General features: G+C 35.4%; 3 protein-coding genes across 30 annotated transcripts; 1 reads left to right on the top strand and 2 right to left on the bottom strand.

The window, feature by feature from the left end:
• Nucleotides 1–14706: 14706 nt before the first annotated feature.
• DCAF16 (DDB1 and CUL4 associated factor 16) lies at nt 14707–27599 on the bottom strand. 4 transcript variants are annotated; one of them, XM_079920936.1, is made up of 2 exons: nt 27511–27599; nt 14707–18169 (listed from the first exon to the last, which is right to left on the bottom strand). In XM_079920936.1, exon 2 carries the CDS (start codon nt 17542–17544, stop codon nt 16894–16896), a length of 651 nt encoding a protein of 216 aa, XP_079777062.1. In that variant the 5' UTR covers nt 17545–18169; nt 27511–27599; the 3' UTR covers nt 14707–16893. The 4 variants fall into 4 exon arrangements, with proteins under 4 accessions (XP_079777062.1, XP_079777061.1, XP_079777059.1 ...); XM_079920935.1 differs by having other exon boundaries at nt 14707–18184; nt 27511–27583; XM_079920933.1 differs by lacking the exon at nt 27511–27599 and adding an exon at nt 27137–27311.
• On the top strand, nt 27444–75319 carry NCAPG (non-SMC condensin I complex subunit G). Its single transcript, XM_079920932.1, has 21 exons — nt 27444–27701; nt 28743–28946; nt 29459–29687; nt 31448–31593; nt 38987–39071; nt 40078–40270; nt 40764–40913; nt 44691–44831; nt 45420–45543; nt 46740–46829; nt 47157–47336; nt 50014–50124; nt 52556–52675; nt 58435–58662; nt 66280–66461; nt 66736–66910; nt 69388–69549; nt 69775–69913; nt 70281–70364; nt 72596–72671; nt 73598–75319. Exons 1-21 carry the CDS (start codon nt 27591–27593, stop codon nt 73695–73697), a joined length of 3030 nt encoding a protein of 1009 aa, XP_079777058.1. The 5' UTR covers nt 27444–27590; the 3' UTR covers nt 73698–75319.
• Nucleotides 75320–75804: 485 nt separating this feature from the next.
• Nucleotides 75805–242839, bottom strand: LCORL (ligand dependent nuclear receptor corepressor like). 25 transcript variants are annotated; one of them, XM_079920925.1, is made up of 10 exons: nt 242739–242839; nt 192061–192126; nt 187226–187423; nt 183220–183336; nt 182699–182761; nt 180162–180241; nt 179138–179267; nt 131430–131681; nt 107078–107171; nt 92989–99131 (listed from the first exon to the last, which is right to left on the bottom strand). In XM_079920925.1, exons 6-10 carry the CDS (start codon nt 180207–180209, stop codon nt 94298–94300), a joined length of 5358 nt encoding a protein of 1785 aa, XP_079777051.1. In that variant the 5' UTR covers nt 180210–180241; nt 182699–182761; nt 183220–183336; nt 187226–187423; nt 192061–192126; nt 242739–242839; the 3' UTR covers nt 92989–94297. The 25 variants fall into 25 exon arrangements, with proteins under 25 accessions (XP_079777043.1, XP_079777042.1, XP_079777039.1 ...); XM_079920927.1 differs by lacking the exon at nt 242739–242839 and adding an exon at nt 242289–242362 and having other exon boundaries at nt 187344–187423; XM_079920910.1 differs by lacking the exons at nt 183220–183336; nt 242739–242839 and adding exons at nt 181937–182044; nt 242289–242362.
• Nucleotides 242840–243793: the final 954 nt, after the last annotated feature.

Genomic DNA, 243793 nt, shown 5'->3' on the forward strand with positions numbered 1-243793 from the left:
AGGCAATTACAAGTAGCAGAGTTGTGTCTGAAACAGAGATATTCCTATTCTAAATTCCTTACTTTCACCCCAATACATTATACTTCATAGGCATAGCCAACCTGGGTTTTGGTTCCTAGTTTATCCTCTTAGGTTCCCTCTCCAGGACAACTACCCCCTCCCCCAATTCAATTAGAAAACAGAATGCCTGAATCAGAATCACTGCCAGGATGTTGATGTAGACTCTTGGTCCTATCCTAGATTCCATAAGTCAAAATCTCTGGAGGTGAGGATCCAGAATCCACATTTTAAACGAGCGTCCTACTTAATTCCAAATTTAGAGTATTTTCTGCAGGGTCTTAATATATAATACATTTTACAGGAATTCAACCACTTTGTAAACTAGAAGAAAATTAGCCTTTTTGATTCAGAACTTTATCAAAAGTTGTTCTCCTCTGTGGAAAATCACATCATCAGTGGCTTTGTGGCTCATATTTGGTTGCTGATACAACACACTTGTATTGTAACTGCCACGTTCACGGTGAGTCTGCCAGTATGTGGAAGCGTCTGAGTACTACATTATGTCATAAAGTTAATCAAGCCAGAGCATTTCCATACTGAAATGATTTAATTATAATTGCTTTCCTTTTATTTCTCCTTTCTATTACTGTCAAGAAATTATACTGAGTTTTAAAATGTGTTTACTAATTTAAAAAATTATCTATGAATTTCAAGATAATACCATGAACATTATAGAAAAGGTGATATTGGGTGTGAACAGGATTGAGAACCACTGCTCTTGATGATCTTATACACACTAAAGTTTAGTAATACTGCTTTCTAACTCCAAGTTTTAGTTATTTAATTATGATCTTATTAAGTCTGGGGGCCAAAACATTTTCCAGTTGGATATATTATACTTGCAACTTTATAGTGGCAGACAGTGGGGAAAGCAGATTCCCTTATCAGGCTTTGCTGGACTGCAGTTACTATAATCAAGGTACCACAAGCTGGCCTGTCTTGCAAAGAGTCCTTTGCAGTTTGCTGGGGTTTTCTAGCACCGTGACTAGTAGGTCTTTTCACACTATCAGGAATGAAATAGAGGGCAGAAGAGGACTATGTGCTTTGTCTAATACAGGGCATTTATTAGCCCACTAATGTGGTCTTGGAATTATGCCATGCTCTTTGCACATGGTCTCACCCCCACTAAAGCACTTATTATTCTCATTCTACAGACTAGAAAATTGAAGCTAAGGGAGGCTAAACACCCAATTTTACACAGCTAGTAAATGGATCTGAGTCTATCCAACTTCAAAGGCTGTTCTTCCCAGAGCACAGTGCTGGCAATCCGAAACTTTTTAAAACTACAATTTGTTTTTTCTTTAGATTATAAACATATAAGCTTCTTTTAGTTACCCCTCTCCTCAATCTCACCTGTAATAATACAAAATATGGGTATAAGAAGAAAGCAAAAATTACCCCAAGTCCCACACTCAAAGAAAATTGCTGTTAATATTTTGAAGATTCTTCTAGACATCTCTCTGAAAACACCCAGAAAATGTTAAGTACATATATGTATTTTAAAATAAATGAGATACTGTAATAATGTTTTTGAACCCTATTCACTCAATCTTATTTTCCCTTTGCCAATAACAATCTACATTCCCATTTTAAACAGCCAGTATTCCATTATATACAATATATTTACCCCACCCATTATTGAACAATTCTTTTATTTTTTTATATTTTAAGCAAAATGCTTCATATATGTTTATAATGTTTGCTGTATTATGAGAATATTCAATTCTGTTCTAAAGGACAGGAAAACCAAAAAGGATATATGAAACTTATGTTGGATAGAATTCTTAAAATGTGTTAAGTACAGAGTATACTGTAAGACAGGATAAAGACAGAATGGAATATATGTAAAAAGGAGGGAACGAACAAGAGTGTTACTAATAGGTGGAAAAAGATGGAAAGACCAAAGATGTAAGGTAAAGATAATGCCACCTTCAGGCTGACAGCTGTATCATCCCTAAAATGCCATTTGTTGTTGACACTCATTCTGGCCCCGTGAATGTCCTGCCCCAGAAACACAGATAAAAAACATGGCTCTCAGCAGGCCGTTATCCAGGCATACGTGCCTTTGCACATTTCTAACAGAGCAAGCACGTATTGACTCTAGGTATCCTCCACCTGCTGAGCCCCTCTTTCAATTTCAACTGTGGTTCTCAAAACTGAACGTTCAGGGCTTCCCTGGTGGCGCAGTGGTTGAGAGTCCGCCTGCCAATGCAGGGGACACGGGTTTGTGCCCCGGTCCGGGAGGATCCCACATGCCGCGGAGCCATGGCCGCTGAGCCTGCGCGTCCGGAGCCTGTGCTCCGCAACGGGAGAGGCTACAACAGTGAGAGGCCCGCGTACCACAAAAAACAAAACAGAACAAAACCCTGCACGTTCAGAAGTCAAGGCTGCTGCAGCAGACAAGACAACAACACTGCATACCCCAGGATTCTGGCAATGTGGTCCTCCACCTCCCTGGCACCCTATCCTAAATGTCTTAACCTTCACTATACTTTCCAATTGACTTCTGTTTAAAAGTGATTCAGTAAACCATGGGATTTGAGCATCTTAATTTGGGCTGTAAGGATTTGCTGTCCATGACATCTGGGATAGTCTGTCTGGTAGTGTATTTGGAGATTACCATTGCATCAGGAAAACTTCCTACATGACATTATACACGGATCTTTGCACAGATGTGCAAGTATTTCCATAGGAGTAAATCCTAGAATAAACTGGTTTCAAAGAGTATGCAAATTTTAAATCTTTATATATTCTATACTGTTCTGGAATAGTTATTCCAAATTATACTCATTAATAGTGCTCAAAAATGTGTGTTTTCCCATGCTTGTGATCTTGAAATATCTTCCAATTTAAAAGGGGAAGAGCGTCTCCCCTACACCATTTGTTTGATTACTAGTAGGGCTGTTAAAACACCTTTCCACAAATTGATCAGTCATTGGAATTAAACTTTTTGTGCACTCTTTTTGTCTGGCTGTCTTCTATATGTTGAAGTAACTTTCTAGACCCAAGATAGGGCTGCTACTGTGTAGGGTGCCATGTCAGCAAACCAACACCTACATAATTTGTGTGTCCCTGTAATGCTCTGTGCGACCAGAAACACAGTATATCCAGTCAGCCAATCCCCAAACACCAAGCCAGCTCTGGGCTCTCTACTTAGTTTCTTCTTACTCTAAACAAGGTTGACTAGGTGACCCCAGCCAATCAGATATTTTCTATTTTTCTCTTCCTTGTTCTTTATTCTTTATCCTATAAAAGTTTCCTGCCTTCCACCCCATTTTATTCTACTTCATAAAGTGCTAAAGTTTGTATCACCAAAATTGTCTTTAATCATTTTTTAAAACTTATTACAAGATCTTTCTTTGCAGGGGCTTTGAGCACTTTACTTATCATACATATTGCAAACATTTCCCCCAGTTAGCAATTTACGTTTCTTATGCTCTATGAATATCTTGAATTTTTACATAGGTAAATCTGTTTATCTTTTCTCATATTTTGGAATAAAATGTTTGGTGGCAAAATTTTAGCCAGATTATATTAAATATTGATATGATCACCATGAGTGCCACAAATTGTTTTGGAAGTAGCTAGTGGGCAATGAGTCTAGTAATGCGAGCATAGGTAGTCATTTTTCTCATCTTCATACCTGAAAATCCTGCTAGTGGTAACAGAGGTGTGAAGCACAGGGATAAAAGAAGAGTTGAGTACATGGGCTAAGAGCAGTTAATCGCACAAGTAGTCTTTCCAATACCTGAAACGTTTAACAGCCAGTTTGCAAAGTACATTTGACTTCACCTTAAACAGGCAGAAAGTGAATCTGGCCACTCAATACTGCTGCCTTTCTGGTCTTTTTCTAGAGTTCAAAGGTAAATAAACAATAGAACTCTCCAAAACTTGAAAAAGGAATGGAACTGATGCTTTTAAATTCTCTTTATTACACAGCAGTAGAGTGCTCTCTACTTAATGGAAACGAAAAAGTTTTTTAACTGAATTAAGTAGTGGTAATAGAATGACCTATGGTTCAATTTTTCAACCTAGCCAAGTCGTTTTTCAATTTCCCTTTCCAGAATTGACCACTGTTTTTGTTTGTTTTGTTTTGTTTTTGTTTTTTAAGGTCATCTGGTGTCTCTGCAATACAAATCCAAGTATCACCTAGAATATGTACATGGATTTAGAATTTCTCAAATTTTGGTAAACATAAAAATTATCATGAGCTCGATAAAAATGAATAATTCTGACTCCTTCATCAGAAATTTTGATTCAGGTCTGAGTAAGGCATTTTAAACAATCACTTCAGTGATGCTGTTGTGGATGGTACCAGACCCCAGTTTGAGAATTGCTTTAATGTCTCAAATAAGCCTTAACAGTTCCCTCTATGTCGTCCTGCTTTATTACGTCCTCCTCATCCTTTCTCCTATTCACATCCTATCAGCCTTCATGTCTCAGCTCAGGTAGCACTCTGAGGGAGCCCTGACCTGACTACTCCAGTCAGAGGTGCTCTCCCTGAGCTCTCATGGCACTTAGTATACAGCAGACGTCTCTAAACTTTGATTCAGCAACTGATCAGAAGAAACTTTTTGAGCATGCATTCCAATAATGTACTTCTTGACCTATGATTGTACTGTACTAATATTTTATATACACTGTAAAATATACCCAAAAGAGAAAGTTAACAGATGAATTAAAGAAAATATGACAAATTATTGTTAATTTGACAAAAATTTTGGTATATATTATTAATATATTGTGACATAGTATTTTAGATGAAGCAATTTAATTGAATATGCTTCAACATTTTAAAAAATATTGATTTATCATTTTAGGATATTGTGATTCAGAGGTCTAATTCTAAGTTCAGTTTATTTCAACATTGATTTTAATAGCTGCTATAATTGAAAACATATGAAACTTCACAGGTTCAAGGGATGGATATCATTAAAGTTACTTACTAAATTATGGTTATCAATTTTGCAATCCCATACACCAATTTTCATAAAGGATTTTGCTCAAATTTTGTTGAAATTCAGTAAAGTTATATCTTCCTTGATACCAATCAATTCTCACAAGCTAATCATAAAATGTTGCATTTCTATATGTATTTTTAAATAGGTAATTATTCATATGGTACAATATTCAAGAGTAAAAAACTGAAATGACTTCATTCCACCTCTGTTTCTAGTCACTGGTTCCACTCCTGCAGAAGCAACAAATTCTATTCCTACATGAGCATAAAAAGCATGTGTATATTTAATTTTCTGACACATTTTACACTTACTACCATACTGAATGAGGAAGGATGTGGTTTTCCTACACCATATCCCTTCCACATTCCTCAGTCTTCTTTTATCAGAATTCCAATAGTAATCACTTAATATGATAACAATGTAAATATGGTTCATGGGCCAAAGTGTGCTCAAAATTACTCCTACTTTCTTACACAATCCTTCTTTGTCTTCTTTTTTAATTCGCTAACTGCTAGGGATAGATTTAAGTGTGTGTTGGTTTCAGTATTCAGCAAAAACCTGCTCTTAGGCTTTGGCCTTGCCCTTTGGGAGGCTGAAGAGATGACTACCTCTTTCACTATCATTTCTGGCAACTCTGAAATTGTACCAGATCAATGATAATGGTTCTTTTTTCCAGATGAACATCACACCTATTCAGATTAACAACATCTGTATTATTAACAAGGCAAGTATATTAGTTACGGTAATGTTAATTGCTAAAATAAACAAACCCTACATTTCAGTAGCTTAACACAGTACAGTTTATTTTTTTGCTCACATGAAAGTCTGAGTTACTTGTCTTTGGACCCCCTTCCTATCTAAAGTGAATCAGCAGTTGGCTATTTCTATCTGTGCTCCAAGATCCTCCAGGACCACATAGTCATCTGCATCCAGCCAGTAAAAGGCAAAAAGAATATAGAGAAGGTATATCCACTTCTAAAATACCTTGGGGCCTGGACTTGACATACCAACTCTGTAGTCATTGGCAAAAACTGATTATAGGCGAGAACTGACTGAGATATAAGGGGGTCTGGAAATATAATTCCTGGCTGGGTAGCAATTTCTCATAAGAACTCTACACTCTGAAAAGGGGAGCACACAATATGATGGACACAGAATTATCTATTACAAATAATTCAGACTTACTGTTAATATCTGAATATATATTTTCTAGTACAGGTAAACATTTGGGATATAAATTGAAGTGAAAAATCACACTGAAATGTAAGCTCCATGAAGGCAGAAATTTTTGTCTTTTTTGTTGACTGCTAAAGCCCTAGGGCTTAGAATACTACTTGGCACTCTGTAGGTGCTCAGTAAATATTTGCTGAATGACCAACTGAATGAATGTATTTTATGCACTGAAATTCTATTAATCAGGTCAAATATTATGTGTATGTATTGCAAAAGTAAAGTGCTGCAAATAATTGATTTGAAAACTGTTAATTTTATGTACAGAAACAGATATTGAGAACATTCTGGTAGCTGAATAATGGAAACAGATGAACACGAACATTAGACTAGATAACGTCTAGAAGAATACCTTAAATGTATAAAAACATTTAAATAACAGCGCAAGGCAGAATAATAGATTCAATTGTTTATAATTCCAATAGCTGTAGAATTGGTATACGAAAATTCAAAATTTTAAACAAAGAACTAGTATTAGATTTTAGTTAATTTATACCATTTAGATAATTAATTTTCAAGAAAAAGTCCAATTTGGGAATTCTTCAGTCTTTTGAGGATAACTGAAAAATGGAATGTCAACTCTCCTACCTCAGATTTCATGAAGAGGACAAACTCCAAAGATATATAAACCACATCTATGATAAATGACCTTTAACCTGGATAAAATAAATGTAAAGGTTACCGAAAAATAAAAAGAAGATAGTAATAGAGAAAAATGAGATACCTAAAGTATTGTTTTCAGTCATTAAATTTCAAAATGTCAGTTGTAATAAGAATATTTTAATAAAGACAATTCCTCTTCTACCTCATATCATATACAAAATTAACTTGAGATGGATCACAGACTTAAATGTGAAAGCTAAAACTATAAGGCTTCAAAAAAAACACAACATAGAAGAATATCTTCATAACATTCAGGTTGGCAAAGATTTGTTAGAGCACTAACAATAATAGAAAAATAACCTGATAAACTGGATTTTATAAAAATTTAAAACTTCCACTCATAACATACCATTAAGAAAGTAAAAATAAAAGGCATAGACTGGTAGAAGATACTTGTAACACACATACATATATCTGACAAACAACCTTGTATACTAAATACGTAAAGAACACATCATTAAGAAAAAGATAGCATAATTTACAAGTGGGCAAAAGACTTGAAAAAGTACTTTCAAAAGAGGTATCTGAAAGGACAATAAGCATATGAAAAGGTACTCAATATTGCAAATCATGGAAACGTAAATTAAAGCCACGATGAGATACTACTATACAATAACAGAATCGGTAAAATTAGGGACTGACAATAACAAGTGTTTGTAAGGATGTGAAGCAACTGGAATTTTCATACATTGCTAGTGAGAATGTAAAATGATACAAACACTTTGGAAAGTGTTTGGCAGTTTTACTCTATGACACAGCAGTCTGGCTCATTCCCTAAAGGAATGAGTGCCTACAGCCACAAAAAACACAGAAGAATGTTTAATTGCAGCTTTATTTGTAATAGCCGCAAACTGTAAAGAACTCAAATGCCATCTAACAGGTAAATGAATAAAAGAATTATGGCATATTCATACAATGGGATAGTCTACAGCAATTTAAAAAACTGAATCATGGATACGTGCAAACTCCTGGATGAATCGCAGATATTATGTTGATGAAAGAAGCCAAGTGTAAAACAATACATACTGGATGAGTTCATTCACATAAAGTTGAGAACAAGCAAAATTAATCAATCTTTAGAAGAGATGAGTGGTTATTTCTGGGGGAGGTATAAACAGGGAAAAGGGCACTAGGGAATCAGAAATTTTTTATACTTTAATCTGAGTGTATACATCTTAATATGAGTATGCATTATGTGAAAAATCAAGTACACTTAATGATTATTGCACTTTATGTATTTTAGTGTAGGTATGATTATCCCTTACTTAAAAAAAGAAAAAGAAAAAAAAAAAAGGCACATGGACAAATTGTCCTGGCAAGGTTCACTCAATAGATTGGATGACAGAGAAAAAACCACATCACCACACATAATTATTTGTAGTTAGATCAAAATTTATTAAGTTATATAATATTAATATAAACAAAGTATAGGGAAAAAACCTCAATCATAATACATAGAAAAAAAATCTAAAGCATTATATGGGAATAACTATATCCTGATAGCAAAAACAGTACAGAAGATGAAAATACGAAATTTCAGAATATTATTTGTAAAGAAGTAAATAACTCCTTATGCTTTTGAGTCTACAGAGGCTAAAATTTAAACAAAAAGCTGGTTGAAATGATTGCTATGTATTATGCATCATTTCTTTAAAAAAATTTGATATTTGCTTAAGCAAGGGGCATTTTACAAAACAAGTCACTGAACACAAGTTTTTCTGAAAAAGTCTTCCGCAGTGCACATCTTATTGAAGGTGAGCACCTATTGCAATTGTGGTGTATGATGCCTGAATGAGCAATCTAATCGCTGACAATACTAGTTTTCCTATATTTTTAATGTCAAACTTCTAAAATCTGACTACTGAAATTGTAATAGAATGATTACATTTTAAAAAATAAAATTTGCAGATATATTTTTGTGACACAGAGACACTCATCCAAAAATTTGTATTTGGTGTACTTTGAATTGCTTCATTTTATCATTATTCTAGTTACCCTTGTACTTATCTTTAAATTTTTTTCCCTTGTCCCAACATCTGTTGCATTTTTTACACGTTCCATGTACTCACACACTTTGTTCTAAGTTTCCCAGAGACCTGCTTCCTGAGATCCCCACTCTACTTACTTGACACAGCAGTCATCGTGGGACTTTCTTTCATGGCATTCCTTTGTGAGATCGTATATTTTCAGGATCTCATGTCTTCTTACTTAGATTACTCCTTTGTTTTGGTGAAGCACATCCTCCAGTAGCCTCCTAAAAAAGGGTACATGGTAGGATAAAATTTTGAGACTGTGCTAGCCTAACCTTTATTTTAGCCCCATACTTGATTGGACTGTCTATATTCTAGAGAGAATACTAGACTGGAAATCATTTTTCCTCTTAGATTTGAAGACCTTGCTTTCCTAGTTTTCTGCCATCTTCTAGTGTTGCTACCAAGGAGTCAAAATGCCATTCTGAAAACATCCTTTTATGTAACCCTTGTTTTCCCCTTGTGGAAACTTTTAGGATCTTTAACCCTGGCATCCTGAAATATCATCATATGCCTTTGTGTGTGTGCGTGTGCGTGTCCGTGTGTGTGTGTTTTAATTCATTGTACTGTGCACTCAGTGGATCCTTCTAATTTAGGAGCCAGATGTCTTACATTTTTGGGAGATGTTCTTTAATTTTTTATCCTCACCTCCTTTCTCTGTTCTCTCATGTTGGAGATCTTATTAATCAGATGTTGCATCCCATTCTGATCTTCTTTCTTTTTTCTTTGCTATTTTTCACCTCTGCTTTTTTGTTCTAATTTCTGAAATTTCTTCAGCTTATCTCCCAACACATCTATTTCATATTTAGTTTTGGCTCTCCTATTTTTCCAATATTCTTATTATTTACTGATTGTTCATCTTTTATAGCACCCTATTCTTAATTTTCATGGGTGTAATATATTCTATGTTTCTGAAAATATCATAGCATCTTTGAGAGCTTTATGTTTTCTGCCTCATTTTCAGTTTTTTTTTGTTTTAGGTACTTTTAATTGTTTTGGTCTTCATCTTTCATTGTTGAACGTATCTTCAAATATCTAGTGATCCTTGGCTATCAGCTTATCATGACTTCAAGGGACTGAAAGCCACGTATGAATGAGCAGGGCTGTGAACTCTGGGTTTCACTGTAACAAATAGTCAAGTGGCAAACTGTTTTTTAAATTGTCCATCTTTTTAGATGGGCTGGTCAGGGCTGGGGATAAGCCCAGCTACCAGATTCTGTAGTGAGGTGGTGAAAGGGCACTGAAGGATTATAATGTTCAGAATACTCACCTTCTCTCAATCATCCTGTTTTCAGAATAGCACCTCACTACCACCACCATTCTCCCTGCCCCAGGCCCCAGTTCTGATCCATTTGGTTCAATTTCTCCAGAGAATAAGCCTCTAGCCTTCTGCTAGAAAAAGGGAAAGCTGCCTGGCTACAAAGGGAGAACAAAAATAAACTTTCAAATAATTCCCTTATTTTCAACTTTGCTCCTCAACTTCACCTCCCAGGGTACCTTGTGCCCCCAAATCCTTGACTCTTTGGGGGGTTCTGGAAGGAAAAGATAGGTGTTCCAAATTTGTGGACCTTTTCTGCAATGAAGAGTGGCTGTGAGAACTGTGCTACCTATCAAGTATTAAAAAAAAAAAAAAGAAAGTAGTGCTACCAAATGTAAAATAGTGGGAAGCAGCTGCATAGCACAGGGAGATCAGCTCAGTGCTTTGTGTCCATCTAGAGGGGTGGGATAGGGAGGGTGGGAGGGAGGCGCACGAGGGAGGGGATATGGCGATATATGTATACATATAGCTGATTCACTTTGTTATACAGCAGAAACTAACACAACATTGTAAAACAATTATACTCCAATAAAGATGTTAGAAAAAAACAACAAAAAAGAACAAAAACAAAACAAAAAAAGATGTTAAAAAGAAAAAAGTAGTGCACTTAATCTTTCCCTTCATGGTAAAAGAGAAAGTAACTTTAAAATACACACAAACGAAAAACAACAAACCCCCAAACTACCTATTACTGAGACATCATTTTGAAAATTTGTACGTCTGGAAATGTTTTAATGGCTATGTGATAATTTTAGCCAAAGACAATGTGTCTCCTATAACAGCGCTCATATCTCAATTGACCTTCCTCTTTTATCTCTTAACAACAGTTCTAATCTTGGGTCAACTATGTGTTAGCCTCTCTCTTCCTGCATCAAGTATTCGCAGATAAAAGTACAACACATAATGGAAAGAACCAGAGTGTTCCCTGGGAACAACTACAGGACTACAATCCAAATTTAATCAGTGTTACTCACACATTCATAGGGTTGCCAGATAAAATATGGGATGCCAGATAAATTTGAATTTCAAATAATTAATTATTTTTCCTCGAATAAGTATGGCCCCTATTTCATTGTTTATCTGAAATTCAAATTTACTTGGGCATCCTGTATTTTTGCTAAGTCTGGCAATCCAACACATTTACTTAAACAGTATATCATAAGTAGAAAGTGACCAACATAGAAAAACTGGGTTTAAAGAAGGAAACTGGGATCTGGACCAAAGCTATTCAAGCCACCGGGCAAGTCTACATTACTACCAGGCAGGTAGCCATGGGCAACCCCATATGCACCCACTTTGCAATGTACAATGCCTTGGCTGTGGCCAAAATTAATGCTTTCAATTACTATAGGAACTTGGATTCTCTAGGTAGTGTGGTCAGCCCCTTGTGTCACCAGAGCTGTGCCACTCTATCAAGCCATTTTGGTTGCTCAGGGTTCAATCATAAAGGCAATCTAGGGTCTTTTTTGATGGATGATGGCCATACTCTTGGACAGTTCCAATTATTTGTGCACCTCCCAAACAAAGTTGCCCCAACCAGACCTAGATAATACACACACAGCAAGGTATCAGTTGATGTATTGGAGTGTCAGGTCTCATAAGCTGACACCATGGATTGAAGGGGAGCATTAAGCATGGGTTTAGTAGTTAACCCAAATATAATAATTTCCCCCCAATAAAATATTACTAGCTCCTTCATTTATAAGCTGTAATATTTTAAGACTGTTTCATCTGGTTTCTGTTGATATCTAGTTTGATACCATACCAGCTCAGTTTCTGTGTATACTAGGAACTCAGTTACAATCTTGTTAGGCTGGCTGGTATCCTGTCTCCTAGGTGAATACTGGTTATGTTCTACGCTAGGAAATACAGCATAACTTTCCAAATGATTTCAGGAATTTTCATATCATGTTTCAGGGTCATCTATTTCTTCCCAGATAAACTACCCAAATTCCAGACTACTTACTGTTTTATGCTCCAACCCTAAGCTCTCACTAACATTTTTTTGAGCTTGAATTGTTTATTGTTCACTGTACAGTGTTATATACATTATCATGTCTTAAGTGGGTTATTAATAGACTCAAATATTTAAATACTTTGTATTGAATTGGACAAGTCACTTAATTTTTCTCATCTTCAGATTCCTCACCTCTGGAAATTATCTTAAAGTATCTTTCATAGTGTCATTTCAACAGGTGCTATAAGATTAAAAAAGAAAATAGATGAACATTAGTTATGACTTTGGTAAATACTGCCCAGCTGTGGAAGGTCATTTCCAGGTTTATAATGAGCTGCTGTCAATGAGAAATAAGCAATGATCAACCACATGCAGCAGCTGCAGGGGATGAGGGGAGAGGTTCCTCACAAAGGTCTATGCTCAATATGTAGGAAAAAAAAAAGAGGCAAAAGCCACAGTATTCAGGTCTTAGAAGAAGGTAGAGGACTGGCTTTCACCAATGCCCCGCTTCTGCCTCAGTTTCAATGTTCGTTGCTTATAGGCTTGTTCTCTGATTCAACCCAAGCCCTGAAAGTGGTCCTTGAGATGGGGTAAGATATTTTTGCATTTATACATAATATTAAGGGTTTTTTTGTTTTTAACCTGAGTGAAGATGTGAGTTGAAAGGATTTTTACACTGTGCCACAAAAGTTTATTTTTGAATATTTCTTTTTAGAAATTAACAAAATTCTCTTGGAATTAAATGGATTACATTTTATGTCACGTGTGGGCTGGAATAAAAGTGATTTAAATTTCTATTTAAAACTAATGGGCTGCTCCAAAAATATTGAATTCTCTAACAATGGAGCCAAAAGTAGAAAATCATTTATTATGTAAGAGAATCTATGTTTTCAGTAAGAAAACAACCCAAGTGACTTCTAAAGTCCTAATTGCTTTAAGCAATTGAATAAAAGTTAATTCAGGATTGACATTTTAAATGAAACATGTATATTCCTAGTACATTTGATACGGTTCTTCATTGGAGGCTACATTTTAAACTGACCACAGTTTAGAAGCAACTCTAGTACTGTCTGCCTGCTACATTGTTATTTTAAATCATTATTTTAAAATCAAGTATTCTTTTTCCATACCTTATTGAGAAGGGCTGGTCATAGCTCTTACAGCTAAGAGGAGCTGGGTAGATCAGATCACTGTGATACCTTTACCCTCTCCCTTTCCTTAGTCTCATATCCAAAAATTGTATAGTATATAATCCCACTGCTGCCACCAATAGAAAGAGATTAGAAGATTACATACAAGGATCACACTTAAACATGTAGCCATTAACTAAATTTTGTTCAAAACTGGCAAAGATACACCACAGAGATTTTCCTTTTGATGACAGCAAGTAGACACAGAAGAAATACCTGGTGGTTGGTGTCAGTTAGTGTAGCTCCTTCAATTTTCCTCAGTCCAATGGATACCACTCATTAGTAGAACTTATGTGCCAGCAGCTTGTATAAAGTTGTCTCATGAAGTCTGAGTAGTTATCCAGACTTTCTGGGCTTTTATACATACCCCAGCCAAATGAGCATAACACTTCTGGTCCTGATCTTTGTGTGCTACTGCCTTGTGAATTTAGTATATACAATTTAAATCTGTGTATAAAATACCTATTTATTTTATGTATTCCCTTAGCTGACTACCTCTTGTGGGGTTTAATTGTTGGAGTGTGCTCTCCATCTGAATTCCCACTACACTTTGATGACTGTCTCATTTTCAAATATTTAATGGCCAGTGTAAGGAGTAAGCTTATATTCTGTGACCCTAGCTCACAGTAAATGAGCATCAGTGGCCAAAAGCCTTGGGGTAATTCACATTGGTTCAATATATTTTAAAACTGATTTCTTATGTATATCATCTGATTTAATTTTACACTCCCAGTGAGTGTCTGGATTATAGTAGGCACTCCATAATGTTATTAAATGACTAAATTTCTATTTAGAACTAATGGGCTGCTCCAAAAGATATTGAATTCTCTAACAATGCAGCCAAAAGTAGAAAATCATTTATTATGTAAGAGAATCTATGTTTTCAGTAAGAAAACAACCCAAGTGACTTCTAAAGTCCTAACTGCTTTAAGAATCTACTCTAATATCAAAACACTGTTTTCACCATAGAGAAAATGTTTTAGATGGATAGTTGTGATTGGAGTCTCAGCAAAATAATTCCCTAAAGGTGACCTAACATCTGCCCTCCTCCTGCCATGTCTAGATTTCTTCTGTTAGGAAGCTGATGGGCTTAAAAAAACATGTTTATGGTCTTCTGGGCTCAATGTATCTGGACTGCTTCAACAAAAAGAGACTATCTGCACCAAGACAGAATAATACCTTTAAATAACATTGATGTCTGTTGGTTTAGAAATTCTGTTTCCTTACTCTTTTGATAAATATTTCTATAAATAGGGAATAAATTCATCCTTCTTTATCCTAATTATGGGGACTGCATTTAACCAAAGGCCCATGGAGGGAGAGTGTGAAAGTGGTAAATTCACCCCTAACCCCACACCATGGCGCACAAAAAGAAGTAAAGGCTTAAGGCTTATTTAGGTACCTATCAATCATTTTGTGCAACCTGGAATTACTTATATACAAACAAATGGGTTCAAATCTGGGTCTTGACTGCATATCTGACACTTTCCTCTTCAAGTATGTTTCTTTTCTAGAGCTGCCAAGTCACCTCCTATCAGATACACTGTATCTCTATGGACTCTATTCAGCACTTGGTGAATGTTGAATATGCCTTAAGCAAAGCAGAATCTATTTCATTTGTGAAGAATAAATGACCATACTCTGTTCAGCATGTACAAAGCTGTTGGTTTATTCAGCTGGGAAGCTGGGGAAAGGCTTCCTTTGGGAATGAACAGCAAAAATGTGTTCATGAACAAGGCACTTTTACACACACACACACACACACACACACACACATAGGAACATATTATGGTTACATAAACATCAACAGATTTTAATTTTTAGACCCCTCTACCTCTTCCCACCTTCCCCTAAAAAAAAAAAAAAGAAAAAAAAAGAAACAAAGAAAGAAAGAAACAGGTTTTTGTAACATTTTAAAAACCAACTTCATAGAACATCTACATAGGAACAGTTACTGATACATTCAGTTACACTAACATTATATGGTTTCAGTTCAGTAACAAATTTTCCATTAACAAGTATTTTTTTCTACCTACTATAATTCCCTCCTTTTTCCTTAAGAGGAGACAACTAAGGTTCAGCAGAAACTACTCATTAGGTTATAAACATTCTCCTCTCTCCTTAAAGTTGCTATACATTTATAGAATTTGTGATTCCATTAATGCTTCAATTTTTTGATGCCACACTGTATACAGCACTTAATTATGGAGAACAGGAAAAAGCAAAACTAAAATAAGGAGAGATATATATCTTTAACAATCTGTTTTCTGATTCCCTTTAGATGCCCAGTCAACCAGGATCACACAAAGGTTTCACTCTTTATTGTAGGTGTGTGAAAAGACTTACTGGTCTCATGCATTTTATGTATGTTGATTTCTACGTTTTGACTTATCTAAATAAACACAGCAAGATTCATTTACAAGGGTACATATGCTTTCTATTCAGCCAGAAAAAAAAATCTAAAGCTAGATGTAGAAAAACAATGATGCTAAAAAACTCTTCAACTTCAGACTGTATTAGGCTGAGAATTTCTGCAGTAAAGTTCCTGAAAAGTTTGCAATGGACATGGAAAGTGCATGAAGTACTGCTCCAGGGAACATCATACAGATGAAATACTTTAATCCACTAACATAAATGCTCTCTTAATTTTTTCCCATTGGTCTTTGGAATGGGTTTTATTTGCTCTTGACTAAAGTCTGGATGCCAAGATGCAGGAAATATATTGCCTACGGAACAGGAGTCTGTTTAATCCCCAGGTATGATCTTATAAGCCACTTTAGCTAGAGACTGCCTGGTGGGAGCCTATAAAATGTTTATGCTGTAACTGCAGGTTCCATAATAGGTTTGGAGCAGTGTAGGCTACTACTACACTACTGCACTCCCTCCCCCCAAAACAGGAACTCCTAAAGGGTGCCATATATAGGTCTACCAATATAAAAAGAGGGAGATAAATCCATATTCCCACCATTTTCTTTTATCTAGTTATTCAATTTAACTCAGCTACCTCCCTAGAAATGAGTATCAGAGAAAAGTATGCTCAGAAAGGTGTTACTGGGAGTAGCTAACTTACCGCTTTCCACAATGGCTACTCTGAAGGTTGGGTAACAAATGGGGTAGTGGCCTCCTTTTCCTTCCCATTAATAATTAGGTATCTAGTTAAGTCCATTAGACAGGCAGAGTAAACTGCGGGGAGAACTAAGTGTGGAGAATAGTCAACTTATCTCTTGTAATAAGGTCCCTTTTGACTAATTCTCTACTGAAGTTCTCATTTTAACCACAGGGTCTTTCAAAGTGAATGCTCACAATGCACATCTTCTGTACTGGAGTTACAGGACTCTTGGGTATTATATTCAGTACTTGATCGTATTTTGGCATATCAGCACAGTTTGGTTGAGATGTTTGTTAGTTCCTCAACTGTGGGCTGTGTAACTGTATTCCTTTCTCAACTGGCAACACGAGAGATATGAGAAGGAATGGTGGATCTTTATAGTGATGCAGTTAGGAGTTTGTTAACTGCCTTTTGGAAGTCAGTGTAGGAGTAAGTAGTGTTGATGGGTTCAGTGCGGGTTGTTTCCTTAACTGTTTTAGTTAACCAGCCACAGCAACAACCAGAAACACATGAATTAGGAATTTGTTTTAGGTACTCGGGTATGGGAGTGGCTCTACTCAATGTTCGGCTCAACTGTTTGGTGGCAAATTGCAGTGCCCCATTTAGAGTGGCATGATCTCTAGAAAGCCGGCTGGGACTCATAAGGGGCTTTTGAAAAGGTGGGACTCCACAAGAAGCTAGAGGAGGCCATTCAGGAATTGGTTCCAGTTTGGGTACACAATGGGAGCAATGGGAGAGTCTTAGTCCTATCTCTCGTAGTATATGGACTGGTGTGCTAGCATCCAAGAGTTTAGCATGATACAACCAGGAATTAGGATTTAAAGGTTTCCAAGTTGTAGAATATTTTAAAAGGCACTTAACCTGCCAGGCAAGACTCTCAAGAGGTGTTAGGTTGGGCACCACAGGGTCCTCTTCTTCAGAGGAATCCCACTCTTCCCCAGAACTCTCATTTAGGTAGTTAGCATTTTCTTCTTCCTCACTTTCTGATTCTGATAAGGGGTCAGGAGAGGGATTTCTAGGACCCATTAGAATAGAACAACAGTATAGAAAAAAAGGTAACAGAAAAAGGTAACAATCTAAGCCAGTAAAACACTAACACTGGCAAATAGAAGCAGAAGATGAGAAATCCTTTCAATAGGATTCATTTGTCTGTTTCTCAGTCTGTTACACACACACAGTATGCCTCTGGCTCGCACCACTGTGCAGTTCTTCAAGATTATGTTGTATATTCTTCACTTACAAAGAAGACAGCTCAGTTCTCAGGACCAGTTCAGTGTGTAAAATTTAGTCACTTACCAGTGGCACAGGTCAGAGTCTCTCCTTCAAATCCTGGCTACCCAAGAAGAGAAGGGGTCCTCATCTAGGCAAGCTGATTTTCTTAGCATGGTCTCAACTGGTTGTGAAATTATGAAGAGACACTTTGTGTACTCTTTTTTGCTGGCAGAGATATTATATCTATTTCATAATAAAAAGAAACTCAGTGGTCGCCTTCTTTATCCGCTGGTGCAGCAACTTTTGCGCAGAGAGATGGTGGGACGAGGTGTCAAGGATCTGTCTGGTGTGCACGGATCTGATGTTTTCCATAGGTGGTGCAAATGTCCTTGGAAACTGGTGACTTAGTTGTTGGACTATCTGGAAAGGTAGCCTTAACCTGTGAATGAGAAGACTAGAGACATGATATTAAAGCCTGAAAGCACTGGGTAACATTATTATCCATCTAACTTCATAGACTATCCAAGCACATGGTGTTGAGCAAGAAGCCTTATCAGCTTTCCCATCTCTAGCACATAAGTTTAGGCAGAGTTTCCTACTGGGAATGGATCCTACCAAGACAAAATTGGGAAGAAGAGCATGGGGCCACTTTAATCTTTTGTTGGTACATATCTGGGCTAGTTTGTTTTTTATCATGCAGTTCTAGCCCAGGAAATTACTTCTGCAAGAGCAGATCCCTTATGCTCCAAACTCCAAATAGGGAGCTATAAAAGATATCTTTTTTATCTTTAGAGGTGCTTGTTGGGATTAGTTCTAGGGGACCTGTGCTGGTTGTAGAGCTGGTTGTAGAACTCTTGCTGGGACCCCAGAGGTTGTGGTCCTATGACCATACTCTACAGATAATGAGGGAAGATGGCAGGTATAAATCTTAATATAGCAGGAGTTAAAATGAATATAAACAGCTTAAATTGACAATTGAAAGGCAGACACTCAGACTGGATCAACCAAACAAAACAAGATTTAACAATATACTGCTAACAAAAGATATTTTAAAGCAAAAAGAACCAAAAAAGGTCAAAGCTAAAAATATGAAAAAATATATATCAGGTAACTGTGGACCAGAATAAAGCTGGGACAGCAATCTTAATATCCAACAAAAAATATTTCAAGGCAAAAAAATATAAGGGACAAAGATTGATGATAATACTAGTAAAAGGAAAACAATGAAAGTGATACACTCATCATAAACATCTATGACCCTAAAAGAACATCCTCAAAATTTCTCTAGTAACAACTAATAGAACTGACAGGGGAATATAAGCAGGGATACAAACATTCTGAAAAAGTTAAAATATTAATATACTTTAGGTATTATATTATTTAAGTATACAAAACTCTATACCAAACAGAACAGATATTAAGTACACACATATACACACACACACACACACAAATAGTTCATGCATTAGGTTATAAAGTATAACTAGATTCCAAAGGGTCAATTTCATTTAGACTAAATTCTCTAACCATAATGCAATAAAAGTAGATATTAAAGGTTAGTTAAAAGTAATCCTGTTAGGAAACTAAATAGCTCATGAATCAATAAAATGGAAATCATAAAAGATATTAGATATAAAACTGAATAATAATATAACCTCACAAGCAAACATTTGTGGGGTATGGCCAAACCAGTACCTAGAAGAAATTTATAGCTTTAAATACATTGATGAGGAAACAAGGAAGTTTAAATACGCACAAGTTAAGCATTCAATTCAAGACAATCTAAAAGCGCAACAGCAAAATAAGCAGAAAGGAAATAATAAAGGCAGCAATTAAATAGTATATAAAAGAATAATAGAGTGATAAAACTGAAAGACGGTTTTCTGAAAATATGAATAAGAAAAACAAAACTGGTGAGAGTTATCAGGAAAGAGATTTTAAAATACCCCCCCAAAATTAAAAACATAATATATGCTAAAAAGTGAAAACCTAGATAAAATGGCTAAATTCTAGAAGAATATAAAATACTAAAATTTGTACAGGAAGAAATAGATAACTTGAATAAAACAGACCAGTATTAAAGAAACTCAAAAGGTAACAACCTATTAAAAACACCAGGTGCAAATGGTTTTATAAGAGAGTTCCACTAAACTTCCAAGGAAATTAATACATATTTTATATAAATTGTTCCAGAAAAAAGAAAAATAGCATAAAACTCCTTTTATGAGGATAATAAAATATTAATTCCAAATCTAGAGATGAAGCAAATAAGAAAGGCTCATTTCACTTGCAAAAATTTCAAATATTACCTAACAAAATGTAATAGTGTATTAAAGAAAAAAAGAATGTCACAATCATATAGCGCTTATCATAGGAAAGCAAGAATATCTCAACTTCATAAAATTTATAAATATAAGTCACTACAGCAATAAATTAGATAATTTTATTAACTATGGATATTTAACCGTTCTTGGTTCTTGATCAACACCTATTTATGTTTTAAAAAACAAAATGCTCTTACCAAACTAGGAAGAGAAAGTTACTTTCTCAACAAGGTAAAAATTATCTATGAAAAACTTTCAACAAATATCCTAAATGAGAAACTTCAGATATATTCCCTTTAAAAATGAAATTAGGGAATTCCCTGGTGGCGCAGTCGTTAGGAATCCGCCTCTCAATGCAAGGGACAAGGGTTCTACCTGTGGTCCAGGAAGATCCCACATGCCGCGGAGCAACTTAGCCCGTGCGCCATGACAACTGAGCCTGAGCTCTAGAGCCCGCGCGCCTAGAGCCCGTGCTCCACAAGGAAGAATAGCCCCCGTTCGCCACAACTAGAGAAAGCCTGAGTGCAGCAACAAAGACCCAACGCAGCCAAAAATAAATTAATTAAAAAAAAGAAATTAGATAAGGATGATAAGGACTGATATTGTATAACAAAGTACCAGTGTAACAAAGTACCAAAGTCCTAATCAATGTTTTTTTTAAAAAAGGTGTGAGAACTGGAAAAAAGATATAAAACTACTAATTTACAGATGATATGGTCATCTAACATTAAAAAAAGCCTAACTTATAAACTATTAGAGCTAATAAAAGAGTTCAACAAAGTTCCTGGATCTGAGATTAACCTATGACTATTCAGTAATTTATTTATATAGCACTTAAAATTTTCCAGGTACTATTCTAGGAACTGCACAAATGTTAACTCATTTAAAATTCTCCTAACAATCCTATAAGATAGGTACTTTTATTGACCCCATTTTATACATGAGGCTTAAGCTACCTGTCCAGGGTCATATATCTACTAAGTGATAGAATCAGGATTTGACCCCAGGCACTCTTAACACCAGCAATACTAACCATGAAATGTATTACATACATCACTTGCACAATAGGGGCAAAATACAAAACCTATAAAGGGTTTAAGAACTAATCAATAATATGCGAGACCTCTATGAAGAAGACTGTAAAATTCTAATGAAGGACATAGATGATTTAAAATAGACAGACATTCCATGCTCTTGGATGGAACAATGAATATTATAAAGGACTTTTTTCCAAATTAATTTATACAATTCCAATATGTTAAGAATAAAATTCCACATATAGCTAAACAAACTATTTAAGCAGAAGAGTAAAGTAAATATCATGGCCTACAAGATATTAACACATATTATTACACATGTTACAGAAGCCACAGAAATTAAAGTAGGGTGGTTAGTATAAGAACAAATAGTCCAATGGAACAAAGCTCAGAAATAGAGCCACATAAGACTTAAGAATGTAGTATACAGTAAAGTTGGCACATAAATCAAGGGGGAATGAATGCATTTAGTATGTAGTAATACTGGTAAAAACTGGCTCATTACATGAAGAAAAATAAAACTGTACACCTATATAATGCCACATACAAAGGAGGACTCATGACAGGTTAAAGACCTAAATGAGAATTGTAAAACTATATAGTTAAGAGAATATAATGCAGGAGAATATCTTTGTGACTTAGGGCCAGAGAAGCACTTCTTAAAAAAACATAACGCACAAGACCAAAATACGATGAATTCAATCACATCAAAATTAGTATTTTTGGATTGAACTAAACACATCAAGAACAAAGTTAACTACAAATCAACAACAACCAAAAAGGTAGCAGTCTCAATAAAGAAATGGACAAAGGACAAAAATATCCAATTTACAGAAGAGAAAATCCACAGGCCATTAACTATATGATGAGTAAATAGATATCACACTATTCTATTATTTTTGGTAAAAATTAGAAAGCTGGAAAAAGCCAAGTGTTCGTGAGGGGACTAAAGGAACTCCCTTAGAAACCTGCACTACTGGTGGGATTACAGACTGGGGTAACCTTTCTGAAGAGCAATCTGGCAGCACTACTTAGTCAAACTATTTGCACAACTCATGATGTAGGAATTCCACTCTTGGGTATATATAGCAGAGAAATTCTCCATAAGACCAACATGTACTCTGGGGAGTCATCTTTGATGGTAAAGAAATAGAAGCATTCCAGGCTTCCATCACTGGGGGAGTGGATAGGTTAACGTGTTAAAAGCACATTAGAAGTATACATAGCAACATGGATGGACTAAAGGCATAGGTCTGAACGAAAAAAGCAAAACCAAAATATCAAGATCCCACTCATGCCATCATGTAGCAATGATTTCCAAAATGAAAGTTAGTAAACATCTCTAGTTTCAAATACACAATGAAGTGGATATGGTCTGGCTTCGTGTCGGTACTATTCCTCTAAAAAACATTTCTCTGACTTCTACTCATTCTTTATCTAATTTAGTTCTCTGCAGTGTCCGGCACATATTAGGGGCTTAGCAAATTTTTTGGAAAAATTAATGAGAGAATGATGAAGGCCTGCTGTAAGTAACTATACAAGCATGTTTCACTTTTATTCTAGGGAGACAAAAATTCCTAAATTATATTCAGGTGATTTGGTAGTATGTTGTACAAAGACAAATGAAACAATTTTTTTAAACAAGATCAACAAAGATAATGCTACTAAAGCAATATAAAGGTCACTGCTTATAACTTCATCTTTAAGAACATGAGTGCAAATACTTTTAAAAGTTTATAATATTATTACCTACTTCAATCTGAAAACAAAAGGAAAATTTAAAACATACCGTAAGTATTTTATTGAGACAGGTGTTAACTTTTTTAAAAAACTAATTAATTATTTATTTATTTATTTTTGGCTGTGTTGGGTCTTTGTTGCTGCACCCGGGCTTTCTTTAGTGTGGCGAGTGGGAGCTACCCTTCGTTGCGGTGCATGGGCTTCTCATTGTGGTGGCTTCTCTTGTTGCGGAGCACGGGGTCAGTAGTTGTGCCTCCCGGGCTCTAGAGCACAGGCTCAGTAGTTGTGGCGCACGGGCTAGTTGCTCCGCGGCATGTGTGATCTTCCCGGACCAGGGCTCGAACCTGTGTCCCCTGCATTGGCAGGCGGATTCTTAACCACTGCACCACCAGAGAAGTCCCCAGGGGTTAGCTTTTAATTCTTCTGTCCTCTTATATTTTTACTATTTTCATTTCAACCAGATTCCATTTGCATGATTATTGATTGGCTATACTTCAGTAATTATGTTGCTCAAAGCATTCTTTAAAAGGCTCACCCTACTTTTTTTTGTTAAGCAAAAATAAAACAAAGTTTCTTTGAAGGCATATGTAAATTCTAGAGTGAACCCATCACTGTTACCTCTTTACATTCCATGAGTAATACCCTCATATCAAAAGTGAATTAACCACTTACTCTGTACACTCCCATGCATAATTTACTTTGAAAGAACCATTTTTCTGTAATTTCAGAACTAAATAGCCTTACCATACGAATTAGTTAGTTTGCTTAGTTTAGTTGCTACAGTGTGTTCTTTTCCCTATAGCATTTAGAGAAAAAGTCAAGACACAGGTAACCTAAAGGCAGTGAGTTTAAGCTTAATATAGCATCTTTTTTTTTTACCAGTTTTATCGAGGTATAATTAACAAATTACATATATTTAACATGTACAATGTGATGCTTTGATATACGTATTCACTGTGAAATGGTTACACAATCAAGCTAATTAACATACCCATCACCTCAGTTACTATATATTTTTTTTTGCATGTGATGATAACACTCGAGATCTATTCTCAGCAAATTTCAAGTATACATGATCAACTATAGTCATTATGATGTACATCAGGTCTCCAGAAAGTCTGTATGCTTTGATATCTATTTCCTCCACCCGCTAGCCACTGATAACTCCCATTCTACTCTTTATTTCTATGAGTTCAACTTTTTAAGATTCCACATATAAGTGGGATCATACAGTATTTGTCTTTCTGTGTCTCGTTTATTTCACATGGCAGAATGTCCTCCAGGTTGACCCATGTTGTTGTAAGTTGCAGGATTTCCTTCTTTTTAAAGACTTAATTGTGTATGTATATAAATGTCACATCTTCTTTATTCATTCATTCATTGATGGACACTTAGATTATTTCCATATCTTGGTTACTGTGAATAATGCTGCAATAAACATGGGAATGCAGATGTATCTTTGAGATAGTAATTTTATCCTTTGAATATATACCAAGAAGGGGGATTGCTGGATCATATGATAGCTCTATTTTTACTTTTTTGAGGAACCTCCATATTGTTTCCCACCAGTGTGTATAAGGGTCCTAATCCTCACCAACACTTGTTATCTTCTGACTTTTAGATAACAGCCATCCTGACAGGTGTGAAGTGATACCTTATTGTGGTTGTGATTTGCATTTCCCTGATGATAAGTGATGTTGAGCTCCTTTTCATATACATGTTGGCCATTTGTAGGTGTTCTCTGGAAAAATGTCTATTCAGGTCCTTTGCTCATTTTTAAAGCAGGTTATTATTAATTTTTTTGCTACTGAATTATATGAGTCCTTATATATTTTTGATATTAACATCTTACAGGATATATGGCTTGAAAATATTTTCTTCCATTCCAAAGGCTGCCATTTTTGTAATCTAGTATCTTTTTTTTTTAACTTTTCAGATAATGTTCCAAAAATACTGAACAAAAACATGTTATTAATCCCCCCTGCCCAAGCTGGTCAAAATATACTTAGGCTGACCTCTGGTGGCCAGATGCCTCATCCCTCAGTAATGACAAAATGGTATGAAGTCACCTCTCATTTGTGGGTAACCAAATAAAATATGGTAAATGAAATAATATTGTTAGAAATTTCACAGTTAAACAAAGCAACAAAGGTAGCAGGCACCCAAAGCATAAGGAGAGCTGAGCAATTAAAGGCCACAAAATAAGAAAAATTTCTCCAAATATTAGTTTGTTCTAACTTTTAGTTCAGCAGTTGATTTTACATGAAAAACAAATGGTATATTCAGTGGTTCCCAAAGTAAGAATAGTTATACACTAATACTGTAGTCACTAGCCCCATGTTTATTGAGCAGTTTGAAATGTAGCTAGTGTAAAATAATTCCCAATTCCAAAGACTTAATAGGAAAAAAAAGAATGTAAATTAACTCATCAATATAATTTATGTTGAGTACATGTTGAAATGATACTTTGGATATAGCTGGTTAAAAAATTAATGCCCGTTCTAGGTTTCTTTCACCACAGCTGTCTAGGTATTCTACATTTTAGCTATAGTGAGATTATAAATGTTATCGACTATATTCCATGCACTCTTAAACCTCTGCTTTCCCTCTAGCTGATTAACCTAAAATACCCACCCCTCTTGCCTTTTCAGAAATTAGACATTTTGATAATTTTGAAATTATGGGCAACCCAATATTTACTATTACTGCTACCATATTTACTATTTTAACTAGCATTTGAATACCTGCAATGTTTCAGGAATTAGGACTATGAAGAGAATAGATGAATAAATTATGGCATGCTCATACAATAGAATTCTAGAGCAACCTATATGTACCTCAGTTTCCTCTTCTTAAAAAGACGGAAAGAATTTACAAGGGTTGTGCCTAAGGATTAAATGAAGTAAAGTGCTTAGAACAGTGTCTTGGCATATAAGGTGATGAAATAAAATTCATACTTTATGGCAAGACAAGAAAAATTTAAACGTAAAATTTTTCTCTGCCTGTTTTGGGCCTCCTCCCTCCCCTTTAGTGTGTGTTGTGTATCTGCACTAACCAAACCTCCTTAGGAGATAACCTTCCTTAATCTTGTAAGGAGTCAAGATGACCCATGACCTACTACTCTCTTTGTAACTATAGATCTGGATTGTGTAAACTGTCAATAATACGTCATTTGACGTATAACCCTTTGTCTCAAAAACATATATTACTGGGCTTCCCTGGTGGCGCAGTGGTTGAGAGTCCGCCTGCCGATGCAGGGGACACGGGTTCGTGCCCCGGTCCGGGAAGATCCCACATGCCGCGGAGCGGTTGGGCCCGTAAGCCATGGCCGCTGAGCCTGCGCGTCCGGCACCTGTGCTCCACAACGGGAGAGGCCACAACAGTGAGAGGCCCGCGTACCGCAAAAAACAAAAAAAAAACAAAAAAAACCCCATATATTACTGTGCTTAAGACCTCAAAAGGGCAGGACAGTCCTGAGCTTCCTGAAAGATTGTCTCACAGGTTATAACCCTCAGATTGGCTTGAATAAAATTCTCCATTTCTTTCCTAGATCAACCATTGGTTAATTTTTCCTCGACAATGGGTCCAAAAGGTGTTGTTATGGTTATGAAAATATCAATATGAATAAACCTCAAAAATAATACTGAGTGAAAAAAGCAAGTTGCATACATAGGATCATTCATATAATGTTAGAACATGAAAACAATACAAGATACTTATTCAGAGATTTATTCAGATATCATTAATACATAAAAATTAACAGTAAATTCAGAAAATCCATTGCTGCTAGGGAGGAAAGGTAGTCCAACAGGAAAAAAGGCGTACAGGCTGCTTTGTAATCTATTTCTTTAGATGTTAATAATTGTCTCAAATAATTCCATTAAAGAACAGTTTAAATAAAGACTTAGTTCCTGCCGGAAGGCACTCCAAATTTCTTTATCTTACCATTACCCTAAACTCTTTTTCCATTCTGTGTTGAAAACACTGCCGTTATGCACCTCTGTAAACAGGCCTCGAAAGCCGGTACATCTAGAACAAGCTGTACCTAAATTAACCCGTGCCTCTCTTCCCATACTGCCTTACACGTTTGCAGACTCTCCACCAGACGCGGACCTAAGGCTTAAAAATACTGCGGCCCGCCTCCATCTGGAGACCTCGGAACATCCTCCCTTCCAGTAGAAATCAGGCCGCCGCCCAGCACTCCCGCACGCCCTAGCTCTCCCTTCTTGACGGATCTCCGAACGAATCCCTCCTCCCCTTCAGCGGGGGCAGGGATTCGTCCCCTCAGCAGATTCCCTTTCTCACCCAAGAAGGATCCGTTCTTCTTCCTCGCCTCACTCCCAGCCTCAAGACACGACTAAGCCTGGCGCCACCAGCTCTGATCCAACAGTCACTCCGCCGTAAGGCTCGCACTCCGGTGGATACCACTTCCGGGGGCGCCAACTCCTCCTCCTCTTAGAAACGCCACTTCCCACTCGGAAAACGGTTTAAAAGACCCTAAGCGCAAGCGCCCCATCGGTGGGGTTGAAGGGGGTGGTCCCATCTCTTCCCACTCTCGCCGCTCTAAACTCTCGCGATAGTCTCGCGTATTTCCTTCTCCCGCGGGAGTTATTTGAACGCTCTGGCGGTTACCACGCCCTCGGCTGTCGGCCGCCTGCAGACTGGAGAGTGAAGCGTACCTGTGGAGTCCCTGACCGTGGTCAGTCGGTCAGCTGAAGCCGAGCGCTGACAGGCTTCGTCACGACAGGGTCCCGGCGCCATGGGGGCGGAGAAGAGGCTGCTGCCGATTAAGGAGGCCTTCCAGCTGGCGCAGCAGCCGCACCAGAACCAGGCGAAGCTGGTGGTGGCGCTGAGCCGCACCTACCACTCGGTAAGCGATGCGGCCCGCGGCACCGGGCCCCCACCCCTCCCTTCCCCGGCTCGGCCTGGCCTCTCCCGGGGGCTTCCCGCGACCTTCCCAACTCCGCGCATCAAGACTCCAACCTCCTTAACTTTCACGACCTGGTTCGGAGAGGCACACCCTCCCCTCCCCCCCGCCTCTTCCCAGCGGCCTCCGGCGCGGACCGTTAATCCTCTGGCGGTGAACTTGGAGAAGAGTTTGCGCGTACCGTGGCGACCGGGCATCTAGTGTAGGGCCGCAGCGTGGATCCTGAACGCGGTGTTGTCCCTCAGATCACCGCCCACATTTAATTACGTAAACCTCGCCCCACTGTTAAATTGTATCAAATCACCAATTAGCAAATTAATCGTTAGGACTTGGCTCTTCTTAGTCATGTAAATACTGTTTGTTTCGTTTTTAAATGAAACCTCAAGAAGAATAGGACCATGAATTTACTGTTTGTTTCGTTTTTAAATGAAACCTCAAGAAGAATAGGACCATGAATTTACTGTTTGTTTCGTTTTTAAATGAAACCTCAAGAAGAATAGGACCATGAATTTCGGGAGAATAAATTATCTTGAGGTCCGAGAAAAATTGTAAGTCAGTATAGGGCTTGAGGATATGAGGTAGGATGTGAGTTATATCAAAAGGAAATTGCTGTGTAATATTAAGGGTAATACGGTAAAATGCAAAAGCTGTGGTTGATTTTGGGTTGTTCATGAAGAAGCAGATTTTTACTAAACTGGTACCAAGGCATCATATTGAGAATTCAAGGGTGTTAAAAAAAAAAAATCAGAGGAGTCCTTTCACTGTCAAAATTCATGTTTGTTTTCTTCCTGGGAGAAATAAATTTCTCTGGAGAGAAATTAGTGCAAATTTATTTCCCCTTTGATGGTTTGGATAATTGAGAGTTTACTAAATAATGATTTTAGTTTGTTTGCGTTAGGGCTGGTGTTTTCAGTGTCTTAGAGTAATGTTGAGAAAAAAGGATTTTATCCCTGCAGTTTGTGAAGGGTTTCTTTTCTCTTGCAGGTGGATGACAAAACAGGTTTTTATGAGGAGTTTGTTAATTACCTTAAATATGCTATGGTGGTCTATAAACGAGAACCAGCTGTGGAGAGGATAATAGAATTTGCAGCAAAGTTTGTTACTTCATTTCACCAATCAGATATGGAAGATGATGAAGAAGAGGAAGATGGTGGCATTTTAAATTATTTGTTTACTTTTCTATTAAAGGTATACGAAAACTAGAATTTCGAGGGAATATTGTAGAAAATTTTACTATTTTAAATGGGCCATGGGAGTTTGTATATCTTAGAGAATGAATATCTGGTAATTGAGAAAATGTCTGAACGAATCTGCCTTTTATAGGAAATATTAGAACTGTCATTAAGATTAAAAAGTGAACTTTTAAAAACTCCAGCATGAAATTTTTAATGACCATTCTAAACCAGTTCTTACATACATTTGTTTGAAATGGGTTCTCTAGTTCAGAAGTAAAGAGTTCCTCCGAAGAGGAATATGCTCTTGTAATTTAGCAGATACTTTAGACTGTGTATTTTGAGATTTTTATGTTATGTAATGTGTATTTAGCATGTATATATGGATCAAGGTAGCATTATAGTTTTTCTGCAAGGAATGAATTATTGCTATAAATTCTTGAATTCTAAACATAGAATTCAAATGGTATGTCATTATTTAGTAATGGTATGTGACTTGGAATAAATTTTGTTTTGTTTCTGTTTTAGTCTCATGAAGCAAACAGCAATGCAGTTAGATTTAGAGTGTGCCAGCTCATAAACAAGCTCTTGGGAAATATGCCAGAAAATGCCCAGATTGATGATGATTTGTTTGATAAAATTAATGAAGCCATGCTTATTAGATTGAAAGATAAAATTCCAAATGTAAGGATACAGGCAGTTCTTGCTCTTTCACGCCTTCAGGATCCCAAAGATGATGAATGCCTGGTGGTTAATGGTATGTATAGCTCCTTAAATCCTTTTTCAGTTTCACTGACTTTGTTAAATTCTCAGCAGATGAATTTTCTTATTATGAAATATTATGGAAGAGCATAGTTTATATACACACACACACATACATGTATGTAAAAATATATGATTAAAAAAAAATACCCAAGTAGCCACCATCCAACCTAAAAATAAATAGAGCATCATCAATACCTCTGAAGCCTATCTTACGTCCCTTTCTAGTTATATTACTCTCCCTCTGAATTAACGAATATCTTGAATTTTGGGTTCCCTTTTGTTTGTTTGTTTAAACAGTTAACCACATGTATATACTTCTAAATAATGTTTAAGTTTTGCGTATCATTTTGTATGTTTTGTGGATCATACTATATTTTTCTGTGCTCTCAACATTATTTCTCATTGTAACATTCATCCATGTTGATACATTACTGATACACGGTTCTATTGTATGAATGTAAGACAATTTTATTATTTCTATTATTGATGGACCTTCTAGTTGTTTCCAGTTATTTTCCTCTTAAAATACAGTGTCGTTGCTATGAACTTTCTTACACAGTACATGGCTTCTGGTGCACAGTTTTTCTAGGATATGTACCTAAGGGTGGACTTGTTGGGATATGTGCATTCAGCTTTATTAGATGAGGTACAAGTGTTCTACAAAACATTTATCAATTTATATTTCCAATAACAGTGCATAAACTTGTTCATTGAGCCATATCCTCTCTAGTGTTTGGTACTGTCAGATTTTTAAATTTTTGTTAATCAGGTTGTGTGTATCATATGTCATTGTTATGCATCTTTTCATATATTTAGCAGCCAATTTTGTTTCTTCTGTATAATGCCTATTAACGTGTTCTCATTTTTCTATTGGTTTGTCTTATTAATTGGAGTTCTTTATATATTCTGAAGGGAAATCCTTGGGTTATATGAATTGTTAGATCTTCCTGCTTTCGATGGATTATTTCACTGTCTTCACTATGTCTTTTTTGGGGCAGAAATTCCTAATGTCAGAATTACCAGTCTCTTCCTGTATGATTTGCACTTTCTTTTATTTAAGAAATCTTTCTCTACCTCTGGGCTCATAAAGATAGTCATATTCCAGTTTTCCATATATGCCTAGGTTTATTTTGGGAACTCTTCTGGTTTGTTTTTCTCTTTGTCCCTGTTACTACCTTTATAATTTTGATAACTGGTGGTAGTTGGTATTTTTTGGTGTTAAATGAGGGGCATAATAATATGTGAAACATATATGTTTAGTAGTCAACATATACTTGATTATAAAGCATGGGAAAATCTGAGAAATAGAGGTGAATAAATATTTAAATACAGGAAATGAGTTTTGTTCAATGATAAGATCAGAAGTTATTTCTTTTTAGGATTCATTAAAAATCAAAATACTGCGCTCTTTATAAAGCCATATCCGTTTAAAATAAACTGGCTTCCATCCTAGACTTGTTTCTAAATCTTAAAGAGTAGCAAAGACATAATCTGAATGATGGATTTTCCATGATCTTTAGGGTTATTTATTTTCAGTTTTAGCCTTCCTGCCTAGTCCATTGACTAATTTCTAATTCTGTCCTTTTTAAGGGATGTTGGCAGAAAAAAATCTTCAGCTAAAATTAAATGTGTAAGACTAAAAAATGATTTTTATCATTTTAAAGATTAAATATCAAAATGTGGGTTATCTATGACTATGGCTAACTAAATAATATGTTGTTAGCGTACTAAAATGTATTGCTCTATTTTTAGCATATGCTACTTTGATTGAAAATGATTCAAATCCAGAAGTTAGGCGGGCAGTGTTATCATGTATTGCGCCATCAGCAAAGACTTTGCCAAAAATTGTAGGGCGCACCAAGGATGTGAAAGAGGCTGTCAGAAAGCTGGCTTATCAGGTAAATAAGTCCAATATCTTATATAGACATGTTCTTAAAAGACAAGAAGCTGTATTCTTAAAATACTTTTTTTTTTAACATCTTTATTGGAGTATAATTGCTTGACAATGGTGTGTTAGTTTCTGCTTTATAACGAAGTGAATCAGTTATACATATACATATGTTCCCATATCTCTTCCCTCATGGGTCTCCCTCCCTCCCACCCTCCCTATCCCACCCCTCTAGGTGGTCACAAAGCACCGAGTTGATCTCCCTGTGCTATGCGGCTGCTTCCCACTAGCTATCTATTTTACATTTGGTAGTGTATATATGTCCATGCCACTCTCTCGCTTTGTCACAGCTTACCCTTCCCCATCCCCATATCCTCAAGTCCATTCTCTAGTAGGTCTGTGTCTTTATTCCTCTCTTACCCCTAGGTTCTTCATGACATTTTCTTTTTCTTAAGTTCCATATATATATGTCAACATACGGTTATCTGTCTTTCTCCCTCTGACTTACTTCACTCTGTATGACAGACTCTGTGTCCATCCACCTCATTACAAATCACTCAATTCCATTTCTTTTTATGGCTGAGTAATATTCCATTGTATACATGTGCCACATCATCTTTGTGCATACATCCGATAATGGACACTTAGGTTGTTTCCATCTCCTGGCTGTTGTAAGTAGAGCTGCAATGAACATTTTGGTACATGACTCTTTTTGAATTATGGTTTTCTCAGGGTATATGCCCAGTAGTGGGATTGCTGGGTCATATGGTAGTTCTATTTGTAGTTTTTTAAGAAACCTCCATACTGTTCTCCACAGTGGCTGTACCAATTCACATTCCCACCAGCAGTGCAAGAGGGTTCCTTTTTCTCCACACCCTCTCCAGCATTTATTGTTTCTAGATTTTTTGATGATGGCCATTCTGACTGGTGTGAGATGATATCTCATTGTAGTTTTGATTTGCATTTCTCTAATGATTAATGATGTTGAGCATTCTTTCATGTGTTTGTTGGCAGTCTGTATATCTTCTTTGGAGAAATGTCTATTTAGGTTTTCCGCCCATTTTTGGATTGGGTTGTTTGTTTTTTTGTTATTGAGCAGCATGAGCTGCTTGTAAATTTTGGAGATTAATCCTTTGTCAGTTGCTTCATTTGCAAATATTTTCTCCCATTCTGAGGGTTGTCTTTTCATCTTGTTTACGGTTTCCTTTGCTGTGCAAAAGCTTTGAAGTTTCATTAGGTCCCATTTGTTTATTTTTGTTTTTATTTCCATTTCCTAGGAGGTGGGTCAAAAAGGATCTTGCTGTGATTTATGTCATAGAGTGTTCTGCCTATGTTTTCCTCTAAGAGTTTTATAGTGTATTGCCTTACATTTAGGTCTTTAATCCATTTTGAGCTTATTTTTGTGTATGGTGTTAGGGAGTGTTCTAATCTCATACTTTTACGTGTACCTGTCCATTTTTCCCAGCACCACTTATTGAAGAGGCTGTCCTTTCTCCACTGTACATTCCTGCCTTCTTTATCAAAGACAAGGTGACCATATGTGTGTGGGTTTATTTCTGGGCTTTCTATCCTGTTACATTGATCTATATTTCTGTTTCTGTGCCAGTACCATACTGTCTTGATTACTGTAGCTTTGTAGTATAGTCTGAAGTCAGGGAGCCTGATTTCTCCAGATCCGTTTCTCGTTCTCAAGATTGCTTTGGCTATTCGGGGTCTTTTGTGTTTCCATACAAATTGTGAAATTTTTTTGTTCTAGTTCTGTGAAAAATGCCAGTGGTAATTTGATAGGGACTGCATTGAATCTGTAGATTGCTTTGGGTAGTAGAGTCATTTTCACAATGTTGGTTCTTCCAATCCAAGAACATGGTATATCTCTCCATCTATTTGTATCATCTTTAATTTCTTTCAACAGTGTCTTTTAATTTTCTGCATACAGGTCTTTTGTCTCCTTAGGTAGGTTTACTCCTAGGTATTTTATTCTTTTTGTTGCAATGGTAAATGGGGTGTTTTCTTGATTTCACTTTCAGATTTTTCATCATTAGTGTATAGGAATGCCAGAGATTTCTGTGAATTAATTTTGTATCCTGCTACATTACCAAATTCATTGATTAGTTCTAGTAGTTTTCTGGTAGCATCTTTAGGATTCTCTATGTATAGTATCATGTCCTCTGCAAACAGTGACAGCTTTACTTCTTCTTTTCCGATTTGGATTCCTTTTATTTCCTTTTCTTCTCTCATTGCTGTGGCTAAAACTTCCAAAACTATGTTGAATAAGAGCGGTGAGAAGGGCAACCTTGTCTTGTTCCTGATCTTAGTGGAAATGCTTTCAGTTTTTCACCATTGAGGACGATGTTGGCTGTTGGTTTGTCATATATGGCCTTTATTATGTTGAGGAAAATTCCCTCTATGCCTACTTTCTGCAGGGTTTTTATCATAAATGGGTGTTGAATTTTGTTGAAAGCTTTCTCTGCATCTATTGAGATGATCCTATGGTTTTTCTCCTTCAGTTTGTTAATATGGTGTATCACATTGATTGATCTGCGTATACTGAAGAATCCTTGCATTCCTGGAATAAACCCCACTTGATCATGGTGTATGATCCTTCTAATGTGCTGTTGGATTCTGTTTGCTAGTATTTTGTTGAGGATTTCTGCATCTATGTTCATCAGTGATATTGGCCTGTAGTTTTCTTTCTTTGTGACATCCTTGTCCGGTTTTGGTATCAGGGTGATGGTGGCCTTGTAGAATGAGTTTGGGAGTGTTCCTCCCTCTGCTATATTTTGGAAGAGTTTGAGAAGGATAGGTGTTAGCTCTCCTCTAAATGTTTGATAGAATTCGCCTGTGAAGCCATCTGGTCCTGGACTTTATAGTTTGTTGGAAGATTTTTAATCACACTTTCAATTTCAGTGCTTGTGATTGGTCTGTTCATATTTTCTATTTCTTCCTGGTTCAGTCTTGGAGGTTGTGCATTTCTAAGAATTTGTCTATTTCTTCCAGGTTGTCCATTTTATTGGCATAGAGTTGCTTGTAGTAATGTCTTATGATCTTTTATATTTCTGCAGTGTAAGTTTTACTTCTCCTTTTTCATTCCTAATTCTATTGATTTGAGTCTTCTCCCCTTTTTTCTTGATGAGTCTGGCTAATGGTTTATCAATTTTGTTTGTCTTCCCAAAGAACCGGCTTTTAGTTTTATTGATCTTTGTTATCGTTTCCTTCATTTCTTTTTCATTTATTTCTGATCTGATCTTTATGATTTCTTTCCTTCTGCTAACTTTGGGGTTTTTTTGTTCTTCTTTCTCTAGTTGCTTTAGGTGCAAGGTTAGGTTGTTTATTCGAGATGTTTCCTGTTTCTTATGTATTGCTATAAATTTCCCTCTTAGAACTGCTTTTGCTGCATCCCATAGGTTTTGAGTCATCATGTCTCCATTGTCATTTGTTTCTAGGTATTTTTTGATTTCCTCTTTGATTTCTTCAGTGATCACTTCGTTATTAAGTAGTGTATTGTTGAGCCTCCATGTGTTTATATTTTTTACAGATCTTTTCCTGTAATTGATATCTAGTCTCATAGCATTGTGGTTGGAAAAGATACTTGATACAATTTCAATTTTCTTACATTTACCAAGGCTTGATTTGTGACCCAAGATATGATCTATCCTGGAGAATGTTCCATGAGCACTTGAGAAAAATGTGTATTCTGTTGTTTTTGGATGGAATGTCCTATAAATTATCAATTAAGTCCATTTGTTTAATGTATCATTTAAAGGTTGTGTTTCCTTATTTATTTTCATTTTGGGTGATCTGTCCATTGGTGAAAGTGGGGTGTTAAAGTCCCCTACTATGATTGTGTTACTGTCGATTTCCTCTTTTATGGCTGTTAGTATTTGCCTTATGCATGGAGGTGCTCCTATGTTGGGTGCATAAATATTTACAATTGTTATATTTTCTTCTTGGATTGCTCCCTTGATCATTATGTAGCGTCCTTCTTTGTCTCTTCTAATAGTCTTTATTTTAAAGTCTATTTTGTCTGATATGAGAATTGCTACTCCAGCTTTCTTCTGATTTCCATTTGCATGGAGTACCTTTCTCCATTCCCTCACTTTCAGTCTGTATGTGTCCATAGGTCTGAAGTGGGTCTCTTGTAGACAGCATATATATGGGTCTTGTTTTTGTATCCATTCAGCCAGTCTGTGTCTTTTGGTGGGAGCATTTAATCCATTTACATTTAAGGTAATTAACGATATGTATGTTCCTGTTCTTATTTTCTTAATTGTTTTGGGTTTGTTATTGTAGGTCTTTTCCTTCTCTTGTGTTTCTTGCCTAGAGAAGGTCCTTTAGCATTTGTTGTAAAGCTGGTTTGGCGGTGCTGAACTCTGTCAGCTTTTGCTTGTCTGTAAAGGTTTTAATTTCTCCATCAAATCTGAGTGAGATCCTTGCTGGTTAGAGTAATCTTGGTTGTAGGTTTTTCTCTTTCATCACTTTAAATATGTCTTGCCAGTCCCTTCTGGCTTGCAGAGTTTCTGCTGTAAGATCAGCTCTTAACCTTACAGGGATTCCCTTGTGTGTTATTTGTTGTTTTTCCCTTGCTGCTTTTAATATGTTTTCTTTGTATTTTATTTTTGACAGTTTGATTAATTTGTGTCTTGGCGTGTTTCTCCTTGGATTTACCCTGTATGGGACTCTCTGTGCTTCCTGGACTTGACTATTTCCTTTCCCATATTAGGGAAGTTTTCAACTATAATCTCTTCAAATATTTTCTCGTCCCTTTCTTTTTCTCTTCTTCTGCTGGAACCCCTGTGATTTGAATGTTGGTGCGTTTAATATTGTCCCAGAGGTCTCTGAGACTGTCCTCAGTTCTTTTCATTCTTTTTTCTCTATTCTGCTCTGCAGTAGTTATTTCCACTGTTTTATCTTCCTGGTCACTTATCCGTTCTTCTGCCTCAGTTTTTCTGCTATTGATCCCTTCTAGAGTATTTTTAATTTCATTTATTGTGTTGTTCATCGTTGCTTGTTTCATCTTTAGTTCTTCTACGTCCTTGTTAAATGTTTCTTGCATTTTCTCTATTCCATTTCCAAGATTTTGGATCATCTTTACTATCATTATTCTGAATTCTTTTTCAGGTAGACTGCCTATTTCCTCTTCATTTGTTAGGTCTGGTGGGTTTTTATCTTACTCCTTCATCTGCTGTGTGTTTTTCTGTATTCTCATTTTGCTTATCTTACTGTGTTTGGGGTCTCCTTTTTGCAGGCTGCAGGTTCATAGTTCCCGTTGTTTTTGGTGTCTGTCCCCAGTGGCTGAAGTTGGTTCAGTGGGTTTTGTAGGCTTCCTGGTGGAGGGGACTAGTGCCTGTGTTCTGGTGAATGAGGCTGGATCTTGTCTTTCTGGTGGGCAGGTCCACGTCTGGTGGTGTGTTTTGGGGTGTCTGTGGACTTCTTATGATTTTAGGCAGCCTCTCTGCTAATGGGTGGGGTTGTGTTCCTGTCTTGCTAGTTGTTTGGCATAGGGTGTCCAGCACTGTAGCTTGCTGGTCTTTGAGTGAAGCTGGGTGTTGGTGTTGAGATGGAGATCCCTGGGAGATTTTCGCCATTTGATATTACGTGGAGCTGGGAGGTCTCTTGTGGACCAGTGTCCTGAAGTTGGCTCTCCCACCTCAGAGGCACAGCACTGACTCCTGGCTGCAGCACCAAGAGCCTTTCATCCACACAGCTCAGAATAAAAGGGAGAAAAAGTAGAAAGAAAGAAAGAGGATAAAAGAAAATAAAATAAAGTAAGATAAAATAAAATAAAGCTATTAAAATAAATAATTATTAAGAAAAAAATTTTTAAAAAGGAAAAAAAAAACGGACTGATAGAACCATAGGATAAATGGTGAAAGCAAAGCTATACAGACAAAATCTCACACAGAAGCATACACATACACACTCACAAAAAGAGGAAAAGGGGAAAAAATAATAAATCTTGGCCTCAAAGGCCACCTCCTCAATTTGGGATGATTCGTTGTCTATTCAGGTATTCCACAGATGCAGGGTACATCAAGTTGATTGTGGAGATTTAATCCCTGCTCCTGAGGGTGCTGGGAGAGATTTACCTTTCTCTTTGTTTGCACAGCTCCCAGGGCTCAGCTGTGGATTTGGCCCCGCCTCTCCATGTAGGTCGCTGGAGGGCGTCTGTTCTTCGCTCAGACAGGGGTTAAAGGAGCTGCTGATTCGGGGGCTCTGGCTCACTCAGGCCGGGGGGAGGGATCGGTATGGAGTGCGGGGCGAGCCTGCGGCGGCAGAGGCCAGCGTGACGTTGCACCAGCCTGAGGCGCGCCGTGCGTTCTCTCGGGGAAGTTGTCCCTGGATCACGGAACCCTGGTAGTGGCGGGCTGCACAGGCTCCCCGGAAGGGAAGGGAGGGTTGTATAGTGACCTGTGCTCGCACACAGGCTTCTTGGTGGCGGCAGCAGCAGCCGCCTTAGCATCTCATGCCCATCTCTGGGGTCCGCGTTGTTAGCCGCGGCTCGCGCCCATCTCTGGCGCTCCTTTAAGCAGCATTCTTAATCCCCTCTCCCCGCGTACCAGGAAGCGAAGAGGGAAGAAAAAGTCTCTTGCCTCTTCGGCAGGTCCAGACTTTTCCCCGGACTCCCTTCCGGTTAGCCGTGGTGCACTAACCCCTGCAGGCTGCGTTCACGCCGCCAACCCCAGTCCTCTCCCTGCGCTCCGACCGAAGTCCTAGTCTCAGCTCCCAGCCCTGGCCCCGGCGGGTGAGCAGACAAGACTCTTGGGCTAGTGAGTGCCGGTGAACACCGATCCTCTGTTCGGGAGTCTCTCCACTTTGCCCTCCGCACCCCTGTTGCTGTGCTCTCCTCCGTGGCTCCGAAGTTTCCCCCCTCCGCCACCCGCCGTCTCCGCCCGCAAAGGGGCTTCTTAGTGTGTGGAAGACTTTCCTCCTTCACAGCTCCCTCCCACTGATGCAGGTCCCGTCCCTATCCTTTTGTCTCTGTTTATTTTTTCTTTTGCTCTCCCCAGATACGTGGGGGAGTTTCTTGCCTTTTGGGAGGTCTGAGGTCTTCTGCCAGCGTTCAGTAGATGTTCTGTAGGAGTTGTTCCACGTGTAGATGTATTTCTGATGTATCTGTGGGGAAGTAGGTGATCTCTGCGTCTTACTCTTCCACCATCTTCCCTGCCGTAATCCCTCTTAAAATACTTTTAAAAAATATTTGGCACATAATAATTCAATTGAGATTTTTATGGACGGAGAGTGTAGATAATTTAGGTAGAATCTTATTGCATTAATGTGTTACCAGATATTAATTTTTTTGGAAATTCTGGATAATTTTCTTAGGTGAAGGAGATATTACTAGTTATAAAATACATAAATTATATTGAGTTTAATGGCCATTTTTTTATTATCATCTCTTTAAGGTTTTAGCTGAAAAGGTTCACATGAGAGCTATGTCCATTGCTCAGAGAGTAATGCTCCTTCAACAAGGTCTTAATGACAGATCAGGTAAGTTAGATATCATTATAGACAAAACAGTAGATTTTGAGGTTAGATTTAAAAGGTTTAGGAGAGTGTCCTAAATTAGGTCAGGTAAGCCTATCATTCCCACAGCCTGTCAAAGTTTATCTACGTGTATTGTATAGAATACATTTTCTAGGGTTAAAGGTCTTGGTACTTAGAAGTAGCAGTTTGTTTTAATTTTTCTGTGTTTTATGTGTGGAGAAACTAAAGCTTAAGGCTATAAAAATAACATCAGAAGTAGGGCAGGATCTCTTTTTCACCCCTTTCGCTTCCTTTAAAAAAAATGCTGTCTTATCCCTTTTGTGTATATCCTCCTATGAATGTGTTCTGTGTATCCGAAACAATTAGAAATGGTCAGACCAGTATAATTTTTCTAGTCCCCCCCACCTTTTCTCTTTGTTACAGCTGGAGAATCAACTTATAGCAATGATTTGAAGAATGATATATTTTAAATTTCCAAACCCCATGAGAAGGTTAAGATGGCTTAATTTTGCTGTAGCAAGAAAACATGAGTTTGAAGGACTAATGACTAGGATGACTTTAAAAACTAAGAATAAGGTTTTTCAATCATATGCCTGTATGATTCACTACTGCACATATCAATCATGTAATAAATGGATGAAGTCAGGCAACAAGTAAAATAATAGGTATTATATATAGTCTAGATTAGTACCTGAAGCCCAGTGAACTCAGGGGAGAAGGAATGCAAAAATATTTTTGTAGGCCGTGGTAGTGGTTGTATATTTGGTTCTGACCTATTCCATTTTCATATGAAAGTGAGCATCACAGTGACTTTTCACTTTTTACAATATCATTGTACTTTTAAGTTTTTCTTTAGTATGCGTTGTTTTGCCTCTGTCTGGTCCCATTTTTCTAGTAAATGTCGACTTAGTTAACATTGATCTGATAAGAGTTAATTAAAACAGACAAAATATAGGAAATGGAAGCTAGAGGGAGACTTTGTTCACCTGTGTTTCAAATGACTTAACAGATGCTGTGAAACAAGCAGTGCAGAAGCATCTTCTCCAAGGCTGGTTACGTTTCACTGAAGGAAGTATATTAGAGTTGCTTCATCGGTTAGATGTGGAAAATTCTTCTGAAGTGGCAGTCTCTGTTCTCAATGCCTTATTTTCAGTGACTCCTCTTAATGAACTGGCAGAAATCTGTAAAAATAATGATGGCAGGTATGTAAAGTATTCATTATTTGAAATATGATACGGATGAACCTCTGCAATTAAAATTAGTCCTCTTCTGCATTACTTAAGATTGTATCAGTACTTTTTATCTACATGTCTTTTCTTTAGTCTGGTGGATGTCTTTTTTCCCTTTTTTTCCTCCTTGTGTTAGAACTCACTACTTTATCATAGACTACTTTAGCTGCGTTTTTTGTTTTGTTTTGTTACTTTGATTTTTGCATTAGCTTTGATTGTTTGTTTTGTTACTTTGATTTTTGCATTGGAAAGTCCAACAGCATGGATCCCTATTGTGTTTGCTCATTTGATTTTCTTTTTTTCTCTTTTGGTTTAAATATTTTCATTCTCTTTTGTGTGGATAAGTTAATGACTCTGCAGTTAAAATGATGGTGGTTATAAATCAAGTCTGCTTATTCCCACTTTTCTACTCAGTTCATATTTTTACTGGATATTAAGATATATTCTGTCTCCCTTTTAAATGAAGGAAATTGATTCCAGCAGATACATTAACTCCTGAAATTGCTTTGTATTGGCGTGTCCTTTGTGAATATTTGAGATCAAAAGGAGATGAAGGTGAAGAATTTTTAGAGCAGATTTTGCCAGAGCCTGTAGTATATGCTGAGTATTTACTAAGGTAAAATTGTTTTCTTTGGTTTGGGATGTACTTGTGTTGTACTTGTGTTGTTGTGTGTATTAACTTTCCAGCCCCCTCCCTCAAAGCAATGCTTGATTGAGAATAAGTTGAAAACCATTTTTTTGGACAGGCAAGGATAAATAGGTATACACATTGAGTCTTTCTAAAGAATATCCTGTGCTGGTCAGTATACTGAAAGACCAAAGTCAATATGTTTTGGGACATTTCCTTAAAACTGGTAAGATGTGATGAAGAACATTTCTCCATAAAGTTGATGATGATGTGTTGCTCTTTGAAATTGGTTGGCAAACTTTTTCTAAGTGCCAGACGGTAAATATTTTAGAGTCTGTGGACCATGCTCTGTCCCAACGACTCAGTTCTGCTGTGGTACTGCAAGAGCAGCCACAGAAAATATGTAATGAATAAGTGTGATTGTTTTCTGATAAATCTTTCATCAACTTTTATGGACACTAAAATTTGAATTTCATATAATTTTTACACATATATTTACATATATATATATATCATTTAAAGATGTAAAAATCTTAGCTTGCAGGCTGTACAAAAACAAGCAGCAGGCTCTCTCTGGTGCATGGGCCATAGTTTTCCAACTGACAGGGTGGACCTCTGGCCAGTTTTAGTATTAATTAAAACTGTTACGGTTTGGCTTTTGTTTTTTAAAAAGTTTTTTCAAAATATCTTTTTCTTAAATTATTTGAATTACTCTAGTTTCTACTTGGTTCACTTTAAAATTATACAAATAGGGTTTCCCTGGTGGCGCAGTGGTTGAGAGTCCGCCTGCCGATGCAGGGGACGTGGGTTCATGCCCCGGTCCGGGAAGATCCCACATGCTGTGGAGCGGCTGGGCCTGTGAGCCATGGCCGCTGAGCCTGCGCATCCGGAGCCTGTGCACCGCAACAGGAGAGGCCACAACAGTGAGAGGCCCGCGTACCGCAAAATTATACAAGTAAAATTGTACAAGTAAAACATGAATGCATTTTTGTCAAAATTCAAATACAGAAGTATACAGAATAAAAGTGCGGTATTTCCTCTTACTCCTAATTCCTCAATCCCATTAATCTCCTTAGAGTTAACATCTAAACAATTTGGGGTATACACTTTAAACCCTCTTTCTCTACATTCACATACACATATACTAAGTGCATGGTTTTTAAAAATATAACACATTATACATATTTTTGGTTTTTTTCAACTACTATCTGAGATCATTATATTGGTACATATCAGTACAAATCTATCACAATCTTAATAACAGCCTATCACTCCATAGTACGGTGGTAATGTTTAATTTACTTTTCTACTGATGGACATTTAGGGTGTTTTCAGTTTTCACTGATGAAGGTGTTTTAAATTTTCTTTACATTTTTATGTATGTTTGGGATTTTGTAGGGTTGATTCCCAGAAGTGGAATTGCTGGGCCAAAGGTTATATATTTTTTCAATAGATATTGGTGTGTAGATTTTTAACTTCATGATTTTGATGCAGTTTTTAAAAAGCTTTACATATAATATGGATTATGGGCCTGAATTCTCTTGGTGTGAAATATAGTGTCCTGCTTTTGTGTATAATGGCCCCACATATAAGTTAGGGAGCGAAGCTAAGAACGTATTTGAATTTTGTATGCAAAACATTGAATCCATAAATATCTTAAATGTGAGCCAATATGGAGACTTACAGCTTGAGCTCATAGTAACATGAAAAACGTGGGAATCTACTTAGAGTTTTAAGGGTAATTATTTCAGGCTTTAATACTTAACTGGAGTATTCATTATAATGGTGTTTGGGCCATGTTGAAATGTACCCAAAAGGAATGAATTTTGATGCAATGCTTAATAATATATGTTTATATAAAAGTAATAAGTGCTCATAGAAGATTGAAAAAATATAAGAAAATATGAGGAAATGTTAAATATTATATTTAAATAACAGAGGGTGAGCATCTCAAAGACTGGTTCACAGATTGATTAATTCTTAGTTACTGAAAATTGACATGTAAAGAGCTTGGTTCCTCTAACTTTAAGAGGTCAGGGATTCTTATATTTCCTTTGTCACTTAATCTGTGAGTTTTGAAATAAGTTACTTGGATCAACTTGTTTTTTTCACATATAAAAAGGAAAACTTTAAAGATCATATTTAATTATTGAAAGAATACTTAAGAAATAGGATGATTTTCTTTTTGGAGCAGTGTCACTAGATAGGATTCGTTTTCTCAAGAACAGAGACAAAATTAAATGGAAAAATTGTTTCTTGATAATCTCAAGTGTATTCTCAGACATTTTGTAGCAGGAAGAGTTAGTGACTCAGAATGCTGATACAAAATGATTTCCTGTTAATTGAGGTGTTCACATAAAGAGAGAAATTGGGGATGTTAAATGAGGCCTATCAAATTTGAGTAAGAAAAAGGGACACTAATAGAATTTTAAGAAATCTACCTTAAATTCTTAGAGAGTTTAAAAAAAGACTTTCTTGAGTGGTCTCTTCATTATAATGACTACCTTTAAAAATGGTTGGAAAGAGACGATTTCATGGTAATTAAAATTGGTAGGTCGATTTTAAGTTGTATTTATGCAGTTCAGGATTTGTAATTATTAATGAAACAACTACTCTTTAGGTATTTTTAAAAATAAATTCAAAGTCTTGATACTATGCATTGTGCTAAAGCTGGGATGGAGAAGTAGGAGGGATTCAAAGGTGAGTGAAGGTTTCTTAGCTTGTCAGAAATCAGTAACTCTACTGATTTATTGATTTTGATAATTATCAGTTTTGTAGCTTTAGTTTCCTGCTAGAATCCAAAGGGTGGCTGATGGCCTTGAAGGTCCTAGTATCATTGCCAGAGATTTATGAGCTTTTATTTACTCTTGGCTGTCATTTTATGAGTCAGTTCATTTATTCATCATTATTCTGCAGTGTTTATAACTTGATTTTTGTTGACAATTTAAAATGACATTTTTCATCAGGATTATCATTTCATATATTACTTCCAACCTAAAGGCACCTAGTTGTATAGGTTTAAACTCTTAATTCTACTTAAACTCTTAATTCTGTTTTTAAGTAGCTATTTTTGTTCCACACAAAAAAGGAGACCTTCTGGTAGACTCTTGAATGTTATCTAGGTGAGGGTTGTAAAAGGCTTTACTTTGGGCAGTGATAGTAAAAATAAAAGGGTAGTTGACGGTGCTTGCTTAGTAGCACCTACACTAAAATAAGAACAATATAGAGATTAGTAGGGCCCCTAAGCAATGGTACTACAAATTCATGAAGCTATCTATATTTTTCTGATTTTTTCAAAAAGGTCGTTGTATTCATGCATTACTTATGTAATTACTATTTCTACTACTATACTTTTAAACAAAATAATGGTTAATTAAGGATGACGAGGGAAGACTAGCTCTTTCTGAATAATTGGATTTTGGAGACGGGATTTAGAACTTTATAATTGAGAATACTAGTGACATTGAAATAGTTATTTTGAGAGATACAAATATGTACCTTTTGAAAATTTCCCATAGGAAATTTGAATCTTTAATGAAAATATATTTTCCAAATTCTTTTGAATCAAGCCAGTAAGTTCACAGAAGTTCATGACAGTAACACAGGAAGTTACTCTGTAGATCTGGATTAGTATAACATGGTATAAATATCCATATATTTGGACTGATATGAGCAGAAAATGACCTTTTCTGACTTAATGGGGAGCTGTTTAATGTTTAATGTTTCTAAACAGATTCTACATCTTATTAATTGTGCTTGTTTTAGTTATATTCAGAGCATTCCGGTTGTTAATGAAGAACAGAGAGGTGATTTTTCTTATATTGGCAATTTGATGACAAAAGAGTTTATAGGTCAACAATTGATTCTAATTATCAAGTTTTTGGATACCAATGAAGAAGGAGGAAGGTACATTTAAATGTAAACCCTTGTTCTTATTTGCGCTTCTAATTTTATGTGTTGAAATGTAGTCTTGTTACAATATGATTAAATATATTTAACCTAGCTCCCTAAAGTGTTATATGAAGTGTTCTCTTTCCTCTTATATAATATATATGGAGTATGTAAGAGGAAATATATTTATATACTGTCTCTCTCCTAATTTCTCTCTCTATGAATATATGTATATATGGAAATATAAGTTTCTAATTCAGTTCCTTGAGAATAAATCAATAAAATTGCAGGTTTTTGCTTAAAAATTTCTATTAGTATTACTAGTCCTCTCTAATAAATACTGTCTAAAAGATTTGATTCAAATATGGTATTTTGTCATTTCATCATGTTGATTTATGAAAGATTATAGGGCCATTTATAAATTTTTTTCAGAACGTGAATTTTGGTCTAAAGTCTGTACATATATTTTTGTACCTATAGTGATAAATATAAAAAAGAAGACAAATTAAGCCTGTAATTAAGTCTGCAGAATAGGTGAAACGTTAGAGATATAATGTGTTTCTACTCTTGTACTGAAATTAAAATAGTTCTTTTTGAATGCAGGAAACGACTGCTGGCTATCTTACAGGAGATTCTTACTCTACCCACCACCCCAATATCCCTAATTTCTTTTCTTGTTGAGAGACTGCTCCACATTATTATAGATGATAATAAGAGAACACAGATTGTAAGTAATTTTCTTCATTCTTGATAAAAATAAAAGATTTTGGTCAATAACATTGAGGGCTGTCTTATTCTCTTTTCAGTACTTTTGGCTTTAATTGCTTTTGTTTTAGTTTTGTCTCTTTATCAAGTCTTTAAACTTCTTAAAACCAAATCTCTCTCACACACATTTTAAAAAATATCTCCTTTCTTTTACCATACCTATCATTGTGTTGAATCAGTTTGAAATGGAGCAGGTTAGGGAAGAGGTGACATATAGGCATTGGTTGCTAGAAGGTTTGAGGGCCGACTGAATTTATACATACCTGGGTTCAAATCCCCTCGGACGCTTTCTCGATTTGTGGCTTTGCCTGAGTTATTTAATTTAGAATTTTTACCTGTCTGCAAAATAAGAATAACAATGAAATTTATCTTTCATTGTTCAATGAAGCAATGTTCATAAAGTGCTTGGTAAATACAGAAATAAATATTATCTATTATTTTACTATATTCAAGTGTTATTTTCTCTGGGGTAGCCCAAAAAGAGAGGCCTGTATCGTTGATTTTCATAAAATCGTATAGTCTTGGAGTTGCGAGTTAATTCAAAGGTTGTCTTTTCCACTCCTTCCTTATATAGATATACATAACATAAATTCTTTCTACAACATCCCCAGTTAGTGGTTATCCAGCACCTGCTTAAGGTACCTTCCTTTGGGATGCAGCTTTTTCCTGAATTGGCCAACTCCAATGCCTAGTGGCTCTGAAAGAAAAGTGTTTAATCTGCTGTCATTATTTATGCCTTGTATACCCAAAGGAAGAATAAAAGAGTATTCTAATTTTTTATATTCCACTTCCATTGGAGCTGAACAAGGGAGGGAGTTGAGGATTTTAGGCAGAAAATTTTAGTTTTATGGTGCCTAAGATTAGATGCTCTTTTCATTTTTTCTGTTTTAAAGCACTATATGAAAGAGAATTTATCTTCAGTGTCTATGTGCCTATTTACCTTCCCATAATCTTAAGGGTTTTTAGTCAGATGTATTGTTTGGTCATTTTTTTTCTAAAATTGTCTAGCAAATAGAATGTGTGCCATTTTTGCTTGTATATTTTGCTCTATTTTTCAAGAGATTGTGGATACAGTTTGGAGTTTTGTATAACAGTTCGATGTCATTTTCTGATATATAACATATATTAAAGCATGTATTCTGAATTATAACTTATCAGGTTACAGAAATTATCTCAGAGATTCGGGCACCCATTGTTACTGTTGGTGTTAATAATGATCCAGCTGATGCAAGAAAGAAGGAACTCAAGGTAACTGTCTTCTAAATTAAAGAAATGCTTGAGTATATTGTAATTGCACAAGTCTTTTATTTCTTCTTGTACATTTTCAAAATTGCACAAAGTCAAATTATTGGTTAACTATTAAACTATATAAGAGTATCTAAAATGTTATCAGATTATGTCAGTCTGAAAGATTTGCCAATCTCTGTTTCAGGAAGACTACCACTTTTTCTGTATGTACCTGACTGCTTAACTTCTAGATGGTTGAAATGGTTTTAAATAATACTCTTCAGTTTGCTACAGATTTCACATTAATAGTTTTTGTTTGGTGTTTACACAATTTATATCTTTTCTTAGATGGCTGAAATAAAAGTTAAACTTATTGAGGCAAAAGCAGCTTTGGAAAATTGCATTAACTTACAGGATTTTAATCAAGCATCAGAATTAAAAGAAGAAGTAAAAGCGTTAGAAGATGCCAAAATAAACCTATTGAAAGAGACAGAGCAACTTGAAATTAAAGAAGTCCACATAGAGAAGGTATAGATACATTTTTCATATTAAATTTCAGCTACTGTTAATCATCTCAACTAAACCTTGTTTTCTTAACTCAGCTGCTGGAATATATTCACTTAGGAGGGATTTTTTTTTTTTTTTTTGTGGTACGCGGGCCTCTCACCATTGTGGCCTCTCCCGTTGCGGAGCACAGGCTCCAGACGCACAGGCTCAGCGGCCATGGCTCACAGGGCCCAGCTGCTCCGCGGCATGTGGGACCTTCCCAGACCGGGGCACGAACCCGTGTCCCCTGCATCAGCAGGAGGACTTTCAACCGCTGCACCACCAGGGAAGCCCTAGGAGGGATTTTTAACAATACCATGAACTAATACAAAAATAATATTTTTCCGCCTGTTCCTTTCTATTTTGAACTTCGAAAGGCTTTAATGAACTTTAATTATTGTAGCTAAGACTTTATTTGATTTGCTCCCTTGTCATGCTAATCCCTAGAATCTGAAGTCTTTCTTCCTTGCCAAGGAAACCTGCTTTCCAGTGGTTTCCTTCTCTTTGTTTTGTTCTGTTTTGTTTGTCTTGAATGGTTTAGAAAAGGAAAATGCATCTTTCTCTTATTTGTGGAAGACTCATGACCTTTCCACTGCTAGGAAAAGAATTTCTATAGTAACAGTGCAATTATACACATATTTTTTTAAAGTTTAATTACTCTTTTGTTTTTAGAAAAAGCTAAGTAACTTTGTTATTTTAAATGAAATACTGTATAAAATAGATAACTAATAAGAACCTGCTGTAAAGCACAGGGAACTCTACTCAATACCCTGTAATGGCCTATATGGGAAAAGAATCTTAAAAAAAAAAAAAAAGAGTGGATATATGTATATGTATAACTGATTCACTTTGCTGTGCACCTGAAACTAACAACATTGTAAACCAACTATACTCCAATAAAAATTTTTAAAAAAAGAAATACTAAACATATATCTAATAACATTTAAAGCTTCGTTTCAGCAGTCTTTTTTAATTAACTTAGTTGTATTTGATACATGAATATTATTTTAATGTAAGGTAAAATGGTATCAATTACTATAATATTTGCTATTAACTTTAATTCAGGAGGTCTTTTAGGATCTTGCCTTTTGTAGTAAACATCATTTATTACTGTAGTTTTGGTTTGGGAAGTGCTGATTATTCTTATAAAGAGAATGCTGGATAGGGAAGAGTTTACTATACAGGAGAGTTTTGTAAGTTATGTTATGTCCTTGAGCTCTGCAGCCATAGATATCCCTGCTCTAACACCCTACCTTCCCAGTGGGTATGCCTGAATTTTATTTTCATAGCTAAGTAGCTTATTTCTTTTGTTTGACCAAGTCAATGGATCGTTATAGGCTCTTAAATTTGAGGAGCAAATTTAAAGTGAAAAATGAAAATATAAACTGAAAAATGATATAAACTGCAGGTCTGAATTAGGAAAATTTTAACTAGGGTGATCTATCATGGTTATTATTATCTGTTTAACTTTACCTGCTTTGACCATTTATCTGTTCACTTGTCCTATTTTAAGGGTTATAAATCTATTACAGTATAATTACAGTATAGTATAATAAATGCTATGTTCAGGTAAGTATAGGGGTTTTATGGAGAGGGTGGTATTGGCTTCCCCAAAAGAAATGTTTCAGCTTGAGATTTGAATAAAAATAATATAAGCAAGTAGTTACAGGATCCTTTTTTTGTGGTATTCACAAGTATAAATTCATTTGATTCTCATTATGACCTAATGGAATTGGTACAATTATCCTTACTTTATAGAAGGCAAGTAACTTGCCTGAAGTTATACAGATAGTAAATGGTAGAGGCAGGATTCAAACCCAGGCAAGTGGCTTTGATTGTGCTTTTAATGCACTCTGTGTCATCTCTCCTCAGTGAGTTGTTAAGGGAATGTTATAGGCAGATGGAATGACGTGTGTGAAGGCCTAGAAGTTAAAGAGTGCCTGTTGTGTTTAAAAACTTCAGGTCCACATGACTAAAGAATTGAGGTGGAGAGATAAGAGATAAATCTGGGGGGAAGAAATTAAGGGCCAATTCATGTAAGGCCTTGTATAAACAATATTTTAAAAATTGTCCCTTACCCAAAGATCATGGTGAACCACTAAAGATGAGATTTATGTCTTATAAAGATCACTGTTACTCAGGAAATGAATTGCAGGCAGGCATACTAGTTTGAAGACTGTTAACAGTAATGTAGGATTGAGATGAGTGCAGTCTGAACAAGATAATGATGGTGGATATGGAAAGAAGTGATGGATTTGAGAAGTATTTAAGAATTAGTAACAAGGAGAAGAGTGAGTCAAGAATGTATCCTAGGTCTTTTGGTTTGGACAGCTGGGTAGATGGCAGTGAAATTTATGGAGGTAGCACAGGAGGAGGAATTTGGGTAATGATTGGTTAGTTCCCTTTTGGCCATTTTGAGTTTGGGAAGCCTGTGGACCATACAAGAGGAAATGTCTTATGGCAGTTTTATATATGAATCTGAAACTTAGAAAATAGTTGAACCAGCTTATAAATGGTAAGTTTTGTGACTGGATAAGGTTGTGCAGGAAGTGTGTATAGAGACAACATATCTTGGACAAAAAGCCTCGAGAAAGTAAACATTTAAGGGATGGGCAGAATATATTTTTACTAATGCTGAATATTTTGTGTTTCATTTTAGAATGATGCTGAAACACTACAGAAGTGTCTTATTTTGTGCTATGAACTGTTGAAACAGATGTGCACTTCAACAGGTATAGGTGCAACCATGAATGGCATCATTGAATCTTTGGTATGTTGGTGCACTTTGAGGCTTTATTTTAGCTCGCGCCTTCATCATTTTATAAGTAATATGTTCCTTGGGGTTCAAAAGAATGAAAAGACGATTTTAAACATCTGATAAATATAAATGGTAAAAAAGAAAAAATAATACAGTGGCTGCTTCATATTGTGAGGATTAGATTAAGATAATGCATGTAAATGACCTGGTATATAAGTTATAATTATTCCTTTAGAAAATTTGAAAAAATTATTTTATGCTGGAAAGAGATGCAGAATATCTTCATTTTTTGAATAGTAAGAGGAAATACTGAGGTATATAAGGAATATTTAAGTACCAGAATCTTGCTGTGTAGAAAGACTGAGAAGGTTACATTGTAAGCCCTGTGAAGGGAATTTGTTTATTATTATATATTTAAGGACTTTACTAAAGTAACCCTTCATAGGTAATCTCCATTTTACTGACCAGAGGGATATAAATACCTCAAGCCTTTAGAACCACGTTGTCTGACAGAAATATAATGCAAACCACATGTAACTTTAAATTTTCTAGTAGCCACATTTAAAAATTAAAAAGAAATGTGAAATTAATTCTAATATACATTAATTTAAATATATTTTAATATATTTAACCCAGTATACCCCAAATATTATAATTTCATCATTTAATCAATATTTTATTGCGATATTTTACATTCTATTCTTCATACTAAGTCTTAAAGCACAATCTCAATCTGGACTAGTCATATTTCAAGTGTTCAGTAGCCACATGTGGTTAATGGCGACAGTATTAGACATGCAGCTTTAGAGTATTCTTTTTAATAGTGCTACTTATCCAAAGCAAATTTTGAATGTATCCAAACTCTTCCAGGATTCTCCCCAAATTGTTTTTACTTGGGATTAGTGAAAAACAGCCAATGAATGTGATCTAAAATCTAGTTCCTTGGATTGTCATGAGTTTCTAAATGTAGTAAAGAAAACCAATTATTGTTTATAACAGTCCAGAGCTGATTAAAACTAGATCTGTTAAACCGTTAGAATTTAGTTTTATTTTTAACAAAGCAGATATCTAGTGAAAAGTGATACTGTTAAAGTTCTGCTTGTATACTTTATGTCTGGTTCTATTGCAAGAGAATGATAAATGATGGTATAATTAATTGCACAATTGAAGTAGTAAATATGAAGACTTACATATATATGTGGGGAAACACTATTGAGGGAAGAAAGAACACAAAATTGAATGGTCATAATGATTTTAAGTATATAAAAACAATCTTCTAAAGATTGAAAGAGACTATAGAGGGATGTAAATGAGTAAGGTATTTAAATATAGGAGTTATAATATTTTAATGAAATTACTGTGCTTTAAATAAAAATCATATATTAAGTGAACAAATATTTATTGAACATCTATACACCCAGTGCTGGGGATAGAGTGCACATGGTGTACAGAACACATATAGACTGCCCTTTTTGGATCTTCCGGTCAAGTGAGGGGGGGCATCAATCAAATAAACAAGTGAAAGCTTATGCCATTGATAGTTGCTATGAAGAAGAGCTTTATGGTCATATGTGAATTTATGATAATGAGATTTCATCTATTTATGGAAGGTGACCTTGAGGTGATGTTTGAGTTAGACGTTAACTATGTGACAAAGAGGGAAGAATGATCTAGACCTACTCTCTTCAGTATGGTAGCCACCAGCCACATGTGGATATTAAAAACCTGTGGCTATTAAATCTAGTCCAAATATATATATATATTTATACATATTTATAAATGTAAAACTACATTGGGTTTCAAACACTTAGTACAGACAACAGAGATTATCTCAATTTTTTATAACATGAAAAAAGCCACAGCTAAAAAACAAATCTCAATTTTTTAACATTGATTACATGTTGTATTGATAATATTTTGTCTATATTGAGTAAAATAAAATGTATTAAAATTAGTTTCATCTTTTTCTTTTCACTTTAATGTGGCTACTAAAAAAATTTTAAATGACATACTTGGCTTGCATTATATTTCTAGTGGACAGCACTGAATGGGAGGCGTTGAAATCAGCTCAATTGAATAAACAGAGAGCAAGAGATAGCATGGTATAAGGTGATATTGGGAAAGACTACAGAATGAGGTGTATCATATATTATGTTAAGGGGTTTTATCTTTTCTATGAGCATTGGGAAGCAATTGAGTCAGTTTCGGCAGGTGGAGGGAAGGTATCTCATGATCAGACTATATTTTGCTCTGACTGTATTCTTCTGTTTTACTGATTTAATATTTACCTTTTTTTAAACCAAAAGTTGACTTTTTTGGGTTAATAGACTACATGGAAATGAAGTAGGTCTGCAAAATCATACAGAAATTTGCATTTTTTAAAATATACTATTGTAAATTTCTTATCCTAGTCAAAATTATTTTAATTTCTAATTCATTTTAGATTCTTCCTGGAATAATAAGTGTTCATCCTACAGTAAGAAATCTGGCTGTTTTGTGCTTGGGATGCTGTGGACTACAGAATCAGGACTTTGCAAGTAAACACTTTGTATTACTATTGCAGGTAGGATTTATCTTGTGATTAAAATCTTGATTATACTTCTTGAGATAAATACTCAATCTGTGGTGATTTTGCTAGTGTTATTAAGTTTAATTGATTCCAGGGCTTGATGATGATGATTATGGATGACTTTTAAGGGCTCAGTTTTTATGTTTTGATTTTTTTGTTATTAAAACTTTTTTGTAGAAGAAAGATGAAATGTCAATTATTTAAGGTATTTAAAAAATTAATCATATAGCAAATATTTATTGAGTGTATATTATATGCCCAACATTATTATAGACTTTAGAAAACAATAAGATAGGTAATGAAAAACATAAAAGTTGCTGTCCTAATGGAGCTTACATTTTAGAAGAGGAAATACACAATGAAAAATAAACAATATGTAGTATGTCAGATGGAAAAAAATAAAGCAGAGAAGGGGAATGAGGACTGGAAATAGGGAAAAGGAGCAGTTTGGTTTAGAAAGACCTCACTAATAAGTCAAAATTTGGGCTGTTACCAGAGGGAAGTGAGAATGAACTTTGTAGATCTGGGTAAGAGGTTTCCAAAGAGAGGGAAGAGCAGGGGAAGGGGTCCATCAGTAGGACTCTGCTTCACATATTAAAGGAGCGGGAGCTCATATGGCTAGGCCAGATTGAGCAAAGAGGAGAATAGTAGGAGAAATGATTTGCAGGCAGCTGGTCATCCATGTCTTCTAGGGATTTCTAGTCTGTAAAGATGTAGCCTTCACAGTGAATGAGATGGGAAAGAATTGGTAGTTTTTATTTTCTTTTTTTTAAAAAAATTTATCTATTTATTTGGTTGTGTCGGGTCTTAGTAGCGGCATGTGGGATCTTTTGTTGTGGCATGGGCTCTTCATTGCAGCATGCAGCCTTCTCTCTAGTTGTGGTGTGCGGGCGTTGGAGCACACGGGCTCTCTAATTGTGGCCTGAGGGCTCTAGAACACAAGGGCTTAGTTGCCCCGTGGCATGTGGGATCTTAGTTCCCCAACCAGGGATCAAACCTGCATCCCCTGCATTGGAAGGTGGATTCTTAACCACTAGACCACCAGGGAAGTCCCAGAATTGGAAGATTTTGAGTAGGGGATTTTTATGCTGTGACTGGATATAGTGTTGGTTAGACCATGGGTTGGTTGGCAAACCTTTTTTCTAAAGGTCTAGAGAGTAAATATTGTAGACTTTGCAGGCCATATGGTCTGTCTCAACTGCTGCTTTGCTGTGGTAGTATGAAAGCATCCATAGATGATACATAATTGAATAAGCGTAGTTGTAGATCAGTAAAACTTGTATTTATGGACACTGATACTTAAATTTCTTATAATTTTAGCATATAATGAGATATTTTTTAACCATTGAAAAATGTACAATTATTCCTAACTTGGAGGCTGTATAAAAACAGGCAACAAACTGGCCCATGAGTCATAGTTTGCAGATCCCTTATAGTAACTATAGGGATACAGTATGGAAGGAAGGATACTCATAAGGAAGCTATTGCAATAATCCAGGAAAGAGGTGATGATGACCTGGACCAGTGTTGTGATTACTGGGGTCATGAGAAGTGATGGTAATTTAAGTTTGAAGACAATGTCTATAGAATTTGCTGATAAATTTGATGTGGCGTGTGAGAGAAAGAAGTGGAAGAAAACAGGATTTTGGCCAGAATAACTGGAAAGATGGAATTGCCCTTTCCTGTGATGGGGAAAACAGAATAACAGGTTTTACGGCAGATAGGTGAGGTAAGGAGTTCAGTTTTGGACATGGTAAGTTTGAAGTTTGAGGTACAAGTGGATATACTGAATAGGCATTTTTAAGTGGGTTTGGAGATAGGAGAGAGGCCCAGGCTGGGGAGAGGAATCTGGAAGTCTTTATTCTATAATAGTATCCAATGCCTAGAAACTGGATGTTACCTGACAAATGAGTATAGTTGGAGAGGAGATCTCAACTTTATAGTTCCCTAGGCCTCAGGTAACATTTAAGGTAAGAGAGATGAAAAGGAACCAGTAAAGACCAAGGTGAAGTAGATAGTTAGGGGAGAGTGTGATGTCCTAGAAGGCAAGTGAAGATGGTATTTTAGAGAGGCCAGGGTGACCTAACTGTCTAATGCTGGTGACAGGTTAATAAGGATTCATTGTTGACCATTTTTGGCAAGTAAGGAAGTGTTTGGTGACTTTCATGTGCCCTAGTTTATGCACAGGGCAAAGCCTGTTGGAGTGGTCCAAAGAGAATTATGGGAGAGGAATTGGAGACAGCCAGTGTATACTACTCTTTCAAGATTTTATTTTGTTAGGAGTAATGGAGAAATGGAGTGGTAGCAAGAGAGGATATGGGGTAAAAAGAGTTTTTGGTTTGGTTTGAATTATTTGAGGATGGAGAAAATTACAGCCTGTTTGAATCCTAATGAGAATGACCCATTTGAAAGGAAAAAAACAATATAGGGAAGAGAGGGCAGTTGCTAGAGTGCTACTGAGTAGACAAGAGGGGATTAAGTCTAGTGTATCAGTAGAATGCATTTGACTTTTTAACTCCTTTGGACATGTTTTTAACATTTTTGGGCCTAGTTTTATTTGGAAAATATACTTCCCTCCACCTCCCCCTGTAAAAAGACAGTGTGATTCATGTAGCCTCTTGGTGTTGTCAAACGTAATGGGATAAAAAAGCTGCAAGGAATTTTAGTGCAAATTGCTTGCCAACAGGTGAATGGGAGTGCTTTGCATGTTCAACATGAAAATAACACATGACAACATGGATTATCATTTTTATGAAGATTATATTAAAAGACTCAACCAATAGTTGAATTTTCCCCCAACATAAAATCCTTATCTTGAAGCATCCTTTAATGTTGCATATGACATTGCCAAGAAAAAGAAAACATACAATTAGGGAGAAATTGGGGAAGTCATGTGTTCTGGAAATGGTCAAACTGTTTGTGACTTGTATCAAAGGAAGAAAATTAAAACCATACTTTTGTCAAAAGGCAGTCCTCAGAAATTTCATTTTGTTGTAATTTCCTTTTTTGGAGTACTTGACATCTAATCAGTTCATTTAATGTGCAAGGATTAAATTCCTGACAGTGCTTTGTTTATATTTATCATCGCATGCTTGTTATCAGAGAAAAATTTCTATTATTGTGAGATCCTTTTGGAAACTTAGAATGTCAAGTATTATCTTTAAAATGGTGTACAGTTTCTTTTCAAAGAAACTGGAAGAAAAATCTTGGTACTTTGTCCGGATGAATCATTTATAGTGCTTGGCCATACATCTGGTTTTGCTCCAGGATGAATGAATGAATCTCCCTGTGTTATACAAAGTCATTACTATTTATATCAGCAGGTACTGGCATGAGTGATTCTGGTAGTAATTCTAAAGGGAGTCTTGTTTACTATTTTGAAATCTATTGGCTTTATAGGTGCCCAGGAAATAAAATACTACATTTTCAAAGAGGTTTTGCTAAGAAATTAAACCAGTAAGTTCTCTATTTCAATTTCCTGGTTTTCTAGAGGATGGGTCATTAAATGCTAGATTGACCCCTGGTCATTACTTTTTATTTAAGTGGAAGAAAAATCTTACTAGAAAATTTGATAGTGAAGGGTTCATTTATGTCTAGCTTATTAAGTATAGCGCTTTTTACTCTACAAATGAGGTAAAATGTTCATTAAGATGCCCTATATACCATTATGAGTACTTCTGAAAAATTGTATTGAGAAGTTGTTGTTTTCAAGTAGAGGAGATTAGAGTTAGACAACTATATAAAATTTCTAGTACTGCAGCAAAAGAAATACCATAGAACTCTTTCCAAAGACACATAAATTCACTTGACTTTTAAAGATGAAATGTGGATTTGATCCTTTTAATTTTTGCTGACATAACATCAATAATAAGTGTTCTGGTCATTTCAGACAGAAGAAATTAATATGAATTTAATGCTTACAAGTGTCCTGGAGCATTAGGAAGCTATTTAATACTAACTCATACCCCATTTGACGGAGCTATAGGAGCCTTGATACTGTTTGCTCCTATATAATTTTCTGTAGTGAAAAAGAATTGTCAAAATCAAGTTCATGTGAAAAATAAATGAATGTTTCTTATCAAGACCATTCCATAATTTTACCTTAATTTCAAATCAAAACAGTTAATAGCAGCCTTGTCATAGAATTAAAATTTTTAAAAATGAAAGTTTAGGGGCTTTCCTGGTGGCACAGTGGTTGAGAGTCCGCCTGCCGATGCAGGGGACACGGGTTTGTGCCCTGGTCTGGGAAGATCCCACATGCCGCGAAGCGGTTAGGCCCGTGAGCCATGGCCGCTGAGCCTGCGCGTCCGGAGCCTGTGCTCCACAACGGGAGAGGCCACAACAGTGAGAGGCCCGCGTACCACAAAAAAAAAAAAAAAATGTGAATGATACCAGATACAAATGCAGTAAAATAAATTGTTTGTGGAATTTTGCCTATATTTTGACTGTTATTTTGAGGTGGGCTCTTATTAGGTCCTCAAAGGGGTTCGCAATCAAAAGAATTTAACCACTGAGTAGATTCAATTATTTATCTTTATAAAGGTATTTTCAGAGCTATCATTGGAAGATTTTAGATTAAGAGAAAAGAGCAGTATTTTGGGGGAGTAAGAAATCAGTTTTTTTTTTAAATCAAGTTTTAGTAATAGAAATTGACTTAAGAAATATATCCACACTTGTTAGAAAGGCAGGAGAGGGAAATTATTTCATTTAGAAATCTTAAATAAATATCCAATATTGAGAGCTATTGCTAGCCAGTGAGGGACTGAGAAGGACAAGGAAAACCAAGATGCTGTTGAGAGTAGCATGTTTAGAATTTGTAGTGAATAGTCATGACAGTACATTCTTATAAATAAGCATTTGGCTTTGGCAGATTTGCAAGTCTTGCCATAAGAAAGTATGTAATAGATGTGTCTTGAAATTTCCTTCAAAGTTTTGTAATTTTGAGCCATTTTTCTCGATTCATTCATTTGACCAACTTGTGGGTGATTTTTCTTCATTCTATGGGCTAAGCTGTATAGCCAAGTAGCTTATCAGTGACCAAAATTTAAGTGTATTAAAAAATATAGTAAATCTTTTCATAGTAGAAATATTCAGCTCTATTTTTTTCATGGCTTTGAAATTTGGTATGTAAGAATTTGGTTTTCTTAAGTCAGGATAGATTCATACAAGCTGCTGGGTTTTATGGATTCAGGATAGACTCATAGAAACTGTTGGGTTTTATGGTTCACTTTCTTTTGTAAAGAAGTCCAGTTCAATGAAAACTGAATTCACTATTAATGAAATCTGAATTTATTGAGCTAATAAGAAAAATTTCTTTAATGAAACTTGATAACCTAGAAGAGTACTGATGTTCCAATGAATGCTTTTCATTGGTTAGAATGTAATGTTTTTATCTTGATAGATGGCCCCAAACAATTGCAATATATTGAACAGTTTTTCTAGATCTTAAAAAAATAATAAAATCATAGTTAAACATATACTTTTTTGTATATAAAAGGAACAAATAATATAATTCAGCTTGACTTCAGGGATTTTTTTTGACTGAAGACAGAATTTTTCTGAAGGAAATATAAAAGTGTCATGGTCTAAATAAAAAAAATAACTAAAATAAACTTCTAAGTTTTAAAAAATATTTATGTAGACTTGACACTGTTGTTGCAGTTCGATTAATAATAAGATATATGTTAATTTTATGTAGCATAAACAATAAAAATATACCTAATTTGCTTTTGGTGGGGCATGTTTCGATTTAGGTTTTGCAAATTGATGATGTGACAATAAAAATAAGTGCTTTAAAGGCAATCTTTGACCAACTGATGGCATTTGGATTTCAACCATTTAAAACGAAAAAAATCAAAGCTATTCAAAGTGAAGGTGCAGAAGTAAACACTAATGAAGAGCAAGAGTCAAAAGAATCTGAAGAAGAGGCTGATACAGCCAAGAATGTTCTAAAACTACTTTCTGATTTTTTAGATAGCGAGGTAAGAAATAATCATAGCCCTATTATTGTGAAAGGTAATTGTCAGCATATATATGTTTATCCTCTTTGTAGTTTTTAGGCTGAAGTTTAAACTTGGCTAACATTTTTTTTAAATTTGCCTTTTGAATATTATAATTAAATCCTACTTTCACTTCTAATATATCTAATTTCTCACTATCAAATTACATTGTGTAGAGAATTGAAGTGTAAACAAAAATGAAATGACTGTTGGGGGGGGTTATTTTTTCATCTTTTTTCTCTGTCTTTGTGATCTGTGACTTACAAGTTTCCCCCCCAAGGGTCTTAAGAAATAATTTAAAATAATCTTACATTGGGTGGGTAGAAGTTCTAAGATATGATATGGGATTAGATCTCTTTCCTTAGGGTACTCATGAACTACATTTTTATAGCATATGTAAACATTTAAATTATAAAATTTTTATTTTTTTTGTTGAGGTGAAATTGACATTACATTAACAATTTTAGAGTGAACAATTCATTGACATTTAGTACATTAAAAATATAGTGTAACCACTGCCTCTGATTTTTAAAACATTTTCATTATCCCAAAAGGAAACTACCCATTAAGCAGTTGCTCCCTATTTCCCCTACCACCAGCCCCTAACAACTACCAATTTGCATTTTGTCTCTATGGATGTAACTCTTCTGGATATTTCCTATAAATGGAATCAGAAAATATGTGGCTTTGTGTCTGCTTTCTTTCACTTAGCTTGTTTTCAAGACTGTTGTGGCTTATATCACAAGCCTTCTTATGGCAGAATAATATTCCATTTTATGTATATACCAGAATTTGTTTAGCCATTCATCCATTGAAAGATATTTGGGCTGTTTCCACCTTTTGGCTATTGTGAATAGTGCTGCTATGAAGATGTATTTGTCTGAGTAGCTATTTTCAATTCTTTGGGGTATATTTCTAGAAGTGGGGTTACTAGGTCATATATTAATCCTTTTTTGTTGTTTTTAGGATTTTACCCCTGATCCCTATCCCAACTAGTTAATTAATACATCCTCACATATTTATCTTTTTTTTTTTTGAGTGAGAACATTTAAGTTCTCTCAGCAAATTTCAGTAATACAGTAGTGTTATCAGCTAGTCACCATGTTTTACATTTGGTGTCTAGAACTTATTCTTTTTTTTCTTTTCTTTTTTTTTTTTTAGGTATAATAGAACTGATAGTATACCCTTTTCCATATTTCACCCACCCACCAGTCTGTGGCAACCATTTTTTCTACTCTGTTTCTATGAGTTTGACTTTTAAAAAGATTCTGCATATGTCATATCATGCAGTATTTGTCTGTCTTTGTCAGGCTGTTTCACTTAGCATAATGTTCTCAGGGTCTACCCCTGTTGTTGCAAATGGCAGGATTTCCTTCCTTTTATGGCTGAATAATATTGCACTATATATCTCACATCTTCTTTATTCATTCATTGATTGATACGTGGGTTGTTTCCATATCTTAGCTCTTGTAAATAATGCTACAATGAACATGGGCATGCAGATATCTCTTTGAGATTCTATTTTCATTTCCTTTGGATATATACCCCCAAATTGGATTGTGTTTTTAATTTTTTGAGGAACTTCATTCTGCCTTCCAAAATGACTGTACCAGTTTACATTCCCACCAACACTGCACTAAGGTTCCCTTTTCTCCACATCCTTACCAACACTTCTCGTGTCTTTTTGATAAAGCCATTCTAACAGTGTGAGGTGATATCTCATTGTAGTATTGATTTGCGTTTCCCTGATGATTAGTGATATTGAGCAGCTTTTCATGTATCTGTCAGCCATTTGTATGTCTTCTTTGGAAAAATGTTTATCAATTCCTCTGACCATTTTTTAATCAAATTATTTGCTTTTTGCTATTGTGTTATATGAATTCTTTATATATAATTTTGGATATTAATCCCTTATCAGATATATAATTTGCAAATATTTTCTCCCATTCCATAGGTTGCTTTTTCATTTTGTTGATAGTTTCCTTTGCTGTGCAGAAGGTTTTCAGTTTGATATAGTCCCATGTGTTTATTTTTGCTTTTGTTACCTATGTTAAGGAGCTTACTATCCTGTTTTTTGTAGGCGTTTCATGATTTCATGTGGTAATTTCTTTAACTTTTTGAGGACTTGCCAAACTGTTTTCCATAGCAGCTGAACCATTTTACATTCCCACCAACAAACACTTGTTATTTTAAAATAATTTTGTTTTATTAATAAGAAAAAATTGTTAGTAAAAATTTTAGCCATCTTGTTTTGAATTGCCTTTCCCTAATAACTAATGATGAGTATCTACATGTGCTTTTTGGCTATTTGTATACCTTGTTTGGAGAAATATGTATTCAAACCCTTGCTCATTTTTAAATTGGGGTGTCCTTCGGAATTCTTTATATATTCTGGGTAGTAGATCCTTATCAGATAACTGATATGCAAATATTTTCTCCTATAGGTTGTCTTTTCAGTTTGTTAATAATGTCCTTAGATTTTTAAAAAGTTTTAAATTTTGGTGAAGACTAATTTATCTTTCCTTTTGCTGCTTGTGCTTTTGGTGTTATCTCTAAGAATACATTGCCAAATCAAAAGTCATGAAAATTTATCTCTGTTTTCTTCTAAAAGCTTTACTCCTTTAGCTTTTAATTTAGGTGGATTGGTGCATTTTCAGCTAATATTTGTACATGGTGTGAGGTAGAGGTCCAACTTCATTGGTTTGCCTGTGGACATCCAGTTGTCTGAGCACCGTTAGTTGAAGAGACTATTCTTTTCCTATTGAATTGTTTTAGCACCATTGTGGAGGGTGAGAGAATCAATTGATCATAGGAATATGGGTTTATTTCTAGACTCTCAATTCTTTTCCATTGTTTGTGTCCACCCTTGTGCCATTACCTGACTGTTTTGATTCATGTAACTTCATAGTAAGTTTTGAAATCAGGAAGTTGAGTTTTCCAACTTTGGTTCTTTATTTTCAGTATTGTCTTGGCTATTTGGGGTATCTTGCAGTTCCTTATGAATTTGAGGATTGGCTTTTCCATTTCTGGAAAAAAGTCTATTGGAATTTTGATAGGGATTGCATTGAATATGTAGATTGCATTGGGCAGTATTGCCATCTTAATGTTATGTTTTCCAGTCCATGAACTAGAATATCTTTACATTTATTTAGGTCATTTTTAATTTCTTTCAGAAATGGTATATAGTTTTCAGGGTACATGTTTTTTACTTCCTTGATTAAATTTATTCCTATATATTTTATTTTGGTTGCTATTGTAAATGGAATTGTTTTCTTAATTTCCTTTTTTGGATTGTTCATTCTTGTTGTATAGAAACTCAGCTGTTTTGTGTGTGGATTTGATTTCATATCCTGCAACTTGGCTGCATTCATTTGTTAGCTCTTGTACAATAGTTTCCTTGTGTGTGTGTGTGTGTGTGTGTGTGTGTGTATTCTTTGGGATTTTTTCTATAAGACCAAGTCATCTGTGAAGAGACAGTTTTAATTCTTCCTTTGCAATTTGAATGTCTTTTATTTGTTTTTCTTGCCTAATTTCTCTGGCTAGAACTTGCTGTACAATCTTGAATAGCAGTGGTTAAAGCAGGCATCCTTGTCTTGTTTCTGATCTTAGGGGGAAAGTTTTCAGTCTTTAACCATTGAGTATGATGTAGATTCTTCATAAATGCCCTTTTTTATTTTGAAGAAGTTATCTTCTGGTTTTTTTTTCCAGTCATAAAAGCATGTTTAATTTTGTCAAATGGTTTTTCTACATCAATTGAAATGATTATGTGATTTTTTTCTTTTTTTTTTTTTTGCCGTACGCAGGCCTCTCACTGTTGTGGCCTCTCCCTGTTGTGGCCTCTCCCGTTGTGGAGCACAGGCTCCGGATGTGCAGGCTCAGCGGCCATGTCTCACAGGCCTAGCCGCTCCGTGGCATGTGGGATCTTCCCAGACCGGGGCACGAACCTGTGTCCCCTGCATTGGCAGGCGGACTCTCAACCACTGTGCCACCAGGGAAGCCCATGATTTTTTTTTTTAATTGCTATGGTACATTACATTGCTTGATTTTCTTATGTTGAACCACCCTTGCATTCCTTGGATAAATCCCAGTTGGTTATGGTGTATAATCTTTTTAATATGTTGTTGGATTCCATTTGCTAGTAATTTATTAAAGATTTTTACATCTGTATTCATAAGGGAAATTGGTCTGTAGTTTCCTTGTATTGGTCTTTGTCTGCCTTTGGCATCAGTGTAATACTGACCTCATAAACTGAGATAGGAGTTGTTTTCTCCTCTTCTATTGTTTTCGAAGACTTTGAGAAAGATTGGTGTCAAGTCTTCTTTAAATATTTGGTAGAATTTACTGGTGAACACATCTGGTCTTGGACTTTTCTTTTGGAGAGGTTTCTGATTTCCTTATCCAATCTGTTTATTGTTATAGGTCTGTTCAGATTTTCTATTTCTTCTTGAGTCTATTTTTGTAATTTGTGTGTTTCTAGGAACTGGTTCATTTCATCTAGGTTGTTTAATTTGTTGGTATTCAGTTCTTATTATTCGTTTATAATCCTTTTTATTTCTGTAAGGTCAGTTGTAATGTTGCTGCTTTTATTTCTGATTTTAGTTGTTTGCATCGTCTTTTTTTCTTTGTTAGTCTAACTCAAGGTTTTTCAATTGTGTTCATCTTTTCAAAGAACCAACTTCTGGTTTCATTGATTCTCTCCGGCCCACCCCCGATTTTCTATCTCTTTTTTAGTTCTTTAAAGTGTAAAGTTATTGATTTGAGATTTTTTTTTTTAAATGTAGGCATTTACTGCTATAAATTTCCCTCTGAACACTGTTTTTGATGCACACCATAAGTTTTTGTTTGTTGCATTTTCATTTTTATTCATCTAATTATTTTCTTTTTTTTTTTTTTGGCTGCTTTGGGTCTTTGTTATTGTGCTCAGGCTTTCTCTAGCTGCAGCGAGCGGGGGCTACTCTTCGTTGTGGTACGCGGGCTTCTCATTGTGGTGTCTTCTCTTGTTGCAAGCTCGGGCTCTAGGCACGCATGCTTCAGTAGTTGTAGCTTGCAGGCTCAGTAGTTGTGGCCTATGGGCTCTAGAGTGCAGGCTCAGTAGTTGTGGCACACAGGCTTAGTTGCTCTGTGGCATGTGGGATCTTCCCAGACCAGGGCTCGAACCCATGTCCCCAGCATTGACAGGCGGATTCTTAACCATTGCACCACCAGGGAAGCCCCCATCTAATTATTTTCTAATTTCCATTTTGATGACTTCTTTGACCTTTGGTGTGTAAGAAGAGTGTATTGTTTAATTTACAGACTTGTGAATTTTACAGTTTTCGTCTCTTGTTGCTTTTCAGGTGTATTCCATTGTAGTTGGAGAAGATATTTTGTATAATGTCATTCTTTATGAATTTATTAAGACTTGTTTTGGGCCTAATATAGCCTCTGTTCTTGAGAATGTTCCATGTGCACCTGAAGAATGTGTAGTCTGCTATTTTGGGGTGGAGTGTTCTATATGTTTGGTAGTTCTAGTTTGTTTATGGTGGTGTTCAAGTCCTCTATTTCCTTATTGGTCTGTCTAGTTGTTCTATCTATTACAGAAAGTGGAGTATTGAAGTCTTCAGTTATTATTATAGAGCTGTCTATTTCTCCCTGCAATTCTGTCAGTGTATGTTCATATATTTTGGGGCTCTGTTGTTTGTTGTGTATATGTTTATAATTATCTCTTTGATGGATTGACCTTTTTTTAAATCAATATTTAATGTCTTTTGTATATTGTAACAGTTTTTTACTTCACATTTGGACTGCAGAATAGTGGAAATAAGTCCTTCCTTATCAGTATTTTCTTTTTTCTTTATTGGAGTATAATTGTATCAGTATTTTCTTAAATTTTGAGTTATTAGCCAAGTGATAGACTAACTTCTCATTGGCAGTTGTCCAGTGCTGTGGGCTTGCTGACATTGCATAGATGGAAAACTGTTGCACATGAAAACTGTTTGACAGTAGATGAATGGTTTTTGTTTTTTTAAATAGTGCAGGTACTTTAATCTTCTTTTGGCTAAACTAGATTCTGTGGCTTTGATTTTATTTTTGTCATAAACACTAAAAAATCTTGACTTCCTTGACTGTCCTCTGGACCATAAATAATAGTTTTTCACATGCTTTAAAGACTTGCAGTCCTTATACTCCAATAAAGATGTTAAAAAAAAAAAAAAAAAGACTTGCAGTCTTGTCCCAATTAAAATTCCCATATTAGAAATTTTTAAAAAGACAGAGGGCATGCAGCCTTTGGAGTTGGAGACTTAAAGATTTGTGTTCTGGTAATGTCTGTGAATCTTCAATAAGGTATTTACTGTCTCTGTCCTGTTTCCTTATCTTTAAAATGGAAATAATGATGCCTATTCAGTGGGATAATTCTTTAATTTAGTCAACAAATATTTGAGAGCTATTTATGTGCCAGTCATTATATGCTCTTGAGAGTACAATGCTGAGTGGAACAAAGTCTCTGCTCTCATGGTTGTTGTGAGCCCTAAATGAGTTTGTATGTGGAAAGCACATGCCAGTACCCTGGCACTTATTAATCTTATCAACCTCTACATTTTTCTTCTTATTTTTGAGTTTTGAAAAATTTCTGAAGTAGTTCTTGTATCTGCTCATTCCTCTGTTTTTCCTCCTGTCCCCTCTAGTTTAGACTTGTCTTTCATTCCCAGATTATGGCCTGTCTAGATAATTTTTCTGAAATCTCATTCAAATCTTATCTCCCTACCCTTTCAAAAATCTTCAACCATATTTCTTTACCTAATTTTCGAGGTCTCTCTAATCTGATCACTGAGCAAACTTACTTTCCATCAATAATAATAATCACTGACATTTGTTGAGGATATACTGTGTAGATAGCACTCCTTAGAGCTTTACATGTATTATTTCTTTGTGTTTTTTGATAAGTAGTTTTATTATCCCTTTTTTTTTGTATATGGAAAAAGTGAGGCACAAAGAAATTAAGTAATATGCACAGGATCAGATCATGCAGCTAGGAAGTGTCAGAGGCTTGAATTTAATTCAGGCTCAATAACCAATATTTTTAATTACTACTCTTTTATACCTGTACCTGCATTTGAATACCACTACATCTTTTCCATTTTCTTCTCTAGGTTTGTTTTGGTTTCTCTTTCTAGGAATGCCTTTTTCTACTTGTACATGTTCTATTCACATTTTACCTATTACCTATCACACACATTGCCACACCCACCTCTGGAGCTTTCATTTATAGGCACCTCTGATGGCAGAGACCATTACTGAAGGTTTTCTATATCTTAGCACCATGATAAGTGTTTAATACATATAGTTTTGATTTCTGGTTTCACAGTATTATAAGATCTTTTGGTTTTTCTAAAGAGTTTAAAAGGAATTGAAGTTTTCATAGCTAGACTAATAATTTGTCACATAGCCTTAACCTAAAAGGAAAAAACAAAATCTTTTTATATGCCTTTAAAATAATTCATAATAACAGGAATGATTTTGGATAGTTTATATACAAATACTTATTTTGGGCTACAATGTAAGGCTTAAAAAGGAAATACAAATAAAAAATTTCTTTTAAATGAAAGTCATTTTTAATAGGTGTCTGAACTCAGGACAGGAGCTGCAGAAGGACTAGCCAAGCTGATGTTCTCTGGGCTTTTGGTCAGCAGCAGGATTCTTTCTCGTCTTGTCTTGTTATGGTACAATCCTGTGACTGAAGAGGATGTTCGACTTCGACATTGCCTAGGCGTGTTCTTCCCAATGTTTGCTTATGCAAGCAGGTATTTAGTCATATCGATAAATCAAAATCTAACTTGAAGTTAAATTCAGGCTCCCTATGAGTCATATCTGTAGTATTTTGTTGTTAATGTTCTTTTTCTTCAGTGGTAAGTGAAGAACTTACTTAGATTCTATCTACCTGAATCATTTGGCTCTTTCCTAGATGAATATGTACTCTATCTTGGTGGGGTGCATTTAATATATAATGTTGTCGCTGCTTTTTAAAGAATCATATGTTTTTTCTTTGCCAACATACCTCAAATTGTTTTTCAATAGGACTAACCAGGAATGTTTTGAAGAAGCCTTTCTTCCAACTCTACAAATACTGGCCAATGCCCCTGCATCTTCTCCTTTAGCTGAAATAGACATCACTAATGTTGCTGAGTTACTTGTAGATTTGACAAGACCAAGTGGATTAAATCCTCAGGCCAAGAATTCCCAAGATTATCAGGTAGGTGAGTATGTTAGCCTGTGGATGGTCTAGGGATGGTAAATAGCATGCTTTGGTAAAATAACCCCTCTCACAGATTCTTTGAAATAGTGAGAAGCTACATATAGATCTTGAGATTTCTAGTTTATATGGTAGCACATAACACAAAGCGAGAAAAAGAAAAAGATCTTTTGCAACTATGTGGGTGGACCTAGAGGGTATTATGCTTTGTGAAGTAAGTCAGAGAAAGACAAATACTCTGTTATCACTTACATGCAGACCCTAAAAAGTAAAACAAATGAATGAATATAACAAAACAGACACACAGTTATAGAGGACAAACTAGTGGTTACTAGTAGGGAAGGGGAGGGGAGAGGGACAAGATAGAGATAGGGGATTAAGAGACATAAACTACTATGTATAAAATAAACTACAAGGATTACTGTACAAGGATTACTGTACAGCACAGGGAAATGTAGCCATTTTTTTATAATAACTTGAAATGGAGTATAATCTATAAAAATATGGAATCACTCTCTTGTGTACCTGAAACTAATATAATATTGTAGATAACTATAATTTTTTAAAAAATCTTTTGGGAAATGGGGAGATAATCATATAAAAATAGAAGTAATCAGTGCTAACATTTTTGCTACTGAAAAGAAGTTACCGAAAATTCATCATCCTTACTACCCCCTCCCCACCTAGTTCTGGCTGTTAATCATTCTGAATAATGACCTGTTATGTAGGACTCATTGAGTCCTCAGTTGTTGGCTTACCTGCTCTGTTCCTGATACAAGGAAGGAGAATTCAAAGATTGAAACTCACCTCAGGCTTAGTTTTGTTTTTAATTCAAAGAAGATATAGTAAGTGCATACTCTCCCACAAATTACATGTAGCTGGTTTTTAACCCTTTAATATCATTTGATCAAACATTCACCATATTGAAAATTAATGTGTTAATTATTTCAGATGCCAGCTGATTAAGTTGAAAATATTGGTCTTCTGTTTTGTTACTTAGTGACTGCATACTTCATTTGAGTTACTATGTTACACGTTATTGGAAAGAAGATTACAATGGATATTAAGGCAAAATATAGTAAGCGTCAGTGATATAGCTACGAAGTGCTTCAGCGCTTTAGAAGATGGCAGGTTTCACGTGGTATGGGTGATGAGTACAGCATTACTAGTTTTAAATCTCACTGAGTAAAATTCACTTAGACCTTGTTGGGATTTGGGGAGTGGTTTGGATAGAGAGAAAGACTTTTAGTAAAGGTGATTAAATGTAGCTGGTAGTACAAGTCATGTTGGGGAACTGTGGAAAAAATCTGTCAGCTAAGGATCCTGACAGGGATCCTTAGGGAAGAACATTAGGATAGGGAATTTGGAGTTGACTCTGTTTGCAGGGCGTATAATGAAAGGGTTAATGGGATGACAGTTACTTATTAGGCAGATTAATTTGGTGGTCAGTTTCATTAGGTGAGGTGAATTGGTAAGAGGAATAGGGAGAGAATATTAATAAAGAGGGCAGTTAAAAGTTGATATAATTAGGAGATAAAAGCTTACAGAAAAAGAATAATATAAAGTAGTAGTAGAAAGTAGACAGAAAAAAGTAGTAGAAATTGACATAGAAAAAAAATTACGGGTAGAAAAGCCTAGAAGAACGAACTTTGTGTGAGGCAAGGGAGATGGAGGAATCCAAGATAACTCTGAGGTCCTAAGTGTGGGTGACAGAAGACTTCAAAGAAGCTGTTGACATTAGGGCGTACTCTCATGATCAGCATCTTGGAGGAGTGAGGGAAATAGATTGGGCAGAGGAAGAAGTTGAACTGTCATGCAGTCTTTTTTTTTTTTTTTTGTGGTACGCGGGCCTCTCACTGTTGTGGCCTCTCCTGTTGCAGAGCACAGGCTCCAGATGCGCAGGCTCAGTAGCCATGGCTCATGAATCTAGCCGCTCCGTGGCATGTGGGATCTTCCTGGACTGGGGCACGAACCCGTGTTCCCTGCATTGGCAGGCTGACTGTCAACCACTGCGCCACCAGGGAAGCCCTGTCATGCAGTCTTAAGGTCCCAGCTGATCTCACAGAAGTTCCAGAATTGGGATAGTTCTTTGCTTTGTCCAGAATTGAAACAAGGCTAGGCTGTTGTACCTGTACATCTGCCAGTTATTGAATGTGGACTAACCGTTGCGGGGAAGGTGTGACCTTAGGCAGACCCGTTGTCTTCAGCTTGGATCAGTTCTGCACCTGGGAACTTTTAGCCTCCATAACTCGTGGTAGCCTGGAGAATGAATGGTCAGTAGTAAAGCAGATGGATCTGAGCCCTGTACCATGGCATCCACTCTACAAGAAGGGGAGCTCACATGGGGAGGACTATGATAATTTTGTTTTAGACATTTTGGATTATGTCAAGATAATTAGTTGGAAATGATAGATGTGTCAGACTGTATTGTAATCATACCATTTCAGTTGACAAGGATTTTTCTCTTGATTTTCCAGGCCTTGACAGTTCATGACAATCTGGCTATAAAAATTTGCAATGAGATCCTAACATGTCCATATTCACCAGAAATTCGGGTCTATACGAAAGCCTTGAGTTCTTTAGAACTCACTAGCAGTCTTGCTAAAGATCTTCTGGTTCTGCTGAATGAGATTCTGGAGGTAAGTAGTTTCTAGTTACTCTTAATGTGTATAAATTTTTATCAAAGTAGAATTTACATGATTCTATTAATTTATGCATACATTAGTGTGCTGTGACTTTGTTCATTTGAAGTAAATATTTCCTTCATAAATTTAATAGAATTTTTAGAATGTTGTATTATCAGTATGTAGCGTTTTTGAAAGAAGATTAGAAAATGCTGCATTAAAAAAAGTTTTCTGTTACAGCAAGTAAAAGATAGAATGTGTGTGAGAGCTTTGGAGAAAATCAAGGTTCAGTTAGAAAAAGGAAATAAAGAACATGGTGACCAAGTTGTAGCGGCACAGGATGACAACACAACTACAGCTGTTTTTCAAAGTGAAGATGGTAATGACATACTAACCTGAGTATTTTTAAGATTCTGTCCTTTTCATCTTTACTGAGATACATTGTTTTCCTCCTCTAACGTATATGTGATTGTATGTCAGAAATGGAAGAAAAGTTTTTCTAATTAAATCCCCTCAGGAAAGTGTATTACTGAGAAGTGTTCACTCACCATATAACCATGCATACTATGTTCCTAAGAGTTTTGTTTGCTTATTTTCCAGTGTTCACATTTTTTTGGAACACTTATTTATGATAAATTTTCAATAGCTGCTATTGGGACTGGTTGTCTTTGATTTGATCATTTAAAGTATTTCATGAGGCTACTTTTAATTTAGTTCATTAATAATTGTATTATTTCCTTTAATAGAAAACAACAAAGAAGTATATATAACCCCTGTCAAGGATGTAAAAGCAACCCGAATGAAATCCACTCAGCAAAAGACCAACAGAGGTAATATATGGATTGACTAGCTTTTTTAAAATAAATTTATTTATTTATTTAATTATTTAGTTTTGGTTGCATTAGATTCTTCGTTGCTGCACATGGGCTTTCTCCAGTTGCAGCGAGTGGGGGCTTCTCTTGTTGCGGAGCACGGGCTTGAGGCACGTGGGCTTCAGCAGTTGTGTGTGGGCTCAGTAGTTGCGGTGTGCAGGCTCTAGAGTGCAGGCTCAGTAGTTGTGGTGCCCGGGCTTAGTTGCTCTGCGGCATGTGGGATCTTCCCAGACCAGGGATTGAACCCGTGTTTCCTGCATTGGCAGGCGGATTCTTTTTTTTTTTTCAATTTATTTATTTATTTTTGGCTACATTGGGTCTTCATTGCTGCGTGCAGGCTTTTCTCTAGTTGCGTCGAGTGGGGGCTACTTTTCGTTGCGGTGCGCGGGGTTCTCATTGTGGTGTCTTCTCGTTGTGGAGCATGGGCTGTAGGCGCGCGAGCTTCAGTAGTTGTGGCTTGCAGGCTCTAGAGCGCAGGCTCAGTAGTTGTGGCACACGGGCTTAGTTGCTCCATGGCATGTGGGATATTCCTGGACCAGGGCTTGAACCCGTGTCGCCCACATTGGTGGGCGGATTCTTAACCCCTGCGCCACCAGGGAAGTCCCCTGGATTGACTAACCTTATAATAAAACTTTTCAGTTTTGTTATCCAGTGAAATACTTTGTTTCCTTAGATAGGTATAAAGATCATTCATTGTCTTCAGTATCCTTAACTTTCTTTTTGATTTGTTTTAGCTGATATTAGGTTTTGCTTTGTGTCTAAAAGACATCAGTGTTGCTTCAAGTGCTTTTGATTGAAAGAAATATGATGCAAAAGATCATACTGCAAAGGACTATTTGGGTTAAATTAAGATTTTTATTATCAAATGATGAACAATGATTTTATATTTATATTATCAGTTGTTTGTGGTCTGTCCTTTATATGATTAAGCATTTTTGTCCCTTTTATCCTCCTAGTATATTTCTGGGCTTCTGTTTTCCGTTTTATTTCATATTTTCCCAACATAAATTTATTTTCAAAGGGATATCCAACAATAGGGGATTTGCTGGAATAAAGTAAATGTTGACTATTAGGGGATCACTTAGGAAAAAAAATGTGAAATTCAAGGTCTTTTTAATCTTTTATTATTTTCTTATTACAAAAGCAATGCATGCTTATTACAGAAGAATCAGAAAACACATCCAAGCAAACTAATCAAAAGAATGCTAATAATTCCACCTATGAACCAACCATTATTTTAATCCTTGAAAAATATTTTTTGAGGCCCTTTTCTGTGTAGACTTAATTTTTTTCTAAATGGAAAAATAATATTGTTTTGTAGCCAATCAGTTATTTAAATGCTAATTGCTGGCTAACTGTTTCACATTAGTCCCATATTGTTGGATGTTTTCTTGGGGATAACTGCATTAGAAGTTTACAAGCAAATATGTACAGTTGGAAGAAAACAGAAAGAAAAAGTCTCACTTGAATAAGTAGGGTATATAAATTTCAACCAAATGATCATACTGAATAATCTGCTTTTGATCAGATTGCTTTTAATCATGTATAAGAACTACACTTCTTTTTTTTTAATAGCTCAAACTTCATTTATATATGCTGTTTTATTATCATAAATGAGCATCACAGGCCACTTCACTGCTTAACCTTGTGAATTTCTAGCTAGAATTTTTGTAACCCCCCAGCATATAAAGGGCTTTAATTTTTATACTGAAATGTTTTAGAACACACATTTGAATTGACCATGTATATGTTCGAATATTTTATAATAAACTATACCTTACTGATTAAAGTTCTATTTATTTAGGATCTGTTTTATGGGCTTAATCTCTCTTTTTAACCTTAATTTTCATTAGGTTCTCCATATACCTTGTGCTATGAGGTACTTTCTTTATATAACATTTTTCACATGCTTCTTCCCCCAAATAAATTTAACAAAATTTGCCACCTATAACTCAATTTCCATCTTTTCCCTTACCTATTATAAGAGCTTACAAAAGAAATTAGTAAAATTTTGATCTTGCTGGGGTTCCTTTTCTCCATGGTGTTGATCATTTGTATCAAGGTGGCTGGGAACTAGGAGGAAAGGGTGTTGAAGAGGGAAAAATAAAGGATTTGGGTAGCCCAGAAAACAGGTTAAAAATGAGCAATTGATAATAGATTTTGATAATGATTTATATACTGTCTTTAAGGACGGAGAAAAGTGATAGCTTCAGCTAGAACGAACAGGAGACGTCAGACTGTTGAGGCTGAGGCTGACTCTGAAAGGTATGCCATGCACATCTAGAATATGTAAAGAGGTTTATCGTCATTTAAAAAAAAATGTCTAGAAGTAAAAAAAAAAAAAATTGTAGTTTGTTTATACTGTGATTATTTAACAAGATAATCCATGAAAATTTACAGCTTTTTAGTTTATGTATCTAAGAGCATTTGACTTCCACTGGCTTGTGTGCTTTTCCTGTTCGTTGACATGGCTTTTAGTACTAGGTAGTTATCTTTATGTTCTTTCAAATTGTATTTCCACGTATTCCTCTAATTATAAGATCATGTATGTATGACTTCTCTGAACTTGAATTAGCAAACTATTGAGATTCAGATTTTCTACATTTATAATGATAGAATAATTCTGCCTATAATTTGGATGATATTAGTTATATAGTTTATTTTTGGTTTCTGCCAATAAGCCATTGTTGGAAGCTGTCTACAGCTGTCTTGCATTCATTCATTCATAGGTAAAATGTATATATTTTCAGTTTATAACTTTAGATCAAGTTTTAATTAAAGTATCTTTTGGGGAAACTTGCTGTTTACAGTGTTTTAAGAATGTATTGCCTAAATAAAATAGAACTTATTTTTTCACTACTTGAGTTTCCAAAAAAACTCTTGGGCAGTTGTTATGGTTCCTGTTTAATTACAAGTTTCATTATAGAAGTTTGGGTTTTTGTTTTTTGCTTTTTTCTGTATAATACCAGGTTCCATGTAGATATAAAAAAAAATTAGTTAGGTTAGGTTTTCCATGGTTCACTTTGCTGGATAGCCAATCGGTGTTTTTTGGTTTTGAGATTTTAGTTTTAAGCTTAATGGAATCAGGATATCAATCACACACGGATAGAATGACGGAAACAAAGTTTTATTTATAAATAAACTGGTTTTAAAGCTTGTATTTAAATTGGTGTATTTCAACATCTGTTTAGTGATCATGAAGTTCCAGAGCCAGAATCAGAAATGAAGATGAGACTACCAAGACGAGCAAAGACAGCAGCACTAGAAAAAAGTAAACTTAACCTTGCATAATTTCTCAGTGAAGATAAAAATTAGGAGAAGATATGATGGAGGTGGAGTCCTTTGAAAAATGTCCTTTAAAATTATATTCATTTCTTTGCTTTAATAAAGTTACCCTTGTATGAAAATTAGAAGAAGTCTGATTCTTGTAGAACTTCCTGCTGTGTGATTCCACATTAATTTAGCCTGTATTGAAGCAGTGAGACAGCGTCCATCAGTGTGCTCCACAGACCATCTCCATCAGTCATGGATTTAATCAGAATCTAAGGTGGGCCCAGGAACCTGCTTTTTAACAGCCTTCCCAGGTGATGCTTATGAGTTCTCACATTTAAAATCATGGCATTATAGACAACTTTTAAATGTAACTAGCTGGTAACTTGCATTTGAAAAGTTTGACTTAGATGTGGCAGATCCAACATAGATAAAAACACCTCAGGACACATTTTAAAAACGACATCTTAAGGGCAAATGAAGTACCACAAACTGGCTAGAGAGGAGCTTACTTCCAGGAAAGACTAGTATAATGAACCAAAGTCCCCAGCATCCAAGTTCAACAGTTATCATTTTGATAATTTTGTGATTCTTACACTTAAAAATATTTTGATAATGCTACATGCATGAGTAATTTTTTTCATAGAATGTTTGCATATAAGAGCCCAAGTTTGCTTATGTTGCGATGGTTCCTGGGTTAGGGAAATGTTCACATATACATATTAATCATGGAGTTCTCTATGTTTTTGGCATAACAAAATATTTATTGTGGGTAATAGAAAATACTAGTAGGAAAAGAATGTGACAGGAAGTCCACTATATACTAATGTGTGAATGAGCACTATTTCTTCACTGTAAATTTATTTTCTGAATTGGCACTGGCCTGACTTAAGAAACTTAAAACTGTGTCAAATCAGTCCTCTTTCCTTCTGTAACTCCCAACCAAACACCTTTTACTCCTCTGATAATCATCTCTATTATTCAGAACAGAAATACCCTAACATCGGATCTAATACATTGGTTTTAATAATAATTGTGCTTTTTTAGGTTTATTTACCAGAGGCCATTTAAGGTGATGTTCTAAGATGGAGCTAAAGTAAGAATGCTGTGCTTTTTTGAGCCAAATTGCTACATTACATATGTATATGTGCTTTATAAAACTTGGAAATATAAAAGGAGTCTGAAGGTTACAAAGAATGCTTATTAAGAAAAAGGAAAAGGCAGATATGGTGGTGATATAAAACAATGAAAAATAGATGATTGTTTCTCATTCTGTTGGCTCTGTGTCTTTTCCTGTGCTTCAAATTCCTTACGTAAGCCTTTTTGTTAAATCCCTGTCTTTTTAAAAATAATTTGGGGGTTGGGGTAGGCTGGGAGAAATAAGGACTTAGAAGGTACACAAAATGTGCCATAAGTAAAAGTCTTTAGAAACACACTAAACTAAAATCCCATTTAACCCACAGCCAGGCAATCCAAAGGGAAGGAGCCATGTGCTTACATACTTTACATGGACCACCATACCAAAGCTTTCCTTCTCAGCCATGGGAAAAATTAAGCATCAGACTTTGAGTATTCTTACTATTCAAGTTTTGGACACAATCACACAAGCCAATCACAAAAGCTATGCTTTTGTACTACTAAAGAGGTAAGGAATATTATCCTCATTTTAAGACATCCCTTTACACTTTAAAATAAATGGCTAAAATACAGTAAAATCAATGGATGTAAATCCATTTACCATTTTTCATTCAAAATGGATAACTTAAAAAAACCAAACAGTATTCTTATCTGCAAGAGGCACAGATTTGCTGAAGAGTCAACATGCAATTGTGCCATTGCTCTTAAAACCCAGACTTCATAGGTTTAAAAGTACAGAGAAATAACTGATCAGTTCAAATTCTCCTTATGAATGGAAACATGCTACTTGATGATAAACTATGATCAATTTTTCTATACATATATAACTTTGAAAGAGATATACTTCTAAGAGATACCTTTGCCTTTTACCAATTTGCTTCGAGGTAGTTGGTATCCACCTGTTATACAACTGTTCATGGGTCAGGTAATCACAAATCTTTACAATACTAGCCTTCTAAATCTCACAATGCATTATATATTAAGACATTGTGCACGGAAATAAAACTGGGGACAATTATATATTTAAACTTAGGGAGTAAAAAATTCACAAAATACCATTAAAAAGAGAAACTTCAAAAATCCATTTGTACTGCAAAATTCCACAATGGTCTGGTGTAAAACATGTAAAAAGACATACAAAGAATATAATCAAAATGATTAATGCTAATGATTTAATATATAGACAAATCACAAGACTAGAAATATTTCAAAATCAATCGATAAATGCTTATCAGCAGGAAGAATGTTGACGTACAAAATAAGGATAGTGCAAGAAGAACTGCAATCTATTTCTCTTCACTTTTGAGATTTTGGTTATGAACTGTACAGCTCGCTAGAGATGCTGCTGTCAAATTCAGATTCCATTCAATGGGACGATTAAGGCACATCTTAATGGGGCTCAAAGGGCAACTTGCTGTATTCCCATCAGACAAATTCACTTTCTCATCAGTTTTCACTTGTAGCATGCTGGAAAAAAAAAAGTGTAAAGCACTTTAGTTTTTACTTTAATTTCAAAGAAACTATCAACCTTGTAAAAGAAAATTCAGTAGTTTTATTGTTCAGACCTCTAAACAATAGAGATAATTGATTGTTGGGTTTTTTTTAGCTCCTGTCTCCTTAATGAACTGAATTCAACACAGGTAATTGAGAGGTCACTCAGATACCACTGGACAAAATTAGCATATACAGATTTCATCAGTGTACATCAGAAAGGATATTTAACTTACTGACCTTGGCCAGATTCAACCTTTCTTTTAACTTTTCCTTTAACGTACCAGGATCACAGCCTCTTTGAGACAAGAAGGAATTAACCTTTCTTGAATGCCTACCATATTCTAGGCACATTCACATGCATAATCTCAAATTTCATAACCACCAAGCAAGGTTGGTATACTGTAAGCTCATAAGAAACGATAAAAGTGAGTCACAGAGTTCCAGTACAAATAAAGTCGAATGGGCTGGAACTGGAATACAGTCCTTGCTCTTTCCCTTATGCCTGTCTACTAGCTCTCTGATGAGAATCTTCTCTAAAATCACAGAAACTTGAGAGTCCAAAGGATAGCTAGCCACTCCACATGTGTAATATTAAAGTCAATTCACATCTTCCAATGTGAATCCTTACGTTTAGAAATGATTTAATAGCTTGCTATACATTAGCTCATTTGACACGACTGATTAGTTCAGTTAGACTACATCATTCCTAAGCTTTCTTCAACCGCAGGTCAATGATCCTTCCCACTTGTAAAGAGGAAGCTGAGTTGGGTAGTATTTTAGTGGCTTATTAGAGTTGGTAAATGGCAGCAGCATCCAGACTTCTCTCCTTACAACTTCAAACAACTGACTCACTTGCCATTCAATAAGCCAGAGATTTAACCTGTTAAACCATATTTTAACAGCCATTATATTTTCACTGAGTTGAGTTCTCCCCAAACAGTCCCAGTTCCACCGAATGACATGGTTTCAATTTTTATAAATAATGAAACAAAATGACAGCTTAAAAGATTGTTCATCAAAAATAGTAAATCATCATTAAAAAAAATATCCAAAACCTAGAGATATGATCAATAACAACAGTAATGTTTTTCCTTCCTCCAAGGACTGCTAGTCTTCATATTTTTATTTGTATTTTCAAAACAAGGAAGTCTGATGTATGACTCTTTGAGAAACTCTAAAGCAAGCTATAAAAATACAATGATATTAATTGAGGTAGCTTGGTAGGTAAGTATATCAGGCATCAAACTCTACAATAAAACAACGGCATGGAGCAACAAATCATAGTCCTAAAAACGATTTTTTTTTCTGTTTTCTGTTTGCTATTTGATTGACAAAGGTGTATTCATCAGAGAATACTATTCAGTAACTACACTATTGTTCTTTTCAATACTTTAAAGACTTTTAAAGTTACTTTTCTAGAGAGTGTACTCCAAACTTGGGAACACAAATGCCAGGGATGCACAAAACTATACACATGCATGGGAAGAAAATAGTCAAGAAAAATAACTAAATGTTGTTAGTACCAATATACAGATTGACATGTTTAATTCATAAATATATACCTACAAAAACAAAACTAGCTGGTGTTTGAAGTTTGGGCACTACTGATCTTGAAGTGCTAGAACCAGAGGCATTAGAACAGCAGAGCTAGAAGTGACCTTTCTAGTCCCCACTTCCCCGCTTTTTTTTTAAAAAGAGATGATAGGGAAACTAAGATATAGGAAAATAGAAAAATAAACTGCTATTTTTCAGAGTGTTCTAACCAGATGTATGAGAACTAATATAAGAATCTCGATCTCTAATTATAATCCAGTACTTACCAGAGCACTTTTCAATTCCATCTTCTCTACCAGTCAAATTAACAGTTTTTGAATACCCATCAGAAAGCACTTTTGGATACAAAGATGAAGATATAGTCCACGCTTTCAAAAAATTTGCAGTCTACAGGAATTTTTAACAAATATACCTTTATATTTGGAAATTAAAATTTTGACTAGTTAGGTTTAATGTTAGAAATTTGTCATAGAATCATATACATTTGTACCAAGTGAAAGATTAATGTTCAACTTAATGTATTTTTTAAACAATGATTTTTTTTCATGTTTTAAAAATAGGTAATAAATTTGCAAAATTAAAAATAGATAACTACAAAATGTTATACAATGAAGTCTCTCACTGCTCCTAGCCCCTCTTCCAGGAGCAACTACTGTTGCCAATTTCGTGTGTATTATTCCAGATAGTCTCTCTGCATTGATATATATGTATATATGTCTGTTTCAAATATCTCCTTTCCCCCTACACAATTCTGAATACTGTTCTGTATCTTGCTTATATATTTTGGAGATTGTTCCATATTTGTACAATGAATATTTGATTATTTTAATAGCTACATAGAACCCCATTCTACGGCTATGTCATAATTGACTTAGCCAGTCTTCAACTGACAAACTTTTGGGCTATTCCAATCTTTTGCTTAAAAATATCAATGTATTGAATATTCTTATGTGTGTCTCTTTAAGTATATGTGCAAGTACATCTTCAGGACTGATGTCTAGGATTGGCGTGGCTGGGTCAACGGGTGCTTTAAAAATTTTGATAGATATTAGCGAAATTCCCTTCACAGACTGTGTACATTTTTACACTCTGACCAATGATATATGAAAATGTCTTCCCTCAAACTCTTATAACAATGTATAATAAAATTTAGGGAAGCTTAAAAAACTGTATGCCCTGGCTTAATTTGCATTTCTCTTCTCAGTAAACTTATTTTCATATCTTGAAGCCATTTGTATTTCCTTTTCTGTGTTGCCAGTTGAGACGACTTCTCTCGTATTGCCAGGCAGTTAAGAATTAATCCTGTGTTCTGTGTGATTAATCCACAGGGGTGGGATTAATCGAATCCCACCCCTCCCCACCCTGCCTAGTTTATTTGTTGTTCGTATCTGCTTACAGTGAGTTTGTCATGAATCCATTTTAAATTTTATATCATCAAATTTATCAGTCTTTTATTTCATGGCTTCTCTGTTTTACATCATGATTAAAAAGCTTAAGGAGCAGCATTTGAATCATCTGATAAAGTGGCTTTATATGTCCATATCCAGGATTCTAATGAAAGCCCAGCAATAGTGTATCCAGTGGTACTCTTGAGAGTAAAGAATTGGGGAAAATAATGTAAGGACCCAGGTTCCAGTTCTGACAATATTAATAAGCAGCCTTATGACCTTGGACATGTAACCTTAGCCTCCTTCAGCCTCACTTTCCTCATCTGTAGAAAAACAAAAGTAAATGACATCTTCCCTGCTTACATGTTTCTGATGATCTAATTAGAGTCAGTTAACATGCTTTAATAAGCATATGGAGCTATAAACAAATGCAAACGCACATACTTTGGTGAAAGGGGGAAGAAGCTGGAGAGAGGTACTTATCCGAAGTAAGTCCCCTTCTAACTCTATCTCTACCATCCAGGAACCCAGATGGCAAGTGAGGCTGAATAAGGGCAAAGGGTGCCTGCAATGATTATGGCAGACAGCTCAGCCTATTTTCAATACTCCAGTAATTTCACTCACCCTAAGACAAAGCCCCTCTCCACCATCTGAATGAAAGTTTATAGAATATGTGCATTTGGAAAGTATCAAAGATAAAAATCATTTGTGAGTTATGAAAATCCAAACAATCATCATCTGTGATTTAAAGTAATGATACTGATAATTCTAACAAAAATAATTTTTAATATATACAACTTATAATTTAAACTTGTTTTACTTATTACTGGAGATATGTGATAGTTCATTTCTGTCATACAGACAATAAACTTAAGGTGAGCCACACTGCAGGAAACAAATTTTAGTGTGATCAAGACAGGTCCGAAAATAGCATTTGTAGAGCAGTTGCTATATGCCAGGTACTATGCTAAAAGCCTTTTTTACATTACCTGATTAAGTTCTAACAATCATCCACTGAGGCTCAAAGAAGTAAAATGACTGACCCAAGGTCACACAACTAAGTGAGTCTTCAGGGCCTATGATCTATTTACACTATCCTGCACACTGACTCTTGGTTTGTGATTCTGTCATGATTCTCCCTTCGTGTTAATATCCATTTATCTATTTCTTTAGAATACTTAACATACGCCACATGTCTGGCCTACGGCCATAACCTTATCCAGGAGACCTATATGTTTAGAGCATGACTTTTCTTTATGTTTAACTAAAGAGGGGGCTGCCAGTCATACTTTTAATTTCTCAGTGTGAAAAAAGAAAAAACGTTAGGGCAGAGACTGACATGAGAGCTACCATAAAACTATTCTTTAGGTTAAGGGTTTCAGGGAACACAAGTTTATCTTTTCAAAGAGAGAAAGAACTCAGTTGTATGCATGGATAAACAATTCTGATATAGGATTTGGAATTTGAATAGTTGCTATAATGTCGCTGAAACCATCAAATTTGAACTTAATGCCAGTGGGTGACTGGTTTATTTTCCTTTGGAAATAATTAACTGAATTAATTACTGTTAATTCAGTAAAAAGTTTACTGAATAGTTGTAACTCAGCACTGTCTTTGACCCTGATCTCTCTCCAAATCTGACCAAATATCATGATATGGTTGTCAGTTTGCAAAACTAGAGCAGAGAACCTTCCTGAAGTAGACAAGTGTATTCCCATGTTTTGGATGTAATAAGAAGTTATAAAAATGAAGTCATTGGTCTACTGGACCCTAAATGTGATGGTTCTTAGGTTCTAGGAGGCCAGTATAGAGGACCATGCCACAGAGCAAAATGTTTCACTTCTATACGGAGCTGGCATGTGTTCATCAGCAAGGTCCGCTATTAAGTAAAGTTAAATCCTTAACCAGTACCTACCTAATATGTTAGGAATATAAAAGACTGTGATGGTATCTGTCTTCAAGGGTTTTGCAGCTTGGTAAGGAGACAGTGGGGAAAAAGTATTCATAAGTTACCAGAATTAAAAGCAGTAAAAAAAGGAGTAGCTAAGGGCAAAGGGATTACAGAGAAGGGAAAGATGAATCCCAGAAGTGGGGAGATGAGGGGGAAAAACATTTGAAATAGGTCTTTGGGGATGAGGATTTTAGGAAAGTGGGACAGAGGGAGACTTTAGAGCCTGAGTTCTGATCCTGAATCAAATCACTCACCCGCTGAGTGTACATTCCTTAGCCTCTAAGCTTCAATTTAACTGGATAGTGAAGATAGAATACCACATCTTAAGGGTAATGTGATTATTAAATGAGTTGATGTAGATAAAGCACCTGCATAGAGAATGCATGTAATATGCCCAGCTGGACACATAGTAAGGAGTCAATAAATGTTAGTACTAATAACAAAAATCAAAATAAAAAATTACATGTGTGGGAATAAAGTATGGCAGATATGTGTATGATTTGTTTCTACAATGTTCACCATACTAGTATGTTCCTATAATTTGTATAGTCAGATAATAATACGACAGTTTAATTTTGAATCTCTGGGCTTAAAGGGGATCAAACGTAAAAAAGCCATACAATGTAGCCAGGTAAACATGGTCCACTAGTGAACCATGAGGTCTAACACGACCAAATAGATCCTTTCTCTTGTTGGCAAACTCTCTAAGAGTTAGGTTGTACAGGTTTTTTGGTTTTTTTAAAAGACTTAATTTATCTCAAGAGTAAAATTTCCCTTTGGTAAGATACTGATGAATTTAAAGGCTTTGATAGATTGTTAAGGGGGAGATTTTAAGTCAGCCATTTTTTCTGACTTGCTTTTGATTATTTGATGTGGTTACTGGAGGAGCAGAAGAACCTGGTGGTTAAGAGCAAGACTTGGAAATCTGAGAGTCTCGGATTAGAGTCCTAGATTTGCAATTTTACTGCAACCAATTTTAGGAAAATTACTGACCCAGTAATTTACTTTTGACCAGTAATTTATTTTTGACCCAGAAAATTACTTTTTCAATAAAAGATTAGCCAACAAACACATGAAAGGATGCTCAACATCACTAATCATTAGAGAAATGCAAATCAAAACTACAATGAGATATCACCTCACACCAGTCAGAATGGCCAACATCAAACAATCTACAAACAATAAATGCTGGAGAGGGTGTGGAGAAAAGGGAACGCTCCTACACTGTTGGTGGGAATGTAAACTGATACAGCCACTATAGAGAACAGTATGGAGGTTCCTTAAAAAACTAAAAACAGAACTACCATACAACCCAGCAATCCCACTACTGGGCATATATACCCTGAGAAAACCATAATTCAAAAAGGGTCATGTACCACAATGTTCATTGCAGCACTATTTACAATAGCCAGGACATGGAAGCAACCTAAGTGTCCATCGACAGATGAACGGATAAAGAAGATGTGGCACATATATACAATGGAATATTACTCAGCCATTTCTAGTGAGTTATTTCTAGTGAGGTGGATGGACCTAGAGTCTGTCATATAGAGTGAAGTAAGTCAGAAAGAGAAAAAGAAATATTGTATGCTATCACGTATATATGGAATCTAAAAAAAAAAAAAGAAGAACCTAGGGGCAAGACAGGTATAAAGATGCAGATGTAGAGAATGGCCTTGAGGACACAGGGAGGGGGAAGGGTAAAGCTGGGACAAAGCGAGAGAGTGGCATGGACATATATACACTACCAAATGTAAAATAGCTAGTAGGAAGCAGCAGCATAGTACAGGCAGATGGGCTTGGTGCTTTGTGACCACCTAGAGGGATGGGATAGGGAGGGTGGGAGGGAGACGCATGAGGGAGAAGATATGGGGATATATGGATATGTATAGCTGATTCACTTTGTTAAAAAGCAGAAACTAACACACCATTGTAAAGCAATTATACTCCAATAAAGATGTTAAAAAAAAAGAAAGATTAACACATGGTGCATAGTATGTGCTTAATTAGTAAGTGCTACCATGATTATTAGACAGCAAACCATGGTAATCAAGAATTCAAAAGAAAACATTTAGAATTGAATCATTTCTACTGAGAAATAAGATAATCTACCTGAATTTTTAGTTGAATGGAATGAAGGAGATTGCAGTCAGATCAAAGGTACAAAACAAATTCTCTCCAGGAATCAATGAAGAGTTTGCATTGCTACGTGACTTAGAAATGATTCTTGGCCTTGTAGGGATCCCTGAATTTCTTAGTGAACTTGTATATTAAATTAGTACAACACAACTGTGCCTAAAGCAGTACTGTATTCAAATATTCAGTAACTACATGTGATTCACATACCTTTATAAAAATAAAATAGAAAACTTCAGTACTAAATTAATATGAAAGTAAAAGCAATTAGCAAGTTGTTTATCTAAAATAATGCCAACTAACTGTAAAAGATCGCCGAACCTGGCATGACTTAAAACAAATGTTTTTGAACCCTGTTCCCATAGGCCTTCTCAGGAACTTATCAATGATCATCATCAATGATTCCGACCCTCTTTTTTTTTTTTTTAAATATACCATCTGTGGCAGATTAATTCCATTAATAGCCTCAGTTCTTCACCCATCACTATATGCACTCCCTCTGCCCTGTCATTTTACCATGTCCTCTCATTCTGCCTCACCTATGTGATTTGCTCTAGCTAATGGGATATTAGCAAATATGATGCAAGCTGAAGTTGAGAAATTGGGCATTTATGCTCACTTTTACACCTCTGCTTTTGCCCTGAGAACATGCCTGGGCTGGTTTACTGGATGGCTATGAGAGACTCAGGCTGAAGCTGCTATGGAGCAGGGCGAAGCTATCCACTTGACAGCCAGCTAACCCCAAAACACTCGACGGAGCCCAGCCAATATCCAAAGAACCTCCAGGCTTATTTTCAAATCACTGATTCATGAGTGAAATAAATGCTTATTTACTTTAAGCTAACGAGTTTTGGGGTGGTGTGTAATGTAGCATTGCTGTGGCAATAGATAAATATAGACCATCTCTTCTCAAATGGATCCTCACCATGATGTTTAAACAAGTGCGAGGTCTCTCATTCCTTAAAAAACAAGGCTTCACTCAATCTTTTACCTTCCTGAGGTTAATATTTTTAGAGTTAGATTACTTTAATGAGTTGTCCTATACTTGCTACCACCATTTTCGATACCTCTCATTCTTTAACCTACTCCAATCTAGCTTCCAGGCCTTTTACTCCATGAGGACAGCACTAAAGTCACCAATGAAATGATAAGTCTAATGAACGATCTTTAGTTTTCAACTTTTTTGCCTTCCTAACAACATTCAACACTGTTGCCCATTTCTTCTGCTATGGACTGGATTGTGTCGGGCCCCTCTCTCCCCCATGCCCCTCCCGTCTCCCTGCCTCAGATTTATATATTAAGAGATATAGGGCTTTTAGGAAGTAATTAAGGTGAAATGAGGTCACAGGGCAGGGCCATAATCCAATAGGATTGATGTCCCTATAAGATGAGAAGGAGATACCAGAGAACAGGAAAATGGCCTGCAAGCCAGGAAGAGAGCTCCCATCGGCAACACAGAACCCTCCAGATCTTGGACTTCCCAGCCTCCAGAACTGTGAGGCAATAAATTTCTGTTGTTTAAGTCATGCAGTCCATGTTATTTTGTTATGGCAGCCTGAGCAGAGTAAGATACACTCTTTCTTGAGACTCACTTTTTTTTGGCTTTTGAGACAAAAAACAGTACTGGCTTTCCTCTGCCTCTTCCTGTCACTGCAAGGCATCCCACTCTACCTGCAGAATACATATTGGCATTTCTCAAGGTTGAGTCCCAGGCTTTCTTTTCTTCTTCTCCTATACTCTCCCTTAGCTCTCATCCATACTCAGTTTCAGTCATGAATGATATCCTAGATATCTCAATTTTCCTGAGTACTCAACCTAAAGCAGCTCTCCCTAAAAACTCCTTATGTCATTTAATTTCATTAACACAGAATTTACCAGTGCCTTCTGTTTTCTATTTTATTTTTCCCCCCTCCCAAAAAAATACAAGCCTGATGACAGTAGAAATCCCTGCTCGTCTTGTTCAGTATATTATTTTCAGCACCTAGCATACAGAAACTGGATAAATATTTGTTAAAAAAATAAATCTGGGATATTTGTTTCTGGCCATGATGAAGTAACAAAATGAATTTGCCCTCTCACTTTAAACAACTTAAAAAAACCCCACAAAATATATGAAATAATGTTTTTAAGATAATGGATGACAGGAAGTACAGGATGACAATGATTCCTGACAAAAGGGAAGCAAAAGGTGGTAAGACCTATAATTTTCTCTGGCTTACTGCTTGGAGAGTTTCCAGGCTGCAATATAGGGGGAACCCAAATAGAGCTTGGAAATCTTCCTGAGAAAGGAAGACAGAGTTTGGAGGTGAAGGAGTCCCAGGTGACTAGAATGTGTGGAGCAGAATACAGGATAGAGAGCTGCAGAGAGAGCTAGTTCCAGAGCTCCTTGCAAGTCTGTAGATAAATACTGATCAGTACATTAATGCTTCCCAGGGCTGTGAGAAAGACCACTGAAAAGGACCAGCTGGAAAATACATAGAGGCCATACAGGACTGGATATGATTGGTGTTCCCACCAAAAAGAATGGAAAGACCTCCTAGCCCCTGGGGCATTAAGTAGAGTCCTCAGACAGGTGTTGGTACTACCTGACTAGCGGGGTAAAATTAGCCACTGAGAGGATGTGAACATGGTTTTTGAGAACCTGCATGGTCTATCCTTCACTTGCTCCTCAATCTTCACCACACCTGACATCATGCTCCTCCTTTCCGTCTTGACTCAAGACACACCAGTCATGTCTTATCCCTCTTACCCGCCAGGAATACCATGCCTCATACTTTTTTCACATTCAGTTCTTCCTGGAAGATCACTGCTCCCCTCCCCATTCTCTGCCTTGGCCTAGTTGGTTCCTACTCAGTCTTCCTACTCACTCTCACTCAGCTCAATGGTCATTTCCTCAGAAGTCTTCCTTCACTTCTCTGACTTGATAAGATCTCCTTATAAGGAATTCTCATAGTACCACCTACGAATTAAGAAGTTGTAAGATTTGTGTAACTGTTTTTTCAATGTCTGCCTCTCCAAACAAACTTGACCGTGAATGGAGTGACATCTGGTTTTGTCCCCCCATCATATTCCATATGTCTAGCATACTGCCTGGCACACAGGAGACAAACCTTTTTGAAAGAATTAATGGGGTCTATAGATACTGGCTTTTAAAATCTAGCCTTCTGTACGTTTATATAACACACAGGCAAAGAAGCAAACAAATGAATTTTCCAGGTTGCCTAGAACTGGAATTGAGGGGGAGAAAAAAGAAGCCAAGGTCTTGCTTAAAATTAAACAAAAGCAAGGAAGAAAAAAACCTGGCAGGATGAAATCATTCACACACCTACTCTGCCTTTTATTTTTCTGTAATTAAACAAAAGGTGAATTCAGTAGGCTTTATATTATGATAATCACAGGATACTCAGCTCCACTACAAAGAAAACTATTTACTGCCCAGGAAAAATGAGGAGAAAAACATGGTAGCCATGAAAGCTGAATTAAAAATTTTGAATTACTAAGTGAAGAAATAGAGAAGGAAAAAAGGGGTAGAAAAGGGGAGAAGAGAACACTTGAGGAAGGAATTTAAGGTGTGAAGCACTGAAATCAATCTCTTTCTAACAGGTGGTAGCAGCTGGTTAAGGAAGAGAAGGGTGACCCTTGAACTTACCTCAGATAGACAAAGCTGGTCTGGAGGCTGCTGGGAGAGAATAAAGGTTTACAAAACAGAATAAAGCTGGCATTGATGCTCCCCCAGCACCACTGTGCTGGATAAAGACAGGTCTTGTTCCATAGAGAAAAACAAAATAACACAACTACGCGTCAGAAATGTATTGTGTGTGAGGTGGGAGTGGACAACAGGGAGTGAGTATGGATGGGTGTTGGGAATTAACTGGATATAATAATCTTAATTTACTAAAAAAATACAATAATTTTTTTTTCTAGTCACACCTTATTAAAATTCTACTGATATTACCAGGGGTCAGCAAACTTTTTCTGCAAAGGGCCAGATAATTAATATATTAGGCTTTGTGGGCTTTATAATCTCTGTTGCAACTACTCAATTCAGCTTCTGTGGCATAAAAACAGCAATAGACAAACACATAAGTGAATGAGCATGGCAATGTTCCAATAAAACTACTTACAGACGCCCCAAGTTAGAAAGTTAATTTTGTTTGAAAATAGTGCTGTACTCCATATCCATTAAAAGGGAGAATCAGGGCTTCCCTGGTGGCGCAGTGGTTGAGAGTGCCTGCCGATGCAGGGTCGCCTGGACTCAGGTTCGTGCCCCGGTCCGGGAGGATCCCACATGCCGCGGAGCGGCTGGGCCCGTGAGCCATGGCCACTGAGCCTGCGCATCCGGAGCCTGTGCTCCGCAACGGGAGAGGCCACAGCAGTGAGAGGCCCGCGTACCGCAAAAAATAGGGAGAATCAAACAAATTATCTTTCTTTAACTTATACTAATTATGTTGCCAAAGCGAAAAAACAACTTGAAATATTTTTTGATAAGTTCCCTGAGTTCCTTTGTAACTCTAGTATCTAACAATGCATGGTAGATCAAAAGAAAAATATACAATATTTGTTGAATAAATTGAATAGTTTTCCATGAAAGATATGGGGCAATTAGTAAAGCAGAATGTCCGTAACAGTTGACAAAGCAATGGTATATAAGATATGCAATAACAATTCTAAGACAAAAAATCAAGACAAGGAATTACTAAAGTAGCTGTTTCATATTTTAACATAGTATTATGGCAATAATACTATATTAAAACTCTTTAAAACCTAACATTCTTCTCTTTACTCAGTTCCTATGAAAATTATAATGATGGGAAAATAACCGATTGTAAACAGAATGGATTTTTATTAAAATTTTTTGATTTCATTAGAATACTTTAAATTATTGGGTCACAGTTTTAATATTTTTACTGATGGAACTGGCAAGTAAAATGGTAATATGAAGCCCATGTAATAAAGAATAGGTCAATGTATTTATTATTTCTTACATTAAAATATCTGTCTTTGTTTCATCCAGTTCTGACCAAATTAAGTGTGGATAAATTAAGACTTGAGGAGACACTGATCTCGTATGTTTTCCTAAACTCGTAAGATACTTTCTCATGGTCTGTAATACAGAGAGGAAAGCCACCTGAACTGACCGCTACCACAGCTCTTCCTTTCTTAACTCATTATGAAATAAAATCTAATATACAAAAATGAAACTTATTATACAAAATAGGCTGATCCACCATGCATTGTTAGACATTAGAGTTACAAAGGAACTCAGAGAACTTATCAAAAAAGATTTCAAGTTGTTTTTTCACTTTGGCAGCATAATTAGTATAAGCTGAAGAAAGATAATTTGTTTGATTCTCCCTATTAATGGATATGGAGTACAGCACTATTTTCAAACAAAATTAACTTTCTAACTTGGGGCATCTGTAAGCAATTTTATTGGAACATTGCCATGCTCATTCACTTATGTGTTTGTCTATTGCTATTTTTATGCCACAGAAGCTGAATTGAGTAGTTGCAACAGAGATTATAAAGCCCACAAAGCCTAAAATATTAATTATGTGTCTTCTTTCAATGGTGAATCTTAGTAAAGCACTTACAATTTAATTTTGATTACTCTAACAATTTACGTACAACAAGAACAAATCTAGTACATAGATTAACTTACATTTTTACAGTCATTGCTTTCTTTCTGGGAACATCACAGTAAGTACAGAGAAAGCCTAGCAGGAAACTATGTAGAGCAGTGCTTCCTAATTATGTTGCCCAAACTGTGTTCCGTGGGATATAAAATTTGGAGAATGCAGTTTAACATGCTAATGGGGCACTGCGACTCAATAAGCGCAGGAAAGAGAAGGGAGCATTTCCCAACGTTATTAGACCACAGAACGCTCTGCTCACAGAACATCTTGGTGGACGAGCATTTCCTGGAATACACCTTTGGAATGCTTGCGTAGCAAACTAGATTAAGGTGACTAAATCATCTGGAAACGTTTTTCTATCAGAATGAAATTCAGAAAATCATCTACTCTATGCTTCACAGTTCTTCCATTAGAAGATAATTATGATGCTGAGTAACAGCACATGAAGTAACTCTAATTCTAAATTTTATTTTTAAATGCTAAAGGATACTCTGTGCCGAGGGTTGCCTCAACCATACAAATTTAAAAGAATATCTTGAGTTAGGATTCAAAAAAAATATGGTAAAATGTTCATTAGCAGGACCAGAGAGGTATGCACGGTTAGTATCAGTTTTAGGTAGTTAAAGGAGTAATCACCCATCAGTTATATACCTGAGTGAAAACCAGAATTCTGAATGGAAAGAATATATATATATATATATATATATATATTCAGTCGGTTTTGAGGATAGACCACAAAACAGGAGAAGCTGACAAACTGAACTTTTTTCAATCCAATCGAAAGTGTCAACTTGAGTTCTGAATTTTTATGGGAAAATTTAACGTTTTAGGAAAATAGTAGCTTTAAGTACACATTAGGTTATTCTAGTTTGAAATTTCCTCAGAGGTGTCCAAAGTCCATTTATTATATCCAGATATGTATCAATTAGGAAAAGGCACACCTTTGCTTTAGGAATTCAAGACACTGACATTGAAGAGGTCTATATTATTGTTTTCAATAGTCACACACAATTTTAGGCCATTATCACCTCCGAAACTATCTCTTACAATTGGCCCTTCACACACCCCATTCTGCCCTCCCCTCAAATCTACACTGTGTGCAGCTATTAGAAAAAGACTCCTTAGAATTACACTTTGATCACATAGTTTATCACAATTCACAGAATAAATTCTTGGTTTGATCTCTTTTCTTCCTGTTACACCCACTTGGTGAACCTAATTACTCTTAAGTATAAGGGCCCACCTTTCTCCAAGCTTACATGCTGGCAACTGAGATAAAAATCACAAAGCTGTTCAATCCTGTTATTTCTTGAGACAGTATTTCAAACATTATCCACAGAGCTCAATGCCCACCATGCTACTCTTAGATTACCTCTTGATTCATAGAAAACAGACTCTACTATCCTCAATACTCTGCCCATAAACTGCTTTGCATCCTCATATATTATCCCCACTATCCTCATGTTTTAAGAGAGAAATGACTCTTCTGGCCAAAACCAATCTCTCTAATGATGCCCCAAGATATCCCATAATGAAGTCAGGGGCTTCACTCCATTTCTCCTACTTGCCATCTCATTTTTCTATCTTCAATCTTTTTTTTCCACTGGCTTCTTCCCATTGGCATCTAAACATCCTTCAACTGGGCTTCCTCTCACTACTTCCCTATTTTCTCTCCAATCGTAGCTATTTACATTTTTCTGTGCTAATTTTCTTCATTTCCTCTTCCTGCATTTAGTCAATCACAACATTTCTGGCTCTGTTAGTCCACCAAAACCGCTCTCTCCCAAATCTCTAAAATAACCTCTTGTGCTATGTTCAATGGAACATTTCAAGGCCTAACTGACCTCTTAATAACATTTTACACTGTTGTTTTTTCTCTTCTTAAAACATATTTCGTTTCGCCACGCTCTGCTGGCTCTCCTCTTACCTCCTGACTACTCATCAGTCTCCTTTTGCACATATCTTTTCCTTTCTCCGTATCTTTGGGGCTCCGAGACCCTATGTTCTTCATATTTTACACTAAACAGTCTCTTCCACTCTCATGGCTTCAATTATTTGCTGGCCCCCAAATCTGTATCTCCAGCTCAGACCCCTCTCCTGAGCAAAAAACCCATATTAACTCATTCCTTCCTAAACATCTTTTCTTGGATACCCCACTAGATACCTCAAATTTCTTATGTCTAAAACTGAACACCTTGAGTGTTCTCTTATATCTCAGTGAATATTACAATCACCTACCCAGATGCTGAAGCCGAAAACCTGGATGTTATCCTTCATTCCTCTCTTCTCTAAGACAGGTTGATTCTACTTCATGGATCTCTCTCAAATATATCGATTCTTCCCCATTACTGCCACTATTAGGGCTCAAGATATATTTTTTTTCATCAACTGATGCTGACCTCACAATTTGGGCTATGCTTCCATCGGTAGCTTTATCTTCTGCCATTTTTCCATCTACCCCCTGCCCCATCCTTAATTCCTATTTTGTGTCTCAGCTATATGAACTAAATTAACCAGTGCTCCAGACAAGCCTGCTCTCTTCTGCCACCCAAATTTTCCCTCTGCAATTTGCTTCTGCCTGAAATACTCTCTGGACTTCTAATACTTTGTCATCCTTCAAATTCCAGCTTAAAAGTAGGAATCCTTGCCTAATTCTCTGAACCTGGGTTCAATTTCCCTGTGACGTGCTCCTACAGTCAATCTCTCCCATCACAGCACTCATCTTTCTACCAGAATTGCCTATTCACTATCCCCCATGAGATGATAAGCTCCTTGAGAGTACAAACCATGACTTTCACCATTCTACCCTCTTAAACCATATAATATCCCACTTAAAACATAAAATACACTCTATATATTGAATAAATAAGTGATATAGGTCTTCTTTTTCTCACTTAGATGGAAAAAGAACTTTTTGAACCTTTTCCGGTGCCTAAGAGCATATTGTAGGCATTCAAAAAGTATTTGTTGAAACAAGAATAGAATAGAATTGCATTTCTTCTTCTTCCTTTCCATGTCTACGGTTGATATATAGCAGTACAAATGTAGTCAAGTATAACTTTTAAAACTTCTGTGTATTAAGCTATATATGGACAGTTAATCTTGAAATGTTTAAAAACAAGACATTTGTGGTAGAAGCAAAACTCTTTATCAACAGAAATATTCCATTAATTCATTATATACCTAGAAAAGTCCTGTTGTTAAAAGTCTATCTCAAATTTCCAGTCACTAAGTACTCTATGAAGAAGAAAAACACATATAAAACTAATAATGAATTTTAGTGTCATTTCCAAAAAGGCAAAAAGAAGTATGGAATATCAAGAATAATGAGAAAAAAACAACACCTTAAGAAACATTTAGAAATCGGATAATATAACAAATATTGCTATAAATACAACTTTATAAAAATAATGTCCCTGTTGATTGAATGGAAAAAAAAAGAATGTTAAAAAATAAAGAAGGAAAGTTATCAGTAAAAGATAAATAAAACTTTAAGCAGAACAGGAACTACTACTAGTAATTTTTAAAATGAGAAAAGGTGAAAAACAACTCTTAATATGATATTAAAAATTTTTTAAATGTCACAAGGATTTGAAATTAATTTGAGAAGTAATAATTAGGCATCTTCCATTTTATTTTTCTAGGGTGATCTCATATTTATAGTGAGGTGAAGAATCATATTAAAATAAATTTACACTTATACCTTAGAAAGATACAATGGTTAAGAAGCTGGAAGGAACAAAATACAGTTCTGTTGAAAAATGACAATGTAAACTAGCTTTAGTATGAAATGAGGATGGTATAAAGAATTAAAAATGAAACACTACACTTTATTCTCCATTCATGGCAGTCTTTTAAAAATATGTGTGAATATTTTTAGGTGAATTATAAGTTCTTTTAAAAAAATAACTATCAGATTTCTTCCCTCTTTTTCCCTGATATACTATTGGTTATAATATTATTTTCAGTTATCCTTAGGGCAAGAAACAAAGGGCATTACTTTTAGATTTGACTCATCTTTCATAATGGAGACTCTAATTTGACCACCTTTAAAATTTTAATCACTGAATGTTAGATAGTTAAAATTTTAAAATCACTGCATGTTAGATATACTGAAATAGGTATTATAAAGTTATTCAGTTAAGTAATTGAATTTTGGGGGTCATAATAATCTTCTAACCTATTAAAACTTGAGTTTAATTACTGATTTTAATATTTTAATTTAGGACCCGAGAGTGTTTTTTTAGCTTTTAAAAAAGTTTTTTAAAAAGGTAACAAAAATAAAGCTGCCAATACCTTCTGGACCCCACAAAAGCCTCCCCTAAAATACACAATGTAACAATGCAACCATATGATAAAATATCCTTAAATTTCCAAATGTAACCTGGCACTCTTTCACGTCAGGGAAGTAATCAACAAGCACTACCACACTCTCACTTATCCTAAATTGTCTAGCACCTATCAATAGGCAGAGCTTGAACTCACTATGATGGCAACTACAGTGTTTACACCCAATTTTTGCTAGGTTCTAGGGGTAACAGTCTCCCTGAGGCACAAATGCCAGGTCAGTATAACTGAGTAAAGCCCATGATTACTTGCTGAAGTCATTTCAGTTTGCATTCTGAATTTAGCATTACCTTAAAATTACCTGTATACGACTTTCTCCCTTGCTAGGCTACGGATCATCTCCGTAAAGAAATCCTTTATATACATGGAATCTAGTTCAATGTCAGATATGAAAAAACTATTCAACAAGTTGCTGATTTATTGGGAAAAAAAATCTTGTTCCTTGATACTCTTTAAATAATAAAATCCTAAAGTGGTTCCCAAAGTAGTACCAAAGGGCCTAACTTAATGGTATGTAAGACTGATACCCTAGGATTATTACATGTTATAGTCTGTATCAATTTAGCCATGAGATAGTTTTTACTTCCTTCCAGATGGTCTCAAATCAAGACAATAAATATATATTAGCCTGTAGTGTAGTAGTTAATTTTTAGATAGTTGTTTGGGCATATTTATTTGTCAAACTGTTTTCTATATTTTATATTAGAGCTATCAGATGCAAAAGCAGGTAATGTTTACATTAATATTTTTAGAAGCTTTCTATGTCTCAAATATACTTTAATTTGCTTGAAATCCTGGACACATTTAGATGTGGGGAAGTGCACTGGGACATTTAGCAGCACCTAATTTCACGAGTTTCATACTAGGTGCCAAGAAATTAGATTGTCCAAATTTTTTGGAAATAAAACTAAATCAGCTGTTCTTTTTCTACCCATTATCTCATACTTTACTCAAGGCACCTACAATGAAACTTTAAAATTAAGTAGAGAAAAACTTACCTAGTTGGGATTTTGAATAATAGTTTGCCATTTGTCCACTGTTGCAAGACTGCCGTTTATGTCTTTTTGTTGGCATTTCTGTGGTCTTCCATGGTGGTCTTTTTCTTTTGTTCAATTTGCTAAGAACTTCAGAACTATCAGAAGGATTCTTGTCATAGTTAACACATTTATTTAATTTACTATTGTCAAGTTGGCTAGGAAATTTATTGCTTGAAGGACTATTTGCTTTAGCATTTTCTATTTCTTTAGATTGCTTTTTAAAAGAATTTTGCCTAGCAGAATGGGATCTTAAGGTAATGTGCTTTGATTCTTCTATGTGAGTTTGATGATTACTTCCACTGTTAACAGATTCAGGAGAGTAAATGATTGTATTTAACTTAAAAGTATTTCTGTGTTCAAGATAGTTGATCTTCCTCAAAAATATTCTACAATCTTTTAAGGTTTTTGACCTCCAATTATTTGGACATACATTTCCTAGTCTTGGGCCCTTTTCAAAATCTTTTTGGCTGCAGTTTGTTCCATTCTCCTTTGCTTCTGACTTAAATTTATTCTCTAAACTACCATGTGTTTTGAAGTCAGACATTGCCACCCTCTGTTGCAAAAAGTCATCCCTGACCTTAGGTGGCAAAATAAACTGATTATCTACTGTGTTTTTTCCTTGGCGTGGGATGTCAGCATTTGTTCCTCCCTCAGTCTTACTCAAAAATTGGTTCTGACAAAAAAATCTTAAGTTCCTCCTTTTAGAGATCCAAGCACCTGTTCCATGGCTGTGCAGCTTTCCCTCTCTTCTCCACCTTTCATGCCGCAACCTCTTAAACTCAGTTCTTTTTAACCTAGTTAGTGTTAAATTACTTTTCACATTTAAGAGTGGAGAGCTAACCACTTTATGCAGTATATGCAACTTCCCTGCTGATTTTGAAGGAGAAGATAGTGCAAATTTTTTAAAGTGCTTTCTGAAGGGGCTGGTATTAAAATCAGAATATTTGGTCCCTAATTTAATTCCTCTGGTATTTATTACTTCCAAAGGGTTTCGTGCATTTGCTTTTCTAACTAGTGAAAGAGACTGCGTTTCTGTTGTTTGCATAAACCAGGTACAGAGTTCATTCAAATCATACTTTTTCCGAAAAAGCATTTTTACAGGTGAAACTTCAAGTTCTAAAAAACAGGTGTCCAAAGGGCTTGCTATTTTGAAGTTATCATTTTCAATGTGTTCTCTTTTTTTATGAACACAATTTTCAGCTTCATCTCCACTCACGGGCACCCAAGCATTTGTTATTTGCTCAAATCTATTGTTTAATTCCTCTAATAAGGAATCGTTTGAAGTAGAAGCAGCCCACCACCTGAGCAAAGGGTTTGATGAAATTATAGGGTCCAAGGATACTTCAGAAATGGGTATTAATTTATCTTCCAAACGCTTTTTTGCATTCCTTGAATTTCTAGCTCCTGGTGTACCTTTGGAAGCTATTTTAATCCTTGACTGCTTATGTTTGTCCTTCTGACTTTTACCTTTCTGCAAATGGAGTTTACACGATTTATGGAGCAGAGCATTTCTATAAATAAGTGAACCAGAAGATGCTAATGAATGTAAGAAATGCAGAGATGGTTTTCGATCCCTAATAGAATGTCTCAAAGGTATAGTAGCAACCATACTTTTTGATCCATTCTTAAATTCGTCAGCTTCAGTGTGCCTTGTATCCACGGTGTACTGGTGATCATATTTTACTTCAGGCAGATTTTTTTCTAATATATTCTCTTGTTCTAAGGGAGGTAAGCAGCTGCTAATACTTACTTCTCTCTCCTGAGGTGAAATTCTATTAATAGTCACAGATATGCCAGAGATTTTCACTTTTGCAGGTCTACCAGGCTTCCTAATTATTGCCAAAGACTTCTGATTTGGTCGAATAATGTTCTTGGAAGGTTGAGGTATCACAGACTTGTTCTTGATAGGTCTAACATGTTCAAAGCCAGACCCCAAGGTCTCAGTTTCAGTAGTCAGACTTGAAATAGCACTTATTCTTTCACCCGAGTCTATTTCACATTCTCTAATATTTCTGAGACTATTATATTCTGTTGGAAAATCAGCAACGTTATTATTTAAAGACATACCATTACTTATGTTTACACTTCCTTCAGAAACATGCCTTTTAGTTCTTCTTGACCTTCCATAAATAACAGTTACTATAATACTCTTCTTATATATACCTTCTTTTACTTCTGATAAGAGAGATTCTGGGCTTTTCTTTTCAGCACTAAAGGACTCATTTTGGCAAATGGTGATGTCCGTTTGGTCAGTTTTAGGTTTGGGTGGTCTTCCAATTGGTCGCTTAATCTGTTTCACAACCTGGGGACCTATTTTTTTAGGTCTACCTGGTTTTCTTTTAAAAGATGAATCAATAGCACTGCTTGAATATTCCTTAGGTTCCTCTTGTGGCTTATCACTATTCAGATCATCTGTAAACACTGCAGAGGATTCTGCAGTTTCTTTTGCACAATTAAATTTGTTTAGTTCTTTTTGGAGACCGTCACTATCATTAAGATTAGAACTATAATTTTCAAAGTTGGCATTTGGGATATTCTCATTTCTTTCTTTTTTTTTTTCATTTACTTGATGAGTTGGTCGTTTTTCTGAAGGAAGATAGCAATTTGATTCGGAATTACCAACTGAAGTTAAAGTATATTTGACTCCTTCACTGCTTTTAACCTCAGATAAAAACATGAGTTTGATAGGACTAGAATAGTTGGCAAAAGAAGAGCTTTCAATGGCTTCATATTTTGTTGGTACATTTTCAACACTGGAAATCAAGCTACCTGTATTTAAAACAGATGACTTTTTCTGGTTATCAAGTCTTTTGTTATTCAAATCTATTGTAGGTATATGATTGCTTTTAATATTGGTGGATGCCACTATGGGTTTTGATAAACTCTGCTCTTTGCATGTCATTCTACTTACAGTAAGAGTCATATTTCTACCAGCATGTTGATCTTTATCATCAATTTCGATCAATTTCTTGGATGCTTTATATCCTTCCGATAATGACTGATTATTCCAAGACTTTTTGGCCATATTTATTGTATCTTCCAAACGTTCCACAACAACTTGTAAATTAGAATTCATTGCAATTCTGTTTAAATCTATATTGTGTGAGCTTTCAATCTGAATATTTTTTACTGGATCTTTTTTTTTTGTAGAGTCACAGACTTTTTTGGCCTTAGGTGATTTTTTGAAAATATAATTATTTGTTACGTATATAGAATACCACCCTGGAGGTACAATATTTCGTTTAGTTCTGTTCAAAAGTCCAGGGACATCACTTTTCAAAGGAGTTTGAATATTCTCTAATTTTGGATTCTCTTTATGATTTTGCAAAAAATTTTTTCCAGCCACAGATTTCTCCTGTGATCTTCTTATGCTCCTTTTCTCAGAAGTTGTTTTAAAGCTTTCTGGAAATGCATCAAAAGCCAAGTTAGCTTCTAAATTAAGAGGTAGTTGCAATGATTGTAATCCATAATCTGGTGAAAATGTTTCTGCATGATTACTACCTTGAAGGTTTTTAGAATTTTGTAAAGGCGGCCCTTGGCAATGATAGAATTCTTCTTTGTCCGCTGAAAATAGTTCATCGTGGCACACAAATTTCCTTGGATTTTTTTCAGTGTATTTTTTTCTTACAAAGTTTTCATCAAGACTAGCAAGTTCTCTTTTTATCTGTAAAGACTGCCTTCTAAATATGGGTGAATCAGGAGAGTTGCGCATTGCAAGTAAGGTTTCTTGACGCTTTCGAAATCTTGTCTGAATAATTTTATTTTCTACCTTTTTATCATGTTGACTCAGTAATTCCATAAAACTGTAATCACTGGCCTTTGCATTATGCAAGAGAGAGGTTATTAAATCTCTCAATTTTAAATCATTATCTCTATTACAATCACTGCTAGATAATTTTATAAGGTTTGTCATATCTATCGTTTCTATTGATTTTAACTTTTCATTGATACGATCCATTAAATCTTGAAAAATTACAGTAGTTTCACCTTTTTCTTGATTTGTAGTACAATTATTGCTGTCTTCCAAGAGCAAACAATCAGAGTTACTGGATTTTTTAGTTTTATGCATTTTACCTTCATGATCATCTTTGTCACTGCTTACTTCTGCTGGTGTCAGAGATGGAGGCTGGTTAATGTTTGTTTCAAGTCTGTTATTTTCTAAGGCTGAAAGCTCTGAGATGACATCTTTCAATTTTTCAAATCCTTCAGTCTGTACAGGTGATAATGGTGGGGGTGAGGGACTTCGAGATCTACAAACGTCTTTAAGACTTATTGAAACATCACGTATTTCCCTTGATGAAAGAGGAGTCTGAAAGGCTGATTTTGTGGAATGAATGTTTGGTAAGAGTCCAGAACAACACCTGTGAGAATTATAACTGTTTGCAATTCCTCTATTCACTACTGTCTTAATGTGTTCAATAGTTACAGTTTGGCAAGATAAACAATGTATATCTTTAATACAGACTGGCAGAGGCACAAAACCAGGGCTTTGTCTTTCATTGTGTAAATACCCTCTTTCTGCCAGCCTATATTCACAACTACAGGAGAGCCCATCTAAATCATCTTCAATAAGGGGATTTTGAGATTCTGAAGACACAGAATATGATGTATTACAACAGCAAAGAGAAGCAGCATTCTGCTCTTGGACTAGAAATTTCAACATAGCCAAAACTTGTTGCTGGTGATGTATGCACAAAGATTCCAAAACTTTGCTTAATGCTGATTTTCCTTTTTCCATTTTAGTAGCTTCCTCTGATTTTGCATCAACAGTTGAACTAAAAATAAAAATCAAACAAAAAATGAATTACAGCAAAAATACTAATATCGTAAGGAATTTTAATTTTAACAGAGTTTGAACAAAAGATATTTTGGTATTGCTGGACTCCTAACTCCTATGGAGAGCTGCAATAGTGACATCTTCATTATTGTTTAGCAAAAATAAAATGAAGCACTGGTGATAATTAATTTCCTATGATAAAATATGAGTCAAAGCAAAGCCCTATGTTTTGTGATATAAAAGCTGCTGTTGATGATAGATATGATTATATTTAGAGATTGCTAATGTTTAGTGCTTTGGATATATTAAGAATATTTAATGGAAAGTGCTTCAGAAGGAGTTAAAATTTTTGTAAAGTAGACATGTTATAAATTATTTTGATTGTTATCAGTCCATATTAGTACAAATAAGAAAAATAAGATGTAGGAGAAAATCTTTCTTATCTTTATTTAAAATAGATATTTTTCAAGGTAGTGAAAATAAAATTATGAATAAAAAAGAGTTTTGCATAGTCACAATCAAGGGATTTAGATTTCATATAAATAACAGAATGCCTTTTCTAAGATTAAACTGTAGGCCTTTTAACCTAATAAGAAAATAAAAATTGAAGCTATTTAAAAATGAAATCTATTTTTAATTGATTTTAGATACTAAATTAATTACATCAAAACTAAAGGCATTACTTACCTAATTATTTAATTTCAAATGCTGGAAAATGTCCCACTGCAAAAACTAACATACATCTAATGTTAACTAAAACCCAGGATTACTTAGCAACCAATGTAGAGGTCTACAAAAGGCTTTTTAATCCAATACCAGCAGCAAGAAGAATAAAATATATTAAAAGAATTCTGTTTCAGAAAAGTATCTATTTAAATTAAACATATCACCAAACTCTGTACATGAAAATAGCCTCCCACTTGTGATTTCTTTTATTTGTTGTTGTTAGTTCCTGACTTGTAGAAATTTTATTTAGGGTTGGAGTTGAAATATGCTGATTATGAATTGCTACAGAAGATTGTATTTTGTTTAAATAAAGGGTTATTATGTTCATGAATATTAAAAATTAAAGAATTTTTCTTTTAAAATGAAGTGAGATTTATTTAAAAAATTTTCCTCCCTAAAACTGGCTTACCCTGTTTCACAGATAAGTATGCAATATTTTATCTACATTTTATAAAAACTACGTTGAGTAACAAAAACAACAAATTTTGCAAATTAGATCAAAATTTTTCTAGAAAAACAGTATCTTTGCTAGATTCAACCAATGTTTCACTACTACAACTAGCATGTGATTTGACATAAAGTAGCTATCAAAGAGATAAGAGATACGAAAGTACAGTAAAACTTTTTAAGTCCACTGCCACCTCTAGACAGATGAAGACAGGACATGACCTCAGTATCCTTTCTTTTCTGAAAATAATTTTTTGTAAATGTTTTCATGGTTGGGAGTGTAAAATAATTGAACTGAATCTGAAGATTCACTACTGGATAATTCAAGAAACCTATGTAGAGAACAGAGGCAGGAGTAAATGTTAACTATCAAATAAGAAGATATAAAGTGATACTATACTCTTTCCCAGTAAATTAAAAATTATAATTTTCACATAAGCAAAAGAAAACCCCAGAAGTTCTGACAGACACATTTCCAACACGTTTCTTTAAAAGTTATGTTATGGCCTATTAAACATATCTGTGACTAAATAAAGAGATTTTACATGTCTCTCAGAAAAATATATTGCACTATATTTTAAAGATTAACATGCTTTTATAACAGTTCCTGAAATGCTCAAATGATTTTTCTCTGTTAGTAAAGTCTAGAGTAGAAATAATAAAAATTCATGACTAGTGTTAACTATTCTGAAAAACACTGATTTTTATAGCTCTCTTTTGACTTTCCAAGGAAGTCGATACTTATTATTTTTAATAATGGAACTTCAAAAATCTCAAAAATACCACAGTGGACAGTAATTTCTATCTAATGCCATATGAAGAACAGCTTTAATAAGTTACTAATTAGATATTCAGGTATTAAGATTTTATATATATTTATATATATATCAGATATTAGATAACTAAGTTCTCAAATTATAAAACTCCACAATATGCTTATTTGCCTTCAATTTTTTTCTTTTCCATATTTCTTGTATGTTAGAATCTCAAAGAAAAATCTAATATATAATAGTTGAATACACATAAGCCTCCAATCTAGAATTTATTCTCAATTGATTCTAAAATTGTATGTTTCACAGCTCCCTTGTTTTTCATGTTAAAATTTTTTTCTAACCTTTTCCTGTTTGATTTATATATAAAAAAAATTCCACTTTTTTTGGGTAAGTTTCTATCCATTTTGCCATTACAAGTTTTGTTGTTGAAATAGTTGTCTTTGGAGAAAGTTAATTTCTAATATTAATATTAATAAAGCTGCTTCCTAGAGTGAATCAAAGAAGCCAGTGTAGTCAGTTTTTTCTTTGCTTTTCTTTTTTTTCCTTTTACTGAATGAGTAAATCAATCACACACCAACAGTGTTGTAAATTTAAGTGCAAAAGCATTGAAGTGCTTTACTACAAATTACAACCTAGAAACACGTTAACTGAACAATTAAAATTCATACAATCAGATTTAGATATATAACAACACAAAGTAGAAACAGAATTACAGTACATTTACAACACAAGACAGATACATGAATTCATTAGAAAATATTGTAATAAATAATTCATGAATTATAGTGCAATTGATTTATGCATAAATATAACTAATTGCCTAACAATCAGTTTATATTAACAAAATCTGTCAAAATCAAGGCAGCCACAGAGTTTTACTAAATTACTGCGACAATGGAAATACTGCAATTAAAAAACAAATACAAGTATTTGTACTGTAAACAACTAAAAAAATCGGTCTCACTAAAGTTAGTATACAATTTAATATAAAATTGTCATTAGCTACCAGAAATGGTTTAAACAACTTTACTGAGCAGTAGTTTTCTAAAAACAGAGGCACTGTTTTTTCTTTTCCTTTTTTTTTTTTTAAATATAAAATACTTGAACATTCAAATAAGTAGAAAGCACATAAGGGTTGCTTTCACCTTCATTAAAAGTCTGCTGAAACTGGATTTTTCAGAAAATTGTCAGTTAATAAGTAGTAACTGGTAACTAAATTTATAAAGTACTTTGAAAGTTTAACATAAAGAACATCTTAACAGAATCACTGGGGAGAAGGGGAACCCATAAATTTCCCTGCCTTTCCTAGTTTGTATAATCAAAAGTTAACTCAACAATTAGAAACATTTTGTTTCTTTTAAAAGTTATGGGTTGATCATTACCTATAAACTATCAAAAAATATTTAATTTACTATTTCTGACCAAAAATAAATAATACAAGTACTAAAATGCTGTAAATTAACTATAATATTACCTATAAAACTACTGATCACTGTGAAGTCAATAGCAAAATGATCCCTGATTTTATGAATCCTGTAAAGTTTTTGGTCAGGTCATCTTTTAAATGATATAAAAGTGTTCTGTAAGTATCCCTTTACTATAAACTTCTCAATCAATTTATTAATGTAAATATAGTGTGAGGAATAAAAAAGCTCAATACAATATAAATATTATGTAATGCATTCAAGCCCCCAAATTCTTGCAAGTAAAATTCTGTATAAAGCGGTCAATAAAATTGTGTTGAAACATTTACTTTAACTTTGTTTTTCAATGGGGGGGGAAGGGAAATATATTAAATAATCCAAGTTCTGGCCCTCACAAAATATGGCTTAATTCTTTAAAAAGAAAGATGACCCTGACATCTGCTGTTTTGCAATCTATTATGTATACTTTCTTAGTGGGGAAAAAAAAAGCAAGAGGATTCATACCCTAGTATGCAGGTAACATTAATAGCTGAAGAGGGTTCAGTATGGATCTAAGAGACCAAATAACTACTCGGTTGTGTAGTTTCCCACTCTTCAGTTTCCTTAAAGATATGTAAGCAGTTTTTAAATGTAATAGCTGAAAATTTCTTTAGTATTACATATATATGTGATTATTAGATACACACAAACACAAGTGTAAAAACACATGTATTTGACAAGGTGCACTTATTTTTTTAATTCAGCTTTAAGTATTCCTTTTGGACTTAGGAAAACTGGCTTAGAAAAAATGATCAGAACCTGAATTTTAATAGAGAAAAGGGGCACTCGAAGAATTTTGAATTTGTGAAGCAAATCTCCATTCTTTCTATGGAGGCACATGCTTTATAACATTTTACCACTAAAACTGCATACTTCATAAATCCAACATGGATACTCTGAACCACATTTTGAAACTGCTATATAAAATTACTGGTCTCTCTTATGAGTCTAGTAAAAGTTAAAATGCACTGCCCAGCTTCTAACTACCCAATTAGTAGAGAGTTTACATTACTGAAAGTTCAAAACAGCTTCAGTGTTAAATATCTGTAAATCTATTCAAGACCCTGAACAAACTGCAAATTTGGTTATTAGCAAAATGATAATGTATCGCCCACCAAAATGAAATCTGTAATTCATTTTGATAAACTGAAAATGTTTTGAAATGTCACAGCAGCAAATATATTAAAGTTACACTGAGGTTTTTCAATAGTAGGAGTGTGTCACAATCCTTAAAATTTAAAGTAGTCATAACATCAACTAACCAGCACATTTTAAACCAAAATTATCATTCTCAAGCTTTTTCTGTGCACATTATAAACATGCTCTAAGTTGCATTCCAACTTTCTTTTCTAACCTTACACATTAGCTTATTTTTCAAATGAAAAACAAAATTAAATTATTTTAATAATTAAATTTAAATTACTTTTTGTTCTTAGTATTCCATCTTACATTAAAGGACTCTATAGCTGCTGGGGTTAACTATGTGTCAGTTTTTTTTAAAGTATATACCTTATAAACCCCAACTTCCTGCTAAATCAACTATTAAATGATAAATATTAAATTTCATTATACATATCATTTAAGGTTTTCTTTTCTATTCCCAGTGGATGCACTTGAGTGCATTTCATATTTCATAGAATGCACTGTAGTGTACTAATACTGTATATATTAATTTTTATTAGTGTGGAGATAGCTGTCCGTTTAAACTTTGATTGGTTGTTTGATATACTTACAACAAATGTAAGTATGCTATGCAAAAATGTTTACAAACTATTAATATATTTCCATTATAAGATGGTTCAACTGAATGGCTGGAGTGGTCTTTCACCAATAAAAATGTTTCACTTGACAATTACTTGTTTTCCCACAACGCTTTATGCTATTGACTACTAAAGAAAACCTGAATCTTTTTCACCTATTTATACAAGGATTAAATACAAACTATCAGAATTAAGTAAGCAACTATATAGTTCTGTCCACAGTGAAAACCCTGAATAAAACTTTTTTTCAAAAGGCATGTAAGTGGTTTTTGAACTGTAAAATTTCATGTCTCCTGTCAGAGTGAGCATCTGTAATTCCCACATGTGTGTATACAGACACACAAATACACACCTGTGCACATACACACACACACAAACACGCATACACACACACACACACGCACATACACACATTTTCCTAACAAGTAATCTACACAGGCTTGCCGCTGTTTTTGCAGCTGCCAGTCCCTGAATCTGTCATATTATATAACCCAGTGTCTGGTAATCGGAGTTTCTTCTTCGGAGGAGTCTTCAGTGTTCCAGATCTTTCTTTTACCTTGTATTCTAAAGTGCTGTGAGGTACCCCATAAATTCCTTGTGCTTTGGAAACACTCATTTTTCCGCTCATTACCATTGCAATAGCCTCTTCCATTATTTCATGATCATATTGCCGATAACGGCCACGTTTTTTCCTGGGCTGCTTATTATCTTTTCGATCCAACCCATCTTCAGTATTTTCAGAGGTTCCATCAACTGTTCCATTTTTAGAATTAAGACACAAAGGAGAGAGGTCCCCATGTAGAAAATAAGAGTCAACACTTGAGTGAGTTACGGGCCCAGAACATTCTATTTTGTTCTGTTTAGGGAGTATATTTTTCAGTTTTTGGAGAGCTGATCCTTCCAGGACTGGAGAGGTTTTGGAAACTTGATACATAACGTCCAGCAGACCAGGACCATCAGGTTGTGGTTTTGAAACAGAACTTACTCGTAGCTGAGGAATTTTTAACTGTACAGTAGGATGTGTTTCATATTGTAGGCTTTCATTTTTTTCTTTAAATTGAGTAACCATTTTCTGTAGAGTTAACTGATGGAGGTAACTGGAAGCTGTTGGGAATTTTAATTCTGAGGTTTCAAGTAGATTGAGTTTACTTTTTTCTGTGCGCTCTGCTTGAGCTCTCGCCCACAAGGCTACTTTTTGCAGCACTGCACAAGTTTCTTTACTGTCTTTATATGAGTAACTATCATTGAAATCTCGAGTTTTGTTTTTAAAAGATGCAGGCTTCCCTGCTGGTAAGGCTTCTAAGTGGAGAAGTAAAGTTTTTTGAGGTATGCCATAAAGTATGCCTGCTTTATTTATGTCCAGTGCTCCAGACTGAATGTCTTTCAAAGCTTTTGAGAGCAAACCATCTGCAAACTCAGCACTTCTTTCCACATAGTCCTCTCTGTTTCTGTGTAGTCTCCTGGATGGATGGAATGAAACGATGGTAAACTGATGCATGAGAGACTCTCACACAGCTATGGAAGGGGAGGGTCCACTCCTTTATTATACTCCTTGCTTAGGTAACATCACTGCTTATGACTCTTTTAAGTCTGTGAGATGTAGTAGTTGCTCCTTATCAAAGCAAACGCTATAGTCCTGGTAGGACAATGTGTCAATCATACGGTGGCCTCAACGGGCAGACCTTCCAAGAACATAAAATCCTAACTCAGTATTTGTAAAAATATTCTCATGATGTTGCTATTCCTCTGACAGATGCTTGCAGAGCAACACTTATAATTTTTTTACAATTAGAGTTCCATTATATAAAATACCCAAATCCTAAAGGAGTTTTTGTTAGTAGAAAAGTGACGTTACCGCTAAACAAGTAATAAAAGAGTCAACCCCTTTAAAGGAAATTTGTAGCAGCAAGAATATTTCCAAACACAAATACCCCATATTTCCACAAGACTAATTTTTCTCTAGATAAAAACTTAAAATCTGAAACAAGTAGATAAGTTATATTTGGGTAAAATACTTTTAGATTTTATACATGTTATTTCTATTTCGAATGTATCACTATAACTTTTAAAGTTTCTTAAACAGAAAGCTCACTATACCTCATGACTCAAAAAGCTATTACAGCCTTAGTTGAAACAGATTACACTCTACATCTGAGATTTAAATGTTACTAAAAAGCTTCCTATGCAGTTTGTTAATGGGAAGATGCAAAAGTTACCAAAAAAAAAAAAATCCAACAGAACAGCATTTCACTATTAACTATTTAATTAATTTAACAACAGCTTTTAAAGCATGAAAGGATTTTTTGTGGTGATTACTAGATAAAGTAGTCTGCCACCACACCTAGAACACAATGAAAAAAGTCTAAACACTGTTAAGTTAGTTGTAAGAATTAGTAAGCATAGTACTTTTAAAACTGGTTGATTGTTTTAAAAAATTAAATAGTGAAATTACATATTTTCCTTAAAATTGCCTCCTAAATATTGAATTTAAAATTCTCTTTACTCGTCCTGCTTCTTAGTTTGTATTCTATGATTAATTTGGTAGTTCATTTAGTAACATGAACTAAAGTTTGGTGATTGTTCTGATAACTTTTCTTTAACAGAAAGAATAAAAAAGAAAGAGAAAGGACAAATGAAAGGTATGAGAGACACACACTTATGAGTGACAAAAATTCTGGAAGAAAACTATATATGTCAATCTATTCAGAGTAGTATTAAGAGTTCTCTCCATAATTTTATATTAATATTAAATTATATTTCCTAGATATTGCTTACCCAGCCATTGAATTTTCAGAAGAAGGATCACATATGGATGACTCTTCAGATTTTATGCTGGTTTTCTTTGTAGAGAGATCTAACACTCCATCCCCTATAATTTTTGCAAGAGAAAAAACTTTATATTTGTGACAGGTAATCCTTAACATTTTAACATTTCATATTTTGATGATCTACTAATTCATGACCTAAAAATTAACACTTGTATTTGACACATGGCCATCACCAACTCATCTTGTGGTTTTAGCAACAATACATGACTGGGAAGGCACTACATAGGAAAAAAGAACGGAGAAGGAGCTGGCACTGCCAAGTGATATGAAGAAACAAAGAGACTAGATATAAAATGTTTAAAATCCACCCTTGGTCACCTTTTCCACTGTTCTGCAGTGAACAGCCATTGACTGCTCATTCAATAGAAACATGACTGCTTCCTATTCAAGGCTGCCCAGATGATTTTGGGAAAGTAGGAATAATGTACGTTGAACAAAACAGAAAGCATAGAAAATATGATGATGAATAAGAAAGCGATAATTAGCATTTACTAGGACCAGTAATATGTGGAACACATACTTTAGGTAATCTTTGACTCTATGTACAGCCAATCTATTTTTTAGAACTCAGCATAGAATTTTCCTGTTTTAAATAACTGAAATGTACAACAGTTGAATCACTGCCTATGTAATGTATTGTGGTTATACCTGTGATTGGAAGAAGACACAACAATATAACATTTTAGGAAAAATAAACTGTTAGAAAACAACTGCTTATGTATGTTACTAACATGTAGTTATTTTATTACTATTATAATATTGAATCTACATAGATGAAGCTTCAATGATTCAGATATGTTGTTAATCTGATAAACTTCAAAATCAAAAAGAATAAAAATAAAACTATGAATTTAAAACACAGCAATACATACTGGGAATATATCTCTACAGATAGCTAAAAAATTGAAAATTAAAGCTACAAGGAATAATTGTAAGAAAACCCATGTTTAAAAAATATACTAAAAAATTCAACTAGGTTTAAAAATAATTTAATTATGTGCAAAGCACTGTTTTAGGAACTTGGAGACCAGCAGTAAAAAAAAAAAAAGGTATACAAAGTACCTATCCTCACAGTGCTTGTGATCTAGTTAGATAATTCGTACACCACCACCACTGACAACAACCATATTTCAGGTTGATGATCAGTGGTACTTAGGAAAAATAAAGCAGAGTGAGCTGATAGAGTAATGAGGGTAGGACTAAGGCAGCTGCTCTTTTCTCAGGTATTATCAGTAAAGGCCTCTTGGACTTGAACAGAGTCCTGAACAAAGTGACGGTACCAACCAAGCAGATTATCTTGGGGAAAGCTTGTAGAAGGATCAGTGTGCAAAGGCTATGATATGGAATCATATCTGGAATGTTTAAGGAACAGCAAAGAGGCCAGGGTGACTAGAGTGGAGTAAGAAGACTGTGAGAGATGAAATCAGAAATCAGGCAGATCACATAGGGCCTTGTAGGCCATGGTAAGAAATTTTATTTTGAAAGACAAGAAACCACTGGAGGATTCTAAGCATAAATCTGGCACAATTTTAATTTATGTTTTTAAAGGATCAATCTGCTGTGGGGAGAATGGACTGCAAGGGGCTAAGAGGGGAACAGGGACACCTGTTGGGAAAATGCTATGCTATTTCTCACCTCTAGGCTTTCACACTTTCAATCAGTTTCCTCTGCCTAGAAGTCTCTTAATCCTCTCCTTCTTCTATCCCCACACTCATCCTAATATTCACCAAATCTTACTCATCATTCAGTCATTCATGACACAACTTGAACTTGGCTGTCATTATTCTAGGTTCCTATACTTGCAATACTTACCTAGAGTATTTAGCATTTAGCAGGCTATATTCTAGTTTCTTACTGACTTATTAGTGTTAGCCACCAGACTATAAGCTATGTGAAGGCAGAGATCATGTCTATTTTATTTACTGATGTATCCCCACTGCCTACAATAGTGGCTGGCACACAATAAGTGTTCAATAAATATTTGCTGAAAAGAACTGAGAGGAACTAGAAGGAATTCAGTTATTGCTAGAGGTTAAAATGCCTAGATTGAAAGGGTAAAAAGGGAGACTGGACAAATAAAGTACATGGTACATACTACCTTAAAAAATTATTAAATGAAGTATCTTGCCCCAGTTTATCCATCCAGCCCAATCTTAGGCTTAGTTAACAACTCATCTCAACCATCACACTTCCTGTGCATCTAAACCACTTGCAGTTCCTCAAACATCCTATGTGGTGTCAGGTCTCTCAAACTGCAGTGCATGGTTCCCTCTGCCTAGAATGTTCCTTCCACTTTTCAACTTGCCAAATGCCTCATCTTTAAAGATCCAGAACCCCCCAAGTAGAATCTTAGTGTTCACCTTGTCAACAGCATCCTATAACACTTACGACACTCTCATGCAATTTTTGATTTACGTATCTTTTTCTTCCATGAGACTGAATTCCTCAAGGTCAGGAATCCTGACTTACTGATTTGTATTTCATAAACAAAAGGAGAGTGCTATAACCTACTAAAATAGAGAAATGAATGTTGTCTTCTCCTTTACTATCTCATTTCTCTTCTTCAGCACTTAAAATTTTACTATTTTAAGGTCTTACAAGACCATCTTCAAAAACGTCATTACTACCTAATCCATATTCAGATTTATCACTGAATTCACTCGTTTTGATTCTGCTCATTTTATGTAGTTTATAGCATATAAAATACACTCTTCATAAGTGTGTTATTCCTTGTCAGTGTTACAGAACAAATTAATGAATTTCTCCAGTTCTAAATTTTAGACTTTTGATATGGTCGATTTCAGGTTAACTACTCCACAAACCATAAATAAGGAGGTGCAGAGAACTCCTTCTCTCTCTCCTTTACATTAAGTGTGAAAACTAGGCTGTAGCTCCCTAGCTAGGACAGTAAAGGTCTTCTTGTCCTTTTTGGACCACTCCTTGATTGCTGGTTTGATAGCTAATTTCAGTCTTGAGGATGAGCTAGACTTAAGCCCTGCTCCATCTTTAAAAGAATTACCCAAATCAGGCTTATATTCCTGATTCTTCTTCTTTAGGAACTCTAAACAGTGGCCCAGGTGAGAAATGCTTTTATCTTTATTCCATAACCCATTCTCCATACCTAGGCTGCCCATGTTATCTATTAAAAAATCTCACTTTTTGTTAGTGGTTTTGTCACCTATATTAAAATATTTTGCTGGTATCATGATTCCTTTTTCCATCATAAAGGCTGTGGCTCAAGACCTAGGAAAATCATAAAGAGTAACCCCTAGGTTTATCTGAAATAGAAAAAACAAAAACAGTAAGAGAAGGGGAGAAATAGCTTGGGAACTAGGATTAAGAAAAAGAAAAAATCAGAAATGGCAAAAAAGGGCATTTTCTTGCTGCTGCTGATTTGCATCTAACAGCATCACTTCTTCACAATGGAGATATCACATCATAACTAGATTGTTTTGTGTGTATACATTTTCAAAGTACTAATAATTAACTTGATGGATAAAAAGTAAGCACTTATCATGCTAAATGCTTCAGGGCAACAGAAAATAAGTAGAAGACAGAAAGAGAGACTGAAATTTATTTATCATTCACCTACTGGTAGGTACTTAGGCTGTTTTAGTTTTTCACTATTACAAACAATTCTGAAGCGAAAATCCTTCTAAATGTTTTCTTGTGTTCACGTGTAAGAATTTTTCTAAGATGCACACCTAGGAGTGTAAGTGCTGGACAGAAGGGTATACATTTTGAACTTCTGTAGATATTACTAAAAATTTTTTCCATAACCTTGACAACACTTGGTGTTGTTGAGATTTTTAATTTTTGCTAATCCGATGAGACAGAGCAAGTTGCAGGAGTAAATGAACATGAATGCATTTGGTATGCATTTACGTGAATCTCTAAAGCACATAAAACTATTTTGCTTAGAGATGCATAAATAGGTATTGTCAGAGGTTGCTTTCAAGGATAAACAAAAAGATGTGATAGTTCCTCAAGAGAAAACATATTAGAAGCAAATATGATCAAATAACACATTTATTAGTTCTGGGTGACAGGAACATGATTATTACACTGCATTTTGCTGTATTAAGAAAATTTTCCAAATAATAAAAACAGATTGTTTCCATTTACTGGTTGTAGACTGAGCATTAACAACATGATTTAATTATTTCTCAGCAAACACTAGTGCAAAAGATATAGGATTAAAGACAGGCTGATGTAATCTACCAACAAGGTCAGGTAACTGTCTGCATGACACTACCAGATAACTTTAAAAATGGACTGGTGTTTGGAAAATTGAAACCATGACCAAATTAAGCAATTTCTTGAGTATCAACATTTTATTGGGTTAATTTTTTTGAGAATTTGCATTCCAAAACCAAGATTTGGATTTCTGTTTACAAATTATTTTCAGCTCTGTATTCTCCTGCAAATTCCTGATGAAGAATCTATTAAAAGCAGACAAGTACAACCCTCATAATACAGAATTGTCTTTCACTCCTCCAAGGACACCATTCTTTCTCATCTCTTACCTGCCTCTGTCCATTCTTCAAAGTATGCTCTGTGCTCTCTTGGCCTGGCTAACTTTAACACATCCTTCCGGATCGTCCCCTCAAAGAAAGTTTCCTAACTTTTCCCCAGCCTTCTTTCATATTCCCATAGCACCCTTCATATTCTTCTATACTGTATTTATGATGTGTTATTATAATTTGCCTAGTTTAGCACCTGAAGCCCAATAGTACTGTGGGGATTTAGTAACTACGTTTAGAATCTATTTACTATTTATATCTAATTAAGTATACTTACTTAGCTGATTTTCTCACAAGACTCACTTCTAAGCAAGGGCCTGAAAGCAATAGTACCTCAATAAAGACCAATTCACTGACTCATCAATGACTTGCTCAATTCTGTCACACCAATCCTAAGCATATAGCACTGCATACAGCAGACCCTGACTGACAAAATAATCATGAAATCAATGAACTTTGTTCAGCTAGTCAGAAAATGACAGCACAGTCAAAAAGTTGATATCTATATGGGAGAGAAGTTAGCTTCACACAAAGAGAAACTCCAGTTCAGTTAAAGAGGCTGAGAATGATTTTTAATCATCAATTTCTATATTCGTTAGGCTCTAATAATAACAGATTTTTCTTTAGAAATATCAAGTTGATGATCACTAACCACTAAATTAAATATGAATATTAAATATATTAAAAATGTATTTATTAACTCATCACAATACTATTGGTCACCGGTTGCTATACAAGACAAATTCATCAAGCTCAGTCCATACCTGAGTATGAACATGAGTTAAAAGACCTTCAAAAACACATTACCTATCATCAATATTAAAGATGTAAATATCAGTAAGATTCAGTACATGAAGGCAAGTGAATTTTAATGACAAAATATCACATACATTTTATGTTGTTTGGACAAGGAGAAAATATTCCAAATTAAATTTCATAATAACACTAATCACTAGCAATAAAACTTTCATCCAAATCAATGCAATGTAACATTTCATGATGTTTGATGCAAACCTATGTTAATAGTTTTAATAAATACCTTAATACTATTTCTACTTTATGTCTTTGATCACCTCTTATCTCTCTCCTTAAATGGGTCTTCCTGTCTTTCTTTTAGCCCCTCAATGTATTGTTCTAGTCAGCCTTCAGCTCTTGTTCTTCCCTACTGTACTCTCTAGGAGATTCCCCTGATTTCAAATATTGAGCATTTATATTTAACTGATTTCTAGAAAACAGAGCTTATATAAAACTCTAAATATATAAAACCATAACATTTTTATAGTGTGCAGAACACCACTCTAAGAGCATTATATGTCTTAACCCCACTTAGGGCTCACACAGCCCAATATATAAATAGGTTTTATTTATTTGCAATTTTTAATGATAAAACTGAAAGCAAAAGAGGTTTTAATTATCTTGCCCAAGATACCTGTAAGTAGTGAAATGCCATTCAAACTCAGGCAGTTATTCCAGACTCTGTATTCAACTACAATTCTAATCTGTGTAATGTTTTAAAAAGTCAAGTTACAATGTTGGTAATGGTGCAATAAATTTGCCACCATCACACATTACCAGTTTAGGAACAAATGCTTTTCTAAATAATCTAGTAATATGCTATCAAAAATCTTAAAAATGTTCACACTCCTCTAGGCATCTATCTTAAGAAAATAGTATTTTGGGCTTCCCTGGTGGCACAGTGGTTGAGAGTCCACCTGCCGATGCAGGGGACATGGGTTCGTGCCCCGGTCCGGGAAGATCCCACATGCCGCGGAGCGGCTGGGCCCGTGAGCCATGGCTGCTGAGCCTTCGCGTCCGGAGCCTGTGCTCCACAACGGGAGAGGCCACAACAGTGAGAGGCCCATGTACCGCAAAAAAAAGAAAATAGTATTTAAGTGGTTTTATATACAAAGATATACCAAAGATTTCAGTATTACTGATAAGCACAAATATATATAAAATACACACTTAACAGGATCTCGCTAATTTTCTGCTTTCCCCAGGTTTGCCATAATGAGCATATATTCATGAAGAAACCCCACAAACTTATTAACAAAATAATACCAAAGTGTAAAAGCAATCACTTGGGTTTATCCAAATTTTATTTTAAAATTGTTTTTATTACTTCTTTAACCATTGAGTTAAAGTTTCAGGGTCATGGACGAAATAATATAATATCAGAGTAGCACATCAATTAAGCTTTAACATTGGTTTTTCCTTCCTTCATTTGCCTTCCTCTGCACATCAAACACTTTTTTAAAAGGGAAGAGTTATTGCTTTCTTGACGTGTTTTTATTTAGTGCATACATAGCTGAAATCCCATAAGAATTCACTCACCTACTATTCACTAATAATGACAAGGGACAAAATAAATCAGAGTGAAGTGCTTATAGTAAATTTAGAATATAAAAATTAATAATACTAAATTTAATTAGGAAATATTACTGGTAAAATTAAATAGGGTTTTAGCACTTCCACCATATGCCATTTTAGAATTTCACTGCAGTTCTTTTTTTTTTTTTTTTTTTTGCGGTACGCAGGCCTCTCACTGTCGTGGCCTCTCCCGTTGCGGAGCACAGGCTCCGGACGCGCAGGCTCAGCGGCCATGGCTCACGGGCCCAGCCGCTCCACGGCATGTGGGATCTTCCCGGACCGGGGCACGAACCCATGTCCCCTGCATCGGCAGGTGGACTCTCAACCACTGCGCCACCAGGGAAGCCCTTCACTGCAGTTCTTTTTTTCTTTCTTCAGTTATTCTACAAATACTGAACTAAAGCAAAGTTTCAAAAGGCTTCAAGTCAATACCTTGAAAAATATTTTTAAAAACACACTCTCTTTTTTATCCCATGTATTGTACTGTGTATTATGTAAGTTTAAGTTTCAACCAAACATTTAAAATGTGGGATGTATACTTATTACAACATCATATTGGAAGACTTTAGACTTGCTAGCCCTTAACATGCTCATTTAAAAGTGATTTATGAGTTTTAAAAATCTTTTTATTGAAATACAACATTCATAACAAGAATGAACCTAACTACACAATTTAATGAATTTTCACAAACTGAACATTTCGATGTAAATAGTACCTAGATCACCACCATCAACCCAGAAGCCCCCCATCATATCTCCTCTGGTCCTTACACCTACCTCCACTATCTTGACTTCTAACAGCTTTATGCATGCTGTTTTATGCAGCAATTTCACTTCTAGGAATATGTCCTAAGGTAAAAATTAAGACTGACTGCAAAATATCAGCTCGAGCATGTTCACTTATATACCTGAAGATACAGAATTAAGTATAATGTGATCCTTCCAGTAAATTGAATACTATTCAGCTAAGTAGATCAATTTAAGTATTAAAATGGATCTGCAGAAAAACAGTAACATATGGATGTTTAAAAATATTTAAAAAATACAACTTATAGAGGATTATATAATGAATGATTTGTGGGAATGAGCTCTGGGAGGAGAGAGTGAGAGTGTGGTAAGTGTGTGTGTTGAGTATGTTTTTCCAGAAAATGATTTGGAAGGATTGAAAACCGAATCAGTTACTTCTGGGTGGATAAATAAAAGATCAGTGCAGAGCTTTACAGTTCATTCATTTGATTAATATTTATTGCATGGTTATAATATGCCATTTTTCTAAATGGCACAAAGGAAACAGTAGGGAGCAAAACAGAAAATGTTCTTGCTCTCATGTAATTTACATTCTAGTAGAACAAAGAGAAGTCAATAAAATATTGATTTCACAAGGTGGTAAGGCCTTACAATGAAAATAAAACACAGTGACAGACAGAATAATAACAATGGCAGGTGGGAAGAGGTTACTATGTTGGAATAAATGATCAGTTAAAGCCTCTGGGAAGATGACTTGCTCTTTCTTAAAAAAGAAGTTTAATTGAGATACCTTTCAAAAATGCAAAAATATAGAATGATTGCTTCTATCCACTCTTCAGTTTATACAATTACCTAAATTTTTGCTACACTTGCTCTATTTACCTCTATCTACTTAAGTATTTTAAAGTTAATTCCAGCTGTCACATCATTTCTATATTCTTATGCATCTTTAAACATATGAACATTTTTGTACATAACGATATATAAAAATTCCTTGTTATCACCTAATACTTAGTTTGTACTGAATTTCCTCTAGTGAGTCCAAAATGTCTTTTTACAGTTTGTATGTTCAAATTAGGAGCTAATTTGTCTGTGTTATTCTTGATGGCTATGTCTCTTAAAATTTATAGCAGCCCTTTCCCACATTGTTTAAAATAATGACACTGACTTTTTGAAGAGGCCAGGTCATCAGTTCTACTAGAGAATGTCTCACATTATGGTTTGTTCTTTTTGCTCTCCTATGGTGTCGTTTACTTTGCTCTAAAGCAAATGGTTCTCAAACTTTTGGTTCTCATGATCTCTTCACTCTTAAAAATTACTGTGGACCTCAAAGAACTTTTGTTTAGGTGAGTCATAATATTTACCATATTATAAATTAAACTAATTAAAAACTTTAAATATTTGTAATTGATAACTCTATAAATGTTTATAAAACATTTTAATGAAAAATAACATTGTCAAAATAAAGTGAGAACTTTAAAAAATAATTTTGCAAATCTTTTAAATGCCTAGCTTCTATTAAACTTCTTGTTTAATAGGAGACAGCTGGATTCTCATATATGCTTCTATATTCAATGTGTTCAGAAATCATACATCAGCCTCTGACTGACTGCACTACACACTTGTGAGAGAATGAGAGTGAAAAGGGCAAATAATATGTTATTATTAGTTTTGACCTGGTGTATCCCCTGAAAGAGTTTCAGAGACACTGAGGGCTTCCCGGACCACATTTGAGAACCACTGACCTAAAAAATCGCTTAGATTCATGTTCAACGTTTCTGGCAGGAATACTTCACAAGTGATGTATAAAGTCTATTTCTAATGATGCCTAAGTGATCGGTGTATTCTGATGACAACAGCCTGACCTCTCCATTGTAAAGTTCCCCAAGCAACCTCTCCTCTAATAGTTTTATCTTCTGATAATGTTTGATTCAGTTATCTTACTAGGCATTGCAAAATAATATTTTAAGTCTGTCGTGTCTGCCATATTTATTAACTGAAATTCTTCTTTAAGAATCTTCCTCAAAAGGCTATTTGGTTGTCCTGAAATACAATTTGTAAAAGCAAAGCAAAATAAATGCTTAACTCTTTCCTCTAATTGCTCATTTTCAAAGTAAGGAGTTGGTATGCTATGCTTCTCCAGTGTAGACTAAAGACTTTGAGGGGCACCTTGTTTTTGTTTTTGTTTTTTTTTGGATTATCATGAACTAATGGATTTTAAAACATTCAACATGTTTCAGTTGAAACTGTTTTTCCTTCTGATGCTTAAATGTTCTCTTATTTGGCCAATGGGGAACCCTTAACGTTGCCTCCTGTATTTGGTTGACAAATTAGTCTTTGGCACGTCCTTGCTTGCTGGCACAAGATGTTCCAGGCTCATCTTGTACATTTTCTGATCCAGACCTGGATACCAAGGAAGCCTATTTCCCTTTAAGGGAAAATAATGTTTAGAAGACCACAATCTTGGTCTAAATTCAATGCCACTGAGCTGTCGTGTTATTGCTTTTAGAATATTTCAGTGGTCAGACTAAGAAATGCACATTTTTGAAAAGAAAAAAAATCATGAGTTTGCAGTGACATTTCCAATCTACACATAGGTAATATTACAGGGTGTTTACTTTGATTTTACACTTGTTTGTTTCTTCTCTTACCCTGAAAATCTTGGTTTCCCAAAACAATGTTAACATGATTATATATCTGATTTATCCTAGAGATCCAAAATAACAAACAATGGCAATATTATTACTAATATTACTAAAAGAAGTTTAGAATTTCTTTGAAGCACTCCTTTGTCCTTAGAATATATTCCACCAAGAATGTATAGTCAAAATACTGGGTAAAGTCACCTGACATCATTCTTTTCTTAGTGTTAATATATTACTAACTTGATGCAGCTATGCTCATTTGTTACATTCTTTTTCAAATTTTAGGGACTGCTTTAACTTTAAAAAATGCTTATTCTTGGGGATCTGAACATTTATATAAAACTACATAACAAGGTCCATTCACAACACTTCTATCCTGCCTCCTCCGCCTCATTTACTTCATTCCCTTATAGGTTTTATCTTTCCTGCTTTGTTTATACAAAAAGAGAACATACATATACTGTTCTGCATCTTGCTTCTATCTCCTAAAACTTGAAAATGCCACTAAAAAGGGATCTTTCTCACTCTTTTTATTCAAATGCTCAGTTTGCCACTGTGTGGATGTACAGTAATTTAGTTAACCATTTGGGTTACTTCTAATCCCTTGCTATTGTAAGTAATGCCGCCCAATGAATAACCCTGAGTGTATATCATCAATATTTGTGTAAGTGTAATTATAGGCTCAATTCCTTGAAGTGAGATTTCTGGCTCAAAGAGTAAATGCATATATAATTTTAACACGTACTGTATTGTCAATTCCCCTCCAGAAGGATTCTACCAGTTAGTATTCCCCTAGCAATGAGAATACTAGAGAGTGCCTGTTTCTTCACAGTCTCACCAGAAAGATTATGTTGTTAAACTTGAATTCTTATCAGTCTGATAGGTGTGAACCATATATGACTATTTCCTATGAGTTTATAAGTATGTTTCCCTATGTTTAAAGGCTTTTAAAACCTCTTCTTCTATGAATTGACAGTAAAACAATGCTCATTTTTCTATCAGTGGTATATCTTTCACTTCTCAATTTTTGAAACTCTTAATGCATTAGAGTATTAGTCCTTTATTTTGTAATATAAATTATAAATACTTTTTTCATAGACTACTATTTCTCTTTTGATTTTTCTAATGGTGCTTTCTTCTTTATCACTCAGAAGTTATTTTTATACACTGGCATTTATTATTGTCTTATTGTTAAGCTGATATTCTAGCTAAGATATAAATGATGAAGAGGGCCAAGCCACAGAAAGAAGAAGATCTAAAGGCAGAGTAATCCAGGAAAGCCATCAGCAAGAGTGAAGGTTCAGAAGTGAAGTGAGCTTAGAATGTGTCAGAAATAGACAGACAGTATGACTTGCACATACTAAGCCAGGAAGAGAGGAAAAGGAGTTAAGTCCAGAGGGGTAGACAGGGACAAGGTCTTAGCAAAGCCATGTAGGTCATGGAAAGAAAACTTAAATTTTGTTCTTCATGTAACAGAAAACTAAGAGGAAGATTTAAATATAGAAGTAATATCAGCTTTACTCTATTCAAGCTGTTATTTTGAACCCCATTTTGGCACACTGATAACTTCAAAGTTAAGGTACATATTATAGAAGCTGTATTTGGAGGGAAAATACATGAAAAAATTATAAGGGAAACCAAAACTCAGTGAATTATCACCTGGAAACCATGTGGTGATAGAGTGGCCAATTTTATATCAAACTATAACAAATATTCAGGAAATGTAATGGCTATAAAGAAATTGATTTTCTTTTTATACTTCGTACAGCTAATTAGGTTAGTCAAGTGACAGTTACATAACATTTATTTATGGAACTTCTGAATTTAAAGTGCATGGCTTTTTGTGATATTCTTTACAAAACAGAAAAGAGAAAAATCCAGCTTAAATATACCATAACAATTATATTTCTTGACACTCTATAATCTGACTTTAGGGAAAAGTTTTGACTAGTCTCTTGATTTTTAAGTGACTGAGACAATCTTCATACAGTTCCTCAAACATACCTGATTTGCTCCTGCCTTCTTTGATTTCTGATATTTTTTTCTCTGTTTTTGATATTTCTTCTGCCTGGAATGCCCTGCCCTCAGATCTTCATGTGGAGGACTTCTTCTCATTATTCAATTCTCTGTTCAAACTCATTTCTTCTGGGAGGCTTTCCTGACCACCTTACCTAAAATAATCCTCTCAAATCTCTCTTGATATCTTGCTTATTGATTCTTTTTGTAAAATTAGGGGCACGCTGACAGGCATATTTCAAAACAGTAACAAATAACTTCTGGAAATGGAAAAATAATAACAAATTAGAAACTCAAGACAAAGGTAAAACAGTGATTAGAATAGCTCAGGAGGGAATCAGTGAATTGGACATAGTTCTAAATTAAGTAATCAGGCTATAACACAAAGGGACAAAGAGGTGGAAGATATGAAAGAGAAGATAAGAGATATGAAGGATAGAATGAGAGGATCCAAAATATGTCTCAGTAAATTTTGACAAGAGAAAAAATGGGAGCTGCATTACACTGAAAAGATAATGGCTGAAAAATCACAAGTGATAAAAGAAATTTGTCCTCGGTTTTAGAAATGATAGGACCTCCAAGCAGAATGAAGAAAAGAAATCTACACCCGGGACTTCCCTGGCAGCACAGTGGTTAAGAATCTGCCTGCTACCGCAGGGGACATGGGTATGAGCCCTGGTCTGGGAAGATCCCACATGCCGCAGAGCAACTAAGCCCATGTGCCACAACTACTGAGCCTGCACTCTAGAGCCCATGAGCCACAACTACTGAAGCCCACGTGCCACAACTACTGAAGCCCACGCACCTAGAGCCTGTGCTCTGCAAAAAGAGAAGCCACCATGATGAGAAGCCCGTGCACCGCAATGAAGAGTGGCCCCCGCCCACCGCAACTAGAGAAAGCCCGCATGCAGCAATGAAGACCCAATACAGCCAAAAAATAAATAAATAAATGAATAAAAAGAAAAAAATAATAAAGAAATCTATACCCAAACATATCCAGGACAACCTGCAAAAAAGCATAAACAAAACACAGAGAGAAAAGTGAGAGAGAGATGCTAAACAAAAAGCGTGTAAAGTTTACCTACAAAGAAAAGATGATTTGTTGGGTGGTTATAGCAAAAATAGAAGCCAAGACACTATCATGGTAGCAGTGCTAAGAAAATAATTGTCAGCTTAGACTTGTGTACCCAGAAAAAAAATCTCTTTGAAGATCAAGGTTAGAAAAAAAGAATAAGAAACTGGAAAAATAATCCCAAAGGTTTACGACCAGTAGACCTTTATTAAAAGGATCTCTGGAGCCTGTGCAGCCCACCACTGCCAAGGTCCCGTGATCCAGGGACAATTTCCCAGGAGAACACAGGGCACACCTCAGGCTGTTGCAACATCACGCTGGCCTCTGCCGACAACGCAGGCTCACCCAGCATTCCATACCCCTCCCTCCCCCCAGCCTGAGTGAGCCAGAGCCCCCTAATCAGCTGCTACTTTAACCCTGTCCTGTCTGAGTGAAGAACAGACGCCCTCAGGCGACCAACACGCAGCGGCGGGTCCAAATCCAAAGCTGAACCCCGGGAGCAGTGTGAACAAAGAAGAGAAAGGGAAATAAAATGGACAACCTGGAAGAAATGGACAAATTCTTAGAAAAGCACAACCTTCCAAGACAACCATGAAGAAATAGAAAATATAAACAGGCCAATCACAAGCACTGAAATTGAGACTGTGATTAAAAATCTTCCAACAAACAAAAGCCCAGGACCAGATGGCTTCACAGGTGAATTCTATCAAACATTTAGAGAAGAGCTAACACCTATCCTTTTCAAACTCTTCCAAAACATAGCAGAGGGAGGAACACTCCCAAACTCATTCTACAAGGCCACCATCACCCTGACACCAAAACCAGAAAAAGATGTCACAAAGAAAGAAAACTACAGGCCAATATCACTGATGAACATAGATGCAAAAATTCTCAACAAAACACTAGCAAACAGAATCCAACAGCATATTAAAAGGATCATACACCATGATCAAGTGGGGTTTATCCCAGGAATCCAAGGATTATTCAATATACAAAAATCAATCAATGTGATACACCATATTAACAAATTGAAGAATAAAAACCATATGATCATCTCAATAGATGCAGAAAAATCTTCTGACAAAATTCAACACCCATTTATGATAAAAACCCTGCAGAAAGTAGGCATAGAGGGAACTTACCTCAACATAATAAAGGCCATATATGACAAACCCACAGCCAACATCGTTCTCAGTGGCGAAAAACTGAAAGCATTTCCTCTAAAATCAGGAACAAGACAAGGTTGTCCACTCTCACCACTATTACTCAACATAGTTTTGGAAGTTTTAGCCACAGAAATCAGAGAAGAAAAAAATAAAAGGAATCCAAACTGGAAAAGAAGAAGTAAAGCTGTCACTGTCTGCAGATGACATACTATACACAGAAAATCCTAAAGATGCTACCAGTAAACTACCAGAGCTAATCAATGAATCCGGTAAAGTGGCAGGATACAAAATTAATGCACAGAAATCTCTGGCATTCCTATACACTAATGATGAAAAATCTGAAAGAGAAATTAAGGAAACACTCCCATTTACCACTGCAAAAAAAAGAAAAAAATATCTAGGAATAAACCTACCTAAGGAGACAAAAGAACTGTATGCAGAAAACTGTAAGACACTGACGAAAGAAATTAAAGATGATACACAGATGGAAAGATGTACCATGTTCTTGGATTGGAAGAATCAACACTGTGAAAATGACTCTACTACCCAAAGCAATCTACAGATTCAATGCAATCCCTATCAAACTACCAATGGCATTTTTCACAGAACTACAACAAAAAATTTCACAATCTGTATGGCAACATAAAAGACCCTGAACAGCCAAAGCAATCTTGAGAAAGAAAAACAGAGCTGGAGGAATCAGGCTCCTGGACTTCAAACTGTACTACAAAGCTTCAGTAATCAAGACAGTATGATACTGGCACAAAAACAGAAAAAGAGATCAATGGAACAGGACAGAAAGCCCAGAGATAAACCCACGCACAAATGGTCACCTTATTTTTGATAAAGGAGGCAAAAACATACAATCGAGAAAAGATAGCCTCTTCGATAAGTGGTGCTGGGAAAACTGGACAGCTACATGTAAAAGAACGAAATTAGAACACTCCCTAACACCATACACAAAAATAAACTCAACATGGATGAAGGACCTAAATGTAAGGCCAGACTCTATAAAAACTCTTAGAGGAAAACATAGGCAGAACACTCTATGACATAAATCACAGCAAGATCCTTTCGACCCACCTCCTAGAGAAATGGAAATAAAAACAAAAATAAACAAATGGGACCTAATGAAACTCAAAAGCTTTTCTGCAGCAAAGGAAACCATAAACAAGACGAGAAAACAACCCTCAGAATGGGAGAAAATATCTGCAAACGAAGCAACTGACAAAGGATTAACCTCCAAAATATACAAGTAGCTCATGCGGCTCAATATCAAAAAAACAACTCAAACCAAAAATGGGTAGAAGGCCTAAATAGACAGTTCTCCAAAGAAGATATACAGATTGCCAACAAACACATGAAAGGATGCTCAACATCACTAATCATTAGAGAAATGCAAATCAAAACTACAATGAGGTATCACCTCACACCAGTCAGAATGGCCATCATCAAAAAATCTACAAACAATAAATGCTGGAGAGGGTGTGGAGAAAAGGGAACCCTCCTACACTGTTGATGGGAATGTAAACTGATACAGTCACTACGGAGAACAGTATGGAGGTTCCTTAAAAATCTAAAAACAGAACTACCGTATGACCCAGCAATCCCACTACTGGGCGTATACCCTGAGAAAACCATAATTCAAAGAGTCATGTACCACAATGTTCATTGCAGCTCTATTTACAATAGCCAGGACATGGAAGCAATCTAAGTGTCCATCGACAGATGAATGCATAAAGAAGATGTGGCACATATATACAATGGAATATTACTCAGCCATAAAAAGAAACGAAATTGAGTTATTTGTAGTGAGATGGATGGACCTAGAGTCTGTCATACAGAGTGAAGTCAGAAAGGGAAAAACAAATACCATATGCTAACACATATATATGGAATCTAAAAAAAAAAAAAAAAATGGTTCTGAAGAACCTAGGGGCAGGACAGGAATAAAGACGCAGATGTAGAGAATGGACTTGAGGACACGGGGAGGGGGAAGGGTAAGCTGGGATGAAGTGAGAGAGTGGCATGGACATATATATACTACCAAATGTAAAACAGATAGGTGGTGGGAAGCAGCTGCATAGCACAGGCAGATGGGCTTGGTGCTTTGTGACCACCTAGAGGGGTGGGATAGGGAGGGTGGGAGGGAGGGGATATGGGGATATATATATATATATGTATAGCTGTTTCACTTTGTTATAAAGCAGAAACTAACACACCATTGTAAAGCAATTATACTCCAATAAAGATGTTAAAAAAAAAAGGAATCTCTGATTCCAGAAGACACTTCGAGATATAAGAACAAATAATGAGCAAAGGAAAAAGGTAATCATGTATGTAAATCTAAACAAAACTTGATTATATAAAATAGTTACAATGTTTTAATTGTGATATCATAAAAAGAGAACAAAAGCATTGATAAAATGGCTATCGTGTCAGGGCAGGTAAGAAGTTAAAATATTCCTTACCGGACTTCCCTGGTCGCACAGTGGATAAGAATCTGCCTGCCAATGCAGGGGACACGGGTTCGATGCCTGGTCCGGGAAGATCCCACATGCCGTGGAGCAACTAAGCCCACGCGCCACAACTACTGAGCGTGCGCTCTAGAGCCCGAGTGCCACAACTACTGAGCCCGCGCGCCTAGAGCCTGTGCTCAGCAACGAGAGAAGCCACTGCAATGAGAAGCCCACGCAACACTACTAAGAGTAGCCCCTGCTTGCCGCAACTAGAGAAAGCCTGTATGCAGCAATGAAGACCCAACGCAGTGAGAAAAAAAAAAAAAGAAAAATTCCTTACATTAACTACTGAGTTAACTGAGCATTAAAAAATTTCTAGGGAAACCACTAACGGAACAGCAGTAGAGTATATAACTTCAAAATTAGCAAAGAAAAAATGCAATGTAAAAGAAAAAAACAAAGGAGGGAAAAAAGCTTAACAAATGGGACAAACAGAAAGCACAAAATAAGATGGTGGAAATAATTACAAGGGTTATGAGGCTACAAAAGAATACAGGATGCTATGGGAAAATATGAGACCGAAACTCAATTTTGGTGGTAATTAGTAAGAATGCATGTGTTATGTCTGTGTGCATCCAATTTAGGAGGTGTGGGGGTTGGTTTTTCTTAGAGAAGTGATGTTTAAATGGAGACCTGAAGAAAAACCAAGTAAAATTTATTTAGAAAAAATTGGTGTGGGTAGGGGGTAGAGTGGCTTCTACACAGAGGCAAAAGCATGTACAAATGTTCTGAAGCCAGAGTATATGACATTCAAGAAACAGAGAAAACCAATATGAAGACTAAAGAAAGGTGCAAGATGAGACTGAATAGATAGGTAGGATCTGGATCTTGGTGAGTTTAGGATTTTACAGTTTATCCTAAGGACAGTTCAAAGCCATTAAAGTGTGTGTGTGTGTGTGTGTGTGTGTGTGTTTTGTTTTGTTTTTTTTTTTAAGTGTTTTTAAGCAGATGAGTGATATGGCTTTGATTTGGAATTTTAAAAAACCACCTGTTTCGTCTATCCCTAGAGTTAGAGAAGGTTAGATCAGAAGGGACATGAATCATTTAGATATGTTTTATTCTTCAGGTTTACTAAAATATGGTATCTTCTCAAGCATGGAACATAACATTTTCTTCCATATGTCTTCAGCCTTGGAAAACAAAAGTTCAGCATAGAGAAACAAGATGGATAATTTTATTGCCTTCATTAGTAGATATGGAAATATCTTCTGAATTGATATTTAAAAAAAAACAAACTATTCAGTATTTTCCTAACAGAGTAACAACAAACTTCATTTATAAACAGCGTAGTTTATAATACGTGATATCATAAAATGATACATTGCTCTTTTAATTATAGTTTAACATCTCAGCTGACAGTGTCACCTACCTTAATCTCAGCCAAGAAACCAGACTAGAATGGCAGCAGCAGCAACAAAGGATACTTAATAACAATTAAACATATCACTGAAATTTATATATTTCATTCAATGAAATATAAAATTTACCTGAAGCCTAGTTTATATGTCTCATACATAATTTATTTTTTAAAAAAATCTTATTCAATCTAGGAGACATGATTTCCAAAGTTTAGCCTACTGAGCAATGTGAAATAATAATTTCTTAAAAGTATTTTTAACTTAATCTGTTGCCAGTTAGCTTAAGGGAGAATAATTCTAAAAATGTCAAGACATTACAGGTCAGTGCAATAATTAATGTTCATCATGACACAACGTTCCATATGTTGTTTAAGAAAGTATAACGATATTTCAGGATAATTTCCATCCAATATGTTTAAAATAAGAAATTTCACTGCTAAAAACCCATAAATCCAATGATCAGGTATCAGTTCTCAGTTCAGCTGTCAATAGCATTTGAAAATAGTGAAGATTTTTAATCCAGTAAATCCAATATGTCATATATCATACACGCCCTGGGGATACAAAAGTGAATACACAGGTTCCTGCGCCCAAAGGTTGATTACAGTGGGGAGATAAACACGGAAACAATTACAATGAAGTGAGAAATTTACTATAATGAAGATTCTACCAGAATATTCACTGGACCTCATGGTAGACAACACCACCACCAAGGCCAATGAAGTGCTGCTCTTTCATCTCTGCCCACATTTGATCTTGTTTTGTACAGAACTGGTAAATTCTTCATGGTTGTCACGATAATGATAAAGGTCCGTAAGTTGCAAATTTCTTCCTGTACTTTGGAATTCAGGAGAAGCTTTTACTTTGGGCCCAGATTAAAATCGAAAAAAAATTATTTTTGGTTATGCTAATGTTATTTCTACCTGTTTTTTAAGCTACTGCTCCAGGACAAAAGAATTCATAACTTACTTTCTCCCAGTTTCTGAGGCTCAGAGTATTTATACAAATCTGCAGAAATGAAAGTGCACATAGAAATCTCTCTAATATTTGAAATACCTGGTTAGAAGGTACAATGGAGAGGCAAATAGGAATGTATCTCTCAGGGCAACAATATTTTAAGTCAGTCTACAGTTTGTGGAAGAGAGGACAAGGAAAATGAGAAGTATGGAAACTGATTTATGAAGAACAATTAGAGAAGCTATATAAAGATTAGCATGGAAACAGAAGTTTAGACAGACAAAATAGTTTCAACAAATATTTACAGCACTAATAATAAGTAAAAGGAAAAATTTTCTCATATTGTTGCAGATGGAAAAGAAACCCCAAAACCCTAAAGGTTAGCATGGGAAAGAGAAGTCTGGAGATACAATAATTTCTACAAATATTTACAGTACTATTGAGTAAAATAATTACTGCAGATGGAAGAAATATAAAATGAAGGGTGGATGTTTCAGAGATAGGAGCTTAATTGTCAGAGCTGTCAAACAACGATTTTTTGCATGTACTTATTGTCAATCAGAGGTTGAATTACCATCTTTTATATGACAGAATAAAAGAACCCTATATTGGGATGAAGGCTGAGCAGGATATTCTTTTGAGCATCTTTTACTTTGCTTATTTGGTTATTCTGTAATCTTCTGATAACTGTTTTTGCCTATTTTTCTAAGGTGTCATGTTTTCCTCATTGGCTGTAGTTCTGTTTGATTAGCTAAATGGTTGTTAGTTACATCAGTTGTAAATACTGTCTCCAAATTTGAGGCTTGAATTTTCACTCTCTTCACAGTGACGTTTATAACACTTAAGTTTTACATTTTAGTACAAATTTACACAATTATTGCATGGATTGTTATTTCTGCATCTTAAGAAATTCTTCCTTATTTTAAATTCATTAAGATATAATCCTTTATCTTTTCTAACTTTTAGTTTTGCTTTTAACATTTAGCCCTTTAACCCAACTAAAATTACTTTTGTGAGCGGTGTAAGGTAGGGATCCATTTTTTTCCCCCTCCAAGTGGCTAAGCAATTGCCCTGGAACTATTTACTGAACAGGCCATCATCCTGGTGATTTATAATGACATCTCTTCTGGGCTTGCTAATCTGTCCTAGTGATTTGTATATGGCCCATAGCACCCTGTTTGAATTATTATACAAAGTCTTGATATGTTTTAGAGAAGTCCCTCACCACCTTGACTTGGTAATTCTTGGCTCTTTTAAGTTTTACTCATAAATTTTATGATTGGCAAGTCATTTTTCACAATAAACCCTATCAGAATTTTGACTAGAATGACATTGAATTATTAAGTACATTAAAGATGAACTGCTATCTTCTAGAGTCTTCCCATTCATTTAAAATATAATCACTCATTTTGGGAGTCTTCTTTTATAACCTTCAATAAAGTTTTATAATGTTCTCCATAAGGTCTTAGTTTATTAGCTTCAATCTTAGGTGTTTTAATGTTTTTCCTGCTTTTGTTGCTATTGTAGAAGATTTTTTAAAAACTGGATTTTCTAATTGGATGTTATCATACTAATCTTGTGAGTAGTACCTTTTCTGAACTCTTTCATCAGTTCTAAAACTTTACATAGATATTCTTTCATATTTTCTATATACACAATCATACTGTTTGTAAGTAATCACAATTTTGTTCATTCTTTCCTTATAACCTATTACTTATTATTGCTTACTTTCATATTTCTTTTTTTCTCATCACGTTACATGAGTCAAGACGTCTCATAAAATGTTGAAAATTTTTATCATGTCTGTTACTTTAAATCATTTGGTTATGATGTCCCTCATAGCAGAAGTACTCATCTATTCTTGGGGTGATAAGCATTTTTTATAATAAATGTGTCAGCTTTTGTAAATTTTTTCTGTATCTATTAGGATGATATGGCTGATTTTTTTTTGTAATGTGTAAAATCATAAAGGTGTCTCAAATGCAGAATCATCTGTGCTTCCCCACAGATGATTTATAATATTTTTATGATTTATAATTTATATAAACATTTATAATGTTTATAAACATTTATAATTTATAAAAACATTTATAATGTTTTTATAATTCACTATATTCAATTTGCCAACATTTTGTTTAGAATTTTTGTACCTAGGTTTGTAAATAAGACTAGCTTGCAAATTTTCTTTCTTTTGCTATCTATGCCTTGTTTTGGTAAAGATTATATCAATATTTCTCTTTTCTATTCTTTAAAATAGTCTGTAAAAGATAAGAATTATCTACTGCCTTAAGGTTATATAAAGTTACCTGTAAAACCATTTGGGATTAATAATTTTATAGATTTATAGGTCAGACAATCCATAAATTATCTACATTATTTATGGCTAGATTATCTACTGGATTTACAGATTACAGCATCTAATCTGAATAAAATAAATCACAAAATGAACAAATGACTTAAACGAGTATTGTTGCAAAATTACAGTGAGAATAATGTGAAAAAAGTTAGCACTAGCAAATAATAGACAAACAAAGGCAGAACTAATCCTGCTACTACTAGTATGAGCATTTTACTAATTATACTATAAGGTATGAACAGTGAAGTCAGTCCAAAAGTTTTTTTAGTTCTTAAGAAACCATTTGAAATAAGCATTTATACCTTGTATTATTACTAATGAAACGCTCCAAAGTCTACATTGTGTAATAAGATACTGGGGGTGAAGTCACCACGATTAGCAAGACATTTAAAAATTGTTTACAACATCTTTATTTCAACCTTAAAAATTTTAATTTGTGGAAATATTAGTACATATAAGGTACTGGTGTGTATAGGTACACACATACATGTGCTACATTAAAAAAAATTTGGTATGCAAGTAGACAAAGTTAGAGCTTACCAATCTATACCACGGCAGAATAGTTTTATAAAAGAAAATCTGATTTGTTACTCTCTGCTTAAAGAAACCTAGCAGCTTTCTAGGGCCCTAAGAAAAGTCAAAATCCTTAATATTTCCTACATGGCTTTCTCACAATCTTACCCCTACCTATTTCTTTAGCCTCACCTATTACCATTCTCTCCCTTGCTTTATACACTACAGGCCACACTAAACTAAATGACTTTTCAGCCTCAGAATGTTAACATATATATTTGTGCACTTTGTCTAGAACATCAAAATAATTTAAATAAGTAACTACGTTACTTATTTTCTATATATACTTGGGTCTGCCTTATTACTTAAATTCATAGAATCACAGAATGTAAGGACTGGAAATTTACTTTTAAAATGTCATCTATTCCAACCACTCATCTGATGCTTTTGAATGCCTCTAATGATAAGGCAACCAGGGAATCTTTTCCCCTTTCCCCTTTAAAAAAAATGTCTGATCTTTAGAAATATTCTTTCTTATATGGACCTGAAATCTGTTTCCACCTAACTTCTAGGTAGCGATCCTAATTCTACTCATTGGGCCATTCAGAGAAAGTTCAGTCCTACTTTAGTGGAAGAGCCATACAAATATTTACAGATAACTACCATGTTACTTCCAAGCCTTCTCTTCTGCGGTGGTAGGGAACAGGAGGTAGAGAGTAGGGAGAGACTAATGTCTGAGTATCTTTTATGAGTTGGTGACTTTATATTTAACTTTCATATTGCTCCAATGAGTTTGTTATTATTATTGCCAAGTAACAAATGAGGAAATTAAAGCTCTGGTAGGTAAAGTTAACTATTCATGTAACGTAAGTAGCAGAGCTGGGATTTCAACCACAAGTCTGTCACAGATACCAAAGCCTATGTTTTAGTCTCTTTAGAACACTGAACTGCCTCCCACAAAGGAGAAGAGATATAAGAGGGTATGAAACATGGAAAAGCAAGACAAACAAAAATTCTAAAAATCCCATGCTTTCTAACTTCCAAAATTCAATGTATTGATATATTTTTGTCCTTAAGACTTACATCAAAATCATCTTCAACATTTCTTTCTCTGTCTTATAACCTACCTAATTATTATCTCAAATTTCTCAGATCTTACTACATAAATGAACTCAAACAACCTACAATTAGGGAAGCAAAAAGAGAAAAGTATTTCCATATTTCAGCCTCTCTCAATTTTAATGTCTTACACAGTGAAAAGATTATCTTCTTTAAACACTGACTAGTGTACTCTTCTTTACAGTCTCCAACACCACATTGCCTTCTGCAATCAAACTTAATGCTGACATTTTTTCTGGCTTTGAGGCCCGACAACACTATCCTTAACTTGTATTAACAAAAGCTACTTGTTCTCTCTTCTCCAGGCAAACACTTGTTTGGCATCCTCCACAAGCACTTTAAGGTCTTCCTTCTTTTCCTCTGAGAATCACAACTCTTCCTTCAGTTAACAATTAGATAAGACCAATACCGCCTCATCATTCATGCTTCTTATGAAAAATGTATCTCCATATAGTTAATTATATTTATCCCATGCATTAACTTTTCTCTTTCCCTAGTTACATCATAAACAACTGAATACAAGTCATCTATTTCTTTTTATCTTTCACCTAAGTGCAAAAAACTGAACAGCAAGTGCTTAATGAATGTTCTCAGCTGTACATTACAAAAATACATTTTTATCATATATATCTTTTTATTTGTACACTTTCCTTTTAGGTTGCTTGCTAGAATTCTTTCACCATACACTTTACTGTGAAAAAACATTGAGAGAAACTCTCACTTCCAGTTTTATAAACAAAGTCAAATGTAATACAAAAGCTCTAATTCAGCACTTCTCTCTAGTCCATACTCCATAGGTTAATTACAAGTAATATTACTTCTGAAGTAAATTTCTCTGTGAATATAAGGTTATATATATTTAAGAATACTAAAACATAAAATTATATGTCACACACACACATACACACACATACCACACACATACACACAAATCTTACCTTGCTGAGTATTTTGTTCTTGCATTCGATTCACAGTGAGGTCTAAGGGGCCTTCCTGCTCTTCCTGAAGGGAGTTTTCTGCTTGATTCATTTGGATACTCTTACATATTAGACTTGGTCCAATTGCACCATTTCTATTCTCTTGAATTTTACCACTTTTTGAAATATACTCAATTGCAAACTGACGTATCATCTTTTTCATTAATTCCTGAGCAACTAGGGGAATGTTAGGATCACAGTTCTGAGGAAGATCTAGGGAAGAAATAAATATAATAAGAATTAAAAAAGAGAATGCAAAATACCTATGTTTAAATTTATCTTAATTACAAATTAATGATTTCACAAGTCTCAGATTCAGTCCATAATTGCAAATGGTTTCTAGGACTCAGCAACAAAAACCTTGTTGGTTTAATTAGTATTATGAGACTATATCAACCCCAAACTTGGCATTTTTAATTGTTTCTTAAAAATAAATATTTTTGGTCCCAAACTAAAATATAAACAACTAGACATAAAAACAGACAGCTTATTTTCAGAGTTTTAATTCAAATGTATTCTACAAGATACTAAGACACTTAGTATGTGAACATAAATTGTATATATAAGTAACCAAGCAAGTTTTAACCTAATAGAGTAGGTATACACATTAACTATTAAAGAAAATATCTAAACTCTGTAACTATTTATTACCATTAATTCTTCAATTCTGTCAAATGTGCACTTCATATATAGCCTAAATGTCATCATCAAGGATTTTTTTCTTTTTTCAATTTTTCATATTGAGAAATTTCAATCAGAAAGAAAAAAATAAAGAACACTACAATGACACAGACAGCCTCTACCAAGATTCAAGAATTGTTAGCATTCTGCCACATTCACCTTCTTTTTACTTTTATTGGTTTGCAGAACTACCGGAAAGTAAATTGCAGAATTACGAGATTTCACTCTTAAATATTTCAGTGCACATCTACTAAGATTTCCCTATAAAAACAGCAGTACCACTACTGAGGGTCTTAATCAGTCCTTGGTCCCAAAACATGTTGGTCAGCTACAACCAAAATAAAGGACAGCAGTCATATACAATTCTGCTTGAAACCTGTACAAGAGGTAAAAACAATTGAATGATTTTGTAAGAGGTGTGGAATAAAGACAGACCACTTATAAACACAGTATATAATAAGTAATAAATAGTTTTAATATTGGATGGTGGTGGCTTTTTTCACACACACACTACTGGCCTCACCCCAATCCTTTTATTTACTCTGCTCCTTCAGAGGCAGAATGATTGGTGAACTAGGAAGGATGACTAAGTGTATTTGGTTAGGCTCCATACTTCTTCCTCTTAGAAGTGGGCCTACTTCTAGAGATAATGGGTTGGCCAAAAAGTTTGTTTGGGTTCTTCTGTAAGATGTTATGGAAAAACCCAAACGAACTTTTGGCCAAACCAACATGCTCCTCTGCTCCTTAAATGCCTCAACTCTTCCCCAGGCAGATCAGTGCTGTGTGAACAGGCCTGCCCTGATCCTGGGCTGTCTGAGACTGAAGGGTTGAGTCTCCTTAGTTTTGGGGTTCAGTATTAGATGGAGCAATTGTCTAAGAGATCTAAAGGCAAGTCCTCCAACTAGCATCTACTTTTATAGATCCATGATTCTAAAATGCAAGAAGATTAGAAAACATACTATTTAAAGGTGAGGAAAGGCAACAAAACTACCTCCACCATATCTGATAGCAAAATGTGACCTCAGCCGACATCAATCTGTTTATGGTCCTGCAGAAATATCAATATATTTGATCACAGGGTGCTGTTTTGGACCTGCTGGAGATGTTACATAATAAACATCTCCATTACATTAGCTCTTTCAAAACAAAGAACACTGAATTCTGAAAAAACATTTGAGAAGGGATTACGGGCCTATAAAAAAAGTAACATTATAGTCCTCACATTTATTCTTTGTTTAGAGCCCAGAAGGGAAGAGAGGTACTATTTGTTTCTGAGTACGAGAAAAAAAGACTTGGCTATACAGTTGAGCACTGAGCAACATGCGTTTGAACTGTGCGGGTACACACAGACATGGATTTTTTCCAATAAATACATACTACGGTACTGCACAGTCCATGGTTGGTCAGTCTGCAGATGTGGAACCCCGAGTATGGAGGGCCCGCTGCCAAGTTAGACTCATTTTTCACTGTGCAGAGGGTCAGTGCTCCTAACCCCCACGTTGTCCAAGGGTCAACTGTATATATCACATGCCCGTGGCTCATTTATTTTATAACTGGAGGTTTGTACCTCTTAATTTCCCCCTTCACCTATTTCATCCGCCAACACTCCTCCCCTCTGGCAACCACCTGTTTGTTCTCTGTAACTATGAGTCTGTTTTAGCTTAGTTTGTTTTTGTTTTGTTTCTTAGAGTCCACATATAAATGAGAATATACAACGCAAGGAATATGGTCAATAATACTGTATTAACTTTGTATGAGGACAGTTGCTTTCTAGACTTATTATGGTGATCATTTCATCATGCATGTAAATGTGAATCACTCCATAGTATACCTGAAACTAAAGTAATATTGTCAACTGTATTTTAATGAAAAAAGAAAGACTTAGCTATAGATTGAAATCTTAGCCATCTTCCTGAATTCAGGCTAGTTACATACCCCTCCGTGTTTTAGTTTCTCTGTTCGTAAAAATGGAAATGATAATAGAACCTTGGTAGTCATAATAAGTCTTGCTCACAGGATATTTTAAAGTTATATGAGATTGTAGATAAAATACTGAACTCCTGTACTTGTCATTTTAATAGCTGACATTTACTCCACTGTTATCTTAGGTTATAGTGAAAATAACAGAAACAAAAAGATGCAGGCCAAGCAGTTACATTTTACGTAAATCATAAAATGTCAAATAAGTAAAAATATTAACTAACTAGGTTAATATGTAAAATTATTAACTAGCTGGGAAAACACAAAGGACATAATTTCTAAGCCCATGTGATATACTGTGCTCCAGAATAGATAGTATTAGCACATGTAACCCAACTAAAGTGATTTGTAACAAAACGAGAAATTTCCATGTTACACATAAGGATTCCCAGTTTATACCATTTCTTGACTATTACTTCCAGGAATCCTTGAAGGCATCTGTGAACACTCTTTTCCATCTTTTTTCAAACCTAATCTTGCTTTGAATTATGTGTTAAAAGGAGATACTGATTTACTTCTAGGTATTTTGGTTAATTATCCTGTAATGTATTGGCTAATATCACTTTATCAATTCAAAATAATTATATTTATCAAAAAACAACAGAAATATGATCAGACATATCATGTGACTAGGGCTATACTTTAGAATTGAGTTTAGAGCTAAGTTTAAAGCAGAATAGATAATGCTACTTTACTCTATTCATCTACTCAGTTTTTGTTTATATTGGGAATAAGTCTATGTGTGAGACCAAAGGACGTGGCAAAAAACAAACAAACAAGATAAAAAAGAGAAAGAGACAAAGAAAATGCTGCTCAGCTGCTGATTAGTGAGCCTTCTAGAATACTTGTGCAAATTATCAAAACTATAAAAAAAAAACTGAATTAACTAAAGATCTAGGCCAGGGATATAAACTCAGATAGTTTCAAAATTCAGGCAACTCACAAACCCTGGGCTAGAAGAGAAAATATGTTGCCAAATGGAAATGGTATGCCCCAAGAAGATAGAAATAATTTATTTTTGCCCTATCTCTTCATTTTCCAAATTTATCTAATTCAAGAGTTTAGCAAGTTGTTTGTAGTAGCCAGTTTCAAGATGGTCCTTAATGATTCCCACTCCCACCTCCTGGTTTCCAGGGTTGTGTAGTCCCTTCCACATTGTATTAAGGGTGGAATGTGTGATTAATAATAACATACTGCAGAAGTGTATGTCACTTCCAAGATTAGGGTATAAAAGAATATGGTTTCTACCCTGGATACTCTGAATACTGGTGTTCGCTGTGACCCCCACCCACACTATTCTGTCCTCTTGCTCTCTCATCACTCACTCTGGAGAAAGCTGTCCTGTGAGCGGCACTGAGGAGGCTCACAAGGAAAGGAACTGAAGTCTCCTGCAAACAGCCAAATGACTGAACTGGGAAGAAGATTCTCAAGACCAATCAACTCCCAAATGACTGAAAAGGAAAACAACACAGCAAAAGTTATGTGATGAAGCTAAAGCAGTGTTTAGAGAGCAATTTATAGCAATAAACACATATATTAAAAAAAATTCAACCCAGTAACCCAATAACCTAACCTTCCTCCTTAAGAGAAAACGAATCAAAAATTAAACCCAAAGCAAGCACAGAGAAGAAAATAAATAAAAAGTTAGGGCAGAAAAAAATAAGATAGAGAATAGAAAGACAACAGAGAAGAGCAATAAAACCAAAAGTTGGTTCTTTGAAAAGATCAAAAATTTGACCAAGAATAAAAACCAGAATAGACTTAAGTTTGTAAAATCAGAAATGAAGGAAGCATTATCAGCATTAACATTAAAGGTAATCAAGAAATACTACCAAAAAAAAAAAAAAAGAAAAGAAAAAAGCTATACATCAACACATTAGGTATCCTAGATGAAATGGCCAAATTGCTAGAAAGACACAAACTATCAAACTCACTCAAGAAGTAACAGTAAAACCTGGACCTGCAAGTAAAAAGACTGAATTAGTAACCAAAAATCTTGCCACAAAGAAAAGCCCAGGGACAAACAGATTTACTGGTGAATACTATTAGACATTTAAAGAGGAATGAAAACCAATCCTTCACAAACTCCAAAACAAGAGATGAGAACACTTCCCAACTCATTCTATGAGGACAATATTAGCCTGATACCAAACCTGGACAAAGAAATTACATGAAAAGAAAACTACTAAACGAAATGAAAACTATCCATGATGAATAGACAAAAATCCAGTTGACCCTTGAGCTACATGGGTTTGAGCTGTGCGGGTCCACTTATATGTGGATTTTTTCAACAGTAAATACTACAGTACTACACAATCTGTGACTGGTTGAATCTCTGGATGTGGAAATGCAAATACAGAGGGCTGACCATAAGTCATACACAGATTTTCAACTGCATGAGGGGCCAGCCCCTATCCATCACATTGTTCAAGGGCCAACTCTCCTATCACACAGAAACAGGCAACACATAAAAAGGATTATACAATAAGACAAGGTTGTCCACGCTCACCATTATTATTCAACATAGTTTTGGAAGTTTTAGCCATAGCAATCAGAGTAGAAAAAGAAATAAAAGGAATCCAAATCGGAAAAGAAGAGGTAAAGCTGTCACTGTTTGCAGATGACATGATACTATACATAGAGAATCCTAAAGATGCTATCCGAAAACTACTAGAGCTAATCAATCAATCTGGTAAAGTGGCAGGATACAAAATTAATGCACAGAAACAAAATTAATGCACAGAAATCTCTGGCATTCCTGTACACTAATGATGAAAAATCTGAAAGAGAAATTAAGGAAACACTCCCATTTACCACTGCAACAAAAAGAATAAAATACCTAGGAATAAACTTACCTAAGGAGACAAAAGACCTGTATGCAGAAAACTGTAAGACACTGATGAAAGAAATTAAAGATGCTACAAACAGATGGAGAGATATACCATGTTCTTGGATTGGAAGAATCAACACTGTGAAAATGACTCTATTCCCCAAAGCAATCTACAAATTCAATGCAATCCCTATCAAACTACCAATGGCATTTTTCACAGAACCAGAACAAAAAATTTCACAATTTGTATGGAAACACAAAAGACCCCGAATAGCCAAAGCAATCTTGAGAACGAAAAACGGAGCTGGAGGAATCAGGCTCCCTGACTTCAGACTATACTACAAAGCTACAGTAATCAAGACAGTATGGTACTGGCACAAAAACAGAAATATAGATCAATGGAACAGGATAGAAAGCCCAGAGATATACCCATGCACAAATGGTCACCTTATTTTTGATAAAGGAGGCAAGAATATACAATGGAGAAAAGACAGCCTCTTCAATAAGTGGTGCTGGGAAAACTGGACAGCTACATGTAAAAGAACGAAATTAGAACACTCCCTAACACCATACACAAAAAGAAACTCAAAATGGATTAAAGAACTAAACATAAGGCCAGACACTATAAAACTCTTAGAGGAAAACGGCAGAATACTCCATGACATAAATCACAACAAGATCCCTTTTCACCCACCTCCTAGAGAAATGGAAAAAAAACCAAAAATAAACAAATGGGACCTAATGAAACTTCAAAGCTTTTGCACAGCAAAGGAAACCGTAAACAAGATGAAAAGACAACCCTCAGAATGGGAGAAAATATTTGCAAATGAAGCAACTGACAAAGGATTAATCTCCAAAATTTACAAGCAGCTCGTGCAGCTCAATATCAAAAAAACAAACAACCGAATCCAAAAATAGGCAGAAGACCTAAATAGACATTTCTCCAAAGAAGATATACAGATTGCCAACAAACACATGAAAGGATGCTCAACATCACTAATCATTAGAGAAATGCAAATCAAAACTGCAATGACATATCATCCCACACCAGTCAGAATGGTCATCATCAAAAAATCTACAAACAATAAATGCTGAAGAGGATGTGGAGAAAAGGGAACACTCTTGCACTGCTGGTGGGAATGTAAATTGATACAGCCACTTCAGGGAACAGTATGGAGGTTCCTTAAAAACCTAAAAATAGAACTACCATACAACCCAGCAATCCTACTACTGGGTATGTAACCTGAGAAAACCATAATTCAAAAAGAGTCATGTACCAAAATGTTCACTGTAGCTCTATTTACAATAGCCAGGACATGGAAACAACCTAAGTGTCCATCGACAGATGAATGGATAAAGAAGATGTGGCACATATACACAATGGAGTATTACTCAGCCATAAAAAGAAACAAAACTGAGTTATTTGTAGTGAGACAGATGGACCCAGAGTCTGTCACACTGAGTGAAGTAAGTCAGAAAGAGAAAAATAAATACCATATGCTAACTCATTGTGTGGAATCTGAAAAGAAAAAAAAACTGTTCCTGAAGAACCTAGGGGCAGGACAGGAATAAAGACGCAGATGTAGAGAATGGACTTGAGGACACCAGGAGGGGGAAGGGTAAGCTGGGACGAAGTGAGAGAGTGGCATGGACTTATATACACTACCAAATGTAAAATAGATAGCTAGTGGGAAGCAGCTGCATAGCACAGGGAGATAAGCTCGGTGCTTTGTGACCATCTAGAGGGGTGGAATAGGGAGGGTGGAAGGGAGACGCAAGAGAGAGGAGATATGGGGATATATGTATATGTATACCTGATTCACTTTGTTATAAAGCAGAAACTAACACACCATTGTAAAGCAATTATACTACAAAAAAGAAGTTAAAAAAAAAAGGATTATACATCAAGACCAAGAATCACAAGAATACAAGGTTAGTTCAACATATGAAAACCAATCAGGCAATGTAATGTAACGTATTAATAAAGAACAAAATCCACATAATAATCTCCATAGATGTAGAAAAGCACTTGATACCTTTTCATGATAAAAACAATGTACAAACTAGGAATAGAAGGAAACTACCTCAATCTACGAAAGAGCATCTATGAAAAATCTACAGGTAACATCACACTTAATGGTGAAACATTGAAAGTTTCCCCCATAATATGAGAACAAGAGAAGGACTCTTGTCCTTGCTCTCATTACTTCTATTCAACATGTACTGGAGGTTCTAGCCAGTGCAATTAGGCAGGAAAAAGAAATAAAAGTAATTTGGATTGAAAAAGTAGAAGTAAAACTCTTTTTACAGATAACATAATGTTGTATATACAAATTTGTTAGGAATCCACACACACAAAATTTTAGAACTAGTAAGTTCAGCAAGGTTACAGGATGCCATATCAATATACAAAAATCAATTTTACTTCTATACAATGGCACTAAACAATTCTAAAAGGAAATAATTAAGAAAATAATTCCATTTACAACAGTATTAGGAAGAAAAGACTTAACAGGAATACGTTTGACAAAACATAAATAAACAGAAATACATCCTGTGTTCATGAACTGGAAGGCTTACTATTGTTACATGATAAGAACTCCCCAAATTGATCAACAAATTCAACACAATCCCTATCAAAACCCTAGCTGGCATTTTTTTTTTTTTTTTTTTTGCGGTACGCAGGCCTCTCTCACTGTTGCGGCCTCTCCCATTGCGGAGCACCGGCTCCGGACGCACAGGCTCAGCGGCCACGGCTCATGGGCCCAGCTGCTCTGCAGCATGTGGGACCCTCCCGGACCGGGACACAAACCCGCATCCCCTGCATCGGCAGGCGGACCCCCAACCACTGCGCCACCAGGGAAGCCCCTAGCTGGCATTTTTGTATAAACTGACAAGGTGATTCTAAAAAGCATACTGAAATGCAAGGAATCCAGAATAGCCAAAATAATCCTGAAAAAGAACTAAACTGGAGGATTAGCAATTCCTGATTTCAAAACTTACTATAAAGTATAATAATCAAGCCTAGATGTTAATGTCCTAAGGATAGACATATAGATTAATAGAGTAGAACTGAGCCCCAAGATAAACCATTAATCTATTTTTGATAAGAGTACCAAGACAATTCAGTGGGGGAAATCATTGTCTTTTCAACAAACTATGCTAGGACAACTGGATATTTACATGCAAAATAATGAAACTGGGGCTTCCCTGGTGGCGCAGTGGTTGAGGGTCCACTTGCCGATGCAGGGGACACGAGTTCGTGCCCCGGTCTGGGGAGATCCCACATGCCACGGAGCGGCTGGGCCCGTGAGCCATGGCCGCTAAGCCTGCGCGTCCAGAGCCTGTGCTCCGCAATGGGAGAGGCCACAACAGTGAGAGGCCCACGTACCAAAATAAAAAAAAAAAATAATAATAATAATAATAATGAAACTGGACCTTCACCTCATACCATATAGAATAATTAACTCAAAATGCATCAATGACCTAAATGTAGGAGCTAAAACTATAAGAATCTGAAAGAAAACATACATGTAAATCTTCATGGCCTTAGATTAAGGCAATGATTCCTTAGATTCGACACTAAAACACAAGTAACAAGAGAAAAAAATAGATATAATGAACTTGATTAAAATTTAAAACTTCTGTACTTCAAAGGACACTAAGTGAAGAGAGTCCACAGAATAGGAGTAAATATTTACAAATCACATGTCTGATAAGGGTCTACTGTCCAAGTATATAAAGAACTCTTATAACCCAACAATAAAAAGACAAATGCCCAAATAAAAAAACAGCAAATGATTTGAGTAGACATTTGTCCAAAGAAGATATTACTAATGACCAGTAAGCACATGACAAGTTGATTAACATCATTAGTCTTTAGGGAAATGCAAATCAAAAGCACAATGAGATACCATTTCACACCTTGAAGGAGAATTATAATAAAAAGTGCAGATAACAAGTGCGAGTGAGAATGTGGAGAAATCTGAGTCCTCATACACGGTAGGTGGGAATGTAAAATGGTGCAGCCATTTTGGAAAATAATTCTGAAAACACATTAAAAAATGTAAACACAGAATTACCATATGACCCAGCAAATTCCACCTCTAGGTATATAACTACGAAAACCGAAAACATATGTTCAATCAAAAGTATGTATGGGGCTTCCCTGGTGGCGCAGCGGTTGAGAGTCCGCCTGCCAATGCAGGGGACGCGGGTTCGAGCCCTGGTCCGGGGGGATCCCACATGCCGCGGAGCAACTGGGCCCGTGAGCCACAGCTGCTGAGCCTGCGCGTCTGGAGCCTGTGCTCCGCAACAAGAGAGGCCGCGATGGTGAGAGGCCCGCGCACCGCGATGAAGAGTGGCCCCCGCTCGCCACAACTGGAGAAAGCCCTCGCACAGAAACGAAGACCCAACACAGCCAAAAATAAATAAATAAATAAAGGCAAGAACCATTTCCTTTATATTAAAAAAAAAAAAAAAGTATGTATGAATGTTCACAGCAGCATTATTCACAACAGCCAAAAAGTAGAAACAACCCAAATGAATGTCAACTGGTGAATGTATAAATAAAATGTGGTATATCCATACAATAATTATTCAATCATAGAAAGAAATGAACTGATGCATGTTATAACAAGAATGAACCTCAAAAACATGCTAAATGAAGGCTGCACATAGTGCAATTTCATTTATATGAAATGTTTAAAACAGGCAAATCTACAAAGAGAGAAATCTATTAGATTAGTGGTTGCCAAAGCCTGGAGAAGAGTAAGAGAATGATGAGTGAGTGTTCATCTAGTAATGGGTTTCTTTTTCAGGGTGAAGAAAATGTTCTGGAATCAGACAGCGGTGATGGTTGCAAAACTTTGTTAATGAGTGTACTAAAAACCACTGAATTTTATACTTTAAAAAAGTGAATTTTATTGTATGTGAATTATAACTCAATTTAAAAAAATAGGAAGAAAGGATAAATTAGAAAGTGGAACTTAGAGCCCAGAAGGCAGATTCAAGAGCCATAAAGAATTTTTCCTTAAGATCTAATCGAATAACTTCCAACATTTGCCCAGCTGGATTTCAGGATTGCTATGGAACAGTGACCCCTGTGTGCACCCCATTTTGCCATTTTTGAACAAGAGTGTTTACAGTGGTTATCCTATGCCTATCCTAACATTGTATGTTGGGTGTGTGTGAGCAAGTAATTTGCCTTTTTACTTTTAAAGGTCTACAGATCAAGAGAAACTATATTTGAAGTGCTATACCAAAGGAACTACACTCAAGGAACTTCATTTGTATCTGAAACTGAGTTAGATAACAAGAGTGTGGTCTCTGAGATGATGTTGTAATAAGATAAGACTTTTGGAGGTCTTGGGCAGGGGTGAGTGTATTTTACATATGGGAGAGATGTGAATCACCAGAACCAACTGATTCCAACTTCCTTGTATTCACTCCTTTGTTCAGTATTCTTCCACACTCATAGGTAGCATATAATGCTACTATTTACCTAGAGAGAGAGTTGCTCTTAGGACCAATCTAAGAATATCTGTGTAGGCTGTCTCAATTATGAGACTGTCAAAGTGGATAATATTGGTCACTAATCCAACAAAAATTTTAAAGACCAGGATGATGGTATTTTTCTTATCTTCTCTTTCTCCAAAATCCATTTCCCTTCTCTCCATGTTTGATATGTATTAACAATTAATACTTGTAGCACTTTATTTAACATGAAGACTTCTGACACACATTGGTATCATTTAATGACAAATATCATATTAGTGCAGATAATGATATAACAAAAGGTAAGAAGGAAAGCATAGTTCTACTGAACCACTTATGGTGTACAGTTGTTGCCCTTGCCTCCTATTCTTCCCCAAATATTTTTTTTCTAAAAATTTCAATCTACAGAAAAGTTGAAAGAAGAGTACAATGTACTTCCACAAAATTTTACCTCTATGGATTCAACAACTATTGACATTTTGCGTCATTGGATTTACACATAAACTCACACACACAGGTTATTTATGGGTGAAGCATTTGAAAGTTGCAGATATCATGAAGCTTTAACTCTACTTAAGAAATAAAGAACAAGAACATTATGATACATAACTATAATGCCATCACCCCTTTCAAAGAATTTAACACAAAAAATATAGTCCCCAACTTTCCTCATTATCTCCTTTACAGCTTTTTCCTCCCCAATCTCAGGTTGCAATCTAGGATTACACATTGTATTTTTTTTTAACATCTTTATTGGAGTATAATTGCTTGACAATGATGTGTTAGTTTCTGCTTCATAATAAAGTGAATCAGTTATACATATACATATGTCCCCATATCTCTTCCCTCTGGCGTCTCCCTCCCACACTCCCTATCCCACCCCTCTAGGTGGTCACAAAGCACCGAGCTGATCTCCGTGTGCTATGCAGCTGCTTCCCACTAGCTATCTATTTTACATTTGGTAGTGTATATATGTCCATGCCACTCTCTCACTTTGTCCCAGCTTACCCTTCCCCCTCCCTGTATCCTCAAGTCCATTCTCTAGTAGGTCTGCATCTTTATTCTCGTCTTGCCCCTAGGTTCTTCATGACTTTTTTTTTTTTTAGATTCCATATATATGTGTTAGCATACAGTATTTGTTTTTCTCTTTCTGACTTACTTCACTCTGTATGACAGACTCTAGGCCCACCCACCTCATTACAAATAACTCAATTTCGTTTCTTTTTAAGGCTGAGTAATATTCCATTGTATATATGTGCCACATCTTCTTTAGCCATTCATCTGTTGATGGAAACTTAGGTTGTTTCCATGTCCTGGCTATTGTAAATAGAGCTGCAATGAACATTTTGGTACATGACTCTTTTTGAATTATGGTTTTCTCAGGGTATATGCCCAGTAGTGGGATTCCTGGGTCATATGGTAGTTCTATTTGTAGTTTTTTAAGGAACCTCCATACTGTTCTCCATAGTGGCTGTATCAATTTACATTCCCACCAACAGTGCAAGAGGATTCCCTTTTCTCCACACCCTCTCCAGCATTAATTGTTTGTAGATTTTTTGATGGCCATTCTGACCAGTGTGAGATGATATCTCATTGTAGTTTTGATTTGCATTTCTCTAGTGATTAGTGATGTTGAGCATTCTTTCATGTGTTTGTTGGCAATCTGTATATCTTCTTTGGAGAAATGTCTATTTAGGTCTTCTGTCCATTTTTGGATTGGGTTGTTTGTTTTTTGATGTTGAGCTGCATGAGCTGCTTGTAAATTTTGGAGATTAATCCTTTGTCAGTTGCTCCATTTGCAAATATTTTCTCCCATTCTGAGGGTTGTCTTTTCATCTTGTTTATGGTTTCCTTTGCTGTGCAAAAACTTTTAAGTTTCATTAGGTCCCATTTGTTTATTTTTGTTTTTATTTCCATTTCTCTAGGAGGTGGGTCAAAAAGGATCTTGGTGTGATTTATGTCATGGAGTGTTCTGCCTATGTTTTCCTCTAAGAGTTTGATAGTGTCTGGCCTTACATCTAGGTCTTTAATCCATTTTGAGTTTCTTTTTGTGTATGGTGTTAGGGAGTGTTCTAATTTCATTCTTTTACATTTAGTTGTCCAGTTTTCCTACCACCACTGTTCTCACACACTCGTACCAGATTTCTATGCAGGTTCTTGTAAGTAACTCTCGATGTTACATCAAACATTATAATGGCACACTGAGCTTGGATATAATAGCCATCTCTCAGTCCACCAAATTTCTCCTGACCAGCTGTATCCCATACATTGAACTGAATAGGTCCTTTGCTGGTATGGAACACAAGGGGATGGACCTCAACACCCAAGGTAGCTACATACTTCTTCTCAAATTCACCAGTCGGATGACGTTTCACAAATGTAGTTTTACCAGTACCACCATCACCAACCAATACAAGTTTGAACTGAACTTGGGGTTCTCCTTGGGCAGCCATTGTTATGTTACTCCTCCCGGCTGCCTCCCGCTGTCGCCACTGGGACGTCCCGATCCCCGGCCCCGCAACCCCTGCCCTGGCCCCCTTCTTACTTATTTTAGATCCACTTTACCGATCTAGGACTGAAAGTAACATGTTAATACACCTGAGGTGTTTGTCCTTTACTCTGAATTCTCTCAAGTTTCTGCTTTATGAAGTTCACTGCTATATTATTTGACACAGATATTAATAAATACTATTTATGAGTTAAGGCCCTTAACAAAGTTTTTTGTCCTCAAGACAACCAATGTAATTTGGTATGCAAGAGAAATATTTTGAGTACTTCACATTTAATTGTACAGAATATTTTTAAAAATGTCTAACCCAAGGGTTAAAATTTCATAAATTAAAACAATTTTATTCCTTCATCAGGGGCATTCTTAAGTGTAATAGCCCTTTTTTTTACTACAATGTGTGCGGTGCTGAAGAACACAAGGACTACTAGGTAGAGTTTAGTGCCACTGGTTTGACTCATGCTGGGGTACCAGTAATTTTAACCAACATTGCTCTTGCACCATCAGTTTTAAGGTCAACACAGCAAAAGTGGCAAATAACATCTTAGAATCATATTTTATAAAGTTTTGACCTTGCAGATTCCTTCAATGATTCTTAGAGACCCAAGAGTTCCATGTATCACTCTTGGAGAACCACCAAACTTAGTATATTTTTAACCCATAATAAATAGTACACTGGAAGGCAATATAGAAGAATGGTTGGAAATACATCATTGTAATCAGATACACCTGGAATCAAATTTCAGCTCTGCTGATTACAGGCTGTATAACGTTGTGTAAGTTACTTTATAAGCCATAATCTCTTTATCTGTAAAGCAGTTTTACTAATAGTGTCTAAAGGAGTTGCTTCAAGGATTAAATGAACTAATGTATAGAGAGTGCTTACCCAGTGCTTATCACATAGTCCTCAAAAAGAAGTAACCTAATTACATAATTTTTATATAATGCAACTATTTTCTAACAATCCCTATCAGGAGAAAAAAATTAAAGACAATAATTTGGGAAATCTCCCTAGACCAAAAACTTTAAAAATGAGCAAAATACTTGAAGCATTAAATTCCTAGAATTTTAGGATGTAAAATTTCAGATACCAGCAAATTCTGACATTTTCACTTTAATAGCCTTTTTAAAAAAATTGTTTTAACTTTATCTTTTCTATTTTATCTTTGCATATTATTTCACCAGTTTTGTTGATATCTTGTCTGCCTTTCTCCTAATTATTTAGGGTTACTTTATTTTATTTTGTATTTTATTTATTTATTTTTGGCTGCGTTGGGTCTTCATTGCTGCGCGTGGGCTTTCTCTAGTTGCAGTGAGCAGGCGTTACTCTTTGTTGCGGTGCGCAGGCTTCTTATTGTGGTGGCTTCTCTTGTTGTGGAGCACAGGTTCTAGGTGCGCAAGCTTCAGTAGTTGCAGCTCACGGGCTCAGTAGTTGTGGTTTGCAGGCTCTAGAGCGCAGGCTCAGTAGTTGTGGCACATGGGCTTAGTTACTCCGCAGCATGTGGGATCTTTCCAGACCAGGGCTCGAACCTGTGTCCCCTGCAATGGCAGGCGGATTCTTAACCACTGCACCACCAAGGAAGTCCCTTAGCGTTACTTAAAAAAAAAAAAAAAACTCCTTCACTTAGATGCTCCGCTGACTTACTAAATTTCCAATCTTTTGCTTAATATAGAAATTTAAGGCTATAAATCTCCTTCTATCAAATCCTATAAGTCTTATAAGCTTTAAAATATATTTTTAATATTATTTAGTGCCAAATATATTCTGATAGCCATTAGGATTCCTTCTTTATCCCATAAATTACTTAGAAATATAATATTTCCATATGCACAAACTTATTCCATGAAAGTTGTCTTTTTTGTTACTGACTGCCATCTTTACTGAACTGTATCAAGAAATATGGTCTGTGTGATATCAGTTTTTACATGTTGATAACTTCTTAATGGCACAAAATGCAGTCAGTTTTTATAAAATTTTGAGTATACTTGAAAAAATGTTTACAAGGTTTCAAAATTTGCAATGATTGGGTTTGGGGCTCCATGTATGTCCATAAACTCAAACTTATTAAAACTATGTTGTTCAAATCTTCTTTCTTCTCATTAACATTAGGTCTGTTGGACTTAACAAGATCTTAAACTCCCTATGATGTTCTCCTTGTACTTTTGATAATTTTTGCATCATATTTTCAGGCTGTGTTATTCTGACACACATATTCACAACTGTCATGGTTTTCTGGTGAAACAGTACCTTTTATCATGATATAAAAATCCAATTAATTTTTAATATTTCTGTCTTCATAAGTCATTATGCTTGATGTTATACATTGTTATGCATATTTGGTCAGGCTTTTACTAGTGTGTATTTTTTTCCAGCCTTTCACATTTTCAAGGAGTCTTTTATAAAGAACATATAGGTGGATTTGAATTTTTAATCTATCTAATAATCGATGTCTTAATTGGAGAACTCATACTACATCTATTTAAATAACTAATATTTCTATTTATTCCTATTTTTTGCTTTTATAGGTCCCAATTTTTCTTTTGAAAAAAATTTTCCATGTATTTTCCCTCTTCTACTGGTTTGAAACTAGTATCTCTAGAGCTATTCTTTCATTACTTAGCCCCCAAAATTTCAGATGTGTTATTTTTCCTTGTCAAGGAAAGTCTGAAGTTAATAAATATATTTGCTCTATTAAAAAGGGCTGTACAATGCTTTAATTCCACTCATACCACTCTAGGCTTACATGCTCTTGTTTTCAGGTATTAACAGGATTTATTAATCCCACAAGTAGCTATTATTTTTATTATCTTAGGCAATCAGTTTTTCTTTAGATTTACTTCAATGTTTACCAGTTCGTACTTTCATTCCTCCTTGCATTTCAGACTTTTTTTTCAAGATTGTTTTATTTCTTCCTCAAGTATAACCCTCAGAGGGTTTTTTGTTTTTGTTTTAAGTCTATTGGAGGTAAAGTTTCTGGTTTTTTCTTTCTTTTTTTTTTTTTTTTTTGCGGTACATAGGCCTCTCACTGTTGTGGCCTCTCCCGTTGTCCCCTGCATTGGCAGGTGGACTCTCAACCACTGAGCCACCAGGGAAGCCCCTGTTTTCCGTTTTTTTAACCTGCAAAAAAATTTGTTTCTTGAAAGAGCTTTTACCAGATCCTAAGTTGATAGTCACTTTCTTTTGTAGGAGTCCATTTCTGCTTAGAAAGCAGCTGTCAGTCTTATTCAACTGTAAGTAATCAGTCCCGTACTTCTGGCTGTTATCAACATTTTCTCTTGCTCTGCAGTCTTCAACTAAGTCTGATGTGAATTTATTTTCACTCATCCTGTTAGGTAACACTAGGATCCCTGAATATGATTCATGTCTTTCATAAATTCTAGAAAATTCTCTGGTAGTATCTCTTTAAATATTGCCTCTCTTAAATTCTATTTAGAATCCCCACCTTAAATTCTGATTAGACACACAATACCTCATTTCACTATATTTTTCATGTCTCTTAGCATCTTTCAAATTTTTCATTTTGTTGCTGCATTTTTTGTGACTTCTTCAACCTTTCCAATTATCAATGACCCTCCCAAATGTAACTGGTTGTTTAAAACTTTCATTATGTTTTAAAATTTCATTATTATATTTTTCATTTTTAGACATGCTATTTGGTTATTTTTTATACATGTTGGGTAGTTTATGATAGTCTCTAGCTTTTACTCATGCTTTTAATTTTAAACTTCATATTTCTTTAAATAGATTAAAACATACCCTTTTTATATTCTTATCTTTTAATTACAAAATCCAGTCTTTGAAGGTTGGTTCTGGTTCTTTATTATTTCTGCCAACAATTATAAACTGTTTGCTTATGTGTTTTATGATTTATTTTATTTTGGGGGGAATGAATTCATTTTTTAAAGAACTTTATATTTGGGACTATTTTGAAAACAAAGATGATTAAAAAAGTTTTTTTTATTGTGGTAAAATACACATAAAATTTACCATCTTAACCATTTTAAGTGTATAGTTTAGTTCAGTGGTATTATATACATTTATAATGTTGTGCAACCTTCAGCACTATCCATCTCCATAATTTTTCATCTTACAAAACTGAAACTATACCCATTAAACAATAATCTCTCATCCCCCTCCACTCACAGCAACTGCAATTCTACTTTCTGTCTCTATGATTTTGACTACTCCAACTACCTCATATATAAGTGGAATCACACAGTATTTGTCATTTTGTGACTGGTTTATTTCACTCAGTGTAATATCCTCAAGGTTCCACCACGTTGAAGCATATGTCAGAATTTGCTCCCTTTTAAGGGTGACTAATATTCCATTGTATATATACACTACATTTTGCTTATCCATTCTTCTGTCCATGGACAACTGGGTTGCTTCCAATGCAAGATGATTTTAAATTAAATTCTAGATTTTTGAATTAGTTTGAACTCAGAGATTCTTAAACCCTGTGGCAATTAGTCAATGGCTAAAAATTACCAGGGGAGATTTTCTCCTTTTAGATACAGATATATATTCTTGCTCTCTATTTTAAGTTTTGATTTTTAATCTAGGATTTTTCATTGTTTCTTTAATGAGAGCTTCATATTTCTAATCGTCTATATTTCCAGAATCAAGAAACCAAATCTTCCTTGGTTATAAAATTCCTTGTCATTTCAAAAATAAATACTTCTTTAACAATTCATTTAAAAAACAAATTATTCATATGCCTTACGTTTAAAAGATATAATTCATGTAAACATACAGAATTATCTCTTTAGACAGTTTAAATATACTAAGGTGATTTATGTTATCTACCTTTAATAACCTTTGAAGCTTAATGATGTAGTGAGGCATTTAAACTTCCTAGGGGAACATTCTGAGCAGCTCTAACCCTGTGGAAAAATTTTAAGTCTAAATGTAGAATAATAAGCAAAAGAGCAAATGATTTTTCAATGTTGTCATATCTCATGAAAATTCCTGAAGATTTAGTGTTGAATTCTCATAGGAAAGGGTAGAGTTGGTTAAATCCCCACAGTAAAACACTCCTTGGGGCAGAGTTACTCATCATGACAAAAAGCAACTCTTTGCTATCTTTTTGATATGCCTTTATGTTTCAACATTAAGTAAGATCTGAAAAGCCTATGGGAACCATAAAGTAAAAATCAGATTAAGGGAAAAAAATCTATGATATGCTTTCAGAATCTTTCCTTCCTTAATAAAACTAAAAAGCAGATGATATTAGAGAACTTTCAGAATAAAGAATCCAGTATATATAGTCTATGCCTTCTTAAAAACTAAGATCACCTGGTTCTTTGAAAATGTCATTAAAATTGATAACCTCTAACCAGAATGCCAAGAAAGAGTGGCAAGACACAAGTTACAAACACAGAAATGAAAAAAAAAGCCATCACAATTGATCTCATGAATATTAAAAGAATGATAAATAAACATTATGAACAACTTCATACCCACAAATATGATAACTTACACGAAACAGACCAATTATTTGAAAGACACAATCTGGCAAAACACACACAAAGAAATACATAACATGGGTAAGCTCATATCTGTTAAAACTGAATGAATAATCACCTTTCAAAGCAGAAAGCACCAACCCAGATGGTTTCACTGGTGAATTCTACCAAGTATTAGGGAAGAAATTACACCAATACCCTACCATCTCTTCCAGATAATAGAAGAGGTGGGAGTACTTACCAATTCATTCTAAGGTCAGCATTATAGTAATACAAAAGAAAGATAAAGACAAAACTACAAAGCCATATCTCTCATGAAAATAAATTTAAAAATCTTGCTAAATACTAGCAAATCAAATCCAACAATGTACAAATGGAATTATACACAATGACCAAGTGGAATTTATTTCAGGTATACAAAGCAGATTCAACATTTGAAAACCAATTAATGTAATCGAGCACATCAACAGGCTAAGAAGAAAAATCATATGATCACCTCAACTGATGCAGAAAAAGCACCTGACAAAACCTAATACTCATTCATAATAAAAACTCAGCAAACCAGGAACAGAGGAGAACTTCTTCAACTTGATAAATAACATCTACAAAAACCTACAACATCATACTCAATGGTGAAAAACTAGATATTTTCCCCCTAACATCATGAACAAGGTAAGGATGTCCCATCTTATCACACCTATTCAGCATCATAATGGAAGCTCTAGGTAACATAATAAAAAGCTCTAGGTAACAAGAAAAAACAACAAGAAGTACACATTCGGGGAATAAAGAAATAAAACTGTCTTTGTTCACAGATAACATGATTGTCTATATGAAAGACTCAACAAAAAAATTCCTGGATATGAATACAGTGAGAAGTTTGACAAAGAGTTGCAAGATATAAAGAACCAAACAGAGATGAAGAATATAATTTAACTGAAATGAAAATTACACTACTAGAAGAAATCAACAGTACATTAATGATACAAAGAGACAGATTAGTGAGCTGGAAGACAAAAGCAGTGGAAATCACTGAAGCTGAACAGAAAAAAGAAAAGAAATGAGAGCAGTTTAAAAGACCCCTGGGACAACATCAAGCAAACGTACAGTCCCACTAGAGGAGTCCCAGAGGAGATGAGAGAGAAAAAGGGGCAGAAGACATAATAGCTAAAAAATTAATTAATATGGGAAAGGTCCAAGAAGTACAGAGAGTCCCATACAGGATCAACCCAAAGAAGACCACACCAAGACACATTGTAATTATAATGGCAAAAATTAAAAATAAAGAGAATATTAAAAGCAGCAAGGGAAAATCAACAAATTACATAAGGGAACATTCATTCAGCTACCAGCTGACTTTTCAGCAGAAACTCTGCAGGCCAGAAGGGAGTGGCATGATATATTTGGAGTAATGAAAGGGAAAAACCTACAACCAAGAATACTCTACACAGCAAGGCTTTCATTCAGATTTGATGGAGAGATTAAAAGTTTTAGAGATAAACAAAAGCTAAGAGCTCAGCTTCACCAAATCAGCTTTATAAGAAATGTTAAAGGCACTTGTCTAAGTGAAAAAGAGGCCACAACTGGAAACATGAAAATTATGAAAGGAAAATCTCACTAGTAAAGGCAAATATACAGTAGAAGTAGTAAATCAGCCACGTACAAAGCTAGTAGGAAGGTTAAAAGACAAAAGTAGTAAAATCATCTATATCCTTAATTAGTAATTAAGGGTACACAAACAGAAAGATGTAAAATATGATTCAAAAACTAACCATGGGGGGAGGGGAGTAAAAATACTGGGGTATTAAAAATGAGTTTGAAATGAAGAGATCAGCAACTTAAAATAAATAACACACACACACACACACACACACACACACACACACACACACCCCTACCTCATGGTAATCACAAATCAAAATAGATACACAGACAAAAAAGAGAAAGGAATCCAAACATAACACTAAAGACAGTCATCACATCACAAAGAAGAGAAAAAAAGGAACAAAAAAGAACTATAAAACCAACCCCAAAACAGCTAACAAAATGGCAATAAATACATACTTATCAATAATTACTTGACACACTGACTGAAAGTGAGAGGATGGAAAAAGGTATTCCATGAAAATAGAAATCAAAAGAAAGCTGGAGCAGCAATACTTGTATCAGACAAAATAGATTTTTAAAACAAAGACTGTAGCAAGATACAAAGAAGGACATCACACAATAATCAATGGATCAATCCAAGGAAATATAACAATTATAAACATACATGCACCCAACAGAGGAACAACTAAATACATAAAGCAAATATTAACAGTCCTAAAGGGAGAAATTGACAGTAACACAATAACAGTAGGAACTTTAACACCCCACTTACATCAACAGACAGATCATCCAGACAGAGAATCAACAAGGAAACTGGCCTTAAATTACACATTAGATCAAGTGAACTTAATAGATATATACAGAACATCCCATCCAAAAGCAACAATATATACTCTTTTCAAGTACACATGGCACATTCTGCAGGATAGATCACATGCTAGGCCACAAAACAAACCTTGGTAAACATAAGAAAACTGGTATCATATCAAACATCTTTTCCAACCACAATGCTATGACACTAGAAATCAACTACAAGAAAAAAAACTGCGAGAAACACAAACATGTGGAAGCTAAACAATGTGCTAGTAAACAACCAATGAATCACCAAAGAAATCAAAGAACAACAAAAAAATACATAGAGACAAATGAAAACGAAAACACAATGATCCAAAATCTATGGGATGCAGCAAAAGCAATTCTAAGAGGGAAGTAAGTGATACAAGTGTAACTCAGGAACCAAGAAAAAAGAATCTCAAATAACAACCTAACCTCACATCTAAAGGAACCAGAAAAAGGAGAACAAACAAGTCCTATAAACAGAAGACAAGAAATCATAAAGATGAGAGCAGAAATAAATGAAATAGAAGCTTAAAAAGCAATAGAAAAGATCAATGAAAATAAGAGCAGGTTCTTTGAAAAAATAAACAAAATTGATAAACCTTTACTCAGACACATAAGAAAAAAAGAGAGCAGGCCCAGATCAATAAAATCAGAACTGAAAAAGGAGAAGTAACAACCAACACCACAGAAGTACAAAGGATCATAACAGATGAAAAACTATATGCCAGTAAAATGGACAACCTAGAAGAAATGGACAAACTCATAGAAATGTATACTCTCCCTATACTGAACCAGGAAGAAACAGAAAATATGAACAGACCAGTAATGAAATTGGATCAGTAATAAAAAAAAAACTTCCAACAATGCTGTTCATAGCAGCAACAATGCTGTTTAATAGCCAAGATCTGGAAGTCACCCAAGTGTCCACCAACAGATGAGTGGATAAATAAGATGTGGTGTATATATATATATATATATATATATATATACACACACACACACAATGGAATACATTCAGTCATAAAAGAAGAATGAGATTTTGCTACTTCCAACAATGTGGATGGACCTGGAAGGTATTATGCTTAGCGAAATGAGACAGAGAAAGAGAAATACTGTATGCTATTACTTATATGTCAAATCTTAAAAATAAAACAAATGAATGAATATAACAAATCAGAAACAGACTCACAAATATAGAGAACAAACTAGTGATTATTAATGGGGAGAGGGAAGGGGGTGGGGCAGGGTAGGGATTAAGAGGTACAAACTACTATGTATGAAATAAATAAGCTACAATGATATATTGTTCAATGTAGGGAATATAGCCAATATGTTTTAAGTTGAAATGGAGTATAATCTATAAAAATTTTGCATCATTATGTTGTATAACTGAAACTAATACAGTATTATAGATCAACTACACCTCAATAAAAATAAAAGAAAAAAGTCTATTAGGGTGAACATAAGATTATTCTCATTTTAACATTGATTTGAGGAATCAAGGCAATAATAAGGTTACTAGGTCATGGATTATTATTTAGATTATTATTCTTTCAGTATACTTTTGGATTCAAAAGATTAATACAGCATTTAGAACTGTTGTCTATATATTCATTAGAGGATGATAATTTTTCAGATTTTGAACCAGTTACTTTTATTCTGAAAATGCACTGACAATGTTCATATTATTCTGTACTCTTAAAAAAAAATTACATATAACATTGTTTGGAAAAATTAAAAAAAAAAATCCTGGAACTAATAATAGCAAGGTTGCAGGATACAAGGTGAATATACAAAAGTCAATTATCTTCCTATACACCACCAATGAACAAGTGGAATTTGAAACATAATGCAATTTACATTAGCACCCTTTTAATGAAGTACTTAGGTATAAAGCTAAGAAAATATATACAAGATCTATATAAGGAAAACCACAAACAAATGAAAGAAATCAAAGAACTGAATAAATGGAGAAACATCCTATGTTCACAGATAGAAACTCAATATTGTTAAGATGTCAGTTCTTCCCAACTTTATAGTTTCAATGTAATCCTAATCCAAATCCCACAATACTTTGTGGGTATTGACAAACTGATTCTTAAGTTTATATAGAAAGGCTAAGGACACAGACACAATAGCAAAAAAGAGCCATATTGGAGAACTGATACTACCAACCTCAAGACTTATTATAAAGCTACAGTAATCAAGACAGTATGATAATGAGCTCAAACAGACAAACAGATCAGTGAAACAGAACAGAGCACCCAGAAATAGACCCACACAAACAAGAGTCAACTGATCTTTGATAAAGGAGCAAAAGTAATCAAATGGAGAAAGGACTGTCTCCAAGAAATGATGGTGGAACAACCAAACAACCAATGCAAAGAAAGAACCTAGACAAAGACCTTGTATTTTTCACAAAAATGAACTCAAAATAGGTCATACACCTAAATGTAAAACACAAAACTATAAAACCACAAGAAGACAACACAGGAAAAACTCTTGGTGTCTTTGGGTTTGGCAGACTTTTTAGATAAAACAACAAAAGCATGATGCATGAAAAAATTTGATAATGTAGACTTTTAAAATTAAAAGTTTTTAATCTGTGAAAGATTCAACTTAAGAGAATGGAAAGACAAGCCACAGACTGAGAGAAAATATTTACAAAACACTTACCTGATAAAGGGCTTTTATGTCCAAAATATATAAACTCAACAATGAGAAAATGAAACACTGATTAAAAAATGGGCAAAAGATCTGAACAGATTATCTCACCCACGAAGATACGCAGATAGCAAATAAGTATATAAAAACAACTGTAAATTAAAGAACTGTAAATTAAAACAATAAAAAGATACCACCACACACCTATGAGAATGTCTAAAATCCAAAACACTGACAACAGCAAATGCTGGTGAGGATGTGGAGCAAAAGGAATTCTCATTCATTCCAGATGGAAATGCAAATTGGTACAGCCACACTGGAAGATAGTTTGGCAGTTTCTTAACAAAGCTAAAGTCTTACCATAGGATCCAGGAATTGCACTCCTAGGTATTTACCCAAATGAGCTGAAAACTTATGTCTGCATATAAACTAGTGAATGTTTATAGCAGCTTTATTTATAATTGCTAAAAATTGGAAGCAAACAAAATGTCCTTCAACAGGTTAATAGATAAACAAAACTGTGGTATATCCACAGCATGGAACATCATTCAGTAATAAAAAGAAATGAGCTATCTACCAAGCTACAAAAAGACAAAGAGGAACTTTAAATGCACATTACTAAGTGAAAGAAGCCAATCTAAAAAGGCTATATACTGTATGATTCCAACTATATGACATTCGGGAAAAGGCAAAACTATGGAGACAGTGTTTGACACAAGTTGGGGCAAGGGGTAGAAGGATGAATAAGTGGAGTACAGGGGATTTTCACAGTAGTGAAACTACTGTGTATAACACTGTAATGGTGGATACATGAAACTGTACATTTATTAAAACCCACATGACTGTACAGCATACAAAAAGTGAACCTAATGTAAACTATGGGCCTTATTTAATAATAATTTGTCAACACTGATTCATCAATTGTAACAAATGTACAACCAGCAATGAAGGATGCTGATAATAGGAGAAACTGAGTGGGGAAAGTATATGGGAACACTCTGTACTTTCTGTTCAACTTTTCTGTAAACCCAAAACTGCTCTAAAAAATGAAGTTTTATTAATTTACCAAACAAAACAAAAAATTGGATTAAGTAAAAAATCCATTTGATTTCACGTACTTTTCTTCCTGTAAAAAAAACTATTCAGTAGGTGGCACCAGAGACCCTTTAGAATAAGGAATTACAGCCGTACTATTCATAATGCTTAGTTTTGATGCTGATACATGCGTTGAGATTGTATTTATTCACTAATGAATAATATGATTGATGCTCTTGAAAAAGTGTGTTATAGACAACTAAATTTAGATGCAAATTTTATTATTCCATAAGTAGGTAAATAATCATGATAATCTAGGAATGCAGATCTGATGAATTATGGAACAACAGTAATCTTACACTATGGGTAAATAAAAAAGGTGCTATATTAAGCCATTTAAAAAACAAATTCCAACTCACATTTTGACAACTACATAGCACATCCATTTGACACTTCTTGACTACTAGTGAGCAAGTATCTCATTAATAAATTGTTTGTCTCCACAGACTAAAAGCAGTCACCAAATGTGGCATCAAGGCATTTTAAAATTCATTTTCTCTTCAAGCCGGGACAGAAAAAGTATTATGCCTTTCTAAAATGCAGACGATGAAACATGTTAACTACCCACCGAGCAACTATTGCCTGTCCACCCACTGGGATTCAATCTAACATACTCAATACACAGTTTTACAGAGAACAAATGAAGTAGCCCTGACTTATAAAAAATAATCTCTTCCCCATCTTCTTATTTATATCACTTTAAAGTGATCTTATTCAGGTGCTCAGGAATTATGTATTTTACCCATTAATGGAGACCGAATACCATATACTGCCACTTTGGTGGAGATAGGAGAGAAGGGGTAGAAGAAAGGAGGGAATCAAAGAGGTATCTGGAGAGAAGAGTAAAACATATTCTTATTTTTCCAAATTTAGAACTCAATTCTCAAAAACAAATGATCAACAAGGCAGCATGTGGCTGAAATATAAAAACAAGTATATTAACCTTTAATTATCATTATAGAGTTCTGTACAACAGAGAATTGTTATTTAACATTTATTTCCAATAAAAAATACTATTCAGTGCCCTAAAACAAATTAATCCAAATTTTAGAACACAGTTTAGCTGTAGTTGCAGAACAACAGAAATGGAGTAGAATTAAGTCTAGGAACACAGTAATTGAAAACGAATCTTGGAAGTGAATCCTCTGAAAGTCTACTACACGTGACTAGGTAATACAAAAACATGGCCACTGATGGATCTCTGATTTGTCCACAAATACATGTATTAATCTTAATTTGTAAGAGTAAACTGTGGTCACTTACACCTTGGGAAACACTGGATGATATATAGCCCAGTGATTTCCAATCTTTCATAATTTAATTCCCTATTTACTTTAATTAAAAGACATGCCAATAAGAGGTAAGTTGTTTTGTCTGGCAAATTTTATGAAGAAAAAGTAATATCAATTTGAACCAAATATAAAGAAAATTTTTTTTGTTTGGTTTACAGTCTTATCGCAAGTAAATATTTGACGTTTCTCTGGCTTTTTAAAATGTCAAAAATAGCTTCTGTACTTTTTACCAACTTTGAGGACTACTAGACTTCAGGATCTACCACCTGAGACAAAATCTAATCCAATCTCATAATTTTACAGAAAAGGTAGCAAAAATTTTACATTATTTTGTAATCTTTCATAATTCATTACATAAATTTTATAATAGCTCATAATTTACATATAGGGTTAAGAATTTATAAAATGACACATACTGTATGCCCTTTTAATCCCCCGAACAAGTTAGGGTATTCATCCTCCTTTTACACTGGGTCTCCATTCCCTGCACCTATTCCTCAGTGCCAAACTAACATTGTTCTGGGATAACATTCTAATCATTCTAAAGTTTTCAGACAAATTTTGCCAACACTCTATTGCAACTGTTTCTAGCATGCTATAATACATCGCCACTGCTAGATATATTTCAACAAAACAAGCTCTAGCATCCATACTCTACAAACAATTGGGAAAAAATTTTTAAAATAGGGGTCTATTAATAAAGAAATGTTGGGACTTCCCTGGTGGTCCAGTGGGTAAGACTCCACGCTCTCAACGCAGGGGGCCCGGGTTCGATCCCTGGTCTGGGAACTAGATCCTGCATGCATGCTGCAACTAAGAGTTCGCATGCCACAACTAAGAAGTCCACATGCTGGAACGAAGATCCCACATGCCACAACAAAGACCCAGCCAATAAATAAATAAATATTTAAAAATAAACAAATAAATGTTATCTTCTGCAATCACTGAACTATATTACCAGGAAAAGAAAATTCCTCAATATAAAGAGTAGTATTAATATATCTAACTTTTTAAAGCATTTGTAAGAAAAGAATGTAAGAAGAACATGGGCTAACTGAATCTCTCAAATTAAAAAAACACCTGATTTTCATTAATAATTTCATCCTTCCTTTACTGAAAATCTCTTGTGATAGAGGCAATAAATGGAAAACCTTACAGACCTGGATTTCTTCTCCTTTTCCTCATCATTCTCTAGAGAAAGATATGAGCAAGTATGACACTTAGCACACCAGAGGCCAAATGGCAGCACACTCTCCTGCCTCCACAATTAAGAGGTACAGCTAAACCATATAAAAAGAAAATTCCTAAGTCATTATATTAACTATCAATTTATCAATTGATAAGACTAGTTACATTTTTCTCAAAAAGAGGAACTAAACCGTGTAGAAGTGGAACAAAGTCTGCTCTGTCTAGTTTTATCTAGCATATAAGCAGCCGGGAGAGTCATTTGACCTGGGCCTCACATTTGCAAATTTGCTACATATTTATGATTTTAGTATCACCTTCAAGTGAGGTTATATACTTATATGTGGCATGACTAAAAAAAAAAAAAAAAGGCCTACAACTTCAAATTTCCATCCCTCTACTGGACTTCCTGGATATTACAAATTAATACCTTTTGTAGATCTAATAATGATCGTGTAAATACAATTTTATTTCATGTTTTAAATGTGTTTAAAGCTTAATCTGTTAGGCAAAACATTTCAAATATACAACAGTTTGTAAAGCCCACTTCAAAAAGGTAAGGTTGCCAAGCCTCTTTCAAGTTTTCAGAGATCCCCTTTTAATATTTGTAGTTTTCTTTACCTTGGCTTAGTTTCATCTTATGTGTCTAGTTAACTTAGCTACCACATGGAGGATATCAAAACTATGTCTTCTACCTCACAAGGCTGAACAAATTAGGAGGTATAAAGGCACTTCAACAAGGTTAAAGGCCTATTCAACAAACACAAAACATTACTAATCATCTTATAAAAGACTTGTATCCAGAATTTATAAAGAATACATAAATCAACAGTAGAAAGCAAACAACCCTACTAAAAATGGGCAAACTAATTGAACAGATCTCTAAAAAAGAAGATCTACAAACTGCCTATAAGAACTTGAAAAAGCACTCAACATTATTAGTTATGAGGAAAATACAATTTAAAGCAAAATGAGATACCATTTCACACCTACCAGAATAGCCAGTAACAAAGATGGGTAACAGTAGTTACTGACAGGGATCTGGAGCAACTAGAACTCTCATGCATTTCTAATGAGTAAAATGATAAATTTGGGAGAATTATCTGTCAGTTTCTAATATACTTTAAATATACATTGATGCTATGACCCAGCAATTCTACTCTTACGGATTTTCCCAAGAGAAATGAAACAGGTGTCCAAAAGGCATAAGAATGTTCATAGCAGCCTTATTAATAATCCCTAGTGACTTATTAATAATTGCTTTCAGAGGACGTTGTAAGAAAGAACAAAGAATCAAAAGTGATTCTTGTATTTTAATACTGAGTGAGTGGGAAGGTGTCAATGGCACTAATTAATGGGGGACATAAGAAAATGAACAGGCTTAAAAAGGAAAATAAGTTTAGATTCACTGAGCTTAAAATTCTTCCATAATATATATGTGGAGATGTCTAGAAAACAGCATGGAACTTGGAGACTGTGGCTAATCAAAACAGAGGTTAAGAGTGGAAGCCAGGAGAGTGGATGAGGTTTTTTTGGGGGGGCACAGTCAGGGAAATACATGTATGTATAGAAATATACATATGAATGTATATATAACTCTAAGGACACAGTCCTTAAGGTATAACATTCTGGGGACAGCATGAAGATCAAATAGTAAAGGAGGCAGACAGGATTCTTAACCCTTTTTGTGGAAGAATTCCTTTGGCAGTGTGGTGAAGACTATGGTGGTCTCCTTCTCAGAATCATGTTTTAAATGCACAAATTTGTAGGATTACAAAAGAAACCAACTATACTGAAATACAATTTTAAAAAATTTTAAGTTAAGATACAGTAATATATTACCTTTTCTTAATGCATATATTATAATGCATAATATAAGATCTAGTAGTAAGTCTAATATCTACTATAATTTCAAAGTAGTCAGAATATAAACAATAATTATGTGTGATATGAAAATATCTATGATTTTTATTGCTAGAACAGGTATTATTAATACTACTGTTGTTTGTTATCAGCATTTATATTTGAAGGAAATGTTAAACTTCAGCTAGGGGTTAGTGAAAATAAAGATGTCATTTTTTCCCCCCCATTCAAGTTCATGAACCCATGAAATCCTGTCCATGAACTTTTTGGGGAATATCCCTGGTTAAGAACACTTGAACTAGAAAGTAAAATTAAAGAGACATAAAAACTTGATAAAACAATATCATGGAAACTACAGCAGCAAAATAGCATATGTTAATTTTAAACTGCAATGATAAAATACTATATCCCCTGCTTCATTTCTTACAATTGTCAAGTAGAACAAGATACAAAGGCCAGAGAACAGCATGTTAAGCAAAGTAAGGTGGAAAAGATTCAGAGGTTTCTGAATATTTTCAGAGAAAGAAAAGAAATCACAACTGTATTTAAACTAATTTTTAAAAATTTATCCCCATTAGGAATCACTTGATAACCACTATAACCACAGACTGCCAATACAATGATCATTCTATGTCTCATACATTCCACTCCCAACCTGCTTCATCCAGCCTCTGCTTCTTATACGATCTACTGATACACTCTGCCATGCAAGCCAGGGTCAGAACAGATGAATAATGATGGCACAAGTCCTTCAGTTGGCCTAACTGCTACCCTAGAGATACAAAACAATTCATTATACTGAACAGGAGGGGTAAACCATTTTCCTCTTAGAGAGACGCAGTCAGGCAAGTTACGCTAGATACATTATCTCAATGCTTATGTCTCTCTACACAATAGTCTGTGTTGTAGTGAAAATCTGACTAGAAATTATTTGGAATGCTGAGTCATCTCCCATGACAAACTATCTTTTTTTCTGCCTCCTCAGCAGCTATGGCACTTGCTATTAAGTACTATCAATCTCTGACCCAACAAAGTAGTTGTTTAGACAATGCCTTATTCCTATCAAAGTCACCGTCAACAGAGCTTAGAAGTTACTGTCCAGAGGCTATTATTACAGGGGAATTATGGCTGAGTGTGCCACAGTGTTTGTAGAACATATCCACTTGTAGATATACTACCCACTATAACCAATGTGGCACTCAGAGAGATACGAACATCTCCAGAGAAGCTTTTAGGTCTGCTAAAGCTAGGGCATTCCTGAGAACAAACAGAAAACAAAATAAAGGTGTTAAAAACCAGACTCCCTACCAAAGAAAATCTAATACTTTAATTTAACAATATAGCAAAGCCCAAATAAGGCTGTAAAAATTCTATTCTAAATGAGTTAAGTTTGATAAGGACTACAGTAGGATCAAGATCATGGAGAATATCTTCAGTAACAGGCAGAAAGGAAAACTGAAGAATGAGGGCTTAATATTCAACTCACAAGGCTAATACTATTTGCTCTGTCTTGCCTACTGAATATGAGCCATAAAAGCTCCTCCCAAGTGTTGCTTTCTTACTTTCTTACTTTTAATTTTAAATGGAATGAGTCTCTAAACAAAATGCAAATAAATTACTAATAACAAGCATTAAAATTTTTTTATCTAGAAAATAACAGCATAGCTACAGAGGCACAGAGCTATCTTTTAACTAAAGATCTCCCTTCATTGTTATAACTAAAGTTATTAAAAATCAAAGACTCTAAAAAAAAAGACTCTAAAATAACTATGATACTTGCTCAGGGTAATAAAAGAGACACTAAGGGAAAATACACAGTTTCTGCTCTCTATGAGTTAGCAATCCAGTATGGAAGGATAAAATGTAAAGATTGTATATTTCTTGGAGGAGTATCTTGAGGCTTATTTGGTCTTCAATTTCAACGTTCCTGAGTAGAGTACACGAGGTTTAAGTCCACAAGAGAATCAAGAGCACATGAACTACTCTCTCTATTCTATCTCTACTGTATCCTATTATTAACATGCCAGTGTCCTCCTTGAGACTAAGCACTGTATCTTACTCATTTACCTATTCAGGGATCTACAATGGTACCACAACAAGGTAACAATGAATTTCATAAATAAACGATGCTTCACACTTCAAAGGGAATAAAGGGCAGCATTAACAGCTGAGCAATGAGTTATTAACCTTTTTTGGTTTTGGTTTTGGTTTTCTTAATTTTTTTTTATAGGGCATAGAAAAGTAAGAATGAGAAGACATCCCTTTACTCTCTCACACTTCGCACAAAAGGTTTCTGAACAGTCACTGAAAGGAATTATTACCAAAAAATGATTTTTTTTTTCTGGAAGTCTTATGAGCTAGTTGGTTCAAAGGCAGAAAAGAATGCAGACTTAGACACTGCTTATGTTGCTTTCACTTTGGTTTACTATGCCACTACTGAACATGCACTGCAAAGGATAAATATAAAATCAAGGATCAAATGAGTGGACATGGACTTCCTGAAGCTCCTTTTTATTCCACAGATTTGACTGTCTCAACTGCCCATGTAAAATGAGGAATCTGCCAGACAAGAGGAACATGGAGAACACATAACCATAGGATCTCTGCCTTTTATAACATTTTAGGGGTTTTTTTTGGGGGGGAGCTAAGGGATAGCTGCACCCCAGTTATACTTCCAAGTTTCATTTCTTAAAGCCTACCTGAAGCTTTACTAAAAGTCATGGTCTACCACAGCTGAATGCTGCTATTTAATCCTTTTGCCCCTCCTTACCCTTCCTGCTTCTCCTGTTTTTTTGCCTCTTTAAAGCCATGATCTGACCATGGTATTTGTGAATCCCCTAGCCTTGTTAAAGCCAAAGTCCAACTCCCCTGTGACTACAACTTTCCTTGTTAGGCTTTTTAGCAATTAAATGTTCTTTGTAAGTTCAGCTCATCAATTTTGGACTTTGGAAGAATCAGTCTCTAAAGTATGCCTTTAGAGCAGAGTTCTTCAAATTCTGTTGGATATTCACTCATCAACTAACAAAACTGAGAATGCACGTTAAAAATATGTGTATTTTTCATTTTTATTATCTATTTTTATTTTATCTATTGTATCTATTTTTATTATCTATTTCATTTGTATTATCTATTTTTCAGACTTAATTCAGATAAAACTACATAGTAGAATAAGTATATCCATTTAACTGGCCATATAAATTATATCACAATACTCAGAATGCAAACCAAAGAATAAGGGCTCCATTATCAATCCCTCCTTGTCCTCACTCTTCTCCCAAAACACTAGGTCTCCTTTATATGACAAGGGACTTCTGATATAAAGCCCAAGTAAGGGTGCCACTGTTAGTCAATCTGTCAAAGATTAGTAACGGTTAATTTATTTTTTTTTATGTTTTAAAAAATATTTTAAATTTTAAAGTAATTTTAGACTACAGAAAAGTTTCAAAAGCAGTACAAAGATTTCCTGTATATTCTTTTCCCAGTTTTTTCTTAATGTTAACTTCCTATATAACCAATTATCAAAACCCAGAAATTAACATCAGTACAATACTATTAACTAAACTGTAGATTTTATTTGGAATTTATCAGTTTTCCCACTAATGTCCTTTTTCTGTTCTAAAATCCAATCCAGGATCTCACATTGCATTTAATTGTCATGTTTCTCCTTAGTCTCCTCTAATCAGTGAAAGTTCCTCAGTCTTTCCTTTCATGATATTAGACATTGTGGATGAGTAACAAACAGTTATTTGGGAGAATGTTCCTCAGTATATCTGATGCTTTCTCATGATTAGTTCAAAGTTACACATTTTTGGCAAGAATACTACAGAAGTGATGTGCATTTCTCAGTGCACCATATCGGTGTACCAGTAAGACTGGACATTTGTTACTACTGGTGATGCTACCCTGGATCACTTGGTTAAGTTGGTGTCTGCTCGGTTTCTCGATTGCAGAGCTACTCTTTCTCCTTTGTAATTAATATACTGGGGAAGATACTTTTAGAATATGCACATACTCGGATTCTCATCAAACTTTTGCCCACTGATTTAAGCACTCATTGCTGGATGTAATAATTGTGACTGTGGTGTTCTAAGGGTGATTTTCATTTCCTGCATTCCTTCTACATTTTAAAATTGGAATTCTTCTCTGAGATAGAGCTGTCCCTTCTTCCTTATTTATTTACATCAATATGAAAAAGTGGATATTGATTTTATTCTATGGGTTATCTTATTTATTTTTTTGCTCATATTGTTCCAGCTTTGGCCATCAGCAGTTCTTTCAGGTTGGCACCTGCATCCTACCAATCTACCTTTTTTTGAGACTTCCTTACTTTCTGGCACCACAAAGTGCTCCAAATTCATTTTATACTTTCCCAGCCCCAGCCATGGAAGCAACCACTTCTCCAAGGAGCCTTGGTTCCCTTTATTGGAGAAGTCTTATTTTATCAAGGATGTACATCAATGTAAATAGAATTCCTGCACTCCAGTGGATCACCTTACTTAATCCCTGACTACATGCACACGTGATATTGGACAGCACCATTTTACAGCACTGGCTCCGTGATGGTAATTGTTTTTTCTTTTTTTTGGTCTAACAAAATATTCAACAACAATGAAGGAATGTTCTCTATTAATAGTCTAAAACATTTCCAGGGTTAACAAGGATTAAGTCAAAGAAGTGCATGTAACAGGAAGAATCACAGACTTGTCAATATTATCCATAGTTTTATCTCTATAACCTTCTAGACACATGTAAGGCCTGCAACTCTGGAACTCCAATAACTCCAACAAACGACAATGCCAAAGGTACATAAACATACCCTAATCTAGGTAGGCAGTGACCATTACTCCACCAAAAAGTGAGTGCTTCTTTTACAAACAAACCTCAACAACATCAACCAGTACTGCCAGAACAATAAGTGTGCTTTTTAGAAAAACAAAAATGGATAAAGACTCCCATGAAAAAAATTGCCATCATTTAACATGAGCTCACAGATGGTTTTGTAGAACTCTAGAGTATTTTAAGTTGAAAAATGAAGTATGTGCAAAGTAAATCAGGATCCACTAGGCCATAACATACCCAAAAGGCTTTGGAGTTCAAATAATACCAGAATATTAGAGCATATGATCAGACTCACTAGAATATTTGGCTAGTATCATGGTTCCAGTTGCTCATTAGAAACACTGCTAGCCTAACTTAGTGTATTTAAGACAGAAGCAACCCTAAGGCAGGTCACTTTAACATGTTGCTGGCTTAAATAAAAAATAAATTTTCTTAAATATATATAAAAGTATTTTAACATTTCTAGTTACTATAATGTATACTCTTCATTACCCATATCTAAAGAAGCAAAAGGTAATCTAAAATAATAAATAGTTCCCAAATAATCTATATTTTGCTTTAGAAAATGTGACCTTTCATTACACAAATATATTCATACAAGATTTTCACTCTGTTGTTAGTTAATATTTTAAAATTAGCTTCGGTTCTCTGATTAATCAGAACATGAAGGGAATATGAAAAATGGCTAGCAGGATTAGCTAACTTTTCAAACTATCCATGCTGAAATTTTACCTCAAAGTGTCTCACATGATTATTGAAGGCTGACTGGTGTATATGCCTGTACAATAATTTTTTTCAAATATTCCTTTACCTTTGTTTCACTTCCTTAATGCTACATCGACTAACAATATATCAACACACTTTAGCAAACATTTCCCCATTTTATCAACTAAGAAACCAAAGCAAAAAAGTGACTTTTCATTTGTATAAAATAAACACAAAGAACGTTATAATTTGTATTCTGTTTACCTGACAATTCTACTCCCCCAAAGTACCCGAAGAGTACTATTGATATATTTACTGCTGACAGTTCTGAAGTATTACTACTCACTTTTGACACTGTATGATGCCTTACACCCTGATGTTAGTTATTAATTCATGGGCTCCTAAGGACAATCTTCTTAATGATTACAAGACTTAATTTGAGAACTAAACCCTATGTGATCTTCCTTTTTTGATTTACTGTGATTCCAAGTAACTGATGATAATGATAATAAATAACAGTAGCAGCAGTTTTAGATTACTGAGTCCTTACATTATCTCTTCTTCCCACCCCTCCCCAACTTTATTGAGGTATAACTGGTACACAAGAAAAACTGCACATAAATAATGTATACAACTTGGTCAGTTTGGATGCATTATCTCTTCTAATCATCACAATAATCCTCTTAAAAATGCCACAATTATTCCCATTATATAGAAATGGAAACTAGTCTTAAGGAGGTTAAAAAATTTGCCTAAGGTCATGCAAGGCTGAGTAAGTAGTAGAACCAGGACTAGAACCCAGGTCTAATCCAAAATCTGACCTCTTAACTACTATGCCATACTATGAGTAGAGCAAGTCATTTACATGCTGGTGCCTCGATTTCTCGTACACTCAAAAGCAAAAAAAAAAAATTAGTGTAATCCACCATAGGGCTACTCTTCACTGGATGCCTAGTATACATATGGCACTAAGCTGCATGTTTCATTTACATTATATTAATCTTCACAATAATATCACCAAGTTAAGCTGCCCAATATCACAGCTTCTTAATTAAAAAACAAACAAACACAACAGCAAGCAACCCATCTAGGTTTGACTCCATAGCCCATATTCTTTTTTCCACCAGAAGCTACTACTGAACACACAGCATACCTATCAAACTAAAATCTAAACTAGTACCTTTTGTTTTAATAAAACTATTTTTTTGGTGGGTGAGGGTAGACAACAGAGTATAAATAAGCATCCACAATTATTATGCCTCTTGTGCATATGAGAAAACTAAGTCACATTAAAGGGTAAGTAGTTTATCAGAACTATATAATAATGTATGGTAGGACAAGATTTGAATCCATATATGTTTCATGGTAAAACTTATGCTTTGCCCTTTCTACTGAAGATAGAAACGTTTTAGAAGACTTCACTCAAAACACTTTAAGGGGGAAAACACACACACATACAAATATATATCCATATGGAGAAAGGTAGGAGGTGATCGCTACTTGGTAATAACAAATCAATGAGTTCCAATCAATAGAACAGTCTGAGCAGGCTGTGAATATAATGGACAACTAGCCAACAGCAAATAGTAAACTGTAACTGACAGTTCATAATTACATGTAAATTTAAAATGGTGAGATGGTAATTTATAAAACTAATTTATCACATTTCACAAGTACAGTATTTGATCAAATCCTCTGCTAGAATCCTAGACTCCTTATATCTTTGTAAGAGAAATTCAGAAAGAATTAATCAGCCACTGAGGTTCCAAAGTGCCAGAGAGAATAAGTAATTATTCAAAAGAGAATTATAACTATATCATATTAAATGAGATAGGAGAGTTCATGTGTTAGAGCATATTTAACAAATGCTATTTCTACAAAAATTGCACTAAAAAAAGATCTTTATGTGAGATTAAGAAACTGAAAATACAGACTCAAAATTATGGCAAGACAGAACTTCAACTTTTTATTAAAAAGTTGAGGTGGTAGATTGATTCAGTGGCTGGCTTATAACTCAGGTGTTTTTTACACTATAGTTTATCATCCACAAAACCACAGTATATGAAGAAAATTATCTGGAAAAAAAACAAAACAAAACAGCTGACTAGTAACATACTTCTCCCTCTCCCTTATTATTTCAGTTCAGGACACATGAACTATTTCAGTCTTTAGCTAATGTTCTTGGCCATTAAGTTTTCTTTCTTTCCTCAAAAGGTCCTGATCTTGAGATTCTAATACCACCCAATTCAGTATGTTGGGCTGTCTTAAGTTTGCAGGCAGACTACAATCAGGTTTAAAGTCTTACAGCTAAAGTACCAAGAGGAAACATACTTTTAAGAATTCTGGATTAGAGTTTTTAGACGTATTATTTACAATGACAATGAAAACTTTCTAAATGTATGCTTTAAAAGTACATCTTAAAAAGAAACTAAGCAAAAGAATAGTCATAGTAGTTTTTACTCTGAAGTCATCTAACAACCTGCTGTTTTTAGGTATATAATAAGACATAACCACTGTTTTAAAAGCATACAAACTAACAAATATTGTGGTTTAATTTAAAAAATTTAAAATAACATGAAGAAATTGAAACTTAGCGACAAAATTTAAAAAGATAAAAATCAGAGAAAAGCAGACCTCTAAGAAATGTAGGCTTTCCAAGAAGTTTTAAAAAAACACAAACCCTTATTTTCACAGCATCTAACAAACACACACAATTTGCAGCAGGAGGACTGAATGAAACGTATAAACATCAGTTCTCATAAAAAAACAAACAAAAAAACCCCTCATCTTAGAAACATAATATTTCATAGAGCAAAATTTTAAGACACCTGAATATATAGCAACTGAAAGCAGGAACCTGCTTTTGTCTTGTCTTTTGAGCAGGCTTCGCCTGTGTCTGCTTGGCCCCTTGCCAACACCCCTGAACCACACTGCTGTATGGTACCCTAAAATCTGTTCAGCAGCTGAGCCATGTTATTCCACCACACATACATGTAGGCAGTGTTCTCACTTTAACCCTAAAATGCATAATTATACATAAATTGAGCAGCAAATATATATTACATGTTGAAGAGTATCTTCTATGATTTTGATTTATGTCTTTGACCAAAACTCTATTCAAAAAACTAAGAAATGTTTATAAGGAATTGGAAAAATAAAAATTATTAAAATAGTCTTTGCCTCCAAGGAGTTCAAAATCTACTAAAATCAATACTCTTAGAGGGATATGATGGAATAATACTTAAAACTGACAAAGAAGGTAGAAATCATTTCACAGAATCAAAATTATCCTAAAAATCTCTTAAATAGCCCACCAGTACAGTGTATACTTATGGTCTGCAGTCTCATACATTATTATGTATTATGAAACACACATTTTTTAACATGAGAATCATGCTCTATTTTGCAGAGATGCTTTAAAGTACAGGAGGTGTGTAGAAACTGAGAGCTATTAAAAAAACAGTAAATTTGCTTAATCTCCCATCTCATGGCCCCTACTGGGGGACCAAGGGACGCCACAGGTATTCTGACAAAGTAGAACAGTGGACAGATACCCACGTGACACAGATTTTTCTTTTTCACACTTGGCATGAAATATCTGCTGTGGGATGCTGATGCATTTGACACTTCTAGAAGTAGGACTTATGAAAGTGTTTTGATAAAAAGATACTCTCAGTCAATGAGGCTTGGGAAACAGTATCACAATAAACAGTGAATGGAGTATGAACAAACCTAGCATATTCTTCTGTTAACTTCAAGGAGTTAAAAGAAATGTTGACTGTAAAGCAAAAAGTCTTACATCTTGCTAAGGAGGCTGGGTTTAATGAAGTGGACCATCGAAATGTTAACTGTTAACATCACATAGTGAAGTTTATGATTAGAAAATCTTTCAACTTGATGCTCATCATTTGTCAGGCAAAGATAAAGGAGTCACAAATACGTGACACCAAATCTTTAAAAAAAAATTTTAGATCATGCAGATAAAATGTCTGTTCATACAAGTGAGTCTGATCATGATATGAGAAGACTCCACACATTAAAGGGTGACCAGGAGCTGAAAAACTACAAGTGACGGGAACTTAAATAGTTCATCCATTTTTAAAAGAAGTTTTAAAAAAAATCCCAGTGCCTTTTCTGTGGCTTCAGCTGATGGTTCAGATAAGCTAGTTCCATGGATTCAGACATGGATGAACCTTAGGCATTTAATTCACCTGTTCAATACTTCACCAGCTCACTCTGACTTAATACTACTCATCACCAAACAGCAACAGGAACTAAGCCTCCATCTCTTTTATTACCATCAAACTTCATGCAGGCAACTCTTTAATCAATTAAACATTTTAAAAATGCTTTTTGATCATTTTACTAAGTACTATTAATAATCATTAACTATCTTACATTATTTAATCAGTTGTTTACATTATAGTACATGTTGCTTGGTCAAGTTATTTAACTGTTACTTCTTTGTATGTAAGTAAAGGAACAGAGTTAAATAATCTCCAAATCCCCTATCTGCTTTTAAATGCTATAATTTTAGCTTGGTCTTAAAAGGAAAATAATCTGTAAAACTGAGGAACGGGAGTGGCGATCACCTCCTACATGCCTGATCTATAATTTTTCAAAACTGATATTAGCTTTAACTCCTGAAATGTATTTCCCCCAGGTTTTCTGTAGTTTGAGTTTGATACCCTATTTTTTTTCTTTTTAGCGTTTGCTCAAATGTTATTCGACTGCTCTTTATAAGACTGCAATTCCCACCTCTACCCTGGCATTCCCTAAGCTCCTTTCCCTGCTTTGCCTCCACAACACCTACATATATATTTATATCCAGCACGTGTGAAAGGTGTGTGTGTGTGTGTGTGTGTGCGCGTGCACGCAGTCACATTCAACCACAAACAGAATTTACTTGCTTACTGTCTGCTTCCCCTCACTAGCACACAGAAGACAGGGATGTTTTCTGCCTTTTTTCCACTAGTATGGTACCTGGCATATAGAAGGAAACTTAGTGGAACGTTGTTGAATGAATTAACTTCTCTAACCATGGACGAGAAATATGTTTTATAAAGGCCAACATGCTAGTCTTGCTCTGGGGAAAGTCATACTCAGGGAAAGAAAGAAGTAAATTAGCAGGATTTTATGAAAGAACACATAGGTGATGACACAGCTGGTGAATTCATGAGTTACTCAAGAAAATCAGAAAAATATTCTAGAAAGATTTTTAAATGATTACTACGAAACAGTTAAATAGCACGTAGTAACTGTCTATTACTTCCACAAAAAAGTGCTTTTTCCAATTCAGTACTCATTAGTTTGAACAGCATATACAGATTACTACATTTATTCACATACAGGCTAATTTCACTATCTGCAGTATTAGAGACAGAGCACAGGGGAGAAATACTACCCAGGGACAGATGGTAATTCAAAAAATAGGGCCCCAAATAGAATTATATCTCTTCTGAGAATTAGGTCTTCCCTCTCACCTAACAGACTACACTTTCTCAACTGAATTAGAATATGCAAAGAAATAATTTAGACAAACTTCTAAAGAATTATATAAAGATAAATGAAAGAACCACTGCTTCCCCAAAATTTAAATTATGTCCTCAAAATGTTTAGAGTTGTGTATAACCATTGAAAGAATAATTCAATGACTAAACATTTCTGAAAGGAATTTAGAATCACTTATATTTTCATTATTTGGGCTGATTCCTAGAACATCTTAGAATATTGGAACTTTCTTATCACATGCAAGGACTCATTAAAGACTTTGCTAAAAGATCTAGCATACTACAGCTATAAGTAACATTTTAAAAAAACTGGATAGACAATCATGATTTTAAAGCATTACTGTTGACCTTTAAAATATTCCTCTTCTACAGGCACTCAATTAAGTTATTGAGTTTTAACTGTACCGGGTATAATTCTAGGTGCTGAGGAGATATAGACAAAATCCCTGTCTTATTGTTCTTATATTCTAGAAGTGGCAGATAACAAACAGATATTAAAAGAGGAGTCAGGGAAACAAACAAACAGACAAATGAAAAGAAGAATGATGGGAAAGAGACTGACTGAAAGAATTATCATAAATGGGGTGGTTGGAGCAACGAGTGGTCAGGCCCGGGTAATGTTTGATAATATGAAGGAGTGCAATGCTCAAGTGCAAACAAGGATTCCAGACAGAGGTAACAGCAACAGCAAGTAGGAAGACCCTAAGGTGGGAATAAGGTTAGCACATCTGAGGAAAAGCTAAAAGCCAGAGTCTGCAAAAGAATAAACAATAAGAGATGTGGCTAAAGAGGAGGCAGAAGTAGGCCATGTAGATTGAATTTTTGATAGATTTTACTCTCAGTGACATGCAAAGCCATTGGAAGCTTTTGGGCAGAGGAATAATGTCCTGGTTTAGGCTTCAGAAATATCATTTTGCCTTCTGTGTAGAAAAAATGAATTGTTAGGGAAGAGAAAAGTAGAAGAAGAGACACCAGTTAGGAGGCTCTTTAAGTAGTATATGCCAGAGATGAAGTGCCTTGGATTAGGATGGCAGCTATGGAAATGGTTTGAAGGTAGAACCAATGGGAGTTGATGATAGGTTGAATGTGGGTATACAGGATACTGAGGAATCAAGAAAAGCTCCTAGCTTGGGGACTGACCAACTGGGGTCAAGGGTGATACTTTTTACTAAGATAGGAAAGGCTGGGGCAGGGGAAGGTTTGGGGAGAGTAAAGTCAAGTGTTCTGTTTTAGATAGGTCATTCTGAGATGGCTACTGAATATTCTACTGAAGAATACCAAGTGGACAGATATAAGAGAGTAAAGCTAGAGAAAAGATTAGGATTAGATATAATCCTATAATATTCAGGTGTCATCAACACATACATCGTAGTTAAACCCACTGGATGAAATGATGCCATCAAGTAAGAGAAGGCATACTGAGAAGAAAAGACAACTGAGGACTAACTCCTAGGCTCTTCAATATTTAAAGGTAAAAAAGACAAAAAGCAGCAAGGAGCATGTGAAAGAAGTAATCTGCAAGACAAGGAAAACATTAAAAGAATATAGTTTCCTAGAAACCAGGATTAAGGAAGTGCTCATCCCTATCAATTGATGCTGAAAAGCTGAATAAGGTGAGAACTAATAACTTTCCTCTGAATAGTACAAGATGGAATTACCAATGAAACTGATAAAACAATTTCAATGTTGTAGTAGAAAAGGAAGTCTAATTGGGATGGGTTGAAAAGAAAAGGGGAGTTGAGAAGTGAAGATGGTAAAAGTACAGAAAATAATTATCTACTACCTGTCAGATGCTTGAGATATCTCAGCAGGCAAAAATACAAAAATCTAATTCTTCATAGTGCTTATATTCTAGCAAAAGGAATAAGACAATGAACAATAAAAATAAGTAAATTATATAATATGTTAGAAGGTGATTGTGCTACAAAAAGGAAGCACAATTTTTAGTTGTGAACTTTTGAGAAGGATATAAAACAACCACCTGTAACAGAGGAAAGGGACTAGGTGAGACTTAGAAAGTCAGCATAATAGGGTGTTTTACTTTAGTCAAGTTCAGCTGTTCCAGGGTAAGTGTGTAAGATATTGAGAATAGGGTTAAAACACAGATAAGGTTCTGACAAGCAAATATGACAAAGGAAAAGAGAAGCAAGGGAGTTAAAATTTTACAGAAAGATAATTACAGCGATTGAGCACAGTATCTGAGCTGAGTAAGGAGAGACGTGAAGTCGTAAGACAGTAACAGTGAGAAGTGGTATGGTCAATAGATTGGGGGTTGCAAGGAGGTTAAAAAAAATACTGGGATGACTACTGAAATAAAATGGTAGTAGAAATAGGGATGGTTGAAATTATTTTTGTGAGGTGGCAAAGGTCTAGGGATGATCATGGGAAAGGTGGTTGGAGTGGAATGGAGGAAAAGATCATTGGAAATGAAGAGGTCAAGTAACTGAGAGGCCAGAATGTAGAACCTAACAGTTACATAGAACTTGAAGTCACAAAGAACTAAGATGGGAGGAAGAAAGTGAAAAGGCTGGTAGAGGTGTGCAACATGATAATATGGATGGAATATTTAGATATTCCAAACAAGCTCAGGGTTTGGAGTAAGGATGGCAAATAAATGATTGGAAAGCAGCTATAAAGATCTCAGAAGTTGCTTGTTAATTTTATCACCCCCATATTACATAAAGCAAGGAATTAAAAACATCCAGCAAGGGAAAGGTCTACAAAAGCATCTTTTATGAATATATAGGTTTCACTTAAAGCAATAAAGTAAAGGGAACATTAAGAGAAAAGACTGAGGATATAGGGGATTGCTGATGAAAGACCACAAGTTCCAGAAAACACAGTGGAGAAAATTTGGGTGCTTGTAAAGGTGTAAATGACTGGGTCAAATTAGAGATTAAAAAAGACAAAAGGAGATAAGAATCCATGTGATGATGAATGAATGACCTGATAGTCGGCCTTCAATTCCTGCTATGGATGGTGTTGCAGGCAGAAAGGTGATTTTAACAGAAATGCTTAAAATCTTAAATAGTTATAATTTTAAGTGTGTTCTTAGAATTTTATTCATATCCTCTACATGGCAAAATAAGAAAAATCTTTTCAAGGATACCTCTGGATTGTGGCTCATAATGCTATGTGGATTATTTTATGACACTAACATACAGTTCCCTAAGAGTTCTAAAAAGGCAGCCCACATATAAAGAAAAAGTCAATGTATGACCACGTGTTATCACAAAGGCACATTTGTATAAGAAATGCTTAGGGCCTGAATGAATCAGGTCAAATTTACATAGTCATTCTAGGATACCTGCATTTAGAGAAAAGCAATCTTAACACTCCTGTTTCTAAGAAGTCAAACGTTTTTAGTATCAGTCATAATCCAATTAATTAATAAGCAGTATTAATATTTATTTCATGCAGTATTATAGAGCTTAAAAATTAAAAGTTTAAAAGGAAAAGGATCTGTGTTCAAAAGAGCCATGAAAAACTTTATATAAAACCTAGCTAACAATTAATTTAAGGGGGAAAGGTTGGTTAATAGCAGCTTTCAACTATATACCAAGGTCTTCGAAAAGAAAAGGCCAGAATAGTAGTTACATGAATGCTCAATGTGTGTGTGGGGGGGTAAAAGATAAAGTAGGAAAAACATTATATTTTGATGAAGGAAGGCTTTATTTTGTTATATACACTTAGCAGTATGATTCATTCAGCTACAACGTGCATACTATCTGTCCAATTTAGTCAAGTAGCCTTCTTTAACTGAAAAATAAAAGATGAGATATCTTCCTGAATCGTAAGCCAGTGATTTACACTGCTTCAGGTGATCAGAGAATGTGAAGCCAAAGTCAAAACAGTTTAGTTCATATCCTATGGGGACAGCTTCAGAAAAGGCATTTTATATCTATATGCCTATGTTTACCCACATTTCAAAACAAATAAACTGACTGATATTCAGGCTATACACAGCAATATACTTAAGTACAAAGTAGGAAAAGATAAACAATACATACACGCTAAATAATTTCCTTCTTCAAATAAAACAAATAAGTACTAATACCACTGAATATGTAGAGAAACTGGAAGATATATGGACAGTTTATCTTAGTACTCATTTATTCATTCAAAAATACTTACTGAAGATCTAAGATGTGACAAGTACTATTCCAGATACTGAGGATTCTGCAATTAACAAAACAGAAGTCCCTACTATCATGGAGGTTTCATTCTACTCTAGCATTCTAGACAATTGTCTAGGTTAACCTCTAGCAGGAACTCAATTTTGAAACATTTCTAAAGTAAAGAATATATAAAATTAGTTAAAAGTTCATCTCTGCACTAAAATATCCACTCCCCTGACTGTACTTACTCAACCCTACAAGAGTATTTTTGACTGGCTTCTAATTATAAGGGATAGTCCAAACTGTATTTAGATTAAGTAATAAGTTTTCTCCAATTATTAAATACTATAAGGGAACTAATCACTAAAGCTGTTCATGTTCATATAAAGCAAAGATGGAATGCTCTGTATGTCTCATAGGTCCTCTCTAGCCTGCCTAATTCAATTAAAATAATACTAATTCTAGGCTGCTAAGTAGTAGAGAACAGGAATGATTTTCTACTTAATACTTAGAATCTAAGTGTTCCTCACATAGAAAATCTTTGACCTTTTAAAATTCCTTCCAAGGATTCAAACGTTCACAACACAAAACTTCTCTGAGCTTCATTATCTCAGTCTGTTAAAGCGATAACAAGAGTACCTATCTCTTAACAGTGTTTTGAGATTAAATGAGGTAAGTCACAAAACGGACTTAGTGTTCAATCATAATTGATGACATCAACCATCTTAATTATCCTAAGTGTGAGTTCTCAATAACAGCAGCTTACATCATCAACTTCCATAAAACTATAGTTAAGAAAGATAATAAACAAGCTACAATAGGGATATTAGAAGATTTCTCTACGTTTTGGCAAGATGATCACATGCTTATGCTCCTCAAACTAAGCAACAGATTTAAAGTATCAGTAATACTAACGCTATTAATATGCAGCACTCCTATAAATGACCAAGTTTGAGAAATTTTCAGGAATCAAATAAAAACTTCACTAACAAGATGCTTTATTAGCATTTTATTTGCTTCCGAATACTCGGAATTTCCTATCTTTAAAAACACATTTTTTGCCTTTTATTTCAAAGTAAAGTTAAAAGAACTTACTAAATAAATAAACAAATACACAAACAAAGGAGTTAAAACCATTTAAAAGATACTGTTATTATCTTCTAGTCTCATCCTGCTCAGACCATATTGGAAATCTCGAAAATGATTTCATTCAAAGAAATTAAAAACAAACAACAGAAACAAAACCAAGTAAACAAGTAGAGAAGTCCTTATGTTTAATTAAATCTGGTAAGTGATGAGGGACTACAAATAAAGAAATTAACAAAGACAAAAATACTGAAGACCTGAAGTAAAGCAAAAATACTACTAATAAGAATCTTTCATTTAAAAACTCTGTGATCCTTCAAAGATCTTGAAGAAAACCAAAAAAATCCCCAAATGGAGAGGTCACTAAATATCCATGAACACTCACCCAACCATTGGTAGGAGACCTCTTGGAGACCCAGATGCTTGAATCAGCTGAAATAGTACCAAGTTTTTACTGATTACTCTTAACAGGGCAATGGAGCACAGGCTAACTCCATACTATCAAATACTAAAAGTCATTATTATTGATTAATTTCTACCTACTACCATTACAAATTATTCAAAGGAGGAGGCGACTGAGTAAGTTCTAAGGTGAGTGAAACTTACTGCATGCATGTGTGTAAATGCATACATTTTCTCCAGCTCTCTTAGTGATGTAAGTCTGATAACATAATTCTTATAAATGTAAATATAAAGACAGAATAAAATTTTCTAAGTTAATATAAAATTCTTAAAGAAATCATGTAAATAATTTTTATATTGGTTCATAAAGAAAATTTTAAGAAAACAATTTGTTTTTTAAAGATACTGCCAATTTCTCAATACTAAGTACTTTCGTAACACACAGGAAAAGGTTTTCAGTCCCCTGCACTTAAAAAAATATATAGTTCTTAACTTTAGGCCTTTTAATATACTAATGGTTCTTCTCATCAGAGGATTTTCATATTTCAACACATAGAAGAACTCGTAACAGTAAGACTAAACAAAAGCTTCCTTTCTCAAAGGTGAGGACTATATTCAACATTATAGATTAAAACCTGTAAGTCATCTGTTTTAACAGAAAATATCTGATGTTACCTAATTCAAAAGAGGAGTAAAAGCACTATCAATACTTAGATGAAAATACAGTAATGTTTTCCCCAATCTCAGGAAGCTGGGAGGTACAGTGATCCTCCCACCACCATCCTTCATTCCCCCTGCACCATGACTTATTCCAAAGGTCTATGTGATAAAAATTAAGACACTTTACTACTGCGCAAATGGCCAAGAACAAAAAATGGAAGGGTCTATATTTCTGTATTTTTCTCAAGTAACTTAAGATATAAAAATAACTTCTGCCTGATACATGTGTATCAAAGCAAGAAAACAAGTGAAAACAGCCCTAATTTGGATTTAATGTTTAGATAGACAGGAAGCAAAGAACAACACTGACATTGTAATGTCAAGTAAGCACATTCAAGCTATCAAAGAAACACTGAAATCTCAAGCCAGCAAATATACTACCGACCTGGCTGATAAATGATTTAACTGTTACATTTCTAAAAACAGCTTTGCAATATATTATATCTATCACTTATTGAACACAAAAGAACTTTTGAAGTCAGAAACAAAATAAGGAAGACCAGAAGCATATAAAATTTTCTTCTGCCTATAGTAGATTAAGAAAATAAAGTCAGGGAGAGATTTGAGAATAGAATGGTGAAAAGGAAAGCCTAATAGAAGACAGCTCTACAGTGATTGCAAATCCTAATGTCCCTAAAAATATGAAGAAAAACTAAGGACAAAGAAGGAAATAATCAAGAATGGAGTAGAGATTGACATATTAAAAACTTGTGTGAGAGAAAATTCAAACATTTTAGATGTCTACTGCAAATTTTAAATGACAAAGTATATCAATATTACCTTTCTTTCGAAAGAGTGCATTTAGGTAATTTTCTGCTTGGCATTCAATCTTTTCAGTGTTGGACTGGCCCTGAGATGATAGTTCCTCTGTTGGTGTCGACTGTGAAGAATCAAGAGATGGTATACAATCCTAAAATTAGAAGAAAACAACATAAAAAAATCACTTTTTATTTAAACATGGGGCTCCATTTAAAATGGCAAAAAAATTCTGTTTATTTTTTTATCTTTTAAATATGTCAAATTATATACAGAACATAAGATTTGAGAAAGGAGTCGGGAAAAAAGAAATTTATCTTTGATAGAGGGACAAACTAGCCTTATTCCTTAGCAAAACTATTGTCAAAAAGGGGGTGGGGGCAGATAAAATATATTGTTAAATAAACTCACTATATAGCATGCCAGTAATGAGAGTTTTAAGAACAAAGCAGATATGTTTATCCACTAATCTGACCAAAATGGGTGCAAGTTCTCAAATTCCCATTTCTTCTCAGCCCTTCCCACAACAGTACATAAAGAATTAGGACTTCCCACCATGCAAGAAGATGCTGCTTGTCTATTTTATGCCCTGTTTACAGTAGAAACTAATAATTAATCATTTCACAGGAGATAATTATGATATCCAAAAGACTTCATGAGAAAGTAAAAGGCTAAAACGTAGTACTACATTATCCTCCAACCACTGATTCCTAAGAAATCAGACTACAGGGTGGTCTCAGACCAAACTCGGCTCACCCGTGTCTACCTAAATACAAAACAGATCTGAACTGAACTTTATGAGTCAAAGGGCTTTAAGAAAGAAATGTGAAATGAGCAAAAAAGATGAGAATGTTGCTGGGATTTTTACCTGCAAGTTAAGCTAAATGTTAGACTTCTAACATAAGACTTTAAAATATTCTTCTCATTACCAAAATCAAGTATTTAAATTTCACTGTAAGTCACAAATTCTCAGAACAAATTAAGTTTAAAAAATTGTGTTACAATTGTGCAATTAGTTTAGACATAATTTCATAGCACTAAAACTTACACTGACTGCTTCTCTCTGTAGGTTACAAAATGAACATTTTTCATCCATAGACCAGTCAGTCAGCTCTTCTGGTTCACAGTCTTCAAAAGAGGGAAAAATATTGATTAAATACACTAACTTTATTAAAACAAATAAAATTACCACTCGCCATAGCAATGGCTCATATAAAAAAGCTAGCTGCAATAGTAAGGGGAAAAGGCCCCCCCAAAATTAAACTGGTAACATCTAGAAAGAAATACAGAGAGTAATTTTGCACTATTATCAGACAAAGTAGCAAGAACAATGAGCTGGTTATAAATTAATTTTCCAACAATAGAATTTTAAGTATCATCTAGCCTTCTGAAAGATTCAATTTATCATTGTCTATTAATTTTTATTTTCACTATGAAAGAAGTCAGAACAAACAGGGAGATATGGGGATAAAGGAATAAATTTTGCACATCATGAAAGACAACATAAAACAGAGAAATGGAATAAAGCACCAGAAAAGCCTACAGATTTGAGAATATGGAATGCTATCCAAGAAAAAAGTAGAAATCCACTGCTAAGAAGTCAGATCAGATTTTCATTACGTGCTAAAGGCTTTGTTGCAAGAGTGAGAGCAAAAAGCAAGTAAACAAGTTATATTATTCAATACCAAACATGGATTTTTTTCACAAGAATGTTCCTTATAATCCAACTGTTGTAATATATTAGTGAGTTCGTGGAAAACATTTTCTAATGAAGGAATTTTATGAAGATATAATAACATTGCCATCCTAACTGTACTTGGTATAGACAGTGATTTTTCAAATTTACTCCTTGCAATAGAAATTCCCTCCAATTTCTTGTCCCAAATAAATTCATACACAGAACCTCAAATACATAAACTATTATCATCTGAGGCAGCTACATTGGAACTAATTTGAAAAGCACTGGTATACCACAGTAATTTCTCTTATACTTTTGAAATACATAATGAAACTGAATACATGTTTTCTGCTAAACTACACAGGAAACAAACTCATCCTTCTGGAATGATAATGAATAAATACTACTTAGGTTTAGCCCGTGGGATACTCTTGCATTAATCCAGATATATAGGTCAGAATAGAAGATAATATAATTTGCTGGAATATAAAGAGTACAGTGATAGCTTCCTTTGATTTTGGCAGTGCTCCAGAAATATTCCTTTTATTTATTTAAGCTTGGAAAGAGGAGGGAATGGGAACATAAGATCCAGTATGGAGTAATGGAAAGATGACTGGATTTGAAGTCTCCAAAAATCTGGAATGGAACTTATTATTTGTAGCCTTGCCAAGCCACAAAGGTTTCGTTTTAATTTCCACATCTGTAAAATAAGGATCCCATCACCTAACTTATTTGTGATCAAATTTTAAAAATATGAAAATACTTCATAAACTGCAAAACATCATGCAGAGGTGAATTATTAACGAGGTAGAGTCGCTAGTCATTATTTTTTAAATCCTGTACTATCACACATATATTTAATAAGGTTAGTTTGAAGAAGACAAATTTTAATTGAATATCTGCTTAAGAAAACTGATCACTTTTTGTAAACAACCTGACAAATGAAAAGGTTTACATAACCTATACAGTTAAAAACCCAGAATTGTAGTTATGCAGGTTCATAATTTTCTCCAACCTTTCACCCAGTCAGTACAACAGAAGCATAGATTCACACTCTTGAATATAGGACTGTGCAGTGTCTCTTACAGAGAGCGAGGCACAGCTTTCTGACCAATGAAATGAATATAGAAGAAGTGACAGTATACCATTCTAAGCAGAGGCTTTTAAAGGCATGGCAAATTTCCCCAATTCTCTTGAATTTCCACCATCCAACATCAGAAGAACTTGGCCCGTAAAGCCATTAATCCTTCAGTCTGGAACATGGAATCATGAGATGTTATCCCCATCCACAGCCTAGATTCCAGTGAATAAGGTCACCCATAAACATGAAACAGATTTTGGAGCTGTTTGTTATGTAGCATTACTGTAGCAAAAACTTGACTCATAGGCTAAGCATAACATAATTTTGATAGATCAAGGAAATCTTACTGCTTTTAAAAATTATGGCCTCATGAATAGGGACTATGAAAGGAATCCAGCATTGGGATTTTTGAAAAATAGCTGGTAGGTCTGGAAAAGGTATTTCTGAAAAATCACTGAAAGGTTTCATAAAGTTTCAGTGATAAATATATTGACTCAAGGGACAACAACTTTGGGTTAATTAAGACCATTACCAGTTGTAAAATAAAATTGGGCATGCTGAGATTATCCTCATTTATTTTAGTTATTTTAGGTGAAGTTCTTCAAGGAAATTCAATTAAAATAAATGCCTACATAGTTAAACAAATGGCATTGAATAATCAATGATTACATAAATGCCATTAAATGTTACTGGGTTCAGAAATCTATGAATTTACTTAAAAATATTTAGTAATTACTCTGTATATAGCAGCTTTTAATTTTCAGTCCAAATAAATGATGATGGTATACTTTTTTTATATATAGGAAAAGCGATTTTGAAAAATCACCTGGAGGCCAGACTTCTCCCTCTGTCCAGGTTGTCCTTTCAGGTCATAAAAATTAAATAAGCACTACAACAAAACACATTCATTTTATCTCTCAAACAAAAGTTGACAATGATTCAGATATTCATCTCTAAAATAAGTTGTCTCTCATTTTGAAACTTTAATACATGAAGGTATAAGCTCAAAAAGGGTCAAAATATGTACCTTATACAACTAACCTTATTAATAAAAGGCAATGTCATATATGAAACTGATAGTAAATGAATGATAAAAATCAACCTTTCCACCATATATACATATTCTTGTGGTCAAAGTCTGGCTCCAATCATTCACCTGATTTATCTGGGAAAGATAACAGTCTTTGAAATTAGAGAGCCTTGTAGTGAACCACGGTCTTTCCACATACTACTGATAGATGTAGCCTTGGGCTAGTCACTTTCTCTGAGCTTCAATTTCCTCACTGTACAATGAGGATAATAATAATTGCATCTTAAGGCTGTAGCAAAAATTAATTAAGAACATACACAAAACACAGAAGTCCAGTAGATGTTACTTTCATTTTCTTTTAACTAATCACACTTCTTTTTAATGTTTTTATTCTCTTCAGTACCCTCAAGCCACAGAAAATAAATTTGGAGTTCCTAAAGATAAAGTTCAATGAAAAGTGAAAAAGGAGAATACTGAAACTAGATTTTTCATTAAGGTCATAAAAACTGATTATAACTTTGTTAAAAGATACATAACAGTAGGCAATATAATTAAAAAATAATTTTTCATTATGAAACTACATATTAACTATATTGAAAGTACAAAGGAGAAAAGAAAAACTATTCATAATCCCATCATCCAGAGATAACGATTAATAGTTTGCAATATATCCTTCCAGTTTATATTCTATACCTTTTAAAAAATTAGGATCAGCTGATTTTTTAAAGATCAATAAAATGATAAACCTCTAGCCTGGCTAACCAGGAAAAAAAGAGAAAATATCAGAAATGAAAGATGGGCCATCACTACTGACCCTATGAACATTAAAAGAGTAACAAAAGAATATTATGGACAACATTAGTTTCCCACAGATTTGGATAAAATGGACAAATTTCTTGAAAGACACAATCTACCATATCTCACACACAAAAATATATGTAACCTCAACAGGCATTTATCAAAGAAATCAAATCAATAATTAATAGCCTTCCAAAACAGAAAGCACCAGCCCAAATGGTTTCTCTATAATCTGTTCCAGAATACAGAAGCAGAGGAAATATTTCCTAACTCATTCTTGACGCCAAAGCCTGTCTGAACAGACACTTCACCCAAGACGATATGCAGATAGTAAACAGGCATATGAAAAGGTGCTCAATATTACATGCCATCAGAGAAATGCAAATTACGACAAGATACCACTACACACCTATTAAAATGGTTAAAGTCCAAAACATTGACAACATGAAATGCTGGTGAGGATGTAGAGCAAAAGGAACCTAAATTCACTGCTGGTGGGAACACAAAATAGTACAGCCACTCTTGAAGATAGTCTGCTTCTTACAAAGCTAAACAGAGTGTTTCCTTTCCAAAGGATCCAGCAATGGTGCTCCTAGGTATTTAACCAAGTGAGTTAAAAATGTATGTTCACACAAAAACTTGCACACATATGTTTATAGCAGGTTTATTCATAATTGCCAAACCTAGGAAGTGAGCAGGTCTTTCAAATAGGTGAACAAACTGTAGTCCAACCGTATAAGGCAGTTTTATTGTTTTATTGCACTTTGCTTTACTGCACTTTGCAGATATTGCATTTTTTTACAAATTGAAGGTTTGTGGCAACACTGTGCTGAGCAAGTCTATCAATGCCATTTTTCCAACAGCGTTTATTCACTTTGTGTCTCTGTGTCACACATTTTGGTAATTCTCACAACATTTCAAACTTTTTCATTATTATATTTGCTATGGTGATCTGTGATCAGTGATCTTTGACATTACTATTATAACTGCTTTGGGGTCCAAGAACTGTGCCGATATAAGTTGTCAAACTTAATCAATGTTCCATGTGTGTTCTTTTTTTAATTGAAGTAGAGTTGATTTACAACGTTGTGTCAATTTCTGCTGTACAGCAAAGTGGTTCAGTTATACATATTTATATTCTTTTTAAGATTCTTTTCCATTATGGTTTATCACAAGATATTGAATATAGTTCCCTGGGCTATACAATAGGACCTTGTTGTTTATCCATTCTATATATAGTGGTTTGCGTCTGCTAACCCCAAACTCCCAATCCCTCCCTCCCCCACCCACTCCCTCTTGGCAACCACAAGTCTGTTCCCTATGTCTGTGAGTCTGTTTCTATTTCATAGATAAGTTCATTTGTGTCATATTTTAGATTCCACATATAAGTGATATCATATGGTATTTGTCTTTCCCTTTCTGACTTCACTTAGTATGATAATCTCTAAGTCCATCCATGTTGCTGCAAATAGTATTATTTCATTCTTTTTTATGGTTGAGTAATATTCCGTTGTATATATGTACCACATCTTCTTTATCCATTCATCTGTCAATGGACATTTAGGTTGCTTCCTTGTCTTGGCTATTGTGAATAGTGCTGGTATGGACATAGGGACGCATGCGCCTTTTTGAATTATAGCTTTGTCTGGATGTATGCCGAGGAGTAGGACTGCAGAATCATATGGCAACTCTATTTTTAGTTTTTAGAGGAACCTCTATACTGTTTTCCACAGTGGCTGCACCAACTTACATTCCCAGCAACAGTATAGGAAGGTTCCCCCTTTTCTCCACACCCTCTCCAGCCATTTGTTAATTGTAACTTTTTAAGAAAAAAGTCTGACTGGTCTGAGGTGGTACATAATTATAGTTTTGATTTGTATTTCTCTAATAATTAGTGATGCTGAGCATCTTATCATGTGCCTGTTGGCCAACAGTATGTCTTCTTTGGAGAAATATCTATTTAGGTGTTCTACCCAGTTTTCAACTGGGTTTTTTTTGGTTGTTGTTGTTGAGTTATATAAGATGTTTGTGTATTGTGGAAATTAAGCCCTTGTCGGTCACATCATTTGCGAATATTTTCTCCCACTCTGTCTAAGTCGTCTTTTCGTTTTGCTTATGGTTCCCTTTGCTGTACAAAAGCTTTTAAGTTTGATTAGGTCTCATTTGCTTATTTTTGCTTTTATTCCTATTGCCTTGGGAGACTGACCTAAGAAAACACTGGTAGGATTTAAGTCAGAGAATGTTTTGCCTATGTTCTCTTCTAGGAATTTTATGGTGTCATTTCTTATATTTAAGTATTTAAGCCATTTTGAGTTATTTTTGTGTATGGTGTGAGGACGTGTTCTAACTTCATTAATTTGCATGCGGCTGTCTAACGTTCCCAGTACCACTTGCTGACGAGACAGTCTTTTTTCCATTGTATATTCTTTGTGTGTGTGTTCTGACTGCTCCACCAACTGGCCTGTCCCCAACATCTCTCCCTCTTGCTGGGCTTCCCTATTCCCTGAAACACAACAATATTGAAATTAGGCCAATTAATAACCCTACAGTGGCCTCTAAGAGTTCAAGTGAAAGGAGTAGCAGCAAGTCTCTCGCTTTAAATCAAAAGCTAGAAATGATTAAGCTTAGTGAGGAAAGCATATCAAAAGCTGAGACAGGCTGAAAGCTAGGCCACTTGTGCCAAACAGTCAAGCTGTGAATGCAAAGGAAAAGTTCTTAAAGGAAATTAAAAGTGAACACATGAATGATAAGAAAGTTTTAGTGGTCTGGATAGCCAGCCACAACATTCCCTTAAGCCACAGCCTAATCCAGAGCAAGGCCCTAATTCTCTTCATTGAAAACTGAGAGAGATGAAGAAGCTGCAGGAGAAAAGTTTGGAGCTAGCAGAGATTGGTTCATGACGTTTAAGGAGGGAAGCCATCTCCATAACATAAAAGTGCAAGGTAAAGCAACAGTGCTGATGTAGAAGCTGCAGCAAGTTATCCAGAAGATCAACCTAAGATAATCAATGAAGATGGCCACACTAAACAGCAGATTTAAAATTCAGACAAATCAGTCACATATAGGAAGAAGATGCCATCTGGGACTTTCATAGCTAAAGAGGAGAAGTCAATGACTGGTTTCAGAGCTTCAAAGGAGAGACTGACTCTCTTGTTAGGGGCTAATGCAGCTGACAACTTGAAGTTGAAGCCAATGCTCATTTACCATTCCAAAAGTCCTCATTTACCACATTACCTGTGCTCTATGAATGGGACAACAAAGCCTGGATGACAGCACATCTGTTGACAACATGGTTTACTGAATATTTTAAGCTCACTGTTGAGACCTACTGCTCAGAAAAAAAAATTCCTTTCAAAATGTGAATGTGACTGCTTGTTGATAATGCACCTGATCACCTAAGAGCTCTGATGGAGATGTACAACAAGATTCATGTTGTTTTCATGCCTGCCAACACAATATCCACTCTGCAGCCCACTGACCAGGAATCATTAAGAAAAACATTTCATAAGGTTATAGTTGCCATACATAGTGATTCCTCTGATGGATCTGGGCAAAGTAAACTGAAAACCTTCTGGAAAGGATCCACCATTCTAGATGCCATGAAGAACATCCATGATTCATGGGAAGAGGTCAAAATACCAACATTAACAGGAGTTTTGAAGCAGCTGATTCCAACCCTCATGGATGACTTTGAAGGGCTCCGGACTTCAGTGGAGGAGGTAACTGCAGATGTGATGGAAATAGCAAGAGAACTGGAATTAGAAGTGGAGCCTGAAAATGTGACTGAATCATTACAAACTCATGATAAAACTTCAAAGGATGAGGAGTTGCTTCTTATGGATGAGCAAAGAAAGTGGTTTCCTGAGATAGAATCTACTCCTGGTAAGATGCTGGGAAGACTGTTGAAATGACAACAAAGGATTTAGAATATCACATAAAATTAGTTGATAAAACAATGGCAGGTTTTGAGAGGACTGACTCCAATTGTGAAAGAAGTTCTACTGTGGCTAATATGCTACCAAATAGCACTGAATGCTACAAATTGTTTGTGAAAGGAAGAGTCAATCAGTGTGGCAGACTTCATTGTTGTCTTATTTTAAGAAATCACCACAGCCATCCTAATCTTCAGCAACCAACACCCTGATGAGTCAGCAGCCATAAACATCAATGCAAGACCCTCCACCAGCAAAACAATTACAACTTGCCAAAGGCTCAAGTGACGGTTAGCATTTTTTAGCAATAAAGTCTTTTTTAACTTAAGGTACATACATTGTTTTTTAGCATAATGCTATTATTACACACTTAATAGACTACGGTATAGTGTAAACATAACTGTAGAAACCAAAAAATTTATATGCACTGGGAAACCAAAAATTCATGTGACTCACTCTATTGCATTATTCTCTTTATTGCAGTGCTCTGGAACTGAACCTGCAATACCTCTGAGGTATGCCTGTACACTTGGATAAGTCTCTGTGTACACATTGAGGAAAGCTAATATAACTTATATAACTAACTATAAAATAGTATTAGATTCTCTGGTTTTAATATAAATAAGCATCAATTCATATTAGAAAGCTACTCATTTTTTAGTTAATACTAGGGTATGGGTTCCTAGTAGGAAGAGATACTACCTATTCATTTTTCTTTCCTCATTGCTCATCACAGTTCCTAACACAAAATAAGCATTCAAAATATGTCATCCAATAAATCTTATTAAAAAGTAGTTTTGTTTGCTCCATCATCATAGTGTTAACAGTTGGGGGAAAAAAAGGATATTAAGCCAAAAATATTAAATGTTGGTCAGTGGTATAAGTCAGGGATTAGCAAACCTTTACTATAATATAAACAGCCAGAGAGCAAATATTTTAGGTTTTGCAGGATATATGGTCTCTGTTACAACCATTCAACTCTACTGTTGAAGGACAAAAGTAGCCATAGACAATATGTCAACAAATAAGAGGGGCTGTTTCCAATAAAACTGTACTAATCGGGCATTAAATATGGACTTCATATAGTTTTCATAAGCCACAAAATATTAAATCTTCTTTTGATTTTTTTCAACTATTTAAAAACATAAAAACCATTCTTAGCTCACAGGCCATTCAAAAACAGTCAGTGAGCTGGATTTGGCCACGATGCAATCGCTTGCATACCTCTGATATAATTTCTCTTTGAAATGTGGACAGAGCTAGGGAAAAACTAATAAGGATCTATCAGCCACTTTATGCCTGCCTACTGTACTCTTTTCATATTTTGTAAATATCCATAGTCAGGGCAAGTAAATCAGACAATCCTACAAATGAAAGAAACTGGTTCCCCAATAAGACATGAGAAAGGATTGACTAAAGCAGAAAACAAGAGTGAATTTCTGCTTAAAAGTCATGTGATAGCAGGAAAAGTGAATTCTGGGTTGGTAGAAGAGAGGCATAGGGTATGGGGAACTTTTCAAGGAGTACATAAAAATTGATGACATTCAAAGTTTCTTTGGAGACTTTACTCCAAAAAGAAATAATAGTTATGTTTTCCTCAAAAGGACAAAAAGTCCTAAGAACAGATCAAAGAAGACAGAAAGCTTTTGTTTCCAACAAATTAAAAATTAGCAACACTCAAAAGCTTTCAAAACCATTCAATCTGGAGGTGACTCTGAATAGATTTCAAGAATTAAAATATAAACTTCTCAAAACACTAATACAGATGATAAAAAGCCTTAAAATTAAAAACACACTGTATGGCAAAGTTGACTTTCAAGGTAGCACTATGAATTTTAGAGTACATTTTTCCACAGAAGCAGTAGCAGATTGGCAATGCAGTCTATTTAACTTAAATGTATTACAAAATAAAAATACTATGCATTTAATTTTATAATAAAAATAATTTAGAGTAATATACAAGGATCCCTTGGCTAGCCAATTCATCTAGTTCCTGAGTTTTGGAAAGTGAGTAACAAGGGTTCAGATTTCCAATGATTTATCTAGAAACATACACTCACCTATGTGATTCTTGCATACAGATTTGTATAATGAGAAATACCTACACTTGGTAGTCCTAACATCTAAATATTTAACCATTTTAAACAATGATAACAAAGAAAGCACACTTATTTAAGAAGAGGATAAGAAAAAAGCTGGAGATGTCTATAATGGATAGCTTCTATATGCCTTTTCAAAGGCTCTACACTTTGATAGCTCTGTTGTAAACTTCCTTCAAAATGTATGGTTGTCTTTATCTTTGCACAGATACAGATTTATTACTACAATTAATATTATCCCTCTTAAGCCTGAAACTTTGATTAGAAACCTTTTTTTTTTAATTCAAAAGAGCAAAGAAAAGGAGGAAGAATTTACCTAAGAAACCTGGAGAAAAGTTAGAACGTCTGGGGTGAAAAAGGGCAACATCAATATGTGCCTATGTGTGAGAAGAAGCTAAGTTCCAAAGCTTAGCTAATTTTGTAAATCCTCCCACCAAAAGCTTAGCTAATTTTGTAAATCCTCCCACCAAAAAAAGAACAAAAGAGGATATAAGGTACAAGATCTATCAGAATTAAAAGAATAAATGGAATGAGGTATAAGCAACAGGGTATTAAATTAATTAAATTAATTACCATAGATCTACAATGTAATACTGTGCTGCCATTAAGAATGATGATCCAGAACTTTATATACCCAAATGATACACCAGTGAACAAAATCAGTAGGCACAAAAAACTATATACACTGTATATACAGTATGTACTACTTTAATAAAAGAATAAATACATCTAAACATATATTTTAAATTTATATAAAAATGGTGAAGGTTATCTGTGGGTCATAGAACTAGGAGTAATTTTTTTCTTTCTGATTTATTTGTATTCTCTAATTTCCAAAAATGAACATGTGTTACTTGTATGCTAAGGAAATACTAGTCTAAATATAAAATACAAGAATTTATTTCATTAGGACATTCTGCCCTTTATGTAATAAACTAATTTCCGAAGACATAAATATATACACACATAACTACATAAATAAATAAATGACAGTGAGGGAAGCAAGACGCTTAGAGTTACAAGTTGCAACTTGGGTTATCAGAAGGCAATTAAGTATAATGCTGACTTCTGATCTGAATGAGGACAGCAGGTTTAAAAAGAAAGGTTGAAGAAATATCAAGCACAGGTTAAATTCTTGTTTCTTCGGATTTTTCCTTTCTTCATTTACATGCTCAGAAAAATAGGTGAAACTACAATTAGTAGTGTTTATAAATATATCAGGTAAAAATATTTAATGCAGTGTTAAACTACGATAAAACGAAAAATGAGTACAGTTAAGAGATAAAAGAGAAAGCTCTTAGCCATAAGAATGATAATACACTAGAATAAGGCACGTTTTAGAGTCTCCATCCTAAAAGTCATGTTCTGCATGGATATCATTTATCTGACTGAACGTGGGTGGTTGGCACAAATGATCTTTCATAGATACCAGCTCTATGGTTCATAACTCAATTATCCTGCTCAACATTAATTTAAAAAAAAAAGAATAAGTAGAAAACTTTTGATTGCCTCAACTCAAAAGATTTATTTATACAAGATACCTTGGGTCTTTGTAGAATGGAAAGTACCAGAGAAGAATAGAAGCTAAAAGAGTTATTAGCATATAAAACTGAACAGGTACGAGATTCAGAAATAATTGTACCAAAATCAAAGTAGAAAATCTATACTAGCACTGCCCATTTTGTGAATGAGCTGTACTATAAAATTTCAAATGTCTACAAAAATGTTCTCTCCTAGTGCTCTACATTTCCAAGCAAGTAATAAAAAAACTAAACTATATTATAGCAATTATAGCATAGATCAAAATCTTCCACGAGGATTTATGCTAGAGTATTTGGAAGAGGAGGCCATAAGAAATAACAAATAGTATTAAAACTCTGAACACACATGGCGGCGTATCTCAGAATGACAATCTGAGTTCCAGGCTGCCTATATCATAAGCAACAGGAGATATTTATTTAACTGAACCTTTTTAAGGCCTCTTTAAGAATAAGTCAGGGCACATAATGTTTAAAATAACAAAAATTAAATTTTACCATTAAGCCAAAAACAAGCTTTGTTTTCTACTTTGATCAATGTACTAAAAGTTTTTTAAAGATTATATAATAATGTAATAATAGAAATTTTGTTTTAAATTTTGTAATTATCATTATTACATTATGTAATAGAAATAATATTTAGATCATTTTATTTACTTATTTAAAAATATTTTCTAATTAAATGAGATCACAAATTCATTTTAATACAAAGTTAGTATAGAACAACCATTTTTCATTTGTAAAATGGACAGAAGATTAAAATTTTTAAATAAAATTTAAAGAAACATTACCTTCAAATAAACTGAGGTCTCTTCGTAGCCGTGGTCCATAAAGCCCTTCTAAAATACTCTCAAAACCTGTGTTTAATTAAAGACAGAAAAGTATATTAACTACTAAAAAAGCTTAATTTTACAATAATCAAAAGCCATAAATTCTATATGAATCAGATAATTATAAATTTAACATACTATGAGGTGTCATTTTTTCCTTTAGATGAATTAAGTTGAACTAGGCAATATATACAACACAGCAAGAAGTCACACAATGACTACCAGGAATTACATGATTGTAAAAAAAAAAATGTAAATATTCAAATGTAAATATTCACTTCTAAAACAAGTAAACACCTCGTCATTTAGAAATAGTCCCAGGTTAAAATAATGAGCAGATTTGTTTTTTTGTGGTTTTTTTTTTTGCAGTACGCGGGCCTCTCACTGTTGTGGCCTCTCCCGTTGCGGAGCACAAGCTCTGGATGCGCAGGCTCAGTGGCCATGGCTCACGGGCTTAGCCGCTCCGCGGCATGTGGGATCTTCCCAGACCGGGGCACGAACCCGTGTCCCCTGCATCGGCAGGCAGACTCTCAACCACTGCGCCACCAGGGAAGCCCAGCAGATTTGTTTTGCAATGATTTGTAGAGATGAAAAGAATAATTAGAAGAGACGTGTATTACAATCCTGTTTATACTGGTTACAAAAAATGTTAACTTTAAAAAAAGTAGCATCTTTAACCTCAATTTTAAAAACGAGTAAATAAGTGTCAATGGGGAGAAATTTTTGCTGTGAAAATTATGATATATAAAATTTAAACCTGCTTGTAAAAATTAAAACACAACAATTTTGCCTTGTTTTAAGGAAAAAAATTACTGAAAATCTTATTAACAAAACTCTAGTTCATGAACTGAGTATTCTACTTTGTGGATAAACTAATATTAAGATTTTACAATTTTCTTTTTGAAGTTTGCATCATATTCAGTATTAAGCAGGTTACTGATAAACTACAAGGCATCCTGGAAAATGACCAGGATGGCAAAATAAATGGAAAACCAAAAAAAGGAACTAATTTAGGGATGCTTAAATTATGAAGGAAGAAAACGAAAGGAAGCATGATAGACCTGAAAAATTAAAGACAGATTTTCTCAGTAATATTTCTAAACTGTAAAACACGAGAAATATTTCTGTAGAAATGTTTTATAAATCATAAACTGCTTTTAAAAACGTTTAAAAACCTCTATACTCAAGATGCATGTTAAAAATCAATGGTGTGTCAGTCGAAAAGTGACTTTTTTATTTAGTAGAACATGAAGAAATGATGCATCTTACAACTGATGATGTCCTAAATTTGACAAAGTAAAGGTAGCTCTCATGGTACTTGGTAAATATGTACTTAAAAAAATCTCTGTGAAATGATTCAGTACTAGTTCCCGTGAGTGGAAATTTCAGGCAGAAAAGTGAATTAACTCCCACCAGAGGATGCTTTCAAGAATGCTACAGAAAAGACTTACTATTAGATAAAGACTCAGACTGAACAAGCCCCAAATCTCTATTACCAAGATATTCTATTTTGATGTGATCAATTTACTCCAAAAATAATACTGCAAACAACTATTTTAGGATGTTATTCTGTGGTATTTTGGACAAAATGCATAGCGCCCCCCACCCCGGGGTAAGCATACTGAATTTAAACAGTGTATATTTCCTAGATTTAAGCCTGAAAAGAAAGCAAACAGAGACTTACATTTTTCTACTGGGTTCCTCAACTGTTCACTAGATAAGACCAAGGTCTTACATACAGCCTGTTAAGATTTATTCATATTGCATAGTGTTGGTGCTATTGTAAATGATATCCTTAGTTAAAAGTTTTATTTCTTGTAGGCATATAGAAACACAATTGATGTTTGTATATTGAGTCTGTTATCTAACAACATCGCTAAACTTTGGAATTATAATTTATCTGGAAATGTTCTACATATACAAATATATCATCTATAGATAATGGTAGTTTTGTTCCTTTCTAATCCTTATTGCTTTCTTTTTTCTTGCTCTTGCCTTATTGGCTTAGCTAGGACCTCAATTATGATGTTGAAAATTGGTGGTCAGAGTGAGCATCCTTGACACATCCAATCTAAATGGGAACACATTCCAAGTTTCATCATTAAATATGTTTGCTGTATTCTTTAAGAGAAATACTGCTTATCACATTAAGGAAGTTCATTCTATGTCTAGCTTGCTAGGGGTGTTTTCCTGCCATGCAAAGATATTGAATTTTACCAAATCAATCAGTTTATTTATATTTGATTTACAATATTGCATTTCAGGTGTACAACACAATAATTCAATATTTTTATAGACTATACTCCATACAAAGCTATTATAAAATATTGACTATATTTCCTGTGCTGTAGATTACAACCTTGTAGCTTATTTCATACCTAGTAGTTTGTACCTCTCAATCCCCTTCACACATTTTGCTCATCCTCCCACCCATCTTCCCTCTGGTAACTACTAGTTTGTTCTCTGTAAGTCTGTTTCTGTTTTGTTGTATTCATTTATTTTATTTTTTAGATTTTATTTATAAGTGAAAACATACAGTATTTGTCTTTCTCTGTCTGACTTACTTCACAAAGCATAATACCTTCCAGGTCCATCCACATTGTCACAAACGGCAACATTTCTTTCTTTTTTTTTTAAGGCTGAGTACCAAATTTATTTTGAATTTATTGAAATAACTATGTCATTTTTCTTTCTTAAATCTCTGAATATAGTGATACAGTGAATTACATTGAATATTAAACCAAACCTCTTCCATTCCTGGGAAAACCCAACATTATCATGAGACATATTTGCTGGGTTCCTTATCTTGATTAGTCCTTTCAAATTTCGGCATCTATGTTCAGTAATGAGACTGGTCTGTAAATTTCCTTTGTATTTGATCAAGTTTTTATATCAACGTTATGCTACCCTCATAAAATGAGTGGCAATGTCCTTTCTTTTTCTATTCTCTGGGAAAATATTAGGAAATGTAGGATGCCTTGCTTGAACATTTTAAAAGAACATGCCAGGGATGCCAAATGGAAATAAAGTCTTTCTGAAGTGCCTATTGCTGATCAAATTTATTTAACTGTTAAAGGATTATTCATGTATTCTATTTCTTATGTTAGTCATAGTTTTCTGGGAACTTGCCCATTTCAACTATATTTTCTAATTTATTTGCATAAAACATTTCCTTGTATGTTTTTATCTATCTAATGTCAACAATATCAGCAGTCATGTCCTTTTTGCTTTTCATTCCATACTTCAGTTATTTATGATTTCTCTTTTTTCTTAGTCGAGCCATTAAAAGTTTCTCTCCCTCTCTTTTTTTTTAGATTTAAAAAGAATTCTTTTTTGATTCCTTGATCTTCTCTATTGTATGTCTGTTTTCTTATCCATTAATTCCTGTCCCTGCTTTTATTTCTTCCTGCCCTCTATTTTATTCTGCTCTTATTTTTTCTTCCTGAAATGGAAGAGCTCATTAACTTTCAGCCTTTCTTCTTTTCTAATATATGCATTTAAAGTTACTGATTTCCATCTAATAAGCTGCATTCCAGTCATATTTTCTCATCATTCAGTCGAAATATTCCCTAATTTTCATTATGTCTTCTTTTCCGGTTCACAGTTTTTAGAAGTGTATTTCTTAATTTCCAAATATATATGGATAGTCTATCCTTTTAATAGATTTCTAACTTAATTACACTGTAGTAAAAGAAAGTACCCAACATGATTTCAATCTTGAAATTTTCTGAGACTGTCTTTATGGTCAATACACAATTTTTGAAAATTCTCTGCATATGCTTGAAAAGAATACATACTCTAAAATCGCTGGATGCAATTTTACACTTTTGGTTTTTCAATGTCTGTTTTTTCTATCAATTGTTGAGAAAAGTAAGCAAAATCTTCTATGAAATTGTGACTTTGTCTATTTCTCTTTTTTACTTCTTTGAAATTTTGCTTTATAAGTTTTTGAGGCTACATTATTAAGTGCTTATAATTTTATAATTGTTATATCATCCTGGTGAATAGAACTTCATATAATTACAAAATGAACCTTTTTATTTCTAGCAATGATTTTTGCATTCGGCTATATGGTCTTTTGTTACACACCTATAAAACACTTTTTGTTATTGTTTCCATAATGTCTTTTTCAATTATTTCCTTACAACCTTTCTGTATTATTAAATAATATGGAATTTCTTTTTCTAAAACACTACATTTTGTCAAAATTTAGTAATTTAAATTTAAGAGTTTATATTTGGGTTTAAATTCCTTATCTGTTTTTGTTCTATTTGTATCAAGCTTCTATTTTTCACCTTTCTTGCAAACTTTGGAATTCACTGAATATTTATTGCTTAATTTTGTTTTTCCTCTATCAATATGATAATTATGCCCTCTATTTCTATTCTTTTTGAGGTTATCCCAGAAATTAGGATATAGGTCTAACATTAATCAAAATCTTTACCCATCCTTCTAGGACTTAGACCTCCTTCCTATTTATGCTATTGCTCTATATACTTCACTAAACACTATGTTGTTTTATGTTTGCACACATATTTACCACTGTCTCTGCTCTTCATTACTTATCATATCTCAGAGCATTCATCTAGGAATACTTTGCTTCTGCCTAAAGTACCGCCTTTAGTGAATATGTGTTGCTGTTAACACCCTTCCTAAGACTCTGATCAAAAGTACTTAAGCTGTTCTCATAACATACTTCATGCTGCCCTCTCTCCTATATTTTACATTTCTTTCTTTTTTCTTAACTGCATTTAATTTCTTCTACCATATATATTCCACTTCACAAATTCCCTCTGTTGCACAATCAGCTGACAAACACACCCTCTGATTTTTTTAAGTCAGTTTTATAGAGATAAAATTGTCATACAATACTATGTACCCATTTTAAAATAAAGTTCACTAAATTTTGACAAATGCATATTTTCATTTAACTAAGAACATAATCAAGCACAGAATATTTCTATCAACTCAAATAGTATCTTTGTGCCATATAAGTAAATTTCCTGGAACAACCCAAAGCCCAAAGAAACACTAATCTATTTTCTGTCATTATAAATTAGACTTATCTTTTCTGTAGTTGCATATAAATGGAATCAGAGCATATATTGTTTTGTGTCTAGCTTCTTTTGCTCAGCCACCTGTTAATGAGATTTATCCATGCTGTTGCAGGTATCAACAGTGCTTTTAATTTCTGAGGTGTATTCCTTATACGGATATAGGGCAAGTTGTTTAAGTCTCATGTTGATGGACATTTGAGTTGTTTAAAAGTCTTTGTGAATATATGTTATCATTTCTCTTGAATAAATAAGAGTGTTATTGCTGGGCTGAGTGGTAAGATTGTTCTGGTTTGCTGTTAATATTTTAAGGAATTGTACAGCGGTTCTGCAAAATGGCTGTACTCTTTTACATTCCCACCAGTAAAATGTGAGAGATTCAGTTGCACCACATCCTTACCAACATACAGCACTTAGCACTGTCAATCTTTCTAACTTTAGCCACTGTAAGGAACATGTATGGGTATATAATAGTGGTTGTAATTTGCAATTTCTTGATGACTAATGATTTTAAGCATCCTTTCTATTGAAACGTCTATTTTGTTATGGTAACAGGGTTATGCTATGCAATTTGTATAAATTATAGTATTTATTTGCATAAAGTTGTTCAAAAGATTTTCCTACTACCCTTTTAATGTCTATACAATCTGCAGTGATAGCCCTCTTTCATTCTCATAGCAGTTTAATTATCTCCTCTACTTTTTTATTGATCTCTCTGGCCAAACTTTTAGCCATTTTATTGATCTTTTCAAAATACCACTGTGGTTTAAATAATTTTATTGTTCATCCTTTTCTATGGTTTTTATATCTGTCCTACCTTTATTATATTCTTCCTTATAATTATTTTTTGTTTCATTTGCACTTATTTTTCTAAGTTTTTAAGGTGAAAGCTTAGAACATTGATATGTGACCTCTGTCCTTTTCTAGTAAAAGCATTTAAAGCTATAAATTTCCCCTATTCACTACTTTAGCTCCATCTCATAAATTCTGATAAATTGTCTTTTCATTCAGTTCAAAATGTTTGTAATTTTCCTTATGATGCATTGTTATGCGCCCAGGTTATAAATGTGCTGTTTATCTTCCAAATATTTGGGAATTTTCCAGAAGTCTGTTACTGAATCCCAACTGAATTCCTTGTGACCATAAAACATGCTTTGTTAGATTACAATCACTTTAAATTTATTGAGATTTGATTTACAGGTGGCACATGATGTACTATGTTGGTGAATATTGCATGTATACTTGAAAAGAATGTGTATTTGCAGTTATTGGGTGGAGTGTACTATAAATGTCACTTAGGCCTAGCTGACAAAGTGTTCTTTAAGTCTTCTATAGTTCTATTGGTCTTCTGTCTTATCTTTCTCCTTTAAGTTCTGTCAGTTTTTGCTTCATGTATTTTGAATCTACGATATTAGGTGCATATATATTTTTTATATTGTCTCCTTTGCGAATTGATTTCATCATCATTAAAAAATGCTCCCCTTTATCCCTGTTCTAAAGTCTTATCCTTTGGCCTGAAGTCTACTGTGTCTGATGTTACATCAGACACAGCAACTTTCTTATGATTAGCATTTTTTTTATACAGTTGACCTCTGACGAACATGGGTTTGAACTGTGTGGGTTCACTCACACATGGATTTTTTCCAATAGTTAATACTATAGTGCTACACGATCTGTGGGTGGTTAAACCCACAGATGCAAACCACAGATATAGAGGAACCATAAATATGGAAGGCCGACTACAAGTTATAGGCAGATTTTCAACTGTGTGGAGGGACGACATCCCTAACCTGCTTGTTGTTCAAGGGTCAACTATATATCTTTTTCCATCCTTTAATTTTTAACCTATGTCTTTATATTTACATTGAGTTTCTTGTGGAAAACATACAGTTAATATTTCAATACAGTGTAAATATCTGCTTTTTAATTGAAGTGTTTAGATGATTAATATCTAATGTAGTTATCAATACGGTTGGGTTTATATCTGCCATCTTGTTATTTGTTTTCTATTTATTCCATCTGTTATATGTTACTTCCCCCAACTATCACCTCCCACAATATTCTTTTGGATTGAATAAGGATTTTTTAATACTCTATTTTATTTCCACTATTCGCTATTATTAGCTCAACCTCTTTTTAGTTTTTTAGTGCTTGCTACTATAGGATTTATAATGTTCATTTTAACTTTCAGTCTACCTTCAAATATTATAATATGACTTAACAGACAATGATAGGAGCAGTATATATCCATGCTCCACCCCCATTCTCGGTGCCACGGTTATACATTTTACATCCACGTCTGTTATAAATCCCACAATACATTACTTTTACTTTAAAAGAGAAATTATTTTAAAGAAATTTTAAACAGGAGAATGTCTCTCTTATATTTATGTACATATTTACAATCTCTGTAAGCTTTTTTTCCTTTGTGTAGATCTTATGTCTAAAGAACTTCCTTCAATATTTTTTGTACTAAAAGTTAGCTAGTAATGAATTCTTTCAGCTATTGTTTTTCTGGAAAAAAAAATCATTCTGTCTTCACTTAAAAAAAAACATTTTGTTAGGTATAGAATTCTAGGTTGACAGCTTTTGACGCCAGCACTTTAAAGATATCATTCCATTGTCTAACGGTTTGCAAAGTTCCTGACTGTCTGCAGTCCTTCTCATCTTCGTTCCTCTGTAGTAATGTGTCTTTTTCTCTGGCTGCTTTCAAAATTTCCTCTTTATTACTGACTTTGCGCAATTTGATTATTATGTGCTCTGGGTGGCTTTCTATGTGTATATTCTACTTGGGATAAATAAGTTGAGCTACCTGGATCTCTGCAGGGTTACAGTTGTTATCAAATTTGGAAAACTCATGGCAATTATTTCTCCCAATATTTTTTGTATGGCCTCTTTTTGTTCTGGATTCCAATTCTATATTGTTAGACCACTTGATATTGTTCCAAAAATCACTAATGCACAGTTTACTTTTTTCCCTAGTTCTTTTTCTACCTGTTCTGTATTTTCGGTTTTTTCTGTTGCTATGTTTCAATTCACTGATCTTTTCTTCTGCAGTGCCTAGTTTGCAATAGGACACCAGATATTTAAAATATATAATTTGAAGAGTTCTGACATATGCATATGCCCATAAAACCATTACCACAATAAAAAAAACTAACACTTGCAACACTTCCAAACACACGCTCACTCTTTTTTAAAAATAAATTTATTTATATATATTTTTGGCTGTGCTAGGTCTTCGTTCCTGCGTGCAGGCTTTCTCTAGTTGCGGCGAGTAGGGTCTACTCTTTGTTGCAATGCGCGGGCTTCTCATTGTGGTGGCTTCTCTTGTTGCGGAGCATGGGTTCTAGGCGCGCGGGCTTCAGTAGTTGTGCCACACAGGCTCAGCAGTTGTGGCTTGCGGGCTCTAGAGTACAGGCTCAGTAGTTGTGGTCCCAGGCTTAGTTGCTCCGTGTCATGTGGGATCTTCCCGGATCAGGGCTCGAACCCATATCCCCTGCATTGGCAGGTAGATTCTTAACCACTGTGCCACCAGGGAAGCCCCCTGCTCACTTGTTTTTTTTTTTTTTTTTTTTTTGCGGCACGCGGGCCTCTCACTGCTGTGGCCTCTCCCGCCGTGGAGCACAGGCTCCGGACGCGCAGGCTCAGCGGCCATGGCTCACGGGCCCAGCCGCTCCGCGGCACGTGGGATCCTCCCAGACCGAGGCACGAACCCGTGTCCCCCGCATCGGCAGGCGGACTCTCAACCACTGCGCCACCAGGGAAGCCCTCACTTGTTTTTAATCCATCTATCCCTCTACTCAGAACCCTAGGCAAACACTATAGATTAGTTTACACTTTCTAGAATTTTACAAAAATAGAAACTTACAGTACACACTCCATATATTTTTTTTTTGGCCTGACCCGTTTCACTCAGCAGAATGATTCTGAGTTTTATCCATACTGTCACCTGTATCATTACTTTGTTATTTTATTTTCTAGTATACTCTATCGTATGGAATTATCCAGTCAGATGTCGGTGGATATTTTCATTTTTCTTGCATATATAATTAACAGTGAAATGGCTGGGTTATATGGTAGGTTTATGTTTACCTTTTTCAAATTAATTTATTTTTAAAATTGAAGTACAGTTGATTTACAGTGTTGTGTTAATTTCTGCTGTATAGCAAAGTGTTTCCATTATACAGATACATATTCTTCTTTATATTCTTTTCCATTATCGTTTATCCCAGGATATTGAATATAGTTCCCTGTGCTATACAGTATGACCTTCTTGTTTATTCATTCTATATGTAATCATTTGCATCTACTAACCCCAAACTCCCAGTCCATCCCTCCCCCACCACCCTCCCCCTTGGCAACCCCAAGTTGTTTAGCTTTTTAAGAAATCAAAATGTTTTCATAAGTTATTATATCATTTTATGCAAAAATCCTCAACAAAATATTAGCAAGCCAAATCCAACAACACATGAAAAAGATCATACACCACAATCAAGTGGGATTCATCCCAGGGCCACAGGGATGGTTCAACATATACAAATCAGTCAATGTGACAGACCACCTCAATAAGAGACAAAAACCACATGGTCATCTCAAGAGATGCAGGAAAACCATTTGATAAAATTCAACATCTATTCATGATAAAAACTATTACCAAAGTGGGTGTAGAGGGAACATATCTCAACATATTAAAAGCTATTTATGACAAACCCACAGGCAACGTAATACTCAATGGCGAAAAGCTGAAAGCCTTCCCACTAAAATCTGGAACAAGACAAAGATTCCCACTCTTCTCACCACTTCTATTCAACACAGTATTGGAAGTCCTAGCCACAGCAATCAGACAAGAAAAAGAAATAAAAGGTATCCAAATTTTAAGGGGTAAAATTGTCATTATATGCAGATGACATTATACTGTATATAAAAAACCCTGAAGTCTCCACATAAAAACAACTAGAACTGATAAAGGAATTCAGCAAGGTAGCAGGATACAAGATTAACATAGAAATCTGTTGCATTTCTTTACACTAATAATGAAATATCAGAAAGGGAAAGTTAAAAATCACATTAAAAAAATAAAGTACTTAGGAATAAATCTGATCAAAGAGGTGAAACACATAAAAATCACATAAAAAAATAAAGTACTTAGGAATAAATCTGATCGAAGAGGGAAACACTTATATGCTGAAACTATAAAGTACTGATAAAGGAAACTAAAGATTCAAGGAAATGGAAAGATATCCCATGCTTTGGGATTAGAAGAATTAGTATAGTTAAAACGGCCATGCTACCTATCCAAAACAACCTACAGATTTAATGTGATCCCTACCAAATTATGCATGATATTTTTCACAGATTTAAAACAAATAATCCTAAAATTTATATGGAACCATAAAAGACCCAGAATTGCCAAAACAATTTTAAGGTAAAAGGACAAAGCTTAGAGGCATACCCTCCCAGACTTCAGACAATGCTACAAAGCTACAGTAATCAAAATAGCATGTTACTGGCACAAAACAGACATATAGGTCAATGGAACAGAATAGACAGCCCAGAAATAAAACCATACACCTGTGGTCAATTAATCTTCGACAAAGGAGGCAAGAATATACAATGGAGAAGAGACAGTCTCTTCAGCAAGAGGTGTTGGGAACACGGGACAGCTGCATGTAAATCAGTGAAGTTAGAACACTCCCTCACACCACACACAAAAATAAACCCCAAGTGGTTTACAGAGTTAAATGTTAAGACATGACACCATAAACCTCCTAGAAGAGAACATAGGCAAAACATTTCTGACATGTTATAGCAGTGTTTTTCTTAGGTCATTCTCCCAAGGCAACAGAAAAATAAAAAGCAAAAATAAACAAATGGGATCTAGGAAAAAACCTTATAAGCTTTTGCACAGCAAAGAAAACCATAAACAAAATGAAAAAACTTATGGAGTGGGAGAAAATATTTGCAAATGATGAGACCAACAAGGGCTTAATTTCCAAAATATAAAAACAGCTCAGGGCTTCCCTGGTGGTGCATTGGTTAAGAATCCACCTGCCAATGCAGGGGACACGGGTTCAAGCCCTGGTCCAGGAAGATCCCACATGCCGTGGAGCAACTAAGCCCGTGCACCACAACTACTAAGCCTGCACTCTAGAGCCTGCGAGCCACAACTACTGAGCCTGTGTGCCACAACTACTGAAGCCCACGTGCCTAGAGCCCATGCTCCACAACAGGAGAAGCCACCGCAATGAGAAGCCCACGCACCTCAATGAAGAGTAGTCCCCACTTGCTGCAACTACAGAAAGCTCACACGCAGCAACGAAGACCCAATACAACCATAAATAAATAAATAGATAGACTCAACTCAAGGGCTACTTAAATACAAACAAAAAACAAAAAAATAGCTCAACTCAATTACAAAAAAACAAACAACGCAATCAAAAACTGGGCAGAAGAACTAAATAGACATTTCTCCAATAAAGATATGCAGACGGCCAACAGGCATATGAAAAGATGCTCAATATCACTAATTATTAGAGAACTGCAAATCAAAACTACCCTGAGGTATCACCTCAAACCAGTCAGAATGGCCATTACCAAAAAGTCTACAAATAAATGCTGGAGAAGAGTGTGAAGAATAGAAAATCTTCCTACACTGCTGGTGGGAATGTAAGCTGGTACAACCACTACAGAAAACAGTATGGAGATTCCTTAAAAAACTAAACATAGAGCTACCATATGATCAGCAATCCCACTCCTGGGCATATATCCAGAAAAGATGATAACTGTAATTCGAAAAGATACATGCACCACTATGTTTATTGCAGCACTATTCACAATAGCCAAGACATGGAAGCAACCTAAGTATCCATTAACAGATGAATGGATAAAGAAGATGCATATATATGCAGTGGAGTGTCACTCAGCCATAAAAAGAATGAAATATTGCCATTTGCAACACATGGATGGATCTAGAGTTATCATACTAAGTCAACTAAGTCATAAAAGAGAAAGACAAATATCCTATGATATCACTCATATACAGAACCTAAAAAATAATACAAATGAACTATTTACAAAACAGAAACAGATTCACAAACATAGGAAACAAATTTATGGTTACCAAAGGGGAAAGGGGGGGAGGGATAAATCTGGAGTTTGGGATTAGCAGATACAAACTACTATATATTAAATAGATAAACAAAAAGGTCCTACTGTATAGCACAGGGAACTATATTCAATATCTTATAATAAACTATAATAGAAAAGAATATTAAAAACAACATATATGTATAACTGAATCATTTTGCTATACACCAGAAACTAATACAATGTTGTAAATTAACTATACTTCAATTCAAAAAATGTTATTGTATCGTTTTACATTCTCACCAGCCATGTACAAATGTTACATTATGGCTTCTCAACTCCAACATCACTTGGTATGGTCAACTGTGTGTTTTTCTTTTGTTTACTTTTTTTTTCTTTTCAACCATTCAAATGACTTAAAACCTTCCTAATGTCATGATATCTCATTGTGATTTTAATTTGCATTTCTCTAATGATTAGTGATGTTGATCATCTTTTCACATGCTTACTGCCATTCATATGTCTCTGTTAAAATATTTTGCAAAAATTTTAATTGGGTTGTTTCACCTCTTATAATTGAGTAGTAAGAGCATTTTTGTTTGTTTTTAAATATATTCTGGATACTATCCTTTTGTCTGATATATATGTTGTCGCTGTTTCCTCCCAGCTTATGGCCTTCCTTTGTTTTCTTAATGCTATCTTCCAAGGAACAGAAGTTAATTTTGATGAAGATCAATTCATCCATTTTTTTCCTTTATAGTTGTTGTTTTTGTGCTCTAAGAAACTTTCTCTACACCAAGGCTGCAAAGCTCTTCTCTGAAAACTTACAGAAATTTAAGTTTTACATTTAGGGCTATGGTCCATTTTGATTATTTTTTGTGAATGGTGTGATAGAGCTGATGTTTTCTATATTGATATCTATTTGACCCAGCACCATTTATTGAACCATTTCTTTCCTTTTTACATTTTCCTCTTCATTATGTTCACGCTATCCTTTTAATCCTTGAGTATACTTAGGAAATTTTAATAGTTTTCACATCCTTATCTGTTAATTCTGGTTCTAATTCTATTGACTGATATTTTTCCTGATTATGAGCTAAATTTTCCTGCCTTTTTGCATGTCAAGTAATTTTATTCGGATGCCAGACATTATGAATTTTTATATTGTGAATCCTTTTTTTTTTCCCCTTGAAGAGTGTCACATTTGATTCATTCAGTAAGTTAACTTACTTGAAGATCACTTTGAGGTTTTGAAAAAGGCTTTAAGGAAAGAAGCAGAAAAGCCTTTCTACTACTTCCTTTAGTTTTCTTGGATCTCCACTGAATACCTCTTGTATTCCATGACTGTACTTATTCTGGTTGGTGTGTGTAAGTTCTGAAAATTGTTGAAATTATAGCTCACTGGCACTTGTCCTTTCCTAAAGGTGTTATTTATCAGGCCTTGTAGAATGTCATCCTACATATGCATGAAGTGGTTTTCAGCCAAAGATTCAAGGGTACCCTATGCTGGTTTCTTGAGCTCTTTCTACATGTAGCTCTCCCCTTTCCAGCCACTGGAAAGTTCCAGCCACTCATACACCGCCCTAAAGGCTGACCTTTGTCTTCTCCAGTCAGCGAGATCACTTCTTGGGCCAATCCTGCCTATGCTACAGTCTGGAAACTACCTCCGGGCAAAAAGCTGGAGTGATCATTAGTTTCCTTTTCCTCAGGGACCACAGTTCTGCGCTGCCTGTTTTCCAATGTCTGAAACAAATTTCTTTTAAATATACAGTCCAGTTTCCTAGCTGTCTATAGTGGAGGATAAGTCCAAACCCTCTTACTTCCTCATGGTCAGAGGTGGAAGTTCATTCTCTGACTTGCTGATTTCAGTAATTTTAGTTAAACAAGTTTTATAATGTTCTTTTTCAAATATTTAACATCTTATTTACAGTTCCCCATTTCTTGCAGATATTTAGGTCTGTCATTTCTTTAAATATGGTAAGCACAGTGATTTAAAAAATTAGTATCTGACCATATAGTGTATATATATGTGTGTGTGTATATATATATATATATATATATATATATAGTCTTTTATGGGTTGGTTCTGCTGTCTGATGGGTCTTGCTCATCTTGCCTTGTTTCTTTGTGCACTTAATTCAGTACTTACTGGCTTTTACCATCAAAAGATTAAAAATTCCCTAAGGCCTAGGATGGATGTGACCTTCTCCAGAGATGCTTATCATTTGTTTCCAGAAAGCATCTAACGGCACCGTCAGCTAGAAACCACCCTGTGGTAAACAGAATAATGAATGGCTCCACAGATATATCCATGTTCCAATACCCAGTACCCATGAATAAATTATGTTACATGGCAGGGAGGAATTAAGATTGCAAATGTTATTAAGGTTCCTAATCACTCACCTTAAAATGAGATTAACATGGTGGACACAGTATAATCACAAGGATCTTTAAACTGGGAGGAAGGAGGCAAAACAATCAGAATAAAAGACGGCATTATAAGAATGACTCAACTGACCACTGCTGGCTTTGAAGATGGAAGGGGACCACAAGGCATGGAATGTTGGCAACCTTTAAAAGTTAGAAAATGCAAGAAAATGGATTCTGCCCCTGAAGCCTTCACAAAGAAACACAGCCCTGCCAACAACATGATTTTAGCCCACCAAAGCCCATCTCAGGTTTCTGACCTCCAGAACTGTAAGATAAATTAATGTTGTGTTAAACCACAGAATCTGTGTTAATGTATTACAAAAGCAATAGGAAACTAATATACACTTGTCTTAGTCCATTCAGGCTGTTGTAACAAAATACCAGAGACTGGGTGGCTTATAAACAGCAAACATTTATTCCTCACAGTCCTGGAGGCTGAAAGCCCAAGATCAGGGTGCAAGCACAGTCAGATTCTGGTAAAGGCTCTCTTCCAGGTTACAGAATGCCAACTTCTCCCTGTGTCCTCACACAGTGGAAGGGGCAAGCTAGCTCTCTGGGGCCTCTTTTATAAGGGCAGTAATCCCAATCATGAGGGCTCCACTCTTAGGACCTAATCACTTCCTGAAGGTCCTACCTCCTAATACCATCACTTTGGCCCTTGGGTTTTCCACCTAGGAATTCTGGAGAGAGACAAACATTCAGACCACAGCAACACTTCAACCAATTTCATGGTCTGAAGTTCCTTGATTGACTCAGGGTACAGATCTGCTAGAAGACCAGTCTGTGACAAGTTCAATCTCAGATATTTTCCTTCCTTTACGTTTTCCTTTTCCTGCTTTGATCATCAGGCAACCTCCTGGGTCTGCAGGGAAAAAAGATGATATAGGTCTGGTTGCATTTACTCTGAAGGCAAGGTCCTCTGAAGTCCCAGCTTAATTTGGATAGGAATATAAGGATATCTACCTTGAACAAGTTACAGGACTTGAATTCTGATCCTCTTGCCTAGTCAGCCAGGAAAGAACAAATAAAACAAATGACTTCACGCTTAAGCAGTTTTTTACCTCTTATTTTCTTCTTACTTCTAACATTAGCCTGTGTATTCCCAACTATCTTTTCAGCTCTTAAAAAAATTTTTTTTAATCTAGCATTTTCCATTGTTTTCAGCAGAAGGATTGATCTAGATAACTTAGATCACCCTTACCAAAAACCAAAATTCCTAGTTCATTCTGCTTGACTATAGAGTTCATTTATATAAGTACATGCAGTTTATCCATTTCTCTGTTGAGAACTGTGTGACTCTTCACCTTTTTTGTTATTACAAACAGAACTGCATTAAAAATCTTCATAAATGTGTGATCCTGTCCAAGTGTTAGAGTTTTTTGGGGTAGAAATCTATAAGTGGAAGAATTACTTGGCTCTCAAGTATGAACATTTTCAACTTTACTAGATATTGCATTATATGGTTGAATCATCCTACAGTTCTAACAGTAATGTTTAAGAGTTCCTGGTTCCCACAAATACTCACCAAAACTTGGCTTTATATTTGTCACACATATGAAAATAAAATCACTTATTTTAATTTGCAGTTCCCTAATTATTACTAAAATTTAGCGTATTTTGAAATGTTGTATTTTCATATTGCCCTTTTGCAACTTTTCAACTGAACCACGGGCTTTTCAAAAATTCAGTCAGTTTTAGTATTCTGGATAATAATTAGCAATTTCATGAACTGTACCCTCCCCCACCCCCCCAGTTATGGCTTGATTTTTCGTTTTGTTCTCTTGTAACAGGAGTTTTGCAGGGGTTTTTTGAGGTATAGCTGATTTTAATATTTTTTTCAGAGGTTTTTTTTGGGGGGGGTTGTTTTGTTGTAACGTAGCATAAACAAACTTTTTTTGTATCTTGTGTTATGGTTGTACATTTTTTTGTATAGGAAAAATTTTTTAAAGTCATAGGTTAATTATTCTATGTGTATGTATAAAATTTTGAAGTTTTGCTTTACAAATGTAGTTCTTTAATCCATCAGAATTCATTTTTATGAAGAGTCTAATATAGAAATCTAATTTTATCCCAAGCGCCATTCCATCTCAATTGATTAGTAAGGCTATCTTTATGTCCTAAGAAATCCCAAAATGCAAGTCTGGATTTTTTTAATTAATACTTTACTGATATAATTTCCTACCATAAAATTCACTCATTGTAAGTATTCAATTCAATGATTTTAATATATATACAGAGATGCACAATCATCACCACAATCTAATTTTAGAACATTCCATCACCTCCAAAAGAAACCTTCTGACCATCTAGTCTCCTCATTCCTATAACCAACCCCAGGTACTGATTAATCCACTTTCTGTCTCTATAAATTTGCCTTTTCTGGATATTTCAAATAAATAAAATCATGTAATATGTGCACTTTTCTGTCTGGCTTCTTTCACTGAGTATAATGGCTAATGTTCATCTATGTTGTAGCACATATTAGTACTTCACCACATTTGTATATCCATTTGACAGCTGATGGAACTTTGGGTTGTTTCTACTTTCTGTCTTATTGTCAATAATGCTGCTATGGGCATTTGTGGATGTATATTTTCATTTCTATTGGGTAAGTACACATAGAAATGAAATCTTTGGGTCATATAGTATTTTTATGTTTAACATTTTCAGAAACTGCCAAACTGCCTTCCAAAGTAGCTAGACCATCTTATATTCCCACCAGCAATTTCTCCACAGTCTTACCAACACTTGTCTTTTCAATTATAGCCGTTTTAGTGAGTATGAAGTGATATCTCATTTTCCTAGTGATTAATGATACCGAACATCTTATTATGTGCTATTGGTAATTCACATATGTTCTTCAGTGAAATGTCTATTCAAATCCTTTGCTTATTTTTTAGTTGGGGTCATTTGTCTTCTCATTATTGAGCTATAAAAGTTCATATGGATATAGGTCCCTTATCAGATATATGATCTATCTGCAAGTATTTTCTACAAGTCTGTGCGTTGTCTTTTCACATTCTTGATGATGTCTTTTGAAGCACAAAGGTTGGTAACTTTGATTAAGCCCAACTTATCAACCTTTTTTCGTGGATCTGTTTTTAGGCTCTCATTGATCTGTTCGTCTACTCCTAAGTGAATACCACAATGTGTTAAAGATTACTATTTTATAATTTGAAAAAATATTCTTAATACCACTCAATGATTTTCTTAACAAAGGTCAAACATATCATTTATTGGAGTTATTCTTGCTTATAGTTCTTATGGCCAACTAAAAATGTTAACTTCTAAAAAAAAAACTTGTTTCTTTTTGGTATACATGGATGTGGCCAATTTATATCCAGTAAACTTGCTAAACTCTTCTAGTAGTTTTAAAAACATATCTATAGATTCTCTAACATTTTTATACACAAACACCTGTGGAAAACCACAACTGTAATTTCTCTTTCAAATCACTGTGCCTCCCCCCACACACCTCCTTAATTTAATTGTTTTGGCTAAGGCCTCCAGTTAATGTTGAACAGAACTGGTAATACCCTAAAATACATACATAAGAAATAGGTGAGAATTACAGCACACTTCACATCTAAAACTATGCAACCTAGAAGACAATGGAATGATACCTTTAAAGTGCTGAAAGAAACTATCAACCCAGAATTCTATACTCAACAAAAACACCTTTCAAAGATGAAGGTGAAATAAAGACATTTCAGACAGACAAAAACTGAAAGACTAATTATCAGAAGATCTGCACTACAAGAAATGTGAAAGGAAATTCTTCAGGCAGAAAAAAATGTTACCACCCAAACATTTGGATTTACAGAAAGAAGTTAAGATTCCCCCCAAATGGTTAAGATGAAATGAAATATAAAAGAAATTTCCCATTTTGGGGGATCTAATCAAACTTGAAAGCTTTTGCACAGCTAACCACAAACAAAATGAAAAGACAACCTACAGAGTGGGAGAAAATATTTGCAAATGATGTGACCGACAAGGGCTTTATTTCCAAGATATAAAAACAACTCATACAACTTAATAACAAAAATACAAGCCAATCAAAAAATGGGCAGAAGAAGGGCTTCCCTGGTGGCGCAGTGGTTGAGAGTCTGCCTGCCGGTGCAGGGGACACGGGTTCGTGCCCCGGTCCAGGAGGATCCCACATGCCGCGGAGCGGCTGGGCCCGTGAGCCATGGCCTCGGAGCCTGTGTGTCTGGAGCCTGTGCTCCGCAACAGGAGAGGCCACGACAGTGAGAGGCCCGCGTACCGCAAAAAAAAAAAAAAAAAAAAAAAAGGGCAGAAGACCTAAATAGACAGTTCTCCAAAGAAGACATACAAATGGCCAACATAACCTGGAAAGCTGTGTATGCTGCATCTTGACAGGTACTTTAGCACCCTCAGAAGTCAATTTTTCTAGGCTGATTCAGTGAGGTTCATAAATATATTGTTTTGTTTTTGTTTATAGTTCCAAGTCAACTGATCTTCCTGATTAGTGATGAGATAGAGCAATGCTGAGCTAAAAAGAATTTTTCTAGGAAATAGATCCTGTAAAGGCGCTAATATTTCCATAACCCAACTCCAACAAACAAACAAAAAAAAAACAAGAAAACAAGGAAAACAGTAGGGAGGATCCTTAAAAAACTAAAAATAGAGCTACCATATGATCCAGCAATCCCACTCCTGGGTATGTACCCAGAAAAGATGAAAATTTTAATTTGAAAAGATACATGTGCACCCCAATGTTCATAGCAGCACTATTTACAATAGCCAAAGTGTCCATCAACAGATGAAAGGATAAAGAAGATGTGGTATACATACACACACACACACAAAGACACACACACACAAAGGCGCGCACACACACACAGAGGAATATTACTCAGCAATAAAAAAGAATGAAACATTGCCATTTGCAGCACATGGATGGACCTAGAGACTATCATAAGTCAGACAGAGAAAGACAAATACCACATGGTATCACTCATGTGGAATCTAATAAATAATACAAATGAATTTATTTACAAAACAGAAACAGGGGCTTCCCTGGTGGCGCAGTGGTTGTGAGTCCGCCTGCCGATGCAGGGGACACGGGTTCGTGCCCCGGTCCGGGAAGATCCCACATGCCGCAGAGTGGCTGGGCCCGTGAGCCATGGCCGCTGAGCCTCTGCGTCCGGAGCCTGTGCTCCGCAACGGGAGAGGCCGCAGCGGTGAGAGGCCCGCGTATCGCAAAAAAAAAAAAAAAAAAAACAGAAACAGACTCAAAGACATAGAAAACAAACTTATGGTAAAGGGGGAAGAGGGAAGGATAAATTAGAAGTATGGGATTAACAGATAAACACTACTATATATAAAATAAACAAGGGTTTACTGCATAGGAAAGGGAACTATATTCAACATCTTGTAATAATCTATAATGGAAAATAATCTGAATATATACTTACATATATATACATATATATATACATATATCTGAATTACTTTGCTGTACACCTGAAACTAACACAATATTGTAAATCTACTATACTTCAATTACAAAAAAAATAGAGAGACATTTTCCCAGTTTTAACTGCTCTAAAAGATAACTGACTAAAGTAAAAGTAGTATCAATACTGGTTAATAGCATATGTAAAATTTTTGCAAATAATATATTTAATGAAGAATTTATATCTAGAAACACAAGAAAACAAACCACTCAAAAAAAAAAGGGTGAGGGTAACAGATTTGAACAGACACATCACAGAAAACAAATGGATGGCAAATTAGCATATGAAAACGTACTCCACATAATTTATCACTGATATGCAAATTAAAATCTCAACAAAATATCATTACACACCTATTAGAATGGCTAAAAAGAAACTGCTAATACCATATGCTTCTAAGGATGCACAACAACAGGACTTCTCATAAATTATAGGAAGGAATGCCAAATAGCACAACTTTGGAAAACAATTTGATAATTTCTAACAAGCTATACACACATCACCACGTGATCCAACAATCCCACTCCTATTTAACCAACAGAATGAAAACTACATTTATACAAATACCTGTACACAAGTGTTTGTAGCGTTTCATTCACAATTACCCAATGTCCTTCAACTGTTGAATACATAAACAGTGATATAAGAGACTACTACGCAGCAAAAGGAATAAACTATTGATACATGCAACAACATGGATATATCTGAAATGCATACTGTTAAGTGAAGGAAGCCAGACTCAAAAGTACATACTGTATGATTCCATTCATATAACACTATAGGGTCAAAATCAGATCAATGGTTGTTAGTGCTTGGGTATGGGTAAGGAGATGACTACCAAAGAGTAAAAAAGAACTTTTGGGGATGGTGAAGCTGTTCTGTATCTTGAATGCTGAGGGGTTGGTTATCCAACTGTTAGTGTGTGAGAACTCACAGAACTATACTTTGTAAATTATACCTTAATAAACCTCACCAATGGGACTTCCCTGGCAGTCCAGCAGTTAGCACTCTGCACTTCCACTGAAAGGGGCACGGGTTTGATCCCTGGTCAGGGTATTAAGATCCCGTAAGCCAAAAAAAACCTTGCCAAAAATTTTAAATATGGCATAACATGATTTTTGAAGCAGAGAACAGTGAAAGTCATTATTGAGAACTACATGAACTGTGAAGTTTAGGCAACTTGATAGGCTATCCTTATAAAAAATAAAGTCAACAAAAATGATGTCAGGGTTGAGAGTAAAGATGGAAGAATGAAAATTAGATGGCACAGTCATCAATGAGTGTGGAAAGGTAACTTAGCTTTCAGTAAACTCAACTGAATTCAGGAAACTGGGGTTCTGGTAGTTATACCTTTTAAATTTGAATATCTGAGTTCAGAAATATCTCGAGAAATCTACTGTTCCATAAGCCATAAAGAGGCATTCTAATATTTGGCATCTAAACCAATCCCATGATAGCCGCATATTTCTAGATAGATTAACAAAACCCAAAGCAAACAGAAACCAAAACAAAAAACCCACCTCTCTTTAGAAGAGGCATCCAGATCTTTGGTTTGGAAAATACAGTCACCAAATCTACTACAAATAAGAAGAACAACAGGTCTTTTGTCCCTTTCCTAGAACAAAAGACAAGCCCTGAGCAAAAATTTGAAGTCTTCTCCCTCCTCACCCAAAAAGTCACATTTTCCTTTCTTAAGTTCTCTTTGGCTCACTAATACCATTTCTGAAGGCCTAAAATTATGCTGAAATGAATCTTTCCTCATCTTGGTCAAACAGAGATATATCTGAACTAATGATTACAGAAGTGAAATATACCAAGTGATGGCGAGATATGGGGAGTAGTGGGTAACTAAAGTAGAGCAGCAGTAAAACTTGCTGATGATAAGCAACAATATTATAAACTTGAGTGAGGGTAGGTACCCATACTGATGCTTTCTGCATTCCCCACTCTGCTTATCATAATGCTAATTATTAAAGTTGACCTGATACTTACAAATTTAATACTGTATTTTTGTAATGAAAATACATCTGCTACAATGCTTTTCTATTCGTAAATTTACCTTCAGACAAATTCGTGAGTTGCTAGATTCAATTCTGTGTTTTAAAATCTAATTAGATGTATGTAATTATCATTCAAGTAGCAAATGTGAAAACTGTGACCTATGTAACATACAAACTATCTTTTCCTAAGGTCACAATTATTTAATGAGGTGCTTCTCCAGTAAGTACTCAGATGATAAATCTATTTAAGTGTATCTTTACTTCCATGGTGGCAAATCCATGCACCACACTCAGTATAAAACTATATTGACTAAAACTATAATTTATACAAAATTTCAATACTTTGTATCTGCTGGAATTCTGCTTTCAAACACTGACTCCTGAATTTAAATGCAATAAACATTAAGGCAAAAGGCAAGAACTCAGACTTTGGAATTGGAAGAGACAAGAAAAGGTGGTATCAGGGAAGGTTTTCCAGAAATCAGGACATCCAAACTGAGTCTTAATGGAAGAATGAGAATTAGCGAGGCAAAACAAGGAAGGGCACATTACACATTTAGCAAAGGAGAGCAGCATGCGTAAAGAGATAGGGGAAAAAAAGCTTAATATGCTTAAATATAGCACTACCCAACAGAACTTTATGTAATGATAGAAATGTTCTGTACTTGGGCTCTCCAGTACAGGTGATGAAGAACTGATTTTTAAATTTTAAGTTTCAACTAATTTAAGCAGCATGTCTAGAAGCTGGAAAAGTATGGTAGAAGAAAGAAGGTCAATATAAAAGGTTGGAGAGATGCACACGACAGGGATCCGGAAGAGCCTAGCACATTTTGCCAAGTAGTTAATATTTACCCTTAGAGCCAGAATGAGCTATGGTAGGCATTTAAGTAGTCAAGAAACAGGATTAGCTTTGCATTCAGAAAAGATCACTCAAGCAGGAAGTGGCACACAGACACATTAAGGGCAAAGACGAATAAAGCTAGAATGGTTAGAAAACCAGCAGAAATACAGCAGAGAGAAAACAAGAACATAAATTTAGGCAGAAGTATACCTAAGAAAAAGGGAATGGCTTTAAGCCATATAATACAATTAAATGGAAAAAATAATTAAATGGTGACACAGTTTCATTATTTTCAGGTGGGAGTGAGAGGGGTAAAGATTTCTGGCTTGACACATAGCACAGGGAGATCAGATCGGTGCTTTGTGAACACCTAGAGGGTTTGTGAACACCTAGAGGGGTGGGATACGGAGGGTGGGAGGGAGAAGCAAGAGGGAAGAGATATGGGGATATATGCATATGTATAGCTGATTCACTTTGTTATAAAGCAGAAACTAACACACCACTGTAAAGCAATTATACTCCAATAAAGATGTTAAAAAAATTAGTGATCTTAAGATTAATGAGATTGTAAGATTTATCTAGTTCTTGTGTAAAAATAGTCCAGTGCCATTGGCTATGCACACTCTTCTTGATTTTTTTGTAGATTTGTTAGCATGTAAACAAGTATTTTTCTGGAATAAATAAGACTATGTTCTTCATCCCTGTAAGAACAACTCAGAGTAAATTCTCACATGGCTAATTTAAAGGCTTTCCATCAAACTCAGCACCATGAATAGGATGGTAGTGCTAACCAGCAGGACAGCTACATCCATGGATGATGCCATAAAGAGATATTCATGGGTTCAGAAGAAATCACCTCTAGTTCATAAGTCAGGGAACATATTATGACATATAGGACGTGGGGGAGAAAGTAAACAAAGAGATTTATTAGAGCATTAATTGTGATAAAGATACAATTTCCAGAGGTAAATTGATTTTGCATATATATTGAGGTTTTCATACTTTTCATACATATGATAGTCTAGTAAAATATTCTCTATGGTATTTCCACATCATACATTTAGAAAATATTTTTGTAGGGAAAAACTTTTATATTTGAATAAATATCTGTTTTACTAACAACAACAACAACAAAAAAGATGTTAAAAAAAAAGATTTCTGGCTTGAGAAATTGAGAAACATTCACTGACAATCCATGAAATTTTTTTTGTTTTGCCTTATATGACTGGTAGATATAAAAGGAGTTCACTTTTGGATATGCTAACTTGGCTATGTGGGCATAAATTAAAACAAAAACATCTGGAGGTAGAAACACAGACTCAGAGATCATCAGTACACAGATGGAAGATGGAGTCTCATTTTCTAATTAATTAAAACAAGTTTTCATCAAGTATCAGAATCAAAATATTTTTAAACTACCATTTAAAAGTTTTTTTCTATTTTAGTTGCTAATATTGTAATGACATTATTGTTTTTACTACAAATGTTCAGTATTTCAGTACATAATTGAAGAAAAGTTAGTATGTCATCTGGTACCATGCTACCCACAAGCCCCCACCCCAAGCCTGCCAACATTCAAACCCTAAAAAAAGCCACACTGTATCCCAACTCAGGCATTCACACAAAGTTGTTCCTTCAGCCTACAGTGCATTCCAACCCCCATTCTTACTCCCAAAACATGTCTAGATAACTCCTACTCATTCTTAAAATCTTGGTTTTAAAAATCACTGAAATCCTAAAATTCCTAGAAGAAAACATAGGGGAAAAGCTCCTTTATACTGGTCTTGGTGATAATTTTTTTAGACATAATACCAAAAGCACAAACAACAAGTGTAAAAATTAACGTGTGGGATACATCAAACTAAGAAGCTTCTGCACAGAAACCAACAATGAATAGGCACCCTATAAAAATATTTGCAAACCATGTATCTGATAAAAGGTTAACATCCAAAATATATAGAGACTCACACAACTCAATGGCAAAAAACAATCTGATTAAAAAATGAACAGAGGAACTGAACAGACATTTCTCCAAAGAAGATATACAAACGGCTACAGGTTCATGAAAAGGTGCTCAACATCACTAATCACCGGGGAAATGTAAATCAAAAGCACAATGATATCACCTCACGTCTGTTAGGATGGCTGTTAAACTCCCACCAACACCCTTGCGTACTGTTGGTGGGAATGTAAATTGGTGCAGCCACTATGGAAAACAGTAAGGGAGGTCCTCAAAAAATTAAAAATAGCACTAACACATGATCCAGAAATTCCACTTCTGGGTATATATCCGAAGGAAACAAAATCACCATCTCAAAGAAATATCTGCACCCACGTGTTCATCGCAGCAATATTTACAATAGCCAAGTGTACTAAGGAAACAATCTAAGTGTCCATCAGTGGATGAATGGATAAAGAAGATGTGATGTGTATCGACAATGGAATATTATTCAGCCATAAGAAAGAAGGAAATTCTGCCATTTGCAACAACATGGATGAATCTAAGGACATTATGCTAAGCGAAGTTAGCCAGACAAAACAAGTACTGTATGATCTCACTTATATGTGGAATCTGGGAAAAAAAGAAAAAGTCAAACTCAAAGAAACAGTAGAGTGGTGGTTACCGGGGACTGGAGTGTTAGGGGAGATGGAGCAATGCTAGTCAGAGTATATATATATAGCCTTCTGCTATAAGATAAATAAGCTCTGGGGATCTAATGTACGGCATGCTGACTACAGTTAGTATTATTGTGTTGTGTACTTGAAATTTGCTAAGAAAGCAGATTTTAAGCTTTCTCATCACACACACCAAAGAAGTTAACTATGTGAGGTGACAGACATGTGGTAACCTGATTGCGGTAATCACTGCACAAAGTATACATATGTCAAATCATCACATTGTATACTTTAAATATATACAATTTTATTTGTCAATTATACCTCAGTAAAGCTGGGGAAAAAGAATCACTGCCTAAAATTAAAGCTTCATATAATCTAATCCAGCTTTAGACTAGGTTAGACCCATTATTACATGCTTTATATTATATAAATATATATATATAATACTCCCTTTGGAGCACCTATCACAATTCTGGTTAGTCATGTATAATTTTTTAATGTCTCTTCCCAACTAATCAATTATTCATTTAACAAATATTTGTATGTCTACCAGGTGTTCTAGAAGCTGGGGATACATCAGTGAGAAGAAGAGACAAGAATTCTGCCCTCAAACGTGGGAAAGAAGAGTGATAGAGAAAAAAAATCACATAAATAAATCTTTGATATTTTTATTTGATAAATGCCACAAAATTGTATAAGCTCCAAAAAAGGAAGGGACAATGTCATCTTGCTTGCTATGATAGTCCTAGCATCTGGCCCATGTAAGGCATTCAAATATTTGTTGAATACATGTTTGAGAGAAAAATTTCACTCTGGGACCAAAGACATTCATTCTCAAAACAATTTTTAAAACACAGCCCAATCTGTAAATTAAAATCTTAATAATTACCTTTCCCTCATCAAGTATCTTTCTGAAATTCACAACCATTTATTTATTTACATGCTACCTTGTTCTAAGAGGAACCCATATTTGTGTCTTGCTTAGTTTAGTGCCTTTTCTATTTCTTGGACGCTACAACACTTTAGCTTCAACGTAACCACTGCCTCTTTCTTAAGTAGTTTCTTGACTGTGTTCTTTCTGTAAGCGTATGTCAAATATACATTCTACTCTGACTTAAGGACTGCAGTGCCTCTATTAATAAAAGCGTTTCTATTACAAGGCCCTGAAGTCTCCCTAATCCCCAAACATAAGGATATAAATGCAACTACTGGTATCTACTGGTATTAAGGATGCTGCTAAACACCCTACAATGCACAGGACAACTCCCCACAATAAAAATTTGTCCAGCCCCAAAATAGAGCCAAGGCTGGTTTGAAACTCAGCATTAAAGGAACTGAGTTCAACATGTCGGAGTAGACACTAGAAGAGAAAAACTCAAAGAATACCTTAATTATCCACCTCTTTCTCTAATTTACATTTATGCAACAAATGGAAACCAAACTAGTCATAAGGAATTACTGAGGAATAAGCACATGTATAAGATAGTTACCCTGTTCAAGACTTAAACATAGTTGGATTTGACACTAGAATAATTATTTTACTGTATTTAGATGCTTCTTAGTTATTGGTGGGAAAAATAGTCTCATCCTCTCATTAAGAGCTATTAGCATTCCCTGATTTTTATATCTAGTATGAATTTGTTTTGCCCTCTCATAAAATATAGAATGATAATAGATATGGAGTCAAGATCCATGCTGGAGTCTCAAACTTCCCACCATACCAGCCATGTGATCTTGGACATATGACATAACCACTCTGAATCACTAATCCTTCTTCTATAAGACTTGGAGTATCATCAACAATTCATATGTTGAAGATTTAATTATTGTTTTCAAACATTTAATAAAACACATATATTCCAGGTAGAAGTTAATTTGTATGGAATTTCTTAATAAAATGTAATCAATCAATAAATAAATGCTAAACTTTACCAGAAACTAGAAATACACAATTCAGGTATCTGAACTAGATTTTACTCCTACCTGAGTACACAGGCAAAAATTCAGGAAACACATTCTGACCAGGCTGTGTCCATATTATTTCCGTTTACCTCTTATTAAGTTTGTAAGTTACTCTTATAAAGTTATAATACTAGAATATTCATATTTTATAGCACTGATAATGTCTCATTTCAAGCAAACTTAATAGGTATAACAACTAGGTCTACATAAAAATGAAAAGAAAATATGGGATGACAATATGCTTTAGGAAGAAACAATAATTTAAAGAGAAGGTTTGCTGGGCATTTAAAACACACAAAAAGTCTGCAACTTTTATGAAAGACACCTAGTACATAAAGCATATCTGTCTCTTACACTGAAATAACTTATAGAAAGTAGACTATGAAGGCTTTGTAGAAGACTGACAGCAAGAGAAAAATACATACCTCCAGGATGGAGGAAAGGGAATGGGACTGGTAAAAGATAGATGAGAATTTCAACTTCATCTGTCATGTTTTATTTCTTAAGATAGAAGGTACTTGAATATGTATTATATTACTCTGAAAATTTTTTGGAGGTCTGATACAGTTCATAAGTTGAAAAAGGTTTTATGGTTTCAAACAGTAAATGTGTTACCTTAAAGATTCACCTCTACTGAACATTATTCGTAGCAGTACAGAAAATGTGAAGTTTTACTGGAATGTCTCTGATTACCAAGGCTCTTATAATGGATATTGAAATCACTGTTCTAATCAACTTTCACCATTTAAAAGAACAGCCAACTATACTAATTCTGCTTAAAACTCTTCAATGGGTCTCTATTGATGAATTATAAATATTCTAGGATAGCATATATGGCCTTCCCTGATCTAGCCCCTGCCTATTCGCCAACCTCATTTTATACAACTCCATTATAATTCATATGCTACTTACAAGAAACAACTAACCTTTTACATTATTTACAAATCTGAGCTTTTGCACCTGCTGTCTATCTGAAATGCTTTTTTCCCATCTTTGTTCATCTGTCAAGTGCCCTGTCTTCCAAACTAACCTAAAACATTTTCTTCCAACTTTATAACTAGCTGAGTAATTAATCATATTAAGCAGCAGTTTGTTCACATGCAAAATAAAAGGTCTCTGGGATTTCCCTGGTGGCAGGGGACACCGGTTTGAGCCCTGGTCTGGGAAGATCTCACATGCCACGGAGTAACTAAGTCCATGCACCAAAACTACGGAGCCTGCGCTCTAGAGCCCGCAAGCCACAACTACTGAGCCTACGCATCGCAACCACTGAAGCCCGCGCACCTAGACCCCACGCTCCGCAACAAGAGAAGCCACCGCAATGAGAAGCCCGCGCACTGCAACAAAGAGTAGTCCCCGCTCGCCACAACTAGAGAAAGCCCGCGCGCAGCAACAAAAACCCAACACAGCCAAAAATAAATAAATAAAATAAATAAATTTATAAATAAATAAATAAAATAAAAGGTCTGGCATACTGGCATACAACAAATACTGTCCAGATGGTATCAGAAAGACTTTTCCAATCTTACTTGTCAGAATTCACTGTTACCAGCACCACATTCTCCCAAGTATGTTCACATCCTAACTTGAGACTTTTTTTTTTTTTTTGATTGAGAAAGGTAGCTAGAATGTTTAACAACTTGACAACAGGGACAACATTACTGCCTTTCTATTAACCCTAGGATCTATCACAGTGATTCACCTAATAAATGTAGTTGAATTCGCCTAAAATGCAGGTTACAGAGGATTTGGCTGAAGAGAGAGAGGGACCACCTACACTTCGTAACACAATGATTTTTCAAGAAAGAAGTAGAGAGTTTTTAAATAATAAGAAAGATTACTACTGTAAAAATAAGCATTTGTAGCAAATACAGTGTTTTAGAGAAGACTAAAACAGGTGATAAAGTCTTCACAGAGTCAACATTTTTGTTACACTCCTAATAAACACCTGCCTTAAGGTCATAGTTTAATGGGGAAGAAAAACAAAAAGCAGACAAGCTCAATAAACATTACATAGAATCCCTGTGATGAGCAAGAAAAGAGTGCTAAAGCCAAACAGAAAGTGAGAGAAATAAGATGGTAGAAGGTACATTATCTTTAGCATTTAATTTGGGGAGTTGGGTGTTAGTAATGGCATGGTGTTTAAGCAAAGATAAAAATTTTGATTTCTGAGAAGACAAATTCAAGATGAAAATGTCTAAAAATGAAAAAGAAAACACTTACAAATTAAGGAAATAATGCTCAAGTATAAATTAAGTACAAGGTAAGTAACTTGCAAAATAATCAGCTTTTAAGGCACAAGAAACTCAGAAGCAAAATATACTATAAACTCTGGCTTATCTCAATGACTTAACTCTATCTGAATTCAGTGACTTAATTCTGTAAAAAGAAATAGTTTTCAAACCCACAAGGGGATGAGGATAGCAGAGAGTCTATGTTCCTTGAAATCTCAACTCACTTTTGATACAGTGTATCATTCATAAAATTACTGTCATAGCTCCAAATGTCGTTTGGCTATGTCCAAAACAACACAGCCTTCAAAGGGCAAATAATATCATTCGCCACAAATAAGGTTATTAAATGTGTCACAAATTATAAAGAAAATTTCCAAAGATACTTTGCAAGATATCTGTATGGCAGAACAGAAGCAGAAAAGGGAGTAAGTAAATACCGGACAAATTTTAAAATTTCAATATAACTTGATAATAATCAATTTTTAAGGTAAATCTATATATTTAACTGAAGAGAATAAAACAAAGGCAGAGAATAAGTATATTACCCAATTTCCATTAAGTTTATGCTTGTTTATTTTTTAGCAATGCAGGGTAAATGTACTGAAAAAAAACTCATTCACTCGACAATTATTTAAGGACTCAGTGGGTGCCAAGAAAGGGAAGGAAAAAACATGTTTTTTCCTTTACCCATAGACGCGTGCGCGCGCGCGCGCGCGCACACACACACACACACACACACACACACACACACACACTTTTTGCTTAGCGGGAAATACAGCATAAATGTTATATGATAGAGAAAGAAGAGAGTGATTATCAGTGCATACAGAAGGGTACCAAATACAAACTTGGAAAGGCTAAGAAAAGCTGAAAAAATGAAGTCTAATTAGCTAAAATGCGACAGAAAAATAATCCAGGAGTTGAATCAAAATTAAATACGTATAATATATAAGAATGTCTGGAGGGGTGGGGTAGGGAGGGTGGGAGGGAGGGAGACGCAAGAGGGAAGAGATATGGGAACATATGTATACGTATAACTGATTCACTTTGTTATAAAGCAGAAACTAACACACCATTGTAAAGCAATTATACTCTAATAAAGATTAAAAAAAAAAAGAATGTCAACTGTATTGTCTGTAATAATGTAAACTGGAAACAGCACCAAATCCTTCAAAACCGATTAGATGAATAAGTTATCACATATATACATATTAGAATATTATTAGAGCAATGAAAATGAATAATCTACGGGAGACCACACGAATGACTCTCACAACCATAATACGTTAAAGAAGCTATAACAAAGAATAAATGCTATATAATTCTATTTAAAAAAAGTTTCCCAAAATAGGCAAAAAATAATTTATGATGTTAAGAAGTCAGAATATTATTCACGTTTGACGGGAGAGAGATTAGTGACTGGGAGGGATTATGAGGTGACTTCTGGGGGTTTCTATTTCTTAATCTGGTGGTGGTTACAAGAGTATGTTCACTTTGTTCCCTTAAGTGTAAGTTTATAATCCATATACTTTTCTCTATGTAGTTATACTTTTTAAAAATGTTTACAAAAGAAATGGATAGCAGCTACTTGGTAATCCAGAAGGAAAAAAAAATGCAAAAGCCCAAAGACACAGTGCTTGATGATCCAAAAAGGGTTCAGCATGGCTCCTCTGTAAAATGCTAACTATAATACCTATACTCAGGGTTACTATAGGATTAAAGGACAGAATATGAGTAAAGCACATATCTGGCACAAATATTTATAGGTGTTTATAAATGTTAGCTGTTATTATTACTATACTACTATTACTGTGCTACTGATGCGGCTCCTTGATGGTAGTGCTCAAGGTAGAATGACAAACAAAAAGGCTAAAGGAACAGAGGCAGGTTATGATGGGCTTTTCTAAAATATATTATGAATTTAGACTTTATCCCAAGGTGGTGGGGAAGCAATGAAGAATTTTACACGGATGGTAATATGATCACATTTGAGTTTAGGAAATTTGTCAAAGGAAAGAAAATGTGAAGCTTAAAAAAGGATGTTAAGAAGAGGTTGTCAGCAAATCATACAGAGAGGTCCAGAAAGGAAGAAGGAAAAAAAGCGCTGACTTGAAAATCAATACCTAACAACTTTGAGAGAATAGCTTATGACTTTCTAAAGGTTACAAAGTTAATAAGTGACACTTAGAATTAAAGGTACGCTAAATTCATAATTTATTACAAAAATCTCAATTTAATACTTTTTATATAATTGTAACTTTAAGCACACAAATATCAACAGGACATTCTCTTCAACTATTCATTAAAATTAAACTAAAAATACTTTTTAAAAAAGTCTCCTGGGGGCTTCCCTGGTGGTGCAGTGGTTAAGAATCCACCTGCCAATGCAGGGGACACGGGTTCGAGCCCTGGTCCAGGAAGATCCCACGTGCCGCAGAGCAACTAAGCCTGTGCGCCACAACTACTGCGCCTGTGCTCTAGAGCCCGTGAGCCACAACTACTGAGCCCATGTGCCACAACTACTGAAGCCCGGGCACCTAGAGCCCATGCTCTGCTGCAAGACAAGCCCTGCAATGAGAAGCCCGCGCACCGCAACGAAAAGCAGCCCCGGCTTGCCACAACTAGAGAAAGCCCGCACAGAACAACGAAGACCAATGCAGCCAAAAATAAATAAATAAAATAATTTTTTTTTAAAAAGTCTCCTGGAATCATCACAATTGTTATTACTAATGATAAATTATACATATATGTGTATAGATGGATACCTATATATACTTCTATGTCTCTATATATCTGTCTATCCATATCTCTTAAAATTCAGACTTTCCAAGTCATAAATTAATTTGATGTGGATCTGAATAAACACCAAGACCAAAGCGTAAGTACCAAATTATCATGAGTGCTAACAAATAGTGTAAAACTAATGTGAAAACATTTTTAGTGAGTTATTGTTATTTCAGCAACAACCAAATAAGAGGAATGCTCTGAGACACTTTGACACATTAGCTATCTCTGTTGATTCAATGGCTCTACAAGATGAAAAACAATGAACTGCTCTTCAACATACACAGTGAATCTATTAATAAGCAGTACCTTCTTTGATTTGCCTGATGAATATAAAATGTCAGATAGATCCAAGACATAAGCAGCCAATGGTTTATTGGTTTTACAGCCATTCAAAAAGCAGAACAAAAAGATGGGAGGGGGAAGGGAGGGGAGGAGCAGGGAGGGGAAGGGAGGAAAGGGAAGAAAAAAGTAAGCTTCTGGGGTCCAGAGCTCAACTTTTCTGCCTCATAAACAAACCATAAAGAACCAAAAATAGTTTATATTAAGCCTAAAAGCAAGCAGTAAGATATCATAAATGTCATGATGTTTTTCACAACTGTAGCATAAATCCACAACTACCACAAAAAATGTGTAATCTGGCTTTGTTCACATTAGAACATGGAACGGTTTGACTGCTGCATTCAGACACCAACATATAAAATGCTTTGTTTAATAAAAATTCTACTATTAAAAATTAGTCCAGAACCTACAATACTATTGTTAAAGCTGGGTCACAGAAATATGGAGATTCATTATGCTTTCTTCTTCTTTTTTGTATATTTAAAATTTCCCATAATGATTTTTATAAATTATGACCAAACTTTCAAATATTCTCCTGGGAAAGCTACTTTTGATTTCCCCAGAGAAAGAGTAATCAGTGTTTGCAGAGGACTGGTATAAAACATAACTGCAACAGTAAATTCACTGAATAGAATGTGGAAAGTGGCATTCCTGTGAACTTCACCACTTAAAAGCAAACTAACAAAAATGTCAATTGACACTCAATTAAATATCAGAATAAGGACTAATTCCTTAGGGGGGGAAAAACATTCACAGTCTGGCATCAAGTCAATTTTTGTACTCTCATGGTTCCTGCCACATTGCAACTTTTGGGCATGCTATAATAATTTTCCAAAAAACAATATCTCAGACTTCCATGCTTTTGCCTCTGGTGCAAAAGGAAGTCATCGTTCGGTTGAGAATAGAGCAAAAACGTCATCATATTGTTGTTGTAGGACACAAGATTAAACTAAAAAGAATCAGAGCAGAAGAGGGGAAACTATTAAGAATCTGAGCAGTAGTCCAGGCAAAAAAGTAAGGTTTACTTAGACTGGAGTGGAAATGGAGGGAAAAGAATGGACTTAAGATATATTTGGCTGAGTAATGTTCCACTGTATATATGTACCACATCTTCTTTGCCCATTCATCGGTCGATGGGCATTTAGGTTGCTTCCATGACTTGGCTATTGTAAATAGTGCTGCAGTGAACATTGGGGTGCATGTGTCCTTTTGAATTATGGTTTTCTCTGGGTATATGTCCAGTAGTGGGATTGCTGGGTCATATGGTAATTCTATTTTTAGTTTTTTAAGGAACCTCCATACTGTTCTCCATAGTGGCTGTATCAATTTACACTCCCACCAGCAGTGCAAGAGGGTTCCCCTTCCTCACACCCTCTCCAGCATTTGTTGTTTGTAGATTTTCTGATGATGCCCATTCTAACCAGTGTGAGGTGATACCTCATTGTAGTTTTTTTTCCTATAAATGTATTTATTTATTTGTTTGTTTTTATTTTTGGCTGTGCTGGGTCGTCGTTTCTGCGCGCGGGCTTTCTCTAGTTGCGGTGAGCAGGGGCTACTTTTTCGTTGCAGTGCACGGGCTTCTCATTGCAGTGGCTTCTCTTGTTGCGGAGCACGGGCTCTAGGCACGCAGGCTTCAGTAGTTGTGGCATGTGGGCTCAGTAGTTGTGGCTCATGGGCTCTTGAGTGCAGGCTCAGTAGTTGTGGCACATGGGCTTAGTTGCTCTGCAGCATGTGGGATCTTCCCAGGCCAGGGTTCAAACCCATGTCCCTTGCATTGGCAGGCGGATTCTTAACCACTGCGCCACCAGGGAAGCCCCCTCATTGTAGTTTTGATTTGCATTTCTCTAATAATTAGTGAGGTTGAGCAGCTTTTCATGTGCCTCTTGGCCATCTGTTGGAACGAAACTGGGTCATTTGTAGAGACATGGATGGACCTATAGACTGTCATACAGAGTGAAGTAAGTCAGAAAGAGAAAAATATTGTACATTAACGAATATATATGGAATCTAGAAAAATGGTACAGATGAACCGGTTTGCAAGGCATAAATAGAGACACAAATGTAGAGAACAAACATATGGACACCAAGGGGGGAAAGCGGGAGGGTGGGTGGTGGTGGGATGAATCAGGAGATTGGGATTGACATATATACACTAATATGTATAAAATAGATAACGAATAAGAACCTGCTGTATAAAAATAAATAAATAAAATAAAATTCAAATAAAAAATATATTTGGAAGCATAATAAATAATAATCGGTGAACTGGGTATAGGAGAGGAGATGGACAGTAAGTGAAAGATGACTTCCAGGTCTCTGACTTGTGAAACTAGGTATAATGAGATGAAGAAAACCAGAGGAACAGATTTGGTATTTGGTAGAGGGAGATCAAGAGTTCAGTTTTAGATATGTTATATTTAGGGTACCTGAAAGAGATACAAGTGGAGAGAGATCAAGTGAATCAAATATCGAGATAGGCTAATAAATGGGAGCAGACAGAGAAAATGAGGGTCACAAGGAAATGTTTAGGGTTTTGTTTAAAGAAGTAATCATTATATGTCAAAGCTATGGAAGTCTAAAACCTACTGTGAACCATGTTACATTCACTCTACTAACTTCGACACAATTTGTGAAAACTGACTTCAGGTAGTCTTTCCAAATTACTTATAACTATAAAGTTATTCACATACTAAACAAAAAAATACAACATAAAATTACTAAGTCTATCTAGGCTGTATTTTCCTGACAGATAATAATGGATAAAATTTGTGGGGGGGGCGGGGAGGGAAACGAAACACCACACATGATAATAATCAAGGTCCAAAGCCACCCCTGGACCTACAAATGTTAAGAATTCAAGAATGCAGAGGTGCCACATCATTCCTGCAGCAAAATTTCTAAGTTAAGAAAGCTCAGAATTTATACTCTACTGTATTCCACTGTATGATTGGTTTCCTTAGCGGTCTTGCTGTACATATTCTTGCAACAAACTGGCTTACAGCAAACTACCACACCCTAATGGTTGATCCTAGATATTGATATGCCTATATACTGACGCTACTATCTCAAATATGAAAACCGCTCTATGTCCTATCCTGGATAATGGTCCCACAATCCAACAGGCCTCTTAAACAGAAGCCTGGAAATGATTCTCTACTTTCTCATTTTTCTGTATGCCCACAGCTCATCTATGACTAAAATCTGTTGATTGTAATAACTTATCTCTTGAATTCTTCTCCCTCCTCCATTTCTACCACTACCCTTATTTCAGAGCCTCATTATTTCTTAGTTGGGCTATCCTGACATTCCCGATTGATTTGCCTGTCCTATTCTCCTATTACTCTACTGGCCAAGTAATCTTATAAAACCACAAATTAAATTATGTCACTCCCATGCTTTAAAATCCTTCAATGGTTTTCCACTACCTGTGAGTTACTTAACCTCCTTATCTGTAAAGTGGGGATGATAAAAATAGTTTCTACTTATGTGACTGTTTTGAAAATCAAATGAATTCTAGTGTAATTAAGCACTTAATGCCTAATGAACAGTAAAATAAAATAATTTAAAATAATAATAATTATTGTTATATTCTGCTTAGATGTTTCTCCATGATTCAGCTTCTATTTCTCTTTTCTCTTCTCATGTCCCACAGTCATTCCTGGACCCATACAAAGAAACCTGATCACTCTTCTCTATACCACAACTTTAATACTGTATGTGCTTCTATTATACCATTTACCACACTTCAGAGTAGGAGAGGCTTGTCTTCACTACGAGACTATGCTTCACGAAGACAATCTAATGCATCTGAGTCACCTAGCACAATGCCTGGCCCATAAATATTTACTGAAAAAAATTATGAAGAGAAAAGAGATGTATGAAAGGATTATAGCAGATGGCCATGCTTCCTTCCACACTGAAAATCCAATTATTCTTGATAAAAAACAAAACAGCAATTTCAGAATAGGTCTAAAGAATGAAAGAGTCAGAAAAAACTCACTCTGTGACAGAGGATGAAAGCACCTATGGGTTCATACTGAGGAGAAGAATGAAGATAAATTAGTTAACTAAGATAACTTAGTAAGATAAGTTAGGTAAGTAAGCTAATCTGTAGTCATATAGGGAAATTTTACTTCATTTATGAGTTGTATATATCTGTGCTAGAATAGAAATATTAAAAGGTCAAATAATAAGGCAAAGGAGAAAAAACAAGTAAAGATTAAGCTGATGCCATAATATTAGTGTTAAAAAAACAAACAAACCCAAACACATATTTTACCAGGGCACTACTTTCCTATACTACGCTAAATGGGTAAAGGGGAGCATAGGCAAAGGATAGCTAAAATGAAACAATAAATTGTCATCAGCTATTTCTATTTGATCACTTGCCATTCTTGGGAAAAGTTCAAAAGAGTTGGAAAGGGGATGGCCGTCATTCTTGGAATTGCGATAGAGGGTTAACTGTATATCTTTACATCAAGACTAAAACTTAACATTGACAATCTATGCTGGGGTAATCCCTTGCCCCACTAACTCTATGTTCTTACCTCCCCCCCCGCCCCGTTCCCAATGTTAAGACCAAGAAAGAAATTTGGGGATATTATTCCCTGACTAACCCATCTCAAGGGAACACTTAACTGTAATATGTGCATTCAAATACAGAAGCCCCTGGTTCTCTCTTATTCCAGGGCCAGGAACAAAAGGCCAAGGAGGTCTAGACCCAGAATACTTCTCCCTACTCCTGATTTCAAAGTTCTGAAATAAAATAGAGAACAGCTCTGGTACTAAAGTTTTAAATGCAACTATCTGATCAGAAAGCAGGAGGGATCAGACTTGCTAATTTTTAAACTAGGTTTCACCAAAAGAGTAATATAGACTTATATGTTAATTCTATCTTTATATTTTCTAGATGAAAAGTCTTCGGCAAGTCAGCTTCTCTAAGCCTTGGTTTTTTCATCTGTAAAATGAAGATAAAAATTGTACTATTTCTCATGTGAAAATTAAATGTGATTAATACAAATAAAAGCTTATTAGCACAGTGTCTAACACACGATGGTAAGCATTCAATAGACATTAGCTATCATTATTTCAAAGGGCAATTCTTAGTGTTGAAAAGTGTCAGTTTATATATTACCAACTATGAGATTTTAAGGGCTGAAAGTGATTAATTCAAGAGAATGTAATATTTAGACTAATGACATTGCTTTTAAGTATTTATTTTTACTTTGTATCAATGTTAAATTTACAGAAAATGTTTTAAGTATGGTAAAACCTTTTACTTTTCCAGCTATTTGAGAGTAAATGGCCTACGTGATAACCCGTCACCCTTGAATTCTTTAATAAGCGTTTCCTACAAAGGCATTCTCTTACAAATATGACCATTAAAATCAGGAAATTAACAATGAAGCATCATGCTCACTGCTATTGGGGTGTCACTGCTCCTAGGTGCCTTCTCAGTGAACAGTTTAGGGCATAAGTGTATATTTCTTTATTCTACATCTATATATAAGAAAAATCATGAATTCACACACCAATATCTCTTTTCCAATCCAACACTACAGAAAGCATTCTAGTTTTTTCCACTTCCATAATGGTAACTCCCTTCTCAGACAGTGACAGGCTGGCTCCCATTATCCTTAAGGATTTATTTGACTAGTCTCCCTGTATGTTACCAGCCTCCCATTGTGGCTGTTTCCCCATCCCCACATGGACGCTCTCTTTACCCCTCTCTGCCCCAACACCCACATACTTCCTCCACAGGTATAACCTCCCCTATTCCTCATGCCTGGCACTTCTCTTACAAGAATATCCTCCTCATCTTGCTTAGGCACTAACATCCCATGTTGAGCTGATCCTCCACTGGGATGTCTTCCTCTCCCCACCCTCAGGTTCTGATATTGCACTGGGATGCCGCCAACCATGGACTCCCACAATATCCAACTTGAGGCTGAATACACCCAAACCAGGCTACCCTCCTACACAGATGACTTTCTGCTGCCACGCCTGGTGGCCATCACCTCCTAGTAGATGCCCTCTTATCCCTCTTACTCTGTACCAGGCTACTCACCTTCACAAATACCGATCTGACCCTGCTTGGCTCCAACACCTCACACTAGTGCGCCCCTCCTATTCAGACTGCTCCTCATACCTCCAGCTCCAACAACCCACATGGGGACCCTCCTCAACCCTGCCAGGCTCTGATATACCCACTCCTTCAAGAGGACATGCCCCCTCCCCCCATATACCCTAACCAGTGTGGACACTTTGTTTGGTCCCACCTGATGGTTTCAGTACTGAAACGTTCCGAAAGGAAAGAAGAAGGGAACAAGGAAGAACAACTGATGACATTTAAAAAAAAAAAAAAGAGAGAGAGAGAGAGATACCAGTGAATAAACTGCATAAGCACCCATAATCCAAGCTAATTAAAAGGCTAATCTATTTGTCAAAGTATCTGCTTTTTCCACTTAAAGAAACAGTGGTCAATTCTTTTATATTAATTCCTTCTAAATTTAAAAAGTCAATTGAAAATTGATAAAGAAGGAAGTCTTGTCTTTCTTTTCTAGCCAAATATGCATTTTATTTAAGTATCTTACACAGGCCTGTAGAAAAATCTAGTTCATCAAAAAAACAAGACTACCAATTTTATTTTAAGAGTTTAAATAATATATGAGTGTTTCAAACACTAGAATTAAATATTTAAAAAATATTTAAAATATGCAAGTTTGAGTTGTTTTCAGTATAATGACAATTGTATTGTTTCCAGTACACTTATGCCCAGATACAACTCTGCAAAAATTAGCCTTGATTGTTACAGGAGTAACACCTTTTCCTTGCTCCCTGTTTCTATGAGGAAGGATGGGCATAAGCACAATCTGAGCCTCTCTTCACTCCTACGGAAGCGAAGAGACTGATCTGATTGGTGATTTTGTAAAGAATAGTTGGGTAGACCCTTAGGAGTAGCTATCGAGAGAACATACTCACAGAGAGCTCATATTCCGCTCTGCTTCCCTAGTATGCCTAGCACCGGGTGGATAAATTGGCTTATGCCAGAACACCTGACTCCTTCACCAACCTATTTCTCTAGCCTGGCCTCTATTAGTAATAAAAGTAATATTCTACTTCCATCTTTCTCCTTGTTTTAATTTTCAAGTTGTTCAGAACCCAAGCAAAAGAGAAGGGTGCCATCTGAGAGTACTTCAGCAATCCAATATCTTAATTAATTTACTGAAGTGGAGATTGCTCGTTTTCCCAGTTTTGACTCAAAAGGGCTGCTTCAATTTGAGCTTCTTAAAACTATTAGAAATAAAAAAAACCCTCAAACCTGAACCAACAGCAGATGTTCAAAATGAAAATAAGCCGACTTATCTGATCATGCTTATTACCCATTAAAAAAAAAAACTTCAAAGGCTTATAATTTCCTCCTTATAGATGCCATAATTTATACTTTCAGTCCTACTTCCTACTCCCACCCTATACTCCAGTGACACTAGAGTGCTGAATATTTTCAGAATATACATTACTTAAACTTCTATACCTTTGTTTACACTATCCTTCAACCTGTTCCTTCCAACCTACTTTTCTGCTGGATCATTTAACTTAGGCATCAGCAAACCATGGCCAGTAGACCAAATCTGCCTATTTTTGTAAATAATTTTGTTATTGGAACACAGCCATGTTCATTCATTTATAGATTGCTTTTGTGCTACAACAGCAGAGTTGAGTACTTGCAATAAAGACCATATGGCCCACAGAGCCTAAAATATTTACATCCAGCCCTTTACAAAAAAAAGTCTGCCAACCCCAGCTTTCAGTCAATCCTTTGAAGCCTAGTCATTTCAGATTCTTCAAATCAAAATTAATTGCTGTCTCCTAAGCCTTTCCATTATATTATGCCATCTCTAATACTTAACATCCTTGATAACTGTGAGCTCTTTAAAAGCAAAGAATTCCTAGTGTAGGAATTAGCTTTTTTACCCAACTCACAGTTCCCACCTCTCCTAATTCTTATCACGTTTTTTAGGGGAAGTATTCTGGAAGAAGCTTCTGCTCTTTTCTCTACCCCTTATTCATCCTACCAAAGGAGAGAGGAATAACTAGTATTGGCAACATGCTGATAGGTGTTCCTAGTGGAATGGATTAATGTTTTAAAGGTCACTTTTCATGCATGTTCAAGCCTACCGTTCATTCTGCCTAGATGGTCCTACCTACCTATAAGCAAACCACATGGGGTAGAGCTTCCTTGTATTTTAGAAGAGGCCTGCAGCTCTAGCTGCTCTGTCTTTGATAGGTTGGTAAGTTCAGTTCAGGATGATATTGTCTTAATTCTGGCCTCAGCTACAAGCCAGGTTCTTCAATACAACCTTACCATCTAAAGAGCTAACATTTCGATCCCTGATTCCTAAGTCTATTTCTAGTTCAGAACCTGGTTAAGGAAGAAACATAGAATTACACTCCCATCAACCAGCACACATTAGGACTCAAGATATTTGATGATTGACTGACAACAGTAAATTAACTGGAAAAAATCAATCTTTTAAACTGTGTAACACACTAATGTCACAAACCATATCTTACTTGATGAACTTAATTAGGAAAATATGTTTTGAAGAGAAAACGAAACAATTTTAGAGTTCACATTCAGTGATGCAAACCAAGCCCATTCTATTTATCTCTCAATATTTTGTTGCTATCAAGTCTCAGCTTAATTAACATATAAAGTAATCATGGATATTATCAATTCAAAAAAGTATTCTCCATCTTATTATCCATGCATGAAACAAACATCTCTAGATCCCACATCCTTCCAATTACTGCTCTATACATCTGTTCTTCCTCAAAATGTAGCTTCTCAAATGGTTTCTCCTCTTCCACACATCTTAAATACTTTCTAACCTATTACAATATAGCTTCCATCCCTGCCACTCTGCTGAAATCCATCTGGTCAAGGTCACTAAGAACTTCCATGCTGCCAAAAACAATGCACATTTCCCTGTTTAAGGGTACTTGACATCTCATCAACATGTAACAATCCCTCCTTATTTTAACACTCTTCTCTTAGATTTGGTAATACCATCTCTCCTGGTTTTCCGACATAGCCAATGGCCTTACTTTTCAGTGTGAAAGTCCAGTGGCTTTCCTTTGAGGCTCCTCTTCCTCCATCCAAGGAATGCTAAGATTCCTTAAGACATGGTACTGAGTACTCCTCTCTAGTTATACTATCACTTACCCTTAGGTGGTCTCATCCATTTCAAGGATTTAAATATCATCTTTATGCTGGTAATTCCTTAATTTATATTTTTAGCCCAGAAACCACTACTATATAAGTATTTTAACACCTTTCATAAAAACAAAAGATAGTGAACATTTAAGGACAGCTATAAATCTATTATCTGTAGATTTCCAGCTATGAAAAGTGAAATGACTCGTGCCTAAGGTTAAAACAATAGAGGCTAAAAAAGGAACTATGTTCTTTCAATTCTTAATCCTTTTTACCATTTGTGAAGACTTAGCCCCTTGTCCCTAAACTGTTTACTAAATAGTTTACTATTTAAATATGAAGACGACTGGACAAAGCTTCTTCCCTACATACACACCTTACACATAGCCATCAGAAAAGAACTGGCCAATCTGAATTAACAGAGAAAGCCTCAAACTCGTTTTTCAAGAAATATTTTAGAAAAGACTCTAGGCTACAACTGAGGATGCAGGCAGGGTAGCTGTTATGATTAATAAGATACTCAAGAATTTGGAGCAATGTGTACAAAACAGAAGTAAAGGCAGATAAAAGTGGCTGGGCTGTCTAAAGAAGAAACCAGGCAAACGAACAGGGAAGGAGCCCGGTGGACTATGACCAACTAACTGGATACGGTCAGGAGCTTTCATTTGATGAAAAAAGACAAGTGGGAGACACTACTGCTTTGTAAAGTACAAAATCAAAGTAGCTATTCCAAATAATGATTTAATATAGGTTATAAGCTAGACTGAAGGACAGTAAAATCAATGATGCAGATACTGATATAAACTAGAGTCTTACCTAAATCGGCCCAAGTGCTTAACACTTCATCAGAAAAACTGAATCCAAGAGATATTGTAAAGAAAATAATAATAACTTGGTAATAGATCAAGGTAAAGAGAAAAGAAAAACAAAGAAGCAAATATAAGTAAGCAGCGTTGTTGCCAATTAATGGGAGAACCATATAAAAGGAAAGGAGATATAGAAAAGTGATTCTTCATTGGAAGCTGTTTTCTAGAAAACATAAAAAGCCTCAAAACAAATTTTTATTTAGCTTTATTAAGAGCAAAGTGCCATTCTTCAAATATAAATATGGCATTGTTACCTTAATTAGTTTCCTAATGGTAGCAGTAGGTTGGTCTGGGCCTAGTCACAGCCTCCTACCTTTATTCTGTGGTGAATAAAATACACACACACACACCCAAAAAAGAAGGAATATTATCAAAAAAGAAAAAGATAGAAACTCTAAACCTCAATAACGTATGAGATTATAATTGAAAAACTGGATTTACCAAAAAGGAAGAAAAAATTGCATATCCAAAAATCTACACGCCTCTGTTGCTCCTCCCAAGACTGCACAGTGGTGGAAGAATTAAACACCAGGATTGAAAGATAAACCAGGGGAGCATGGAGGATACATAATAGCTACTTCTGGTGACATAACAGGAACTTATCACAGTACCCAGCCAAACAGGGAGGGATACACACATGTAACCAGCCAAGGGAAGTAGCATGGACAGGAAGAGACAGCACCACACAGAAAGGAGAATACATGTGATATGCTCAGACCAGCATACAGCCTGTTTCTAACATATGCAAATATACGAAATTCATATACTGCTTGAACCCAAGGATGGCAGAACTTCCAAGTATACAATCCAAGAGTACACAGAATTTCAAATTTTACAAGCAAAATTCACAATGTGCCTATTTACAGAGAAATTTGGATATGTCTTTACCACCCAACTACTCATGATCATCACAGATTCCATTTGCCTGATACATATTATTAGATAGTGCTTTAATTCACATCTTTTTTTAATGGATAAAAAATCTGCTAGTGCCTGAAAAGACAGTTGTGCAAAGTTTTTGGGTAGTTGACCCATTCATACCAGTTCTCATCAAATCCAGATTTCTAAGTAAATCTACTCTTCCAGAATTTACATAGCAATAGTGACAAGATGAGGTAGAAGTTGGTGGAAAAATAAGAGTAGGAGGCAAGAAGCAGCCGGAAAGAAGTGTCAAGTTGATTATCTAGAACTTTATTTACCTGGACTATCCCATCTTTAAGTGTTATAGCTCTATGAAGTGCTCCCATAACTTCTTCAGAGGTTAAAAAATAGAGGAAGAGAATATCTTCTGCCCCTGATACTGCTGATTATCAATGGGGCAGGTAGTTTGGAAAAGTCTACTCTGCAAACACCTGCAGAGTGTAGAACTCTAAGACAGTGATGTGGTTAACAGGAAGAGTACAGAGAGTAGGTACCAACAAAGAGTAGGTTCAAGATGATATAATGATACAGATTTTTTTAAATGAATTTAAACAGATTTCTTGTATTCAGCTACCACAAAGCCAAAATGTTCCTTGCAACGTAGGACGGCATCAAATGCCTTTTGCTTTTCTTATACATAAAAAGCGAAGATCAAGCTAAGTGATTATACTGTGATTCTTAAACTCCATGACTCTACGGCTCAAGAATACCCTAGAATATAGATCTTTCAAGCCTTTACTATCTTTTTCTCTAACATGCCTCATGATCTCTTCATTGTTCATCAGCATTCCCACCAGAAAGAATCTACTGGCAAAAACATAAAGCTCAAAGCTTTTAATAACCTGTATAAATAATATTAACAGCAAATGTTTATGGAATGTTTTCTATATGGCAGACACATATTAACATATATCAACACAATTAATTTTCGAACAACCTCATTATCTTCAATTTACAGGTAAGAAACTGAAGTACAGAAAGGTTAAGTAACTTGTCCACCCTGGTAGGTGGTAACAGCTAGAGAGCTGGAGTTCAAACACAGGTAGTCTAGCTCCAGTGCCTATATTCCCATTCACTATATTACGTTATTCAAATAAAAGATTTGGGGAATAAAAGATTTGGGGAAAGCTATCAGTTTGGTTAGTATCAACAGATTTGAAAAAGTGGTACCAAGGTAATCAAGCCTTGGCTGGAGTCACTACACTATAAAACTGTGCTGTCCAATGTGGTAGCCATTTGCCACATGAGGCTACTAAGCACCTGAAATGTAGCTAGTCCAAACTGAGATATGCTATAATAACTGATTTCAAAGACTTAATGTTTTAAAAAGAATGTAAACTAACTCAACAATTTTATATGGATTAATGTTAAAATATTTTTAATATATTGGGCTAAATCAAACATGCTTTCTTAATGTAGCTACTAGAAAATTTTAAATAATATATTTGGCACCCATTTTATTTCTACTGGACAGCAATGGTATGTTGGAGTTTATTAAATGATTCTAATCAAATCTTCATTGTTTTACTGTTGTAACCTTAGGCAAATCAGTTACACTGGTTACACTGATCATTAACTTCTGAATCAGAAAAAGAGGGCTTAAAAACAGTCCTGGGGGCTTCCCTGGTGGCCCAGTGGTTGCGGGTCCGCCTGCTGATTCAGGGGACGCGGGTTCGTGCCCCGGTCCGGGGGGATCCCATGTGCCGCGGAGTGGCTGGGCCCGTGGGCCGTGGCCGCGCCGGGCCTGCGTGTCTGGAGCCTGTGCTCCGCAACGGGAGAGGCCACAGCAGTGAGAGGCCCGCGTATCGCAAAAAAAAAAAAAACAGTCCTGACACCTCGTGTTCATATTTTGGTATCTAAATCTATTTTCCACTAAAAAGAATGGAGGGCTCCTTGGAAAAATGGTTGATGTCGGGGCTGGGACATGTGAAGTACAAGATGAACCTGGAATATCTTGTTTGGGCAGGAAGGAAGTGCTCAAAAATAATCATTGGGCAGGGAGGGGTTGGGGAGACATGTGATTTGTCAAAAAACACTGGATAGCTTGATGAGGCTCCCACTGGCCAGACCTGGGACAATTTGGAAATCAAAATAATGACAGTAATGGATTTAACCACTGAATAAAATAAGAACCCATGAGTTCATACGGATGAAAATAACTAACAAAAATAAATAAAGAAGACAGGATAGACTGCTTTATGACAGAATATCAACTACTAGTTACAGAATGATGAAGCTAGAAAAATCATGAATGAATGTTAAAACTTGTGGGTAAAGTTTTGATGAGACTATGTAAATATCCTGTTCCTCAAAAGTATTTCCCCACAAATTACCTATTAATTACAAAAGAACAAATAGTAACTTTCAGGGAGAAATATGGAAAATACCACATTAACCAGATTTTCAAAGCTACCATCACCAACACTGGGACAAAACAACATTATGAATCTCAAGATATGATGTATTAAGAAGGACAGAACATGTCTTCAGAGATATTCCTGCCAAAAATGCATAACCAATCTAATCAGGAGGAAACAACAGACAAATTCAAATTGAGGGACATTCTACAAAATAACTCTCCTGTACTTTTCAAAAATGTCAAGGTCAAGAAATACAAGAAAGGCTGAGAAAGTGTTCCAGATTTAAAGAGACTAAAAGAGGACAACCAAATGCAATATATGATCCTAGCTAGGGGGAAAAGCTTACAAAGTAAAGTGGATAAAATCTGAATATGGATTATGAATTCGATAATAGTATCATTAATAGTATGTCAATGTCATATTTCCTGGTTTTAATAACTATACTGTAGTTAGGTAAGCCAATGTCCTTGGCTTTAGGAAATATAACTGAAGAATTTAGGGGTAAAGAGGCATCATGTCTCCAAATTACCCTCAAATGGTTCAGAAAAAAAAAAAAAGATATAGATATAAGGCAAGAATGATAAAGCAAATACTTCAAAATGTAATACAATTGGTGAATGTGGGTAAGGGTATAGAGGAGTTCCTGGTACTATTCTTCCAACTTTTCTTGTAAGTTCGAAATTATATCAAAATTAAAAGTTAAAACAAAACAGAACTTATTTCCCAGATCAAATATCCTAATGGACTACACAAGTCCTGATAATGTTTAAAAATATACTAATGCATTTCTTTTATCCTGGACTTGACTTTGCTTTAAATTATATGATTTATCAGATACTAATTATATATTCCATATATAATTCCATAAGATCCAGGACTATATCTGTTATCACTCAACATGCTGAGTACTAGGATACTATTTATTATATCCAGTAAGCACTCAAACATTTGTTAGATGAACATATTCAAAAGTATAGCACAGTACAGGATGATTACAGAGAAAAATCAAATTGTAAAAAGCACCACATTGTAAATAAAGCTATTAATTGGGCCACACAGCTTACAGGACAACTCTTCAATTATAAAAAAAGAAAAACCAGGATTAAATCACAGAGTAACCATAAACCTAACCTAAAGAGATGAGTTCCACAAATAAAGAAAGGTAAATATCATTTTCCATATCAAGAGTTAAACATCTTATCTAACTACAAGCAGTCATGGCAAGGAAAATGAACTTTTTGCTCATAAAATTAGAATATATATGTTATTTAAAGAATGAATGAGATTACTTTAAAGATTTAGGCTAAGAACTGAGATTTTAAAACTTCACTACTGGCTCAATACTAATTTGCTGTAAGGCCCTGAGACACTACTTACAATTTCCATATTTCATTTAAAAATAAGACTTGTGGATCATTTTCTTCCCTAAAGGTAGAAAGAATATTTTATAAAAATTTCAACCAATAAGAGCAATGAATATTCAATACAGAAGTACATATACACATATATGTTCACACACATACACACATGCAAAGTAAAAAGAATATAGCTTTTTTCAAATATATTTACAAAGTAATAGCAAAAGGTGACTTAAAATAGTTACTCAAAATACATTTAATCCCAATTCATACTGTGAGTAGGTGCTTCACATATAGACTACTGAAAAAAACCCAATCAACCAGTGTATATCCTGCTTAAGAGAGTTTTATTGTTTATTTAAAAAACAAGCATGATAAAAACAAACTATGAGATGGATCTTCCTAGGTCTCCTGACTAGGACTGGGACTGTGGGAAATAATTCTCAAATACAGTTAGAGCTCAGGAAAAAATTTTCTTTCAAATACGATACAACTGTATACTACATTAAAAATGTAATACAGAGACTACATATTAGACACACAGCATTAACACAATCTTCAATGTCTTCCAATCCTACTTGAATATCCAAGTAGGTAAGACAGAAAGACATCCTATTTCCCTTCTTCCATCAAATCCAATTAATTTTGTGTTTAATTAAAATTCGACTATTTTTCAAAAGCACATATATTTTTGTGAGACGAAGCCATACTTAATGCTTCTAAACAAGCAAGATGAGAAAAAAGAAAAAGCCAAAGTATTCTAAAATATAAAAATTGTCCAAAGACACCATCAAATAACTGTGCCTCGGCAAAACTTAACACAATAGTATCTCGAGCCAGTGTTACAATGCTATCATCCTGCCTGATTCTAACTGAACGAACTCAACAATTTTCAAACAGGTTGTCAGTGGAAGAGATCTTTACATAAGCAATTATAAAAACAGGGTCCATTTTGTATTCGGGAAGCACCAGCAACCCTTCGCTTAAAATTTTTATATAAGAATACCGTGAGGGTTTTTTTACACTTTTTAAAAAGAGATAAAATCACTTATGAATACCTGACTAAAGCTATTTCCTAGAACATTTCCTTAGATAAGAACAAAACATATTTTAAAGCGTAAAACAGTGAATTGCTTGAACATAACTTAAATGCCCCTACTCAGAGCAAACTTCCTTCTCGTACGTTTTCCTATATCCACCGTATTCTGCAGTGCACATTTCTAATTTGAAGTTGTACTAGTTTATCCTACCACGACCTCCTTTTCACTAGTGAAAAACAAGAAAGATCTTCAGGCGCTAACCAAACAAATCTGAGGGGGCTTGGGGAAAAGGGGCGCGAGGTGGCGCAAGAACAGATGGAAACAGGGTAAGAGAGTTGTTTTCTTAGGGCACTAAGGTTACTCCTCAACTCCAAATGCCAAGATTTAACTGCCAGTCGAGCAAGCTGCTGCCACTATCCACTCTTTAAACAATGCAACCTTCCCTCTACCTCTTCTACTCGCCCACCCATCAACCCCTTCCAAAACAAACACAACACACCCCATCCCATAAACCGCGTTATCCCCTCGGTGCCCACTCGGTGTTATCCAACCTGCTGGATAACAGCTCCACGCACACGTCTTACTCAGACAAAACAGCGACGGCGGCAAGGTGGGGAGGTCCCACCACCTCTCGCCACCCGTGAGCAACCCTCAGAATGACAGCCCGGAGCCCAGAAGTTTGAAGCAGAAAGATTCCGACCCAACCAAAAGGGAAGACGGAATTGCAGAACGGGGATGGGAGTTGGGGAGGGCGATGTGCATGTCTGTGCAAGGAAGGGTCCATCACATGACAGTAAAAGAGGACCCGAGTCTTCGGGGCGTCCGCGAGGAGAACGGGGGGGTTGCCGTCGCCATGGCAACACCCCCCCTCCGTCCAGACTTCCAAAGAGGGAGGAAGAACTTCAAATCCCAACCGTCAGCGCTCGAGCGGCTCCTTCTTAAAGGAGTACACACGGCGCCGCCGCCGCCGAGCGCGAGAGGGCAGAGTTGGGCGCCCCCGCCCCTCGGGCGACGCCCCCGCCGCCCCTCGCCCCCAGCCGGCTCACCCGCGGCCCCCGCCCCACGAGCACCCGGGGGTTGTTCAGGTCCCCGTCCCCGGGAACCCTGTCGCGTCGGCCCGCCCGGACCCCGGCGGCAGAAGGGGGTGTGTGTGCACCCGGCGGGGGCGCGGACCAGCCCGCCTTCCTCCCGCCGGCTCTGCCCGCGGGCTCCTCTCCGGCCGGTCGCCGACCCACCGGCCCGCTTCCTCCCTCTTGACAGGGTGGACAGCGAGCGGCCAGGGGCGCCGAGGAGTTTCGGGGAGAGCGCAAGCGAGCCGTTTCCTTGGGGGCTCGGCGAGCGGGTCCGAACTAACAGTTCCCGGGGAGCCAAAGAGCTGAGGAGGGGAAAGGAGCGCGGACCGCGCCGGGCGAGGAGCCCCCAGACAAAAGGCGAGCGCCGGATCCGCCGCGCCGCCGCCGCTCCCATCTCGCTCCCCCAATGAACTGACCCGAACGGGAGATTCAACTAAACCCCTCTGCCACAAACTCCTCGGGCTGCGGCAGCCGTCGCCGCGCGGAGCCGGGGCCCCGGCCCGTGTCTCTCTTACCTACACAGTGCATGAGGCGGTGGCGCCAAGAGTCGAGTTCCCGCCGGAATCCTCTCCTCTCCGCCGCGCACCGAGGGCTCCGGCACTGAGCGGCGGCGGCGGCGGCGGCGGCGGCGGCGGCAGCAGCGGCGGCGGCAGCGGCCATTCTCTCTCTTCCCTTGTCCATCTGCGTCCCGCGTCACGCGCCCTCATTTACATACGAGCGGCGCAGGCACGAGGCAGGGGCGCGAGCCCTCGGCGCGAGCCCCGGAGCGCGCGCCCCCCGGAGGGGGGTTGATTGACACGTGTCACACTACCTTCCCTCTGCCCTTCCCTCCCCCTCCCACCGCTCCCTCTGGGAGAGGCGGGGAAGGAGCGTGAGGAGAAGGAAGCAACCTGCCGCTTCCGCTGACCCCGCCTCCCCATCTACTCCCCTGTCTCCCCTCCCCCCGGAGTTTACTCAAGCGAGCCATACCGCTCCCGCCGCCCGCGAAAACCCTGAGCAGGAGCCAGAGGCTCAGAGCCCCGCCAGGAACCGGCGTGCTAATGGAGCGGACTAGCAACGCTTCCTTTCTGTCTTCGCGACGCGACTCCGGCCTCCCGGAGACTTCACTTCCCAGGTCTCCTTGCGCTGGGGTCCCGAAGCGGAGCTTGCTGCCGCGGCGCGGTGCATGCCGGTTCTTGTAGTCCACCAGGGATGGGCGTGTTTCCGTACCCTTCGCACACTTGGGTTTGCAGCCTGGCCTTCGGCTTCTCGGCTCTGTGTGCGGCTTGTGGGTTTACCGCTCAGGGCAGTGCGCTGCGCGCGTTGCGGGGTCCGACCCAGCCACCTTAACTTCCTTAGGATTCACAATAGAAAGGCGGTGGAAGCCGCTAGAGTTGTCGGTATCTTGAAGTTTCGGGCTGCGCTTTGTGCTTTAAGTGCTGGAAACTTTTGGTGGTCACTGTGATCTCGTCGCTGCTGAGAAGGAACAAGCCGGTCATTCGGCTGCATCGGAAATAACTGCCAAATGTCCAGAGAGAGAACCCATAGTAACTTCAGTTTCCAGGGCGATGACATCTCGGAAAGCGAGAATATTTGTAAAGATTAGGGAAAGATTGCGGGGCTTTTCACCGGAAATCGTTTACGGGGGGCTTGGAGGTGGCTGGGTGAAAACTCCAAAAGGGGACACTTTTATGCTCCGCAAAAAGTAAACTCCTGGAGGACAGCGACCCATTAAGTCTTGTGTACCGTGTCGTCTTTCACTTGCCTAACCCTAATACAGTGCGCAGCACGGGATTTAGCACTTAAATGTTGTGGAATGAATTCTGCGCTGAGCTAGAGGAAATATTTCTTCAGAGAGAGAGAAAGCTTTTGATTAGATATAAACTCCAATGACATTTTTAACTTTTGCCCCACAGTGATTGTGCATGCATTTCTGTATACGTGCAGGGGGCCTAACCGAAGCTATGACACACACAGTTTGCTGAGAAGTACTGTGGATTACTGGGAATTTATGCACAAGTTTGTGGGAAATATGTTTTAATTCT

This window comes from Stenella coeruleoalba, assembly GCF_951394435.1.
Source record: "Stenella coeruleoalba genome assembly, chromosome: 4".
NCBI classification, from domain to species: domain Eukaryota; kingdom Metazoa; phylum Chordata; class Mammalia; order Artiodactyla; family Delphinidae; genus Stenella; species Stenella coeruleoalba.

Excerpts from the sequence above, each read along its gene's own strand:
- DCAF16 (XM_079920936.1), bottom strand. The coding sequence starts at position 17,544 with ATGGGTCCTAGAAATCCCTCTCCTGACCCCTTATCAGAATCAGAAAGT.
- NCAPG (XM_079920932.1), top strand. The coding sequence starts at position 27,591 with ATGGGGGCGGAGAAGAGGCTGCTGCCGATTAAGGAGGCCTTCCAGCTG. Across the intron at positions 29,688-31,447 it reads TGAATGCCTGGTGGTTAATG|CATATGCTACTTTGATTGAA; the intron begins GTATGTATAGCT and ends CTCTATTTTTAG. Across the intron at positions 70,365-72,595 it reads TCAGCAAAAGACCAACAGAG|GACGGAGAAAAGTGATAGCT; the intron begins GTAATATATGGA and ends ACTGTCTTTAAG.
- LCORL (XM_079920904.1), bottom strand. The coding sequence starts at position 242,450 with ATGGACAAGGGAAGAGAGAGAATGGCCGCTGCCGCCGCCGCTGCTGCC. Across the intron at positions 192,127-242,284 it reads CCGCCTCATGCACTGTGTAG|GTTTTGAGAGTATTTTAGAA; the intron begins GTAAGAGAGACA and ends AATTAAACACAG. Across the intron at positions 99,132-107,077 it reads TCTGAAAATTCAATGGCTGG|TTCAACTGTTGATGCAAAAT; the intron begins GTAAGCAATATC and ends TTTTATTTTTAG.